Consider the following 288,358-nt stretch of genomic DNA (forward strand, 5'->3'; position numbering starts at 1 on the left):
GATGTGAGCCAAATTCACCCTTCCTGCCTATGCAGAAGATAGGAAAAATAAATTGCATCATGTGAAAAACTCAGAGGTCCTGCCTACAACTCATTCAAAATTCCTTCCCAATTCCTCACACGTGAGCAGTGAGCACTGTAGTTGCTGTGTGAAGCTTGCCAGGGGTTTGGACAACTGCATCACAAGCTTGCAGCACTAAACCAGAGCCCATCCACTTGAAGATTTCACCCCAGAAGATTCAGATAAACTCACAGAGATAAATGTACCACACTCCTCTGGAGAAATACAGAGGATGGGTTCATGCAGGTAAATGTGTTTCCCTGTAAATTAGCAGCATCCAATCATTTATGTAACACACCTTCAGCAGGCACGCCTACAAAGTGATTACCTTTGCAAGCAATAACCAGACCTGTATTGGGTTACTATAGTGAAAGGAAAAAGGCAGAGACAAGCAGGATGTGAGCTGAAGAACAAAATCAGAGCTGGGAACTACTTCTCCAACAATAATGCAGTGTTTTTTCTGCCCTCTCACAGACCTTCACTGTAAGATATTTAAGAGATTAAACAAACAAAAAAGTCGTGACTTGGACTTCATCTGTGCAGAAGACAGTTCTTAGTGTCAGAATTCTTACCCAAAAGGACAGGTGGAAAGCCTCAAACTAAATATACAGGTTCAACATGTACTAGGAGTTAGAGGAAAAAAGAGTCCCAGGCAGTTTTTCCTATCACTGTAGAGCATTTGCTAATGCTGCTGCTTTGTGTATTCCAAGCCTGCAAGCATGGGAACAGGCATTACCCACACATCATACCAGGCTGTCCTTGCACTCCCACACACAGTCACTTAGGGCTCTTTTCCTCCTTGGATGGAAATCCTCCAGTAATTTCTCCTCTGTCCTCCAGGCTGCTGGCTGGGCCCCAGAGAGTGCTGAGCTTTAAAGAGCACAGACTTCATATTTCCAGTCTCTGGCAGCACTCGTTTCTTTATTCCACAGAGGGATCTCTGTTTCCTTAAAAGCTGGCTTTGCTGATTCAGGCTTCCTCATCTCAGCAGATTTCAGCACAGAGTTTGATCTATCAGCATCAAAGGCATCCCTCTGTTCAGAGCATGCCTCAGCGCTGAGACAATAAGCAGCAGAATAGTTTCAAACAGGGCTAGTGGTTCCCCTGGAGACCAAAGGCAATTAATAACATGTTTTTCTGCAAGGAGCAGAGCTAATGAAGCCTGATTTCCTGCACATCTGAGACATCCATCTTTGCTGTCTGTAAACTGTTAACCCACTTACTACTGCAAATCGAGCTCCTCTGCCTCCAATCTCACCTGCTAATCCCACTTTTCCTCCTCTATCATGACAAACAAACATCCACTTCCCTCTTTTTCCTAGCAGGACCCCCATGTGGTTCTCAGCTTCCTCTGTGCACCTTCGCTTGTTCCCTCATTGCCAGACAAACACAGAGCCATGTGGGTACTCAGGCTGCTGGCAGGGAGAACAAGGAATGTTTCCACCTTCACCAAAGGCACACTACAGCACGTGCCAAAACAGTGATTTTAATGAAAACCATTGGCACTTCACAGCTATGAGACCCCAGATCAGGCAGAGCTGCCAATTTTGCTTGGAACAGGCCAATAAATACAGAAGTTATCAAGAAGTGTTGGATGAGCGGGACAGGAGAAAGAAGATAAAGTGTGAGTGCAAAAATTTTCTCTGAAAATCAGACAACAAAAAGAACAAAGAAGTCTTTCAGCTACTCCACCGTGACCCTGACTTAGGATTAATATGAGCTACAGCAGTTGTGCCACTGGCCATCTCTATTTTTTCAGATAAAGAAGTGAGCACTAATTTTATTAGTACGTAGATCACAGTGGCTGAGTCCCACTCAAATAAACAATGTTAAGCTACATGACGAGCATAAGTTGTTCAGACTAACAATAAAGGGACTCTAATTGGAGTAATTTCCTCCCCCTCAAGCATATGATTAAACTGGATTATTCCCTACCAAATGATCCAGAAGTGCACTTAGTCCAAGGAAGGCTCTGGGCATAGCTGTGGGATTCATCCTTTGGGCTCCTTGGGTGTTACTTCTGAGCATAGCACTCAGCCCTAGTGGCAAGAATATAAATGGATAATTATTTTCATTTAGAGATGCTAACCAAGATTTTTAAGCCAAATTCTCACTGTTAGCTGGGATTTAGAGCAAGCCATACAGGTTGAAGTGCCCCATGCCCATGGGAGAGCTTAATGCCATTGCTCTCCTCCATGCACGAGATTAACAGGACTGCACCCTGCCTTCAGTTGTGTGCTCCTGTGAGCAGTTTTGAGTGGGAGCTGAGGAGACCTTGCAAAACAAGCCTACAAGAAAAGAGTTTCCATTCAGCAAGTGGCAACTCAGCCAAATGATGAGATGCTGCCTACCTTGCAGAGAGCAGCCTTCCTCCAGGTCAGGGCACACTGGGATTGCTGCTGCTGGCAGTCACGACTGCATGAACTGCTTTCAGTTTTCTCTTTCTTCTTGTTTTGAAATCCAACTCCATAGCTAAAAAATATCAAAGGAGCATAGCATCACTAAGAGCATGATGGCAGTAACTTAGACTTGAGATTCAGAGGAGTTCAGCACTGGTTCTTCTCTCCCTCACCTCCCCAGTAGGTACAAACTGCCATAAGGATTTAAATCAGCTATATCAATTCTATGTGGAAACAAACAGAATAAATGTCCTTAGTTTCTACAATCCTTTCAGACACACAGCATTCAATTAAACAGGACAGAGACTACCCTGTTAATTGTTGCTTTATGTGATCAATTAAATTATATAAATAGATGTTGTCATTCTGATCAGATAATTTACGCTTTTGTATTTCATGCTCTAAGCATGAAATTATCTGATGGGAGAAAACTTCTGGATTTTTAGTTTACTTTGCTCATGTTCTAGGCTGACCTCTATCTAGCGTTACATTATAGTCATTGGCTAGCAGCTCTTGTATTTGTAAAAAATAAATGTTTACAAGAGGAGAGAGATTATTTCATTTTCAAGACAGAGAGTTCCTGCAAAGGAATTTGTTAATACACCTGCAAAGCCAAGGAGAAACATTTCACAGCGGCGCTGATGGAAAAGCTCTGGCTGAGGATTTACAAACCATGTGTGAAACTATTTCAGACAGTTCTTAATCACTAGCTTAAAAATCAGCAGGCTCTCTGAATGTCACTGGTATCAAGGTGAATGTCACATACTGCAGAGGATTTTTTTTTTTAATTGGCAATGCTTGAAATGGGCAGGACAGATTTTTTAGGCTATCAGAAAGGTGCAGAAAATACAGAACTGATAGAGTGTCATGCTGCACTCACTGCAGAGGCACCCTGTCACAAAACATTTATTGAAACCCTGGAAAATGTGCAGAAAGTTTTGCTTTGACTTGGAGAGGGAAGGATATAAATGTCCTTTTGGATCACCCTTGGAGTACGTGTCGTGCCTTCAATGCCATCCACACAGGAGAGCAGCAACAGCTGAAAGGAGAGGGGAAACTCTGTGGTCTTCCCCATTATTTTCCTTCTTTCTCCTTAAAAAAAAATAACTAAATACAGAAACCCCATCATCTTTGATGATTTCCTTGTTATTTCAATGCAAGACGTGAAGATGTTCCCTCAAATACCAAAATGGGCATGATTCTTACGAAATTGTTTCAGAGTAGAGCAGAACAGTCTTTGGAAAGAGTAACTAGCACACAATCACCTGCAGCACGCAGAGCATTAGGATATAATTTATGTTTATTAGTCTTTGTGGGGTGCAATAAATCATTGTTTTCATTTGTAGTGCATTATTACAGGAGTGATTTAACTGAGGAGATTCCTGCTCGTGGCCTACAGGAGCGAAAGGTTAATGGCATAATGAATTCCTATAAAACAAATAGTAGACTTTGGCCATCCTTCAGCCAGCAGGAGGTAAATTAGCAGGTAATAAAGTGTGTTTGCAATCTGCATTCACAGGCCAATAAATAACATGCAGGGGCTGGTTCTACCTGCTTCAGTTGACAGTGTATTACTGGGACTATAGCTTCAGAGCATCTCAGAGAGGTACAGAGAGCAAGAGGGAGCTGATTTTGCAGTATCCTGACTTTTAGCACTGATATATATCAGATATTACCAGAGAGGCATATCTGGAATATTATAGCAATGCTCATAAATTCCACATTGCCTTGTAATAAAGCACGGCTTCTACATGTGGCAAATACACATTCCTGTGGTCCCTTCAGCTTGTGACATTTACTCTGCCATCCTATTAACTGGTGGCATTTCATTCTGGTAATGGAATAGCAGAGGGAAATAAAACCTCAATATGCAGCACCACTCTGAAGGCCAAAAAAAAACCCCCCATCCTAAAATAATATGCTAGCTCTCACTATGCAAGCTAAACATACCATCAATATATTTCTGTGAATGGGCATTAATTACCATTCAGTCAGCAAGGCTGAGGCAATGCGTTGCTGCTCTCCTGCTACAATAAATACTGATACATTGCAATGCATTTAAATCAAAGTATTATTAAAACAGGAGAGGGTTTTGTTTGTTTTTTTTTTTTTTTTTTTTAACTGGGATTGTATTCTTTGCCCTAACTGGTCTCAGCTTTCCCTTTTCTTGCCAGTATTAGAGGGAAACAGATCCCCAGTCAATTCCTGGCTCTTGTTATTGATGGTTCTGTGCTACACAAGATGCAGGACCTGTGTAAGGGGTATTGCAGTGAATCCCAAAGCTGAAAGTAAATTCAGCAGCTCTGTTCAAGTTTCGTTTTGTTCTGTATCTCCCAAGGAAAGTATTTCCTGACAGGTAACCAGAGGTTTGGGATAATATTTAAAATCCTTTTGCCCTGAAGAGAAAAAAAAACTAAGCCAAGTGTCTGAGGGTATTAGGATGTTGATCTCTGCTGCCTGAACAGATCATATGGGGATTTTTGAAAACCTCATTCCAAGCCCTATGCACCTGCAATGCAATCCACCCCAGGGACTTGCCTACACTGCACAGTGAAACTGCTGAATTAAGCCAAGTGACACCAACCAAACAAGATCCAAGGCTTCTTCACATCCCCACTGGTCCCAAAATACAATTACTGTTTGCATTTGATGGTTTTTTTCCTGAAAACTACCTATAGGGACATGCACATCCTTGCTCTTCTAGCACATGGAAGTGGCAGAGGATGCAGGGACAGTACTGGGGACACAGAAGAGTCCACACTGCCAGCAACAGGACACCCCAAATTGCTCCCTGGAGTTCTCAGCAGAGACTGACACCAGGCACAGGTTAACAGTACATTACAGAAATTGCAAAGCCTCCTCTTAAGCTATATATTATGTGTATGTGTATATATATATATAAAATATTACATATTACATATTATATAGTATATATTTATTATATATTATATATCATACTATATATTATATCATATATCATATTATATATATAATGTATATAATATAATATAAAAATTTATATTTATAGTTAATTTTACTAATTCTATTAACTATATTACTGTCAGGGCAGTTACTTCTGTGTTATATAACTTTACGGATGTCAAGTCTCCTCTCTCCTGCTGAGAGAGGAAAAACTCGTATTTAATCTCTTTGCATCATCCCAAATGGCATTCTCATCTGGGAGCTGATTAAAAGAAACAAAACACCAAACAAAACAGATCAAAAAACTGTACCAGTCAGGCCCCAAGTATTTCTATCCTTCAAGAAAACTTCATAGAGTAAAACTTTGAAAAAAAAAATTATGATTATCCTACTTTGGTACTTGAGTGAGGGTATGAAAAATGACCTCCCTTGAAGTGACAAAGCATCACGAAAACAAATGATGCCAGCACAGTGATATTAATGCCATTAAATGGTTTTGAAGAGATTAACAACTGCCCTGTGTGACAACTACAGGCAGATCAAGGAATATCACGAGTCATCCATACCCTGTTTGCTTTCTTTTGATTCTGCTTTTCTGTTCCTGTCACTCCAGCCTCAGTTTTAATGTTCAGCATATTCTTACATCAGTTCAAGATAAAATGGCTTTATCCAGAACATGCAGTACCTCTAGGATGATTGTGCTTTTTGTAAAGCAATATTTACCCAATGAAGTTTGGAAGAATTCTTGTCTTGCACTCACTGGTGTTATTGTTGAAGGGGTTTGCTCACATACCCACATCAGTGGAATCAATAGTAGCTTTTTATTCCTCCAGTATTTGTCACTTTTAAATATACAATATGTGACCCAAAATGGGGGTTCAGGGCTGTTATCAAGTGATAAAAGGGGGCACTCAGGAGCCCTACTGGATCACAGGTGCAGCAGCCAGCTCCACAAAATGATCTACTTCTGTTATGCCTCAAAAACACACCACTGGTGCAATAACAAACAGCTAATTATAGATTGTGATATTGTTTTAATTTCGAACATTGCCTTTTCCACCAGTGCCACAAACAAATATATTTTTGCATATATTTTGTTTCTATTTTGAAATAGAATTGATTGTTACAACCCTTACATTTAGCTTGTGATTTTTTTGCCACCTGTGTGAGGCAGTTTCTAACTTTCTTTAGGTAACCCTCTGTGGAGAATATGCTACAAAATATGAAGCAGAGCACACTGGTTATGGTATCACATCAATATTAGGATCATTATGCTGTGAGTCTGTTGGTTACAACTCCCAGGCTGTGCTGCACAAGTGCACCATTCAGGCCAGAATAATAATTTTGTCAAGAGCAACAGAACTACGGCACATTCCGAAACTGGGGCTGACATCTTAAAATCTATCAGTGAGCCATTCAGGCTGGAGCTGGGAGCCGAGGACAGGGAGCCATTCTGAGGCTGCTGGCTAGAAACCCTGCCCTCAGACACACGCACATGGTGCTTGGACAAGGTTTCCTGAGTGCTCCCCTCCCTCTGCCCCATCTGCTGCCGTGGCACTGTGCCCACCCGCCCAGGACGGAGCCAGTGTGCTCAGTGCCAAGCAAAATGAGTTTAGACGGGCAGTTCGAGAGCTGTGCCTCTTCTGCACAAAGCCCCTCCTCGTAAGGGCACTGGCACACAGGTGCCAAATGACTCTTCACACTCGGTGGCATCTGCTGGTGCCCACGTGCCAAGAGCACAGCACCCAAATGGAGATGGTGACAAAGAGGGGAATCTCTGCTCATGGCTGCCCGTGCTCAAACATGAGGCCATCAGCACAGCACAGGGCATCAAACAATGGCAAACTCAATCAGAGCCTCACAACAGCCTCCTAAAGGATAAATCACAACTCAGGATGAGATCAGGAAACAAGAAACCCGTGATGGTGAAAAGGTCCAAAACACGGTTTTGCACCTACCAAAAGGACCATTAAGCACCCAAAACTTCATTACCCTTGTGTACATGCTCTCCAGTACATTTACAGAGGAACAATTAAAAGTGTTCTGTTAAAACCCAATCAAATGCAAAGGCACAAATAAAAGCAAACACCAACCAACCAAAGCCTCACCAGAAACTCCTTAGCCTGTCTCCATTTGCCTGCATAGATGTTTATGCTCTACTTACCCTTTAATGGCCCAACATGTTTAAATAGGTGTCTGTTCCACACCTCATAAGCAGAAACAGATCACTCTGCTTTCCTTCTGAGGCAGAAGATTACAAATACTTGGAGACTCTCCTCAAAAGACAATAAGGGATAACTGATAACTTTTCCTGCAGCTTCCTCCTTGCCTGACCTCCCTTACCAATAAGCTTCTGGCACTCATTTTTCCCCCCCTCAGAGGCTATAAGTCACAATGGGTTATAATTAAATGTTATTTCTTTGTATGGCTTCTGCACCAAAAAGATGTTTGTTACATTAGGAACTGTACACACACACACCCTGAAAAAAAGATTCTCCCATAAAAAGCAAACAGTCCTGTCTAGACAGAGGTGTCCCAGGTGCTGCTCATCAGCTTCTTACTCCTCCCTCCTAAGAGGGGAAAGAAGGCTAAATGAGAAAAACATGTTGCCTGTAGCTTGCCACTTACTAAAGAGGTCGTGGATCCAGGGAATTCTCAAGCTTGTGCAAAGAGCAACACACAGAACTTTAATTATTACTCTCTAGACCAGCTAATGTCTTTCTAGTGCTTTGACTGGAATAAACAACAAACCCTCCCCTGTTCTTCTCCCTCCCTTGCCCTTTTTTGTCAGTCTTCCCATATATAATAACTGTATTATTATACTATTAAATTACTATTTAATTACTATTAAATTACTATTTAAAAACAACAACATCCAGAGCTTCAGTTTTTATACTTCTTTCTGTCATTGTTGCTGTTGTTAGGCTTTTCACTCTAATTTTTCCTTGGCTGAGGTTTTCACAAGTGATTTTTCTCAGCAACATTTCTTTTTTAATACAAGTGCACTATTTTGGTAACACCTTTGGTATTTCAAAAAGAAATCTTAATGAAATCTCTTCCGCTCTAGCTGCCTGCAATATATTTAAAGTGTTTGCACCTTGTCTGAAGGAGGTGTTATCCCATTCATAGATCAGGCAGTGAGAGCACACAGCCCCAGCACATTACTCACCCCTTTCTCACCCAAGCTGTCCATGAAGCAATCCAGCACCTCAGGCAAGAGGAATCCACATTCCCCTGGCTCCCCATACAACTCTCCTTTAGGTGATTTTTACCCTCCCAACCCCAGATACCCCATCCCGTCGCCAAAACTGATGAAGCCAGTTTTAGACTTCCACAGCCACACCTCAGCTGATTCCACTGCTATTTGAATTGAATATTAAACAAAGCTTGAGTGGTTTTACCAGGAGCAGGATCAAACCTGTGATCTTATAACTGCTGAAACTCCTGTTGCAACTAGCAAACCTGTCACCTCCTGGCAGCCCAGCCATATTTAAGGAACACTTAAATATCAGTATTATTTACTTCTAAGCAAGTCCTATTCCCTTCAGAATGACTTTAGCACATGCTGAAATGTAAGGACAAGATGAAATATTTTCCTGAGGCAGTAATATATATTTAACTGCCTTTAATTGCAAGAATTGGCAAATATGTCTTTCACACTCTACTATCTGTCACGTATGCTGCATTGCCAATAGCTACTAGCATTTTTCCACTTTCAGCATGCTGCCATTTCAGCAGCACAGACCGTGCTGTTGTTTTTATTCTCCAAAACAGCCTGACTTTATGATTCTGTTCATTTCACACCTGGCAACACAGAAAATGCAGAGGTAATAGAGGGGAAATCCTTTAGCAATCAGGAAAATGACTAGAACTGCAGTGGAGATGTGTGTTATTTTCTCAAGCAGCAATAAAACGCGTGTGAATTTTCAGGGGAGCTACAAGTCATTGTTTGCTACAGTGACATGCCAGCAAATGCTCATGTTATCCTTTAATAATATGGAAGATAGCACTCATCACAGCCCTCCCTGAGCAAAATACCAGGGAGGCAGGTGTTGCAATACAAAGTAGCTCGATGTGAAATATGTGTAACGCGCTGTCGACGCTAGGAACAGATTTTCTGTGGCTGGATATAAACACAAAAGCTCACAAACATACACAGGCACACAAATGCATGTTCCCCTATTGCTCAGAACAGTGGAAAGGCATGGAATGCTCTCTTACTTGAAGCATGATGGAAAGCTTAGGTTTTGAAAAATAAGCCCAGTTTCCTGTCTGTGGTTTCAGGATGGTTTTTTTGGTCAGTGTCTTCTAGCTTAGTCTGCCTTAGTGATGGCAGGTTTCTTGATGAGGCTGCAAAGATCACCTGCATGATTTCCAACAGGATCAGTAGGAAAGAGCCTACTAAACATTCAGCATAATCTAAAGACTGATGTACGTAGTAATTTTTAAACAGCAACAGTAAAACAATCTACGGAGGGAACCACTTGTTTTCATGAATGTAGACACAACCCATCATCCTCATGTGTGGATGGCAGAGGTGAGGAACCAGAGCTTGGGTCAATTTCAAGTTCCCCACGCTGAATTTCTGCAAGAAAACACATCTAAAAAATGCAGTGGGAGAGAGGCCAGGTCTAGATAAACCCAGGAGTCCTTGTCTTAGTCAGCTAGGTGAAGGAAAGAAGGAAAAAAAACTCCCCAAGATGGAAGACACAAAATAAAATAATAGAACCTCAACGGAGATTATATCCAAGTCCCATGATGGAAAAACCAAAGGAAACTCTTCTTCACAACCATTTCACATACTCCTGACTTGCCTCAAATTAATTTTGTGAACTCTTCCCAAATAAATTCCTCTGCGTGTTGCACCACAAAAATATATTTCAAAAAATCCCTACTGATTTTATATAATTTGTAGATGTTGTCATCTTAGTTATGCAAGCTAACTTTCTCCCCGAATGTTTCATTTAATGCTCCAATAAATATTGAGATTGCAATGAACTAGTTCTTCCAGCCCAGTATATGCTGAAAAACTGTTTCAGAGTACAGAAAGTGTTCCTGTAAAACATATAAAGGGATTCAAATGCAGATTAATTGCTTAGTAAAGCATAAAATAATGAGCAAAAAAGATTAATAAAATTAAGCAGTAAACTGATTATACTTACATGAATATTTAATTTCTTTAATACACATTTATCATATAAATTTGGTAATATTGAATAAATGCATTCCTAAAAGCTCCAAAATGGTCACACGATTGACATATGAAAGAATGTAAAACTTCTGTGAGAAAAACGTGTTATTTTAGTATTATTTTAGAAAAATGTATTGTGTATTTTGTAAGGAATCATTATCCCATAGTTTCTAGTAAAGGCTTTTGCTTTATAAACCTAAAATGTGCAACAAAAAGCACGTATTCTAATGACTTTATGCCTTATTTTTTCAGTGAAGGGCAAAGCCTGTAGGGGCCTTAGGGAAGGCAGGCAACAAATGTCATCTTTCTTTTCATATAATTGTATACCCATGTGCTTTATGTAATCAAAATGAATACTTCAATTTGTTACATATTTTGCTGGAGGAACAGAAGGCATATGGAAAAAAAAAAAAAGCCCCAGGGGCAAATGATCTCACTCACCTGGAAAACAATGCGCGCGTTAATAGAGTAATCTGTTAATTAAAGATTCCCAGAGACGTCCACCAAAAGCCATTCGTTTCTGAATTACCCCTTCCTGGAGTTAAACAAGATCCCTGGTAATGAGGAGCTGCATTTTCCCCGTGCCTGGGCCGTGGCTGAGTGCAGTCAATGTGACAAGTGTCCCCAGAGTTCCCTGGGTGCAGCAGATGGCCCGCGCGCTCCCGCTCGCCCGAGAGATGCAACAATTTCATGCAACAATTTCATGCAACGATTTCACGCCCGTCTCCGCAGCTCCCAGACACGGCACTCCACTGAATTATCCTCAAGTTAAGCTCCTTACTGGCACAGGAACAGAAAGCAGGGATGGCTGCAGAAGACAAATAAATACTCGTTTATAAGACTTCCAGTGCGGTCAATGGTTTTTTTTGTTAGGGTTGCTCAAAACATGAGTAGTGATGCTTTAGCTTGCAGTGGCGATAGAACTTGGCTGTGGCATTCACATTCTCTGGAAAAATCTCTTTGCCCAGGATTTTTCTCCTGGGAAGCTGCGAACCCTCAGAGAAAAAAGAAAACAATTATTATCTCATTTGCTTCTCCTGTGTTTTGCTCCTTTGGAATGTGTTTGGAGATTGTTTATCCAACAGGTAGTTGGATAAACAGAGTTTGGGGTTTTAGAATATAGTAATAAACATGAAGCAAGATGGAGGTTTTAGGGTGGAGACAGGTTGTTCCTCTTTACTTTCTTTCTTCTTCATGGGTTTGGGTGGTATTTTGTAACAGAGATAAGAAAAAATAAACATCTAAGCCTGAACACAAACTATTGTGTTGTTTCATTGGATTCTGCTGTGAGTTGTTTTGACCTATTGGCCAATCAGTGCCAAGCTTGAGACTCTGTAAGGAGTCACAAGTTTTCATTATTATCTTTTTAGCATTCAGTAAGTACCTTTTCTGTATTCTTCAGTATAGTATAGTATAGTATTCTTGAATATCATATAATATCACAAAAAAAGAAATTAGCCTTCTGAGAACATGGAGTCGGATTCATCATTTCTCCCTGCCATTGGGATCCCTGCAAATACAATACTTGGCCATAAAGGTACCTGGGAATACCTTCCATTTCAACTTTGCAGCATCATCTTACAAAACTTTACTGGGTGTCTTCTTCGGGTTTTGTTTTTTTTTTTTTTCTTGTTTTTCTTTAAAGAAAACAAAAAAAAAAAAAAAAAAAGAATTACTGTTTTCCCTGTTGAGAACCCAAATGCTGGAGTTCTGGATGCTGAGAATTTTAGACTTTCTGTGCTGACAGACTCTGACTCCCAGGACAGCTCTGCATTTGACCTGAGGCCATGGAAAAGGCTTCCAAAATTGATTGATAGCACTGGGATTCTGGGTGTGTAGTTGATTACAAGTGTATAATATCACAGGGTGGAAAACTTAGAGTTTGGGGCTTAGAATATAGTAATAAATATGAAGCTATATGGGGGTTTTAGGGCAGAGGCAGGTTGCTCTTCTTTACTTTCTTCCTCCTTCTTTATGGGTTTGGGTGGTATTTTGTAACAGAGAAAAAAAGAAAAAACAAACATATAAGCCTGAACACAAACTATTGTCTCAAGTGCCTTTAATCCCAACCTCAACAGAGGTAGAAAAAACAAGCCAAAAACTGGCACCCAAATAACTCCAGTTTTGTTTTAAATAGAAACAAACAGAAGTGACTACCTTGCACTCACTGCAGCATTATCAAACACAAGGGAAATAACTCACAGGTGTGTGTTATTCAGGAATCCCCCGATTCCAAGGCTTTCCAGGGGGCTTTTTAGGTTCCTGGGCAGGAAAAGGGAAGAATTGTTCCAGTTGGAATTGCAGTGTTTGGCTTTCATTCCTGCTGCTGCTGTTGGCTCTGCTTCCAGATTTTTCCCCATGTGTGGTACTGGGTTCTCCATCCTTCCTGAGGCAGGAAACCAAAAGGATGAAAGGAACTTTTATTGAGGAATGGCATTGGAACCAGGAGTTATTTTTAAGAGTGCACTTCCAGGTGCAAAATGTGGTGGGAAGGCAGAGCTATTAGCCCAATGAGACACTGGGGAACTGCAAGGTACAGTTGCTTCTATTTTTAATGGAGGAATTTGGCCAAAGCCGTGGGCAGGTCATATTTGAATCATAAGTAATCACAGCAGAGCTTCCTCTTGGGAAGTTGATAAGAAACACTTAAGATTCCAAAAGCTCCATTGTCTGGCTGCCCAGAAAAACCAGGAAATTCTGTACCAAAGATAACTCACAATTTGTATTGTAATGAGTCTTGGGGCTTTCTCAAACAAAAGCATCAATACAGAGCTATTCTTATTTATGGCTCATCTTAGGTATAAGCATGACTTATCTCATGTGCATCCTCTTGCAGCAGGGGCTGGTCTGTGCTTCTTCACCCAACTGTTTATAAAGGATTGTCCCTTTAAGCTTATTAATTTACTGTTATAAAATTTAACAGCTAATGTTAAGAACAAGATGTTCTTTTTGCATTAATATAGGATTCCCCACATATAAAATTATATTTATTAAAGCATAGCTGTCTTTAGTGATTAAATCATAAAATACTCATTTCTAGACATAAAAGCCCTAAATCTGACATTTTAAATGTTTGAATCAAAGGCATGTTATGCACCAGTCAGAGAATGTGCTATGAATGTGGATGCTCCTAAACACTAATCCACTGCAAAGTCATTTTGCTGTAGTAAGCATTTAAAGGCAGAATAATTAAAGTTGACATGACAGTAACAGAGCAGGAAGGTTGGTACACTAAACCCAGCAAGGAAGACAAGTTAGATCATGAAGACATATGGTAAATAATGGTATTCTATATGCCAGATAATCAGTGCTTCTGGAAAAAGTGACAAAAGGCTCAGCATTGCGGCAGCAAAATGCTTCATATAGGGAATTGAGAGTTTATATCTGGCCATTACCAGTAGAGAGGTTTTATCTGTGTTTGCCATGTGTCTTGAGAGCTCAGTGATTCTGCTATTTCCCCTCTCTTTCTGTACTTACATTTACTTTTGGCATTTGTCTTGATGTCAGCCACTGGGAACTCTCAATATTGTCTCACTTTGCAGCTCTGAGAAGTGTTTCTTTGCAGTGAAGAGGTTGCTTTTCCCCAAGCTTCCTGGGTGCTTTGTCATACCTTGCTTGACTTTAAAGGAAAAAAACCCAATACTCTGTGAACACAACCAGCCTCACTTTTCTACTCCAACAGTCAGATGTGGAAGTGAGACCAGAGTCCCCCAAACCCACCACCCTCTCTATATCAAAACTGACAGATAGATTCTCCTTCCTTTCCTGCATCCTGCCCCAGCAGCCTCCCTAACGTCCCTTTTGCTTCAGGCTGTGGCTGAACACAAACCCCTCACCTGTCCATCTCACAATCTCTTTCAACTTGGACAGGTTCTGTTAAATCTGCAATGGCCAGAGAGAATAGATTTAGAGCATAACTGACACATCAAAATAACATGCTGAAGGTTTCCAAATTTCATTCCACAAGGCAGATCAACATGCAAAGAGGAAATTCCTTCTTTTAACACCTTTCCTTGAATGATAAAATCACCGAGGTTGGAAAGGACCTCTAAGATGATTTTGTGCTCAACACAAAGTCATGTCCCCAGCTGCCACATCCACACCCTGTTTTTGGGCACTTCCAAGTGAAGGCTGACCAGGGAGAGTGGAGGCCTGGAGATGCTGTCCCATGTTCACACAGACACTCTGTCACCTCTCTGGGAGAGGAACAAAGGGAAAGCTGCCCTAGGAAACAGAGGGGAGACAGAGCGAATGGATTTTGCAGTAACCTGCTCATTTTCCTGAAGAGGAGCTGTGGGGCCTCCTGCTGCAGGGGTCTGCAGAGAGTCCCACTGCAAACTGCCCGCTCAGCAATCTCTGTCTCACACATCTGTGCTGCACAGAAATATTTGCAACTTCAGGCAAAAGTCTAAGCATGTTAGCTTTGCACTAAAATGAAAAGCCTGAATGAAATTACATCTTCTAGAAAACTAATGCATGTGCAAACTAAAATTAAAAAAAAAAAACAAACATTACTGTGCTAAAATGAATCTGTTAATTCCAATTTCTTTTCCTAAGCTGTTCATCGCGGGGAAATGCAACTAACATTAAATACATTTTTCTTTTGTTTCTACATAGAAATATTTTTAAAGAGAAATCTGACTGAAAGCCATGGAGCCTACTCCTCAAACTTAATCTGTGAGCAGTGCTTGGGAATATTTTTTAAGGCTACAAACAAACTGTGTTCTTATGGCTGCTGGCAGAGCAGCCCAGTAAATCAATGCCTTGCTAATCAATAGGATGATCTAAGGGGATCAGAACAACTTGAAACTTGAGATGTTGAACCAAAGTGAGAACAGTTCTGCCACTGTAACTGAACTGCATCTTAAATTACTTGGATGACTAAAGGGGTTTGAAAAACCTTTGACCCATTCAACTTGATAGAATACAATTTAACTGTAAAATAATCAATAAAACTAATAATTCCCCAAACATCTCAAAGTGAAAAGGTTTCACTTGATGTAGTGAATAAATATATAGCATAATTGTGGTTTTTTAAAAACAAATCAACGCCTGATGAAATCCAAAGAGATTAGAAAATGTCAGTTGTCAAAAATGAATTTAAACCATTAAAAGCAAAGCATAAGTAAAAATATGTTCTACCCCGACACTGCATGCAGGGAAAACAGGATTAAGTTACTGGTAACTACACAAAGAATGAAAATTCTCACATTTTATGCCTTGCCATGTGTCTTTAGACACAGCCACCTGTCCTTCCCCTGACTCAGAACTTCACAAGTGATTTTTGCACCAGTGTTAAAAAGTGAAGGAAAACACACACAGAGTTGGTTAAAAACTTCCCTTTTGGAAAATTTGGAAAATAATCTGAGATTTGAATGCCATTGACCCAACCTAGATTTTAATAATGATTTTTTGTCAGTTGGCAGGCACTGGGTTTAATGGAGATGCTGATTTATCCCTGCTCTATGCACAAGGTTCAGCTGTCCCTTGTGATCCCACTTCTGCTTGAGTTGATTTTTAGCAGTAATTTTTTACCTTTAATGAAACCACCAGGGTCGATGGTTTTCCATGCAACTTGGCAGGTCAGCCATGGCTCTGTCCATCTGAATCCTGAAAACCTCTAAGGATGGATATTCTACCACCACTCTGAGGAATTTTTCTCATTACCACACACTGCATCTCCTTGCCAAAAAACCCAAAGGTAAACCAAACACCCAAAAAATCCCACACTTCTCTGTAGAGCTTTAAGCTTCGACAGAAATTTTCATTTAAATTCTATCAATATATTTTTATCACTGAGATTAAAATTAATAGCAAATGTACTAAATAAAATATATATTTTAAACGACACAACATTTCAAAAATGGATTTAATCTTCCCTCATGCATGTTTAATTAAGGCTTTAAATTATGCCACCCTGCACTGTTGAGCAGTGTTTCTTTACACCACTGAGAAGTGGTTTCACATCACACCAAAGGTAAGAGCAACACCAGGTCAGGGTGGCTTTTGTCACAAGTTTTGGAATGTTTGTGTTGATTCATTGATATCCATATGATTCAGATAGATAGACAGATAGATAGATATAGATAAATATTTACCAATGTTTCTAACTTTGGCAATTTTCTACCATTCCCAAACCCAGTAGAACTATTTCATCAATGACAAACGTACACAGTTTATACTGAACCAGTATTAGCTACAGCACATCACAATTCACATCACCACTTATTTTATGATCTGGCTTTTCAACCAACAAAGAAAATTTTTCTCTAAAGTGTTAATGGCAAGACTCTCTTGTCAAACAATGTAGAATAAGGTGGGGCATAAGCATAAGTGCCTGAAATCAGTCATCCTGGTTAGTTTTGTTATTCTTCATAATTGGAAAATGCAGCATTATACTACCTGGATGCTGTTATATTAAGAAACAAGTATGGGATGCATGTGCAATTTGCTTTATAGCTTATAGCATTATATATATATATATATATATATTATTTATTTATATGTTTATATATATTTATATATTTTTGTGCATGCATATAGTTTTATATATGCATATATATATACTATATACATATATATGTACTATATATATACACATATGTATATAGTGTATATATATAGGATATATAGGCATATATATATAGTGTGTGTGTGTATATATATATATATATAGGCATATATATTGTGCTGACTTTAGGTCTAATTATTTGCAATTTGTTGTGTTTTTTAATAATGATTCAGTGACTGAAAGTGATGTGAAAATGTGTGCCTAAATACAAACCCACACATGTATTTTACCCTCTTTAACGTTCCATTATCACTACAAAATTCCAAGAGCAGATAGAGCCCTGTCACACAGGTGACCAGATGTGTAGACAGAAGTGTCAGTGTAATGTGATATACAGACAATAAGGCATTTACTACTGGCACCCATCACTGGCTGCACTGACAGTGAACAGCACCAAAATTCAAAAGTACCTAATTAAATTCATGAGACAATTTAAAGTAAACAGCTACTCGGGTAAGACAGAATATTTGCACTGTAACTCCAAATATCTAGGAGGAAATACAAGAAAAATGACACAAAATTTACTCATATCTAAAGTGTGCTTACCTGAACTAGTTCAGTGAAGAGCTTTGTTAGACTGCAGCCATCCACAGGTCTTTGGCACTGAGTGAATGCAATTTCTGGGCATTATTTCAGCTGGGAGTTTTGATTCTTTTTTCTACTGCTGCCATTGTCTCAGTACTCTGAATTTCACAGTGAGAAGCTGAGTTTAAGTGGAGTTGTTTTAATGAAGTGATGCTCCTGGCTATGTTCTTTGAAGGGACTGGATTTCTCCTCATACATTGGCCGTAATCAGCAGCTGCTTCCCTGGAGGTTCCCCCATGGCATTGCCAGGATGTAGGCACAAAACAATTCCACCCTGCTGTAAGCTGAGGGTGGAAGAACAGAAATAAACACTAACAGGTCAAACAACAACAAAGAGCAGCACATTAGGAATAAACCTCTGTGGTACACAAAACTTGGACATGAGGAAGAAGAAAGGAGGACAGAAATGAGATTATCCACTCCATTCATAGCCCAAATGCCATTTCATGGCAAGGCACTCAAGAGAATATGGCCACCTAAGCTGTTTTTTTTAATCTGTACTCACCAATTAGTTAGAGATCATACACAATTGGAATGTTTTTTGTAGATACTGTCACCATGATATTTTCTGAAAAATCCCTTCACCGGGATTTCTTCTCCTGAGAAGATGAGAGAAGTCTCAGCTTCTCCATGTTTTGCTCCTCTGGAATGTGGTCTGGAGATTGTTTATCCAAACATGTGAATTGTTTTTTAATTAATGGCCAATCACCATCAGCTGTCGGACTCTCTGAGTCTGCCACAAGTTTTTATTATTCCTTCTTGTCTAGCCTTCTGATGTCTCCTTTCTCTTTCTTTAGTACAGTTTTAGTATAGCATTTCTTTTAATATAATATAATAAATATCATCATATAATAAATCAGCCTTCTGAGAACTTGAAGTCAAATTCTCATCTCTCACCTCATCCTGGGGACCCTCATAACACCACAACAAGATATCACATCCTTTATTTCCGGAGCTCAGAATTTCTGCTGTGAATGCCTGAAAAATAAGCAATGTGAGTGACAAACAGGGGCAGGATCTACCCTCTGGTAAGGAACATTTCCAGCTCCTGTGCTCTCTGTTTGTAATTGAAAACCATTGATTTAAATGCTCAAAATGAAAACGTTTGCTCACAGTGCAGTCTCTTTGCAGATCAGAATTAAATCCATAACAGCTGCGATTATGATCACTCTTTCTAACCCTCAAAAAACAATTAAGGTTGCTGCAAGGGAGAACATTAACCATGACAGAGCAGAACTGATGAAGAGTGGAAGGCAACGGGCATGAAAAGCCTTGTTCAGATCCCATCAGCTCCGTAGCTGACAGGAATTGTGTCTCTCTTGTAAGAGATAAAAACACTCATCCCCCCTGAGCTGCACATTTACACACTTGCCTTTCCTCCAGGTGTTTCCTCAGGGCTCTGTAACTTTGCTGGGTAAAGCTTATTTCCAAATATCTGCCTTTTAAATGCTGTAGGTGTTAAGGAATTAAGGAATGAGGCAGTGGCACCAAAAGATGCTTAGTTAGATTGACTACTTTCTATTTAGAAGCTTCCTTGCATGTTGCATTCCTGTGGTAACCAGGCACACTCCATCCTGTCACACAACACCCACCTGGGACAGAAGGAGAAAGGGAAATTATACATTGCATAATTGAACATATTTTTATATTTTTTCAATGTGACCTGGTCCAAATGCATTTACAGTTTTGGTTGGCATTTTTCAGTCTGGAAGAAATCTGTACACAGAAGTGACCTGTTGCACGTACAAAGAAAATCACTGTTCATCACGCTCAATGTAACAAGAAATACTTCTTCAAAAATCTGCAACTAATTCAATTACAATCTTATTTTTGCACTAAACAACAATTTGAGAAAGTTGTGGGACATATCAAAATTGAGCAAATGATTCTTTATAAGATCCAATTATTTATAAGGACCAAAATATTGCCTGTCAGCAAAATCCAACATAGTATCTCTGAAAATCTGTTGTCAGCCTGTCCTTTCCTACACAGTACCTACAAAAACACACACTGACAATGAGCTGTGGGTTACTGACTTCAAGCAGCCAAAACCTTACCCAAAAAAAGCCAGGTCATTTCATTATATCCCAGTGAAAGAAACCATTCTGCCAGTGACAGCAAGGGTCTCTCTTGTTTTGGCTGGGTTTTTTTTATTGTCTTGCTAATTGATATTTGGCATGAAAGGAAAAATTGGCATATTTTATAATTTCAACAAAAGAAGCACAGAGGCAAGATCTGGATTTTAAATGCTTAATTTTCCATTAAAGTATGCCTATCCATCATATCTGCATAGTGATTTCCTGTTCTTTGATTTCACCGTTTTTTCCAAGTTGTTTTCCCACATCAGGGTTTTTTTTGCTCCATGTAAAAAAAACTGACCTGACTGCAAGATATGGTGATATATCCATATGCAGAAAAGTGAGTTATTTATGGTCATTGAGAGTGGAACAGGCTCTTACTTTAAGAAACTGTAAAAAAATGGTCTTAAAAGACTTCAGAACATATTAGATCAAAATCAAGCACCTTCTATAATAAGTGCATAGCCAAAATGATGGCTGAATCACTTAAACACTAACTGAAACACTAGAGAAATATATAGTGCTGGATTATTCTTCAAGTCCTGTGAAATGAGCAGCACTTTCTCATGTGCATCATCTCCCCTGAATGCACTTTATTACTCAGACTGAGAGGAGAATAGGAGCCAGGTTCTGAAAAGCTGATTTAAAGCTGGATTAGTGGCACTGGTGAACAAGATCACTCCAAACCTCTGCAGCGTTTATGGGCCTTGGCCAGCCTTGATGGTCTCATCAGAACCTGGGACCAAAGGGAGCTGCTGCAGAATGCCTCCCTGTTGCTTGAACTCATGGCTTATCCTCTGTATTTCTCTCAGAAATTATTTATATTCGTGTAAAAATACACAGAGGATTTGCTCAGCAATTTCTTCTGAAATTATATCTGGAAAAAGCACTTTGTTAGTATTAATTACATTAATACATTGTCTCTCTCTCTTTTCCTAGCTGAAAACTTCACGAAAATTAAAAAGTTAATATAAATATATAATCTAGTTATTAACTGTATAAGGTAAGTGTATCCACTGCATTGGAAGGCAAATTAACAGCTCCAGTCTCCTGAAGGAAGAAGCAGAGAGAAATTATTTCTGTCCTGAGTCACACGCCCCGTTTGTGCCTGAGATAAAAATCAAACCCATGACCCCTCATTTCTGTACATTCTGTTCCTCACAAAACAAAAACCATTTCAGGATCTTGAATCTGTTCTGGTGTGAATATCCAGGGCTGACAGAAACTGAAATTTCTTCCTAACCCCAAAACATAATGGCACACATAGCCAGCCTCAGATGCATGCCAGCAGTAAGCAGAAAAGGTTTGCTTTCTCTTCCTCTGTATTTTGCAAAGCAAAATGAGTCCCCCAAAATGAAAGGTGTGGTTTTAATCTTCCTTTTTGACAGCTCAGGTACCAACCAACAGCTTTAAAACACATTAATCTGACAAGGAGCATCACAAGACAGAGTTGAGAGGAAACCAGAATTCATGTTTAAACCCTCAAAGAAGCAATGAGGGGTTTTTTTCCCTGAAAAAATATCCACTGCAATAAACAGTCATTTTCTTATTCTGTAACAGAGCAAGTATATTAAAATGCCTGGGTGATTTGAAAGAAAAAATGTATTATTGGATAAAAATTAGTTCCCTTTGACAAACATCAAGAAAAAGCCAGCTCTCAAAATCTTGCGAAAGGAGAACGAATGTGCAAATTGCTGCACAGATTTGAAAAGACAAATAATACAGCCAGCATTTTTAAAATTATTACCAAATTCAGTTACTGAATTTGGTAATTTTAAAAATTTGGTAAGATGCCAAATGGTATGGTGAGATCTTCTGGGAAAATAATTGGCTGAGATGCCATTTATGGTTATTAGTACACAGATATGGCATGCCTGGGATGTTAAACCTTCAGTCTGTGAGGCTGATGATCAGTGGGATAGGGTTGCGGTAAGAGAGCTTTCAAAATTCTTCTCAGCAGTCTCAGAAAGAGCCTTCAGAACCACTTAATGGCCCCAGAAATTCCAATCAGACCCCAAAAGCTGTCAAATCTAGGCCTACTTGGATATCCTGAATTCAAAACCCAGACTGGCTTGAGATTTCTGACCTAAACCTTCATAGAATCAAAGCCTCACTGAGAGAGATGAGTTGAGGCTACAAACACATTCAGAGATGTTGCAGATGAGGATATGCAGATTTCAAGTTAAACCAATACCAACTTATTACTATTTTAATAGAACATTGGCCAGGAAAGTGCCCCTCTCCCAGGCTGACATTGTTGTTATCACAGCATAAGAGATTTACACATCACCTAGAACAACACCTAATCCAGCCCCAGGGAGAGATGCATGTGACCATTCTGTGAAACAGAGCAACCATTTAATAGGACAAGCAAAAAATTATTTGAAGCTGAACTATCAGAAAGCGAACACAAATATTTATAACAGAATCACCATGAAAAATCACCCAGTCTGACACAGCACCCAACTGAAATGGCCCACATGGATTGTAGATCCATGAAACTGCAGGGAAGATGGAAGGTATGTAAAACATGAGCACTTGGGGTCACCTGGAATGTTTGTTTCTGAGGGCCAGGAGCAATCCAATGCAGAGGAGTACTCCCAGGGAGAACGCCAGCAGGACAGGACAGAACCCACCATCATAAGGAATATTTCAATTGCTGGGATTAGAAAAACAAAAAGTCAGTCACTACTGAATCTCCTGCTATTACCCATTTCTAAGCAAGAAATAAATCCCACTCTTTATTTTGTTTCAAAACATGAAAACAAGGTGCTTAAACTAGCCAACAATCAAAGGGTGCAGTCAATTGGCAAAATTTCTCTGCAAAACTGCTGCAATTTGAGCTTGTAAGGTCCTGTTTCTCCTCCTCACCATTCTTCCCACCCCTGCAATGCACCACTGACATCTCCATACCCTGCTTTTCCTCAGTGGCAGGGAGGCTCTGTAGATCCTATCTTTTGCTCTGAAATCCAAGAAGCCCCTACACAAACCTACTGAGTGACCCAGCACCAAACTCTTTGCCATCTAACACCCAGGCTTGGACAACTACCACCACAAAACTGAATTTTGCCTCCCTCTAAATGTAGGCCACAATGATAACAGTAAAATTCCACCTTATTGTTTACCTGCACCTAAGGGCAGCCCCGAAGGCTTTCAAGAATTCCTGAGAATGTGAGTACTTGGCATTATGGCTTTGGGATAAAATATGGCTCTATTTTGCACATCATTTAAATTACCTTACATTTTTTATTTCCACTGTTATTAAACTGTAATGAATTTATTTGTTTATGGAAGTGTGCACTGCATGTCTAGCACTGTTCCATAATAGCTGGATTTAGAGCCAGCCTCTGATTTCTATCCTAGACATCATTAAACAATTTATTTTCTGTGATAGGGGAATGTGCTCTTGGGCAAGAGCTCTCCATTAATATGAATTATTAACAATATGTATATATACATGCATTATGGATTTAAAAGATGAAAAGAAAGCTTGCCCAGTTATTCTATGGAGCTTTCTCCATCCACGAGGCCACTGAATTTCAGACAGCTGCCGGCTGGATGGTCACAGACAGGGAATCCCTGATGACCACGAGGGTTTTGCTTCCCTGTTGCTAGAATTACAGCAGCATTCTAGCAATTTTAGCCCTATTCTGCAGTGCTTCAGAACAAAATCCTCTGGCTGGCAATATCTGCTCAGCCCTGCACTGCTCCTCCCCATTGCAAGGTGGAGATGCAAAGCAGCCAACAGCTCCCCAGACATCCACACTCCCTGCAAAGGGGTCTCAGCTCTGCCATCAAAAGGCATGTAGTTTCATGTAAAAACATCTTGCAAAGAGGGGTGTTTGGGTGGCTGCAGCATTTGAGGAAAACCCTGTCACATTTAGCAGCTCCTGCTGATGCATCTCTCCAAACCCTGTGAGATAATTGAACAACGGAGGGGAGAGGCAGCTCTGATGTGACACTGTGACACTGCAGCACACAGAGCCTGATGCACTCCCATCTCACTCACACACTGAACTGGCCTCCACTTGTGTTTCCCTGCATCTGAAAAACACTCCAAAGAGCTGCTTGTGTCTTCAGCCTTTCCAGAGAATCAGTCCCCCAGCTGCTGCAGGATTCCTGCACACCACAGCGCTGCAGCAGGAAAAGCCAGCCCTCGCCATCCTGGGGTTAAAAGTAGAAATACCCCACCAGGATAATTGAACAAAAAGGAGGCAGAGGGACTCTAGAGATTACTTATCACTGATTTCTGCAGGCTTGAGTAGAGTTTATGGAAACTGTCTCTAAGAATTCTTGCAGCAGTGCTTCCCCTCCAGCCTCATTTGTAGCTCTTTGCTCCACCATCCAGCTTCTGAATATTGGCAGGTCTGAGCCCCCTCATCCCTGCCTTTCCTTTGCCTCCAAAAGGAAAACCACTTTCTATTGTCCTTCAAGACATACTTGAGAGTAGCAATTCCTGCTGCCCCTGTGCATACTGTCCCACTTCCCATACAACACTGCTGCCCAAAACTCAGCTCGCAGTACTTGACTGGTGACTCAAGACTGCATTTTCTTGCACAGATGTTGTCTATGTAAGGGTACTTTACATTTTATGTAAAATATCATTACTATTGCTCTATTTCTTCATTATCAATTTCTCACCTTACACAACTCCCTCAAGAAACCTTTTGTGATCAACACTCTGTGTCTCACCTCAACACTTAGCTTCTATTTAATCTGCTTTTTACAACCTTCAATAGCATTTTGCCTTTTTTATTAACCAATAACACACTCAGTGGTCCACATCACTTTATGGAAAATAAACCACAGAATACACCTAGCCCGGATTTGGTTTCCTCTTATGGCTTGAAGAACAGAGTCCTGACTGACCTCTGCCATGAGCAGGCAACTGCACCAACATCCAACAGGGCTGAGGAAACCCAGCTGGAGACCTGAGACTTCTTCAGCTGGTGGCACTGGAAGAAAATAACTCCCTTTTCATTTCTTCTGCTCCTGGAGAATGACAAGTCAGAAAAAGGTGAGCAAACATGCAGCTAGGCAGTGGCAGGGAGAGCAATGGGCTTATTTTGCACACTGAGGGTTCTCTCCATGAGTAATTTCTCCAGAGACAAAAGGGACTTTATTAGGAGCAAATAGTATGCAGATTTTCTCCTGCTAACCTGACTTTATTTTTTTTTTGACACTGATGGATTGACAGACCAGCTGAGGCAAACAGCACTGCTAATTTCAGTGGTAAAGAGATACAAAGCAGAGGCACCTGATAAAAAGCAAGTGAAATAACTTTATGCAACTTCCCTCCACCCTCAAGAGGAAAAGATAGGTTTGTTATATTATAACCACTTTTTTTCCTTCTTTTTCTGTGTCAATATTCCTCCCTTTGGTGATTTCTCCCTTTCTGTTATGTAGATTTCAAATAAGATATTCATACCACTACTTAAATATGCCTGGAAAAAAAAATCCTAAACCAGTAAGCTGGTACATGTGTACAAACACACACAAGCACACCTGGAGATGTATAAACACCAAAATGCAGGGAAGGTTCCATTTTCACTTCAACCCCACTTGGAAAAAGTATTATTTGGGCATTGTCCAGTTTCCTCCCTCCAGCATCTCTTACAGTGATTGCTTCAGCAGGCATTATTGGCATGGGAGGAGAGATTTCTCTGGATTGCATTGTCACTCTTTCCAGCACTCCAGGGACATAAAAGCCATTTATACAAGAGTCTGTTACATGCAAGAAGCTTTGGGGTCAAATTATTTAGGCTGTTAAATCTGAGTTGCATTGCAAGAAAAAATTTGGACCCGAGCTGGGCTTCACTTTCTCTGTATCCACAGTAGTGCAAATATATTCATTTAAATGAATCTCCTAATTCCTCCTGCAGGTTTCACTGGATTAAATCAAGGTAACACTGCACTAGAAGTGTAAAATTTTTTTCCTTATATCATGTAGGATTTTGAATATCCAATACTTACTTGCTGTTTCTCATCCATGAGAAAGGTACGCAGGTTTCATCCAGCTGATTTAAAAACAAGCATTTTCAAAATTATTTTCCCACTTACTGTATCTTTTGAGAAAAAGAAATCTTTTAAAATCTTATTCATGTCAAACAAACACCACCACTGTTTTAAGAGCAACCATCTTTAATTCTCATAAATAACACTGTATTCATCATGGGTTCACATGTGAAGCTTAATAATGCTTTTCTCTACATGGATTTGCACATTTTGATCTTATCCCAGCAAAAATAAAGACTGCTGATGCATTATATTACCTGCATATTGTATTAATGTAGTTCTACTTAATAAAATGTCTAAGTGAGCCTGTACATGTAGAGAAATAAATATTCCAATGAGCTGTTTTTCTCTTTGGTATTAGACTAGAAGAACATGTAGAAACTAGACTAGAAGCATGTACATGCCCATGTTTCAAAACACTGATGAAACAGAACAGAAATTTTAAAGATATAACTTTATAGTCATTAATTATATAAACAGCTTGGCAACAAAGGAGGTAGAAGACTGATTAAAAATGGATTCATTTTTCTTTACCAGACTGTGCTCCTCATCACACCTCATGAAATTATTATTTACCTGAAAGCAGCAAGTATTAGGCAGTTTTAATAAATAAAGAGGCCTCATGCTCCAGTCAAAATAAATCCTCAGTAACACTAAAGGAAAATCTTCCTTGGATTCCATCGGTTTCAAAAATTCACTAACAGGTCAAAATTAAGACTCAGGGTAGAAATTCTCCCTTATAACCTTTTATAAATATCCATAAAATAAAACAGAAGCTTGAAGCAAAAAATAAGATGTCTTATAATTTGTAAAGTTGGTACACTAATTATTGCAGATGAAAGTAATAAAATAGCCTGGTTCATTTTCAGAAATAGGCAAACTCCCATAAACTCTGATAATCTTAGTCACAGAGAAAAATAGAAAACTTTATATAGTTCCTGAAGTAAAGAGGAGAAGGGAGAACATAATGTACAAAACCATGCCTGCTGCAAATACTAAATCAAAGTGATCTATGAAATAACACACACTGAGATAGTCAGTCATGTTAATTTAAAAATATCCAATGATCTTTATACAGTAGAAATGTCTTTACTTTCAATAAAGAGAGTTAATATAGAGCTGTAATATTTTACAACTGGTAGGCACATGGCATAAATGTGTGCACTGCTGCACATACACAAGCCTTTAGGCAATGCACAGTAATTGGAGAGCAGAAAATGAATGTATGGAGTTTTGAACATGTACACTCTGAGCACCACAGCAAAACACCCATCAGATTAAAATTTACCACCTTACTTACAAACAAGGAACTGTCTTCAAAATACATTCACGTGGTCATAATGTATTGCCTTAATCTGGGGGAGTCAACAAAACCCTTGGCATTGCAGCACGAGTGATTTTTGGTGGTTACAAACCAAAGCCAGAGGCTGTACATAAATTTACACCAAGGAAGAACCTGAACAAATACATTTAAAGCTGTATTTTAACTGCAGCATATCGAGTAAATATTATCATAACAGAAAACAGTTATTTTGAGGGAAAAGCACAGTTGCAGAAAAGAAACTTGTCAGAAGAATTATAGCCATGTGATCTGTTGTATCAGCAGCACATCATCATGTAGAGGAGTGAAGAGAATTGGATGTTCCAATAGCTTTGGAAAGTTTTGTTCCAATACCACGCCCAAAAGGGCTCTTACAAGTGCAAAATGTTGACAAGCTAATAAGAAGTTAACACATCAGGTAAAGAAGACATCGCTTCATGACCATTTGGTTGTGGTTTGATTAAACTGAAAGGTAAAACCATTCTCACTCAGTGATCCTCCACGCAAATTGTTTCTTTTCCCAAAGTCTGTGACCTGCAGTTTTTCAGTGGGCCACAACCCATTGCCCATTTGTGTAGAATCTGAAACTTGATTTCTCCCCAGCAATTAACGGCTCGAGCAGCTTCCAGATCGTGAAGGAAACCAAATTAACAGCCCCATTCTTTCCATATATTGTCAACATTTAAAAATTTCTGTGCACTTACAGACACAAGAGACACAAGACAAGAGCCCGGTTATCCAAAATGTCCCTCTGAGCATCCCTTAATTCCTTAATAAACCATTATTGTTTCATGGCTCACGTTACCTGAGAAATGGAACGTCCCCAGGAAGGTCAGTCTGGGCAGGCTGCAACTTTCTAAAGACCAAAATAAAGATTTTTCTTCTCATCTCAGTGGAACAGAGTGCCTTTTCAGGAGTTTGTTTGCAGAGCTGCTCTGGGAAATCACAAATCTCTAACCTCACGTAGGGCTTGATCCCAAGGTCTAAATCTTGCCCTTTGGGAGCAACACTTTTACTGCTTGCACTGGGAAGAAATCCCAGTAAATTCTAAATTTGGCAAAATGGCCATGAAACTTAAACACACTAGATCTGCGCAAATTTGTAAATTCAGAAGTAAATTACTTACATTTAAGGAATTGGGTAGAATTTATTCAGAATTATAAAAAAGTTCACTTATTTAGCACTTGCAATAGTTTTTGTTTCTAAATTAGACTACCAATTTATGGAATAAAAATACACATTTAATCTAAAATACCAGATAAAAGATACAAAAGAAGAACTACCCTTATATAACTTACTAGGAATTATGTATTTAATAATAAACCAGAAACTCAAAAGAATATTTCATTAGGTAATTTAATTTAGTGTGTTCAATTTGAAACTTAACTTATGATTTATTTTTATACTGCTTTTGCTTTTACATATGAAGTCACATATACAAACAGTTCTAGCATTAAAGGCAATACCATCTTAGAAAATTATTACATTTTATGGTTATTAGTCTTATATTTTAAATAGTTTATACACTATTGAACAGCAATTACAGTAGATAATAAAGAATTGTGCAATGTCTTAAAACTGTTTAACAACCTAAAATAATTTAAATTGTAAGGAAAAAAGAAGAATTCAAAGGCGTTGGAACATTTTGGTGAAAAAAAATGTGGCCTTCCAAGTTCACAGATGGGATTTTTCAATGAACACTGCAACTGAAAATTTTAAATTGGCTATCTTTACCCTGCCACAATGTGCAACCGTATTAGTCCTATGTGGATTCTTTTTTCTTTTTTTCTCTATGATGAGATGGGTTTTGTCTTTGATGGGAGATGAGAAGGGCCAGAGCCAGGACAAGTCACCCAAGGGACCCAAATCACCCAGGAGAACCCTCCCACCCCCAAAGGAGATTCCCCTGCTCGGCCACAGGAGGTGTAGAGGGGAGACAAACACCTTCTGCAGCAGACTCTGGAAATAAAGCAGTATAAAGTCACTTAGTCCTGTACTTCTCAGGCACCACATGAATAGAAATGGGCATCCACCTGAAGTTAGAGCTAGAGAAAACACACCTTCCCTCTGGCATCACAGGGGGGATGCTCCCCGCTCCCACTCCCTGCTGCAGCCTCAGGTGGGGGATCCGGGCACTCTCCAGAACCTGGCTGCTCATCTGCTCTTCCTTGGCAACTTTTTGCTTTTTAACACATAGATTAGCCCTTTGTGACCGCACAACATGGGAAGATCACCTCCCTTGAGCAGGTGACTCTGTAATCACAGTGGCAAGATGTTGTTTGCCACAGTTTTGATGTGATATTATACTAAAACTTGCAATATCCGTACAGGTAAGTTCTCGCAATATCCAAACATGTAAGTTCTTGCAATATCCATACAGGTAAGTCCTAATGCTATCGATGCAGAAAATAAGATCCAGATATATATGTTGTAAGATATAGCATTACTTTATGCCTTTAGCTATTAATATGCAATGTCTATTAATAATGCTTAAAATTCACTATTCTTTCAGCTCGACTTTATATGATTTTTATTAGAGTATATAAAAAGGTGAAAAGAAGTAATTAATGGGGAGAGCCTACCTACCTTTCCTTCTGGAGGGCCTACTTCTAGCACTAACCTTCATGCTGCAAATCCTTGGCTTCACTCACATGATAACACTTCATTTTAACTCAAAGGGATGGCTCTACCTCAGAATGACTTCTGCTTTTATTCTGGACCGTCGCAGGCATGGCTCTGATACACCTCATGCTAAAAGCAAATGAGGAGATTGCACCAGCTAGAGCTGGGTGAGGTCTGACAGCAATGAAAAGGCTGCAGAGGTAGGGAGAAGTCTCTGAAACACAATTAGAAACAATGGCAGTACATTATTACTTCAATTAATCTCTACTCTGTGGTATTCTATTTGCTTTAGTGAAATGCTGCTGGAAGAAGGTGGGGGGGGGGAGTGAGGTAAGAATTTGTATCAAACCCTGGTGGGTTTCCTGATGTCCCCTTCCTGCTGCTGTGTAAGGATTTGTATCAAACCCTGGTGGGTTTCCTGATGTCCCCTTCCTGCTGCTGTGTAAGGATTTGTATCAAACCCTGGTGGGTTTCCTGATGTCCCCTTCCTGCTGCTGTGTAAGGATTTGTATCAAACCCTGGTGGGTTTCCTGACGTCCCCTTCATGCTGCTGTGTTCTCGCTGCCTTCACACGCTGCCCAGCAGCAAGGACCTCTCTCTGCTGGGTGGAACCAAGGCTCTACCTTTCCACTACAAGCAACATTCCCTCCAAGCCAAGCTGCTGTCAATATTGGCCTTTCTTCCCCTTCCAGCACCAGCATTATGTTTGTTACATTGCCTTGCTGCGGCTTGGTATAGAAGGGATCAGCTCCACCAGTCAGCAGTGTGTGCACATAGTACAAGTGGATAAAATTTGTCACGGTGACATCAAGCTGCTAACACAAACACATCTATTACCCTTTCTCTCTGGCTTGGTGAGACAGCTGCCCTCGAGGTATTGGCCTCTGAGCCTCCCTGATAAATCACTGGCGTGTAGGAAACCTGGTTATCCCAGCATAGCAGGGGCAGAGGATGCTATCCAGCTGCAGGAGGACATGGAAGAACAACATCCATGAGGCTTATAATGAAAGATTTTTGATATGCTTAAGTAGTTAACAAAAATTTATTGCAAGAGATAGTTTGTCACTAGATTTACAGTTTCAGAGAACATAGTACAAAACATAGTGCATCAGCTTTGTCTAAACATTAAATAGGTGCAAATACACAAAGATAAAAAAACGAAAAAGTGAATACTTTACAACATAAGTTATAGAACTATAAATATATTTTATATACATTGTACATATTCTAAGACATGATTTTCACATATATATATATAGTTCGTAAATAATGTCGGACTATTCAGTGCTTTAGTAATAGTGTAGGTCTCAATGTCTCTTGCATCGTTATACTTACAGTAAATGCTTCCCGAGGAGCAAGGGATTTTAACCAGTTTAAGAAACAGCAGTTTGGGTGAAGGCCTTTTTTTTTTTCCTTACTTTCGTTGTTCTGTGTGTCCTAGAAGAGCGGCTGCAGGGGGATGACGGCGGGGTGCGGGGCCAGCAGGGAGGGGAAGCCGGCGGGGTGCGGCAGCGGCGGGAAGGGCAGCGGGGCGGGCGGCAGCACGGCGGGCGGCAGCAGCGGCAGCGGCGGCGGCGCCACCAGCGCGGCCTGGCCTGCCGGGGACACGGCCAGCTGGGCCAAAGGCTGGGCTCGGGACAGGCCCGGCACCTGCGACAGGAACTGCTGGTGCGGCTGCAGCACCTTGAGCACGCCGGCGTGATGCTGCAGCACCGTGTGGTGGATGGTGGTCACCGAGCTGGAGCGCAGCGGCGGCGGTGGCAGCGGCGGCAGGGCTGGTGGGGCCAGGGCGAACTTCACCTTGGCCGACAGCACGTTCTGCGGCACCATCTGCTGAGGAGGGTAGGCCTCCGAGGGGAGCTCCTTGAACTTCTCCGGGCTGTCGGGAGGGAAGAGCAGGGCCTGGTCGGGCAGGGGGAAGGGGGCTATGAGCTGCTCGGTGGTTAGGAAGGTGTGCGTGTTGAGGTGTGCTTCTTTGAATGGCAAGGGAGGGGGGCTGCTGAATATGCCAGGATTGCACTGCAGCCATTCACCGGCCACCTCGCCCATCTTCTCGTGCGGGAGAGAGTCGGCCAGCTCGTAATGGCAAAGATAGGATTTGGGAGGAGTTTGTTCCAAGTGTCTGTTGGGGACGGGAACTTTGTAACGAGCTGGGTTTTCGCGGCTGTTGACGTTTTCCTTTTTCTTTCCCTCTTGGGGAGCACCCTGTTTGACAGCAGCCGCTGGAGCGCTGTGCTGGGGGGCAGCAGGAGCAGCAGAAGCTGTGATGGTGCCATCGGGAAGCGTGGCTGGTGCGCTCTCCGTCACTGAGCACGCCGTCGCTTTATCATCTTCCAACACCTGCGGGTCAGCACTTTCTAAAGGTGCCTTGCTCTCCTCCAGCTCCATTATTTCATCCCTCTCTTTTGCATCATCATCCCTGGGAGCTGCATGAGTTCCCTCTAGATTGTCTTGAGTCGGTAAGTCCCCCAAAATATTTAACGTACAACCGGCGGAATTTTCTTTGGAAGATTCAGAGGTCTCACTTTTTGCGTTCCTGTCGAGGAAAACATGATGGATCCTCGCCTTCCTTTTCCTGCGTTTCCCTTTCGCCTTGTGGTGGGCACCTAAAGCATGTCCTTGCCTTGGGTATTCCTCTGCTGATAATGCCTGTCCACAGGAGCTTTCATCCGAGGAGGAGGAACAGGAATAGGTGTGCTGCCTCCGCTTGCGGTGCGGCTTCTCGGGCTCTTCTGTCAGAACACTGTAACCCCTCTTTGCGGGCTGGCTTTGGCTCGGCCCCTTCTCCTCACTGCACTGTCCCAAACATTTATGCTCTGGGCTACAGCTTGGCCTCCTGATTTTCCATCTGCAGCACGTTTTGGAGTGCCTTAGGCTGTGCCTCCTGGAGCTCAGCTGCCTGGCCTGCCTCCAGGAGCTGCCTTTGCTCTTCCTGTGTGCTCCCTTACAGCCGTGGTGGTGATGGGCGCTGCTTTTTGCACTCCAAAAGTCACACCAGCCTCTGCCCCAGTGAATGTGATCTGAGGCAGACACGACTCTCTTAGGACCATTGTCAATACTGAATTTTGGCTGTGGCTGCTGCACCTCACCTGTGGTCAACCAGATATTTCCTGCATCATGCCTGCACTTCTCTGCGTTATTTTGGAGGTGCTGATATTTATTTTCATCTCTATAAGTAACTTCTTTTTCAGTTACTGGAGACATCTCCATTTCTGCTACTGTTGTGTCTCCACAGTGATGATAATGACAATGGCATAATTTTCTTCTCCTTTTCCGTTTTCTGCTTTTGTGAAGGCATTTTTCATGGCCTTCTTTGATCCAGACTTTGTTGTATTTCTCATCTATCACAGTGTTTTGTCGTGAGGGGTTATGAGATATGTGATACTTTTCTATTTTTCTAATCCTGAATGACTCATCCAAGGACACTTTGTTTTGATTTTTTGCAAGGTCACAATTTCTGAAGAGGGAAACATCACTTAACAGGGGTATTGTATAGTTGCACACATTTTTATTGACTTCTACTTCATAATCACCACACTCTGAAGTAGGTCTTTTTGTAAAATCTGAGACTAAGATATGATCCGATTCAGTTTTACGGTTCAAATGAGGTATGTTTGGTTGATGCTTGGGCTTTTCTTGGCTTTCACTTGCTCTTGATGACTTAAAATCAAAATATAAAGGATTACAGCTATAAGAAATTGATGGGTCTGTAGTTGTATAAATTAACATTTCTGATGGCCACTGAAGAACATTTGATCCATATTTGCTAAGAACAGGAACAAAGGGCTGACAGGGTCTTTTGTATACATCTGGTTTGCTTTTTGGGGCTCCACTATCTTCTTCAGACAGTGCTGGAGCTGCTGCATCAGCCCCCAGAGTTTTTATTTCACTTTCAGTTGCAGGTGCATCCCTGTTCCCATCATTACAGTTTTCCTCTGCAGCATCCTGCAGAGAGGAGCACTCCCCCACCAGTTCCTGCTCAGGAGCTCTGTTTGCCTGCAGCTCTGGGGACAGGGGCAGCACCTGGGCACTGTCTGCAGCCAGGGCCACCCTTTGGTCCCCTAACTCGGGCACACTCACATCCACACCGTGGCCACCCGTGTCTGGGGACACCAGCTGCTTCGAGTGGGGCATGGCAGGAGGCAAGGCTGGGCTCTCCAGCACCCTGCTCCCTTCACTGGACAGCTCCTGAGCTTCAGGAGCCTCTGCTGAGTCCGTGCATTTCTCCAGCAGCAGGTGAGGGCAGCTATGTTTCTCCTCAGGGCACACGGCTATTTCTGCAGCTGCCGAAGGAGACTGAAGGCTGCACGTTCCTGGAACAAACCTACTCCTCCTGCTAAATCCATGCTCCACGGAGGTGTCCTCATTAAACTCATAGAAAACAGCAGCTGAAGACTCCAGTTTGACTGCTGCTTTCTTGGGAAAAGCAAAGGAGAACCCCACTCTGTGTCCCTGAGCTCCTTGAAGCAGCTCCCCGCATTTGTTAGGGTCGGATTGGTGACCACCTGCTTCTCCAGGAGAGGGAGGAATAACAGAAGCGATGTCCTTACAGTTCTGTGCATCGTGCATCAGCGTGCAGCTGAAGTCCTGGCTCTTGGCAGGATCTGTGGCAGCACTTCTGGGCACATCACTGCAGTCATCTCGCACGGTCACCGTGGTGGACTTGAACATAGGGCCGCTCCCAGGAGCACTAGGAAGGAAAATAAAACTTTGGGTCAATAATGTTCAGAAAACTGCTGACAGAAACAAGGTGATTACATCGGCATTTAAGGGAGCTTTTTAAGGAAAGAGGAAGACTCTGTAGTAGAAAAAAATGCCATCTTTTATAATAAAGATCAGTTGGCTAGTAGTAAAAAATAAGATGAGTAAATATTATGCTCCCACCTCCTTCATGTGAAGTTATCAGCTGAAGGACTAATATTCCTACAAAGTAGTTAACTTTACCTAGACACACTGGCTGGCCGAAGAAGAAACTGTCTCCACAAAAACCTTGCTTCTCCTCCCAGCAGACCACCCTGGTTACAACACCATTACTACAGATTGCAGTTTTACATTCCTTCATGCTACAAAATACATTAAAGCAGAGGGTGCTTCATAGAGCTCTTCCCACGTAGCCACCATTCCAGAGACTGCTGCTCTGCCCACAGGCAACCCCCCAGCAGCTCCCATCCTATTTGTGTGCACAGACACAACCATCACCACCCTCAGCAATTTCTTTCATGGAGAAATAAAACTGGGGAGAGGATTTCAGCTGGCAGAAGTAAAGTAAGTGATTCATCCCTCTTGAGAAAAAAATTTATCACTGTCTACTTCTGTTCTTCATTTCATGTCCTCTTCCCATCTGTTCTATTTGACTTAATAGGAAGCAAAGAGAGGAGGAAAAAGTGTTTAAGCTGACAATTTTCCAGGATCCACAGAAGCTGTTCAGCACTAGGAGTAATGGACCTACGTTAAAACCATTTGTTTGTTTGTTTTAGTCAAATCACTCTGTGTTACAGTGCAGAGCAATATTCACTGATGAGTCACTGGTAACACTTTCAAGAGTCATTTAAGACCCCAAGAAGTGCTGAGATGAAGAATAATGTCTTTACCCTGTCAGGTCTAGAAATTAAGGTAGAGGTTTTATGAGAAAGCAATTCCTCATGAGAATTCCTGCCTTGCCCAGTTCTTTATAAATTTGAAATATATATTAAACCCACACAGAAATCCTTTCTTTCACAGAATAAAATGGTGGCTTCTACGAAACCAGCCTAGAAAATGCCAGTTTAAAAAATCCTGTGTGTCTGTCCATGCCACACCTCTAAGGATGCAAAGTGGAAGTAAATAGCAACTGTGAGATAGATAAATTAGGCTCAAATAAAAATTCTTCTTCAGGAACTAGCAAAAGGATATTTTTTTTAAAAAAATCAAATAATACAGAAATAACAAAGCCTTGCAAAATCTGTGCTTCACTAGCATGGAAATAGGAAAATAGCAATTATTCTTTCCTCTTTCTCATGCAATATGCAAAATTCAAGTTTTGGAGCATGTTTAGGGGGAATGATATGTAATACACTCAAGTATAAAACATGAACAGTTGAAACACTCGTGGAGGAGAAAGAGTCTCCACATGAGTTATCACAGGAAGATTAAAAAGTTAGGTTTTGTGTTTCTCCTGTCAAACAGATCCCACAACATTGATGTCACATCCACCTGGCTCATTCAGAATTTGTTTCAGGACACTGCCCGCCATCCAAACTAGGGACAAAGAGAATATTTCTGAACAGGAGCTGCAGCTTGGTTGGACTTCTCTGTTTGTTCATCTTGGGGTGGGGAGGGAAGGCTGAATAAAGAGAAAACATTGCACATGAGCATCTACATTTTTTCTTTCTTTTCTTCTCCAGAGATTACACTGTGACAAGTACATATATCTTCAGTGGCTTATCAATGTCAGAACTGTGTCACATTTTTGAGAATTCAGTCACAACAAGCAAGCTCGACTCGAATTTCAACACCTTGCCTAGATACAATACTAAAAATGCACGAGCAGCAAGGAGTCACTTTTGCAGAGGGAGGTAAACACTCTGCTGAGCAGGGGAAAAAGAAGCATTTACCTTTTAATATAAAAAATCTGGCTATTGAGATCTAAAGCTAGGTTTCTGGATGCTTTCCCAGGCGAGCATTTTGAAAACTAAATCGCAGAGATCTGTTACATCCTAGAGAGACAGACTGTGTTCCTCACCTCATCAATGAAGTAGTGTCAGCCTGCAAATGCATGACCTAGTTCACTCAGCTTTCAACCAAAGTGCCTGGTTTTATGAAATATATATGAAACACATCTTTTTTTTAAACTAAAAATATGTGTCATTTCAGCTCAGCTGAAAAAGCAGTGTTAAACATTCATTCCTGCACACAGTGAGAATCAAACACTGAGCACAGAATGCTTCCAAAACGCCCTAAAAACTCATGTGTGTGGTGTTACAGCCAAGGGGCTCCTGCATCCCACAGCACAAGCAAACAGTGGAGGGCTAATTTAAAAGTATTTTTGCTGTTTGAGCAGCTATGGACTTACCAGGTTCTCTCTTTCCTTAGCTCAGCTAGCTTGTGCAAACGTTGAAGGGCTTTCTCCTGTTTTCTTTCATCTTTTCGTGACTTAGATGCTACATTTCGAGCAAACTCCCTCTGCTTCAGCTCCTTCAGCCTCTGCAAGAAACAGCCACATAAATGCACATAAAAACCCCTGGGATGAGAAACCTTTTCAAGACTCTTACTGGCTGGTAAGTGCCCACAGCATGAATTATTCTGAACCCAACCATTCAGCAGATTTAAGGATTTCAAGGGAATAACCAAAATACCTAGAGGTGCTAGAGACAGGTTAGCCAGGCTAGAGACAGCCTGGAAAATTTTACTGTAGCTTTTGTGATATTATAGATCAGCCTCGGTAGGGTGAGGCAAAGTCCACCCAGAATTTTGTTCATGATTCCTCCCCGAAACATTCCCCACAGATTTTTGAGATTTCAACAAAAAACGAGACCAACTCAGGTATTTTTCTGCAAAGCCTCTAAAAAGCCTGTTGATCCCCAGATGATATTAAATCTGGAATTTTTCTGCCCAAGATGCTGGGCATGGCACTTGTCACTGCTGCTCTGTGGAAGCTCTCCCAGCTCTTCTCTTCAGCTCACCATGGTCCCTCTACCCCTGTTATCACCATGCCAACACCTGCAGAGCTCCTGAGAGCTCCTGTCCTGCCATCCCAGGCATTATTAGAGAAAAAATCTTAAGGAAAAGAGTTTGCAAAACCCTGTCAGCAGCGTCCTCCTGCTCCTTCTCAACTCTTTTCATTTCACCCCTTTTGTGAATTTTTCTCTCCCCTATTCACAGAAAAACACCTCACACATACCAGCTGGCTCTAGGTGACACATGGCTTAGTTCTAGGTGGTTCTGCAAGGGGCAGGCAGTTGGATTCCATGATCCTTATGGGGCCAACCTGTCACAGACACATTTTCTGAAAAATCTTTTCCTTAAGATTTTTCTCCAGAGAAGCTGAGGTGCCTCAGGAACAAAATGTAAACAATGATTATCTGCTGCTGTGGAATGCAACAGGTGCATCTGGGATTGGTCTCCTAGAGTTGTTTCTAATTAACGGCCAATCACAGTCAGCTGGCTTGGACTCTGACCGAGTGAGATGCAAACCTTTTTTATCATTCTTTCTTTTTCTATTCTTAGCAAGCTTTCTGATGAAATCCTTTCTTCTATTCTTATAGAATAGTTTTAATATAATATAAACCATAAAATAATAAATCAAGTCTTCTAAAACACAGAGTCAGATCCTCTTCCCTCATCCCAAGACCCCTGTGAACACAGTCACACCAACCCATAAGGATCATCCATATCTTGAGATATTCTAGGAGTCAGTCACATACTGAATTAGTCTTTGCCATTTTGGGTGGTGCTAACATTACTTGGGCAGTCCATTCAATGCCAAGAATAAATATGGAGAAACATGTAGAGAAAAGAAACTTGCAGAAAAAATGACTGCCACTCTCTATGTTCAAGTTTTGTATTCTTTTCCAAATGCCTGGATATCCTTGATAGATAGAGAAAAATAACCTGAAACATAATCACATCTTCCACCATTTATATTTTCTAAATATCAAAATTTGCTACTGATAAAAATTTGTTTTTATTGTCCTAATACAGTGTAAGGTTGTAAGTACACTCAAAACTAGATATATTGCATCTGTTTTTCCCAGAAAAAGAATACTTGAAGCGTGGAGCATCTTTGTTGTACATATCTTACCCTTGTGCTCCCCTGTTTTCCTAGACAGCATGATTCTGACCCTGCCTCCCACCAGCCACTCATGAAACCTCAAGTGCTTCATTTCATAGGAAACTTTTGAGTACTCAAAACACAAGAGAAGAGATGAAATTTGCTCCTTCCCCTCCTCACCTCCAGCCCTTGGCACTTAAAGAGAGGATTTAATTGCATTTTGAGGAGCTCAATATTTTTTCAGGGTTTTTTTTTCCTCTCCAGTGCTAAAGAAAGAAGTGAGAAGTAAGGGAACAAAAGGAAGATAATAGGGCACTGTCTCACATGCTTGAAAAGGAGAAGCTGAGGTGTATACAAATCCATAATCACCTCCCAGCTGCAGTACTTTTCTGTAATTACTGGGATGATTATAATTACTGATTTGAGTCTGACCAGATTCTGAACCCTTTAGTCTCACTGCTAAGTTAGCAGCACTCCATGCCTGCTCTCAGTTTTAAAGAAATTAAATTGTTCTCCTTGGATGGCTGCAAGTAGGTGTGGCACAAGTTTTGTGTTCTCAGCCTTTGCCTGCTCTTCTCTTCTGGATGAGATAAGCTCATACTTTACCATATTAATTAATAAATTGATTGCTGCTTGAATATTGGCCTAGTCAAGCTTCTTATTTATAACACGGAGAACCAAGAGCTCCCCTTCTGCCAGACCTCCTGATAGCTACACCCTCCCTTTTCCTGCACAGAAAACTGCTCCTTGGGCTTTGTTTCTTTTCTTCTCACAACTGGTACCTCAGCCCTTCATGGAGTGCTTTAACAATAGGCAACAATTATACCTTGGCAACTCCTGAGGTGTTTATTCATGTCTAAGTGGAATTCCTCCTAGTTCTAAATCACGAGACATGCACCTGGTGTTTAAAAAAAATGCTATTTCCTTTAAATAAAAGATCACCTAAATTAGTAACTGCATCCCCTCCATTTTTTCTTTTTTTGATACTGTAGCAATTTCGTTCTCTTAGCCATGTGATGAACTATCATCACCTGCATTCCCTTACTGCACTCAGACATGCTCAGGATTGCTGGCACTGCATTTTTGCTGCCCTTAGTTGGGCAAAACAGTTGGTTTCACTAAAATTTTGCAAATGAAAATGAGGTATCACCCAATCATACCATTAGTCCATGCATTCTTACCATCAGAGGGACCCCCCTGAAGTTGTTCAAAGTAAATAGCAGCAACAGAAAAACAAGTGTGACTTGTTCCTATAAACCACCTTTTCCTTATAATTTTTCTGCCTTTGCATGTGGCAGAGCAGTTCACTAATGCTAACTTCAATAGCAGTTTAATGCCTGTTATGCTTGGATTTTTCCATGGATCAGTAGGCCAATAATTAACAGCCAGGGATTCTGCATTGAATTCCCTCCTGCCTTTTCCCCTGCTTACAAAGCAGCTCAAAAACGTGTGTGAGCCAGCCAGCAGAGTTCAACCAGCAGTGCCCAATGAATAATTAAATGACACGTCTCCAGGAGACCTCAATGCCTTCATCATTATCCTGATCCTGTGCATTGCCACGATGGAGGCGCAGAGCACGGAGCCCTCGGCTTGCCAATGACTCTGCCCAGCCTGAAGGGATGGGAAGCCTGACCCTGATTCTCCAGCCTTGTAATGTGCTCCTGCAGTTGGATTATTCTAGCAAATCTAGCTGTAACACAGGGCCCGAAGCAGAATTATTCCGGCTATTTCTAAAAGGCTCAGCCAGGTATCTTAGCGCACACCCGTGCTGAGCTGAGGCTCCTCAGCCCAGATGGAAAGCAAGAATTTTACAGAATCCTGTGCTGTACCTGTGCATGGATCAAACTATCCATGAGGTGTCCACAGGAGCTCCAAATGCAGGTGTGGCTGCACTTCTCAAGGAGGACAAGTGTAAGAAAAATCAAGGGAATCCTAAGATCAAGGGATTTCCAACAGGACCCCACTCCTGGTCCCTTCACTTCATCCATGTCTTCTCCGTTTACCACTTTGAACACTTCATTTCAGCACACTGCTTTTCAAAAAAGTTTCCTAATTCTGGATTTCCTAATTATGGGTTTCCTAATTTTCCTTTTAATTTTATAATAGAGAAACCACAAGCCAAGATTCTGCTGCCAAAGCCAGGTGCCTGAAAATCCTACCCTGGATCAAGTCCTCTCAAAACCAAAGACCCATGGCATTAAAAGCACTTTTTATATCATTATTACAAGCCTTATGCCCCCCTAAAAACTGGCTATTGGCTTTTTTAAAATTTAAACTCAAGATTTAAACACTTGCAGCAATAGCCCTTTAAACTAATGAACCTACAAAATGCAGAGAAAGGCATTAATTAATAAATAGACCCAGGACAGCAAAAGCACATAAAGGCTGAATAGAGAAACGCAATGTACATTAATATTAGGGCATTAAGGTGATAAAATGAAGGGGAAGAAAAAACCCCAGACTTTTTTATATATATATAAGAAATATATATATAATAATTTTATAACTTTGAACATATAACTTAACATTGTCGGAACTGACTCTGAATAAAGGCAGTGAGATTTTTAACCAAAAAAAAGTTAATGAGACTGAAGGGGAAGTCATAGCAAGCATCAGGATTGATACAGGCGCTCTCTGTGGTGCTAGTATCTCACAGCAAAAACAGCCATCCCACCAGCACAGAGGCACCATCTAAGGACTGCTTATTCACACAGGCTCTCATAAACCACCCTTGCAAAGCTTATCCAGGAACAACTTTAACGGGGTTAAGAACCAATGGGAACAGTTTTTATAATAGCAGGAGTCAGAAAGATGTCTGTCAGGGGATTTTAGGGCAGTGCAGTTCAGATATTATTATGCTAATTCACATTTGACCTTAGATTAACAATTAAATTATGCGGACTTTTACAATGCTGAAAATACGTAGCCATAAATTCATTTTCTGATCAATGGAAGTATAAAATTACAGAATTTAACAGCCATGACATCAAATTTTGATGCTTTACTGCCTTCTCACTTTATCAGGAAAAATGACTGCATCCCCAGCAGTCACTAAATCATTAATTTATGTGGGTTTAGCTCTTAAAAATAACTCATCAAAATAAAAGGCCAAGCCCCCTCCTTCTCCACCTGCCCAGCCAGCAACAGGCTGGGATCACAAAGACGTGGGATATTCACTGCTGCTTGTGTATCCCAAGTCCAGTAGGAGCTTCCCCAGGCCCTGTCCTTTCTATAGCTCCATCTGTACCCTAAAAGGAGCTGGAACTCCACTGCAGCTCCTTCCTGCCCTTCAAAAATTTCCTAATTACTTAAACATGGGTTGGGAGTTCAGCAGTGTGCTGGAAGTGAGACAAAATTGGCATTTGGATTTATTAAAAGAAAAAAAATCTCTCCCCTCTCAATCTGTACATGGTACAAAACATACATTTCATAAAGATTTTTTTTTTTTGCTTGTATTCAATTTGTGTTTTTAAAAAAAACTCTGTGATATGCAATGAGTATTAATGAGTGTTGTTTAGCTTCCAATGATGATTCTAGAAGCTGTGTATGTTTCCCTGTAAACCCCTCCTAGCTGAGATGGGATGCTGCTGCTTCATGGGAATTGTGGTGTGGCAAACAGAGTGACAAGAACTCATCAGATAAACACTTGTCACACCAAACCAGATTAGTGTCTCTCACAAAGAGGATCGAGCTTAATCAATTATAAATAATAACTGACTACAACACAGCTCATGTAACACCTGTAAACGCACAAATGGGGAACGAAATATGCCATTTAAAGCAGAAAACATTGCTTACTAAGATGCAAAATGCACATATTTTCCTTCTGCCTTCAGTGCTTTGTGAGAGCATATATATATATAGACACATATATGAGAGCATATGTGAGAGAACATAAATATAAATATAAATATAGATATAAATATAGATATAAGTATATGTATTTTACTGTTCTGCAGCTGCAGACCCCTTCACACAGCACAACAGGGCAGCATCTCCCTTGTGTTCTGGTCTTCAATTCTACATACTTTTCATAGCAATATATTTATTATTAGTAGTATTAGAATTAGTATATTCTCCTGTTGTAAAGAATAGAGGAAAAAATTCAAGCTCCAAGAAAACAATACTAGAATACCCAAACAATTTACCCCGTTAGTGCTGCAGGCCTTCCCTACACAAGGCACATTATTTCCATAGAAAGGAGAAATGAAAAAGAAGCAAGCTAAGAAAGAAATTAATGGACTTTTTTCCTTCTTTGTCATGCTGCCACCATGGAATTAATGGCTGTGATGGGTTCCTGAAAGAGACAAGGGGGTGTTTTTAGCAGTTCTCCATGTGGAGTTGCTGATAAGAGCAAGGGGAAGTCTCCTGCCAGGGGGTGGCACCAGGAGATGTCACCACGAGGGGCTGGGGCACCTCCAGCCCTGCAGAAATTCCAGAATTAAACGTGGAAAGCCCCATTTACCTGACCCTGTCTCCACTCCTTCCCAAACACCATTTGTAGGATTTCTGTGCAGGAGTCACCTTCTCACACTATCAGTGTAAGGACCGCTCACTTTGCTTTTCAGAGGCCTTTTTAAAATAAAATTAATCTATTGCTGGCTTAGTAATGACTGTCAGTTTGTCCCAAGTTAGCAGCTGATTCTGCCTGCCTCTGCCTCTTTGCATCTCATGTTGAGCTGAAAAACTTAAAACTTTTCCTAAATACCAAGAACCCCACAACTTTGCAACAGAACCCCATTGTAAATGATGATATGATAAGCCCTCCAGATGGCAACAAATAACATGCAGGCTGCGAATAATCCTTTTCCCCTCATATTTCAACAACCATTCCTTCCTGATGGTCTTTTAATATTAGAAGAAATCTAACACACACATGGTTGTACGCAGGATTTAAAAACAGCAAGTCCTTGGAGCCCAAAAGGTTGATTCAGTAGATTGAAACTGCTCTTTTTCTAGCAAAAAGATGTCATGAGCATCATCCCAGACTGGGGATGAATTCAGAGGGAAGGAAGGTTGGTGTTGCTTTACTCATCCATCATGGGCCTGATGAGAAAATGAGATTCTTCATGACTCAGAAGATTTTTCACTGACTTCAAATGAATTGACGTGATGCAAATTTTCTCAAACTACTCCAAGTTGCTCATGAGCACACTTGTAGGATACACAGTAGTACACTTTGTTGTGCAGTCTGCAAAAGAGAACTGTTGAGACAGCTCTTCCATTTAAAACCTACCAATATATATAAAATTCATGCATTATGTTATACAACTGAAAATGCATATTGATCCTTTCTAATTTTCTAATATAAAGACAGAAATAAAATTTTCATGAAACATAATTAGGTTGTGAGATTACACACTTGTGTTGAAGCATCTTGTAGAGTGTCTCAAGTTAGATTTTCCTACCTAACTTTATGTGGAAAAAATAAATTACTCTTGAGCTTAAAATGAAAAGCAAAACCTAATGAAAACATTACTGCTTCAGAATCATGGGGAAAATCAGAACATTAAATATTTTTCACAGTTGCACCTGTAAGATACATGAAAGCTAGTTATCCTTGATGAATATCTCACTAATTACTCCTGATTATGTAACTGCAAAAGACGTACAAGGGAGCAATAGAAGGAAAAATAAATTTCTTCGCTCTTTTTCTTTTCTCTCTCAAATTATCTGCCAGAAACAAACACATACTTCATTATGGGATGATTAATGCTCTCCCCAGCACAAGGAGCCTCCCTTGGTTTGACACCCTTCTGGTGCCTGTGCCTTGCTGCTCCTCTCCAGCATCCCCTGCTGCAGGATGCAGATAGCGCTCTGACGAATTAAAGGTTATGAAGCATAAATTAACACCTCTGCTTCTTTTGTTTTAACATAACTGTGCTTTTCTGAAGTTGACTTAATGGCTGCAGTGTTGCCATTGTGCAAAAACATTGTTTTAAGCCTGCAGAACTGCTGAGCCTTGCACACTGAATATTTCACTGTGATAGCTCCCGACCACGTGTGTAACAGCAGCCTGGGCTTACTGCAAGCTGCAGGGTATTTTTTTGTTAGCTTCAGCAGAAATCAGCTGAATATTCCATAAATATTAAGGACACACAAAGGAAACAACACAGAAGTACAGAATTAGCATCTCACCTATCAAAATAATTTTACCAGATAATGAAAAGAGCATGAAGCTGACAAAGTCTTTCTACATCTGGAAAGTGGTTACAGAGTCTGTGGTTTAAAAGTATTTATTTTAATAATTTTAGGCCTTATTATACTTCTCTTGAAGTCAGTGGGGAAACTCCTGCTGAGCTCATGGGGAGAAGAGGTTTCAAATTCACCATGAAAGCTTCCAGCAACACTTAAGAAAGATCAGTCACAAAGATTAAATACAAGATTGGTACACACCATTTCTTTAAGGGTCACTTCCCCAGTTACCTCCCCTTCCCCTGCCATTTAGGGGAATTCTAATAAAAAACAAACAAAAAAACCAAACTAAAATCACATGAAATGTTGTAAATCCTGACAAGAGATGTTCATTCCCAGCGCTGTTAGAGAAAAGGGCTTCACTCCACCTCTCCCCAGGTGGCTGCAAGTGTGAGGTGCCCTGAGCAGCCACAGCTCCTCTTCAGCTGTGCAGGGACAAACCAGCATGGACCATTTCAGACATCAGGTGCCATTCCCACGTTCCACCATCCCAATGATCTGGTAAAATGATCCACCACTATTCCTTTCACTCCAGCAGCAAAGTTTATGCATCCAGAATAATCTTTCTGAGCGCTGCATATCCAATCTTTTCTAATTTGACTTGACTGCAACAAAAATATTGATTCAAGGAACCACTGCTTCAAGATATCTTCCTGATATCTCATTCACCAGTCACTGAATGAGAAATAATGATTTGTACTTTTTTTTTTTTCTGGCCGGTTACAATGTTCTATGCATAAATACTGACAGCTCCGCAACATTTCTTCTCAAGTCTATCCAGGGAGCTCTAAGCTAACGCAAAAAATCCCTGTCTGATCAGCATTCATATTCCATAAACCATTTCACAGGAGCAGCCACTTCTTCACCAACAAGTCCTCTCAGAGGAAGGTCACCTCTACACCTCTTTGGAGAGGGAAAATTGGATTTCCCTTTAGAATGGCTCTGCAGTGGGATTAGGTTACAAAATGGATACTCCCATCAGCACGCAAGATTGGATGGCTCAGCTGCTAAAGCTGCTTTTTTGCTCATTTTGGAGCAGCCACTCTGCTGTTTTCTGCATGAATAATGCACTTGGCACCTCTGAGTTCTTTGAGACTCCATCCAACAGCTCTTCACTGCAGTGCCCTCCAGCACCTAGCAGTGTCCACTGGCATTTATCAGCTTTGCAGAGCGCTCACTGTGTCTGCAGCACTGAAATTCAGGATCCTGCTGCCATCCTGACTCTTACTCCATTCCTGGCTGCAGGAGGACACAATACCCTTTCCACAAGCAAATTAAAAATGGACAGCAGACATTTTCAGTCTGTGTTTTCTAGTTTCAGACTCTTTGGTCACTGACTGCCACAGAGACTGAAATGAACCTACCAAACCTTAAATCTTTCTAATCTCCACAATGTGCACAGTGACCAAAAAATGAGGAATTAATATTTACAGTTAGGTCTTCTAAAGGTTATTTCCCACAACCCTTGAAGGATACACTGATAACTGATGGGCTGAAGGAGACACATGAATTCCCCCAAAGTGAGCTCTTTATTTCAGTTCTTTATGTCAGAGCTAAATCACAATCCCTTTATCAGACCAATTTTATGTTGGATCACTGAGCCATTCAAAGCCTGTGCTCACAAATTGCTCCTCAGCCGCAGCAGCAGGATCTGGTCCTTGCCACCATTATCCTAGGACCATGACAAACTTCCTCAAAGAACATAAATCTGGCCAATGGAAAGTGAGACAAGAATGAACCTTTGCAAATTTTGACACATCTCAGCCATGGCAAAGTGGCACAGAGAAAACCTTAGTTATCCTTAAGCCAACCTGTAATACCATACACACAGAGCCCTTGGAGGGAAACGATTACAGAAAAAAAGATTACAGATTACAGAAAAAAAATCTTAAATTTAAAGTCTGCATCTTGCAAGGCAAGATCAATTAATGTCAGGATTTTATATGTTTGCAGTTTCAGTGATGCAGATGAAGTGTGTTGGAAAGCAACTCTGTAAAAACACCACTAACATTACCATGAAAAAAAATATTAAGAAAAAGGTGTTGGGCCAGCAAGTCTGTATTTATGTGTGTCTTTTACTGCCCCAGTGCTTCTGCAGAGTGAAATGCTAGCAACTGCAGAGCAGGGATGTGTGCACCACCACGCTATGTTAATAAAGTGCTCCTTTAATTATCAGTAAAGCACAGCTTGGAGGCTGCTGGGGGAAAGCAGGGCTGTAACAGCCTGTGACAGAGACTCCCAAAAGGACCAGCACAAGTTCACAGCAGGGGCCTTGAGTGTGGAAGGAATGGGATGGCAGCAGGGTCCCAGAGCTATAAACAACTCACTAATGCTACACTGCGGCTTGCTACAGGAATGCAAGCTTAAAATATGGATAAAAGTGAGTTCAGGGATAAAAAGGAAATGAAGCCATGGTGAGGCCACACGCAGAGTGCTCTGTCCATTTCTGGGCTCCTCAGACAAGTCAGACATGGAGCTCCTGGAGCAGGTCCAGTGCAGGGTGACAGACACGATGGAGGGACTGGAGCATCTCTCCTGAGGTGAGGCTGAGGGACCTGAGGCTGCTCAACCAGACCTGTGCCACATTGTCTGGCATGACCCTGCCTGGGCAGGGAGGTTGGACCAGACGGACCCACTGTGCTCCTCTCCAACCTGACCCAGTCTGGGATTCGGTGAAAAAGCCTCCAACATAAGTAAAAATTATGATATATAGCAAATTTTACTTTCAGGCAATTATCATGAAGCAGTGGATATATATCAACTAAGTGGAGCATGTATTCGTGCAAGTAAACACATAAAAATGTCCCCAAATAGACCTGAGTGAGGAGAAAGAAAGCAACAACATTAGCTTCACCTTCTTCCTGGCACAGAGGGGACCAACACCACACTCCCCCACATGAAGAACTCACATTGCTGACAACTTGTAATGACACCTCCCTTTTCTTCTTCAGGAGGACCATTAACACCAGAAAAGAATCAGGCACTAGAGAGCTTATTATATCTGTATCATTATCAGCAATGAGCCCTTATAATTAGATGATCTGGACTCTAAGTGCCTGTATGATCGTAAGTGGCCTAATAATAATTCTTTCTGTGAGGCTGTTAGGACTTTTGTTGAAGCTAAACTATCACATCCCTGGCTCTGCGTGCTGGGGGTGTTTCTTTCACCCCCATAAGTGCAGGAGGTTTTTGGTTGGGTACCCCAGCCTTGAGGAACACAGGGCAGAGCTGATGATGGCTACAGCAGGTCCAGCTTTCTGTTTCGACACAACCCAGAAGGAATTAATTGCAAAATTTCTCTACCTCAGTCAGATATGAACCTATCAGGAGATAATTTGCCCTTGATTAAGAATCACCAGGAAATTAAGAAAAACAATAATTAACTAATAACGTAAAGCTCATTACCCAACAGAAACGTGCCCAAATCGCAGTCCTAAAGGCAGAAAGCAATTCCTAAGGAAAACTGGCATTAACCTGTTCTTTCTTCTCTTTGCAACAATGACAGCAAGGATAGAAATCCATCCACTTGCATGATACAGGCTCCAATTTGCAAGGAAGACAGCACAGGGCACTACCTACAGCTCTGAAGTCTGAAACCTGAACTGCCTCAAGCTCAAGGTTTGATGAAAAGAAGAAAAAATAGCCCATAAAAAGCCATCTATCTGGCACACATAAATAACAGGGGCAATTAACTAGGTGGACCTTCTGTACATCTCAGCAGAAGACAGATTTAAACTGTCTATACTCCATGTGAAGGTATTTCTGGATAAAGCATTGCCACAGAAAACTGAAAATAAGAGCAGAAGCTTTATCATCTCAAGGTAAACGCAACTGTATGTTTACAAAAGTTTAAAAAGTGCCTCCCTCTCCTTCCCTGCAGCAAACTCAAAGAAACAAAGTACTCAGCAAGTGAGAACCATCGATGAGAGCTGTGAAACCCTTGCCCTCTCTTCCTGCAAAGACAAGGGAAGGAAAAGATAGAATCTTATTGTAAGAACTCCCAGCCCTGCAAACAAACCTCTCACCATCCTCAAGCACCACTGCTACAGCACTCCACAGTTAGTAAGTATTTACAGACCCAGATTCTCTGCTTTTGCACAAGATTTTACACTCTTGAATTGAAACAGGTGTTTTTGCTGTCTTTAATTTAGCAGGAGCACCCTGAGTGAGTGACCTCCCTATTTTCCTGGCGGATTCAGAAAAGTCGTTGTATTTTTATTTTTGTCATCTGCGCAATCTTTTTCTTTATTGAAAGTTTTATGGGCATTTTTAGCAAAGAACAGAGGAAAGCCTTTTCACAAATTTAGGTTAAAATTTCTTTATGTAGTTCATTTCCTACAAATAGCTATAGAAACACAGAGGCAAATCATGACATTTCCTTCTATCCTACCAAAACTTTGGCTGTTTTCTCCACAGGTTAGTTATCTCCCATAGAAATGCAGATGTTTTAGATACCTGTTCCCAGTCTTCACAACATCCCTTAAAGTAGGCTGGGCTCAAATTCTTACTTCTGCCTTAACATTGCCACATTCCTGCTTCAAGATTTTTTATCAAAATGCTGCAGTGCCTCTGGGCTGGGATAGGAAAAGAAAACAACAAAAAACCAGAAAGACACTTGTTTTTTTCTTCCACATACTCTCCCTTTTTTTTGCAAAATTGCCACAGATGATGCTTAGGAAAGCTTTACAAAGGCAGCACTTTTTTCTCTCCACACATTTTGGATTTATTGTTGGAATTCTCTCTCTCTCTCAATGCCACCAAAGTGACTCATCCTTCATGAAAGTCTTGAATCCATTCATCAAAATGTCATCCCCCAAAACTGTTTCTTGCCTGCTTGTTCAGGATGCCACTGCACAGTCACAGAGAGACTCAAAAAAGGCTCAGGGAATTCAAGTTACCAAGCTTGGACAGCTCCTGATCAGAATTATAGACTAGCTCTAACACAAATATACACACAGTAAAATGCCCTCCAGTTAGAGCAAAAAGCACAATTCAGCAGAATTTAAGTCAGATTTGCGATCTCTTAGAATGGGCTGCAATCCCCCTGGCCCCTTTCATGTTGTCCTGCCTTAACACAGGCACAGAGATCAGCAAAGTCATAGACCACTCCCAGAATAAGGCAGGAAAACAGCTCAGTCTCATCACTCCAAATATTTCTTCTTTCAGGGTCATTTCCCATTTCACCACTCTGCAAAAGCAGCACCAGAGCCTGGTTTGTCCTGCAAAACCTGCACCTGGAATTGGTAGGAGTTTCCCAAATTTTGAGGAAGCAGGTCCCCAGGTGAGCTGCTGGCACACACCTAGAGCTCAATTGTTGATCCCACTGCCCAAATTTGTATTAAAGGAAATAACTTGCAGGAAAATCACCGCAGATGGAACTAAAGTAATAGATACTTAGTTTTAATAAATTGGGTAAAGTTCTGCAGTGTTTTCTTTTATCACAAAGTCTTATTAATGTATAACACTTTGCTGCATAAATTGAATGGAGTTATGCCTTGAACCTACACCTTCCACTGAGGTTTCAGCACTTTTTCCCCCTCTAAAATTTAAGAAGGATAATCAGATACTGGGTAACATTTCCTTTGTGAAGAAAAAACATCTTTTATATCCACACAAAATATAAGGACTGCTCAAGTAATTTTTGCGTAATTTAAAGTACCTCTTGTGTGGCAGACATCTTTTATGAAAAATCCTTTCCTTAGGATTTTTCCTCCTGAGAAGCTGAGAGGCCTCAGGAACAAAATTGATTGAGTAAACATTGATTATCTGCTGCTGTGGAATGCAACAGGTGCATCTGTGATTGGTCTCATGTGCTTGTTTCTAATTAATGGCCAATCACAGTCAGCTGGCTCGGACAGAGTCTGAACCACAGACCTTTGTTATCATTCTTTCCTATTCTATTCTTAGCCAGCCTTCTGATGAAACCTTTTCTTCTATTCTTTTACTATCGTTTTAATGTAATATATATTATAAAATAATAAATCAAGCCTTGTGAATCATGGAGTCAGGGATGTTTCCTGGAGTCAGGAAACATCTCTTCCCTCATTCCAAGAACCCCTGTGAACACAGTCACACCTCTCGCACTAAAATATCAGTATTTAGCAGTGTTAAATAATCAAGCTTTCATCCAATCAGTAAAGAAGGTGAAGTTTTGATGAACAAAGTCCCTGAAAACCTAGATTGGGATCTTTGTCTCCCCAGCAGAGATTCAGAGCCTCCCCTGGGACAGCACACACACACTCAGCTGCTCCTGACAGCAGCACGAGGTGAGTCTATTCATCAAACTCACACACACTGCAGCAGTGAGAGTCCCCAGCAGCTCTCCCTCCTGAAACCAGAAAAAGCAGGCAATCAGGAAAAAGCAGGAGTCTGATCCAATCCCAGGCAGCAGCCTCACACCCTTGCAAGCAGATGCATTAGCAGAGCCGTGACTTGCTGTCTTCTTTCAAAATATGTTGTGGAACAAATCTCGAGTGCCTACAAGGAGGGCACATCACTCTGATGCTGCAAACTCTGCTCTGCCTGGGGCAGTATCACCGACAATAAATCATCCTGCTGGAATTCCTGCTGACCTCCAAGACACCAGCTGGTGCCCTGTGCTCAGCACATCTGCAATCTGTGACCTGATTCCTGCTCAGTGCCACTGCCTCCCCCACTTACAGCCTGGAAGAATTCTCCAGCCAGTGACACATTACAGAAGAGCCTAATGACTCTGTTCTCCAGCAGCAAACAGGATGTAACATTCAGAAAAAACTCAGTCATGATACTTTTTATATCCATTCACATGTAAAATAGTTGATCCTTCCTCTCTTGTGCAGCTCCTCAGCTATTTCTGATCTGTCATAATGGCCCTCTGAATTGGGTTTGTGATGGGAAAGTCTTTCATTTGTCAACCTTAATACTGAAATTAATGGGAGAACCTGGGGTAAAAGTAATATTTTCTAAGAACTGGTGTTCCTAAGAACTGGTGTTTCTGGACCTGGCAATTTGGGAAGCCAGAGTTGGCAGCTTGGTTTTGCAGGCTCAGCCCAACAAGAATATGAAAAGTAAGTTCTAATTACTACTGATTTTCATAGTTTTGCCTTTCACTCTTGAGGATCCTAAACATAGATAAATTATCAATTATACCTTCTTAGCACAGTCAAGGGATTGAAGAGCAAGAGTTTATAGGCCTCTCTCAGTTACTGTGATTGTAACTTCACCATTTTCCAGGGCATGAGGAGAAAAAATTTCATTCTAGAGCATGTTAGAGAAGTCATCAGAAGAACAAAACCCTCCATCAAAACACATCAGACTGTCCCAAATAATATTCTGCTACTACACTTTCAGCCAATGGAAGGAAAAGCATCGCCTTTACCTTGTGTTCTCATCAACGTGATGTGATTAGTGCTGTTCGTCTGCTGACACGTAACCCAAACGCACAAACCAGTGATTTCTGGTGGCTCCAGGACTCCAACACAAACAGTAGTATTTTTTCCTTACCCAAAGCCTGTAATTCCAATAACAATCAATTCTGCAGTGTTGCAGTGGGGGGCTTTATTCTTGTCCAGGCACCGGGGCTGAGGAGCACACGTACTATCCATGGAACACGACTGCTCTGGGCTCAGGCAGTGGCAGCTCTCTGACAGTGCACACCAATTACACCAAACAGTCAGAAAGGGAAGAGAAAAAGCCACTGCCACCAGCTGAAGCTGCAGGGGGGATTCATGTAAGGTGATCTAAATACCTGCCTGGATTTCGGCCAGTGCACAGCTGGAGCTTCAGCCCTCCCTCCTCTGCAAGCAGCCTGGGAACTGCAATTACCATGATGGTCAAGGTCTCAGGTTTATATCTCTGAGGCAGCAACTCCATCAGCACAATTATACTGCTCCAGTGCCAGCTCCAAGGAAAATGTGCCACCAGTCTCAGCACCACCATGTCCTGGAGCACATAAATGTTAATTAGCAGCCTTTTTTTAGAAATTATGAGATGCTCTAGTCCTGCACAGTGTGAGATTTGATGAGATTAGCACACTGGGTGGTACAGCTAATAAATCAGTTTACTGTACAACCTCATTTCTTTAATGAAGAGCAAATACCTGAGCCTCAGTAAAGCAAGAGTCCCAGGTGTACACTTGCTAAGCAAAGTGCTGGATTTAATTTTTTTTTGCATTCCTCCAGAACAGGGAGCACTGACCTACTGCTCATCATTAGAGAACGCTCTCCTGTCAGGGGGTCAGCGCTAAGTGCAAACTTTGATGTCAGAATTAAAAAACATAGAAGAGATGAGTGGCAAGGCCATTATGGGAGAATAACTAGGATAGTTTTCATAAGGGAATAACTTTTAAAAGCTGACAAGAGCTGTCAAGGTGTCAGGCTTGGAGAAGAGCCAGCACAATTAACATACCCTAAGCTTCAATCTACTAGACGGGGAGAAAGCAGATTTTATTTTGGACAATTACAAGTTAATAAATGGAAGCGTCAGTTCCTCTGTAGAGCACCCATTAAAGCCTACTAAAGGTCAAAACCTCTTACAGTTCCTGTCATGGTAGGCAACACACTACCATTATTTTATATTTCAAGCAATTTTACTGTCAATGACAGCAGTTACAAATGTGCAAGAAAATATTTGCCTTAGCAGTATACCAGGCACTTTACTCCACAGAAATCATCTGTGCTCCCAGAAGTGACTAATATTTCAAGATTTTTTTTTTATGAGCTTGGTGGGGCTTATTTATTTTATTATTTTTTCCAAACTGCACAGGAGTGAATGAGAGCATGAAGAGCGGGATGCCAAGAGTGGGATGCCATCCCATTTCCTTACATCCTCCAGCCACACAAAACCCAGGGAGTGACAGGCACCTACCCAGGGCACTGCTCCCTCCCCAGCTGTCCGTGTTCCCCTTGCTCCAGTTCCCCATCAAATTCAGACCTGGCACAGCATGCACAGCCAGTTGTATGAGGCTCATCCCAAGAGTCAGCTGAGGTCGGAAATTGTTTCTGTTTGCTTTGATTCCACTTAAAAAACTAAAAAAAAAAAAAAAAAAAAAAACCTAAAAAAAAAAAATCTAAAAAATTTAAAAATCAGGACAAGAACTGGGTTTGCTTCACCTGCAGAATTGCTCACCCTCTGCAGTGGACCAAGAAAAGAGGGAAGACTGGTTGAACCTTGTTATTCTCTGTTGCCTCATTAACAATAAATACAGGCCAAGTATCTCCAGGTCAGATGGAGCTGGAGGGGTTTGCCAAGGAGCCCATCCTCTGTGTGCCCACCCATATGGGAGGGCACAGCAGCTCCTGTGGATCCCCAGCACTCCATGAGCAGCCAGTGGAGCTGCTCTCCGACTGGGACACACACACAGATTTTTACACTTGTCCCACGCTGAGGCAATGAGAACCTTTCAGACCCAGCACTTTTTTAACGCACAGTATTTTCTCTACTGCTTAAGGAAAATGATACAACACTATTTTTGCCTCGTTGATCTTCCTGTTAATGGAGGCAGAGATGAGTCATTAGCTCCTCTGGCTTCCCTTTGTTCACAGCCAGGCAGGTGGGCAGAGCCGAAGCAAGATACCCGAGCAGTGCTTGCAAAGAAAATCTGCCACCTGCAGAGTCATTGGGGAAAAACTGGCTGTCATTTAAGACATTATCTAGCATTATTTAAGTCAAATAAACCCCCACATCATCATCACCATCATCATCTTAAACCATTTTAAGGCTGCCCAGGTCCCACCGCTACAAATCCTAGCGCTCATGTAATAAAATGTAATGTAAAGCTTTTCATTGTAATGAAAGGTTTGATTGGACATTCACTCCTCCTCACTCTGATTTTGGTTTTTTTTAATTTAGTTTAGGTAAAAAGCAAAAGGATCCTAAAATAGTCTCAGATATACAACATATTCCTTGAAGGAATTTTGGCATGGGATGGATGGACATCTGCTTCTGGCCTGACCTACTTTTAAGCATCTGAGCACAAAAAATCGCCCAGTAAATATTCCCTGTAGAGTACTTCTTTTAGCTATTAATCCCCCAGTGATTTCACCTGCCCCTCAGAGACATTTTTTTCCTCTTTGAGATCCCAGCTGAACTCAGTTATCCTGGGTCTGGCCACTTGCAGGTGCTGGTCACCAAGGAGTAACTCAGAGATGAGGTGTGAGCCTTGCAAGCAAAGCAGATGTGAGACAGGCTGAGACTTAAGTTCTCATTCAGGGATCACATAAAGCTCTCACCCACACTAAAAAATTTACCTTAGATGATGTTTTTAATGTATTTCTCATTATACAATCCATAATTTTTAACCAACCCTGTACATTAGGCCGGTGCCAAGGAAAGTGCACTAATTGGGTATTCCTTAGAAATGCAAAACTGTGGGCAGGAAGGAGGGAGGAGAACGAAGTAAACTGCATCAGCAGCGTGTGTTGTACTCTCATCTAAACAAAGGGGAAAAGAAGGATTCATTAGGCAAGAAATGAGTCTTGAAATGGCACAGAAGAAAAGCCTCCTGCTGGGGCTGAGAAGTGGCACTGCAAAGGGAGATGAGAGAGAAGGAGAGGTGGCAGCAGGCTCACGCTCACAGAACAGAAGAAAGAGAACCATTCCTGATAGCTTGAGGCTTACTTAGCAAAGACACTGAAAACTAAGGGTGACTTTGATAAGCACCATTTGAACGCTTCATTCCCTTTTTTTAGTTTTTTTTCTATATTGTCCCTTTTGTGAGTGTTGAGAAAGTCTGCAATAATGATCCCTAACCTCCAGTACTGCTGTAACCCTTCTCTGCCACCCCATCTCTGGCAGTCTCTTGCTTTGCATCCAGCTCTCATTACAAGCAATTTGTAAGAAGGAGATATGTTGCTCTGTAGTTATAAATCATGTAGCACAATGAGATCCTGTACCAGATGTGGCATACAGATGACAGTGCAAGCAAGAACTTAACAATATTTAAAAAAATAAATTTAAAAATAGTTTAAAATAAAAAATTAAAAAATAAAAATTAAAAACCTTTAAAAAGTTGGAGGCTTTTCATTACATAATTGTTTTCAATTTGGGTTGAATTTCAGGGCTGAAAAAGGGAAGGTGAGGGCTTACTTGTGCCCTCCCTTGTTATCATTATGTGTATCAGGACTGCACACCAAGACAACAGCAGTAAGTGCTATCAGAGAAGCCTGGCATTTAAAAGTAGTCACATTAATCATGGATGAACTTGAATTAATGTGATTTATAATTTATATTACAGTATACCATGGGTCTCTTGCCAGTTCTAATTTAAAATAAGATGCAACATACTGTTGGAACAGACAATTCAAGGAAAGAAGGATTTCTGCAAGAGGGAGGCATGCAGTGCTTGTATTTATATGGTCTTCTGCAGATTGAATGCTTTAATTTTTTTGCTATTTTTATAATCATTCAACCAAAAGACACCCACACTTAAAATCCTGTGATGCTGAACCACTCCTCTGCCATACATGGAGACTTTAGAAGAAACTGAGAAGTCCTTTACATAATCATCATCAAGGATGTTTGTCAAGAGCAAGATTGGGTGAAACAGAGAGGGAACCAGGAGGTATGTCTGGAAAAAGTGTATGGTATCCATGAGATGAAGGAAAAACCTCAGCCAATCCAAAATACAAACAGGACAAGGCAGGGCTACATTTCTAACTTTCCTTTTCATTGACTCTTGAAATGCTCTCCAAGCATGGCTACTGCCTGTCTGTCAGCAGGGGACAGAACAGACACATTGCTGCCCACATCATCTCTCCCTTCACATGCTCACCTTATTTAAGCCTTTCTCATTTCATTCCTTTGCAGCATGAGGGTGGGCAAAGCTTAAACTCAGAAGCCACTCAGACCCTTCCTGTAGAGCTATAGCACTAATTGAAAATCCAAACTGAAACAAGAGCCAACCCGCAGAGGATTCGCAGCATGGGGAGAAAGAGAAGAAAATGCAAGTTCATGTTGCCTCCACTGAGTGGCTTAGGTGTCGCAGACATCTTTGATGAAAAATCCTTTCTTTAGGATTTTTTCTCTTGAGAAGCTGAGAGGCCTCAGGAACAAAATGTAAACAATGATTATCTGCTGCTGTGGAATGCAACAGGTGGATCTGGGATTGGTCTCATGTGGTTGTTTCTAATTAATGGCAAATCACAGCTGGTCCAAGCCACAAGTTTTTGTTATCATTCTTTCTTTACTATTCTTAGCTAGCTTTCTGATGAAATCCTTTCTTCTATTCTTTTAGTATAGTTTTAATATAATATAGATCATAAAACAATAAATCAAGCCTTCTGAAACATGGAGTCAGATCCTCATGTCTTCCCTCATCCTCAGACCCCTATGAACACGGTCACACTTAGGAGCCTGAAGACGTGACTGTTTCTAGTAATTAGGCATTCATTAGCAATTAGGCTCAGAGCCTTTCCTGACCAGCAGATGACCACGAGGAGCTCACCCTGGAGCTGCAGTAGCAGCAGGGCCGTGGCTGGTGGGCAGAGCTCTTCCCACTCCCACGCAGTTTGTCTGCCTTGTCACATCTCCTCACAAAAGGCAGCTCTGATTGCAACGCTCGGTTTCATCAACAGGTCAGAGCTACCACTAAAAAAAGAACAGGCTTTTTCTTGAGCTGAATGGAGGGCTGATTTTGCAAGGATCAGCAAAGACTGCAGTAGTTGCCCTAAGAATGACTGTGGTCTGTGCTGAAAAGGTTGCTCGGTTCTTCCCAGAGAAGAACGAGCTCTCACATGGAAACCAACATGCACAAACTGCAGGGCATGAAGTGGAATACTGGCAGAGCTCCCAGAGGGGAAAAAGATAACCTGAAACTCCTAAATAGGAAACTACAAGGTGGCTTTTGCAGGATCAGGCACAGAGTATTAACCACTGACATACACCACTTAATTGTTTTAGCAAATTAGATCCTCTTGTAAGAAATTGTTCACCTTGAGGGGTCAGAATTTAATATACTACAACAGAATTTAATGTATGAGCTTTTCCTTCCCTTTCTTTTTGATCACTCAACAGCTCAAAACCATGGAGTAACAAAATGCTTTTCATATTATTCATTACTTACAGTTAATCTACAATCTGCTTGATTGCTTTCAGGACAGCAGTGGAACTGCATCTAGAATTTCTGAAAACTGCAGAAAAGGCATTCCGCTGATTGGTTTGAGTTTTGCAGCCATAGTGAAGTTTAATTAACTGTGGAAGACTGACTCTGTTAAAGCATAAAGAGAAATAAAAAGCAGTATTTTTCTTGTAGGTAATTGCTTAGCTGATCTATTGCCTGATAAAACTGAGTGTGTGATAGGTAAACCATCATCTGATCTCCATGCTTGTACAAGTCTTTAATCATTTCTCCCCATCAAAACACTGTATGTCAAAAGGTGCATTACAATCAGAATCATGAACTAAAAAACTGTATGTTTTCCTATCTTCAAGCCCTAATTATTGTATCCATTCTTATCTTATATGATGAACAAAAACCCAGTACTTTTGCAATAGTGCTGGCCAAAGAGCAGAAAACTGATTCTGATATGGTAAAGCAAAGTTTAAAAATTAGCCCCAAGTTTTTCTCACTTGTATGAAGACATTTTCATGAACTGATTTAAAAAGACCAATTTAGACTGAAATATATTAATAGAGTTTGAAATAAAAGGATGAACCCCACAGCAGTACAAACACGTGCCAGGGAAAGGAACATTCAGGATCTATGGAGCAACCAATGTTTCTTCCTGTCCCTCCCTCCTGCTTTCCATTTGTGCTGTAATTTTTTTCCCCTCACTGAACTGACAATCTAGATTTGGAAAATAAATGAGCAATGTGCAGCTGAAAAAAAAAAAAAACTGTAAATTTTTTTGCATGGGAATTTAATGTTAATGATTTATTGGGTTATCGGGCTGATCTGGATATTGAAAAGGACAGAAATGAGAAGGCTGCAATAATTCAAAACCAGAAAAAAAAAAAAGGACTGAGGATAAATACTAAGTTTCTTATTTTGCAACTGACTAAGGCTCCTCCTGGAGTAAAAAACAGGCTCCTGATGGAATCAGTAGTGTCAGTGCATGGGGTTAATATTCTGTTTGCAGGCTATTAGTGGGACAGATGGGGTATCTACTCCTCTGCTGTAATTGTGTTTGCTCTAAAAACACTTCTTCAGAAAAAAAAAAAATAAGTCAATTAGTTAATCAAACATTATTACAGAATCAAATTTCCCAAACATGAAAACAGAAAAAGTTACACAGTATTCTTTTCTGTCCTAATTACTGTGTCAGGGACATCGTGATATGTCTTTTTTTTTTTTTTTTTTTCTGGTAATGAGAAAACAGAACACTCATTGGCAACAAAATTGGATTTTGCTGGATTAATACTTTATTCAAAAATATCCTCATCTAACCCATCAGTACAAGTTTGGAGGTAAAGAATGCCTAACTACTCTGTTACACTGATACCCATCAAGAAGCCAATGCTGGAATTATATTTTATAGGTAAAATTAAAACAAAAAATTCTTTTATCCAGGAAAGAGTGTGTGACGTTTCTCTCTAAATATACTGAAATATTCATGAAGAACAGAACTTAAGTATTTAATTTTAAAATGCATTCTGTAAAGTGGAATAAAGAGTCCCACTGTGCGCTCTGGACACATCCCACATCCCAGAGGAGTGGGATCTTCAATCTCCTCATGGCCCAGAGGGCTCCTGTCATGTTGGCACTTCTGCCTTTCCCTTCACACTAACAGCAGAAGGCTTTTTGTTTGTTTTCATTATTTAAAGGAGTTGAAAAAGGCAGCATAAGTCTATCACAAAGCTCAGCTCCAGTGCTCCCAGCAGTGCTGAGCTATAATTAATAGACCTGGTGGTGACCATTATTAGCATTAATGCCAGCAAAAGTGCTTAAAACTTAAAAGAAAGCTTTTCCCTTTAAAAAAAAAAACTCAAAAAACCCAAAGAACCGCCAATCCAGCCACTAAAGATCCATCTTAATGAACAAAAAAAAAATATCAAACCAATAGAGTGATAGAGCAGAGTGTGTGAGGGGCGCTCATTTCATGGCTATATGTGCATTACAAAAACATCTATGTATATGAATGCACAGCTGAACATTTGTTTGTGTTCCCTTAATATTTAGAAAGGCTACAAGGATGAGTATGTTTTCCTGAGGGGGGGAAAATAAAGAAATACAGGGAGACATGCCAAGTTACATTCTGGGAAAGCTATAACACTAAGGAAGGAGTACACAGGATCGATTCAAACACAGAATGTTTGAATTTCTTCTATGCTTGGATAGTTATGACTGCCTGCTCCAAGGACACACCAAGATGCAGCTCTCTAACATGAAAAACATGATAAAGTAAGGGAAGGAATATAAAATTTCTTCATTCCAGAAAATTCAGCTGCCAGGAATGAAAACAAATGGCACTGCAAGTGCCTCCCTGCCAGGGTCATGCTCTCTGGGACTGCACCTGTATCCTGCTGCCCTTCCCTCAGTGTCCCTGCAGAAATGCAGCCACCCCTCAGCCATGCAAGGCACTTCCCTGATCCAAGAGCAGCAGGGTTATTTCAGGAAATCTCTTACTAGTGAACATTAGCCTGAAATCTGGCACACAACACCTCGCTTTTTCTTTTTGCTCATGAAGCAAACCTACAGGAAATTCTTGAAACTCTTCAGCTTTTATCCTGCACTACACCAAAGCTCTGGGCATAGTGCTCTAGAAGACAACAGGGTATTTTGAGAATTGTTATTTCCACATTTCAGAAATTGCATACAACACATTGCCTCTGGCTCAGCCCGATTCCAAAAGCCCCAGGGAGAGCTAACCTGCACAAAGCAGGCCTGAGGAAACACAGCATCAAATACTGCTGGCTCTCAGTGAGGAGTTCATCTCCATCCCTGTATCACTCTCAGTGCTTGGCCATTCCCTGCAAACAGACACAAACTCCTGGGCTGTGCCAGGAGCTGCAGATCACTGCAGTGCCCCCTCTGCAGGTGCCAGCCAAGGAAAAGAGATGGGGATTTTCTCTTTCACAGGGAATAACTCTGCACTGAGAGCTTTTAAAAAGACCTGTAATGATGATTGCAAGGATTCCTTGCTTTGTTTTCAAACTGCAGGCTCAAACAACTGCTAACATCCAATTATCTTTGCTGGGAATAGGGGCATCCCAAATGTGCTATATTGCTTTTAATTTATACCTTGCATGCCTTGTAACTCATAGGAGGTACAGGTTTAGTAAAAGGTTGGGGGTTATATTATTGTTATGTCTAATCACACCTTTCCACTTCCAAACTTCTTGTTCTCCATCCATATTCCACAAAATATTTATTCAAACACATGAAAATTATTCAAGTTTGGACTTTTGACTGACTAGAGATTGAAATTCTCTACTGTGAATAAAGATTATCTCCAGCTTATTTGGCACTGATGCCAAAAAATGTGCGAAGAAAAAGATGTAAAGAGAGGAGAAAAATGTGGACAGGAGAAATCTGTGTCTGGAATAGGGAAAGGGGACAAGTACTAATTTAGTCTTCCTGCTTAATTTGTGCATTATTCTCTGTGTACAATTTTAAATACATTTGTAGAGCACAGTGATCATTTTCACCCCGAGAGAAACAGTTTGAGAAATGACCTAAGGTTCTGTGGGGAAAAATTCCTGCTTATAATTTACTTAATTGATTGTATTTTCATCTGTAGATGCAAATACATTAGGGCTATTTATTTTCCATCACAGCTTTTGCTGTTACTGTTGTTGTTTGGTATTTGCAGGAGCCCTCCTGGGAGGGCAGAGAACACCAAGCTTGGGTGTGCTGCCGTGGTGTTGGGTGATTAATCAGAAGTTCTGGGATGGAGACTTTGAAACCCCCTTTGTTCCTGTAGTGACAAAAGCCTCTGGAGGAATGGCTGGCACAGGGGACTGAGCTGTGTGGCACACATTTCTTGCCCAGGACAGCACAGGTCACCGAGCCCAAGCAGCTGTGGCAGGGAGGTCGCTCAGAGCCTCAGGGTTTAATGCTCAGCTGCATTTATCAAAGCCTCAGTGTCTCAATGCAGGGGTTTTCAGCACTTCAGAGCTCCTTCCAGAGATGGAGGAGATGCTGAAGAGAGTCATACACGTCTGCCCTGGCATGGGTCTCAAATCCCACATTCTGTGGGTTTAGGCCATCAAACAGCAATCCCTCATTACTATAGTGAATAATAGCAGCTCTGCCATAGCTACTGATCACTCTGTATTGAGCTCAGAACGTTGCTGCTTTCATAGACATCACCATTTTATTTTGCTAGGGGTGTTTTTTCATTGTCTGAGCCTTCAAAGCAAAGCAGAGAGTTCATTTTTCTCTATTACCACTGACTGCTTGCAAGTTGCTGCTGCTGGAGTGTTTCATAAAGGCTGCAGATGTGCTCTCCAAACAATACTGTAAAAGCTCAGGACAGGAAAGCACTAACAGAGGCAGTGGGGCTCTTGAGACACTAAACCCCTTCAGGTCCTAGGAAATAAAATTGCCTTTGCCTGGGCTCTGTTCTTTCTTTCTGGGCTGCTCAGAAGGTGCTCATGCTACCTCAGAGTGGGTGTTCAGAAGCTGTTAAGACACAACAAGTAAAAACACAACCAACAGTGACAGCACAAGGCTTCCCAACCAATGGAAGAAACCCACATAACAAATCTCCTGGTTTAAATCCTGCAAATTTTGTGTGCTAGCAACATTTGACTGGATGGAAAGAAAGTCTTCTACAATAGAATTGAGGTACAGAAGCTGTTAGGAACATGTTCTCTGCCAAACCCTCCCATGGCCAGGATGGTGTGAGAACAGACTGCACAATTAGGATTAAATATGGCTTTTCTGAAAAGCTGGGGTGAGCTCAGGTTCAGGCAGAGCTTTCATCCATTTCATCACACAAAAACCACTCTTGGGTTGCTGGGATCACTGAAACCAAAGTGGCTGCACAACTGTCCTCGGGTACTGGGAAACTCTTTGTACTACAGTACCTCCCTTACCTGTCCATTATTGCAGAAAGGTGTGATAGAAGAGAAAAAGGAAAGAAAAAATAGGAAGCAGAATCCAAAGGCAGATTTCTAGTTCCTGTCACCTCTGCTGAACTGCTGGAAAACTTCTGCCATTGGTGTAGGCAGTCCCAGGACAAAATCAGAGCATTGAACAGTAGCACCTGCACGTCTCCAGCAGGCTTACTAAAACTGCCCCAAAAAAAAGCATTTGGTGTGAAGTTCTTGAAAACAGAGCTAATCAGAGTGAGCCCGTGCTGCAGCATATGCTTTTACACCTAAAATATGGGAAGAGGAATCTTTTTTCTTTATAGCACTAATAGAAACCACCACAAAAAAAACATATTCCAGGAGAATTCACCTCAACATTTTATCTCAGGAATCAAAGGTTTTATTTGCCAGTAACATCAGTTAAAATCTTTGGGCAAACAAGCATCCATACAATTTTTTCTGCTTGAAAACTGCGGGGTTTTTTTTGTTTTATTTCCTAGCAGGGATATTAGACTAGAGAATGTTGAACAGAGGAAGGGGATGGCTTCCTGTGTTTTACCAAACACATCCACAGAGCCACATGCAAAGACAGACACACAGACTCCCTGCAGGAAAGATGGAGAGGCAGGATCTGCCATGCTCCATCAGGGGCTGGTGCAGTGCCCACCCTCTCCTGTCCAAAGCCACGAGAAAACAAGAATTTCAATGTGAAACGCTGGAAAAAATAAAACTGTTCAATCTCTGTTCAAAACACTGTTCAATCTCACACCTGACCTCAGCTTCAAAATCAATTTTTCATCAATACTGAATGGAGGAACAAGGACTGCAGCCTGCAGGTTCTCATTATTTCAAAGTGCTTCACAGCACTAAAAAAATTAATAAATATAAATCCTAAGTGAGGTCAAGTGGGGAAAACTCTGCCCATAACTTCTCTTTTCCTGCCATCCATCAATGACCTGCTGCTGTGTGAATATAACACCTGAAGCATCAATTCCAGCTGTACTTTAACTAAAACTCACAATAAACAGCTACAGGATGCAATGAAGCTAATTTCTCATCTAATATATGTATCTTTCCCTCCAGCTTCTCACAGATTGCTGTTGCTGCTGAGGTCCACATCTTCACAGCTCTCCAAACTAAATCTAACACTCACATTGACAGTGTAAATTATGGGCTAAATAAAAACAACAGTGAGAGAGAGAGAAAAAAGTTTCAAGGACTGGTGCTAAAGAAAAGCAAATCATTATTCTATATAATACAGATATAAAACATATTGTGGCTTGTCTATGCTCACCCTGAGCAGAATAACAGGAAAAAGGGAGATTCAATTAGAATAGAAGCAATCAATCCAGACACACTGCCATAGGATTTCACCAGATTTAAAAAAACAACAGAAAAGGTACAGAATAATTACCAGCTGAGTGGCCTATGTAGGAATTTTCTGTAGAGTTATTACATATCTTTACACTATCATTACACATCACTCCAGGGGAGTCAAGCTGCCTTGTCTTTCCTTTTGAATTAAATAGATTTAACCCCTCTGCAGATCAGAATGTTGCCCTGGGATGCATTGCCTCTCTCATTCTGTGGAAGCACTGCTTTTATCTCACCAAAGAGAGACACACAGCTTGGAGGTGAAGTGATACAATGTGGTGATAGAAACATAAATACTGATGCTTTAGAGCTAACACAGAGAAACCTTTCATTGACACACTTGGTTTTAATACAGTGCATTGAAATAAAATCATAGCTCATTTCTGAACTGTACCTGCACTAATTTAAGTAGTCATGGCCCATTTCAGAACTGTATCTGCACTAAAAAGAAAGTTTACCAAAGAGTATGTCAAGTTTCTTATGCACATCTGTTGCAACAAATATTTCCCCAGTAAGTCACATTTGAAGTATACCACAGCATTTACCTGAAAAATTAAACTGGTAAGAGGGAAACTGTACATTTACAATTCTAATCATATTATTCACTGTTATTCACCATTTCCTGCCCTGCTCCTCTTCAATATTAAACTGTTCAAATTTCTTTTTCTTCCCACCTCAGAATTTTTTGACTGTAAAATCTCCACAGTAAGATTTGTTTCTGAGAAAACAGTGTATTTTGCTTTCCAGAATCTGCAATTGTAATCAAATATGATTTCCCAGCCTGTATGAAGGACATTTTATTTCATTATTCCTAAGCTGAAGCAGTGAGCAGATTTCCCTTACCTGCTTGTGAGCATGATCATAAGAGTTGATGTGATTGTCAAACTCCTGGTGTTTATAGTACTGCTTGTCACAGAGTTCACAGTAGAAGTTGGCTTTCAGATCTTCCAGAGCTTTTGCTATCGTGTTTTTCTTTTCAGCATAATCCTGGAGGGGGGCAGGAAAAAGTAATTTTAGTTTTGCCTTTGATGCTGCCAATGGATTTTGGGCTCTGCAGTTAATCATATTTGTAAACATTTACACACCTCTGTAACTAAAAGCCTTCCCATATTTGCTGTGTTACACTGCACATATTTACTGGATCTGCTGTGAGGATGAACATTTGCACACTTCAGTTTGCTATAGAGTTGCCAGCTCCCCTTCAGGGCTCTGTCAGAGGCCTGAAGGATTTCCCTGGGTCCTATTTAAATACAAATATTTATCATGCTGAAGGCTATTTTCAAGTTCATTTTGATCCAAGCCTCACTCCTCAGTAATTTACCCAATAAGCATGAAGATACAAATGGCAATAATTTAGTTATAAGGTTTTTACAAGAAAGTTTAGCTTACTAAAACAAAAATAATAAAAGAAACCCAACAAAATTCAAGAAATTACTAGGTCCTTCTTGAATGCCTGTAGATATGAAACATGAGGAACACTTTCACAGCTGAGATGTAATTAATATCTTCATCCCTTTGGGTTTGCCATCCCATATCAGGACACACACACACTCTTTACCATACATCAGCCAATGCACCACATACAACTCTGCTTACCATTTATGAGAAAATTACATACCAGGCTTTTTAATTCCCTAAATGCATTGGTGGTAATGGGGGCCTGTTGTGAAAGAGCATGGAAATGGTCTGTCATGTCAGATTAGTGTAATACCAGCTGAACACTGAGCACGTGTAACCTCAGTGTCATGATGGAATCTCAGGCCAAAATCCCAAACATGTCAAACACTGTTTAACAGAATAACCCCCTTGGATTTGTTTCTCAGAGTTTCTTCACTGTGAATTCTTTGGTTCAGGTAGATATTGTAACACCTACTTTACAATCTTGTAATCAGAACATCCAAAATTGAGTTATTTGGGGAAAAAGACTGCATTTGGTTGCAGTTTTCACAGCTGACGACTCATATACTTCCAATGTATTTTGGGGACTTTGAAATGGAAAATTTATGTTTATCAGATTAGAATATTTTTATAACAATGCTGTTTATTCGAGAGAGAGAGGAACAGTAGTCATAAAATTAAAATTATATCCAGAAAGTACTTATTATTTAAAGTAGCACTTTAACTATAATTCAGCATGATTGGACTGCTAGCAAACACTGTTGATTCATACCCAAACTGAAGTACTCCCTCACCAAAATTTTGTCCATTAATAGAATTGCACAAGTCACTTCAGAGTGGTGTTTTGAATATTGGCTGACACATGACAAATTCACACATTCCTAACACTTTTCTACAGTGGTGTTTCACAAAATCTGCTCCATTTAAACCCAAACCGAGTTAGCATTTTATTTCAAGAAACAGCAATACTTTACTCACTTGAAAATACCATTTATGCACAATGGAAATTTCACCTGAAAACTCTGTATTTAGCTCTTGGTATCAACTAGCAAAAAATACAGGTTTTCTACCACTTCAGGTATTACCAGGATGCTATGTATGAAAAGCAGTGGAAATAGCATGGAGACCCTAAGGAGATAACACTTCCTTGAAACACTTTAAAAGTAATTCTTGCAGTCTACAAAGGGAGGACACCTAATTTGTGTTTATTAAAACATGAAAAAGAAAAATCTGCATTCGTGGGAATTACCAGAACTCTGGAATACTACATCATATATATATCTATATATCTATATCTATATATGTATATATATGGAGAGTCAATGTGATGAATCCTAAGACAAGAACAGTGAATTGAAGAATAATTTTTCATCAAGATCTTACACCATGCTGTTGGTTAACCTCAAGCAAGCTTTTGTAAGAGTTACTAATGTTCTGAAATACCTTGAATAAAGTTATGTAACTTCAGTGGTGATGTCCTTGACTTAAAGCACCATTTTTGAAAAAAAATATACTTTTTTCATAGCAAAACCTAACCTGAACGCAATTACATTTGGCATGCCAATGCATATTAATGAGGCTGGGATAGTGCAAATCCATGGAAAACTTTACTGCAAAGGATCTTGGGGTTTCTATCACTAAATTCCTTCAGCTGGGGTTTTTTTGGGGCACAGGGTTAATTTACATTACAATAGTACATCAAATTTCCAAAGGTAAGTGAAGAATGGCAACAGACCTAAATTAAATGCAAGTAGATGGGGTGGAACACAATAATGGGGCTCAATCATGCATGTAAAAGGGACTTTTAAATGACAAGAACCAGAAGTACCTGACCTTGGGAACATATGAATGGCTGTATTGGCTCAACATTTTAAATCTGCGCAAGATTTTGATCTGTACAACCAAGGAAAGTGACTCTCAGCATCACTCCCTTTGCTCTGCACCTGCATTCTGCTGGTTTCAGCTGTTGCATATTGGAAAAAGTCATCAACACTTAGCTCTTATTCCCTTTGACTGGGTCATTGTTAAGTGCATGGAGCCCTAGCACACCTTCTCTCAGGTATTGCTCCCTGAAGGACTTAGTTCTGCTTTACTCATGAATTCCTTACACTTGATCACCTCTGCTTGTTCTTTCCACAGTCTCCAAAAGATCCAAGAATATGCTACACACAGCGCCATGCACTAATCCTCTCTTAGTCTCTGTTTTCTACTCTCTCCCTTTCAGATTTTTTTAAAATCATGACACAGCACTAAACACGTTTATACAACTCCTTTATCATCCACATCCTTTGCTGCTGTATAATATTTTGCTGGCAGATGTTCCTATGCAGATACTAAACTTCATCCAATTTTTAAATTTCCCCATTTCTCCAGGGGCAGAAAGACAAAGCTCAAGACTTCAGCCTGTTACATTTCACATGCACACACACAAAAAGCCCCTTAAGAACACCCTTGAAGGATGGTGTTCAGGAGATTCTCTGTCACTGGGATCCCCTGGGCCAGGCTGGGACTGAGCCCACTGCTCCTGCTGCTGGCAGTGAGCAAAGCCCAGAGTCACTGGGAGTGGGGAAAGTCGGGTTTCAAGGATGGGCGTGATGCCTTGTGCAGGCTGACCTGGAACTGAGACTAGGCAGAGTTAAAGAATAAAGCAGGGATTTATTAAAAGGCCTCAATGGATGCACCTTGGGCAGCACAAGAGCCCAGCCAGGGCTGCACCCAAGATGAACCAAAATGGTCACAAAATGGACAACTGGTCATGGGGTCTCTCCCTTTTATAAGTTCTGGTCTATTTCCATATTAAGATTTAATTGTCCAATTCCAGCTTTAGGTTATGAAGTCCCATCCTGCTTGTTTTTATCTCTTCAGTCCCCATTGTTTATGCTCTCAGGCCTGAGATTTGGGTCATTTGTCCTTAGTCCCCAGCTGGAGAAGGAATTGTTTTGTCTCCCTGCTGTGTGAGGAGAGCTCACCATCCCCTAATATGGAGCTCAGAACTACACACTAAAGCAGCAGAGAATATGAAAATATAAAAGCTGAAACCTGAGGCATCAAGCAGAAGCTGGAAACAGGAGAACAGAGGCTGCTGCTCTTTGCCTGCCAGGCTGTTCCTGTCCATTTTGCAAGGAGTGCTGCCTTGGCAGAGGAGGCTTTCCCTGTCCCTGCTCATATTGATGAGGGATAACTGCCCAAAAAGTGACAGTAACAAATTACAGTCCCTGGACCTTGAGAGCAGCAGGCAATGGACTGCAGACAGAAATAACCTGGAAACTTACTGGAGAGGAATATTCCTGGAGTAAAGTAGCAGCCAAAAATCTCAAACTGGTTAGATATGATCAAGCTTAGTTTCATTTTCATCAAGATTTGCAAACCGTCCTGAAAGTTTTAAAAGAATTCTGAATTACGATTCAGCCTGGTAATAAAACTCAGAACTGAGTGTCACTTAGTTTCATTATTTTTTTCCTGAAAGGCTTATTATCTGAAAGCCTACAGCTATAATTCACTGTAGCTATTTTTCATAATTTATATGAAAGATCTCTAATAAGTGATCCCATCTATCAGCTAGCTTTATTTCTCTAAATCCATCTTCTCCATCCTCCAAAGCCTTAAGCCTATGCAAATGCCACTGCAAACATCTGATAAATTGGATTAAAAGCAGGCTTTATTCACAGAGGGCTGTCACAAACCAGACTGGACTTTGTGCTCCCATTACAGGAGAGAGAGAGAGAGAGAGAGAAAGAGAGAGAGAAAGAGAGAAAGAGAGAAAGAGAGAAAGAGAGAAAGAGAGAAAGAGAGAAAGAGAGAAAGAGAGAAAGAGAGAAAGAGAGAAAGAGAGAAAGAGAGAAAGAGAGAAAGAGAGAAAGAGAGAAAGAGAGAAAGAGAGAAAGAGAGAAAGAGAGAAAGAGAGAAAGAGAGAGAAAGAGAGAAGAGAGAGAAAGAGAGAGAAGAGAGAAAGAGAGAAAGAGAGAAAGAGAGAAAGAGAGAAAGAGAGAAAGAGAGAAAGAGAGAAAGAATGCTACAGGAGTGCTGAACTCTACACAGATAACTTTGGAGAGCTCACTGGATGCCTCAGCCATGGGGATATTTTTATGGAGTGCACTTCAGGCTCACACTTTACTATCTGCAGAAAGGTCAGCTAGACACAAAAAAGGGAAGAATGTGAAATTATAATACGTTATCTATTCCATGGTGATTACTAGTGTGAATATTCTTACTTTACAATAAATGTGAGCTCCTTTTATTGCAGTAGGCTGTTCTGCATTTACTGTAGACTTAAAAGGGTCAGGCCTGCAGTCAGTGCAAAGCAAAATGTATTACAGAAATAAAGCCCTTCTTCAGGATAATTTACTGGTATAGTCATCCCAGAGAGGATTAGGCTGCTCTGGTCTGATCCTCTGGATTAGAGCCCATTACACCTGACAGATGTTCCAGTGTAACCTTGTTTCACAAAAAATACTTTAAGCATTTTTTCCTGTTACAATAACTAAACAAAAGAGCAAAATTGTTGTTTAGACATTTCCAAAAAAAAACCCAAAAACAAAAAAAAAACAACAAACTGATACTCTTGATTTGACAAAACTCTGCATTAGCTATATTTATATTTATAAAAATATATTGTTACAAAAAAAAAATCAGCCACAATTTAAGAGCACACTTTCCTATAGTTAATTAACTGTGACATCCATGAGCACAATTAACAAAAGATTCCTTAATTTATGGTAGATTTACTTAGTATTATAAAGACAGCAGATTTACTTAGTATTATAAAGACAGCAGAGGAATAAAAGGTACAACTTACTAACATCTCCTCTGCTATCAATCTTGGTATTACTTGGTATACAGAATTTTTTTAATATCTTTGCATAGCACTTTCTTTCCTCATGTAAGCAGTCTATCCATCACCCACTGACGTACTTGAAGGAATAAATAAAAAAATAGAGTACATTAATAATATTAGTACAGTCTAGTAACAAATCTAATTATTTCTAAGGTTCTTGTCCTTATCAAGGTGGGGAGACCAAAGCAAAATGCAGTTAGAGACATGGATCAAATTATTCATTGATCCTGACAAATTCATCTCCAAGCAGTGCAGAGGGAGTTTCAGGAAGGAGACTGACAGCTGTCTGGGAAAATAATTACCATGAAAATCCTCAAGTCTTTTTGATTACCTTAGCTGAAACTTTGCCATTAGTTTTAGGAGGTGATAGCAAACTGCAGCTCACAAGGCCACAAACAGCACTGCCTTGATCCCTTTTGACATTCTGCTTTTGGGCAAAGGTGTTTCCAGCAGTGACCCCACTGCACTGGATGGGGATGGGCCCAAGGAAGGAGTGGTACTTAATATTAATTGAACATCAGAGGCTGAATAAACCCCACACTACCTTGGATTTTTGCCTCAAGACAACCTGCAGACACCCAGTTCCAACCAAAACACTTATCACATACAGGAGAGCTCATCAGTATTCTGCTGAAAATGCACACTTGAAAACGCTATTGGAGGCGTGCAAATTGTTATAAAACTTATGATTTCTCAGCTTCCCAATAAACACACAGACAGCACTTCATGTTTGGGTAAACACCCCAGCATTGGGATAAATAACACAGTGAAATTAGAATGAAACAGCAAAATTTATTCCCATTAGTGCTGTTTGCTTGCTAAAGTCATCCTGATTTTGCAACACCACATTTGCCAGGCACACACCTCCCAATGCCAAGAGCTGAATCCCACAGCCCCTGCTCCAAATGGAGTGAGACAGATGAGAGCAGGGCCAGGGCTGGACTCAGTGCACAACACTGCCCTGCCATGGTGAGACTGAATTTACTGCAAAGGAAGCTCACATTTGAGGCAGCAATTCGTTACCAGATTTGCCTGTCTCATTTACTCACTTAAAGCACTTATAGTGCATAATTACTTTTAACTGGGACTCATAAAATCACTTGATTGGGTTTTTCTGCCATTAAAACTAACTGGTGGGCAGAGGCCTGTAGAATTATTTATTTATTCTGGTGCTTTGTAAAACCTACTTTCAGGCAGAGCAGGCCCTTGCAAAGTGAGAGTGCTGGCCACACACTTGTGCCTGGGAGGCTGTACTAAGAAGGAGCTCTTTATCAGTGCTTATGGAAAAACACAGGTCTAGTTATGTGGAAGAGAAATTTAGCAACCACATCTCTACCATCTAATCTTTTGACAGAGTGGAACTGAAGGAGGCTTTGCTATGGAAAGGAAAGAGATGGTTTAGCTCTAGATATCATCTTCACTGAATGTTCATCACTGCTGAATGATAAGCACGGGAAGAAGCAGCCTGGTATTCATCTCCTTTACTCCTCTCCATTAAATAGTCCAGTCACTTACTTGAACTAGAGCAGAATTTTGATTTCAAAACACCCTGGGATTTAAAACATTTTGGCTTTTAATTTCCTTGTAGGAGGCACGTAGATGTCTGAAGATTTTTCACAGCTACTTGACTTAATCCAATTGACAGGTGAGTGTCTAACATAATTACACTCCTTGGGAAAATCAAGTTCCTCTGATTCTTCCATTGGCACACTGAACTGGGTGGAGTGAGTGCCCTTGAACCCTGCAGAGCTCACAGCCCTGGAGATGGGCTGAAAGCCCCTCCTGAGCCCAAACACCAAGTGCTGGAACAGATGTCAGTGCTTGTGCCTGGCAGCCCTCAACCCAAGGGTTACGACCACATTTTTCATTTTTCATTCCCTTTGCCCTGAGGAAGGGCAAAGGACAGGGCTAAAGGCAAGTTGTTTCTTTATTTTCCCATAGGTTAACTGACTGCCAATTGACTGGCTGCTATTAATTTGTATTAAAAAGTTGCTCTAGAGCTCTTCGAGCTCTAATGAGCTGGTGAAGTTAGTTTTTGGTCTAGGAAAAATTGCCAGTTGGGCAAGGCATCAGGGAAACAGAAAATTTGACCCCATACTAAATAGATTTAATTTGGAGCATGTGATTGTCCTAGGGTACAGCTCACACCTGAAATTTTGCATAATTATATTCTCAGGATGAGAGTTCTTGGTGACTATTGCATTCAGCTTTCCTCGATTTGGCTTGTCATGCTTGAGTGTAATAATTTTCTTTTCTACAAGATTTTTAGCATGTAGCGATTTTTTTCTCTTACTAAGCTTTCAAAACAATTTTTTCTTATATTTCTCTTATATTTTTTTAAGTTTTTGTTTTTAAAGAAAGCCAAAATTAATATAATGCATGAATTGAAATAAAGATGTTTCTGTCTCATTTCATTCCCTTGAAGAATACAATTTCTCCGTGACTGGTTAAAACTGCAATGTGTTCTCCTTTTAAAAAAATCTGATATATCGTTCTTAAAATACAAAACAACTTCTCAAAAATGCAAGCATTACATTTCTCCTATTGAGGGCATTTCAAGTGATATTTTACATTTAATCAATGATGTTTTCATAGACAAAATAAAATAGTTGGGAGCGATGGATGGAGCCCCACTGAACTCAGCACTCCTGGGAATCCCTGCTGAAGGCTCAGTGACTTTTCTTTACAGACCCTTTTTGTGGTTCTATTTTATTATTGCTTTCCAGACCATTAAGTCTTTCCATGCAAATTTACTGTCTTTCTCCAGCTTTGGGGATCCATCAGGGCTGGCCCTACGGTGTGTGCCATGAGCACAGGTTCATACATTCCCTGCCCAGCCACTGAGACACAGAGCTGATGGTCTGTATGGGTTCATCCCACTGGAAAGAACCACATCCTACACAGGCATCTGGGTATTAAACACAATACATGGTACAGGCTTGGAACTTCTAGTTAAAAAAAAAGTCCCACAACATCAAACCCCAAAGCCCACTAGGAATTACTCTCCTGATCGCCTCCAGTTGTCTAGTTATGAATATGTACGAGCTTAAGATTTGTGTTATGATGCAATAAATATTTATTTTCCTAAAATTAATCCTCTCAGTGTTATCACAGCCAGAAGAACACTCCATCTAAAAGAAAAAAAAAAAAAAAAACAAAAAAAAAAAGGGAAAAAAAAGCATCACTCCTTTTGGCATCATTAAATAATGCAAATAGTTCTTTTTGCTCAGAAGCCCAGTGAAAAAGTTTGCCCTAATGGGAAATGGGATTAAGTTTAAATTTGCCATAGAGAACAGTCCTTGAAAAAAATCCTTCTAAAGATTTATTCTACTCTTGAGTTGATTCAAAATCCTATTCACAATCAGTATTTGAGCGTGATGAGGACATTGGTCTAAGTGAAAAGGCAGCAACACTACCTCGGCAAAGAGAAATGAGACTGTAAGAAGTGTGCTTTGCAAATACACAAAGAGATTTTGAAGATCCTGTTCTTTCATTCCTGAGATTGTTTTTTAAGCTGCCAAACAATGAGAAGAGCCCTGCAGGGGTCCTGATTTACCCGGGCGGATCTGTGCTAGCTAAATTAGGAGTGACCTTGTGGCAGCCTGAGACACAGCAGCTTTGAGATGAGATGGGCCGGCTCTTCCTTCCCTCTGAAAACACAATAAAAAATATTGCAAACATCTCAATCATCTCAGGTTGAAAAAATAAAAAAAAGAAGAAATGAAAGGATATTGGAGGAAGTGCAGCTGCTGCTGTAGCAGCTGCCTACATGCTAAATACAGCAGCTAACAACTCATGGGAAATATCTGTTCCCAGTGAGTTTTAATGAGTTTGTCTGACTCTGTGTAAGAAACAAATGGCAAACTAAGCATTTATCACCCTCACCTGTATGAGAACTTGTTTGAATAGATGCAATTCATGAAAATAGCTATTTTATGTCAATGCTAATACTTCAGTTTGAAGACTTGAGGCCATATGGCCAGATAGCTGATAGTCAAAAATTTCAGTAAAAGAGAAAGACAATGGAGGCTTAAGAGGAAATACCACCTAAGGTTCATACATGCCTAAAAACAAGAAGTTGACTCCACCTTCCGGCCACAGGGAAGAAGAAAAAAATTTGAGTTGATTTGATACTTTTCATTTTTGTATTAGCAAACTAGGAGAATATAAAGGTCTGTGGTACAGCCGCGTGTCAAGATACATGGTTAGGCCAACACTTCTGCAGCTGACAGTGTGAGAAACAGAAAAGGCATAAAATAGCATTTTGATTGATCTATTTGCTGTCTACTACTCAGGCAAGCATTCAATAGCAGCCAGCCCTGCCACAAGGACAGCCAAACTCCAGTGCCTGACATCCCGTAGGCGTACACAAACTGATAGAAAATACCTAAAAATGACTGGCCACTGCCACCAATGACACTTCCAAGGAGACCCTTAAAAAAGTACCAGCACTGTGGCCATGCTGGGAGTGGCTTTGGTGCCAGCAGTAGGAGACAATGCAGGGAGATGGAGCAGTGCCCATGATCATTGAGCACTGATCATTAACTACATTCTGACAAGTGCAGGGAAAATGAGCTGCATCCACAAAATAGCCAAAGCTTCCTCAAAAATATCCCACTAAAGCTCACATGTTAGCATAAATGATGCATTTAGACTCACCCTGAGTCACACTGTCCTGTCCTGTTTTTCTGCACTGAACACTGTCAAAAAAGTCCCTGAAGTTGTGCAAAAATGCAGGGAATGACATCTTGTCACGCTGTCAGCCAACGAAATTGGGTTTTAAATACATTTTCAATACACACTGACAAAAGCTCAGGACCAGACTAGAGCCTGAGATCTGAGTAAAGTCTGAGGGACTATTTCTGCCAATCTGTCACACACTGCAGGGCTCAGACCAGCTATTAAAGGAGGAGATGCTAAACCACAAACCCTCTGTGACCAGAGCTAATCCACTCGTGTCGGCTTTTCCCAGACACCGGGACATTGCAAAACCTATCAGGTCCAGTCTGAAACTCCAAATATTCCATGTACCTTGCTGATCATTTCCATTAGAGAAGTGCCCACAGATTCCTTTTGCTTTAGGGACTCTGAACAGGGTAAAAAAAGACAGTTTCAGAGTCACCAGAAACTGAAGTGGTACTCTACAGGTACCTCCTCCTCTTCTTTGTGCCTGGCTACTCCTGCTCAGTGCCAGCACACTTGATTGCAGGAGCACACATTGAACTAAATAAACCAGCAAGATGATCTAGGTTAAAAATAGGGGAAAAAGTTTTTCTTAAAATCTGAATCAATTCATATAACCAGTTAAGTTCCATTGTCACCATGCCAAAGCAAACAACAGGGAGGTTGTATGAGATGTGGAACAGCTGAGAGAGATGGCCAAGAGCAACCAACCTTTTACAGGGGAAATCAAAGCCAACAACAAAAGCAAAAGGTCCAAAAGAAATTATTAAAGTTATCAAAAAACTAAAATCAAGGCCTCCTAATACCATGTGCTCTATAGGAAAAAAAAACTCTGCTCTTTTAGGTCTCCATAAAACTCCAGATCCTAAGATCTTTATTTTCCAATTTTCACAAAGAACTTGCTAAATGGCTGTGAACTGCTCAGCAGTTACAGCAGCATGACCACAAGCTCAAGGATTCTCTGACAGAAGTAGAAAAAGAGACTGGAAGGGAGAAAGGATGGCTCAACACACCAGACACAAATGCATACAGAGGAGATGCCAGCACTGGTGGTGAGCTCAAGGCATTTGGTAACAGAAAACAATTTATTGCAAACAAACACTTCATATCCTTGCATTATTCAGTTCTTCCTTGGCCCTAAGCCACACCTGCCACATCAAAAGTTCTCTCTTTTTAGTCAAAATAAACTCCAGTTGCCTTGAAGAAACAAACAGCAGACAAATGCCCCACACCATGGAAACTGCTTGGATGCACAGCAGGACTCATCAGTGGAATGTATGCAAAATTAGCATTTCTAAACCTCATCACCATCTTTGTTACAAAGCAAGAGTATCTGTGTTGTCATATATAATGCAACAGTTCTATTGTCATTACACTGCAAAGGTTCCATATTGCCAGAGTTTCCTACCTCCTTTGATTCTCATAGCCAGCTCCTCTAGGCACTGACTCTTCCTCATCCTCACAGCAGCCAGCTGACTCCAGTTCCCACCAATCCACTCTTCTATGACACTCTTCTTATTGGCTACAGCTGTGGCCTGTTAACATCCTAATCTTTGGTAATTGCTTCAGCTGCAGCTCGTTGGGGGATAAGATTACAGTGTGTACCACCTTCATTTACCCGTGCTGTATCCCCCTGCATGGAGGCTGACACAGGAGTCACACGAACAGTACTCCAGCTCAGCCACAGTCAGTAGTAAACCAACAACGTTTTATATCAACACAATATGGCTATTTATAAAAGGAACAACCTGACAGCCTGGATACAGAGCTTAGCACTGCCTACTGAAAACAGTGAGTGGACAAAAATACATGTATGCCCAAAGCTTAAAGGATCTTAGACTTGGTTCTTCAGCAGAGCAGAGCAACTGCAGCACAGGCTGACTTCCTCTGGGCTTGAGACTCAGCTGTGGACCCTACAATATTAATGAGCAGCATCCTCAGAGCGTAGCCTGTTTTTCTTTTCCATTAGACCCTACTTTATTGAAATATACATAAACTCCTGAGTTCTTTGCCTCTCTGTTAATTGAGGCTGACATGGGTTTGCCATTTCGCGTATACATTAAGATGCACACACGCAGGGCAGGATGTACTGCAAAAGCCACATTTCTGCAATAGCTGACTCCTACAGCTGATTACCATGAGGTCTTTTCATGGGTTTTAGTATGAAAATAGCAGATTGAATACAAATAACCACTTTAATTTGGTTTTTAAAAGAAACACTCAGCACAGATAGCTCTTCCAGATCAATATTCCTGTGCTATTTTAAAATACATTAATCTAGTGCACAGTTTACCAAACAAAAACCTGCATACTAACATGTTGCTTCTTAGAATTGTCCTAACAACTAAAAAGAATTCACCTGTTTATTTTCCACATTCATTCTATGTATTTTGGGCATCCAGCGAAAAAATAACTATTTCCACAAACTGAATTCCATCATATAGCAAAATGCTTCATGAATATTAAATGAGATTAAAGTATTTGAACTACTCCAGACAAGCAATCTATTTCCTCCAAACAGGGTGGAAGGTACTCAGAGGAGGATGCTCACATTGAAGTTTTGTGTCAAGTTGCTGCCAGGAGGTGTAACATGAAGACAAAGCACTTGGGGTTTTTTGTCTCAATTTCATCCTCAACAACGCAAATGACACTTTTATATATGCATATTTAAAGCACTGTTTTATCTGAGTTTTTGATGTATATTTTCATTGGTTTGCATGTCAAATTTCACATGCAGAAGCCTACAACAGTATGTTTAAATACACACATGCATGTGTGTGAGAACAAAGCAGGTGGCAACTTCATTTATCATCATCAACCTTGTTTTCATAAGCAGCTTTGCAAACAACTTGATCCACAAGAGCACATTAAATCAAGTAATGACCATGGCCCTGCACTGATGGCAGCAGAGCTCAGCCAGCTTCCACAATATGAGTCAGCAATTGTTCTGTGATATCTTTAATTTGGTACAAGCTAAATCCTCTTAAGAGCGCCCGCTGCAATCCAAAAGGTCAAACAGGAAAGTGGCAGAAAATCAATACTGACAGCTCCTGTCACCCTCCACAATCTATAGAGTTCTTTCTAAGCCAAATTGCTTCTTTCTAATCTTTCTAATATTTGGCTGCTCGAGTCTGTCTCATGTAACATCAAAAAAAAAAAAAAAAAAAAAAAAGAAAAAAAAAAGAGGAAAGGGGGGATAAAAAAGAAATAATTACTTTCCTGAAGAGAAAGTTGTAATTTTAACATCAAAAATCAGAACAAAGCTGGTTCTTGGCTGGAGTTTGTGCAGATACTGTGATCAAAGCTGCATTTTCACATAGAGACTGTCCAAGGTCCCAGCAAAATGACTGACTGCACTCCTGTATCAGCCACCCCACTTTGGATATGGTTAGCCCAAAATTCTGAAAGCCAGTTGGGTCCATTTAATTTTCTTACAGCTCTTTAGAAAGTACACTCCCTCTATTTACAGGCTTTTAATAAGGTTTATTATGAAAAGAGAGTGAAATAAAAACACCAGAAGGCTTTAGATCAAGCTTTAAAAAATGGCTTTCTTGCCTACTGTACATCTAATTATGAATAAATACCAGCACTAGTAATCAATACAAGCGACCTGGAGAAAAACACTAATTTTTCAGGGAAGGGAGTTTAATACAAAGAAAAGAAAAGGTCATTCTAATCTAAACTAGATTAATGAATTAGTCATCCCTTTAATGTTGACATGAAAATTTAACAGGTGCTGCAGCTGTTAGCAATCTTGTCTTTTAAAAAATGCCTTAACAACAATAGTAGAAAAACAGGGATTTTAGCAGACAGTGAATGACAATTTGTGTCCTCAAAAAGAAGCTGAAAAAATCAATGCTCAGCAGAATCCTGCTTTCATTTGGACTCTTTCCTTGTGAATGTGAGACACAGCTGTTGATTATAATAATTTTTTCTGCACCCTGAATTTGTGACATTTTTGAAACTTTTTTTCATTACTGTGTCCCCAGCACAAAAAAAAAAAAAAAAAAAAAAAAAAGGCAAAAAAAAAACCCAAAAAAACCCCCAAACAAACTGAAAACTGGGATTTCCAGCTCAATAATCACAAGAGAGCAAGAGATGCAAACAGAGAAGCTGTGATGGTGGTCACCACTTTGGGTGTTTAAAATAATTCTGTTCAGTCTTTTCAAGAAAGCTGTTGAAGTATTGATTTTTACCTGTATTAAAGGAAAGCCTCTCTTTGGCCAACTCAGTCTTTCTGACAGGAAAGGAAGGAAGGAAGAATTTCTACCTGGTGTAACACAGGCAAAGCCCTGTGCTACAGCATGACACGGATGGGTTACATATTTTCCTTTAGGAATTGTCAAGCACTAACCATAGGAGACTCACCTTTAAAGATTCTGTAAATGGTATATATACATTCCCTACATTTTCTACATAGAGACTGCTTCCTTTCTGGAGGCACCTTGCCAAGAGAGGTGGATATGAAACTAACTGCTGTGAAAAACAATTCCTCAGATTTACAGAATTGGGAGGAAAAAGCCAAAAAGTTTTCAGTCCTTTCTCTTTCTGGGGCCAGTGCTTGACTTCTGCTTTAAAGAGCAATTCAGCCACTGAACATACAGTTTTTAATCTTCACCTTGCACACTTAATTTTAAAGGCAATGAGAACAGAACAAGTTCACTGACTTTTAAAAAAGCTTTCCTACACTATTTTCTCTCATAAATAGGTAAGATATTTACTAGCAGCTTTTACTTTTTCCATTAATAAATACTTTCTCCCCTCCCTACCTGATTCTAATCATACTATTTTCTATTTCATATCAATAAATGTTAAACAAAGCATTTTTAAATAGCTTTTAGAAGTAATAGAGTCACAAAGAGAAGTAGTAGACAAAACAGTTCAACAGTTCAAGGTAAAAATGCAAATTCTTAATATTGAAATGCCTGCTTGCATAATTTCAGAGCTCCCTGACACCAGTATTAGTTGATTCAATCTTTATTTTGGGCAGCTGACCACATCAGAAGGACAGCCAGGAATGTTCTTGAAAAAAAAAAAACATAAATAATACTTCTGTCCTACAAAACAGGGGATTTCATTCCTCACTTCAATTATCTTATATTGAGAAGGTTCTGTTGCAGGTTTTTTTTAATATTTTATTACACTAATAGTTATTATGATTCATTACTATGTTATGGTTTGGGTTCCTACCTCTGAAACAGTAAAATAATGTTAAAAAAATCTATGATTATATAATGATGACAAAACTTTAGACTTTCAAGTCTTGTTCCTTCTCCAAAAGTGACACAAGATTTTATGTATGTAGATACACATCTGTACTTCTAAATTTTGCATTTTAGTGTTTCAGCACTAAGGTTGAGTTTCGGGGAAGCATTTTTGAACAGAGGACCACGGCATGCATGCTGGCATTTATTAATGTCAGGAGAAAGCTGACAACTTTCCTGCAGCCCTCGCACACAGCGACGAGCATCCCACCAGCTCTGCTGCTGCACAGGAGCACCAGAAGGCAAAACCAGCCTCTTGTACTTAATTTTTCTTTTTTTTCCCCAGCCAGAGGGGAGTAGCTCTTAATCTACTGCTGAAGGTATTGACTTATACACGAGCAGAAAGGTGACACCAGTATCGTCCATGGGCAAGATCAATGGAAAGGTGAAGGAGTCAAACAATCCCACCTAAATACAAGAGAGCCACTGTAAAAATCAGATAACATGGATTTGACTGAACAGCACAGGGGAGAAAACGTGATGTGCAGGGCCAGCACTCCACTACCCAATTTAAACCCGTGCTCTCCAGGTTTGATTATCCACATAACTATTTGGAAGCACAATGCCATTACAGAAAAAGGTGTACAAGGATCTCTCCGGTGCTACCTAATTAAAAGCAAACATTGATCATTTGACTGTAGAAGGCAGAACCTCTGTGAAATAGAACTTCATTGAACAATAAATTCAACTGCAAATTTACTAATTATTTTAAGATTAAAGCATGTTGCATTACACACACAGAGCTACGTACTCTGACCGCTGGCAGCGAGTATTCATTACAAAAGCAGTCATGCTTCAGTGACAGCAATTATCATCTCACACTTGTTAAATGCCACACAAAATGAGACTTGCTTCAGATGGTTTCATTTCAGACCTGAAAGATGTACTGCATTCATTTCAGTACTAAAGATGTACTGCAAAAGCTACACTTAAGCAAGAGCTGACTCCAACAGTTGATTACCGTGTGCTCTTTTCATGGGTTCTAGTATGAAAACAGCAGAGTGAACACAAGTAACAACCTTAATTTTATCTTGATCTTAAAAAGAAATCATCCATGCCTGCATTCATCATGGAAAAGCAATTTCACAGATTTCATTTCAACATCACTTTAAAGACTGCACTTCAGATTGGACTTACTCCAGGTTGTATGAGTTACATATATTAGCAAGAGTTGATTATAAGTGATATATTCAGGATGAACAGATTTCCTTATTTAAAATATGTAAATATGAAGTGTAAGAGCACCTAGAAAAATTATTTGAACCTGGAAAAATTCAAGGGCAGTAATGAAGCCTCATGTACTGGTGCTGAAGCAATGGCTCCCAGCAGATCCCTACCCTTTGATTCAGCTATTTAAGGTAGATGTGAAAGGCAAAAAGCAAAAAGCCTTTTCCTACAGCATGGCTCGGAGGATTGCCATGCTTGGGACATCAGCTACTTTTTCTGTCAAGGTTCTAAAAGAGCCCCAAGCACACTGCAGCTCTCTTATGGAGTGACAACTGAAAACAAGTGTGAAGGAAAGGCTGAGGAGTTGCCAAAACCTGCCTAGAAAACAGTGTTTACCTTTCCACTAATTAAAGCACAGAAAGGAGCTGCCTTCCCAGAGCCTGTACAGGGGTGGGCTCTCAGGTAGCTTTTCTGAAACACAAACCAACCCAAAGAAGGAGGTCTCCTGGAAATCATTCTTCTCTCATTTCACACCTTTCTGAAGCCCATTGAAGTTGATTTTTTCCTTGCCATTCATATCCAGGTAACAGGGGAGAACTAAGGGCTGTTCATTCAGCCGCCTCTTATTCCAATTGTTTGGCAGAGTACAGATTCAGTCCATTTTTAATGGCAAAGAAAAGCTTCTCAATAAAAGAGAACAGACTGACTTAGGGAAAGAAAAGTGCTGATGAACTACAGATACTAACTTTCTTTAGCATATAAATCACAGATTTGATCAGGGCTGATAAAATCAGTAATACATCAAAGCAAAAAAAAAATCCCTCTAAACTCTCCATCAACAGGATGTGTTGAATTACCAAACTTACAATGTTTGCATTTTCTTCTCAGCTCTGTATGTACGAAATTCTGTTTAGAAGTCTGCATGGCTTTTATATTGGGAAGATTTTTTTTTTCTAAATTATAGAATCCAACCTGTTAGAACCAGATCTCTCGGGGAAAGCTGAGACCTTGAAGTTAGTGAAGATGTGAAAGCTCAGTCTCAGGGAACTACAGATGATATTCCCATTTTCAAGAACAATTTTTGCTGATTTCTTTGTCTAGATATGAAGGAAGTATCTGGAGCAAAACATTTGATTTCTGTAAGACTGCCCAGTCCTAACATATGAGCAGCTTTTTGGTCAATTATAGTCTCCTGTAATGTGATGCTCACAAAAACAGCAAACAAGACAAGACTTAAGTGAGTTTAGCCCTTTCTGAGGGCAACCTTAAGACTCAAAATGCAGCCCCTTTTATTGTTTAAAATGTGATATTACATATTTGGGGCAAGAGCTGCAGTTTTGGGAACTTTGACATCATATGCAAATGTAGCACCAGGCAATAGTCAGAAAAAAGTTGTAACTGGTATTGTTCAGCAGATTTCTGTGTGGACCAAGAATCATGGAATATGATCATGGAACTTGCTCCACAGTCTATTTTAAATGATGTAACTGTCTTGAAATGCTGATATTTTTCTGAAATATTTCTGAAGAGGTATTTTGGGTTTCCATAGACGTATTGAATTACTTGACGCTTGTATTACTGCATCGCCAACACTTCTTTCAAAAATCTTGTTAAAACAACTCTATTCCAAACCAGTGAATTCAGTCAACAAATGGCAGAGCTCTGCAATCCATGCCTGCCCAGCTCTCCCTGGTCTGGAAATTCAGATAAATAATCATCTGGCTGAAACCTTAACTCCTCACCGTTTTATTCCCCTCATTCCCCCGACACCACATGTGTCTTTTACACCTGCAAGGAAACCAGGAGCTTTGATATTAAACTACAACACAGCTAGAAATTGGTGCAGCAAGTAATTTAGATCTGATCATGCTGATGTCCCCCTCCATTTGAGGTGTTTGACCTCAGCAGGGAACAAGATGACAGGCCACTGTCTTTAACTATGGCACTGATGAAATAAGGAGGACCTGCCTGCTCCAAAATGTGTCAGGGTCAAGTGCAGTGGAACAAAGTGATGCACATAATCAGCTTGGGCTATTTGCCTCAGACAGCAGCCACACTCTCTCTTCAGAAACTGCTGCTCACCTTGGACATTGATTCAGGATTTGTATTTATAATCAAAGCTCAAGAGAGGCTGAGCAAGCACCTTGAAAGCTCAATCTAAAGGAATAGTTTACTGTAAGAGCATTTGTTACTCCAAAGCAAACAGGTTTTGAGATGCTGCATGACAATCAAATTACAGCTGATGGAGCCAAACCTGAGAAGATAAAATTAACTACTGGCAAAAGGAAATGGATGATTTGTTGTCCCTTTTCTTTCTCCCTTATCCCAACACTTCCAAGGAGCACCACCACAAGGAGTAAAGGCAGAAAATAGTGCAGGAGATGCTACATTCAATTACATCTGCCTGAGAATCAGAATGGCACTGCAAATCAACAGGCCTCAACATATAATAGGATTCCTAGAAATGAGCCTTCAAAGGGCCCTGAGAAACCCAGAGACAGAGCACCCTCAGGCACCCACCCACCAACACACCAGCCACTCTCCTCTGAACCACCAGCTTGGAAGAGGATTTGAACCTTTCCTCAATGAATTTATAAATCCATATAGCCAAACAGGCCATACCAACAAAGCCCTATCTTTTATTCCACTGCAGCACTGCCTGTTGCTTCCCAAGCAACTTCCACCTTCCTCCCTCAGGTCAGCCTTTTACTCTGCCTTTATTTCACAGGAACAGGAAGGTAACCCTGCTGGCTTTAACAGTTTATGTGATTTTCTAGGTGCAATCTGAACAACTAAAATAAATGAAAATTGAGACTAATGAAAACAACACAAACATGGCAAAATTTAGAATGAGAAAATGGTTTGTGTTGGAATAGACCTTAAACATCATCTCATTCCAACCCCCTTCCATCAGCACAGACACCTCTTCCACCAGACCCACTTCTCAAAACCTAGAATTTCTTTTCCCTTCCTTCCAAAGAAGATGAGAAATTTTTTTTTCAGTTATGTGCTTCCGTATAATCATAATATTCATATGGTTTTTGTATTAGAATGAAGCTTCGTATCAGCTGAGAGATAAAGGGCCAGTTTTATCTCTGACAGCTGTTCACAGAAAGCAAATCAGCTTTCTTAAATGGATGTCATAAGGCAAATGCTGAAATTCATTGTGGGCTGACTTTGTCTGAGATTTCATAGGAAAAGTTTCCTACTTCAGCCACTTCCTTAAACACAATAATTTACATCTATATTGATGCAACAATGGTATGCCAGGAAGGTCCATCTGCTGGACCAGGACCGTACAAACACACAGTAAAGGACAATTTGCCTTCAAGAGAGGGATGCCAAGAAACCACAGAAACTCCAGGAAAAGAAATTTATGTTTATGCTACAAACATCATATTAGCTTCCAATAAGAACATGAATTTTCTGAAAATGTGCTTGAATTAATTATGGGGGCATATCACAGTAGGGAGAGTATCCAGAATAATTTGTTTGGATGAGTGGGTATATGAATAAACTTTTTTACATATGTGCTAACTAGTTCTAAGCTGAGACAAGCCAAAATTAAATAATACATTTATAGGAGGGTGAAAATCTTCTACACAGAAAGGAGTATGTGTTAGTACATCCAATTTCTTTGTAGGCAATGTACAACTGATAATTACAACAACTCTGCTAGAAAGTCTTACAGGAAAAATAAATGCCTGTAGTGAAAAGAATCAACTCACATCTTTTACTAAAGAGTACATGCTTGTCTTAAGGAATCATATTGTGACATAGCAAGAATTGCCAGTCAGAAGGAAAAAAAAGTAGTGGATGCTGACCTCCAGTCACATTTCTCAATGCACTAATCTCCATAAAATTATATTTGAGAAAATTAAGATCAAGTTTATTTTTTTTTCCTCAGATTTTTTTATACATAGGAGAATTTGCAATGGATGACAACCACAGACTGTAGAAATATACCCAGTAAATTATTTCAGTGTTTACAGCTGAATTTTTCTGCATTTTTTTTAAAGTCTAGAAACATAACAGGTAAGCAAGAAAGACCGACTGCCCTCCAGTTCTTAACTAAAACTGAAAGGCACCTTGAAAATTCAGTGATTGTGAAGTTCACTGAATGCAGTGCCATCAGGTGCTGTGAAGTTACCACATCCCAACTGAGCCTGGCTGGGTTCTGCATCTATATCATACCTGTGTAGGACAAGCAAAAGAATAATCCCAGTTTTAAAGAAATGGAGACAAACAGAAAGAAATCAAGTAATCAAATACTTTAGAAAGTATTTGGAGAAATTACTTTTCTTTCCTCATTCTTCACTTTTATGGAGACAACACACCTTTTGGAGTAAATGTACTCTTCAAAACTAATTGGTGAAGGTTTTGGGTTTTTTTGTCTTTTTCTTCCACACCCCAAATTTATATTTTCATTGCCTGCTATATTTAGTTACACTAGCAATGTTGTAATTTACTGTTTTATCCTCAAATCACATTTCAGCCTTTTCACAGCCAAGTCTCTAGCAGCATGCTAACCAAGAACCAAGTTGTTCCTTATACAAATATAAACCTGAAGTAAGTTCAGCTGAGTTTCTCCAGCTTTAGTCCCATGGGAAATTAGACTTTGACACCTGACCCTAAGTATTCTAGAGAGTGATTTTGGCAATACCAGTTCATTTTAATCCGATTTCCCAAGAGAAGACCAGTGTCAATAACACTACTAGAACCACCAAGTCATGTCAATATGCATTGTGCTGCACTGCTGGAAGATCTTAATAAAACCATTTCTAAGCCATGTAGACAGGAAGGCAGCTGCATTTCTAATAAAATATTTTATATTTAAAGACTAAAGTCTTTTTGAACAACAAATGCATAATTTACTCCACAGGAAAAGTGGCCTTTTAGGGTACCTTGAAAACACACCTTTCTCTCTGCTCCCACCTCCCTCTCTTTCACTCACTGCAAAACACTGAGCAATTAAGCAGGTTGCTATATTTGGTGTGCCCAAACTTCACAGGTTGATAGCATAATGATTTTAATAACCACTTTAAATGTAACATAGTGACAAGTTGACACCCGAGGTTTGCATCCTGCAATTTGATTTTTCCAGAATTCTGTTATGCCTCAGGAATAGCAATATGATTAGGAATAATTTCTTGTTAGTGCTTCTTACTTTTAACTTTTCCCCCCTTCTTTCTTCTCCCATTATAAACATTGAAAATGCACTAAGTACAGGTTCCCTGGTAGGTTGCAAAAGCTGACTCTTCTACAAAGGCTCCTGTTCTACCTTTATCAAAAGGAATGAACTAACATTACCAAAGGCATTCAAATCAAAGGCACTTACACCCTTTGTGAGAATATGAACATTAACACACGTTCATACCAGCAGTATTATAATATTTCAGCACTATGTAATACCAGTAAGCATTTCAAAAAGCACTTGCAGAGCATCAGAGTTTGCCTCCATTGCCAGCAGCCACGACCCACAGCTCAGAAAGAATTACCATGTGCCTTTGCCCTCACCAGGAACAAGAAACAAAATATTCTTGAGTGTTCTAGCCAGTGTGAAAGCTTCAGCATCCAGCAGCCCAGAGAGAGAAACTGGACTGACTGACAATGTGGCCTCATTTCTTGGTCAGGAAAAAGGTAATGTGACAGGAGAGATGCGAAATAGTCCCAGAAATATCTGTCTGGGATCAAGAAAAATACCAATAATTCAGAGAAATAGCAATCTCACGTCAGATGCTGTGTATGGCCACAGCTCTCAGAGACACATTTGATTAATTTTTCCTTTTGATATTCAGTACAGCACTTTTCCCAGGTTTCAGGCATTTTGATCCATCCTTTTGTTCTGGCTCTCCAAGTTCTGTATGTGTATGTAAAAATAACTAATTTCCCCTGTATGGAAATAACTCTAATTGGAGGTGCAGTGCACACAGAGTTGGTGTTCAGCACAGTTCCATGATCTGCAGCAAAGCTCACAAAGTCTTTCACTCCTGCCTTTTGGATGAACATGTGTAATAAATCCCACATTTCAAGAATGCACGTGGAAACCTCAGAGTCACTAAAAGCCAGTGCTTATCCATCTTTGACACATTCCTGCCTCTGTACAATATTTTAAGAGTTTTTAAAACCCACACTCTATATTGTCAGTGTGAACACATGCAATTTTGTTTGCTTGAGTCAAGTCAAAGGGAGCACTTTGGAGTCACTGAACACCATTTCATGAAATGCCTGGTTTGCTATGATTTTATATAATGCATTTATGATGAAGAATACTCATCCACTCATCTATTTTTCAAGGCAGGTAAATCTTCATTGAATTTACAATGTCAGACTTCCTTACATGCAAGACCACTATAATTTCAAGACTGCATCATAAATGATGTAGCAAATTCAGAAGGAATACAAATGATGCACATAGAAAGCATCTTTCCATCACCCTGATTTCATCACCTTTAAAGAACTTTAAATGTAGCTGAGCAATTCCCAGTAATGTACAAGAAGCAGCTTATGGAAAACATTTTAAGGTCTTTAACTACAGACTATCTACCCCTGTTTTTCTGCATCTAATATTGAATTATACCTCTGCTTATGCCAGAAGTTTCCTGGAAGATGCAGAAAAGTCATGAAAAGTACTTAGAAAGTACTTTAATGCAATTTTCATGTTCTAATGATGATTAACCAAGGCTGTTTTATATGCAGCATATACTCTGAGAAACGGGTACAGCTCATATTCATTCAAAGTACCTTGGGCAAACAGCAGGCTACAAAAAGTAGCATTTGCTAATTGCACGTGATGAAGGAGCCCTCCAGTTTAAACAGTCTGCTTCCTCATTCATGTTTTACATTTTCAAACACCCTTCTTGGCATTTTATTGCTGTCTCAGAAATAATAAGGCGTAATACTTATGGTCAGGCATTAATCACTGCATTCAGACTGTGTGTGATGAACAGCTTTCCTCTCTGCCTTAAAGAAAAATTTACTATTTTCTTTTAAGACATACTGGGATTCAGTTGCCTTAGCAAGCCTAGAGATGAGGCAGTATTTTTGATTTTCCGGAGTGTCTGTAACTTGACAGGACCTACAGAACACCCACACATTTGTGGAGCAGTAGCTGCTGGCCAGACAAAATATTTTAGAGCACTAAACACATTAGATTTTCTATTTATAGACAGCTAAGTCCACCCACCTTGTTAATTTTCGCTTTGGAAGTCTGTTAAAAATATTTCTGGCAACCCACAAAATTTCTGCTTGACCTACCAGCACTCAAAATATCTGGAAGACAACACTTGTCTCAAAATAAGAATTGCAGAACCATGTCCTGATACCCCTTGCAACTGGGGTTATTTTATTTTAACAGCCTGCTGAGCACAGATGAATTTTTCCTGAGACTAGTAAAGCCCCTGACTAGGAAAAGCCTGGTCCTGCCTTGGGAAAGTGCTTAATATCTCATTCCAAAATTATGCTTGAATACAATACCCACTTACATTTTGCAATAAATGTATTAATGCCCATATACAGCAAAAATGAGCAGGTGATCCTTACCAAGGTCTTCTGCCATTTATTTTGTATAATATTTTTCTTGGCTTACGAACGCAATAATAAGCACCTCCAGCAGCACATTTCTAACTGGTAAAATCTCAAGTATAAACTCACATCTGTTTTTTTAACTCAGAACTGCAAATCTTGGCAGCTAAAAAATTGATAATTATTGCAGTAGTATTGTAAAAGCATATTACTTTGTGTTTAAAATATGAGTTATGCACAGCTTTCCCTGCTCAGTGATGCTGCTCTGCACAGACCTGAGTGACTGACCCAAACTTCCCTCTCAGGCCCTGTTCCTCAGGCAGAAGGCAGGTGCTCATCCCAATTCCATGGAACAACACCCTCTCCCCCTATTCCCTCTGTGTTTCAGCACATCAGGGTCAGGTATCCACACTTCCCCCCAAAAAAATCCCATTTTTTTTGCTCAATGGTAATTTTAAACTGTTTCCTATTTAAAGAGAATAATTGATAATTTGAGCCTTCAAATTATCTGCTCAAATAGCATTTTCTGTTGGTGTAAATAATTCAGCTAAATGCTTGACATTGATTTCTCACCTACTGTTTAAGTGCCATAGGGAAAAACCATGGAGTACCGAAGTGCTAAATCCAATCTATACCCAGTTCAATGATAGTGACTCTATTATGTATATAGTCAGTAAAATCTAACTGTTTTCCCAATTCTGTCAAATGCTTGGAGCACCCTCCTCCACCCCCCCAAATAATACTGCAGGTGTGCTACCAAATACAGGTGCATATAAAAAAGAGCCAGAATGCATCAGAGAGAAGTGGGGCTTGCAGGACAAGTGTGAGTGGCAGCTCAGTCAGGAGAGTGGCATTTCTGGGCTTTGTTCATGGAAACTAAATAGGAGACAATTATGCATCCTGTTATCTCAGAAATCACTGAGATTCTACTGTTTGTCTTGTAAAAAGTGCAATATATAAAACCTTTTCATTTTAGACAGAAGTAGAATCATAGAATCACAGAATGGCCTGAGCTGGAAGGGACCTTAAAGCTCATCTCATTCCCAACGCCTTGCCTTAGGCAAGGACCTTCTACTGTCCCAGGTTGTTCCAAGCACCATCCAACCTGGCCTTGGACACTCCCAGGGATCCAGGGGCAGCCACAGCTTCTCTGGGCACCCTGTGCCAGGGCCTCCCCACCCTCACAGGGAACAATTTCTTCCCAATATCCCATCTAAGCCTTTCAGTTCGAATGCATTCCCTCTCATCCTACCACTACAGGCTCTTGTAAATAGTCTCTCTCTGTATCTTTTAGCCCCTTCAGGCACTGGAAGGGTACAATTCACCCCAAAGCTCCTCTTTTCCAGCCTGAGCAAGAGGTTTTTAAAGGCACAACTCTCCAAGTGAAAACCAGAGGCCTTTATTTCTGTCCTCAACCAGGAGCACACTGATATATCTGCTGATCTTCAAAGGACACCTGGAACTGCATTAAAATCCAATCATGAGTCTGCTACAGATGAAGGATGAAGTAGCCTTTCACTCCAACTCTCAAAACCAGAGCAGAGGAGACCATGTATATATTCACAGTGGAGCACTCAGAGCACATCAGGAAAAGCAGGTTTGGGCAGTGCAAAGAGGATGCAAAGCCTTGCAATCAAAGTAAAATGTTACAGGGATACAGATTATAAATTAGAGCCCAGAAACAATAATGATGGCTGAATTTCATCTTAGTGATCTGGCTCCAGCATTCTCAATTAATTGCAAGCTATTCAGGCTCACATGATCGTATTTAATAGCAAGAGATTGTGGCTGAGGTGCAGATCCAGCTGCTCAGGATCCCTGGGACTGATCCTGGCACTGCTGGGCACCCATCTTACTGAGATTACTCATGGGGGTATCACCATCTACCTGGCTGCAAGATCAGATCCACAGGGGATATATGAGTGGTCTTTGTTCAAAAAGAAATCTAATAAAACCACAACTTAGAATACTCCAGGCTGCAGGTATAATCATTATTTCAAAAGGGTACAAAAAGAAATATATTTTGCCTTGCTTAGCAGGCAGCATGCAGTTCATCTTCCTGCAGCTGCGGACAAACACATTCGGCATATCTGGTTGCCGCTGTCTTATCAAAACTGTCTCTGTATCAGTAAAAGAAATTACCATGCAGAGGAAAGAAAACATTACAAGTAATAGATTCACCAATTAATTTCTTCCATGGATACAACCTTGCTTATCTGAGTGTGGCACAGGGAAATGTCTCTGGGTCATGGCAGCTTGAGCTTCAGCTGCTGGGGGATGGCAGAGCTGAAGAAATTATCTATACAAGAGCAATCAATGAGAAGCAAAGGTTACACACTCCTCACAAGAATTTATTTCCACCTGTGAGGTGATAAATCTCCAAACCATACCCCAATGTACAACTCCAGAGCAGCACAGCAGAAAGCCTCTTGTTTGTACTGCCTTATCAGGCTAATAAAGGAGGGAGGAAAACACTGTGCACTGCAACCTTCCTTTTTCTGCTCCTCATCTTTAATTTCCAGGATTTAGAATTAGGCAGAAATTAAAAGAAGCCACCATCCCCAAAGACAGGCCCTTCCCTCAAGCCTGGATTACTTAAAATATGCACGGGAGGAAATTGTGTTTGCTTTGCTGTGGAAAGCTGAATAATTTGTTAAGACTTCAGGCCTTAAAACTCAGCCTCACAAAGAAACTGTATGGATTAAAAAGAAGCATACTTATACAGTTTAATAAATACTTTAATTACAATGCTATGCCAAGCAATTAATCACATTAGGCAATTTTAAACACAGATACAGAACCTAGATGACAATTTCAGATTCTAACTTTTAAGGTGAGAGCTGCACCAAGGGCTTAACTGTACTTTGAAGTAAAATTCCAAGGATTTTATGAATCCTAGATTACACTGTGTTTATGCTTTGCAGAAAAACCTTTTTTTAACCAAATCCTGCCTTTCAGCCAGCAATATGCTTTCATTAGATGCTTTCTTTTAACAAAACCTCAATATCTTCATAACAAACACAAAAGGTTTTCTCAATATCCAGCTGTTGTCCAGCATTATATTTCACTGAAACACACCCATATTTATTGCTTGTTTTAGTGTTAATTGCAGACCCTAAAAAGCATTCAACTGAAACTAGCTAAACCAGAATATGATCGAGAATCAACATTAATAAATGGATTTAAGTTCTGATGCTTGAGAATAACATTTTCTGTCTTCAAAAAAACTGTGTTTGAGGTAGCACAAGCAGATGATATTTTAGAAAAAAGCAAGCAGAAGTCTCTTGCATTGCTGAGGAGTTAAAGTTGATGTTCCCTTCCTCTTACTGACTGCAATGATCTGCTTCACCTACTTCTCACACACTGTTTGTGCCAGCACAAATCAAACCTGTTTGGCTCCCAGGCACTAGGACAACATGGATAAAGGCAAGTAGCATCAGCCAAATAAATCTAAATGCCAGAAAGCACTAGAGAGGAAATACATCATTTTTCATGTGTCACTTTCCTTAAGGGTTTTAACAGGCCCATCTATAATGTGTGTTTTTATACATAGTCATGTTTGAGCTATTTCACATGAGACACTAGCAGACCAACAATGCTTTCAGGGTTTCAGGAGGAGGAAAAGCCTCAGAACAAATGCAGCTCTGTATTTCAGTACAGCTTCAAAACTGCAGTTATCTCAAAAGAAAAAAGATCCTTCAGTGAAGCAGCACTGCTGGGGTGCTTTGGGACTTTGAGGTGAGCACTGCAGAGTCACCACTGTAAACACTACAGACCACAGCTGGGACCACCAGAAAATGAACACTGCTCAGGCAGACCCTATTTCATCCATTTATAGGGTAGAAAACTCCCAGCAACACTGCCAGAAGCTCTCTGGGAAGCCCTTTCTTTCCTCCAGATGGGTGAGAGTAGAGGGGGGAAAAACCAGACCAGCCAAAACCAAAGCAATCCACACAGCAGTAAAAGATGGGAAATACCTGTTTAGTTTCCAAATGCTCAGTGAAATAAAAGAATTGGGGAACAGGAATAGGCAATCAAAAGGAAGTGCAACAACTGGGAGTGGGAGAATGAGAAGAGAGAGGATGTAATTGTTCAAAAGGAAGCAGAGACAGCATGGTTAATCTCTGCTCAGCAAGAAGATCCTTGGGATAAGAATTGCTGGCCATGCATTATCCCCCAGCCACCACAATGCAATACCCTGTGCTCAGCACTGGGGCTCTCCTGTTGTGTTTTTGGGAAGTTCTCTTCCTTCCCTCATGCAGTAGTTTGTTAGGAAGGATGAAAGTTTGACAAGAAATTCTTACAGGTATGAATACTTAGCAGAAAGATTTTTGAACTTAGAGTCTGATGAAGGAATAGAAATGGAAGCAAGTTTTGATAAAGAAGAAAAGAATTGCTGAGCCAGTCTTACTGGGTAACCAAGAAGGCAAAAGGTGTGTTAGTTAGAAGGGGTTTTTTATGGCTTAGAGCAAAGGATAAACCCACCCCAAACAAGATGTTTTTACCAAACAGAAAGAGAGCACAGGCAAACAAGTCAGCAAAGTTGCCAGTAGAAAAAAGGTCTCAGAATTTTCCTCTGCAAGAAAACTGAAAAACAACTTCCAGCTTAAACTGTAATGTACTAACTTTTAATGATTGGAGAATAGCAACATGAATATGGTAATTGTAGTAGTTATGACAGGCTATAGGTAATAGTTAAGGTATAGATTGGTTCTACTGCACTAAGATGCTAAGCCAAGAAAAGTCTATAATGCAAGGTAACCTAAACCAAAGGGTCTCAGGCCTGCCTGCAGCTGGAGCTGACAGCTGTGGGCACAGCTCTGTCACCCACGACCCTGGATTGCTGTAACCTCTTGGATGGAATAAACTGCATTTTGGAGAGCCCCCTGCAGTCCCGAATCTCTCTTTCAGGCTCTTACAGGAGTTGAAAGAACAGAGGCCTTCAATCCTCCACAAACAGCAAGTGAAGGCATCTTTTCCCTCTCTTCACCCTGTTCTTTTTAGCCTCCCAAACTGACCTGGCCTCCCTGCCTTTCCCCTGAACAATTTCAATGCAGAGAAACCAAGGAAACTTCCCTGAGCTGAGCTAATGCCTGGGGAATTAGTATATTTAATATGAACAGCTCAGAGAGTTTAGCAAGGCTCTAGATAATTGCCTTCAGCAAGGCTTCTAACTCCTCTCCCCGTGTCTCTAACACTGAGAGCATAATTCTGTATTTTGATTTCTAAAACAGTATGATCCTTTATTCCCACAGTTTCCAGACACACACACACACACATCATCCCTACACTCTGCTGAAACAGATCCCCAAATTATAATGCCAGGTTTGTCTCTTTCAAAAAAAAAAAAAATCCAGACAGCTATTAAAAATATACTAAAATAGAGAGAAAAAATTGCACTTCAAACTTTCAGCAGTGCATTTTTAATCTATCAGAGTACTTTATTCACTTTACAAACACCTGCACTATCTTTTCCTCTGTGTTGCACTTACACATACTAAACCTGCTCATTTAGCATGATTATAATTTACTGCTGATTATAACCACTGCTAAATCAACTTAGCACATTACATTGTTTTGACAAAAGCTGTGTCCTTTCTTTGCACAAATATTCCAATACCCCTGAAATATTTATTTTTGGAAACAATTTTTTGAAAATCTATACGCTATTTTTATTCATGCTGTCTTGTAAAATCATCTTCCTATTGGGCTGCCAAATTTTCCATAGTTGAAAACCAGAAAAAGAGGTATTAGATTTAGGATTGCACCTGAGTTGGACCAGATTAACCTGGTGCTACAGTTAGCTTAAACTTGATTTGGAAAAAAACTCGGAATTTTTACACTATCTCTATTTATTTGGAGATGCATTCATAGATTTTTTTTTGCATGACCAATGTTTTAGTAGCACACTAAAAGCTGCACATATATTTTATCGACTTTACAAGTCAATAATCTACGCTGGCATTGACAAGTTTATTACCATAAACTGCAAAGTTAAATGCAAATTTTTCTTGATTGTAATTGCAAATTCTGTGTGGTTTATACATTTTTTTAAAATTCTCTACTTATCTCCCAAATAAATTAAGGGAAAGAACAAACACATGAGGACAGACCAATGATAGCTCTCATTTAACATCTTGTCACCAGTACTAAAAGATCTCTTCCAGGTCATTAAAACCATTCCATGAAAGATGCTGGGAAAATAGCAATTATTTAAGAAAATTTCTTTTCCCTCCTATCTACATTTTTTGGTTTCAAATTTATTTAAAGGAACTGGGGGTGGGGATGTTACTCCCTTCCATTTTCACATTCCATCCCCTGTAATTGCAGATCTAAAGGCAGAGACACTGATTTTTCTTTAATCATGCTCTTGGCCTCAGTGGTATTCTGATATTCTGTCACACTGAATTACCCACGACTTCAAGCTCTCCTCTCATTTTCAGCTGTCACGTCCCTCAGTTTCAATAACTGCTCATTCATTGCTGCATCTGAACAATTTCACAAAAGCCCTAATTGCTGTGGCTTGGGGGGAGAGCGGGAGCCCTCATTATTTATGGACAAGGGAACAGACTCCTCTGTACCTCCCGCCTTTAATGAAAAATTACACAGAAATCTTTTCACATCCAAAATTACTTGCAGACTTTTCTCACCTTGCACACCTTTTAAAAATGGATTCAAAACCTGCTGCTAGCAAAAGCCTTTTAGAGAAATCAGGACTAAAGATGTAATTAATATGTCTACATAAATGAGCAATGGTATCAAGCTACACATTTAAAGTTGGCACTGGAGTTTTCACAGTAATTCCTGCAGTACCTAAATGTTAAAATTTGCAGAAATTTAAAATCTAATGTATGACTGTTCATCTTAATTAGAGAATTACCATGTGTTTAACAGAAGTGTATCACCTTTTTGTACTTCTTTTGCTCATTTGTTCTGAAAAAAAATCATGAAGTTATAATAAAAAAAGTTTTAAACATCATGAATCTCCACAGGGATATCCATATTTTTTTCACACACGACTTTTTTTACAAATATATGTGCCCACAGAATATTGTCTGAGGATAAAATATTGACTTGAGGATAAATTATTTCCCCTAGATGAATTCTACCACGTAATGTTTATTTACTCAGACGTAAGAATTTGCATATGAATAGATTGTAAATGAAAAAATGAAAAAATAATCTAAAAGAAACACGAAGTGAAGTCAATTATTCAAAATTCATTATTCAAGCAACTCCAGGGTGTTTAGATAAGCCCTATTTACAGCTCATTAAGAGCTGACCCAACTTCAAAAACTGCTGTGTTCTCCACTTGCGCATGAAGCATTAATAAAACCCAATTGACATCGGGATGAGAAATGAGCTGTCTGAAGTGGCCTTCAGGTGATTTGTCTAATGGAGAGCCTCACCTCACTCCTGTGAGAGCTCTCCAGGAGTACAGCTGGCCTTCCCATAAAACTTGTGGGCAAGATGGATGCATGGAAATTTCTCGCAGCTTTGCTCAGCAGCTCTCCATCGATCACAGCCGATGGAAATCTGGAATGTCTCCTCCTGCTCTCTGCTCTATCTTCAAGATCTGAATTCTCATAAGAGCAGAAAAATAATGTTTCCAGGAAGCTCTAACAAACAACTAATATGAAAGAAAATTCCCTGATCTACTTTTTTTTAATAAGCACATGGTTTTTACAGCTTTTCATCAATACTTTGTACCCAGTCAGTGCCCTGCAGAACTTCATTTCATCAGCCAAATTTGTAATACCACAAAAATGATACCAGGCTAATTTGAATGGTCTGTTTTCCATAAACCCAGGCTGATTAGCAATAACTATATTTCCCTTGTTTAATTCTTTATTAATTGAGCTCTTTAGAAACCATTCCATTATTTTGCCTGAGATCAATGTCAGTCTGACAGACTTATAATTATCTGAGTCTTCCCATTTAGCCTTTTATTGGCACAACATTAGATTTCTTCCCATCATCTGGAACTTCCCCAACACTCCACAAAAGAAAAAAAAAACAACAAAAGAAACAGCAGTGACTCAAGAGAATGATTCAAACAGATATTTTGTAACTCTTAGAAACTCTCAGTTCAAACCTGTTGATTGCAAAATGCCCAACATTACTGTCCATTATTAAGAATCCTTTGTTGCAATTGGAATGAGACCTTGTCATGCTCTTCTGCTGCCTTTTCCAAACACAGAACATCAATAATTACCCAGAATTTCTGACATTTCTGCATTATCTTTACAAACTCTTCTGTTTTTAATTCCTATGGCATCATTCAAATACTTCCCATTTTCATTAGTAATTAAGTAACCATACTTTAAAGTTACAATAAAATAGCTTTACCTAGATACATATTTACATATTATTTTATCTAAAATTCTAGTATAAATGAAAAGAGAATAGTTTACAATATTGATCCTACCTCACCATAGATTTATTTAGAGGTATATTTATAGACATATACAATGTATTTTTTATACACATTCACACATACATTCCTCAGTAGCTTTCTACAATTCCTAGATTCTGACTTATACTTATTAACATCATTCAACCCTTGGCTTTTTGTGTCTGGTTTACTGTTTTTATTCCTTGCTTTCTCTTTTTGAACAATATTGTTTCAATTATTCTCAAAGCCAGCTCCTTTAGCGCTCTGAGCACACGGACAGATCTATGCACATCACTCACACACGGAGATTTTCTAAAGCCATTCTTGCAGCTCACCATTCAGCTAACTCATGTTCTTTTGTACTTTGGTTAATTACTCCCTTTGGTACTTCAACCACCACTAATTTTGTCTTTATCTGGGAAAATGAGCCCTAACATAGAACACTCTAAAAATCTGATTTCATAGGAAGAGATTAATCAGTTACATTTAAGTATATCATGTATATATATATATATGTATGTATATATTTGTATATATATATATATATATATATATATATATATATATATATATATATATATATAATTTTTTAAAAAGAAACACAAACAATACTGCTAAAAGGCAGTGTGATCACAGTAACATCATACAAATTCAAGTCTCCCATAACACTGATTTTTCTTCCTACACCTTGCAGGAGGAACTGGCCCTGTTGTTCCCTGCTGGTGCACATGGTGAGCTGGATCCCCATTTTACACATTACCTATCAGAAACTGGAGCTGTGGATCATTCCAGAAAGTTACTTCATAAAGATATCACATATTTTAGCCACCACTTCTCCTCTTCTTCCCTCCCAGTGCTATTTAAATACGTTTTCAGCCTTTCAATCATATGAATTTTCCCATTAGGCTAGATTATTAGCAACCTGTTCAAATGTATTATAAATTAGGGATTTCATTACTTTTTATTTATTGCAGGCACTTAACATTTGCACAAAGACAAAGCATTCCTTCTTTTCATCTTCTTTGATGTATTGATTCATGTTGTTTTCCAGGATCTTGATTTTGTGCTAAATTAATGGCTTTTTCTCCCTCTGCATGTGTTTTTTTCACTGATTGCTTGGCTAAATTTTCCTTTCTGATAGACCAGCTCCTCATGTGCAGTAAACTTCTTTCCAGCAGGGACTGGCCCTACATCCCATCTCAAATCCCATATTTTACAATCCTGTTCTGTGCAACAGTTGATGTCAAGAACATCTCCTCACTCACAGGACAAAAATAGAGTTGGGTGCTACTTTCCTCTGCCCTTTTCCCAGTTCTACAGTGGATTTTCTGAAATGAATGATTCTCATTTTGGTAGGATAAAGACAGAACGAGCTCAGTACATGCAGGGCCTGGGGAAGGAAGACAGAAGTTCAGGAAAGGCTCGGTCATCAATTTTGAATATGACAAAGCAGGCAAGATAGATGGGGAGGAGAAATATCATAAACACACAGCTAAAACCAGGTCACTACCCAGTACTATTTATCACATGAGCTATTCCTGCTAGGATTTTGTACTTCTCACCAACTGCACCATTGGAAACTCTGCATCTTTTCATGTCACCTTCATTATTTCTGATGCTGCCCAACAAAATCTCATGGCTTTTTTAAAAAGTGAAACCTTTTACACCTTCCTTGTTACAAGATTTACTTTGTTCTTTTCTGTAATTTTCTACAGCTGTCCTGGGGTGACTTTATGATGCTTGTTTCCCTCTCCAATTTTCCTCCCAAAATTTGCCCTAAACCAGGACAACCGCTTCATTAACAATAGTGATAAAGCCACACAGGATTTCTGGTTTTTGGGGTTTAAGTCATGCTAAATCATGGTATTGTAGAAGATATGAAAACACAATGAAAGCAACAATTAACAATTTTTTTCATACAAAACCAATTAAACACAGAATGCTAAGCCAGGGCAGGGAACATCACCCATGCTCAGCTGGATTAAAGGACCAGGAAAAGGGGAGGACAAAGCCAGCTCCAAAGGCAACCTGCATTGATAAATTCAAATGCACTCCTGGTGACTTGCAAAAACTCTGTGCTATGCTGTTATAGGTGGCTTTATGCCATAAATTCCAAATTTCCCCTGCAAACAAAAAGAATAATGGCCTGCACAAGAATTATTCTATTTTGATATGAGCACATGAATTCAGGTGTGCAGGAGGAAAAAAAAAAAAATTATTGGGACATTAGCATAAGAACACCACCCCTCACTTTTGTTATCAGCAGAGCCCCTTCAAGCTGTCTCCAGGTATTCCAAAGGGCTGGATGTGAATTTTCACACCACAAAAGTCCACGCTGTGTGAAGATCACAAGGGCACACACTTGGAAAAAAACAGTGCCAATCCCATCAGGCCACAGACAGGCACAGATAAACCAATTCTCATGCTTCAGAGAAAAGCTATGACATGCTGTAAATTATCACAGATCCAATCATGATGTTACCAAGCTATTCCAATTGTAGCATACAGCGAGCATAATTTATTTAGCTAAAACCTAAGGCAGGAAAACTATATTATAAAAATAGCATGCCTGGGAAATTGGGGCATTTATTATTAACATATAGAGAGACTTGGCCTTCAAGGCATTGAAAAAACTCTTATTATATTGCTTTTTTGAATGCTACCTAAGGGTGCATTTTCCTTTTCAATAGTCATTTCTTTGCATAATACAAGACTTACTTTACAGTCTGAAAAACTGTTTTTTAAACAGCAAAGAAGAAAGAAAACCACCCTATCTCTGCATGGCAGATCCTACACACACCAAGTGAAAAAGGAAAAAAAAAAAATCAAACCAAAAAAACCCAACTAAAAACAACCAACCAACACTAATTCATAAACAGGCAAGATTTTCATTACAGACACTGCATAAATGCATCCCTGTAAATAAACAGGCTATGAAATCCAATCATTATTTAACTGCACAGTCTATTTGGCCTCCAGGCTATACAGATGAATTTGAAGGATTTCTTTCTGTTCTGGACCCAGTACATTTTGTAGATACCTTAAATTCTGCTATTTTCACATGAAAGGAACATCGCCTAAAAATTATTATTTATTTTAAATGTTCATACTTTTGCATTTTCAACTGTAAATTATTTGTAGCTCTTTATTCCCTGCTCTTGAGAAGGTCTGCGCAAGCATGGAAGCCACATGTGTACCTTGTTCCTTCCAACATTACCTGCCACTTGTGCCCATGCAAACAGTGCCTTACTCTGCAGGGGCAGAATGAAAACTACTCAGCTGAAATAAAGAAAATCCAGCCTTAAGGGTTTTCCTGGACAGAAAATGTGTATTATTATTATATATATATATATATATATATATATATAACAAAAATGGAACAAGGCTTTAAGGTACAGTCAATCTCACATATCTGTGTGGCCATTCTAATCATAATCAGGGAGAAATTGTTTCAAAAACATGAATAATGGGGAGAGCATGAATGGAAGAGAGCAGTTACTCATTATTCTAACACAGGAATCACTCACCAGTTAATGGCACTACCATTAGACCAGTTTAGGACCAAAAAAAATTTAAAAAGGGAGTTCACCCAGGCTGTGGTTAAACCACGAACTTACTGCTACAGGATGCTGCAGATGCTAAAAAATGCTGGAGGGCAGATTAGAAAAATTACTATATAAAAGAAAAAGGTTTCAAAATTGTCCTGAAGCAGCTTGGGCAGCAACTGAGCTGCAGTGGATTGGAGGTCAGACTTCAGCAGCTGCATGTGGCTATTGCTGGAGACTGAACATTGTGCTGCCAGAGAAGTCTTGACAGGTTTTTTTTGTTTTTTTTTTTATTTATCCATTATATAAAGCACTTGATAAAGTTTAAATCAAAACAGTTACACTTACACAAAGTACTGCTGCTATTACCCATGAGCAATGAATAGCAGCACATGACAGATGTCTTTCATGCGTCGTCAGAAAAAGCTCTCGCTCAAAATGATGAGTTGCAGCAAGCCTGGAGAGCTTTCCTTCTTTCCTCACACAAATGTAGTGAGCATCACCTGGGACTCAGCAAGAAATAGGTGACAGTAATTGAGCTCCTAAGACACACAGAATTCTCTCTCCAATCCAGAGAGACGTGAGCCTTCACAAACTTCCACAAACACAGCTGATAAATTGCGCTGCTGGTTAAAAACCCCAACAGCTTCTCATTTCTTTGCACTTTTGGAAGCAACTACTATTAATAATAAATTAATGAAATCTGAATTTCAGTTAAATGCCAAGCTCAGACTGATCGTTCAAAGGAAGAAAGCAGGAAAAAAATGAGCTAATATCCATTTCAGCATTGACAGAACTACATTATACCACACATCATCTATCATAAGCTTAGCACCAAATAAAAAAATATCACTTTCAAATACAACTTGTCACCAAAATTTTACCTGCTCACTCTAAAAAAAGAAAATTATTGCCATGATTACCAAAATATACTTGATCTTTGCAATGTTTTAGTTTGAAAAATTATTTTCAATCAGGCTGTTTCTTCCATATTCATAGTGAACTTTTCCTCACATCTCCCTTTTCCACAGTGCTGCTATTTAAACCTCTCCTCCTTCACTGCCCCCATGCAAAAACTCTCACAGGGTTTAGCTATTACACTTCCATACACTTGCTATATGTTCTGATTGAACACAGCTCAGTGTGGAAATTAGGAGTGACAGGCAGCAGGAAAGATGACAAACCCTGTAAGAAGCCCATTTCCAATGAGGCCAGCTTCCCCCTTTTCCTGCTAGAGCCTGACAGCCTGCAAATATCCAGTTGCTGGTTTGACTCCTGCACGTGTGCTGCTTCCTAAACCAGCTTTCTGTTTGGCAAAGTTGCTACTGCAAACACATTTGACTTTCACAGTTACTGAAAACTTTTCTGCTCCTCTAGGTAAACGCTGTCTGATGACAAAGTTTTTTACATGAGGGTTTTCAGCCAAAACCAAATAAGGATTTTTTTATCCTGCACATTTTGGAGCCTTCCTCTACAGTTAATCAAAAATGAGGAGGTGGCAGGGGTCTGAATTGATCCCTTCTTGCTGGAGATGGCTGAAATGGGAGGGTTGCATTTTCCACTGAGAGCAATGGAGCTGAAACCTTGCTCAGTTTGTAGGTGGCTGAAGCTAATTGAGATCAATCTAACCCACTGCCTGTAACACAGCACTTCCTTTTTCTTTTTGACATGTTTCTGCATTAATTTTGGCTAATTTTATGTATCGCCAAGGAGCAAACATAACTAAGTTGCCCTTTCAAATGCAAGGAAAATCAGGTTCAAAGACTTCTAGATGATAATAATAATATCAATTCCACTATAAACTCAAACGATTTTGGATTTATTCTGAATGGCACAAAATGTTGAAGTTAATGAACATAAGAAACCTATTATGGTCTTAAAAAATGCAGCTCTGTGGCTTCTGCAGGAGACAGAGTAGGATTTGCCTCAACACTGAGCAGCAGAGCTCCTCTTTTCCTAAATAATGTGGTGGATAATGCTCCAATTGCTTTTTCAATCAGACTAGTGACTGTCTGGTATTTTGAGAGCTGATACAGCAATTTGGAAACTCTTAGAGAGACATCAAAATGGCAACTGCAATTGAAACTAAGCAGAGGATGAGGGCAATTCATGAAATGACTGTGAAATACGAAAGGGGACAAAATCAGAGCTGGCATAACACTGCAAGGAGAAGAAAATACCATGTAAAAGTAGGCTTTGCAAAACGCAAAATTTAAAAGTTTTTAGCATGGGCTTTCTTTTACCATCTATTACATCTCTGGTAACTTGGGAGAAGGTACAGCAAAACTTCAAGTGGAAAATTTGATTTTCCACTGACCCACACAAACATGCCTGTATTTGTGTTGTCCTCTGTCTACTACTCTCTATAACACAAATATATGTGTCTAGGAAGAGGAAGGGAAAAGTGATGGACCCAAGGAAACTGTAGGTCCAGGGAGACATTCACTGCTCTAGTATTAATTAGGTATTAAACTATTTCAGTTGACTGTACAGCAGCTGTATTTCTCACAGTGAAAGATTTTCCACTACACTGTCCCAATACACATTGGAACATTAGAGAGACATTCCAGATCAGGTTTTCTGTCTTTATTTTTTCAGGCAGCCTGAATGTGTTTTCAGCTTCTTTGAGACCGAGTTTCCAAAGGAAAGGACTGGTCACAGGTGCTGCCATCCCCCAACCCCTAAGAGTTACTCAGGGTCTTCTCACACACTGCACATTATTTTTGTTCCTGTGCACTGAAAAATAAACCCAGCAGCTCGGTCTCACCAAAGATATAAATTGTCAGGCAGGATGAGGAGAGGAAGATGCTCAGTGGGGAGTGCTCTTCACAAAGTCCTTCAGCTCCTGTCACCTTCCCAAGAGGAGCTGGTGAATGTCCCACTGTCACCTCCCTCAGACACTGCAGCAAAACAGGGGCAAGGCCATGCCAAGGGCTCCATCTCCATCATCCTCAGCCAGGCAGGATTTCAGGATTTGGCCTCCAGTAAGGTTGTGCTGCACAGCCCCTTCACACTCTAAATTTTTTTCTTTTTTTTTTTTTTTTTGGGTAAGTGAAGGGCAAAATAGGATCTTCTTGAAATTGTTTGAAGTGGATTGACATTTTTCAGTTGAAGACTGTTGTTAGTTTCACAGCAGGGCTAATTTTTAAATTTAATGTTCTAGCACATATGAAAAGGAAAGCATCCTAGGGGGATAATAACTTTTAGCAATCAATTGATTGCATATAGCTGTGGGTTCTGCAGGTACAGTGTCTTTAAGAAGGCTGTAAAATAGGAAAATTGTAGCCCTCGAATGTACAGATTATCTGAGTTTGCAGGACTATTTGCTGATCTGGTTTAGATTTATTTCTTTTTAATAATAATTACGCCCTAGTAAATAAAGCAGCAAACGGTCAGCAGGTCAGAAAGCACTGCCTAGTTTATGTTTTCACTTCAGGGGTTTGGTGGGTTTTTTGTTCACCTTTTTTTCCCTTGTAGGCACTTTGAAGAAAATTTGTTTTCTGTTTAACTCAGAGGAAAAAATATGATTAACCTAGACTATTTTAACTGCAAGTTCTACCCAGTCAACTGAAATAGTTTAATACCTAATTAATAGTAGAGCAGTGAATGTCTCCCTGGACCTACAGTTTCCTTGGGTCCATCACTTTTGCCTTCTTCTTCCTAGGTCTACTCTAGATATTTGTGTCATACAGAGTAGTACACAGAGAACAAGAAATTATTAAAACTTATTAGCAGTGCATGATAAAACCCTGCATCACATTTTTCCACACAAAATACAGCCTCTCACGTGGAAAACCCATCTTCAGGTTTGTTTTTACATTAGATGAGTATCATTTAGAATGGCAAAGAGAAATTAAATGGTCAAGGATATTGCTACTGACTTATGTTGTTATATGCAATTGGCCATCAGGATGAAAAAAAGCCATTTCTGTTTTTTAAATGCAGGTCTGTTACATTTACAAAATTTTAGCATTAGTGAAAACTCAAGTTTCCGTATATGAAAGATATGAAGATGCAGTCACAAAGACACCACAACTTGAATAAATTTTGGGTTTAATACTTTGTTTTGGGCTCTTTATCCCTCAATATTTCTTTCTGTCCCAAATGTAATGGCCAAATACATTCTTATCTACCTCTATACCTGCTGCTCTTAGACATAAGAAGAAATATAAAAATAATATATATTAATTTATATTCGATATAAATAGATAAATATTTAAATTAAAAGAAACAAATATAGTATAAATATTTAAATTAATATATAACTTAAATGGAAAAAAAAAGACTGATAACATACTTCCCTACAAACTGAACTCATGAGACTGCCAGCCAGACCTCTAGATTAAAACAACACATGCATAGGAAGATCTCAACCAAGACTGAAATCACAATCAATCAGTGAGATAAGTCTATGTTATTAAAAATATATTGAGTCTTTTTATTCAATTATTTCATCACAAATACACAATGTAAGAGATGAACCTGCATTTAAAAACTCAAAGTTCTGGACTGTTTGAGCTTAACAAGGACAAAATAATCAGTTGCAGATGCTTTCACTTAACATTCAAAAACACCCCATGGGACAGGAAGATTTAATTTTATGGTCATCTGTCATTTTAATGATGTGCTTGTTATAATGCAGAACATCTCTGTCCTACTTGCCTGGTTATAGAAAACATACTAAACTAAATAGGGAAGCATTTAGCTGCACTTCATCTACCTTGTATCATTAACAAGGAGTACATGTCCTTGGGATAGGAATTACTAATATATCTGCTCATCTTAAAGGAAGAAAAAAAATCCTAAATCTTTGCTGCTCAAATATCATTTAAGTCTCTCTTATTTACTTTTGTTTTTCTCTCCCAGTTTTTAATTTTAAGCAACCTAACCATCCTATATGCCTTCCATTTTAATCTATCCAGTGTATTTCCTTTTGTTTGGGATGGGAGAGAAAATAGAAATCTTGAGGGACTGCATTGTTTTGCCAGGAACACCATAAACTCTTATTTCAGTTTCAGTGAGCATTTTACATTTCACATTTACAGGGAAGGGGAGCTTTTCTTCTGCTGCTGCCTACAAGGCAACCTGTAGATCTTAAGTGACTCCAAAGGAAGCCATAAGGAAGGATTAAGATTAATTTGCACAGTATGTTACAGGTCAGATTTTCTGCAAAGCTTACATACCAAGCCCTGATGTCTGCTGAAGCTGGAAACGTAACCAAAGATCCCTCCTGAGGGTCAAGCCCACATCCATGGACTATTTCCTGCTCCCTCCCAAAACCTAGACTAATACAAGATTAAATTTTTTATTGGAATGTGTCTAACAGAACAAGACTATGGACAAAATTACTTTTGTGGAAGAAGGGAAAATAGGTCATAAAATATGTTACACTGAGAATATACCTGTGGAATACAATAACAGTTGAAAGAATAACTCTTGAAATTAAATACTGGCAGCTCTCTGTATCTTTGCACACAAAGAAATTAGGACAGAAAGAAAAATAAATACAGTCTTTGGGTCTAACAGGGCCTTTTCCTTCAGGTTTCAAAAGTCCAGCTGGAATCACTGCCCTGACTGGAATGCAGACAAAGAAATGCAGACACCAAATCAGCTTGCCACCAGAAACACCAATATTAATATATATGATCCCTCTATTTAATATTTGTGTCCTTTAAAGCTCATTATATCACTACAAGTACTTTGTATTCTTCTTGTTCTGCCTGTCTGTCCAGAAAGGAGCTAGTCCTTCAAAGACTGAGAGTACTTCTTTTTAATACAACTTGCAGCAATAACAAAGACATAAGCAATATTTTCATAAAACTACAAGTTAGTTCTTACTTTTCTGCTTCCTTTTGTGTTAGAAATCAACCTCCAAGACTCAAAGTTGTAACAGAGCAGCTAGTAAAAGATCTAGAGAAAGTAGAAGAGTGCCCATGTTGTTCCCAAATGGCAGCTTTTAGGAATTTGATGCCACCTACAAGTAGCCAAATGCATTTGGGCAGTGCAAAAATGCCTGCAGTGGATGCTGTTGCTCCTGGCACCATTGCATCACCACTGCACATACCAAGAAAGAGAGGTTCAGACATGCCCAGATCCATGGACAGAGCCAGAAGGGACAGCACACAACTCAACCCTGATTTTCAGGTCCCTGTTCAAAGGGAACAACTTAAGTAAATCCTTCTTTCTCAAGCAAAGCCTCACCTTTCCCACTGAGATGAGGGTGACAGACCAATTAACACTTTTCAGGTGTCCATGTCACTTTTATAGAGCCTCTCACCAGAAAGCAAGGCCTGCTGCCTTTAAAATATAAGAAAACAAGCAGAGCATCAGCCAGATCTGAATATGGGACAAAGAGCCAAGAAAGAGAGGCAGGCACCCAAAGCCAAAGCTGAGTTATCCCCACTTGCACTCTGGGGCTTACCTCCACTGAACTTGAACATTAAAGTTAATCTTTTTCTACAGGAATGAAATTTTAATTTATCTGCTCCAAGGTAGCACAATATTAATATAAACCTGTCTTCCCACCTAATATTTCTTCTCCCTGCATATTAAAGAAACCAGCTCAGCTGTACATCAGCAGCTTCCAACAAACAGCCTAACTCCCTATAAAAAAGTGGTAGCAAGTATTATTTACTCTACTACAACATGTTGTTGCTCCTGAGTTCTGTTTTTACTAGACCTGATGATAGGCACAACAGAGAATATTTCAACATTGCCATCTGTCTCCTTGGCACTCCTCACCAAGTGAGCTGCTGCCACTTTGATGGTAAATTAGAACTTCCCACCAGATATGTTAAGCCAGAGGCTGCTGACAGGTTGTCCTGTCTCCCTCAATACCTTCTTCCCTTGAGTCTATTTTTGATATTGAAGAGTCTGAACATCTCAAGAACAGGTTTCTGCATGGTGTGTATTAAATTGAAGGAATCATGAACGATACACAGTCTGAATAAATCCTTTTATAAAAAAGACTTTCACAGCACCCTTAAGCTTGTGGCACTACTGAGGTGTTCTCATGAGAGATGGTCACAGAGAGGTTCATGACAGTGCCTGGGAGGGAGAAGACAGACATGTGGTGGGATAGACCAACTGAGAGAAGCTGGGAGCTGCAAAGTGAGGATCAGCCCACGCCCGCCGCTGAAACACCAATGCTGCATGTCAGCATGTTCTCTCAAACCCTCCTCCCTCCCCACATAAATCACTGCAGCTATGTTAAGAAACTTATAGTCCCAGTTTCTCACCACTGATTGCACTCTTGGCTGAGACAACCTAATTCTTTATTTCCACTTCAATTTTTGCACTTGAAGACACATAACTCTACTTGGCAGCTGAGCTCAGAGATGTGCAGACCTTGCACTTCAGCACTGCAGGGAGGGTATTACCAAGCAGGCACCTCGAGGGACCAGAAAATATTGAGGATGCATTCTTTTCTTGTTGTTGGGAAGTGAGAGAATGAAGATTATTCTCAGGGTCTACTCAGTTCAATACAAAGGAAAAACAGATCTCTGAAAAACCTTTGAAAACAAAACTTTTTTTTTCAAGCACCAAAGCCAGGCTTTTCATGTCAACTATGCTAGTTAAAAAATAAAAATAAATCTGTTTCAACTCCAAATAAACTAAGGTGTAAGATAGGGTAAAAAGGTGGTAAAAGTGGTCACAGCCCCAGCCTGACAGAGCTCAAGAAGAATTTGGAAAAAGCTCTCAGGCACAGGGTGGGATTGCTGGGGTGTCCTGCACGAGGTCAGGAGTTGGACTCTCGTTTCATTCAGGAAAAGAGATCAAGAAGTGATTTATTAAAAATAACCCATTTAGAACGAGCAGGCAATGGAAAAAACAGCACACAGGGAGAGAGTTCTGCTCTCCAGTGAGGGCCCTCAGAACAGCAGTGCCAGACCTTGCAGAGCAAAGGCATAGAATTCACATGCTGGACTTGTGTACAAACAAAGTGAACTACACAAAAACATCCATTATTCAATATCAAACTATGGGAAGAGAAAATAAGATGCAGCACCAATACCTAGCCTGACACTGAGAAAAATCCAAGGGAAGGATTGAACTGTTAGCAGAGGATTCTATTCCTGACAAAAAAAGCAAATTAATATTTCATAGTCTTTGATTGAAATACTATTTTCAGTCCTTCAATACATTTTCATGGCTATCTTTTATTTCTCACATTAAAGAACTCTGGCACATAAAAGTATAATATATTATTCCATTTCTGAATGTGGAAAATGACAGGACATCTCTTAGCATCCTTTCATTTAACTAATTCTGAGTGGAGGATTCAGGCCACTTAATGATTTTCTTAGTGAATTAAAAATTTTAAAAGCTACAAATTTCTCATATAATTTCCACTTGGGATAGAGGATGCTCAGACCAGGCAGAAGCACTCTGTAGATGGAGTTGCCTGATCCTGCTCTGCCACCACAGGAAGGAAGAAGGGCAGCTCATTCCTCGTGTCCTTAAGGCATGATCACTTTCCTAGACTTCCTCATCCAAATGACATGGCATTCTTTATGCTTTCTCCCTGAAAAACACTCTTCCCTGATTAAATAAATTTACAAATTTATTTACAAAAAGGGCTCAAATTTTGAGGCTTATAGTCCAAGTTCCTATCACCAAGTGTGATAACCAGGCTGCCTTTGAAGATTAATTGTTTGGCACTAGGGAGGAGTTAGGAAATTAATTGTTATAAACTATTATCTCTATACCCTAAATACCAGGAGGTCCAAGTCATTAACTTACCTAATTAAAGACAGATAAACAGTGCTTGTTAAAGACAAATACAAAGTAAGTTCAGCTTTACAACAGGCCTATTCCATCCTTTATCAGGTCTAAACTCTGCCCAGCTGTTCTGGTTCTGTTTAGCACATCCTGTAGTCCACCAACACCTCTGCCAGGAGACAAATGCCTCCAGAAACATTCAGCTGCTTTAGGCTAAAACCATGCAAGAAAATAAAGGCAAAATACCAGCAGCATCTTTTACAGCATTTGCTTCCTGCCTTGCAGCATTCGTAAACCAAAAACATTAAGTGTTCCTCAAACAAATTTCCTAAGACTACAAGTTTTTTACAGTATTTTGGGTCAAATTTCCTTCTGAATCTGAAGTAATGTAATTATTAGGAAACCTAGATTTGTCTTACAGCAAGGTTGGTTTTGGTCAGGTGCTAATATTCACAGGAAAACAAAAAAACCTTGGCGATGCTAAGGGAGACAAGAAACAAATCTAAAAGGGAGAGAGAAAAATAGAGGAGAAACTTCTCCACAATCCTTTTAATCAACTTCAAGATAAAGTGAAGACAATGTTTATTATAATTCTTCATTGAAAATGGGGGATTTTTCATCTTTCAATAAATGCAAAGTATTTCTATTTATAACTGAAGTTAAATATCAATGACATTGGAATTGGCATGATTTGCATAATTTGGAATGACTTCAGATTGATGAATATGAGGATTTCCATTTTCACTGCTTTTGCATTTTGAAATGCAATCCAGCTTTCCAGAAATTTCCAGTTTTCACTGTGTTTTTATCCTCCACATCTGACAAAAGTGCTTCATTGTTCTTAAGTGCTTTGTGTTTATACACACAAATGAAAAAATATAAGCTTTTAGTCATGGAAAGGTAGATGAAAAGAGCCATGAAACCCCTTTTTTGGCTGAAAATCAGGGATTTGCAACAGCACAGAGCACAGGGTATCCCAGATGTTTAAAAGCAACAATCTGACTGCTGGTTCACTGCCTTAAAGTGGCTTTAACAAGTATCTGAAACCTTAATATGATCTGATGTTCTAGGAGCAAAATCACTTTATTTTTTTTCCTCAGTGTTTACTGATGAATCCAAAAGGACCCAACTTGTGAACTGATGAATTTCTCAGTATTTACTGATGAATTTTTCAGTATTTACTGATGAATGAAAAAAGACCCAACCACATCCAGCACATGCCATTGAAATCTATCAAAACCATCACTCAGCAATGAAAGCATTGCTACATTTATGTTTGAGATATTTCCACCTTACAAATGACAAAATTCAATGCCATGAATATTCATGGCCATGAATATGGATTATTAAATCTCATCTTTTCTCTGCACTTATAAATGTCCTGTGTCCAACACTGACCTTGTCTCAATCAGGAATTCTGAGAGGGTAGCAATTCAACAATACAGTTGTCACCATGATATTTTCTGAAAAATCCCTTTGCCAGGATTTCTTCTCCTGGGAAGCTTCAGCTTCTCCAGTTTTTGCTGCTCTGGAGATTGTTCATCCAAACATGTGACTTGTTTTTAATTAATGACCAATCACCATCAGCTGTGTCAAACTGAGGTGTCAGTCAGGAGCTTGCATTATCATTCTTGTTAAACCTTCTGTCTGTATCCTTTCTCTATTCTTTAGTATAATTTTAGTATAGCATTCTTTAATATAATAAAATTTCATAAAATAATAAATCAGCCTTCTGAGAATATGGAGTCAGATTTTAATCTCTCACCTTGTCCTGGGGACCCTCACAAACACCACAACAGTGACAGCATGGATTTACAAAAAAAAAAAATAAAAACCCCCACATTATTTTACTGCAAAATTACCTGTATTCCTTATTACAGTGCTTTCACTCATTGGCTTTTATCAACCACCATTTCTATGTGCACCCACTGATATTTGCATGCTTCTTTAAAAATAAAGTTTTCTTCATGAACTCTCTGCAACAAAATCCCAAAGCTCCCTCATTCTGCTTCCTCATTTCCTAAAAACCAAACACATTCCCCTATTTCCCTGCTGCCAGCCACATGTACCACACTCAGGAGGAAGAAGATTCACAGCCTGTTCCATGAACTGGCCAGGATGTGGGCAGGGATTCACCATCACCGTGTGAGCCACCCCAACAATGTTCAGAGAGCATTTAGAGCTCCCTTGGCACTGCTCAATGCTTTCTAAAAGTAAACTCATCTCAGAACAAAGCTGATGCTCCCCAAATTGCAAGTTTTGCTTCAGACACAGCACCACGAAGTGTGTACACAGGATAGCTGGATCATGTAACAGATTCTGCAGAGTTCTCTCAAACTGCTTCACATCAAAACCACGACACCTATTTCTGCATTTTCCCCCTGCAGCCAGGACAAAGAGGGAGACAGAATGAGGGCAAAATTTCCAACCTGTCCAGATTGGGAAGCAAAAATCACATGGGGAAAAAAAATATTCTTTAAAACACCCCTAAGAAAAAAAAAAAATCCACTTGACTTTTTCTGCCTAACAATAATGTTAACTCATTTAATAAGGCTCTGACATTTGCTTTCAGAATCACCTGGGACTTGGAAATAAAGCTTAGTGTGCAGCCTGCAGTCACACCTATTATTACAAAATCCAGAGCCCATTTCTGTATGCCATGGAGAAGTTTTGATATTCCAAGTTTCTCAGTGATCTGCTCTCTCCAGCATCTGTGACATCCTGGCAAAATCTCTCCTCAACTGCAGAATGTGATTGTAGATATGTTTTCAGACAAGACAGATTATATCCCACAGAGAACAGGACCAGGCAAATGCCTCTGAGCCACATAACAGCGTCAGGAGACAGGACAAAAGTAGAATTAGGGGCCTGTGACCTTCCCTGATTAGAAACAGAAATAGTTGGGGAGCAAACATTCAGACTAAGTTGCTTTCCTGGACTGAAACCAACTTGTTTAATAGCATCATTTTGACCACGATGTGACACAAAGGAAAGGATTTTATGTCAAAAAACATAAATGCTGTGCATTATGCCAGGCTTCTTCCTTACCATAACCACTGGATTTTGGACAGAAAGTTTTTGTTCTTGCTCACTTAACAGAAATTAAAACTTTTAATTTCAACGTAAGAATTAGATAATCATAGAATCATGGAATGGTTTGGGTTGGAAGGGATCTTAAAGATCATCCTGTTCCAACTCCCCTGCCACAGGCAGCGACAGCTTTTACTAGGCCAGGAGCTCCATCCAGCCTGGATTCACCTTAAGATGGACCTGATCTCAATATGACATGAATAAAGAACCAGAGTTCAGAACCATTTGTGAACATACAACTTAAAAATCACATTTATCCTTTATTTATCTACTTTGCATATTGTTTCCCAAATATTTCTCAGCTGTGCTTTCAGCTTAGAATAAATCCAGCTAATTATTTTTCTCACCTAACAAACACTCTGCCTCTCCTAGTCTCTTTCCCTTGTGTCACTAACTTTGTTTTTGTCATACAATTATAGGAATAAAGGTTGATTGCTGGATTTTTATTCTGCAGATGTATTAGACCATTAACTGCCTGGTGAACTAAAAGCCAGTGTAGTGTTTGGAGTTTATGAATCACTTTAAGGTTATGATTAGAAGGACATGTGAAAAAAAATCACTGATCACCATCAGATAGTGTCATTAGCATTCTCAGCTGGCTGCCACAAATTAAAAATGCAGGAACTTTAAAAGACCTCATGTAAAGAGTGAAAGACTGCAACAGGGTAAATCTCCTCTGAATTTCCATCAGCAATTTCCATCTGACCTGCTGCCAGCCAAATCTGCTCTGAAACCTGGAGCAGTGGAGCTTGCTCCCAGTGCCTCAGCATCTGAACTCATCACCTGTGCTCCAGGAACCTGCAGCTGAAAGCAGCACACAAAACTGCTGCACTGCTGCTGCTTTGGGGACCTGACCTGGGATTTCAGCACTTTTTAAACACTTCCATCCTTAAAGCTCTGTGCAGATAGAGCAGCTCCAGGTATTCCATCACTCCAGCACAAAGCTGGAACTATTCCTCCTGTATTCACACTGTGTAATGTGTTTGGGGATTGAATATACTTTGACAGTTTCTGGTACTTTTAAAAAGCTATAAAAATACATGGAGCCCTATGACAAATGAATATTCTGTGGTTTCCAAATGCAGCACACAGCTCCTGACATTTTAGGACAAGAGTTGCCCTCAGTTAAACCCATTCCCTTGCTATTTCTGACTACTCACACATCAGAGCCATCTGTCATGATTAAGCGCTTGGTGAGAAGTCTTGCACGAGACCTTTTTTCTTCTCTCCCATCACTTCCTTTAGGTGTTTGCTGGCTCTTTCAACCCAACACTAAAATCTTTACAAGACTGCGAGAAGTCAAGGGCAGCAAACAGTCTATTCAGTTCAGAGACTGGTTTTTGGAATTTTTCCTGAAGGCAAACCAAAGTTTCTTTAAATTACGTGCTGTACCCTGAAACCATTAATATATAGACACCCATAGTTGTCTTGACTGAATTTCAGTGTTCAGACAATATGCACAACTTATTTAACGAGTGGCACAGTATTCCATAAAAAGTGTCTTGTGTGCAACACCTAAATGTGCTAGAAAGGTTAATATGGTGCTTTATAACACACAGGCTGATGACAGGAAGTAGAAATGCTACTCTGAAAAGCAGAAATGTCAACACATCTCTAAAGACATTAAATGACAGAAAATTAAATGTTACCAACTGCTGAGTCTGAAAAAAGGCTTCTTGAAGTCAAGGGGATGAAATAAAAATTTTTTAAAAGGGCAAAAATCATATTTTAAAAGCATAATAATCTACTTAATGCAACTTTATAGAATGCTTTTAACACACATAAGCTTCTAAAAACACTGTTCATTTCCCTTACACTGCAATCATTTAAAAAGGTCCAAAAATAGCGGGTCCACAAACACAGGCAAATTTTTGAGGCAATTAGCATCTGAAATTCTGTATCTTTTGGCAAACTACAAAACTTTCAGAAGAAGTTATTTTTTAGAAGGTTATTTTTTTAGAAGGGAATCCTGAGTTTATATTTAATTTCAGAAACAGAGATGCACATGTGCAAATAAGCAGACACACACAGAGTAAGGCCTGCACTGTCGCACCACATATGAATTACAGAGAACAAACATCAATGTCACAATGTGAGAGTGTACAGGTTTGCAAATACATCCCAGCAGGTATTTGAAAAGTAATCCCCATTAAATCTGCCTCATGCAATCCTCAAAGTTTCAGGATGACAGGGTTTTCTGGGATGTGGAAAGGAAGGTGGCAAAAGCCTTAGGGTTTCCTTTATGTACTAGAATGCAGGAATGACAAATACTTAAAACAAAAAAATTAAACATCAGGCTTCCAAAATCTAAAGATGAGCTGCAAGAAAGCTGGAGGGGGACTTTGTACAAGGGCAAGTAGTGACAGGACAAGAGGGAACAGCTTCAAACTGAAAGATCGTAGGTTTATGTTGTCTTATATTGCAAGAGCTCTATTATCATTATAGTGCAAGGATTCCATATTGCCACAGTTTCATACCTTCTCCATGTTTCTCATAGGCATCTCCTCTAAGCACTGACTGTTCCTGGTCCTTGCAGTAATCATCTAACTCCAGACCCCACCAATCCACTCTTTTATAACACTGTTCTTATTGGCTACAGCTGCGGCCTGTTAACATCAGGCCTGCTCCCAGTCTTTAGTAACTGGCTCAGCTGCAACTCTTTAGGGGATAAGATTACATTCTATACCACCTTCATTTACCCATACTGTATCCCCCTACACATTTAGATGAGGTGTGAAGAAGAAATTCTACCCTGTGAGGGGAGAATTCTAAAATTCTACCCCTGAGGCCCTGGCACAGGCTGCCCAGAGGAGCTGTGGTTGCCCCATCCCAAGGCCAGGTTGTACAGGCCTTGGAGCAACCTGGGATAGTGCAAGGTGTCCCTGCCCATGGAAGAGGGTAGAACAAGTTTATCTTTGAGGTCTCGTCCTATCCAAACCATTCCACAATTCCATGAACCTCTAAATTAGCCCAAGCAAGAGCATGAGTTAAATATAAAATTGGGAGACTTGTTAACATCCTAGATTCCCCCAGTCCAGATTTCAAATCTAATCCATTAGGAAGGTTTTGCAAAACTAAGAAGTCCCTAGGAAAACCCAGCATGTGTACTTTATCAGCCTCAGGAACCTGCAGCTGCAGTAACACAGCTCTCCTCACCACCCTACTGATTGCTGAATTATCAGCACTAAATCCTCAGCTCCTCAGGTTCTTCACTTGATGTTTTTAATCTAATATGTCCAAGGGCTAACATCTGTAGACAACAGCATAGCTCAAGGTATAAGCCTGCAAGGAAATGTAGAACACCAGCTGATACTCCCAAATATTTCAGACAGGATCCCACTGGGAGCAGAAGCACAGCAATCAGCGCTCAGTGAAAGCTGCAGAACACATTTATTATGGCTCAGCACTGAAACCTAAAGTTGCCAAATTTGCCCTGAGAAAAAGTCAGGAGTGGAGCTCGTATGGGCACCTGAGAGGCAGGAATGCAGTAACCAGCAGATTGGATTTACAGAGGGAATTTTAACACTGCAGAGCCTTGAAGCCCTGGGACACTTTTATGCCAACTCTGAACCACACTTGGCCAAAAAAAGTTATCCCCTGGTTAATTTTATTCATAATACTGATTTTTTTTTCTTCAAATTGCATCCATCTCTGCAGTCAGCAGCACTGATCAAGACAGCCTTGTGATATTTTTGCTTGTTGTTGTTGTTTTTGAGATAATGTGAGTGAAATGGGCATAAACAGGACAAGAACAGCACAGCACTGATTCTGTCAATGCACTATCCTATAGAAAGTACAAAATATGTTCTTCTGCAGGATAATTATGATGCTATAATGACTGCACTCCCATCAGACATCCAGAAATGCAGAGGGCAATTTGGCCTTCTTCCTTTATGACTAACTTAATCAACCCAAAATCTCAGCCAAAGGGAAATTTATACTCACTTGCTCATATCAGAGCTCCCATAATGAGCATGGATATGTTTATCATGCCACCACAGAAATGGAAGGAGAATAGAGGGGGGAGACATGAAAGTGGAAAAGGAGGGGGGAAAGAGAGACAAACAAGGAAGCTGATGTCTCTGCCTGATGTTACAAGTCATTATAATCGAAAACGATAGCAAACACTTGAAAGACAAATCCATCCTAAGATATTTAATCAAATTTTTCATGATGTTGGACATTAGAGGAAATTTCATTTCTGCAAGACAAATAGAGTGCGTGGCAGTATTTTTAGAGGCAGACAGAAACAATTTGAAGGGACATGAGTGTGTACAAGCACAGATGTCTGTGCAGATTCCAGACTAAGAATGGTATTTTAACCTCCCCTATTTCCCATCAAAAACCACAATGCGGAACATCTCCAGAGAGTTATAATTTTCTTTCTCCTTCCAGAAAAGCACTAGGAGAAAGCCCACTAAAGCACTAATAGACTTTTGAAGAACATAATAAAATGATTTTTTGCTTCAGTGTGTTTCTTCCATCGAAAGTGTCTGGTTCAGATCCCGTGAGAGGGATGCTAGCAAGATTGCAGTCTAATTGTTATTTTCATGGACAAAACTCACATCTACTTAATAGTTTTAAATTCGATTTTTTTCATGACAACAGGTTATCCACTCTGTAAAAGCAACTTCTAAGTGTTCATCACACACAGCCCATGAGAGAACTGTAAAGGATTACAAAGGAAGAGCAGCAGCCATTCAATACTGGCGGTCAAGGCCCTTCCCATAACATGAAGCCAGAAGGGATTCTATGTACACAACTACTTTTGTAGGCAGAACATAATGAAAATTTACTTCAAAATACCCTAATTAATCAGAGTTACCGCCCACAAATCTAAATATGTTTTACTAAAATTACTGGTTTCTCATTTTGCTACTTATATTCGGACAATTATTAGCTTTAACAAACATTTGCCATTCAAGAAAGTAAATTTTGGGAAAAGAAACCAGAAACAGAAAGTTTCAAGAAAAATAGTTCCAAAAAATCAGACATAGGAGAAATTAGTTGTTTCTGGAAGAAAAGCAAACATTCAAAACAAACCCACATCATAAACATGAAGCATACACAGACCACAAACCCCAGGTCACAGATACACTTTGCAAAAAGCTCGGTGGATAAATGGATTTAGTTTACTAAAAATGTCCACAGTGAATGCACAAATGTTTCTGTCATTGCTCAGGATTAACAACCTGCTACTCCTACACTGGCATCATACTAAGTCTTGCTGAGTTATGTGGGTAGATTTCTCCTAAAATCTCTGAGCTGCTCACAGGTACATGCACAGGTTTACAAAACAAACTTGGAGATTCTAGAGTGGCCACCACTATTTTCCATAAATGAGACCTGTTCCTTCACAGTCTTTTGGTGCAGGGAAGTTTAAACAGGCCACAGGATCTGAGCCAAGGAATTGTGTCCTGGGCTGCATCAAGGGTGACCAGCAGGCTGAGGGAGCTCAGGCTGCCTCTCTGCTCTGCTCAGACCCCACCTGCACTGCTCCATCCAGCCCTGGGATCCCAGCACAGGAAGGACATGGACCTGTTGGAGCCAGCCCAGAATAGGCCACAAAGGTGTTTAGAGGGATGGAGCACCTCTGCTGCACAGAAAGGCTGAGAAAGTCAGAGCTATTCAGCCTGCAGAAGTGAAGGCTCCAGCGTGACCACAAACTGCAGCCTCCAGGTGCCCAAAGGGGCTACAGGAGAGCTGGAGAGGGACCTTTCACAGGGGCATGTAGTGGCAGCACAAGGGGAAATGGCTAGGCACTGACAGAGTGTTGGTTTAGATCAAGTATTAGGAAGAAATACTTCTCTGTGAGGCTGCTGAGGCCCTGGCACAGGCTGCTCAGAGCAGCTGTGGCTGCCCCTGGATCCCTGGAAGTGCCCAAGGCCAGATTGGATGGGGCTTGGAGCAACCTGGCATAGTGGAAGGTGTCCCTGCCCATGGCTGAGGAATTGGAACAAGATGTATTAAAGTCCCTCTAACCAAGACCACTCGTGATTCTAGGACACTTTTGGAAGAGATCCCAGCCTCAGTGTCCAAATCTGTGGAAAAACAGAACCTTTGTGACCTCCAGCACATTAAACCACCATGGTATTTAGATGTCAAAGTTACTCATATTGCTTATAAGTTGTGGAGAAATCAACTCACAAATTCATCCTTAGTGCAGATTCCAATAATCCCAAAGCAACCAGCATAATCCAAATAAGTATCCCATCTTCCCCTGTATTTTGAAGCACCTGTACAATCTTCCTCATTTACTGGGCACATTCCAGTTAAATTCTATTCACTCTGCAAGGATTACACCAGCTATGTGCAGCTCCAGTCCCAGGAAATCCCTGTTTATCACATTAACACCAGGCTGGGAAATTCCATCACTGCCACAACATCTCCTACAGATGTGGTTATTCTCCATCCTCCAACAGGGGTGCAACAGCTGGGGAAGGCACAGGCTGAATGTACTAAACCCCCAATCCACATCTGTTTTCCAAGACATCTGTAAGCTCTGCAGTTCCTTCAGAGGCCAGAGATCTTCCACATATACTCACATCGAAGCAGTGTAAAAGGAACTAACATCAAACTTCTTACTATCCTGATTAACAGAAAATAAAAGCTATGCTTTCCCTCCTGCCAAAGATCTCTTGTAATAAAAACAACAATTCTGTCCAACAAATTAATCTCTCATTGGTTTGGTTGTTTTTTGTTTTTTTTTTTAGCTCTGTGCCACACCAGCTGCTATGCTCAAAGCAATGAGCTGTTGAATTAGATAACATGTTTTTAATAAGTCACTCTAGTAGAGCAGTTTTGAATGGCTTCACAATGTCTAAATTGTCTGTAGAGTAATATTAATACTAAGTGGCAAAAGCATGGATTTACAAATCTGTTGAGTCCACAAGTGGTGAACACACATTTTCTCAGCATAGCTAGCAGATTCTAATAGTGTTTTAATTAGCCCTAAATAAAATCACATATTTGGACAGCATTAGGGATTATTTCAGGCAAATTATAGGTTAAGAGGAATAAAGCCTCCACCTGAAATCAGAGCTACACTGAATGCACAAATAGATAGGTAAACCCGCCTAGTGGTGAAAAAGAATTTTTGCTACAGAAGAGAAAGTCTCCTAAACTTTCTACTCACACTTTTACTGGTCCCAAGACAAAAATCCATGAAGTTTTAATCCTGGAGCACCAGGTAAGCTCAGGAACCCCAAATGCTGCAGGATGTCTCCACAAGAGTCCTGTCAGTAAAACAGCAAGGCCTAAGGAGGAGAAGCTCCTAGATGCTGCAAATGACACAGGTGCTCTCCAAACATAGCAGCATAACAAAAGTATTTTTTAAATAGTCAAGAAAGGCATTTTTACATTGTCTATATAGTTTTTTAAAAAGTTTCCATCATTTTTCAGGCAGGGGGCCAGTTACAGGGTTTTTTACAGCCTAAACATTTAGCATGGATTTACATAAAGAAGCACTTCCAGGGAACACAGGACTACTTTTAAAGTTGGAAGTGCTTTGTACTATGTGATGCATTAGAAAAAAAATAAGTAACTATAAAAACATTAAAAGAATCAATGAAAATGCAATAAAGAAAAATGCTTCATTTCCAGAAGCCAAGAAAATCTGCATGACTTGGAAATCAATGAAGTATTTATTCACGAAAGTGAGATTTCTTTTATAGCACAGTACTGAAAAAATACATTTAAAGCTTAACTGTCAAAACACCCCAAAACACAGCCAACTAAATATTTAGATTAATCAATTATGTCTACAAAATATTTTATAGCTCAATACACTTTAACAAAAAGCAACTTGCTTTCAACAACTGGGCAGGTTAATGGTTTGCTAACCTGTACAGGCAATGTCACATGAATAATTTAATAGCAAAGGCAAATGTCACCAAGCCATGCTAAGCATGCATTTAGATTACTCACTGGCCCACCACATCTATCTGCACCAGGAAGGACCTCCACGAATCCAATCTTCTTTGCATCTCCCTTTGTTCCTTTACCTTTGCAATTCCTGAAGTATCTTTGCTTGGAAGCTGAGCAAGCAATGCCTCAGCCTCATCAGTGAGGTTGAGTCAGCAGCCTCAGCTGACTCCAGAGAGCTCCAGGATCCCTGCAGGCTGTGTCACTGCCCAGAGCTTCAGCACGATGCATCCTTGTTCCCCAAACTCTCCTCCATTCGAGTGTACAAGGGCTGTTCTTGCTTTCTGTTGGCTACAGTGAGCAGAGCTCTGGGTATGCCCCAACATAAAGTCCAGACAGAGGCAATGGGAAAATCCTCATGACTTGCCAAAGGGAAAACCCCAGGATCTGGGGGTCCCCAAGCCTGTCCTCACAGCCAAGGTGCCTGCCAGCACCCTGGGCTGCATGACAGCCAGAAAGCCAAGGGAAGAGTGCACCAAATCCCTGCCAGCCTCAGCTATCCTGTGATTCACTCCCAGGGCTCATCAGCCTCCAAAAGAAACCATTTGTGGGTTTGGCTTTTTGTTTTGGTTTTTTTTTTTTTTTTTTTAACAGTGCTATAGCTGAAAATTCCAGAAAGAATCTATTTTTAACTAACAGTTAAGTATTAGCACTCAAAATGTTGTCCACTATCTTCTCTGAGGAGAAGACTCGGTTGTGATTTACAGCCTGTGGTGTGTGGATGTTAACTGAGTGCAACAGACTGTGACAGGCTAGGAAAACACAGAAGACAAAAAATGTATACAGAAAAGGTGAGAGAAAAAACAATGGGGTATTGAATTATTTGATTAGAAGAAGGCAAATCCCAGTCTCCCTAGATTTGATGGAAGAATTAAAACTGAGTGAGTTTGCTGGGTTTGCAACAAAGCTCCTCAAGAAAATTTATTTCACAGTATATAAAAAATATCCTAAGGTATACAATCCATCTGGAGCTAATTCCATGTGCACCAACATAACTTCTAAGGATAACAAAGCCAAAGTACTGAGACCTACTGCATTCCAGAAATACTCTTCCTTCTATTGTGTCTAAGAATTTCAGTACTAAATTTGCTGATCAAGTTCAGACCACAATACAACTCTGCCAATATCTTAAAATAACCCTAACTTTAATATTTCATGTATATTAAAAGTACCAGATATAATAATCAAAGCAGAACTCAAAAATTTTCTTTAAAGTAAGTTTCATATCAAGTAATGACATTAACAAGCTCTGTCCTGACATTTATTTATTTCCCTCGGGCTGTTAAATCAAAAGACAAGCTCCTAAGGGGAGCTTGGAATTCAAGAAAGGGGAGATGAAGGAATAAACCCATAGCTGAGAGAACAATAATGGAGAGAAACAACTTATATTTCCTGTACCTAATGAAAACTCAAACAGAGAATAAATATAACTTTACAGCAAAACAGACCTATTGATCAAACCAAAATATCATTGAGTTGAGCTGAAGGAATGTCTCAGAAATGTGTTAGAACAGCAGAAGCTCATAACACTTCCAAGCAAAAGACAAATAAATCTTTTTTTAAGGAAAGACAGTCTTGGGGAAATAATGACTTAGTAAATCATAATCCTTGGATTTGGCTCTCACCAACGGCTCTCTCAGCTCCTCAGGCACCTGAAATTCAAATATCATCAGGAACTATTTGTCCTGTGTAATCTTTCCTCTTCTCAGACAAGATTTAGTTCACCTAACTTTGAAGATGCTCAAAATTTAAATATTGTTATGAGTAAACTTACCAAGCTTTATAAACTGATCCTCCATAACTAAAAGGTCACTAAGAGTTTAAATCACCATCTTTAGCCATTACAGCTCACCTAAACCCCAATTCCTCTTTTGTCCTAAGCTGTAAAAGCATTAAGGTGTAACCCAGATGCATTTGGATTTCAGACTTACCACAAAAATGGAGCCAAAATTCACAGAAGTAAAAATTCTATAAGCAATGGAGGAGGGGGAATTTTGAAATACCCTGCTGACTACAGTTCAGCACATCAATAAATGAACTCACAAAGTAATGCTGTTAAGTATGTTAGAATAAGAACTCTCACAGACACTTTCAAGCCCAGCTCCTAAATCATCCTTGTGAATTGCCATGGATACCAGCTCCAGAAATGCAACAGAGATGAAGAGAAGAAATTCTCAAAGAATGAAACAATCTTTAGTCTGTTATCAAATTCTGCCTAATCTTTAGAAATGCAGATGCGCCGACAAGGCGACACCACAGCCATTTTTGTTCTGGCTTATCAGTCACTTTTAAAGCACACTGTCTAGCAGTTCCACATCATAAATAATTCAAGGAAAGCCAAGTCTCAAACCCCTTGTGCTCTGAGTTCAAAATAGAGGAGTTAAAAAGAAAAGCTTGCTTTTTAATATTGCCAAGTCCTTACAAACAAATGCACCACCCCCATATTCTCACAGTTCTCCTTGCAAAACCCAACATGCAGCATCCTTAGGTGTGCTGTGTACATGCAGACAGTATGACAGAAGTACTAAAATCTGAACAGCTTTGATTCCACTTTCAGCTATCAAGTATTTTACAATACATTTTATTTCTAATTTAAGAATTTTCCACAAGTACTTTAGCGCTGTGGAGTGATATAAATCTACCAATATAAACATCTGCATTAACATTTTACTGAAATTTGTTCCACAGTAGAAACTGCAACAGAAAACACCCAGGACTGCAAAACACTGCAATCTACCAATACAAACATGTATGTTAACATTCTACTGAAATTTTGTTCCACAGTAAAAATTACAACAGAAAACACCCAGGTTTAAAACAGACTCATCCCCAAAAGCTACCACAGGACTTGCAATAATTGTTGTGATTTTGGTTTTGAAGGACGCAGATGAGCAAGAAACACTTTGGTAGTAACTGTTTCTGGGCAGAAGAAGAACCCCAATGCTTTTGAGGGTTTTTTCTGCCCTCAAATTCCAGCTACAAGCAAGAATTCAAGCTACAAAGCTATTCCTTCAAGCTACAAAGCTATTTCTTCAAGCTACAAAGAGAGCAGAAAAACTTAGAAGAAATAGTTCAATTATGCTGTTTGCAATGAAGAAGGCAAAACAAAACAAAAGTCCCCTTATTTTGCAGGACTTGGATGATACATTTATCACTACACATCATTTATTTCTACTCGCATTCAGTGCGCTACTCAAAACATGCAATTATCTAACAGAGCTATAATTTGCAGATGTCCCTACTTCACTGAGCACAAAAGAATTAACTGCCCTTTTTCTAAAGAGGATAAAAACTTTGGATATAGGTCTTTGAGCAACTCTAAGAATGTTAATAACGTTACCAATAAAATACAATATTACACAAAATTACACCAGTGGTAAATTTTTCATTATGCGCTAATAATTCACCAGAAGACTGCCAGTGCCATTCAGTAGTTTTATATATTCAGCCACAGCCAGTTTCTTTTCAAAAGAAAGTAAAACTACCAAAACCATTCAGAATACAGAATGGTTTTTCATGGGTATTGGTTATACTCTAACTCCTTCTGCAGTGTTCTGTAAACACACCCTCCAGGAACTGAATTTATGGAGTGTGTGACCATGCAAAATCTGCAGGGCAGATTCTGACATCTGAGGCTTTACTTGAAACCTACCAGAATTCAGTTTGTAATGGATAAAAATTAAAATGGCCCTCCTATGGCACCTCAAAGCACTCCTCATCCACACAAGCTCAATGTTGGGTGGGCTGAAGTTATCTCAAAGTGCAGCATCAGCGTGAATCATCACCACCTGCACTCAGGATGGGATGCACACTGGCTTTTGGAGGAGCCATCCCTCCATCCAGCCTCCTTCTGGCTCTCAGAAATTGGCTCACTCTGGGGTTTGCAAGGTCAAGTGTACAGTTACAGCCTCTCTTTGGCTGCACTGGATCACTTGGAATGGTTCCCTGAGAAGTAACAGACTCAAGGGCTCACAGCATTTCTGCACTGCCCCAGAGTTTTTCTCAACATTTCTTGAGTCCTTCATAGCATTCATCTGCTCCCTGCTATGGGGTCTGTGTAATAGCCCCTTCTCAGCCCTGAGGCACAGTTCTCCTTAATTTCACTTGCATCTTCGCATCTGCCCCTCCAGTGAGGAAAAATCACATGGCAGCCCCAAACTGGGGCTATCTGATTTTACTTCTACTTCTAAATCACAAAGGACAAAGCAATTTTACCTCTCTCAGTCATGAGGTGTTGCCTTATAAGAGTTCTATTACCATTATAGTGCAAGGATTCCATATCACCAGAGTTTCATAAGTCCTCGATGTCTCCCGCAGGCAGCTCCTCTAAGCACTGACTGTTCCTGGTCCTTGCAGCAGCCATCTGACTCCAGATCCCACCAATCCACTCTTTTATAACACTGCTCTTATTGGCTACAGGTGTGGCCTGTTAACATCAGGCTGCTCCTTATCTTTGGTAATTGGTTCAGCTGCAGCTCGTTGGGGGATAAGATTACTTTCTATACCACCTTCATTTACCCGTGCTGTATCCCCCTACAGTGAGGTTCCTAATTCTTTATCTTAATTAGTCCATCATACATCAAATGTTCAGCTATTTAATAAAATAACTGTTTAGTGTGGGGGAGTTTTATTAACTCATAGATAGCTGCTAAAAACCATGCCCAGGCTGTGAGACATTTAATACATATATCTATATATGCAAGGAAGGCCAACATGACAGAGACACACAGTGACAGGTACCAATGCCTACATCTGGGCTTTTGGTATGGCCCAGGTTACAAATATATTGATTATTTGTCTCTTGACAGCAAATTTGGCTGTACCTAGGCTTTTTTTCTACAATGTGTCATTCAGCTTTAGCTACTATTGCTGTTCTGAGAAACTAATGCTGACTCTGCACAAAGAATGAGATCAAATGGGAAGCACAACCACCTGCAAGTGTTAAAAACCACAACCCAGCTTCCATCAATAATGCCTCCCAGGTTTGCTCTCCAGGCACAATTATTCAATCATTTAGTCCCGGCAGCATTGCACAACTTCTTCTATTATCCCAAAACTATTTGAGAAGTAACAGATTTGACTCCCCTCTGCCCTTCCCACCAGGAGGACTCATGCCAGGAGGCGTTTTGGCACACAAGTCACGTCTCAGGTGTCACAAACCCCAGCTGTCCCGGCTCACACGATGCAGCAGGACAGGAGAGGCTTTGGATCATCTCTGCTCTTCCTCCTGGAGGGGACCTGACCCTAAAGCTCCAGGTGTCTGTGCTTCATGAGGAATCAGTCGAGATCCTGCTCTGAGAACCTCGCTCTGCCTGTGACATTGCAGATGTCAGGCCCCCTCAGGTGACAGACAAACAGGAGAATGCAGCACAAAATCAGTGTCTGTGGTGCTGCTCCTGCTGCTGGCCACCTCTACCCTGGGATTAATGTTGGTGCCTTTGTTTTTCTCTGCAAGAGGCAAACCCCAGCCACGCTGTGAAATTGGTGCTTTGTGGAGCACAGCACTGCAGCACCAGGACATGCAAAATCCTACCCAAGTCCAGCTCTTTTAGACAAAATTACTCCTTATTCCAAATTATAAGTTAATATTTTTTATGACCAGAAGCACCAAGATCCTCTGGCTAGGTTCTCATCCTGCTAGCACAGTTCCTCTCAGGAGGAATGATTATTCATCCCAGCAGAGGACATGACCTAAACAGCTCTGACAATTTTTTACCACTTCATCCTGTGTAAGAAAATGCTTCCAAATACAGATTTGTGGTGGCAGGAAGGTTGTTAAATGGGCATTTTCCTTTTTGCCATTTTGCTGGAGTGAGCTGAGACTGCAGATGTAGCATTGCAAAGAGGGGGGGAAAAACCCCACCATTATGCAACATTTATTAGTTTGGATTGTTACACTTTCATCCTCACTCCTTTAAAGCTTTAGCTCTTTCTCAGGGAGCAGGTTACAAATGCTGTCACTGACACTGAGCTGCTGAAAAACACTGGAGATTAACCTTGCTTTATTCCAGTGACTTGCAAGTTTCCAAATAGCTTATTCCCCAGCAGTTGTGGACAGCAGCATAAACACAAGTGAGAAGAAGGATTTTTGAAAGGAGAAAAGTCTTTAGCAAGAAATAAGAGCTGAACACACTGGGGAGAAAATAAATATTATAGTACAGAACACCAGCTAGAATTTTCCATTTCAATCTGGCAGAACACTTGCTTTTGGGTAAATTGCTTTCCCAAAGTATGAGTCTGGAGCAAGAAGAATTCTGTCCTTCCTGATCTATAGGCTCTGTATATGTGAATCCAGCTGAATACCAGGTAAGCCAACTGAAAACCAACAACCAACTAATAGGATAAAATAGGTGGTTGGAAAGTATTATTTAGTTTCTTTTGTAAACTACTGTTTAATTTCCACACTTTCCATTTTTTTTCCCAAACACATTTCTTTCCTGCTAATCCTCTGGACAGAAGAAATCTTATGGAAAGCCACAGCAGAAAAGGTTCTGAGAGCTGTGTAAAACTGGTTCTGCAAGTAAAGTGAAAGTTACTTTGTCCACTTGAAAATAGAAATGTATTAGATTTCTTTCAGTGGACAACTTTAATTATCTTGCAGTTTAGGATGGCAACTGAACCCTTACAAGGACTTTACCCTGGTGTTAAGATGAGCATTGTGCCATCACATGAGATTAAAAAAAAGGAAAGGCACAGAAAAAAAACAAACCAAAAGACACCCACAAAAGCCCATTTCATGTGCATCCCTCACGTGCTCATTGGTATCAGCAGCTAATTCTATGAAGATGCCTTGTACAGGGTGAACATAAAGGTGGCAAGATGGAGGGGAAATACTCTATCTTGTAAAAGAACACAAAAATGGCAAGGAAGGGTCCAACCAACATCTTGGCCCTTAATTCCCATACTGCTGAAGAACTGACTGAAGAATGACTGACTGCAATCCTGCCTCACTGCTGTATTTGAGCAGGGGCTGGGAAGGAGAGGTTCTGTGTCACAGATATCTTTTATGAAAAATCCCTTCCTTAGGATTTTTCCTCCTGAGAAGCTGAGAGGCCTCAGGAACAAAATGTAAACAATGATTATCTGCTGCTGTGGAATGCAACAGGTGCATCTGTGATTGGTCTCATGTGGTTGTTTCTAATTAATGGCCAATCACAGTGAGCTGGCTCAGACTCTCTGTCCAAGCCACAAGCCTTTGTTATCATTCTTTCTTTTTCTATTCTTAGCTAACCTTCTGATGAAATCCTTTCTTCTATTCTTTTAGTATAGTTTTAATGTAATATATATCATAAAATAATAAATCAGCCTTGTGAAACATGGAGTCAGATCCTCATCTCTTCCCCAATCCTGGGACCCCTGTGGACACTGTCACAGGTTCTGCATGAACCCTCCAGCAGAGCATTCACACCCTGAAAGCCTGAGGTCACTGCAGGTGAGACTGACCTGGAAGGTGCTGTCAATAGTCAGGCTTCATTTCTCTTAGAGCTCAAAGCCACCATCTCACCCCGCAGCTGTGACTACCATGTACAAGGATGCTGATGAAAACAGACCAGGTTTGTGAGAGAACCTCATCTGTGATCACTGTGGATTTTCCTGAGCATCCAGAGCCATGGGAAGAAAGAGGCTTTTGTACTTCTAGGTGATAGGAAAGGCTGTGCTGCAAATCTGGTTCTGCTAACCTGTACTTGCTGGATGACTGGGCACAGTTAATGCTCTTCGCACAAAAATGTGCTAAGTAAGAAATCCACCTTAATTTGAGCACCTTCTTTTAAAGTTCCAAGGTACAAGACTTTATGACTAGGCTTTGTTTTCATGTCAATCTACTGCTGTAAAATTTGCCCAGTCTCCATAATCAAGTTTCACTCACCTTCCTTTTTCCACAAACAAAGCCCCGAGATGTGGAAGGCACATCCTAGCAGACAGAGCTTCAATTACTACTGCGGCAGCAGAGTGCAGCAACTGAGGGTTCCGAGCCCTTAGTCAGCACTGAGCTGCTCTGCAATCCAGAGATAACACTGCCAGGGCTCTGAGAACATCTAAAGGCAACGCAGCATCTCTTCTCACAAAAATTATATTCACCAGTTTTAGAGGGCTCTTAATTGGTCAAAGCAGAGGAGGTTGTTGGGTGGTTTTCCTCACTGAACCGTGTTGAGTTAAATACGTCCCTGAGAAATTCAGTAAAACTGGCATTTGGTGCCAGCAGTGCAGACAGAAGTCAGGAGCTGTGAATTCCTGAAATTTACTGCAGGATATAAACGGGAGATCAGGTAGCACTGATAAATCTTGAGGGCTGCCACAAAACCCCAGTCAGATGTCATGAGCTATAACCTTACAGAGAGGGTAACTCAGAATAATTCTCCCTGGTGTTAGTTGCACTGTCAGGAGTTATTTCTGCTGCAGTTTCACCTCCCTGCAGGCACAGGGGCTCAGGTAGCAGCTGGCTTGCACCTGGGACAGAGCTTTCCAGGTACCCTGTGCAAGGCCAAGGTGCTGGTCCTCAGCATGTTACAACAGCAAAAAGAAAAAAAAAATATTTCTCAAACAGAAATGAAGCACTGTCTTGCTATCTGTAAAGTCCTGCTATCTGTCATGCACAAAATAAAATTAATTCACTGCTTTGCAGCAGTTCTCACAGGATAACAGTTATTCCTCTTCACATCCTCTCTGCCTTTTTAAACCACACTTTCTCATCTAACTTTATTTAAGAAAAAGGAGGAAATTAATTACATCTCAAGTAATTAGAAATTTAAAATCCTTTAATTCACTTCTCTCAGACACACAGCTTTGGAATATATTAAGATGTTAGGTCTAATACTCTCCTCAGAAGCCTGAGAGACTAATTTATTTTGATGGAAGGCACACATGCCTCTGAAAGCAAACATAGCCATTAACTCCTTTAATCCCTCCCCATCACAAAATGATATATTTTGTTGTTTAACTACTGAATCATTAAGGAGACTGTAAGACAGGTTCCAGCAGAGTCAAACCCAGGGGTGTGAGGGGTGCAGACCAGCATCCAGAGTCAAACCCAGGGATGAAAGGGATGCAGACCAGCATCCTGCCTTGCCCCTCACACCCTGGCAGGCAGCAGTAAAACTCTGCAGTGTTTATTTTACAGCCTGAAACACAGCTCTGAGCATGTCCCAGAAGACTCAGCTCTTCCCAGGCATGAACACTGCTAGGCAGCTTTGATTCAAAGCACCAGGAGAAATTTGGCTGAATGTCTCACAAACAATAAGCTCGGAGCGTTTAATTGACCCTGAGTTTCTCTAATTATGTCAGTTTACAGAAATATTATCTTTAAATGAATTTTCTGTACTTACTGTTGAAAAAAAAGGCACATTAAAACATGATGAACTTATTTTTTAAGAACCCCAACACACTTGATAAAACAAGTAGCAAATGCACAGATAATTTGATAGTGCCATGTTGCTAAACTAAATTGGTGTTGAATTCCAGCTTCAGCACCACATGCAGGTTAACACACTGGACAAGCTGAATTCCTGGTGGTGTCCCAATGACACTGCCAAGGCACAGTGCACTAACACCAGCTTCTACACCACAGCATTTCACACCAGAGCCACCCCTGGGCATGCTGGCTGTGCTGCATGGCTGGGCCTGAGGGCTACATAAAGTCAATGGTCACAATCTGTTCTCCTAATCTAGATTAAAAACACATCCTAGTGATTACTGGAGTATAATTTATTTTTTTTCTGATACTCCAAGTGCTATCTGGCATGACAGCCAGATAGCACTTGAATATGTATATATATTTGATAGATAGATAGATTAGATAGATAATATATATATAGATAACTTGAATTTGGGAAGATTTCCTATATAAATATTAAATAATATAGAAATATATTTCCATATTTTATATAGAATATATATCTATAGAAATAGACATAGAATAGAAATCTTTATATTTCTATATTTTTCTTTTTATACATTTGCAGCCTGTGTGCAGGCTGCAAAACAATGGCATGAGGTCCTGCAGTAGATAAGTTAAAATTTAGAAGACTACATATATAAATATTAAAGAATATAGAAATATATTTCTATATTTTTCTATAGAATATATATTCTTATATTCTATAGAAATATACATAAAATAGGAATATTTTATATTTCTATATTTTTCTATTTATTTATATATTTGCAGCCTGTGTGGAGGCTGCAAAAAATGGCATGAGGTCCTGCAGTAGATAAGTTGAAATTTAGAAGACTACATATACAAATATTAAAGAATATAGAAAAATATTTTATATTTTTCTATAGAATATATATTTCTATATTCTATAGAAATATAAATAAAATATATATTTTTTATATTTCTATATTTTTATAGAAATATATTTTGTATATTTATATATTTGCAGCCTGCATGCAGGCTCCAAAACAAATGGGAGTTGGAGGGTCAGAAAAAGTATTTTAGAGAGGGAATCTTGGTTCCCCATTAAAGTTATCTGTTGCAATCTTCACTGCAGTGTTGTTCTTGCCTCTCTGCTGGGGCTCTTCTCCATCCTCTGCAGCACAGTCCTTCCTGTCTTCTCAGGGGCTCCTCCTGGGCTCTTGACCCGCCCCTTTTATCCCAGCTATCTTTACGAGCCACAGCTGCTGCCCAACTAAGGACTTCACAGCTGTGACTCATTTAGAATAGCTAGGACCCACCAAATATAATATAGATATTCACAAGGACTCCTACTATACTTCAGTTGTTGTATTCTTGTTGTTGTTGTAACAATACACATATTCAGGCCCCCACATTTCCCCCCTTTTCTTTTAACAATTATACAATTACAATATACATACAGTCCCAGCTCTCAGGCTGCCACAGCTCTCGGCTGTCTTTAAACACACACACAAATCCCTAGATGTTCCAAGGCTCTTTTCCTTAAAGGCCATATTCTTACAGCTTTCTGCTGTTACAGCTCCTAAATTCAAAGGCCATATGATAGTCTAAAGTCCCAGCTCTCTGGCTGCCACAGCTCTCGGCTGTCCGGGGGATTCCATACCTTCTTTTGATATTTGGCTGTGTGTTCTTCATCACGTCGGGGTCACCAGTTGTTGTAATCTTCACTGCAGTGTTGTTCTTGCCTTTCTGCTGGGGCTCTTCTCCATCCTCTGCAGCACAGTCCTGCCTGTCTTCTCAGGGGCTCCTCCTGGGCTCTTGACCTGCCCCTTTTATCCCAGCTATCTTTACGAGCCACAGCTGCTGCCCAACTAAGGACTTCACAGCTGTGACTCGTTTAGAATAGCTAGGACCCACCAAATATAATATAGATATTCACAAGGACTCCTACTATACTTCAGTTGTTGTATTCTTGTTGTTGTTATAACAATACATATATTCAGGCCCCCACAGTTATCCATGGAAAAAGCTGCGATATTCCCATACCCAAAGACTGAACTTCCAAGTAGAACCTGCAGTGCACTATAATGGAACAGCCCTCAGTAAATATTTATTTCACAAGTCACCTATAAAAAGCCTATAATGAATTTTTTCTGAAGCTTTATTATGATGGATTGGCAAGAGTTTAAATTAATTTTTTTTAAGCACACAAAGAAGCCTAAAAGATGATGAAAATCTGAAGGCACAACAGGACACTTCTTTAGAAGCCTGAAGATTAAGAGCTTGTTATGCTGCAGAGCAATTAACACACTTGAACTTAAGCAGGGGATAATTTCTTCCAGATGAGGAAGCAAGGTGGACAGAGGACTCGTGGTTAATAATTATCCTAATCTACTTTCACTATTCCTGCACTGAGGCCTTTAAGCCAATGGGATTTAGCAGCAAAGCAGGATAATTGGAGCCTGTGTACAGAGGATGATGGTGAAGAGGTTTTTGCTGCATGTTCTCACTCAGGGCTCTCTCCCTAAAGCTCTGTGGCCCCTTTCCACATGCAGTGGCCATCATGCCCTACAGAGATGAGCTGGTACACACCCAGTGCAGAAACACACTGAGTTCTAGCACCACAAAAACACTGGCAAAACACCGAGGGTGGGTTGTAAATGCTCCATCCAACCCACAACAGTCAGCACTTGCTAGACACTAGTATTATGTTACCCCAAAAAGGCTGGCAAATGAGAACTGTTCCTAAAGCATTCAGGAAAATGGATGTGAGTTAGTTACAGCCAAAGTTACAAGGCAGGAAAAAAGTTACTCCATTTTTGGGGGAGAGCTTGAGAAGCTCCCTCATGGCTGAGTTAGCACAGTGAGCAGAAGGACAGGGTGCATACAGGAAAGATGAGATGTTTAGGGTGTATCCCATTTTGACACCCTGCACCATCCTTCATCCTGAAGGCAGCACACTACAGAGTGGGATCAGGGGTACATTTCCATACCCTGAATTTCCACACTGCATTACACACCAATTTATACCATATTATGTTCCCATATTTGTAATAATTCCACACCAACAGCACAGCACCCAGCAGAGACACTGCACTGGTGGCAGCTTCAAGCAGCAACCTGGGAGATGTTTGCAGTCTGTTTTGTCAGGGTGAGTGGTGAAACACTCACCTTGGCATTGCCTGTGAGGCTGTTAAAGGCTCAAACACATCTCAAAATCATCACAGAGATTTGTATTGGCATTCAAAGGGAAGAAATAATGCCCTGAGAGATAAGTACTCGTGTATGCCATGAGCTGTGCAATCCCATGACAGATGTAGCAGCAATCCCCTCAGATACACTGACTGCAGGAAAGGTCTGCCAAAAGCCACAGAGGCTGATGGAAAATGATTTGTCACAGCTGGTCATACCTGGGGGAGGGGAGTCAGATTAGAAAAGTCATGCTGTGTTAAGAGAAAATGGGAAGAGATTAAAAATTATGAGAGCGAACAAATGGCATCTTCCCAAAAGATTTTAAGTACCTTTTGAAAATAATCCAAATACAAATATTTGATGGAAAAAGGAAACCATTTGCAGAAAATATCAGCGTTATTTAGGTTGGAAAAGACCTTTAAGATGATTGAGTCCCATCAGTAACCTAACTCTGCCAAGTCCACCACCAACCCATGTCCCCAGGTGCCAGAGCTTTGTGTCCTTTAAGGCCCTGCAGGGATGGTGACTCCACCCTTTCCCTGGGCAGCCTGTTCCACTGCTTGACAAGCCTTTTGGAGAAGATTTTCCTAATATCAACCCTCTCCAGGCACAACCAGAGCCCATTTCCACTCACCCTGGGAGAAGAGACTGGCACCCACCTGGCTGCACTCTGCAGTCAGGGAGTTTTGGAAAGGTCCCCAGCCTGAGCTCCTCCAGCTCCCTCAGCCCCTCCTGGTGCTCCAGCCCCTTCCCCAGCTCCATTCCCTCCCTGGACACCCTCCAGCCCCTCAGCTCCCTCCAGAGAGGAGCCCAGACCTGCACACAGGATTTGGGATGCAGCCTCAGAGGTGCCAAGCACGAGGGGACAATTGTACAACAATCCCTGCCCTGCTTCTGCTGCTTACAGCATTGCTGAGAATATTATCGTTATCTTGAAGGTTTAGTGCTTAAATGCCAACAAAAACATCCTTCCCCTCCTTTCCCAGAGGGCCACGTAGCTCTGGCCAGGGGCTGACACACACAGCTCAGGGATTTGGCATCTGCAGATCATGGGCACACAAAAAATATTCAAGGCAACTCAAATATGTCTTCTTAGTGGATTATCAACACTGTTCTTTCTACTTTTATTCCTACATGTGAAAAAGCCTATAGTTACACCAGAACTCCATATGTGAAGTACAAGAAACTAAAATACACAAATGCTCAACCACACACAGATCATTAAAAACCCAGCAGAAGCAAACCTACAGACAACACAGTGCACTCAATCTTCTTTCTGTGAGCTGTCTTAGCATCACTCCTATCAGCATTTACATCTTGGTAGTTAACATCCACAGAAGCTTGGAAAATTCTTGTTCTGTCATGAAAAACAGCTTTCAAATAACTGGCATTTGGTATCAAGAAGGATCCTTAAATGTATCAAATCCAGAAAAGGTGCAGAAACACAACCAAGCACCACAGGATACCCAAACATGGAAAAGGATCAAGGTCAAATGGGATTTTTATATGAAGCCTTTCTGATGCCTTGAAATGCTAATCTTCCCTCAGCTGCTAAAGAGATGTTTCTAACATAACAAAGGTAGAGGCAGCATTATATGAAAATAAGGCAGGGAGCAGTAAATGCAGAGATAGGAAATTAAGGTAAAGAACGCTCTGAAAATGCAGATATTGTCCTTCTGTAAAGGAAAAGAAGCGAGAGATGGGAAATAAGGAAGTCAGGCTGTCTAGAAAAGGAGAGAAACTTGAGAACCAGAACTATAGCAAAGATTTTCAGTACTTGTCAATTACGTTTTCTTTCTCTGTGAAGCTGTACAGAAGGACAGAGGTTGCCCTTCTCCCTCTTACTAGAAATCAAATAACAGGATACATTTACAACAGTCAGAAAACTCAGCACCTGGCTGATGACTCATGCAATGAGAATATACCCAGCTGAAAGATAAAAATCCTCCCCTGAGAGAGCACTTTGGGTTGAAATGTATACACAGACTTCTACACAGATCAGGTCCCTGCAGTAACCTAAAATATGCACGAAAAAATTACCTAAATTATGTGGAAAATTGCCTAAAATATGTGAAAAAATCACCTAAAATATTTGAAAAAATTACCTAAATTATGTGAAAGAATTACCAATTTCCCTGCTAGTATAAAAACTTGCAGGTCACTTACTAGTGAATACTTTCCCTGTATTTCCCCGTAAAGAAAATTCATTAACATATGCTTGAAAAATGAAGTCTCTTAACTAAAAGGATAAGGATTCATGGACTAAAAATCTTTAAAAATAGTGTTGAGTTCACAACATATGCTTCATTTTTGTCATGTACTGCACTGCAAACACACCTGAAGAAAATAACTGGTTCTATCAAAAATCTGTATCTTCAGAGTCTGTCGTGCCAGAGGTCTATTTTCAGACTAGTTTTAATAATCTTGGTTCTCATGATAAAAGATTCACTCACTTTTAATTAATTTTTAGTAAACGGTAAGGAATCTTATATGGCAAATCTTCATAACCATTCCTAATAAATATACAAAAACTTGAGTTTACTTTTAGTTTGTGTAATTGTTCGTAATGGTTGACCCTTGGGGAGTGGGGCAAAAATAAACTTTGCATCCCCCAGCAAATAATTTTTTTTTTTGAAACAACAATCTTGTTACCAAAAAAAAGGATGTTTGGGGGTTTGTTTGTCTGTTTAGGAAGCTCCTCAGTGTAACCTACAAACAAGAATATAATGAAAACAGATATTTTGAGAACTTAATATACTAATTTAATTTTTAGATGTTAAGTAGTAGAAGTATCAGTATAAAAATACATAGACAAGAGATAAGTTGGACTCTGTAGTCAACGCCCACATGATTAATGCAACATCACCATGTTGAGGCCTATGAATTTTTTATTTTAAAAAAGGCTAAAATTTCACTTAAGAAAACTGACTTGTTAAGTGAACAAAGCATTTTTTTTATGTGCAAACAGCCTGAGACTTGTAACCCAGACTTGCAGTGAGCTGCAGCAAAAAGGGAAGCAAACCAAACCTGGAACTGCACACAATGCAAATTGAGAGTTGAACAGTGGGTTATTAATTTTCTCAATAGCTTTTCTATAGTGCTTAATGCTAATGCATTAACCTTCACTTCATTCCTCAGAGGTGTTCTGCTAATCCTAGTTTGCTGACAAGAAATTAAAGCACAGAAATATTAAGTCCAGCAGCATAAAAACAAAAGAAAAAACAGAGAAATAAAAAAGCTCCACGAATAAATAAGGAAAACACCAAACAAATGAATAAAAAAAGCCACTGCTTATTTGAGGACCCAGACACAGATGCTTAAACATTGATTTTAATTTTGTACCTCTTGGAAGTGTAATCTTATTATGGCAGTCATGACTACACCATTTTTGTACATATTCATGTAGTAAATGCAAGCATATTCCTACACAGATGTTTGTTGACCTTCTTTTTTAATTAAAAACTCTGTTTGCTTTTACTCTTAGGCACCCATCCCGCAGTCACTGAATTCTTGCTGCAGTCATTCACCAGTCCCAGGATTCTCCCTAACACAATGCAATTCCTGGAAGGAAGAACCAAAGATCCCTGCTGTAAACAAGGAACATACCAGAGGTGCACTGACCCCAGCACTGCACTCCCAATTTAATTGCAAAACTCCTGATGAAACTAAGAATTCATTTTTCAAACACAAACCAACAAAAAACCAGATGTCATTGCCAAATGTAAAGCAGAAGGTTTAGACTTCTGCTCTACTTCACAGAGACTTGGGAAGAACAGCTGCGAGAAGTTAATATATGAAGATCAAGGTGTCCGAGGCACTGTCTCCAAATTTTCAATTAAAAACCCATCTCAGTAATCCCAAATATATGTGGGTGCCTTCTCTAGGATTTGCATATTATCAAGTGACAAAAAGAAGGTGAAAAGGAAATGAATGTTTAGTTTCTCCCACTATGAAAAATTAGAAAATATGAAACCAAGTTGGAAGCCTGAGGAGGCAGCTCTGAGACCATAGGCATGTGAGTTCTAGGACTGCTTGTCACAGAACCTTTTGGGTACAGCTAGAAAATAAAGGGGCTGAGGGGAGGTAGAAATAAATCACTTGGGGAAACTGAATGAAGATGAGTCATGCCCCAAGAGGAAGGGTTAAGTAGAGATTGCCCGTCCAAAGAGGAAATTTTGGAGACTCAGCATATCTCAATGACAGATAACAAACATTAAATTCAGAATGTATGAACAGAAACTGATATGATTACCAAAGACAGCAGCAGTGAAGACAGAACCATGTGAACTGTTATTTTTCCCTGAGTGAATGCACTCATCCAAAAGCTAATTCCAGAAGAATCCAGCATGCTGAAAAAGCTTCCATCCCCTTTCCTAGACAATGTTCTGTGCAAACAATGCTCAAACATATGCCTGGTAAGGACAGCATCTAGAACTCACTAGGAGTTAAAACTGACCAGAAATGTTTGGAGATTTCACTTCTTCAGACCAAAAGCAGTCTCTGTACCTGCAGCTATTGGCATTCCTCTGCAAATAAACCCTCCACTTAGGACTGATCATAACATTTAGACCATTCAGGAGAAAAGCACAAGTGCAAAAAATTGAGTCTTAAGCCTGTTCTTACAGCACTCATTCCCTACAACTCCGGTGTTCTGTGATTTTTTTACATCTACAGAGTTCATTGAGTTAATCTTGTATTTAGGGCAGGATAGAAGCAAACACTGAAACCTTGCTGTCTAATTCCAAGCCTCTCCATTACACACACAGCAGCCTGAAGTGTAAGAAGATCCTTAGGAATTTCAGCCTTGATAAAGGCACGTATCCCCTGCATACAAATAATTACAGTGCTTGACACACAACTCCCACCAAGACAACAGGGTCACCTCCCCAGTGAGGGCTACCAGACGTGAACATCTGTCACTTAAAGAAATGTCACTGACTGTATCAATCTGAAGGCTTCACTTATCCAGGGAGAATAGAAAAAAGAAGTTGTATTTTCAGGTTTATGGGGTGACATCTGCTTGAGTGACAGATGCCTGTGCCACAAGAGGACTGAACACAATGTTTTCGTGAGAGAGTAATCACCTCCAAAAGACTTTACCTGGAACAATAAACCGAGTGTTCTTTCTTTCATGATAACCTCTTTTCATACTTTAAAAATCCTGTTTATCAGGGATTGAAGTCACAAAGTTTAAGAGCTGCATATGTAAAAGTGAGGCAGCCTTTAGAGACACTGAGTTATTTGTGCCTAAGCCTAAATCCTGGTGTTTAGATCTCATTATCTCAGTTTGACTCGAGACTGCAAACAAGCCATGCAAATTTGTAAAACACCCAGTGTCATTTGGATTAGAATTAAACACTACTTTGGGTATGTACAGTTTGGGGATATTTATTTTTACTGCTGAATGCTGCTCTAATCTGCAACTGAATTGATCATTGTATTGAATTAGCCATTATTTGATGATTATCTCAAGCAGAACAGAACAACGCAAACCAGCAGGGAGCCTTTATCTAAAACCAAAGGCAAACAGATTAAAACTGTGAAAACACAGCTCTATAATTTAATAATTAATATTTTTGGGGTTGTTTCATTAGAACTTAAATGCTTGTTGGTGAGGCTATCCATTATTGATAGGATGCTGTAAACCCTGTAAAATATTCTATCAAGGGTTTTGTTCTTCAGTAAATGGGCTGATTGAACAAGGGTCTACAACCACCCGTGGTAAGTTAATTTTGTATTCTTTTAGCAATACCATCATTTCACTGAAAGCCACAGCCTGAGAAGAAAGATCATCTTCATGAATTTAACTAAAATACTGAAGCTATCAGAAATCTGTATCTTCAGAAGGTGTTTGGCTAAATTCAACTAAAACTGTCAAGGCAATGTGCCTGTGGGACAATTGATTCCAACCCAGATTCTCCCTCAGGAGGTCTAGCAAACCTATTGATGACTTCCCAAGCAGTCAAGTGTTCTGGCACAAAATGAACACTCCAAGATCAATGAGATAACCCAAACCATAATTTCTCCTCTTCCTTCTACTGCTTGGAAATGCATACACAAAAATAACTGAATAATTTCGTTTTAAAATTTGACAAAACATGGAAAAGCATCTTCCTGTCACCCAAGCCAGCCTAGCCCTGTTCTCCTTTGTGACTGACTCTCTCTGGAGAAACATTGCTGCCATCAGACAACTCCAGCATCCCTCTGAGTTATCCATTGGATGCATCCAATGGAATATGTGCACAGGAGCTGCAGGTCTGGATATATTAGTGGAAAATTAGTTGGTCCAGATTGGAAGTGGGTTAACTGTACTGAAGAGGGAAACACACCTCGGGAAGAAAGAGCAGCTCGCTATGAAGAACTGTAGCAGTTGTTTTGCAACACATTAATATTTTGAAAACATCAACATATGTAATTCCCACCCCCAACGGGCTCATCAGAGGTATTTTTTTAATAAAAAAGAATTTGCAGAGCAGATGAATGGCACCTCTTGCCTGGAGTGCACAAACTGGTCAACACAACAAGAGGGGCCAGAAGCTGGGAAGGATATGGAACCAGTTGCAGAAATGGAAGCTTCTACTCAGGCTTCCCAGAAAAAACTCCTCCATGACAGTATATTCTCCACAGTAAATTTAGTGCCACACTAGGAAAATAAATTTACAGCAAAAGCAATGACATCTGTCTATATCACAGCTCATTTCCACTCAAAAGGGATCATTTTTCAGATGCTTACAATTCAAGTCCTGTTTTAAGATAAATTTAGCACATTTATTCTTAATTTCTAAATAATTTTTTTAAGCTTTGAAATAAAAATGATTAGAGAAGGAAAAAAAAATGCTTCATGCTTATCAGTATATATTTATGTGCAATCACACAGATATTTTTGCGATAGATGTTCAGAATGTGAAAACCAACAGACGTCATATTTCAGATGAAGGCTGTCTTCTGGTTGACCAAAAGTAGCTATACAACTTTTAATTTCTTTTTCAATTATTTTACAGTATATCTAATATTTTTAAATATGCATTACTCAACTATGCAAATATTATCATTCACTGTTATATTTAGTATATTCAGCAGGACTAGCTCCTTAAGCCAATAGACAAAAATTGTGGTCCCATTCCACTAATCAGTGTGCCACAGATAGTTTACTTTCCCAAAGATGTATACAACAAAACAAAAATATGTAAAATAAATAAAAACGTTTCTCTTTGTTTTGTTTCTGTTTGTTTTTTGCACCACAGATAACTGAAGCTGCAGTAACTCAGGGGGTTTGATAGTTGCTAATTGTGCTCATATCTAAATTTGTGGTTTTTACTTCCCTGTTCAAGGTCGAGGATAAATTCACAAGGTGCAGTCGTTTCTCCTGCATCCAGGTTAAACCACTAAGCCACAGAAATCAAAGCAAACAATCCTCACTGCAGCACAAAGCAGCCTCACAGGGGTCCCCTCAAACATTTGCATTTTCTTTCAATCCGGACCATGGCAACCCAGTCCCCACATGGATCTGTCACCTCAGAAACTGCTGTCAGAAGGATATCAGAATAAAACCTGACCACGTGCCTTAACGACCAAATACACATTTTAATTCAAAGAACAAGTAATACAAATTAAAAGACCTGGTAAGCCCAGTAGCATCTTACCACAGGATCAGAATTACAGCTATTATAGGGGCTTTGTCTGTTGGCAAAGCTATCACAGCTGTGAACAAGTAACGTTGAATTTTTTCTTAATCCCCAACTTCCAGTCATCACCTTGCAGACCAGCCTGACACATGGGTAAAAGGGATGTCATTATCTATGTCACCCTAAAAACTGAGAACTTCAGAACAAAGGACAAGCATTTCACTATCAATACTGCAAAAATCTAAGATTAACTTCCATTAACTTAGCTGCTGTACAGTTAAACCAGTCCAAACCACCACAGTTCAAGGAGTTAAATATTTTAAACCTGTGTTACTGAAAGTTACTTAAATAATAACTTTTTCCTTAAAATTCCTCTGCCCTTTTTATTGTTTTCATATTATTTCAAGTTTTCTTGGTTATGCACTTATTGCATTCCTTCTCAGTATCATGACACTATAAAGGAAAATTATACTTCAAAGTATTTTAAATTATTGGTGTATAAAACCGAATTAAGACAATTCACTAGTAATTAAGCCTGAATTCAAGGCAATCTGAATAAAATTCAAATTGAATTAATGATGTATTTTGTGCTAATGATTTTATTTATTCAGACTGGCTAGGTGCATCTCAAACAGCACACCTCACCAAAAAAAAAAAAAAAAAAAAAAAACAAAAAAACAAAAAAAAAACAGATTTAACAGATCAAAACTTCCCAAGGAGAATTTAAAGGAATTTTACTGAAAGGTGTCAATATCCCCTAAAATTGTCCGTCCTGCATCCCAGGGTACACTCCAAGCACAGGGACCAAGGAGTTTGTCCTGTCCCAGCATCCACAGCTTCAGGTATTTGCCTTCCCCTGGCCTGGTTCACACAGTGACACACATCACCTGCCTCACCTTGCAAACATCTGCTCTGCTCTATTCATTACAATTAGGGGAAAATTAGTACTTTTCCCCTTGAAGAGGTTATTTTTTTTTTTAATAATTTTTCAGCTTCCTTTAGACCTCCCACTTTAATTTGGCAATGGCAATTGTGGAGTCTGAGCCCACGTTGCTTCTTATCCGCTGTGTGTACAAAGCTCAGCCTGGGGAAAGTCACTGCTTTGTGCTGGGTTTAGTTTTGTACAGAACCAACTGCTGTGGATGGTACAAACACTGAACCTTCTCACAAGTGCCACAAAACACCACGCATGCTGTTTTTGCATGTCCAGCTCACTGGCACACTCAGCCATCAAAGTCTATCCCAGCCTAAAAAGAGCCTGCTAGGAATTGTAGGCACAAGCTAACACTCAGCAAGATTTTCAATAAATATAAATCAAAAGCAGACCTGCTTCATCCAAGCATGGTACTAAAGCTATTTTTCTTTTATCTTTCAGCAGTGAGTTTCCTTTAGGCAAAGGGACGTTAAAAACAAAAGGGGCCAATCCCAAACTTAGAGATTTAATGTCTGTAAGGAGAAAATACATCACCAAATACTTCAGCAGCAATTTGTTCTCCTTGCATAACCTTACAGTTGGTAACAGTAGAAATTGGGAGATGAATGACTTTGTGGAAAAACATTTCTAAAAAGTTTTTTTATTCATTATCTGACAGAGAAACTATTACACTTACACACTGTGAATACAGAAGAACTAACCTAAGAGTATGAGGAGCTACCAGGTTCAGTCCTCTAAATCATAAACTATGATTTTACGGAAATATGCTGATTTTGGCTGAGGCACAGGTCTAACAATCAGCAATGGCATTAGGAGAAAACCACAAGAACTGCTGAACAAAACTGACAGCACACTGATGTTTGGAATATTGAAACTACTTCTGAACAAACAAAAACAGAAACAATAGTACCCAGCACATCAGTACAAATGGAAAAGGCATGGGGAGATTGTCTGTGTGACGAGTGGTAAGTACAAAAGATAAAAGAATTTTTCAATTGACTCTTTTTTTTCCATTCTGCCCACCACTGCTCCATCAACTTCTGGCTATGGCCTGTAAGAGCCCACTGAAACGCCTCACAAGGTTCAGTATGCCTTTTTTATTTAAGAAAAATATTTATTCTTTGTGAAGAAATACACAACTACTGCTTTTCTTTTTACTAAATACTCAGGTAAAACTAAGGTGGACTGCTACAGCATCTTGCAATATACATTCCACACCTCAGAATTATTTATTTTTTGGGGGGGAGCATTATACTTACTGTAGAGATTTTATACTCCTATGTTGAGTTTTTATACTCACATGTAGAGTAGTTTTTAATAATCACATGTAGAGCTTTTATACTCATATGTTGAGTTTGAAGTTCTTAATTTTTATTTAACACAGTTGTGTACCGCATGTATTACATTCAAGCTATCCCATATTTTAAACCAAAAAAACCAGTCTTCCAGTCTATCTATGCCAGTTTTATGACTCCAGCACAAACCCAGAGACTTAACTCCATTTGGCTCACAATGGGGATATTGAATTTATCCAGTATCCCAAATCCACACCAAAGGAGTCGATTTGCTAAAGAAGATACACACACACTCACACAGCAAAAAACTATCACATTTAACACACACCAGCAGGAGAACAGAGGTGAAAACTGATTTCAACAGCTCTGAGCTCACAGTGGTGATGCTGCAAACACAACCGTGGCTGGGCCCACAACACCCAACAGGGAAAACAGCAGAGGGCTCAGGCTGGGGGGAGATGCACACAGGGCAAGAGAACGAGCAGCTGCTCTGTAACCATCCTCCACAGGAGTCCTGAGAGGACTGCAAGCAAATTACAGCCCAATCCACAAATGATTCCAGCCCCAGCTGCCCGTGTGACTGCCTGAGTGAGCCCCAAAAGGGAGGAGAACAGGTTGAGGAAAGCTCTGCTGACACAGGACCTGAGCACGGAGCCGGTGCCTCCAGCCCCCCTGACACTCAATGGGATGCAGAAATGGCACAAACCTCTTATTTCTGTGTCTCTTGATGCTCCATGGACATGGCCAAGGATTTGACCCTAAACAAATAAAAAAAAGTGAATGCTGTAGTAGTACGCACCAATTAAAGTCAGATTCCCCCACAAAAGAAAAAAAAAAAAAGAGGAAAAGAACAACCAAAAACTAAAAAATCCCAAAACAAAAAGCTCTTCCCATTAGTAAAATTGAAAAAAAAAAAAAAAGAGCGAACAAAATAACAAAAAGTTGTTATTAAGGAAAAACAAAACTAACTGAAATCCAAACAATAAAGGCAGGCCAATGTAAATATAGAATAAAAAATGTGCTGATGAGTTTATAAACAGCATCCAAGCTCTCTTCTATGTATTTCCTAAAATATATTATGTTTTTAAAGGATCCATGCAGGTATAGTTAGAGCCACGTCCAGTAGTTCCAGTGTTTAATCCTATCAGCAGGAGAGCATGGTTTACTGCCAAAAAGACCTTAGTAAAGAAGTTGGGAAATTATTTGCACAAGAACTAATTTACCAAACTGAAACTTTCCTGATTTGGCGCGTGCAGCGGGGGGAGTGGTTACCAGTTTTGTTCACTTGTACATCAAATAATAATCTCAAATTCATCTGTATGACATACAGAAAAGACAGATTTAAGCCTATTCCAGAAAAGCTCACCCTGGAAATCCTCATCTAATTAATTCTTTCTCCTCTCCTGATGTGGGGCTGGAGGCCTGTAGTGCACCCCACACCACCATGTGTTTCAAGGAGAGCAAACATTCATTTTACCTCTGTACTTTGCCACGACCTTCCAAGCAAAGCAAGACACACTCAAGTTTCCAGGTGGTGCTTATTGGCCTAAATTACTATTATTTTATAATAGATAGAGACTAGAACATAACTCCTCAGGAGAAATGGGAAGATAGAGATCAGCCAGTGCTAAAAGCGTAAGGAAGAAGAGATGGGAGGAAAAGAAGAAGTACCAAGAGCCTGGCTGAGCACCTGCACAGAGCTCATCCTAATGCACTTGGAGCCACTCTGGGGCAGAGCTGAGTGAGCAGCACTGCTCTGAGAGCCAGGGGATGCCATCAGTGAGGTCAGTGCCCAGCACAGAGCTGCTGGCAGCAAGCAGGGCCAAGGTTCCTGGCAGCAGAACCCGGGAGCTGCAGGAGGCAGATGAATCAGAGCCTCGCACAAATGTCCCAGCCGGGGGGACAAAACCAGAAATCCAGAAAAAATCCTGCTATGTGAAAGCCACTCTGCTTGTCTAACTGGCTACATTAAACTGAATTTTAATGGCCACAGGACATGTTAGTTGTGGTGTTTAAAGTGGCTTTGAAGAGCAACATCTGTTTCCTAAAAATGCAGAGTCCAGCTCCTCAGTGGGGCTCTCCACCACCAGAACACAAATCAAAATCACTCTGCAGAGAGGCAGCATCCATCCCTGACACTGGGACACTGCTAACAGAAGGAGACCGAGGGGAGGACAAAACTTGCCTCAATACCAAACAAAACAGCTCAAAAAGGATACAAAACAAATGCACTTGGCAAGTTATTTTAAGTTAAAAAATTACCTTGGTGACACAAGTAATACACTTCCTGCCATAATGGAGTACAATGCACTGGTCCTGTTAATTTCCTAGTCTTTTGATTTGATAACTTTTGATAACAATTGATAACATTTGATAACCTTACCGAGACATTCTTAATTCCAACCCTTGATATAATTACATGACCAAAGAAAATGCCTCATTTTTGAGCAAAAAACCATGATTTTACAATTAATGCATTTGTGTCACAAAGCTTGTCTACTTCCTTGAAACAGCAAAAAAATAATGTATAGGAACATACAACTTCCCTATTTATTCCTTGAAGCAGCAAAAACTTAATGTAGAAGAACATAGTGCTTCCCTGTTTACTCTGATTAAAAAGCAGCAACTCTCCAGTCCATGAAAAAAAACAAGCATTGCATCTCTGAAGGTATCATTGGCACATATTCAGAATATGGGGCACCAACTGGCCATGTAGAATGGACAAGACTAAATTATGTCCACATAAAACTGATATTTTAGGTCTTCAGACTAAGGGGGAAAAAAAGACCTTACAATAAAAGGTGCATTTTATGACACAAAATTACAGTCATTAAGTGAGCTACCCTACTCTAAAATAATTTTAATATAATATGTTTAGCTCCTTGAAATTGTCTTTGCAGGTTGTCCCTCAGTAAAATATTTTTTGCAATAAAGTAATTTACCAAAAGCCAAATTGCTTTGCTCCTATTAGAGTTTCTCCTGTACCTATTTTATTTTTGCCTTGACAATGTATTTTAAAGGCAGTAAAGCAGAAAGCAGTAAAAGAAGCAATAATGAAGGAAGAGACACACAAAGTGATCCTTAATGGATTGTCAGCTCATGAAGGCAATTCACAAGCTGGAGCAAAATGAGTTCCATGCACAAAAGAAATCAATACTCATTGTAGCATCCTTCCTGCTACACTGCAATTTATCAGCTAAGCAGAATGCTGTCACATCTCATAGGTCTCCGAGAGCTCCCTGCTCTCCCAAGCAATATTTATTCTCCAGGGGTTCCACCCCAGCTGAATCAGATCCAAGAGCAGCTCCCAGTCACTAACTTGGAGAATAAGGCAGAATTTTCATCACCCAAAGCCCAGGATGAGCCCCAAACCATGGGGTGGAGAGCCTCACACACCTCACAGGGCACCAGACATCCCTGGAGTCCCCCTGCTGCTGCTCAAGGAGCCACCAGATCCATATCTACACCAGCAAATAGACCACCACCTTTATTATTTAACTTAAAACAGGGACATGTCACCACATTTATTGTTTAACTTAAAACAGGGACATGTTCAAGCTGCCTGGAACCAGCATTGCTTGGTTATGTTCTAAGGACAGATGGTAAAAATAAAGGAAGTGCCTCCTTAGAAATGAATAGATAAATATCAAGAGACAATCTACAAACTCACATTTATGATTCCAAACATTTTGGAAGCTGTAAGGATTAACAATAGTTTTGCCATCAGGAATACTCATAACAAACACACCAGTCATCTAAACCTGGAAATAAGCAAGCACCTAAACTCCTAAAGTTTCTCCTCACACCCAGGCCAAATTTATTAACATGAAATTTTTCAAATGCAATTCAGAGCACAAAGCCCTGCAAACCTACTAACGTGGCTGGAATAAAAACCAATGGAAAACCAAGACACAAAGGTCACAAACTCACCATTTACCTAATGGACCACATTTCTGCATTTCAGATGATCTGAAGTCTTCTAATGAAACGTAATAGCACCAAAGGAAATAACCCCCCATTAAAGAGCTGCTCCCATCATCTCACTGCTGTAAGAGCATCCTCAGCCCATCAGCCAGCCCTGAGTGGGTGTGAGGCTTTTTGGGAATTAGCAGGGACACAAACGAGGATTGAGCAGCAGAAATCTTTTCCTAGAGAGCAGTGGTGATGGTGAAACACCTGCCCTTCCATGGAGCAGGCTGGAAGATGCCTGGAAGTTTTGGGTTAGTGCTTTGAGATTGCTTTTGAAATACTCAGAGGTCAATTTGGGAGTTTTCAACTGAGAAATTGAAAGCCTGATGAGTAAAAGTGGAGCTCCATGTTTTAAAGGCTTCAAACAGGCATCTCCAAGGACAGATCAGCTTTTCTCCCAATATCTTGCCTCTTCCTCTCAAAGGACATGGAAATTTCTGGTCAGCTGTCTTCAGAAACTGCTACAATAGTCAGAGCAAATTGGGGAAAAATAAATAATCTTGGGAAAGTGCTACCTACTACTCTTGGTCATTTCTTTCTCTAGGATACCCAGTAATTGCAAATGGAAGGCCATGGAAATTAAATATTATGTGAGAGAGAAAATGTTAGAAACTGAGAGAGAGATTGAGAGAGGGTACATGAAAGACATTGCCTCCTAAATTTAGGAGGAAAAATGCTTGACTAAATATTGTGAACATAGTCAATATTTTTTTTTCCTCAAGAAGCTGCAGTATAACAATACAGCAGAATGACAGCTCCTCCTAAATGATTAACATTTAGCATCACTTCAATATTCACAGAATCCTGGAGGGTTTATTTGGCAAAATACAATCTAATACACACAAACCTAATAATTGCAAAAAAAAAAGGACTATCTGTAACAAAAGTTGCTGGAGTCTGCTGAGTTATGCTGGAGATAGCAAGCCATGAAAACACCTAGAGAGCCCCAGGCACAGAACTGCTACCTTGTCAAAGGAAAAACTAATAATAAAATTAAATAAAAAAAAATCAGTAGTAATAGACACCAAATTTCAAAAATGGACTGTTAAGATCCTCTGACAAAGTCCTCAAAAAACCCAAAGGAACTTTACAGAGGAATTTTCTGGAGCTTTGGATCTGTTTCCAAGGCATTTAGGAGCAACGCAATGAGCAGGATATTCAGTAAGAATTTTCTTTTTCTGGTTTAAATAGCAGCCTTGCTTTGACCTCAGGACCAGCCAGGCTGTGGAACACTTCTCTGCACCACACAAGTTCCTACAGGATTTCCCAGTTCCTGCACTCAGTGAGGGGGTGCATCAGGAGCTGGGCAGAAGGCTTTGGCCAGAGCCCTACTGGAAATAACATTATTTCAAGAGATATTTTCATTATTTGGCATTTCCCACCTACTGCTGGTAAACCTCCAAACAAACAGTGAAAACTATTAATTGGATTACAGGAACAACAAACCTTCCCTTCACAACTCAGCCTTAAAAACAACATTAAACCATCCCTGCACCTCTCCAGCCTTTCCTCACTCTTCTCTCCCACCCCTCCTTTAACCCATCCTGGAAAACACACATTAACCCCTCACCCTTCTGCACACAGCCCTGCTTCCAACACATGAAATTCAAAGGGAAAAGAAAATAAATTACACAGTACAATGACTGTTCTGTGCCCTGTTCATTGCTCATCAGACAGCCTGGAGGTGCCACTTAGGACTTAAAGCAGGAGAAAATTGAAGACTAAAACGTTGGTAATCTTTGCTTGGCAGAGACATGTATTCTCATTGGGAAAACAAACAAACAAACACACACCTAACCAAAAAAAAAAGAAAAAAACACAAAATATTAATATATTTGGACATTGGAATACACCTGCATTTTGCTGACACTTCTGGCTTTAAAGCAGTGAGGACCACTCAAAGCAGATTTACCAAAACATAACACTGAAGGGTTTGACACGTGCAGAACAAAACAGGTTAATATATTGGTAGGCCTGTAACAATAAAATATTTGCGCCAATAATTGAGGGATATGCTAAACTAGGGAGCTGAGGTTATAAGTTGAGCAGGACACCTGTACATACTTAAAAACATACACACAACATATGCACCTACATGTATTTTACCCACACATAAGTACAGATGGATGATAATCAATGCCAATGTATGTAGACACTGGACTTAGCTTTTTTGGAGAAAACATTCTCCCTGTAATTATTTTAGGATAATAAAACAGGAATGGATAATTCATGCCAACTTAATACAAGATTTGCAAGTCACTTAAACAATAATATAATATTTAAATAATTTTAACACACAAAACCAGTTACTAGCAGCCAATTCTGGCACATACTTTTAGATAAAATACTAACCCTACTAACATTTATACACATGCTTTATTGACTTCAACAGAACCCTTATTTCATCCTCAGTCTGGTGAAACCACTGTGCATTCTCAATACTGTGAAGCCAGAACCTACTCACTATGCCAATCTAATTATAGGTTTTGTTAGACATACATACAAGCTGACAGTTCAAAAGAACTTCCCTCTTGAAAAAGCTCCAAGATTTATTACAAATAAGTTGGGCCTCTTCCCAAGACATCCAGAGATTAATTAATTTATCTACATTACTACATTTTTTCCCATGTTTGCGCTGCGTTTTTTCTCAATAATGTTGCAGCCAGACGCTTCAGTCATCCTAGGTCAGATTTTTTACTGGCTCCTTGCCACATACACAAGGTGTAAGTACAAAAATCAGGATTTCTTTAGATGTTGGTATTCAATTGTCCATCTTCTCAACATGCAGAGAAGAGTGAGTAACCATTTCAGGACAGTGATACACAATGCAGGGCAATGTGCATGGGGACTAAAACCAGGGGCACATCCAGTGCTGCCTTTCCAAAACAGCAAAAAGAAGGATAAGTTACTTTCCCTCTGGTTATTAATAGCTCTGATGGAATATTATCATTGAAAACATACTCACATTCATTCTTTAGACATTCCATGCTTTACTGTACATGTGACTTTCAGATTCTTCCTCATTTTCTCTCCCTCACCAGACTAATTTACTTTAACTGCATGATAGAATCTATGGGCTGAGAGAACATCAGGGATAATCACGACGTTTCCAAAAGGATTTATTACAGATTATAACAAACTCATCACCTTAATGGGATTTGTCACACAATAGTTTAAATCAGCGCTATAGATCTACAGAGGATAACAACTGCTTTAAAATATAAGGACCCAACCTGAAAGAGTCATTAGGTACATAATGAACTCCCTCAATTCACATGTAAATCCCAGCAGCCTCCTCAAGAGCATGGATAGGCATGATTAAGCCAGAGAGCACATGTTACAAAGTACTTCACCTAAGACTTTTGCTTTTCTCATGCACTTATTTATTTTGAGCCATTTAAATAATATTACAGAAGCCTTTCTTCTATTAAGGCATCTACTGAACTGTGACAAGCTGAATTTTCTGCTGATGGTTCTTTTTTTTTTGGAAACAAAATTTCCTTTAGTCCATTAAAATAAGCTCTAAAAAGATCAAAAAAACTGATTAATCTCAAAAAAAACACCCCAATACTTTATCAGTGAGGCTATCAGAATGCTAACGTTATTTAAATCCAATATGAAATAATACACACAAACACTCCTGCTCATACCTTGGCTCATTCTCAATGAGGTTTGGGAGTCAGTGAAAGCAAAAGCAAAGGAAGGAGCCTCTGGAGCCTGCAGTGCACCATTCATCCATCAGGTTCCTACCATGTGCTCTGAAGAGCCAATGGCACAAAACCTCACAGGTGTCACCAAGAGAGGGATATAACGTTCAGTATGAACCTTGGAGGTGTGAAAATGAACCTAGCCTGTAATGCCTGCAAACCCCCTTCTAAGCACAGGTTACAGTGAGAGAGTCACCTTTTGAACATCAGCAATCCAAAGGAGAAGGAAATAGGACAACTTAAAGCATAGATTTCCCATTGGCAGATAAGCAGACATGGCTGATTTGCCACGTGCATATCCACAAAATGCCTCTCACAACCTGGATGAGAACACTGCGGACAGAGATGCTGACAGGACCATCAGCTGGTAACACATTTATCTATCTTTTCTCCCCTCCACACACACCAAGCCGAGCAGTTAGCAACTGCTAGGTAATCCTGCTAGATCAGAAGATGAGCGTGCCTCAAAAGAAACCACACAGGCCACCAAAATCAATTGCTGGTCTCCTCCAGAATGCCAAACATTCCACACCAGCGGAGGCAGGAGCAGGAGCTCAGACAACCTACGCTTGCTGACTGCTGCCCCGGTGTGGCGGATGTTTTAACAGACCTGAAATTGCAGAGAAAAATAAAATGATGCTGCTTCATACTTTTCTCATATTCCTTCATTCTTTAGGGTTTTCCTTTTAGTCTCTACATTATCAGTATGGCAAGCAATAGGGTGTGGTAACTGAATATTGTGCCATGTCGGATTTCCCCCAAACTGGAAAAGAAAAAGAACTACCCAAACGTACATAACTTTTATTTCACAGTTAAACCATTCAGTAAAAACCAAAATACCAAATTTTTCCCTTTTGGTTTGTCAAGACCGATACACAGTCAGCTTTACATGTGTGCCCATCCCCACAAATCCAGCATTTGGGAAAAGCTGACTTACACAACAAAAGAAAAATATTTTAAGTAATTTTTAAATTTTTAAAATTTTAAAGTGGAAAGCTTGGAGGAGCAAATAAACACTGGAGAGGAAAAGAGAACATAGGTCTAAGGCAAAGTCCAAAATGCCTTAATCAGTCAGAGGGATGAAGCAGTATTGAATAGCTGTAAGAACAGACACCTGAGCCATGGCTGACTAGCTTCTCCTTGAGCTGTGTCCTTTTTTAAATGTTGGTTTATACTATGAAAGACTAAATCAGACACATTAAACTTTAAAGTAATAGTCTACATCAAATATGTGAATCTATTCTATAAAATAATCAGCTTAGGCTGCTTCAAATTATGGCACTGATAGGAACTAAAAATTGAATACAGTGGAATTTGAACTCCTTGGGAATGAAAGCATGAGCCCATTAGGCTGCCCTGGTATCAGCCCGCTGAGCTGTCAGGGCTGTTCCCAGGTGCAGTTCCCTCTCCTGGGAAAGTGTCCCTCTGGACAAACCTTTACTCTCTGTCTCCCCTGAGGTGCTGCAACTCACTCAATCCTCAGCCAGGTCACAGGCAGCTCTTCCCTGGCATCTCCACAACCTTTGTAAAAATACCTGCTGTAGTATTTTTAATTCCCCTTTACAACAGCCCTAAAGAACACATTGGCCTTTTTCCATTCCAGTGCAACAATAACAGTATGATTGAAAAAATACACAAATGGTTGTATATTTTCTTCTCATTCCCCATTTTGCTGATGGCAGCTAATGCAGCCAAACCCCAAAATCCATTCTAACCCACCTCAGCATCTCATACTGATTATTTCCCATCTCATTTACCTCTAATCCAACAGTTTGACAGTACTCAGAGCATTTTTAAGGCTGATATAGCCTCCAAAAGTTGTTTAAATTGAAGGCATATAAGATACAGACATAAAATCATGTAATTATTGATCTTTACCACAAAAATCCTTTCCCAGCTCCCAAAAAAACCCCACATATTTGTGATTTCATCACAGTGGATAGCTGGCCACAGCATAGATGGAGGTGAGCTATGATTCATGAGAGCCTTTTAAGAACAAAGCTTGTATGTCCAGCCTTTCTTCCCTGCTTCTCAGGAATCAGCCCTCTACTTTATTCCCTTACTCTTAAACCAAGGATGACACTGCAGATCCCACTCATCCAAGGTGGATGATGCCCAAGATGCCCCCATTCATGTTCATGGATGCCAAACCTGCATGCCACCAAACCCCTGCTGGAGCTGCAGCCTGGGCTGGCTCAGACCTGAAGGCAGAGGTGAAAGGGATTTTACGCTGGATTTGTGCTCCTGGCAGCACAGAAAACAGCAGCTGTAGTCTGAGGCTGACACAGGCAGGCTGTGTGTGATTGGATACCAACTCCACTGCCCAGAGCTATCCTTTCACATCCCAGCGAAGAGTGAGATCTGTGCTGCATCCAAACGTGTTTCTGAGCTTGGCAGGGAACTCAAAGGAAGTCTGCACAAACTAGAGAGGGAGAGCCGTGCCATCCTCCACCCAACAGCAAAATTCTGTTCCTGCTTTATTTGCCCAAAGTTGACTAATACCTGTCTTCTGAGCTGAAAATGTCTGTCATCCAGCCCAGAATTCATCCCAACTGTTCCCCAAAGAAAATGCATTCAGATAGACATAAAAAAAAATAAAAAGCCAGATAAAAAGTCTTTGTGTGCAAGCCAGCCAGAATTGTCAGTGATTCTCTACAGCCCACAAAAAAACTCTTGACACGAGGCACACTGTGTCTATGTGTTCATTATTTAGTAATAAAAGACAGGAATATGAAACACCAGCATCTCTTTCAAAGTTCTGTGTCAGGGATGAGTGGGACTCTGCTCACACTGTACATTTCCAGGAATATTTACTTTAAACCTGCTATGCAGCCTTATGTGATTACCTTACTTCCACGCTGATTTATTTGTAAATTGTCAGTAAGGTATATTAATGTAAAATAGTTATTATCTTAACAACAGTTAACAATTAAACTCTTCCATCCTTATCAGACCTCCACAAAATAATTTCAGTTTTCCCTATATTTCTCTTATTAGGCTAATACCCACAGGAATACACAATGTTAAAAGTTGCAAAACCAGATTTTTGAATAGGAGCAAAGAGGTGACCTTCTTGACTAAATTACTGTGCCTGGAAAAGCTGTAGATAAAATAATCTATCCTTCTTGTAATTACTGAGGGATCTGCAGGGAGGGAAAAAAAGAAGGTGCTGTAATTTTAAACTACCATATATAAATACTATATGCCCTAAACTCCATGGGTAGATTTTGAATTAAAAGCATGATTAAATTAAAAAGAAGGAAAACCAAAACGAAGCAAAAACCCAAGGCCTTGTGAGCAACCTGAAAAGAGCAGAACAGGTCAAAGCAAAAGAGACTCCCCACAGCAGGGTAGAGCAGGGCTCACTCTGAGATGAGAACACACTCTCAGGGAAAAGGGCAAATTCTCCACTTCTCCAGCCCAACAAGACAAAAATAAAGGAGCTGATGAGCTCTCGTGTTTCTCATTGTGTTTCCTATCTAAAAATCCCGTGGAATTTGGGGGGTTGGGTTGTTTGGGGTTTTGAGGGGTGGGGAGGGAGCGTTGTTTCAGTTCTTTACTATAATTCCTTTTTATTTTCTTACCCCTCAAAACTGAGATTTGGGTTCCCATGGCACTGCAGATAACTGGGCTGAAGGTGTGTCAGAAGTTTGGGAGCAGCCCGTGGGGAACAAGAACATTTTCCCTGCCAACAAACATCACATGCAAAGAGCAGCAATAATGACTTTATCACAGCTTTGCAGCTTTTAAATCATCATGGAAAGTGGCAAGTTTCTCCCCATTTTTGCTTTCCATGCTGAACTGCCTGCATGTGTACTCTCTTGGCTTTCCATGAGAACAAAATATACAAGTATTAAGTCTGGACACAGGCAAGAGGGATGTGTCTCCTCTGCCAAGCATTTGGCTGCTTAAACCTCAAGCATCAGAGACACATCCAGGAATGCTCATCAGGTATTAGGAATTTCTGATCTCTCAAAGACATTCCAAGTATTTAGCAGATACTGGAATTTTTTAAGAGATTGAGAGAAAAATAATTCAGACAGAGTCTGTTGCTTAAATGCATCTTGGGCCTTTCATATATCTGAATGCCCTAATCAGAATTTGCATTCAAGAAGATTAGAGTCCAGTCAACTGGTAAAAAAGATGAATATTTAGAATTATCTCAAAGCATTGAAAATATATTTTAGAATCTTCTCTCATAAAACACTTGCATCTTTGAAACGAAATAGAGGAGAGCAGGAGAGAAGAGGGCAGTAGTGAAAAGTATTAAATATACATTTTTTTCCAAAGTGAGATCATAAAAATACAAAGCGATGCATTTAATTAGCTTTTCTCTAATTATCTCCTCTAACACTTCTTCCCTCTCCCCCCAGATTTTTTTTCAAACAGATGTATTCAGGATACAGACCAAAGCAGCTTCATTTCAATTACAGGAATTTTCTATTGGAATCGCGAGGAGCTGCAACACAAAAGTGCTTTTAATAAACCACTTTTTGGCAAAGAAAATGAGATCAGCTCAAGGTTTCTGCAATGTCATACAACAAAGAGGCTGCAGCACCCTCCCACCCTGCCTGGGAGTCATCAGATTGAGCTCCTGCCTGCCAGGACATGGCCAAGGGCTATTTCCAGGCTTTGGCTCCCCTCCCCTGCATCCAGCTGTGCTGAACTGCTCCTGCCCTTATGCTCGCTTTGAGCCAGAGCCAAACCACCTTCCTCAGGTGCACCTGGAGAAACTGAGCCCAGGCACGAGTCTTTCTCCATCAAAATCTACAGCTAGAAACAGAAAATGAGGGAAAATAAAACCCCAGTGAAACAAAAAGCACAAACAAAAAAAAATCCAACCAAACAACAACAAAAGCCACCAAACCCCAGGTTATCAGAGCACCTATAAGGAGTGGCAGCAAATAGTCACACTTTTACCAAAATATTCTGAAAAATACACTATTACAGACAACTTTTCCCTAGAAGTGTGCATTTACAACCCACACAATATTTACTAAAGCCAAAAGAAATTAAGTGTTGTTTGGATTTGGTTTGGTTTTTCTTTTAAAGAATGTCACTAGAGCTGTAATTTCAGGTCTTGCTCATTGTCATAACTCAACATTTCCCCCCCTCCATCAACATTATTAGTTCATAAATGACTGTTTCTAGCTATACCGCTATTAAACTTCAAGTTCATATCAGAAATTGTGTATTATTCTTTCACCTTACACATCTATTAGAAAATCAGGTTGATCCTCCTCTTTTTAACTGAGGAGAGCCAGTCCTTTTTTCCCCCCCAACTTTAACTTCACAGAAAACATTAGTGATCCAATGAACAACAGGAAATGTTGCAGGTAAAACAAGGAAGGTGCTTGGGGAGGGATTTTACAAAGATCACTCCAGGCTCATATATTTGACTCAATTTTTATTGAGTAATTTCTAAGGCGGGCAAAAAGCCAGCTGAACAGAAGGAGCCGGCACAGGCAGGTAACAGCCACCCCATTCAGGGCTGTTATGTCCAGTTGTTATGGGGAGCTGCCAGCCCAGGTTATACATCAGCAACAACAGCAAAAGGCCTGCCTACCAACCATGCAACCTTGTAATTCAAAATATGTACAAGTAACTTGTACTTCATTCAACAGGAAAATGCTGTCAGTGTAAAGTACTTTTATACACAAACCTCTCTTAGTGATTGCATCTTTAAGTAGTTTATCCTTTCCACTTCACTTTATTGAGCTGGGTTCACAAAACAAACCTTGGGATTTTTCACACTGCATATGTTTAATTCCTAATTAAAAATAACAGCAAAATGCCTGCCTACCAACCATGCAACCTTGTAATTCAAAATATGTACAAGTAACTTGTACTTCATTCAACAGGAAAATGCTGTCAGTGTAGAGTACTTTTATACACAAACCATGCTTGCCCATTTACTGGTTTTCTCTGAAAAAGTCAGGAGTCTACAGATATATTTGTGAAATTAAAGAAGAAAATATCAGTCTCTTAATGCATGAAATCATCAATATTCTAACAATTACTGCAGCCTTTTATACGTATCTCAGCATTTTGCTACAGCAACAGCGAGCAGTAATGTCCCAGAAGTTCATGTTGTACACATTTCATCATCTAAAGCAAACATTTGCACAGATTTTACATAATCAGGGGAAAAAGTCTCACACAAACAGTCAACATCAAGAGGAAGGAGCCTGAGCTTTAAAGTCAACAGGCATTTTGTCACAAACTTGGGTGAAGTTTGATCAGCGACCTTTGCTGCTCGGCTTGGCACGGCCAGGGGGAGACTCTGAAACAAGAGCATAGATCAGGAGCAGTAACACTCACTGCCCTGGCCACACCAGGAGCTCTGCAGCCAGGAGAAATCCCTATTCCATCTGCACAGGACACAGAGAGAGCAGTCAGACCCTTCAGACATCCCACAGTGTCCACCAGAGCTCCTGTCCACAGACAGAGCAGAGGCACCTTAGATTTATTTATTCACTTTTAAATCCTTACACTAATTCCATTTTTTCCCCATGCCTGGGTCCCAGGGAGGTGATTAGAGAAGGCTGGACGGAGGCACAAAGTTATTTTGACCCAGTGGTGTGGGAACAGCTGCTAAGGAAATGCAAGAGGGCATTGCTGGTGCCAAGCTCCTCTGCCAGCCCTGGAGCACAGCGTGTGATTCGACTTAATTGCTGAACTTCCACAATGAATTCTGCCTGGTGTCAGATGGAACAGCATTAAGGGCTTAACTATCCTAAAATAACATTTCTAAAGATTGGGCCCTTGTTTTTCTGACCTGGTTTGTACAATCCTAAATGGAAAGACATTAGGAATTAAACATATGCAGTGTGAAAAATCCCAAGGTTTGTTTTGTGAACCCAGCTCAATAAAGTGAAGTGGAAAGGATAAACTACTTAAAGATGCAATCACTAAGAGAGGATCTGGAGACTGCAGGGATGGATGGTGAAGGTGCAGTTCTTTCTGTCTATGCAATTACCCCTAAATGAAGCCAGAAAGAGACAATCCAAGGGGAAAAAAAAGACAGGCAGACACTGCACTGATTCTGCTCTCAAATGCTTGGAATAACTTGAACTTTTCATGCAAGCTTAATTCTTGGGTGTTTACTTAAATGAGATCCCCACTGGTTTTAATGACGAGCAGACCAATTAATTTCAAAGGACACATGAATATTCTAGTGGAGAAAATGCAAGCCCAACTGCAAACATAAATTAATAAAGACATTCCAGGCTTTCATACCATCACCTGTGCCCACACTTTCATCTCTCACCTGAAAGAAAAAACCTGAATCCAGTGAAGGCTGTTTGGCAGCAGCCAGCACACCAGCAGATGTGTCTGCATTAGTGCTTTATTTTCCATCCCAGCTGCTCTCATTCCCCACAGCATGCAGAGGTCCTGGAGCACTCCAGCGGCACTGCAAGATGCTCTGCAGGACTTGCCCAGCACATCACACCTGCTGCTGGCCCCTCAGCCCCCTGGGGCAGATCAGAGCCAGCAGGAAGGAAAGCCCCCAGGCCCATCATTGCACACACACCAGGGGTTTGCTGCTCTTTGCTTTACAGTCCTGCTCCTCTTGTGCCTCCTCACTCGTCAAAACACTGCCAACAACACAGGGAAGAAATTCTGTGTGCTTCGTGTGCATCTGTGCAAAAGAATGTTTGCATGCAAGCACATAAAAAATGTGGTATGTTTTAACTGTGTCTTGCTTTATCACCTGATACACTGCAAAGGAAACAGTTTAACTATTACAAGCATAATATCTAATTGCACTTTCATCTTACAGAGTGAAATCCTGATTCTGGAAATAGCTCAGCCTACGTTGCGTGCAGACATATGGCCACATCTACATGATAAAGAAATTGCACAAGATGATGAATCTCTAACTCGATGCAACTCTTGTAAATAAACATGTACCATGAGCAGATCAGAGACTTGACTGCAAATTAGATTCATTCCAATTTCCTAGACCAAACACACATGTTCCAAAGCCATCCAAAGGGCAGCCATTGGTCTGGATCTTTGCTGGTGGCTGAATTTACACTGGGATACAATCACAGGGAGGAGTTTAATTCTACCCAGTTCCCCTGTGGTGGCACTGCCACACAAATCACACCAACACATGGGGGAAAGGTCACTCACTTCCAAACTGCAGCCTCTCTCTGCAATAAATTATCAATGCAGGCACTGGCAAAAATAAATCTACACCATTTAAGCCCCATCAGGGCAGCTCCCACAGCTCAGAAAGTTCCACCCATGAGCTGTTCTTGTGCCTGCCCTGAACTGGAGGCAATGGGGCAAACTTTGGGCAGCCTGGAGCAAACTTTGGGCTCTTTTTGGCTCAAATACACCTAAAGCATTGAAGGCAGATATATATATACACATACACAAATATCTATTAAATACTAGCATCCAGATAAGGATGTGACTCACTCACCACTGCCCAGCTGGAGCAGCCCATACAAGAAATCTCATTTACAGCGCATTTTATTACTGGAAAAGCAAGACAGGAGCGTATTTTAAAAGCTGTCACTTACTGACAACTTGTAATGTGTGGTTACAAACACTGAAAATGAGTGAAACAGACACTTGGCTTTAGGAAGGATGAGATGGGAATGGCTGGTACATGTCTTGGTCTCAAAATATCACACTTAAGTCTGATGCTAAAGAAGTGTTTGCAAGACTAACAACAAAAGCTTAGATGTTAGAGGATGGAGTGCAGGTATGTATTTATGAGGGGATTAATTAAATTTACATGCAGGCAACATTAAATGAAAGAGAAAAGCCACTGTATTCATTTAAAAAGAATAAATATAATAGTGAAATTGGCATTTAATGCAACTTAAGCAGGCAAAATGTGCACTACATAAGCATGAATCTGCAAAAAATGCACTTTTAGGTTACGTGAAGAGAGTCAGGAGTGCTGTGCTCAAGGGCTAGAAAGGCCCATCCTGTGATCCCTGCCTGTGCAGCAATTGGGACACACTCAACAATTAGTCTACTTAATACAGTGTAAGGAAGCCAGTTCTCTTCTAATATCTGACACTTTTAAACAATTTATATATTCCAGTACCAACTGTATTTATAGATGGTAAGTGACTCTAAGTATTAAATAATGAAGAGATGTTCTTCCTATCAGCTGAGTGATTGCAACATTAAAAGATGGGAACATTACTGCACAAAAAAAACCTGCTAGATTTCCCCCTCAAAGAAGCTGTTTCCTAAATATTTCATAAAGTTGCTTTTTCAAGTGGCACTAAATATTTTCCAAGATGTTACTTCCTTAGTAAACGTCTCACTAAGTGGCTTTTTTGAACAAGGCAGCTGCTTTCCAGCCATTTAGCTTTCCTACACCCTCCAGCATCAGCGTGATGAATGGAGTGCACAGGGTGCCAGAGTGCTCAGAGCTGACCATTCTCCATGCACAGGCACCTGAGCGTGTGCACACACACAGAATTGCAGATTACAGGTACAGAATTACCACACAAAAAATGTTTATCAGAGTGCTGCATGGCTGCTGCCATCTGGACATGCTGTCCTTGAGGGAGACAAGCTGCAGCCAGCAAAGGGACACTGATCAAGAAAGCTTTAATGAGATCTGACAGGAAGGGTCCAAAGTTTCACAATCTTGTTTTTCCTCTGTGCCTTCCAGCAAACGCGAAGTTTAATCCATTTTAAATTTTCAGCATGCACTTTGAAGCAGCTCCTTCATTTTTGGACTTTTTGTAGCTCACTAGTACAACACAAGGGGCAATTCCCAATTTCATTAAAGCCACATCCTGCCACAGGTCCTTGGGATCTGTTTAAGAAATGGCCAGAGGGTCACAAGCTTCCCTAAAAAGTCCATCTTTCTTTCCAGCATGGAACCTGCTCTCTTTCCAGCTACCAGCCACTGGATTCGCCTCAACATTCCTGGCAATGAAAATTAGGAAATCCATACTCTCTGTTACCAGCCAAGTCCTGCTTTGCTTCCTCACCCCCTCTCATTTCTTCAAAACCACTTTTTTATCATTTCTTTGTGTCTCTGTGTTAAGAACAAAAGCTCAGGTCTTTATCTTACAGACCTGAAAGTGAATTCAAATCTGGTCAAGTGTTCACCATCATGAGGAAGAACAGTTTGAAACAACAGACTTCAATTTCGCCATTATCTCCTTGTCCAGAAAAAAAAAAAAGAAAAATTATTGCAAGAAAATTCTAGAAAACATATTTTCACTATCATTCTATCACACCCTACTTGAATATAAGAACAAATGGAGAATATCACAAGCAGCAAAATAAGAGCAGCATAAACCATTCTCTCATTTGCAACACCTAAATACAAAAATTGTCATGTTTTTCCAATCAGCTAAATGCCAGCTGCAATGGTATCATTAAACCTGTAGCAGGTCTAACAAAGTAACAAGCAAAGCAATTAAGACTGTATTAGAGACCTTATTCTTACAACATAATCAAAAACACTTCTTTACTCCTGACAAAAAACCATAAATGTCAAAACAAAATCTCAGAGCTGGAATTCTCATTTTCAGACTGAGCAAAGGCAGTTCATCTACTTCTAAAATGGCACCCAGTTTTGAAAAATAGCTTGGAAAGATCTGGGATATGAAACACCATAAAGCTCAAAAAATAAAAATTAAAATTAAAAAAGGCAAGCATAAGGGAGGAATGGGCAGAAAGCAAAAATATGGGAAAAGGTACATGAAAAAGAAAAGCAAAGCAGAGCAGAAGCCCAGGACAGACAGACAGACATAAAGAAGTGCAGGGTCCATAACAGAGCTGCATTTAACAAATCATCTTCTCCATTACAAGTAACACAGTAATAGGCAGCCCCCATCCCTCCCAATCATGGATGTAAAAGAAATGGAACAAAAATGGGAGAAAGCAATTAGTCAGGACAAAATGGGCTTGATTTCAAATAACACAAAGGAAGCACAGTTGCAAATGGAAATAAAGCAGCAAGAAACATAAAAGACTAAAGTTTAAATTTTTTCCCCCCTTAAAACAAGTGTTCAGTGACTTCAAGTAATCACTAGATCTGTTTATTTTCTTCCAAGTACTTCTCAAATACAGAGCTCTGTCCTAAAAACGCTCGCCCACTAGGCCCAGGATTTTATTCCATTTTTTCAAGTGTTCAGGTATGCATAACAGCTCATCAGCACTGCATTTTAATGTTTTATGATGTTTCCTTTCCTTCCTTTCATGGCCAGGCTTGGCACTCCACCCAGGGTGAAAGCATTTGGTGCTGTCCTGCCTGGTGCAAACCTCACCTTGGTGTTCCCATTCATTTTGTAGCACAGCTCTTTGACCTCCCAGGCAGCTTTAGCTGACTGTCCTTATCTGATTTTTTGGGAATGATCTGAATCCACTGAAGGTTTCATTTTTTGGGGGAAAAAACTAGAAGGAAACAGAAGGGTCACCCCAAAGCAGAGCAACACAAAATCACAGCCAGTTATGTCCTGTGCCCCCCTGCAGCCAGGAAGGGTGAAAGAGGACAGGCAGATGTAAGAGCTAATCCTGTTATGAGAAAGTTGACAATAATGTGTATTTCTGCGGCCTCACACTGTACAGCATCCCTGGGAAATGGATGTTGCAAAAGCAAGATGCTTCTCCAGATTGAATAACCACACGTCTTCACTGCCCTTGTATTTTTTCTTAAGTAAAAATGCATTTAGGGTGACTAGCATTTGTCTGCTGTGAAGCTCAGCATCATTCAATTTCTGTCTGTCATTTGAAAAATTCAGTCTATGAAGAAATGATGGCTGCAGTAGGTAAGTGGTGAGAATGACAATCTGGTCAGGGTGGAAAATTGAGAAAATTAAACTGTACAACTGCATGAGAATCAACAGTAAGATCTAAGTCCAACAAAATGCATCTATTTCCCAAATGTTTGCCATGAAAGTAGCAAATATGAGTGAGTTTTTTTCCCCAAAAAATGAAACCTTCAGTGGATTCAGATCATCCCCAACAAAAAATCACATGAGCAAAGTCAGCTAAAGTTGACTGGGAGGTCAAAGAGCTGTGCTACAAAATGAATGGAAACACCAAGGTGAGGTTTGCACCAGGCAGGACAGCACAAAATGCTCACCAAGCCAGGGAGATTTTCCACAAAGAAAAAAACACACCAGGGGAAAAGAAGACAAAGATTAAAAGACAAAGAGGTCAGAAATAAGACTTATGTCTCTGTCTAGAAGTAATTCATGTTTAATTCTCTTCTGTCACAAGAGAAAGAACAAATATAGCCACACACATACACAACTTAGAGCAATTAATAGTGCAGAAGGAAATAAATCTGTCAGGTCCTGACAAGGATCACATTATTCTTACAAAATACAAACAAGCCTATCTTACAAGTGTTTTAACCCAGAATTTATCAAAGCACCTTCTTGAGAAGCTGAAAATTCTAATGGATGCATCAAAGGCAACAGAGAAGTCACAGCACAAGCAGAGACTCCAGGAAACTAAAAACTCAACCCACAGCCCAACACAGCATTTGTGACAAGGAATCTGGGGAGTGGAGGAGGGACAGGGAAATGATAAGAATAGAGTGAAGTGAGTGGTCCCAGTGATGCTGGTGAGACTATGTATAGCACAAGCACATGCCACAATAAAGGCAGACTGCACAATCCACCCCCCCAGGTACCTACACATCGAGGAAGCACTAGCAACACCCCTGGAATTCTTCTCATTTCACCTTTTAGACAGACTGCTGGGAGGCATTTTGATAGATTTGTGTTGAAGTGCTGGAGCGAGTTCAAACAAAAGCCACGCCATCATCAAAACCAGAGGAACTGATAAATGAAAGAAAGGAAAACAGCTGAGCATGCCAAGCTTGGAAAAGGTGCAAGTAATGAGGATTCTTCCAGCTGACAAATATCTGAAGGATGTAGCCATCGAGGAGACAGCAATTAGTCAGGACAAAATGGGCTTCCTTCCAAATAACACAAAGGAAGCACAGTTGCAAAATAGTAATAGTTTCAGGAAATACTTAATGGCAGAAAAGTGCAGCAACAGTTATTTTAAAGCATAGAACATCTGATATAAATGTTCACATTAGATCATCTTACATGGAGCCAGCCACAGTCTATAGCTCTGTCAAAGCATAATCATGATCCACTGGATGGCTGTCAGACACAGGGGATACCCAAAGAGCCTTCTACTCTTTTTTTGGGTGAATGATGGTGCCTTCTATTCCAAACCACACCGCAGAAAGGTTTGTATGGAAATACAGCTATATTGAGTACTTACAGCTATTCACTTCAATGAAAATTCTGAAGTGATTACAGCTAATAAACACACTATTTCTAAACCTCTGAAGTGATATTATGATTCTGATAGACCATATGGTTTCAGTGTATTTATACCACGCTGAGCTGTTCGGAGCCTTTCCACATGTCAGCTGTGACTGTCTTCTGGGGACACACAGCAGGTTTGGGTGGGGGAGACTGTGGGAGGACCCTAGTGGGACTTCTGGTGGGCTGTGGCACTGCTGTGAACCACCCACCCCACCCCAAACTTCAGCACTGCCAAATCCAAGGAAACGTCTCCTCGACTGGAGTCCTCTTTCCCAACCCCAATACCCAAATCAGTAATCGAATGTTGGTGCTAATTTGCAACAAATTAAATTAAGCAAAATACCCTGTGCTCAGACTGTTTTGGCAGCAACAGGAGCAGATGCTTTCCTAGAGGCAGTATTTAATTTACTAAGACCCCATTCACTTGCTAACAGCACTGAGCTTGATCAAGACCTCCTGTGTCATTGGGAAAGTCGTAGCTGCTCTAAGAGCGCCTGTAAGTAAACAAGAAATGTTGCTGAATAACACAAAATGTCACCCACTTCTTGCAGCATCAATCCTGCTCTTCAGAGAGACAACAGAACCTCTAAAGAAGGGCACTAAGTATTTCTTCTTTATAGGTCACTGAGCTATTAATATTTTTTACTTTTTCTACCTCTGTTCCCATGGAGTTGTGTCATGAGACAGAAGCACAGTCGCATTAACCCCACTGCAATCCTGCCACTCCTCTGAAAACATGACCTATTAGTAATTAATCTTAGAACTGGAGGTAATAATAGCTCTCTCCACCTCACCAACAGCACTGCTCATCCTGCATTTACAGCTCCTACATGGACCCTTGACAGGGGAGAGAGAACCAGGGGAATGTGTTAGCTACTGCAAAATGAGGCAGGAGCTCCTGACTTGGTAGCCCGTTATTAACCAAAAGCTTCTCCTTCATTTCATTTTCTGCAGTTAAACACACACTCAGAGAGACAAAAGGTCCATTTGCTTCTCTCTCGACGCACACATGTGAGACTCATTAATGTTAATTGGATTTATGAATGCCTGCTGAAAAGAGAAGAAACTGTAAAGATTTCCCATTTGCAGAGAAACAATCAAAGGAATAATTTCTTGTGCGTCTTGCTGATGAAGAGATGAGGAAATAATGGATGAGTCACTTTACATTATGATTCAAAATTCTTAAAATAGAAGAGATGAAAACACTGATTTCTGCATAGGTCAAATTCATGTAAAGGACTCTTTCTAAGAATTCAATTTGAACCTTCAAGTATAGTTCTGCTTCTAATTACCCAGCTCCAAGAAGAAATCCTGGTCTCTGAATTGTAATGATACAGATTTGTTGCTGTAATTCAATTTGTCAGGTGTAAAATACAAATGCAATTTCCTCTGCACACCCTCCTGTAGCTTTCAGAGAGACACTGAACTTGAGCCATTTGATAATTCATTCCATATTGTAGCTTTCACATTTACTATGCATAAAACTTCTGACAGGTTTTGTTTTGTTTTTTTTTTTTTAAGAAGGTGATTATGCATGGCCCTAGTTACTCCACTAACTGGTTTGAAAATAAATCCAACGTTCATCTTGTGGCTACAGCACAGCATTAGCCACAACCTACCTGGCCTGCAGTGAGCACTTCAAAGAGAGATCCAAATTTCTGCTACCTCTGATGGGGAGGAGGGAGAACATCTACAATCCCCACATGCAACTGATTTGCTCCGTGGGAGCTTCTCCAAGGTTTTTCTCTATGGGAACTTCTCTGCTCAGCTCCAGTCAGCTGAGTGGAGACCCTTGAAGTCAACAAGGCCCCTCTCACAGAAAATAGAGTTTCAGCCACTCAAAAAGAACCCTGGCACTTCCTTCCTTCAGGATCACATTTCCTTAGGACAATCAAGGGCTATAGCATATGAGCATGATGCCACAACACTGTGTTAAACAATGGGCTTGAATAGACAGAATAAATATTAATAATATTGTATATGTATGCTAGTATAAAAATACATGCTGAAATATAAATATTTAATGTAAGCTAAGTATGTAAATATAGACTTAATATATATATAATCATATATTCCTATATACTTATATAAATATAATATATATCCCTATATACTTATATACTAAGTATATATTTTATATATATATACTTTATATATATTATACTTTATAATATATTTTACAATTAATATACAAGTATATAAATATATATAAGTATATAAAGTATATGTATAAGTATAAAAATATATACTTATATCAAAACTGTAAGCACACCACACCCACTGTATGAAAAGATGCAAAATATCTGAGAAATTTCCTGCAAATACCCAAACAGTGGAAGTGCACGCTGCCCATGCCACAGTGCAAGAGCTCTGTGGGCTGAACAAGATAAGGTTGATAGTTTGTTTCTCATTTTTCCCCTGTTTGGAACAATCTATAATGAAGGACCGCAGCACACAATGCTTGGCTTCAGTTTTCCTTGCCTCTGCATAAAGCTGTTCCAATGACAACAATTCAATTTCTCTGTCAGTTGTGTTCCCGAGTACCTTTAAAAAGCCTTCCCAAAATTAAGGCTATATACTCCAGTAATTTTCAATATGAAAAAGTGCAATCAATAAAATCCTGCTGATAGTGCACACGATTTGTGGAGAGTGAGAGCTAAATACGAATTAGTTTTGGAAAAGTTCCGAGTCTATCATCTCCCTTAATTACAAGTTGGGTCACTGACTGCGAATGGCATGACTCAGCCTGGGAATCCCTGCAAAGGAATCCTAAGCAGATTTAATAGCTGCATTTGATTTATTTGTTCCTCAGAGCTGAAACAAGCCCTGTGTCTCAGACCCCTGACGGATCAGGGGCTCCCCAGAGGATGTCAGTGCTCCAGCCAGCTGGGATGAGGGGAGCCAGGAGCACCCAGGAGCCCCAAAAGGCTGGGACCAGGGCACAGCAGGGACGTGCCTCGCTCCCCAAAGAACCTCACCACAGAGGATTCCATTAAAAGCTACTCTTCTACAGATCAAATGTGAAATTGCAACCTTGAATGAGGACAGAGGGATATTTAGTCCTGCACTTGGCTTAGAAGCACACACAATTAAATTAATGCTGCTCTGTCAAGTTTTGGGCATCTCCAAGGATGGACATGCCACAGCCTCTCCTTCAGTGCTTGACTACCCTCAATTTTACTTTGTTCCCTTATATCTGATCAGGATTTTCCATCTCTTAACTTGAACTTGTGCCTCCTTCACACACTCCAAGACAAGTCTGACTGACCAAAAGTTTTCCAAGCCTGTCTGGTTTCCCAGCACAAGAAGCTGAACAAACCACACCGACAGTGCCGCTGCTGTGACAAGGCCAGGCAAACCTTTGTCCTGGTTTTCTCCATTTCTATCACAACATTACTCACCAATGACGTGTTACCACTTGGTGACTCTGCATCTTCTCTCTGTTAAATAAATACCGTGGCAGTTTTGGTTTCCTTCACACAGCTCGCTGCAGTTTCCTTTCCCTGGGAAGCTGCACTTTTCCATCTTTAATTCTCCATTCCTTATAAAGCAGCTCCACTCTGGGCACACTCAGCCACCACAGGGAGTTGGTGGTGCAGCCACCAGGTTTTGCTGGACTTTTCTAATTACATTGCCATGACACTTCCATACCCACGAGCACTCCGAGGTGTTTCATAAAGAAAACCTCAAACATTTCTGACATCCTGCTGGTGGGAATCTTTTCTCTCTGCTCAGCATTAGTAATACAAGAGGCTACAACTCCACAAACCTTTGGAAGTATTCCTTTAAAACTGCTTTCATCTCTTTCTGATCCTTAATTCCACCTGCTAGTTCATGCAAATTCACTTATTTGCCAAACAAACAGGTGTCAGATGATTTACCGGCCCATTTGCACAGCAGAAGGAGAAGCAAATATTATCTTGATTTTTCTCCCTCATGAAATATTTCTATAAAACTATCAGAAAAAAATTAGCATTGCTATTAGAAATATCAATGGAAAGAAGCCAGAAAACCCATTTATTCAGCAGTACATTCCACTGCCACCCTCAGAGTATCCTGAAGCATTAACTATATTTTAAGAATGTTTTGTAAACTAGCAGCATAAAAGGTATTTTGCTTTAAAAAAGGCTACTAAAATCCTTGCTCCATTTGTGGAAACAGTTGTTTACTACTGATGTAGAAGAGCACAATGTTCTTTATGCAATTAAATTAAGTTTACAGAGTCTCACTTTTAAGCAAACCTAAAAACTTTTTTTTTACAATAATGAGTACTTTATAAAAATAGATTACTTAAAAAAAAACCAAAAACCACAAAAATGGAGACTACACCCACAGTGTACTCTGCTTCAAGTTTATAAGAAGCACAAGAATTCTGGTATAAAGACATTTAGACCACTTCTTTACTTTGCCCTTTTATTAAAAATTTAGACACCAACCCAGATGAGGGTTCAACTTCTATAAACAGGCTCAGAACTACAACTGGGGCAGGCAGCTTTAGTGGCTGGCAAAGTTTTAGGACATGTTTGTCTTTGTTATACTCTCTCATGATAAAGCCAACTGATTCCAAAAGGGAAGACAAAAGAGCCTATGCAATTACATAACTTTAGGCAAACTTCACTAAATAATTATACATTTCAATAATGACTAGTTTAAAAAAAAAAAGGCATTATATATAAATTTAGGCTCAGGTTGTCTCATGGACTGCTTGGGCAGAACCCCTATGCATCCTAATCCTTTACAGACCCAAGTGTGCCCCAAGTTTTTACTCCAGACATTTTATCAAAACCCATTTGATGAAGAGGTAGCTGATATTCTGTAACGGATATTGTGGTTTCCTGTCAAAAACAGCTGCAGCAGAAATGAAACACTTAGAAATTGCAGCTATTTAAACAATTGTGTTCTGCCACGTAAATCAAGATGTAGTTATAAAAAAAATGTAAAAACTTCATGGACACTTGCACATAGAAAATCCTGCCCCAGTTATAGTCTCACAAGTGTCAGATCACAGAATGTGGAACAGTGTGGGCTGGAATGGACCCAAAGATCATTTAGTTCCAGCCCTCTGCCATGGGCAGGGACTCCTACATTGATTTCCATCCATTGTGGAAGTATGCTATCAGTTAGATGGAAAGGAAGCTCCTTTCCTAAGCCCAGAAACTCACTTCCCTAAGGCAAAGAGGCAAATTCTAACAGATACTGTGCAGTGCTAAGTTTGAAAGAAAATCTGACCAAGCCTTGGCCAACGTAGGCAATCAAGCTCCGTGCTGGCTGTGAGAAATCTTGCAACATGAATATTTGAGTTCAGCTGGGTCCCAGAGGAGGTAGCCTGATCACTTGCTATTTGGGGAAAGAAGCCTCTCTAAAAATATCATTTTCACACACATAAAAAAATCATTTCAAAAATGCAAATCACCACAGTCAGACACAAAGCCTGACGAGTCCTGTCATTGGTACAAACCAGGAATGCTGATGAGCATCTAAACATAAACAAACAACAAAAATCTCTCAGTTCCTCAAACCAATTCTCAACATTCTCCAAGCCACTTGCAGAATTTTAACACAAAACCTGTTCTTTATCACATGCAATCAGGGCAGCAGTGCCAGGTGGGAGACATGGAGATGGATCTCCAGGCATTATTTCTGGATTTGCTCTTACAGCTGTGAAGAAAGAATCTGCATTTCCTTTCTTACACCACTGTCTGTATAACTACCACCCATTTAAAATGCCATATGAAAAAATATTTGGAAATTTATTCTCTGAATTCATTAAAATTAAAAAAAATATCGTTCCCACAGAAATTCATGCTCACACATAACTCAGTGTTCAGAACAAACATTTTCTGCCAAGGGAGAAAAATAAAAAACCCCTCTGCCCCATCTGTACCCCTGCCTTGGCCAGTCCTCAGAGGAAAGGAACTGTAAACATATTTTAACAAAATAAATTAATTACACTATGAGTTAAAAATCTCCTGGTTCCTGATGCCTTCAGACAGTTCCTTATCTCCCTTGAACAAACAAGGTTAAACATGACAAATATTGTGCCTCCTTGTGAGTAAATGTTGTTTTGTTTACTTTGGGGTTTTTTAAACAACAGTAAGTCACAGCTCATCATATAATAGTCTCTCAAGAATGCTGGGGGAAAAGCATTTGTTCTCATTCCAAAAATGTGTGGAAAAATAGAAGGGTCTGATGAGTATTTGTTTTTAAGGGACTGGCCAAAATAGGAAGGCTCACTCCCTCTTCTCCCATGTTTACAACTGAATCACAAGTGAGCAAATAAAAAAGAAATCAAGTCACTTTCCACTACCACCAGGCAGCATTAAAGAATCTCCCTTATAAATAATTATTAACTGCATTAAGGTATTAAATCACAGAAAATGTTCTGTATTGATTTTGTGGGATTCTTCAAGCTCATCCCTACCTACATTTTAAGATGCATCTATTCAATGGCTTTGATTTTTGCAGACAATAATTGTTCCTGCTGACATGCCTGAACGCCATACAGAAAAGGAAATATTGCAACTGCCACCAGTTAGGGGCATCAGAGATCTTGCAGCTACTTAGTCAAGTCCTACATAAAACCCCACTGTGCTCAGCTTAGAGGCCACTCACCACTCAGTGTCCTCTAGATCCATCTCAGTTTATTCCTTTTTTTAAACTGTGAATCCCTGCTGATACAAAGGTCAAGAAACCTGCATTTTCCCAGAGCCCACAGGAAAGCCAAGAATTTTAGGACTGCAGTCTGCACCTTGGAAAAGTCTGATTAAAGAATTCAAAAAAAAAAAATCTGTGGTTTGGAAAACACAGGAGCCAGCTTGCTGTTTTCCAGTTAGCAGCATGGTAAACAACATGTCAGCAACACCATTTTCCAAGTGCGAGCAACATGTTAAAATTAACGTTGTGTATCTCAGAGCTTGGAGATTGCTATGGATATTTGCATCAGAAAGTATTCAAGGCAAAGGCTCTCCTCAGACTTATTCTTTAAGGCCTGGATCTGGAAAAAAACTAAACAAGTGTACTAATTTAACCATGGTAATAGTCTAATTACATTCAACAGAACACCGACGTGCTTGAAGCTTACCATGCATTTAATAAGCTTTTACACTACAAAAGCCTGCTCAGTAATAGCTCTGAAGCAGAAGCTGCCCCAATTTAAATCTGCTGCATGCTGGACTCCAGCTCCTGCTATTTTTTGGACCAGATGATGGAGTCACGCAGAGTGTGATGGACACAGGAGTGCTGTAGCTCGCTGCACGAGGCTGGAGACCTCTCTGAATTGCTCTGGAAATGCACTTAAATGATGAAAGTTTCCTGTAAACTCACCAAAACATGCCTGCTGATAATGTTTTGAGCCAGAACTGTTAAGAGACAGCTTCACACAAGTAAACCAAGTAACCTGAGATCAAACAAATGGACTTCAGATCTAGGACACAGTTATGATTTTATTGTTCCTTAAACTTTACCAGATTATTCTGTTGCCTTCTGAGTGGTTGGTTTTCAATCACGATCTAAGTAATGTTTATTAATTATTAAAATTAAATGAGGCCAAATTTATTTTGCCACTTTAATATTTTAATGAGTTAGGGCTGTTCAGCTTCCTTCATAGAAAAGATGTGAATGTTTTCAAGTTTCAAACTTAGGTCAAAAAAGACATTAGCAGATCCAGAGGGAACATAACCACTGAAGGAAGTAACAGGTGATTTTTCTCCCTTAACTAATACAACTCTGGCCTAGCAACTCAACCCTACAAATTCTGCAACATTAATGATGAAAAACAATGTATTGCAATAGTTCCATTAAATTCTGCATGTGTAAGATAGCATTGAAAAATTACCCTCCTGCTACTGGTAATGTACAATATGGCAAACAGAACTGCAGGATGTCATTTTGCCAGTATTTAAAATAAACCTATGGTAACCATTGTTTATTTTATATGCGTTCTAGATAGCTTGAAACCAATGGACATTTACCCTGATCATGCAGAATTACAGCTGCTGTTGTAATTCATCAGGAAATATTTTAGTTTAATACTTTCTTCCTGTAGTAGGGAATGGTATTTGTAATAGAAATTCTCATATAATACATTTTTATGTCTGCCACAACCTATTTACTTTAGGAGGTGTGGGAATACAGAAATATTCTACAAAGTGTAAAAGAGCTGAAGACAACAGGCAGCCTGAGCAACAGATGGCACTTTCAGAGGGCACAAGTGTGACAGTGTTTGAACTCCATGGAGTTTTCACAAAAATAGAGGCATGCCCTAGGACTTCTAGAAGGAGTTCTAAACAAATTAATTACATTATTAGGGCATGGAGTTCAGAGTTTGATTCCAGTTTTAAATAACTTGTGATAGTTATAGATAACAGTTTAACTAACTTGGACCTGGGGACCGCTGTTTCCATTCTACCCCTGGAGTGCCCTGTGGTCACACTTTTAACCAAAGTATATACCTACATATATAGAGGTCACTGCTAATCACAAAAATAGTTTGGTGTATTTGGTCCTTTAACCAACTCCTTATCAGGACCTTCAAATCTTATCTGCTTTCCATCTGTTATCAACAAGACACTTGAAACTGGAATTACAGTAGCAATTTACACCACACAGAGGTCTAAGCTTTTCCCTGACCTCCTCAGCCAAGTGACAGCACCTCACTCACTCTGATCACCACCAGAGAAAATCTATTTGTCCAATTAAAACACGTGAAGTATCCCCACACTTCCACACTGTAAATCTCAAGGAAACAGAGCCCTTTACACCAGTGCAATACCTTAAGGTGAAACAGCAGATACTCAGTCACCAGCCACATACCACCTACTCAGAAAGCCAAAGAGTCACTTCTCTTGCTGACCAACCAAAAATTTTATGTATTAACCAGGATAAATACTTTATCCTAGTTTGGGGTTTACATCCTGAAAGACATTTAAAGGATTTTAAAAAATCACCTGTGGTTCCAACTCCAAACAACTGATTTCTCTCTCCAGAAAGTGGTTTTTTTCCATACAAGTTGCAATATTTTTTGAGATTACAAACTGCAAGACAGCAGCCACAGCAAGGAAGATGAATTACAAAGACAGACTACTGTAATTTGGCAGCAATAACAAAAGGCCAAAAAAAATAACACAGTAAGTGCATTAAAAGCTCAGGACTATAGGCAAAACAAAGAGTTTGCAGCAAAAATTTTTCTAAACTGCTACAGCCAAAAAGAACATCCTTGGGAAAACTTCACAGCCATAATATCAAACCCTGACATGAAATGGCCAAGCAATCAGGCCAATATTCATTGATTAAAACACCAAAAAGCATGAAAATATAGAAAGACCACTAGAAATTTGAAACATCATCGCATAACACTGACCCACATGGTAAGTCTTGAGTTTCTAGCTCAGAAACCATCTGCCACACAAGGACCACATGGCTGGTGGTGACAGCACTCAGCAACAACAACAAAACCTTCCCAAGAGCTGCCATGGAGTACTCCAGTGGCAGATGAGCTATTGTTAGGAGACTCTGCATGTTTCAAGGATATTTCAGGCAATACAAACTGCACAGGGAGAGGATAAATTCTTATTTGACAGCACAAACACCACCAATTTATTTTAACCATACTTCATTTTCTGAAGTTACTTTTTAATAAGAGTTTGGAGGCTATTCTTCCACAGGGGCCCATTTCCCATCAATTCCTTATTCGGATTTATTTTCCTGACAGGAAATAGCAGATTACAATGGGGTAAGGGATCCATACCCCAGTGGGCCAGGGGGACCACATGCATTGGGCAAAGCCCTCAGATACCCAAACTGCATGTAGATACACATTCCTTCCTTTCCCACCCTCACCTGACTAAAGGTTCATTCACAAGCAACTTTTATTATTTTATTTAATTTCAAAAGTTCTTACAGTAACCTGTTTTCGAAGTTTGCTAAATCCACCCATTCCTTTGTTCCCTTTTATGACTTTCACCCCTTTCTGAGCTCATGTTTTCCCAATGCCTTCCCTTGAAGAATAGAAGTGTGGCTTTCCCCATCCTTCTCCGCCTACTTTGTATTTTTACCCTTCTTGTACTTCTCTCCCCCTCCCAAATAACCCCATCTCAAAGCCCACACTTCACTAGGCATTAAAGACAGATAGAGAAAGACCAAGGCAGTAGAAACACTGTCACTCCATCTTTTCTACCAAGAAGTAACTCTCTGATGCTCTCCACTGAGCAGCCTTTATGGAAGGCCAAAGCTTTGTGTTTCATGCTCCCTACCAGCTCTTTGTTCCTGCTGTATTCTGGGAGTTTTGAACCAAATCTTCAGAGAGTTTGAAACTACTAATTTTGTGTGAGACAGCACACAGGCAGAGGACAAACACGTAAGGATCGCCCACAGAGACAAACAATCAGGGGAAAAGAAAAATCTCTCAGTGACCTCTCCTGGAGAGCAGGGCCAAAAATAAAAAGACAAAAAGAGCTTTAGGGCAATATCAGGTCACTCTAGAATAGGACAGTAGTGATAAGGTCCAAGGAGCTTTCTCCCCTGAAACCTGACCAGCTCCGGTTTGAAGATACACTACAAAAAATCATCTCAAAACCACAACATCATCTGACATCTGACTAGACCCAGCACTTTTCTACTTGATGTGAAATTCCACTGAAACACACGCTCACCTTTATTTCTGAGCAGAGCGTGGTGGCAGAACTCTGAAGGAGAACCAAAACTTAACAAAGGGTAAGTTTTGCACAGAAGCAATCCAGTGCTCTACAAAGGGAGGCTGCTTTCAGGTTCTCCTTGGTTCATGGGGAAGCAGTGATTTTTGAAAGCTTGGAGCTCAGGTGAAGAGACAATGAGTGCTTTACAGCAAATAGGAAGATATGTCTGAGTCAGAGCAGCTTCAAAAATTCTGATTTTTAGCTTCACAGATTGCTGTTTCTCCTAGTCTTGTTCTGTGGTGGAAGACAGCATGAGCACGCTAAAAGGCTGTGTTCTTACTGGAATTTCTCAAGACTTAGTCTAGCTTACACTAACAAATATTTTCATTCTTCCAAGTCTGAAAAGCTTGTTTACGGTGAAAGTGACCAACCCTCTGAAACATCTGATTTTCCCACTGAAATGGATGTAAAGGTACTTCAGCACCACAGAACTGTCCATTTTGAGCTAGCATCACGACTTCATGGCATCGTTACCTCCTATAAATTAAAAAATAGCCCAAACAGAAACACAAGCCTTCATGCCTGCATCTACACCGTTTATTTCATAAGGAAGGATTTCATTTTGCTGTCCACAGAGCCCACATCAAGAACTCTTCCTTTTCAACCCAGCAAAAACTTTGCCAGTGCTCAGTGCCCACACTAAGGGCTCTCGTGGCAGTCCCACAGCCAACTCTGCCTTGTGTCCCCTCACATCTGTCTCAATGAACAGCAGGGTTGAGTTAAAATTTCTTCCCAGAGTACGTTTTTTTTCAGAGTATGAGCCCTTCAAAGCCCACATAATTATTTTTTACTTGACTTTGAAGTTATCACCAGTCTTTCCCAAAATATTTTGGTCACAAATAATTTTATCAGGAAATAAATTAATCAGGAATATTGAGAATACAAGGTTGCCTTTTTCTTTTTTGTTGCCAAGGGAATAAAAATATTAAAAAAAAAAATGCTGTTGAAGCAGAATCCATTATGAACTGCTAGATAATGCACAGTCCAAAAGTTACATCAGAGTATTCTCAGTCCTGCCAAATGCATCTTTACTGAAATTGTTTAGTAGGAAGAAGGTGATGTATCATGCCATTATTTGAAATGTACCAAATATTTCTGCAGTAGGTCTTGGGTTTGCAACTGTAACAGTGAAATATTGCACACATATTGCCATCTCATGGATACTACAAATACTTGTTTAAAATTCCAAGAACGCGATCCCTGACAGAAAAATATGCAGAATCCACAGCAAATAATATTGTAAGGATTTACAACGTGAAAGCAGGAACTTCACATTTGAAACAGTCCAAAAATCTGCCTCAGATTCTCTCGTAGTAGTTACTATTTTTATGACTTGGCTCAGACTTGCTTTAATCTCTTTATTTAGGAAGAAATTGCAAGCTTGCCAACTCTAGCAAATGTTAAGTACTTCAGTAAATTCCCCATCAATATAGGTCGTGCATTCGAGGGAACAAGAATGTGGTGAGTAAGTTCTGCTCCATCTCCTCCAAAGAGGATTTCAGAATGAGGCAGTGATGGCAGAGAGAGATAAACAACGTGGCTAAGCCCCTCGTTCGGCTCCATCCTCCTCTCCAGACATCTGTCCACACACTGCGTTGTGCCGTGATTGAGATGTTCTGCCATGCAGCTCACCCAGCCTGCCGCTATCCCACATCCCTTTTATCTGAGCAGGCAGGAGAGCAAATGCATTGCCAAGGCTACTGCACCGTCACTCTTCCATTAAAGTTCAGGAGCAGCACGAGGCGAGTTCCAGCAAGTCAGCAAAACCACAGCAAGCCCAACAGATGCACAGATACCCGAGTACGGAGCACCAATTCAGAAACAGCCCCAACAGCCCCTGCAGGCTTCCCGGACCATCCGCCACACCAAATTACCCAAACCCACCGAGCCCTGTCAAACCGCGAGCTCTGCTTCCAGAGAGAACTTGGCGGCCAGCAAACCGAGACGCGCATCGTTTCTCAGGCTCTGCTCAAACGCACCTCCCTACCCAAAGGGCTCGGACGAGCCGGCGGACAAGTTTCGGCTGCCTGCCCGCAATTCCCCGGGCGGGACCCGCGGCTGTGCCCGCACCGGGGCCAGCACCGGGGCACAGCACCGGGGCACAGCACCGGGGCACAGCACCGGGGACAGCACCGCCTCTCCCCGGGCTCCCCGGGCTGCGGAGCCCCGGCCCTGCGGCTCCCCGCCCATGAGGGTCCCCGGGCCGCCCGCAGCTCTGCGGGGACACGGCAGCGCCTGCCCTCAGGGCACCGCGTCCCCGCCGCGGCCAAGGAGGAGAAGGAGGAAGGGGAAGGCAAGGGGAGAAGCCATTACCAGAGTTTTGTTGCCGTTCTTGCTGAGGGGGCCGCGGAAAACTCCCTTGATGTTGCGAAAGTGCCCGTTGCTGAGGTGCGCGGAGCTGATGACAATGTAGTAGCACTCCATGGGGCCGGGGCCGCCTCCTCGGGCCGGGCTCGGCGGGGCTGGGCGGGGGCTGCGGCCCCTCAGGCGCGGCGCGGCCGCGGGAGGAGGGTGAGGAGGATGAGGAGGGTGAGGAGGATGCGCGGCGGGGCGGCCGCGGCGGAGCCGAGCGAGCTGCCGCCGCCGCTGGCAGGCATAGTGCTATTATAGCGAGCAGCCTTGCCGGTCGGCTGCACTGAGCCAATGGCAGGGAGCCACTGGGCTGGTACCGAGCGCTGTCAGAGGAGGACATCTGTCACACGCCGCCTCCACCGCCACCCACCGCCCCACGCCCCGCTGCCCCCGCCGCGGACGGGCCGCCGGCAGGTAAAGGGGGACGGGCGGGGGGACGGGGCAGAGCCGGCGCCCCGAGCCAGCCAGCCCCGCAGGTGGGCTGTGCCCTCCTCTTTCCGGGGGTGGGGACGGCGACCAGTGTGATTCCTCCGGGATCTGGGGGGGTGGGCATGGAGAGATGCCCGGGGTGCGACGCCCCCAGCCCAACGCTCCCGCCCTCCCCCTCCTCCGAGCAGCCTCCACCGCGCCCTTTTCTCTTTTTTTGTTACATATTTCTCTAACACCCTACTCACAGGCACCTCCACCTGCCCGGCCGGAGCAGCCCCCCCGCTCCCCATCGGCCGCCGCTCTCGGCTCCTGTGGCCCGTGACAACGCAATTGGGGGAAATCGGTCATTCCCCATCCTCGCTCGGGGTAAGCTCCATCCCGCCCTTCGCCGGGCTGCGGCCGCCGCAGCCCATCCCCGCCGCATCCCGCAGCACCGGGAGCGGGCTGGCAAAACTTCTGGGTCACGGGAAGCTCTTGGGGCCGCATCCCCCTTTCCCGAGATGCCCGCATCCCTCGTCCTTGGGGGGCCGCATCCCCCATTTCCCGGAGTGCCCGCATCCCTCCCGCTCCGGGGACCGCATCCCTTCCTTGGGGCCGCATCCCCCGTTCCCGGAGTGCCCGCATCCCTTCCTCGGGGGCCGCATCCCCCGTTCCCGGAGTGCCCGCATCCTCCCTTCCCGGGGCTCCCCCGCCTCTCCCCGCGGTCACTCACGGCTCTCCCGGGCCGGGCCCGCCGGCGGAGGCGGCTCTGCCCACCCGGCCTCGCAGGGCTTGGGCGTTTGCAAGGAAAAGGACACCGAGCATGGTTTCTTGCAGGCTCTGGCGCAGACTCTGCGATCCTCAGCCTCAGCGCCCGTGTGATGTGCTCGGCTCGGTTGTACAAAGCCCCCAGCAAAGTGGGCTAAAAACCATTATGTACATCAGCATGAGGCAGCTGTGGCATGCCCCTGCTCCTTCCCCAGCACAAGTGATCCTTTCTTTTTTGCAGCACACAAGCCGGAGCTGGCTTCCAGGACCAGAATTTGTCACAGTCTAAGATGTGCACAAGGAAGATGCTTTAAGTGTGGTTTGTTGTTTTGTTGGGGGTTTTCTCCCCCCATAAGGTATCTGTGATTTGCAGCTTTTCTCATGTGAGGTGTCAAACGCCCTTAGCTGGCTCATCGTCCAACCTGCTTCACCTTTAGTCTGCTTTGTAAAAATCAAGATTGATGGGATGAATTTCCAGTGCCAAAAGAAGGAGCACCTTAGAAAAGAAGCCCAGAAACATGATGCAACATCTGAACACGTCTCTTAGTCAGCATTTACTGCTGGCAACATAATAGCAGTGTCCTATCATCTTGTCCTCCAAAACTGACGAGCTGCTGCCAGATGATTGAGGATGGGGACACACACAAACACTTCCCTGGCAGAAATTACTGGCTCAGGTGCTTGCATCCTTCATGAAGGAAGCCCCATTTTTTTGAGATGTGCCCCTTTCTGATAAACATCTTCTATCATTGCCTCGGATCATACACAGTGAACAGTAAATTTTGACAGCTGTCACTCATTCTTTAGCAATTCCAACACTTAGCAAGGAATTATGGAAATGGCAAAAGTGGAAAGTTTTGACAACTGAGCCACAGGTGAGAGATCAGAAGTTGCTGCTTCTTGTTACAGCCAAAAAAAGATTGTGATAATTTATATGCACAGATTTTTCTGGTTATCAGGATGTACGTGTACATCTAGAAATAACCAGCAAGTTTGTTGCCATGTGAAAATCAAGTCAATATTATAAATACCTGATAAATTTAAAAACACAGCACACTTAAGGCCTGATTCCCCTTCAAGACAGAACCATGGGTGTGGATCCCTCTCAAAAATGTCAGAAGAAAAGACATGAAATTATGCAAGAAATAAAATTAGGCAACTCTTTGCTGGGAATAAATATATTCCAACTGGGACTAGAACAATATTTTACCACCTTCTAAACAGAACATTACTGGTAGGTGAGGACCCTTCTGCCTGGGAATGAAACTCCACACATCCACCATCTCAAAAAACTGGAACCTTTTTCCCAGAAATCCTTGCACAGACACATTGCTGACACATTTACTCACAGCTGCTAGAGCCATACCTGGGCCCTTTCAGGGTTTTTTAAAAGTTTCAGGGCTGTACAGCTGCTCTCTGGCCCTTCAGAGCCATGCAGGCACTGCTTGCACGGTCTTGCTAAGAGTCCAAGGACTTGGGAACATCTTGAAGCAGCAGAGAAATAATCTGCTCCCACAGCTCAGGTTTCAAAGGTTCACCCTGCTTTGTACCAAACAGAAGTGAGCAACAGCACTGAAAGCTGCTATAGCTCCTGCTCATGAAATTCACTGGCCTCCTCTATTAAGGGAGGGAAAAGCAAACACTTCAAATGCAAACAATTAAAACAAGAAACAATTAAAAACCTCCAAAGCACTGAATAAACAAAGGACAACAAATAACACCTGACAAGCAAAATACATCTTTTCTAGTCCTGCTTATTCTGGTTGTCCTTTTTTTATTTTAGCTGATCTCTGATCTATCTCAAGCCTTCACCTAACTTTTCATGCTTATTCTGTTTATTATAATCACACAGGCCCAAGATGCTTCTTCCTTCCCAAATCTTTTCTTTTTAATAAATTGCTGATTTCATCAATCCCTGACCATCAATATTCCCTATTTCCATCTCTGTCCTGTTCTCCGGGGTAAGTATCTGGGGTTTCAGTTGTTTATGTTGCTATTTATATGAATCTCTGCTATGTAGTAATAACCAGTGCTGCTTATTTACTCATTGTTTTATTCTTCCATTTGGGAAAAATCTCCAAGGAGTTGTTCCTGTATAAAACAGCAAATACCAACTCAAGAAGCAGGCTATGGATTTGAGAGACTTTCTGGGAAACTTGCGAACTAGAAGCCAGTGAACAAATGAAACTGATTCCTGTGCATTCTACTGCTTTTCTGCCTGTGAGAAACACTCAATATTCTGCATTCCAATATTTAATAATATTCATTAGTTAAGAAATAATCCTGGCATAACCCAGAAAAAATATTCAAGAGTATCAACTCTTTTGGTTAGCAGTTTTTAAAGCATGGCACAGCATATGTGTTACTAACAAATCCTGACAAATCAAATGATTGAAACAAATTCTCTCTTGAAACATACCCATCAAGGATAGAAAGGAATATCTGTGCTCAAGTCACAACAAACCCAATTAAATTCCCATAGCAATTCTTATTGAATTCAACAAAATTCACTTTATCCTAAGAATATCTCCCTGTAAGTAATCTTCTGCCTGAGACACACCTTTTTACCATCTCCTGCACTTTCAGTCTCCCTTTGCTGGTCCTTTTTTCCTTTTACTGAGCCTTGCATGTGTTTCCCTATTTCAGAGGCCCATCATCCTTGCATGAAGCAGAAGGAAAGCTGGGAGTATCCCGAGTACCTTTTTAAAGGCATTAAGGGGTGATGCGCATTTAACACTCTATTACAACTGCATTCATTCATTCATTCATCAGCTGTGGGGGTGGTGCAGCAGGAAAAAGAGGAAACTGGGATGCTCTGGTAGCCTAGTTCCCAGCACATCCCTCGTGCTGTGTGAGGAGCAGCACAGTGGGCTCCCTGCTCCAGCCCTTGAGCTGAGTGCAGCTCTGCTATCACAAAGATAAGGAAAGGCAGCAGTGCCTTAAAGCCTGCAGCCCCCAGGGCTGTGTCACAGGGAGAGCACTGGGAAGGCTTGGACTTGCATTTCAACCTCAAAAGTAGCAGCAAGGATGCACTAAAACATGCTCTGTTTTCATTTCTCTGCTCCTTCAGCCTGGCAAAGCACACAGTTTCATAGCACTGCTTATGCAGAATAGGCTTGTCCAGCAAGAATCATCCCCTCCCTCTTTCCACATATCTGCATCTGTATCCTGCATCACATCCCAGTGTTCAGAAATGCAAACACTTCTCTGCCCTTGCTCTTCCCAATCACCAACATTACCACTGTCTTCTTTAGGGTACTGCTGGGAAAACCTGTGCTGTTAGTGGATACAATACAGCATTCTCTCTATCTTCCCTTCTTAATGTTTGTGCGGCACAATTTCCCTAACAGCACATGAACGCTGCATCTTTTTGTTTTCTCCCCTAATCCATTCCTAACAAATAAACCAAACCAGACAAATAAAAATTTAAAATGAAATTGCAAATGGCACACTGAACATGAGGTGACACCAACAAGGAACTGATGTACTATAACAGCATCAAACAGCAAGATATTTTTACAAAGGCCAGAAAACACCTGATGGCCCAAGCCAAAACACCTGATGGCTGCACAAAGCACTCCTGAGCACTTCAGACAATGAAAATGCAACTCACTGTGCTATGTTAAACACTGCCTTAGAAGTAAATCCTCTATCAAATAGAGTGTCTCTATGTGAAAAGCAAACTGGAAAATGAATCCCTGAAACAGTCCATCATGGAATTATGGTTTCCCAATATCCACTCAAACCAAACATCCAAGTCAAAACCTAGAAGAATTAATGAAATTAAAATATCAAAAACCATAAGAAAAAAAATTGATTTTATCTCAGAGGAAATGTTTTCATCTCTAGTGGAAGGTGTACCTGCATGTGGCAGGGGAGTTTTCAGGTGCTTTGGTTTTTTAGATGATCTTTTTTAAATGGCCTCAATCCAAACCATTCCATGACTGTTCCCAAATGACTGCTATATAAAATCATCTTCAGTTTCCCTTCTCCAACAATCTAGCACAACAGTGCAAGGAACAATCATTCAGTGGCAACACAAAAAAAAAAAATTAAAAAAATTATATCTTTTCATAAATCAAAAAGCAGAAGTCAAAAGACCACAGAATGGGTGTGATTCTACCAAGCATTAAACCAAAGCTCAATAAAATCCAGCAGGCAAGGTACACAACTAGCATTACAATAAAGCAAACAGCACATGAACATCATAAACAGTATCCAAAGAGATTTCAAGCAGCCATTCTGCATCCGGTACTTTTCTGGAGATGAATTTGACTACATAATGAGCACCAAGTTGTCATTTTTAGCAATTAATTTTTTTTTAAATTAATTTGACCCAATTAAAAAATACAACATTTCCAAGGTAAGAAAGCTTCTCAAGAAATGAAAATCTTTTAACAAAAGTAAATGAGCCATTAAGGGAAAACCTGATAAAAGGAAATCCACAAATAAATAGGAAAACTGTAAATTTTGAGATCTAGGATAGATCTCAGATTATTTGTGGCCGTTTGTTACAAACACAGATTATTTTCCCTGCAAACAGCCACACAATTTTTTTCCAGAGCTCAAAAATATGGAGTCTAAAAAAATGATCAAAAGTATTCAGTAGTCAATTATAGACTTCATATCTGTGAGCTTGGGCTCACTTGTTGAAGGAGAACTAATTTCCGTGGGAAGAAGTCCTCAAGTTGACACCAGGAATTGGCATTAGCTCCAGACTTTTCCACTGGGTGGTGGTAATGAGATCAGGAAGTTCAGGGGAACTCAGAGCACCACCAGCATTCCCTCATTTCAGTATTCACCCATTCAATCGTTCTGTCTCTCCTTCTATACACATGTACCTACCCTTTGTGTACGTGTGCCACACTGGACATCTACTGTCACAGCAATGACAGGATGAATGGAATCATTCTAAAGTTGTTAAGGGCTGGAGTGTGAAATTAATCTTAACACAGTTTGCTGCTTTAGCATTCAGTTCAACGACATCATTTTCTCAGTGTAAAAGCTGAGGAGAGGTGAGGTGAGACAGATGACAAGTCAGAAAATAGCACTATTTATTCCTGAATGAGCAGGTATAAATTAGAGCCCCACTGGAGGAAAAACCACTCCAGAGATTCAAATTGTAATACATTTCATCGAGTTCAATTTGTGATGTGCTGTGATGGCTTCCTTTCTCATGTGATCTGTAATTGTCACAGAAGAGAATGGAAATTAAATTTAAAATGTTGTGTTTACTTTTCCAGCATTGCACGTTTCAGCGAGATCCATTTTTCAAAGTGGGAATGTTTGGCATAATCTGGAAATCAAAGCCCCTTACAATATTTATGGTTACGACCTCCCAGCTTAAAGCACCATAAATCACATCAGGCATTAACTGGTTCACTTTCACAGGGCACTAGGTGTAACAAAACTAAAACACAGAACAGTATCAAGCATGTGCAGGGGAAGGATATTTCTAATATTACATAATATGATGCATTGCCATACTTTTAAAACCACACAGTTTTTATTAATTATGACTTAAATACTGATAAATACCTGCAGTCCAGTAATAAATAGCCTTCAGGTCCTTATTTTGGCCCTCCTGAGTGATGCTTGACACTATCAGCTTACTGTCTGCAAGGCCCTGTTTATTCATTAGAACAATTTCTTTTCCCTAATAACTCATGACTTACCAATCTGTCTGCTCTAGTGAAATAACATAATTACAAATTGGCATGTTAAAATACTATCAAAAGAATTTAATCCAACTCACAAAATATTAATAAGCGATGTGCTTAATTAAAGATAACCATATCAAAATAGCTCAAGTACATTATAGATTACTAGCCTGGAAAAAAAAATGTGGTAAGAAATAAAGTCAGTATTGCTCTAAAAATAGGGAGGAGTTGCAAAGCCCAGTGTATCTGGTTTGGCATTTCGACAATTAAAAAATGTCTACATAATTCATTTAATTAAGTAAGAAGTTACTCATTGCTCCAAGCTATATAAATCATGCCAAGTTTTACCAAATGCACATTTTCTTTGAGTATCTGTAAGACCTGTGTGATCAGAAGACAAGGCAAAATACTATTAACTATACCACAGCAAGACAACTGCCATGGATAAGCTACAAATCTGTGTCCAAACAACAACTTATAATGTTGTTTTTTCATCCAATTTTTGGGGTGCCTTGGAGGTGTGATGCTCTTGTATTGCTGAGCCCTGAATTAACAATCCCTCTTGTCTACATGATGGGGGAAAAAAGTATCATAACTATTAATGACTTCTCATTAATTTAATTAAAATAATGAGCACTCTGATGTCATTTATTTATTATTAGATTGGAACAGGTTAGTTCCATTATTTTTCTACTCTACAGCTATGTTCACGTGGCCTTTTGGAACAACAATTCCTTGTGACAGTTACATGGGAAGCATCACAGAAGAAAAACCTTCTCCAATATTAAAGATTATGCTCCTCTTCTTTCTTCTTTGCCTAACCATTGTACAATGCACGCATGCATATATATATATATATATATATATACACACACACACATATATATATGTTTAGATAGGAGCTTAATTTTCTACTTTCATTATTCCTATGTACACTCCAGTGTCACTTGACATACTTCTGCAACTGCATATTACCTTTTCTCCACCCAAACCTGAATTCAATACAAGATATCTATTATCTAGACCGACACTCAAAACAAAGCATCTTGGCTTTTACAGAATTTCAATACCTAAATATATTAAATTACCCTTGAACTAACCTTAACATCAGCATTCCCACTAGAACCAGTGACCCTAATGCATTCTAAATGCCTGAAGTTGAGAGGAAAAGAAAGTATAAAATGTTTTAAGAGTCAAAACACAACTGAACTATTCCCTGGGAACCCATGTGCTGCAGTCTTTACAGGAAAATGCATTTGCTGTAAAAAAAACCAGTCAAACCAAAAATACACACAGAAAGAAAAAAATAACTGCACCAAATTCTCACCACTCATGGAGAAATATTATGTTTAAACTTGCTTATCTTGAGAACCTGAAAACAAGAAAAAACCAAACAAAACAACAACCAAACAACCCACCTCCTAAACCAACAAAAATACATCCAACCCTACTGGTTTTGAAGCCCATCTTGGAATTTGTACCTTGTATTTGCTAAGCCTGAGCCTGGCAGACTCAGACACTGGCAGGACAGTCCCTCATGATGCCTAAACTTGCCACTTTTAAATGTCTTTGCTGCTACCCTTTTGCCAGCTGGAAATCACCATCAATTATTTGACCTAACACTGAAATAAAATATTCTTCAAGCTTTTCTCTCCCTTTTTTATAAATAATCATGCTTTACTGCAAGACACTGAAGTCTCTGTAGCCACTGCTGGTAAAGCTTTATTGTCATTACTTTAATGCTTGAACATAAATTGATTCCTTGAGCTTCCTAGTTATTTTTGTCCATCTTCTCTAAATTCCCTCTGCTCGCTTTGCTGAGTGAATTATTCTCTTATAAAAGTGCATTTGTACCCAAATGACCATAAGTGTAATCTACTTGCAGGCAGATTATATTTAAAGATCAACCCTTAAAGACAGCAATTTAAGATTTTTTGATTGGATATTCATCTCCATTATGTCCTCCATGTTATTTTCAGAAAGCCAAACACGGATTAGTTTTGGAATAACACCCTAAAGGTCAAAAAGCAGGAGCTGTAACAAAACTGTCTCACTGAGGGTCTTGGAGAATAAAAATAATGTTCAGTGAGTGCCACTGCAAAATGAGATTGGATGTAAGGATGCAGGGCACACGTTTGCATCTGTGCTGCTGCTCCTTCATCTCCTGGCTGCCCACTGGTGGAGGGTCTCTGGTGGGGGCTGAATTTGGCACTCCAGGCTGCCAAACCCACCCCGGCTTTTTACAGGGACCACAGACTCCTCACACCCCCAAATTGCTCTTCTCATTGCTTAAATTCTAGCCCAGCCAATTCTTTGACTCTAAGTGATGCTTCATTTTTTCTCACCATTTCTCATCTGCAGTTTGCTGGCCCTTCACACGAGGAGCTAACAAGAAAGCCAAGAGAAACCCAAACACTATTTGTATGAATTTATTAGCAGGAAGCCAATTTTTGCTCAGTATTACAACCGTGTATTTTGGATTTAACAGAACATTCCTCAAACTGAAGGCCAGCAGAGAGGTAAGTGGTTTTTTTGGACAAAGCATTTTCTGCCCCTGTGAAAACAGCAGCAGGAAACAAACTCCAGTGGTCAAAATTGGATCATAAAGATGAAAAACCATATGTGTTTCTGGTCTTTAAATTGCTACTCTACAGAGTGATAAGAGACATCATATAGAACCTTATCAGGATTTAATTTCCTAACAGAAATGAGAAAGGAATGTGCAAAGCCCCTCTTACATGAGCTAGCATTAGATTGCAGTACATGATAAAAATATCTTAACAGGCGTATACCTAAGGAAGATTACATTCCATCTCTTCCTCCTGAAGATGCTTTCTATATACAAATTCTTTCAAAAATAGCATATTTCTGGTTTGCTGGGCACGACTGTCTTCTTCAGGAAATGTTTTCTGGCAAAAAAAAACCTCCTCACAGTTACTGTATCTTTTTAGTGCTTCCGTAATAATACCTGGAAAAATGCTCTTGGTATAGGAGGTTTATGAATGAAACCTGTCAAAGTATACATACTACAAAAAAAAAAAAAAAAAGATTGCTAAATTTCTTTTAAATTTAATTCTTGGCTGTCATCTTTGTCATAAAGCCACCACCACTAAGTGAAAAACCTGGTTAGTATGTATTTGTATTTTGTACCTGCATCTTTGCCATGTCATTCTGCATCTGACTCTTGCATCCTACATATATTTACTAAACCCCCCACATTCTATGCTATTTCTAGTCTCTACCAACTACAATGCTATTTCCAGATAAGCTCAAATTTCCAAAGGGTTCACTGTGAGCAACGTTGCCCTTTTGATCAAGAAAATGAGCACATTTTAACACAAATTTTAGACTTTTCACATTGTGGTTGTGGGGACACCATAAAGAGCATTTACAAACATGTTCAACATGTTACAAACACGTTCAGCATCCATGTAGGGCCTCTGGGAACAGTGGAGACAAGCAGTGCTCTGGATTTTGGGATTACTTGCTCTGCTGGGAAATGGGCAGCATTTTAGGACAAGTGGCGATAGGAAATGAAGGCTCCCCACCCTCAGCTTCACCTTTCTCAGCTCTGGGGATTTTCCAGTTTCTCCTCATGTTTCTAACCTGATCTAATTCTTAGAACCTAAAAGACCTGTCACAACAGTCAGAACAGGATTATTGGCTATACCTTAACATGTTCAAATCTCATTTTACAGCACTAGGAGTGCCATTACAAGGAACAGTTTTCCCACAGCCATCTTGGATTTTTGTTAGATAAATTTTAAAAGGCTAATTATTAATAAAACACCCTAACATATGTACCCCACTACGACTGTGGCCATGCTGGCTTGTTTTAACAATTTCTGAGCTCAACCCCCTATGATTAAATATATACTATAAATGCTTTCTGTGAGGGTTTTTTTTTTTTTTGGTTGGTTTGGTTTTGGGGGGCTTTTTTGTTTGAGTTTTTGGGGGCTTTTTTGTTGCTGGTTTTTTTTTTTTCAATGGCACTGCTTCCTAGAAACATCTCGGAGAAGGGTTTGGCTGTTTCCTGCCCGCTCTGCACATCCCCTGGGATGATGAGGCAGGGAGGATTTCCCACACTTATCTCCGGCGTGTCTCCTGCGTCAGGCTGTTCTGTGACTCTGCAAAGCTCGCTGCACATCCTGGGGCTGTGCCAAGCCTGCCTGGGAACACACACTCCCAACCAGCTCCTCATGCCACTACCAAAACCACCCAACCTTACAGAAACACGCTGCTGACTACACTCTGAAATACGTCTCGGTGTGAAAAAGCTTCAGATAAGTAAAAATTTCAGCAGAATCTGACCTTTCCTTGGACATACTTCAAGATTTACTGCCATGTTATGTTCCAGTTATAGAAACACCCCAAATGAATAAGCAGATATTTAAATTTTACAGATGCCACCCTAAGGAAAAAAAACGTAGCTAAACATAAATGGCATGATTACCTAATGGGCATAGCAAAATGTTAGGAAAATGAAGTGTTTGGATAAAACAGCAATGATTAATTTTTCATTTAATTTTTTTTCTCAAATATAACATGCTTCTGGAGATCATACTTAGTGAACATACTCGTGGTTCCAGGCCCACACACTATTTTAATTCCATAAGGTGCGTGGGAGGTTTTTTAAATCCACATAATTTTGTGTTATTTTCTTTTTACATGTTAAGTTATTATCATCAGATGGAGGGGAAATTAAACATTCTGAATGTGTTAAAAGCCTTGGTCTTCTTGACTCCTATTACCAACTGCTAACTATTGCTAAACTCATCCATTTTTGGAACATGAACAACCTTGATAACATCAGATGAAGACAAAATAAAAATAGAGCTTTGGCAAATCCTGTGAATTGAATTCCGGTATCTCGGAACACCGTGTAAAGCTCTTGACTGGCTTTGCAAATGGAACTCACTATATTAATACTGAAGCTAGCTCATTTCCTAACTTTGCTAAGAGCAGCCAGAACCATAGTCATGCTGCAATAGTGAGGAACTAAATAAAATCCAGGCTATGAATATAGCTGTGATTTGTTTTTTCCTGGGAAAGGTTTTGTGAAAATTATTCCTAAAAAACTTTATATCTAGTCATCCTTTCCTTTGGGGGCACATTATATATGATGTTTCCTCCTTTTTCTGAGAGTAGGCAGTAAAAGCCATCTTTTCCATCACCTTAATTATTGGGCTTTTAAGATGACCAGAATTAAAAAGCATTTCTTTCTTTATGCAGTCCTTATTTTGACATACGGTCCTGCACAGAGCACTTGGATTTCATCACCACTCAGACACACTGCAATAAAGATGCTTAATGAGCAGCAAGCCCAGTTTTTGCTTGTCTGGGTCATGTTTACATGGCATGATGCCTTGGGAAGAGGTCCCTGGAGCACATATTCTGACATATTAACATGTGAAAAACCATCAGAAACACCAGTGACAACACTAGGGAGAGGCAGATGTAGATTTATATCTAAAGAAGGGTAATTTGTGCTGATGTGGGTACAATAAAAACAAATTCCAGTATGTACTAGGTAAAATCCTCTACTTTCCAAAATCATATCAGCTCTAGACAATCACATAAAGTTCAGCTGCTTTGCTAATAGCTTTTATTTGGTGGAGCACTGTATAAGTCTCTTTGCTACAGGGTGAGAAAAGATAATTGATAATTTTAAAAAGTATGGAATGCTTTAAGAACCACCAAATACCCTGAATTATTTCAGTTTCAGATTATAAAAAATAAAGCCTCCAATGTCAGGTGATTTCACTGCAGTCATAAATATCTGGAAGTTGTGTTATTATTTAATGCTTTCCTCTTTTCATAAGCCTCTTAGAACAGAAGCACATTCTCCAGAGATCATTGGCTTACTGTGTACCTAAAGAAATTAAGCTACAGTTCAATTATGGTAAATATATTTCATTTTCCCCCAGGAATGGGCAGGTGAAAGGGCTTAAGTTCAAATGGAAATTAGATTAACAATAATAAGAAAGTTCTTTAACCCCTAACTTATATAGTGTAGTCCTTGGGCAGCTTTTTGAGAGCATTCACAGCCAGTGTAGAAAACAAAGCATCAAGAGCATATACCTCAATTTTTGAGATGGATTTTAAATCCATTTTCAAATCCTAGCAGTCAGCAATCATCTTTCACTTGGTAGCCATGTGTTCTCTCAAGTTCTTTACATAATATCTAAAACCTAGTGTAAGCAACATGCAGCATTTACTGATGTCCATCAGTATCCCATATCACCACCCAAAACATGACACAACTCAGCAATAGATGTCTTTCCACTTGAAAATTTCCAGTGCTTTGGCTACAGCTTTTATTTCCCTCTGCCAAATCAGTTTCACCATAATTTTAATTAAGTTTCCAGAAAGGAGTGGTTTTGCTGGTTGGGGCCATTTTATCCTAGAAGGTCTAACAGAAACCAATTTCTTTCCCATTTCTTTTAAAGCTCCACAACACGTTGAATAGTACACTGGGGATGGTTTTGCTGTTGCTGGTTTTGCCTTGGACAGCATTGCAATTTAGTGATCCATAAAAATGATGGGGCCATACTTCTGGAAAGGACATTCACATCCCTAAACGCACACCACTGAGGGGCCCTATTGGAGCCACTGAGCACCAGTGCACACCAACTGAGGAAAGCAAGCCTTGAAACCTCTACAAGGAGGGAGTTTGCTGAAACCAAGATACAGAAATGCCAATCTGTTGGCAATAAGCAGAATCAGAAACTGGACATCTGGGTGGATTGGCTGGCTGACTTAAAATCAAGACTAAACCAGAGGTTGTCTAAGAACAAGGCTACCTGCTTCTCAGACAGAGAGTGGTACATCAGAAAGCAATTAAATCCAACCCTCAGCATTTGTTTTTGTTTGATCTGCAGTCAGCACCAGCCATCGACCAATAACAGCATTTAAACAGCAAGCAAGCAGTGTCACTGTTGGGCAAGAAACCGAAGCAGCAGAGATTAGGAAATACACTGCAGTGGGAAGGCAGCTCAGCACAGGCAGCAGTTATTTAGGGATTCAGTCGTGCCTGTGCTGCCCACAACAACAACAACAACTCTCTCTGCTGTATTTTCAGCAATGAGCTTTCTGCCAACAGTAACGCAGCAGCTGCAAGCTCCACTGAAGATTTCAGCTTAATTACTACAGGGCTCCTGCAAGCCCTGCTAAGCACTGACCTTACAAGGACTGACTTGTGGCTCTGGAGCAGGGTGTGCAGCATCCCCACTTTCCTGGAACCAGAGCCTTTGGATGTGGAAAGCTTCATTCAAGCTCCTGAACACGTTGAATATGACACTGACAAGCTCACAAGCACCACCCCTGCTATTCCACCTCCTTCCAGCTCAGATATTCCTGCAGGCCACACACAGTGACATAGAATTTCTTACAGTTTGTGCTGCCATCCTACAAACCCACAAGAAGCCTCTTGCTCCAGCACATGGCAACACATTCCCTGCCTCATCCTGCTCTTGGAGTTTATCAGGACTACAGCATGGTTCCACAACAAAAAAGGCTTCATTATTCAGCTGAGAAACATACACACACACACATATATATATATTCTATCCATATATCTGTAACTATTGCATCACTTTCACCTCCAGGGAATGCATAAAATATTAATGCTTTTCTAATGTATGGCTGGATTGCAATGTATAATCTTATAAAGGATTTCATAATGATTATCATACTAATAAGTTATAGACAAGAGACTCTGGGGCATATAAAAAGCATAGTCAAGCTCTTATGGGTGAGCTCTTGTTTTATACCCCGTGCCAGATCCCAAATAATACATGGACCCCTGCAACCATGGGCAGGAAAAGAGCAAAACCTTTTGATTGGCACAGGCATCAGCTGCTGCTCAAGGAACTCCCTGCTCATGCTGGTAATTTCCTCTGCCATGCTCCCTGTGATTGATTTTCACAAGTAGGAGTAAAACAGAATCATGCAAGCTGGGACACTGCCTAGAAAATAAATCTTTGAATTCACCTGACAGAATGAGTCAAACAGCAATATCATCAGGACCACGATACAGCTCAGTTCACCTTGCCAAAGAGCAGGAGCATCTACTCAGGAACCTCACTCTTAAAGAAAAGCAGTTACTGCTGACAAAATGTGTTTTTAGTGGCAAATAGTGCCAGGCTGGGAGTGCTGGTACACTCTAATGGCATAAGTTAATGCTGTATCAACTTAAACCCCTCAAGGTTCTGGAACAATACATCTGAGTGACAGAAAAGTCCTCTTTGTGATCTATTGAAATCAAATGAAAGGGAAAAGGAAAGGCAAATAGGTTACAAATACATCTGAAAGGAAATTCCATGGGTGAAATTCACTGTTCCTTTTCCTTTCACCACTTCCTGACAGTTTATTGTTCACATCTTGCTCAGGGCTACCTTTTGCCTATTCCTAAATGGTCCTTCTGGACAAGCTGTTTCTAGCTACCACTTCCCTCTACTTTGTTATTTTAATGAAGAACCTTCTTAGTTATCACAAGGCTATTTTCCATTTGAAATTATACTGGCTGGCTAGTCAATATTTAGCAGTAGCAGAACAACTGTAAAGAGAAAGTTGTTGTCCTGAATTCTGTAGTCCACTGTTAGATTTTACTAAACAGTGATAACTTGCACTGCTCTCCTTCACAGCACCTAGAAACAAAGAAAACCCCTCCAAGATCATCTCCTGATGTTCAAGTATAGAAAGTTTGCTGATAGTAAATAGTTAGAATTAATGGAGAATGGATAAAAAATATCCCAGTGGGCATCCAGACATGACACTTAATTTGCAGCTCAGTGTTATTGCAATAATTGCCATTACAATAAGACTTATAAATTTATTTACTAGTAAACATGTTCCAAACCATTGCAATACACAGAGCTGTTGGGGTAACACAGCACATAAAGAAATCCAAAAAATCAAAGCCAATTTGCCACGTACCTAAAAAGCCATACAACACTAATGCCAAAATTAACACTGCCATTTAGGTTCTATTAATGCAATGCCCTTCTCTCTTCCTTTGGACATACAAACATATTTCCCAATCTCACAGCATCTCTATTTTCATCCACTGCTGGTCCACACATTGCAGAAGAGTGCACACTTGGTGCACACTAAATCTGCCTCAGGATACTTTAATGCAAGAGTTATTTAGGGGGAGAACAGAGGCAGCCAGAGGGGCAACTGCCTCTGCATCAATTTTATAAACTCTGGGTGGAATTACTACAGGAGAGACTGTACTACCTCTTGCTGGAGTTGAGAAATGCCATCTGACAGAAAGGATGAGAAACAGGAAGTGTGGGGAGGTGTTAAATGTTTTTTTGCTTTTTGTTCCATATCCAGGTGAATACTTTAAAATATGGCAGCTGTAAAAGCCAAAGCCATACAGTTTTTTCAGACAATTCATTTTCAAATCTGCCTTCAGTTGTTTCCAGAAAGAATGTAAATTTCACCAGAAAATTCACATGCATCCAGAAAGCATAAAACAAAGTTACAAATAGGGTAAAGAGTCAGATGATGTGCATTTTTATGAGAATTAAGGCCACAAAACGGAGCTGCAGAAGCAATCCAAGCCCCAATTTCTGACTTGCAAACCTTCAACTCAAATCTTCCTCCTCCTTCCAACATAAAAAGTACTAGTGACACATGGGGCTCTTTTACTGACAGATTTGCAGCCTTTCTCTCAAACAGGGAAATCTGAACGACACCAAAATATGGTTTAAGAGGTTTGGAATGCAGAAAGCTGCTATAAAGGTCCTTATACATGGATCCTTGTATGGCATTCCTGGAATCAGCTGTTGAGTGGAATCAGTGTGTGCAGATTTTTTCTATCCTAACAAGGCAGAGGCCAGACTGGCAGGCTGAGCCTAAATTCCTTAACTCATGATTCCCCAGGCTCACAGAGCAGCTGAGCTACTACTGACAGGCAGGTGAATGTGAAACATGCTTCTTGACCTGTGGGATTATGTATTTCATTATAGTTACTCTCTGCCTTTCCATCTTCATTTTCTCCACCTGATCAGGGCTCTTTTTGCTAATGCAGGCACCCTCTGGCTTCCAATGGAATAATATTCAGTAATAACCTACAAAGCAAGGCTTACAAAGTGATCACTTTGACCATACAATCTCTGACATCAGAACTTAGAACAATTTCCTCTCCCCATTCCCTTTCTTCTCACTACAGAAGTCCAAATGTACATGCTTTAGAAAGAGAGATTCACCTGCAGAATTACCAGGGGAGAAATTCTCAGGAGAGAGTTTTCTCCAGCATCTGAGACTCACTTCTGCCCAGCCTCTGTGAGATCTCATTTCTACTGATGTCACAAGAGTTATACAAGAAGAATCCCTTGACTTTTTTCATTCTTTGCTTGCCCAACGAAGACTTGAAGGAATGCAGCAACCCAATACCTTAAATCCATGTTTATGCCATGCTGATATCACATGGAAGCACTGCCCTGCTGCAAAGCACTTAAAGATTCAACCCAAATGGAGAGTGTGGGGATCTTCAGTGATGACCAACAGCTTCTGTATTTTATTTGCATACAAAGAACATGTACCATGTTTTGTGGTGAAAATAAAAGTTTCTCCTTCCACTCAGTGAATGGATCACAACAAATCACCTGTAAACATCTACAGCCAGCAGGTGCAAATGTGCTCTCCCATTGAGCTGTATTCTGAGGGCCATGAAAGTACAACCTGTTCTCCCCTGTCTCTCACAAATCTTGAAAATAAAGTGGTACCAGCTGCTTCAGAACAAACACCAACAGCATTCATTTTCCCTTAGACAAATGTAACTTTTACACCACTTGTAGTGTTTTCCCACTTTTTTTACCCTACAGTCATCTCTCTGCATAAAAGACTCTCCAATGTGATATGGGTAATGTTGAAGAGAAGTATCCATCACCACTTGCCAGGGATAAGGCACTGAGGAGAAGGCACTAAGGGCCTGACAGCATCATCAATCTAGCTGCACTTAGGTTAAAGAAAATAACCCCAACCAACCAGCAGAAATCCCTTCTCAGATCAGATTCTCTCCTTCTCAAGGGTTTTGTCTACCACATATGCCCACACACACCCCCTCAGTAGCCAAAGTTTTCTGCCTTTCCCCTTCTGTCACTGCTTCCTGGATTAAAGTCAAAGCACCATCCCCACAGCCCCTCTGGCTCCAGGGCAGGCAGCAGCCAGCTCTTGGCATGACACCCTGCAGCTCTTAGCACATCCTGACAACAAAAGGGGAAGGATGAATCAGCTGGTTTAGAGTTATAGCATATCTTGGCCATTAGCAGAAAAAAAAAAAAAACCTACAGGAGACAGTGCTGATTAATGCATTCCTCTCCTTTCTGCTTCTCAGCTAAGCTTGCAAAGGCTTGTCTGTCAACTCCTGCTCTTCCCAGCATCCATGGGGTTTCCTATGATATAATTATCAAAATGAATTCAAACAATGTTTTCTTGCTCTTCAACATCAACTATAGTTGTAGAGGACATTACAGCTCAGGGAAGAGGGAAAACAACAGTAAATCTGCAACAGCAAGGACAGCAAATAACTGCATTCTCATAAGCACTAAAGATTTTTATTTGCCACACTAAGGATGAGATAAAGTTGTACCATAGGTATTCAAAGGAGCTTGGAATTACGGGGAGCAAAATATTTCTGTTTCTCTCAAAAAGTAAAAAGGTACCTCTGATTTTAGGGGATTGAAGTGGATGGCAGCATGAGTGCTGCTCACCCAGCCCCTGCCCTGGAATGGAAAGCACTGCAATCCCCATTTATTTCCCTTCCAGCTGCATCACCTGGGAGCTGGAAGCGTGTTACACACTGTGATCTCTCCCTGCTTCCTTCCAGCACGGCTGAGGCTGGTGGCAGAGGGGATTAGGCTCTGAGCTCCGCTGGCTCCAAGTGTGTCATTAGGATGACTCACACCGAGGAGGAACTGTGGTTTTTGGTGACTCACATGATGGCTAGTTTGGAGCTTAAGCCCTGTGTTCAGTCCTTAGCCTGCAATCCCCTCAATAATCTTCTAATATGAAGTTTAGTTCATACACAGGCCTGCAGAGCTCCCTTCACTAAAATTAATTGGAAATGGATTGTGAAAAGCCACTCACATTAATCACCATGAACAGTGAAAAGGAAGTATACTTCTTGGGGTGGGCTCTTTTTTTCTTTCATTTTATCTTTCTAAAGCATTCCAGAAGGCTTGCTAACCAAAGTCAGCACAGTACAGTCAGAACCAGCAAAGGCTTTTCAGAAATCTTTGTAAGCACACAGCATCCCTGCATCACCAGAGGTAACAAACTGCCCAATTTAGGCTCAGGCAGAAAACAGCCCTTAAATGCAACATATCCACTCATCCCCCAGCCCCACCTTCCTCTGTCCTGGATACATAGCCAGATGGCTTAAAAAATGTGTGGAATATGACATTTTAATTATAGATCACCTGCAGCTCAACCAGGAGAGGCCTCTCTGAAGAATAAAGGAGAACAATTAAAGAAAAAAGGATAGGCTGGTTTCTAATTCTCCATCTCCTCAGATGGCACGGGGGAAACAGGAGCAGGGAACAGAGCGGATGACAGGCCAATTAAAGTTGTTCTTCTGGCCTGGGTGATGCTGGCACCAGGCCCAGATCTCATTCTCCTGGCATCTCCTTTGTGTCCTATGGCATGTTCCATCTGAGGAAAAGCATCTCCTGCAGCCCCACTGAGCCAGCTCAGGGCTCCAGCTGGCACTCATGTGCTAAAGTTTTGGCTTTTGCTTCAGCAACTTGCTGGGCTCCACCTCGACCAAGGAAATTATTTTTGGTACAGAGGAAGTGGCTTGAGAAGTGCATGCCATGGCTGATCCAGAACCATCCCCAATGCATCAGCACAGCTGGTGAGATTTTGGAGCACCCCACAGCCACAGCTGTCCATCCCCAGGGGCTGTGAGACCACATCAGATCAAATGTCTGAGCTTTGCAATAGATCTTGGCTGTCCACTTGCAGTTAAAGTGGAATTATCTCAGCATTCCAATCCACAGGTTTTCTGGCATTACCAGTAAATGGTTTCATTCCTTGCCTGGCAGTTATTTCAACTCTGAATTGCTCCCCATCACTCGGCTTCATTCCATCAATAACAACCTAATAAACGGACTCGAATCTTGCAGTAATGGATACTAATGGCAGCTTACTCTGGAGTAGCCTTTAATTAAAGCAATTTAGGCTCAGTTCTGGTCACAGCCCAGTGCTAGCCCACACCACTGAAGTTTTCTGCTTGGGATCCTGTAGCCCAGGATTTTGGAGCAAGCCATGCAAGCAGAAAGGAACTGAATTTGGGGACTGAAGTGGGAAATGGTCATGGATGTATTTTATGAAAAATCCTTTGCCAGGATCTTTTCTCCTGACAAGCTGGGAAGTTTCAGCTTCTCATGTTTTGCTGCTTTGCAATGTGATTTGGAGAATTGTTTCCCCAGCATGTGAAATTATTTTTACTTGATGACCAATGACAGCCACCTGTGTCGAGGCTGTGAGCAGTCACAAGATTTTATTTCCATTCCCTTCTATTCCTTGCTAGCCTTCTGATGAAATCCTTTCTTCCATTCTTTTAGTCTAGTTTTAATACATAATTTTCTTTTAACACAATATATATCATAAAATAATAAACCAGCTTTCTGAAACATCAAGAGTCAAGATTCTTATCGCTTCCCTCATCCTGGGACCCCGGTGAACACCACCACCGGAAAATTCTCTCAAAGGTGTCTGAAAGATTTCTTCAGCCCTCAGCAGCAAACATGCCCCACAGTTGTGGGTTTTTTAAATATAAATGGCTTGTTTTAAACAAATCATTAATTATTTTTTTATGTGAATATTGGGGATCAGAAAGCAAACCAGAGAGCTATCCCAGAAACCAGTCCAGATTTTAAAAGAGTTCAACAGAACAAAATGCTGCTGTTCCCTGAACATCTCCCAGATTTCACCCATTCCCTGAAAGAGATGGTGCTTTCCAACAGGTCTGATTTCAATCAGACTCAAGAATTAAATATTTTCCTTTCTTCTGTCCCTTTCTCAAGCGTTTTCCATGCAACAATGTCACAGTTTATCACTGTGCTCTTTTAAGACCCAACGTTTTTTTTGCTGTCTCATCTTCAAAGTGATTAATTTCTCTTTTCTATCAGACCTTTAATGAGTGTGCCACAGAAAATGAAGAGTGCAGATTGCCATGGTGGTCTGGGCATCCTTCAGCAGCCCAAACAAGCGACTGCTCTGCAGCAAATCCAGCTCTGCCAGGACAAATGTTCCACAAACCTGGGAGGAGGCAGATGCTGCCATTTCATTTCTGTCTCCTATAAATGAGCCTTGTCATTAAACCCAGGAAGAAAACAGGGACTGGTACAATGCAAAAAGATGGAAAAGCATGGAGTATTTTGGGGAAAGCCATTTACAATTAAAGTGGTGCTGCTGTAGATGCAAAGTGTCAGGCTAAAGCAAAATTAGAGTCAGGTTAAGATGATACAGAGAAAAACCTCAATGCTTTCCTTGAGGAAAAATTTTCCACATACCCAAATTTTCTCCACTGATGCCATGCTTAACCAATGTCAGGTTAAGTGATCAGACTGTAGAGCATTCAACCAATTACCTCCCCTGAAGCATTTCCTAGCCAGAGAAATGCAGTGCTGAGCTGTAATAGCAGCAATCACATTTTTAAACTGATAATTGAATTAATTGCTGTAGACATTTAAATTTCCTAGCATAAGATAAGCACAGAAACGTTAACATCCAGATATTTCTATCAAAGGCAAGTGCTAATTTTTTTTCAAGTCAATATTCCCATGGCAACTTTGTTGCTGCCAACAAGGAATATGAGACAATGACACACATCAAGTGGGTAAGATAAGAGGGAAACAGGGAATATACAAATGCCTGCAACTTCTTAATTCAGAGAACAGCAGAAAATGAAAGTTAGGCCCTCGCAGCAGTGAAACCTTGTGCTGTGTACCCCTCTGCATCCACTGACATAGTCTGGAAAAGGTTCCTCAGAGGTTATGGAATAATCCCTTCTATTAGATTTCTAAATTGGAGAAGGCAGCCATCTCTCAGGAATGGTCTAGGAGCAGGGTAATCTCACTTGACACCAGCACACAGGCAAGACAATGCATCTCCTCAATTTCTGGATGTGAAATTACTTGCACCTCTTGCCCTCTTGTTATTCCCTCTCACAGTCCTGCCTGTGCCTACAGACTCAGAAATGGAAAAATAAAATCAGGAGTAACTCCATGCATTACACAACCTTCTTCTTCACTTGCAAGAACGTTACAGGAAATTTCAGAAACTACATTATTCATAGGTATTTTCATAACTTTTCTTTTCCTCTAGTATTCATCTTTCTCCCAGTTTTCTACTCCAAGACATTGCCAACAGTCAGTGAGCTTCATCTGTGTCAGCAAAAATCTTCTGATCTTCTATCTGACAACCAAATTTTCCCACATTACTATAAAACCATTTACCCAGAGACTCAAACATAATTATGGCATGCTGTAATGTCAAGATATTGCAGCAAAAAAATTGTCAAATCAATTAATTGTCTGGGGATAGATGCACATACCTACTTTAAAAATTTTTTTACTTGACTAAGTATATATGCAGGAAAGATGACTGAAACTGTAGCATTTATTCTGTCTTGAGCCATTTGCTTATGCCACCACATAAAACAGGTAATTTTTGTACCAGTGAAAGCGGTTTTTTATTTTTATGATTAAAGAATGACAAGCCAACCGCAGATGAAGTTTAGATATGTCCTTCAAGAACTTGGTTAGAAAATGAGAATTACGTCTGAAGTCTTGGCAAGATATACACATTGTATGAGGACAGCCTTCTCTGAATTTTGACTAAAGAGACAAACCCACACAGGCTGCAGGAAGCAAAGTGGTAGAAGCCATACAGCATGAACTGTGCCCAAAAGATGACTGTTTCCTCCTCCGATATAGTAAAAGTGGAGAAATAATATTTCCATTTGATGTGGTTCCACAAGGTGAGGAGGTCCAGCTAACACAGACACCCAAGGTCACTGCAGCATTACCACACAAGTTACATAAAATTTTGGCTTCTTCCCATCCCTGCAAATTTGCCATCAACAGAGCTACACCAACATCTAGGCCCACCAGGCATCTTTCACTATCTCCTTACACAAAGGAAAACAAGGCCAAAGAACCTGACATTTCCACATCTTATAAAGACACATTCAACCTAGCTTTGAACATCCTTACAGTCACAAAGCAGTTCAGAAGAGCCAAGGGCTCAGTTCCCAGCCTCAGCTCCCAGATTCGAGGGTGCCAGTCAAGATCTACAGGGCACTTGGGAGTGAGCTCTCTGAGTGGCAGCTGAAGCAGAGGAGAGGCCCTGGAGTTCAGTCAATAAAACCAAGGACAGAGAGCACAGACACAACAGAGCCCCAGCACAACAGGAGCTCCCACTCAGAGTTCTGAAAAGGTAACTAAATCTGAGGCCTACCTTACCAGAGTCCAGACAGCCACCACGCACAGAGCAACACTGTCCAAATTCAGAAGGCTTCAGGCACCAACCCACACAGAGTAACCCCTCACCTCTTCAGCAGGGTGCAAGCATCTGCCCTTCTGTCCTTCAGCCCAGCCTTTTATCCCCTGCTGTTGCTGCCCTGCACCTGTGTGCCCTCTGTTCCCTTTGGTGGTTGGTCAGTGCCCCTGGGCACTCCATGGCTCGTTCCCTTCAACAGCATTCACCTGTCCTGCACAGCTGCAGCCCATTAAGGAGGAGGCTGGGCCAGCCCCACTCCCAATCACCACAAACTCTGTGTCTACCAACAATGGGACATCCCACTCAATGCCTTTGGTTCAAAGCCACCCCCTCTTCCCCACAAACTTGCATGTTCTGCATGTCCAACATTATGGTCAGGGAAATGTGCCCTGTGCAACCCCTTGAACCCCAGTGACAGCAAAGTTCACAGGAGCTTCTGTTTTCTGGCTGCTGGTTCTTTGCCTTTGGTTGTGCATCCAAAGGAACCTCATGTTCCTTCAGGCCTGGCATATGATGCTCTGCATCATCTTTCCTCACGCTGGCATGTTGCAATTGAGACAACCACAATACACAGAGCATCACCACACAATTTCAGAAAGTTTCCACCCATACACAGTAACACCTCACCTCTTCAGAAGGCTTCAGGCACTGCCCACACACAGTAACACCAGGGCACCTCAGCAGGCTGCAAGCATCTGCCCTTCTTGTCCTTCAGCCCAGCCTTTTATCCCCTGCTGTTGCTGCCCTGCACCTGTGTGCCCTCTGTTCCCTTTGGTGGTTGGTCAGTGCCCCTGGGCACTCCATGGCTCGTTCCCTTCAACAGCATTCACCTGTCCTGCACAGCTGCAGCCAATTAGGGATGAGCCCCAATCACCCCAAACTGTGCCCACACCACGGCCCCAGAGCACCTTTTTCAGCATCCATCCCTTCTGAGGAAGCCAGGGTTGTTTTTTTTTTTTCCCCAAAAGGTTTCACTCTCTGGCTCTGTAGTGCTGGTACTGAGAACATAACAATTTCAGCAAAATGGGTTGAATGCTCAGGATAGACCACAAAGAGTTAAAACCACTGTGGCTGGAGCAGTTTTATATCCAGTAAGAGTGCTGTCTGTTGTTGGTTTGCCAGGCATCTTTAGTGCAGTACTGAGCACTTCCCAGCTCCTTCTGTCAAAGTCAGGGGAGGGGAAAATGCAGCATCAAACCATACTGATGCAAATTCAATTGCACTTGTAATAATAGCTGTCATCCTTATCACTTTCCCTGAGAATGTTTTCTGGGTATCCTCCTTTTCTCCTATACTGACAAAAAAAAAATTTGAATTCTTTTCTCATAGCTCATTCAGTGTTTTGAATTCTGATATGAAGAGACCATTATGCACCATTTTTATGGAGATAATGGGAGTAGTTCCAGCAGTGGGCAGCTTCCCTGTGATGGTTTTATATTAATGCATTGGTCAACAAAGGGAGTAATTCCTTATTGTGAAATATTCTATTCAATACCAATATGAAATTTCACAGTCCTGATGAAAACCCAGCCAAATAATTATTATACTAAAAAATACCCAGCAAAGTTACTAATAATCTACAAAAGTATTTATTCCCCATTCCCCAAAACATTAAGTGCCCTTTACTTGTTGACCTTCCCCACCCCATGCAGTTAAATGTCATGGCATTTCCAGATGTGAAATCTCTTCTTTGTACTATCCCAGCACATTCAGAAATTAAAATTTATGCCAGGGAAAAATTCCCATTTATCTATAGTATTGCAGTCCATTGAGAATCTAAGCACCTTATATTTTAAAATAGGATGCTTTATGATCCAGCTCCTCCCCAAGCTGCTGGTAGAACAGCACCCAGTATGATACTTCAGAGATTTTTGGGCATTGTGTCTTCAGGGTCTTGCTCCAGACCTTCGCTGCTAACAAGCAGGGGAAATTTTAACAGAGAACAGAACACACAAGGGTGAAAGCAAAAAGACATTATTAATCCCCTCTCCCTGTCACATGGCCACATTCTTTTTCCTGTACATTGATGTAAAAATCTCAAACTGCTTTGTTTTATCCAATATTTTGATTTTTTATCCAAATTTGTTTTATCTTTGTTTTATCCAATATTTTGATTTTTTTTTCCTATGGCTTGGAGACGTGTACCCAAAATGGAATACTTCATGCATGTCTCTTAAGGTCTTTCATGATCAGGAACTCAAAAGGAAAATGTGAACAGAAGCAGGGGAAAGCACTCTTGGAGGCAACAATTCCAGTGTTACAGACTAGATAATGCTAACAGTGACAGCAGCTTACACATCATACACCAGGACAAAATTTGCCATGTTTTTCAGAATTCTACTCTAATTCCAGTGCTTGCTCTGCTGCACCAGAAACACCCAACAGTTTCTGATACCAACAGAAGAGGGTGTCTATCCTCTGTGCTTTGCAAAAATCAACACAACACTGAGTGATCATCTGAATTGCCTTATTGCTTTATCTTACAGTTTTGCTGAAAAAGGGAAAGTTTAAAGACAGCAGGAAATAAGCAGATATATCTTGCCTATTTTTGCATTGTGTAACCTTTTATAATGCAAGACTTAAATAGGTTAAATTAGAATTAAAATATCGTATGTGTAAGACTGATTTTGCTAATAAGTTCAAGATTACTTTAATCACTTTGACATCCTCTATAATAGATTTCAGTCTTGCATTTATATATTTATCTAGTTTGCAATTAGGCAGACCTTATTCTTAAGGAAAACCCTTCCATTTGAATCATTTTACATTTCTACTTTAAAAAAACCCCACACCACCTTTAACATTTATATTATCTACACTGTAAAATAAAAATTCAAATTACCATCACAAAATTTAATGGGATCAGGTCGTTTAAATTCACTAAAAAACTAAGGTCATACTGCTCAGCCAATAAAGGTTTAAAGTGGGAACATTAAAAGAAAGAAAATGGGCAGTAAAACATTCTGAGAAACATAGATTGTTTTTCTTTTTTCTTACTTAGAAGATAGAGATGGTGTAGGACACCTGGGGAAAGTGCTAAGCACGGGAATAACTCCAAGAAATCCCCATTGGCTTCAGCAGAAGGAAATTATAGTAATGTGGAATGGAAAAAAAAAAAAAAACACTTCTTTAATACTTTAGTGTGGTATTTTCTGGGAGGAAATGATGAATCTGACTCCATGTTCTTAGAAAGCTAATTTATTATTTTATGTACTTATATTAAAGAATACTACACTAAACTATACTAAAGAATAGGAGGCTAAAAGGTAATTCCAAAAAACTTGTGACTCTGTCTTCAGAGTCCGACAAACCTTGGCCATAATTGGCCAAGAAGTCAAAACAATTCACATGTTGGACAAACAATCTCCAACCACATTCCAGAGCAGCAAAACACAGGAGAAGCAAATGAGATAATATTGTTTTCCTTTTTCTCTGAGGCTTCTCAGCTTCCCAGGAGAGAAATCCTGGGCAAAGAGGATTTTTCAGAAAATATGATGGTGACACTTTGGAGCTGCTTTTATCTCCAAACTTCCCTTTGAGCTAAGACTAAGAAAACAATAGTCATAGAACAGGGAAAGTAAAAACAAGGACGAAGTCTGGTCTCCCCACTAAACAGTCCCTTCTAAATAACTCAGTCAAGGGCACCTCCTTAGGTATTTCTCACATGGAAATGCTGATTTTGCACTCTGGGGCACCCAGCAACTCTGAACATCCAGGCTGTGTCCCTCCATGAGGGCCATCCTCAGCACTGCACCTCTGGATCATCACTCCTGCAGCAGCCTGAGCCAGCACCAGCTGCTGTCCCATCACTCCTGGGCTAAACCCAGCATTCCCAAACCCCTCAAGGTCAGGAACTCAAGGAGTGCATTTGATATTCCTGTTTTAATAACACTGAAGAGAGCACTGAGGTCTCCCTGGGTCGGGCTTCAATTCAGAGCTGTCAGTTCTCTGCCAGCACTTACAGCAGAGCAGCATCACATTGCTTGTAAATGATGAAAGATTGCCTAATTCTTCCCTAGTTTGCTCCCATACATCTGCAGAATGCAGTGTGTGGGTGACAAGTGACAAAGAATCAAAATGTTTTAAAGTAATAGCTCATCCTGCAGGAAACCAGAGCCTCACCTGCTTGTCTTGCTGGCTCAGGGAAGATGCTCCAGAGAACAGAAATAAATCAGAATTGTCAACATTCTTAGCAAGCAGCAGGCCTTAAAACAACAATAATATTGTCACAACCCTTTCCCAAATAGTTGCAGTTGTTCCTACAGGAAGATACTGAAGAGCTCATTCAATTTTAATCATATTTTATTAATGAGTTATTCCACAGAACAACATGATAAAATCTCCTTCCTGCCCTTTTGATGGAAGAGCCAGCAAGCTACTCTGCAAAGCAGCTCCAGTCAATACATTTCCACATTTCCACGGGGTTTTTCATGTGTCATGTCAGGTGATAAATATCTGTCTCCACTAAGCCAGATACTTCAAGGAGACTGTTTGATATTTGCTTTTGAAAAATGAATGACAACACATCAATTGTACCTGAACTGAAGAACACAACTATGCAGACAGAGCAGATTGTTTTCAAAGATATAACACTAAAAAATGCCAAGCTTTTATTTCCTGAGGGGGAAAGAAACTTCTCATTTTCTATTTATGTTGGGTCATTTTCAGATGGAAAGCATTTTGTCTAATGTGGTAGACTGCAAAGAAATAAAATTAGTGGAATTTTTCAGATTACAATATCCTTTTTCCTGTTCAAAAAATAACTAACAAAAATGTTGGCAAATCAAGAACACTAGCAAAAAAAAAAAAAAAAACAAAAAAACAAAAAAAACAAACCACAAAACAAACCCTTAGTAGCTAGAGTACATCTGTGTGATGTGACAGTAAAATTGATGGAGTACTTCTTACACAGTCTCCATGTTCTTGTAAAATAGTGAATTCTTTGGATACTTTGATTAATGCATAGAGAAGCTGAAGAATTGACAATAATTTTAAAAGGGAATGGAGGGAAAGGTAAGGGAGTATTCCTTCAAAGTTAAAAATCAATTTATCCTGAGCTATGTTCATTTCCCACATAAATTTTCTTGGGTCTTATTACAATCAACTCTCAAAAATCATATATTAATTTTGAATGCAAGATACCTGATTAACTTCAAATTAATGTCAATTTAAAAAAAAAAAAAAAGTGTGAACAATCTCAACTACCAAACTAGGGCAGGAGAAAGCTACACCTGCCAACCCACTCCAATGCAGTCCCACTTTCACCCCTGTCAGGATTTCACATTCTCTTTTGGCTTAAGTAGGGTTTAGGAGCTCCTATTGGTTTCACTGTCATCCTTGAGCTAACCTGCCAATTTAAAGCTGGACCATTATCCCTTCAGCTCTCCAGTAATGACCCTCATCTGCTTAGCACCACCACAACCCACAGAATGCACCACAGGTAAAAGCCAGGCTGTTTATTCTACTTTTTAATGTGAATTTGCCTGATTGTTCAATTTCAGTGCTTCACTGGCTGCCTAATTGCATTACAAAGGCTGTCAATAATCACAGCATCACTAAATACAGTCAAGCATTTCTTGAAAACACTCTTCATAACTTATAACTAATTGACTTGGTGAAAATTTTAGATTTTTTGATTTCACCAAGCTCACCTTTAGACTACTCTTTTTCTGTAGTACCCAACACCTTGTCTGCCTTCAAACCATTCTGCAGACAAATTACAATGCTGGGAATGCCAGTAGCTTGGTCTCATTCAGACTATACCAAGAGCAGCCTGAAAAGCTGTGCACTTTTTCATTAAAAAGTTTGCGTGCTTGTTTAAGAAATTAGCAGCACTAATTAAATCAATATTTTACTGATCCTTCCCCACAGACTTCCTGTTCTTATTCAAGCATTCAGGCTGGGTTTGTGCTACAGTTGCAGGCTGCACTGGGTGGATCTGCACAGATCCCTCAGACAAATTCATGCCTCCATTTGCAGGACTAATGAGTGTCTTTGTTAGACAGACTGACAATAAAAATTAAATACTGACAGGAATTCAAACAGCAGCACTTTATCCTTAAATACTTCTGTTCATTAAGGACTGGTGCAGAGAGTGCCCTGAACTCCGAGACAACAAAATCCACATGTGGTGTAATCAGCCTGGGACCAGGAAAAAGACATAACCACATCATGCAGTCATCTTGTGCAAACTAATTAGATCTGCTGAGACTGATTGGATTTGGGGCACTGCAGCTGAAACCAGACATGAGGCTCCCAGACTGGAGCTGCTGAGGGATGCAGTGGCAGCACCTCTTGTCCTGGACAACTAAAACTTAGGATGCTACATTAAAAGTGAAGCAGGTTTTTAGCTCTTCACCTTAATCAACAAAAAGCAACCAGAGCTGGGAATTCAGACTGTGGAAGAGGTAAAGCTGAAGGTTGTATTGGCTGTTCCCATCCCTCACCTTTCCAAAACAGCTACATTTATCGTAAAGATGCTTGAGACAGACCTGAATAACTACATCAAGGAAGGAAAAAAGGCACCAATAAAAAACAGCTAGTAATAGAAACTATTAGTCACCAGAAGTGGAATGAAGTTACATAAGTTATGGCTTGCAGAGATAATAAAGGCACAGAGTCACACTGAGATGGGTGGTGTATAGAGAAAGAGGGGGGAAAGGTTCTTCAGCTGCATATTTTGGCAAGAGAGACATCAAAGAAAAAAAATATTACTCTTTCTCCCTGTTAAACATAGGATAAACCACACTGTTAAAAAAAGACAAATAATTTGCTTCAAATATCAATAGGAACACTATGATGATCTCAGGAGGAAAAAAAGCAGGTGAAATAATGGAAATAGAGGACAGTGGAGGAAAGGATATTTTTACAATTAAAAAATGGAAAAAAAATGCAAAGGAAATTAAATACAAGAATCTAGGCAAAAAAATTATATTAAATCCAAGAATCTAGGCATAGAGGATCCAGTAGTGATTTGGCTGCCTTCTCTCTTCTAAATCATCAAATCATGGATAGCTTCATGTGTGGAGACTTACAAAGGCAGGATTTACATTTGGGTGGGAAGAGGGCGAGGAGAATGACCTGGACAATTTCTACATGGCTGTTCAGCTGATTGCTCCAGTATGCCAGAACAGCTTTCATCCCTCAGATAAAAATCTGCAGGTTTCCATTCCAAGGAGAACTTAACTCTGGTAAACACTGGACCAAGTACTCTGTTTATATTCTGTCACTGGGAGCTAATATCACAAAATAATTTCACATTGCCCATTGATATTTTTATCTTGCATAAGTCAATTAAACTGAGAAATACAAAGTAAACTGCTTTGAGGCCACACTAGCAAACATTTACAGCTGTACTGAAAACATTGATCACTGTTTTTAGGATTAAAGTCAGATATCATGTTGCCAAGTCAGGCTGTTCTTCTTTCCTGCAAGTAAACCTGGTGAATCCTTTTTCTTCTTGTTCTTCTTTGAGAGTTTTATCTTTTTTTTTAAATAAGGTGTTAAGTATTGGGCCAAAGCAAGTGTTTCTCAAATAAAAGCAGGGCACGTATTTTTACACTGAACACTTTCATTGTAGGTCATTTCTATGTAAAAGAAAAAAAACCCAACCAAACAAAAACACTGAAGAAAACCATGGAAGTTACAAAGTTATCAACCAATACTGTATTTGAAGACAATATTGAGGTCTCTCTGAATTGCTTGGTTACTCAGATCTTTCTTTCCTTGTTTTCCAAATTAAGCAAAGTGAAATAGATGTGGCTGCTGGCACTCACAGCGCTGCTGCCTTCCATCACCCCAGCTGAAATGCACTTAAGCAGCAGCAGGAGTGTGTACTCACATGAAATTTCACTGGCATAAGCTGGTTTTGGATGGATAGATGCTCCAGTAGTAGATAAACAGGGATTTTTGCAGTCACATCAAGAAGGCAATTTTAGGAGCTGTTACATCTTCAGCATTAAATAATTTTTTTAAGCTCTTGCAAGAGAATACTGAGGATATGAAATTTCAATGTAGATGGATGCCATAAGCAGCCATGGGTGATTTTTGGTCTTGAGCATAAATTTTCACCTAAATTTTATGAAAAATGTGGCTGATCTATACATTGATATTCAGCTGCTCTACTTCATGCATATCTTTATTTTAATGGAGTGAAAACACAGGTTTCTTCTACTCAAATATGAGATCGTGACTACTGTGCGTTTTTACTGCAAAAAATTAAACAGATTAAAGCCAAAAAGACAACTTAGCCTGTCTGAACTGCACATCTCAAGCAAGCTTTCCCTCCCCCCAGTCTGCATAAGCAGTGGTGACAGCTTTGCCACAGTGGCATTCACAAGTGGCCTCAGGCACTACAGTTTGTGATCGCTGCAGTTGATGTGGTAGATTTAACCTGAGATGTGATAAGTTAAAATAAACAGGGTGTGATGGAACTGACAAAATGGGCATCTGGAAAAAAGCACTATGATCATGGTAAAAAAAAAAAAAAAAAGGATATTATCCAGTACAAATCTTCAAAGACCGTGTTTTTCAAGAAACATATATTGATAGATTTTAGCTTTACTGGCTAAATTAATTTACTGCTATCGAAACAGGGTTTCAATATTTAGAATTAGATTTAGCTCTGACTGGAACTCTCTGAATCCAGCCATTCCTACCAACGTTTCCTCTGTACAGTCTATAACTAAAAGTCAAAAGTATATTTTTTAAACTGCTGCAACTGCCTGGAAATTCCTGTAACAGATAAACTCTGCTTCCTCCCAGTGCAAAGTCTTCCTAATTGCAGCCAGGGAAAGAAGTGGCGCCTGGCTCACTTTTACCACTCCTCTCAATGCTGCTGAGATGGTAAAATTCTCCATTGCATTGATCAGTGTGGGCAGGGGAATTACCAGAGCCTCTGCTTACATGGCCCGACCAGTTATGAAGGAACCTGCATCTGTCAGTGCAAAAATCAGGAAATCCACGTGGCACACCAGCTTTAGCCACACAGTGAGTTGACAGTCCCTGGATTTTGCCCACCTTACAACTTGTATTCCACCAAATTCCTGTTAAAACAGCAGGAACCTCAGCCCAAAGGATCACGGGTTAGAAATTACTCACTGCCATTTCAAAGTCTTCATGCAAGGATCACTTGGGAAGTTCCTTCTACTGGGGCTGTCATTTCCACACTGGAGTTTTGGTGGAAAAGTTGCATCTAAAAAGCATCATCTTTACAAACCCACATGTTCCAAGTGTGGGACAATGTGTAGTGCAGGATGGCCAGATTGGGACCAGCTGATGCCTTTTTATTTGATTTGCATTCTCCTAGCTCAAGGTGACGCTCTGTTACTCACAGTGATGATTCAAAGATCACGTATATTGTGAAAACTGTGAATTCAGGAAGTCAAGGGCATGAGATCTGAGCAGAAAAAATGAGCAAATAAATCTATGAAAATAATATTCAGAGATACACAGTTACAGTCACAAACACTTTTCCATTTCTTTTCTTGCAGTTGGCCACGTTGTTGATTAAATAAAGCTGTGCATAAAGATCAGTTATGAAGGGTGCTACAGATGAAGAGTATTAGCCCAGGAAGAGAATCTTAATAAATTGCAAATGCAATTTATTTTATATTAAAATTTAATCAGATTAATCTATTTCTAGTACTACATGCTAACAACTTGGGCACATAGTCCCTCCCCTGATATTACTGTCACTCTCATAATGCCAATTGATTTATCTGATATTAAGCAGCAGTTGCAAGACAGACACATTAGAGTTGAAACTGTCTCTAAAATTCTTATTAAGAGAACTGTATCATTTTTCAATTGTGTTGTAAAATTTCTATCAGACACTTTACAGCCAAATTCTTAGAGCTAAACTACAAGCAATAGATTCTTTAGTTACTTGCTTCATCTGTTGTAATAAAGGAAGCAATAAAAATAGCAGGCACGTGGACAAAGCCACTGTCTTTCAATATTTGTCTGAATTTATTTGACATCACCCCTTTAGTACCAGACTGAGTTTGGCCCTATGACCATTTAAGATAAGAGAGAAAAAGAACTTGCCATGGTGCAGGCACGTGGGGCTCTCCAGAGCTGTAGCTCCAGGCTCAGGAGGAAGGTCAGGGTGGAAAGGGACTGGGCTCCAGCACAGCCAGTGCTGAAAGGAGAGAAATTGCTGGAGGGGAAGCTTCTGCAACAGGAAACACCAAGAAACCTTTTGTTTCTCAGATGCCACCACAGAAAGGTCATCCAGGCCTTGGGTCTCTTTGGAGAAAGATAAATCTTCATTTCAGGAAAAGGACACAACAGTGCTGGCATTGGTTCCCAAGCCACTGCAAACCCTCTGAGCCACTTCCCATAGTGCCCAGCAGGGTTTAATGCCAGCACAAACACCCAGCAGTGACAACAGGCTCCAGGCTGGGAGGAAGAGTGTTTGTCTGGTGGAATGCATGAAATAGAAGCCTCTCTGAGTCCCTCAGAGACAGAAAGGAACACAGGGACTGACTGGAACCTTTAGAGAAACTGAAATGTATTAAGCCACAGAGACATGAAGTAAGAGTGAAAGTTTAGTTTGAAGCAGAAACATATCTTAAGTGCCTTAAGAGACTGTTAGGTAGTAAAAAGCCCTAAAGCCTAGTTTAAAGTTCAGTAGTGATACCTTTCACAAAATTAACTTGGCTCCAGGCATAATGAAACCATAGCAGAACATTGCTTGCATTTCTTGCTAGAACACATAGAACCATGCGGTGAACAGATAGAACTCTATGCATAGATTTTGTGTGAGAACTGACACTACTTTGGAATTAAGCTTCACACATTGGAATTAAGCTCACATAGTTTTTGAAGAAGGTTTTAGAATCATGGTTTTAGCTGATTGGATGATTTATGAATACAACCCCCCTGTACTGGGGTGCAGAAAAAGGAAGAAAAAATGGTGGGAGCTTCTGCCTGGAACATCAGGACTTTATGCCAGAAATCTTCTAGTAAGGATTTTAAAACTCTGAACTCCGCACCTTTGAGACTGATGTATTCATGCAAGAAACAACTTTACAGCAACCAACAACTGCCCCTGTCTCTTTGAAGACCCAAAACCCACACACAACTCAACATTTGTCCTTCCAGCCCCATCCAAACGGAGACAAGCCCTCCTGGCCAGTGCCACACCTGAGTGTTCCCAAGGAATCCACAGTACCCACATCCAAAGGCATCAGGTGGACTCCCTGAACTTACATGAAAATAATAATAATAACGATAATCATTATCATAATTGCAGTGAAAAGAAAAAGAGCAAAAAGGTAAAGAAGTTCTAAGAAAAGCAAGTCATATAAATGAAAAAAAAATTGCATACCATGAAGTTACTGTTGCCTAGTCCTTGAGCAGCAACCCCTGGACAGCTTTCCCACTAATTTATTTGCTGAGTATGACTCAGAATGGTTTGGGATATCCCTTGGGTCAGTTGGGGTCAGTTTTCCCCAGCTGTGTCCTCTCCCAATTTCTTGTACCCCCCTCCAGCCTCTAGACTGGTGGAGAGGTGTGAAAAGCTGAATAATCCTTGATTTTACCCTAAACACTTAGCATAAGCACTGCTCAGTAACAACTAAAGCATCCCTTTGTTACCAACATTGTTCCCATGCTAAATCCAAAGCACACACTGTACTGGCTACCAGGAAAAAAATTAATTCTATCCCTGCTGAACCCAGGACACCACTGCAGTTTGCAGATAAATTGCAGGACTGTATTCATGTCAATCACACAACTGCCAATAGAAAAGGCAATGAAAGTTGTAAGAAGTTCTAAGAAATACCACATTCTTCTTAATTCTCAACAATCTTCATCCCTAAGTACCTTCTGCAGTTTAACTCATATGGAACATGGAACCATGACTGCCTTGGGTGGCTTTAACAGAGATTTAGGCTTTGTTTTACTGCAGGTAATAGTTTACTTCAGTGGTTACAAACAGCCTGCTCAAGCTGGAGCCACGGGGTAGCACCACAAGTCTTTGTTGTAAAAAGCTCTGGTTGCAAATGAGAGGGGAAATACATACCAATTAATTAATTACCCAATTAATAACCCAGAATGACTCTGACAAATGAGATCTTCCTGTGCATTGTGGTGCATGAGCAAAGATCCCTTCCCAGCACAGCTGGCACTGCTGTCCCTGAGCACTCTGAGCATCTGCCAGGACAAGAGCACAGCTACAAGCAGGACCTCCCTTCCTTCACCTCATAACTGTCTGTCACAGGCCACTGAATAATAAAATAAGGTGACCCAGGAGGATGAAGTCAGCAAGGGCATTTACACATCCTTTATACTGATAGATGAAGATAAGACATGACAAAAATGGCCTGGCAAATATTTAACTCACATCCAGCTGCTTGAATGGCACCCTCAGCTCCTACCTGCACTTGTCTCCAGGTGTGACTACTTGCTCATATTCAGCCCTAAATCCAAAGGTACTAAAAGAAAACCCTCAAGAGAAAAATAAAAAGGCGGAAAGGAAGAGGTTAAACACCAAGAATTACACCTGTAATTACAACTTTCTTCCTTGTGGCAAGGGGGCAAACTCATCTGCTCTCCTTCTCCCTTTCCTCACTTGTGTTGCTCTAGGACACGAAATAAAATGACGCTGATGCTCGAATCTCGAAGGTAAAGAGAGGAAAAGTTTAATTCTGACTCCAACATTTAAACATTTCCAAAAGTGGCAGTGGATTGGAGAATGACAGTGCCACCTCTCCCATAACACTGGACAAACCAACAGTCTATCAAATTTCTCCTCTTCTATCAAAGAATGTAAAACAATAAGTATTTACAGAAAAGTGCGCGAGAAAGTTCATTACAAGAATGTAAACACCAGAAGGCCTAAAAGAACTTTAAAAACAGGGTGACACACTCAAGGCTCAGTTGGCTGATTTCACACCACCTTTAACATTAATCTAAAAGCCTGCTCCCACTGGCACTACAAGCCCCCATAACCCCACCACATGGCTGTCTCAGCTTGGGGAGAGGTAAAAGCTCCCCAGAATCAACATTTGGCTGTGGCAGTGGGAGCTCTCCCTGTCCCAGCTGTCCCCACACACGCTCCTACCCCAGACCAAAGAGAGCACATTCAGCTTTCTAGTTAAGGGGTTTCAATTCCCATGAGTGCTGGAAAAGCCAGAATTTGTCACGTGGGAGTTTGACATACAGAAGGATGTCTTCACACTCATCACCTCCACGTGTGGATTTTCACCCCTATCACCTCCAGGTCTGGATTTTCACCCCCAGATCCAAAGCATCCAGAGGGAAGATCATCACTGATGTTTTTTTCCTGTTCTATCACCCAGAAAAGCTGTCACCCAGACAGGGAAGTGACCCATTCAACTCAGCTTAAAGGCTGAGTTGGATGCCTGATGCTCTACCCAAACAAAGAAATTTCAACAAAGAAAGCCAGCAGGGGATTCTCCAGGTGCCCTTTTCACCACACTGCATGGATTCAGTGGGAATCTGGCAGATAAATTCAGTAAAACTCACAGTGCCATCCATCAGCACCGGCCTCAGTGGAGCTCCATTGGCTGCTGAGGAATTTCATGAAGGCAGCATATTATAAAAGCACGGGCGTTATTAAAAGTAAGTAGATTTGTCTGAGAGTAAGCACATATTTCATGACAACACAGCACTATTTAAAGAACATTTTTTCTTTGCCCTCCTTCAGAAGAAGGGTATTATTTGTTTTATAATGTAGCTCCAAATACCTCTTTAAAATCCATAAGATACTATGGAAGTGACAGGTTCACGATGAATAGCTTCTCCTCCAGATTAATTTCTGTTTTATTCCCTAAGTGAAGCACCAAGCAGCAAGCTTTATACAAAAGCGAGTCAAAAGTAGATGTTTTTAAAATGAGCATTGTTGTCATGCACAGCTCTGAAAGAACTCTAAGTAGGCTTTCTAAATATGCATAAGTGAAATATAAAAAAAAAACCCAAAACACCCATGAATGTATCAGGAACATTTATGAAGATGTAATTATGAATTACATTTTTGAATATGCAATTAAAAACAGATGGTTGGCACCCCTGCTTTCCAAACTAAAATAACAGAAGAAATTATGCCAGGTTGTGGACTCATATTTGCACTATCAAGTATTTTAATTTTTTTAATGAAGGTTGGTTTCAAGTCATATTTGGCCAAACTTTTCAAAACACAAGAATAAAAATGCCACATTAAACTTTATAAACTGTATTTTAAGACACCATTTACCCCCTCCTCCTTAAAATTAAAAATATTGATAATTGGAAAACAGAGAAACTGTGCTTTTAACTCCCAGTGAATTTTTGCCATGGAGTATCCTAAAACTCCTGAAACACAGAGCCTAAGGAGAAATGCTGAGTTTTCTACAGCCTATCCTACAGTTTTATCAACCTGAGTTGCCAAATCCTGAGAAGACGGAATTCAGGAAAACTTCAGTTGTGCTGGTGTCCAAACTATTTTTAAATGCTTCTTTATTTGATGATCAAGTGCTCATTCTCTTATTAATCTTGTTGCTAACAAGATTATCAATCTTTGTAAAGCCTTATTATTACTGCAGCAATGAGATAATCTTAATGTTTATTATTAATTTTAAAGGGATAATGAAATCTCTAACGAGCTATAGGGATGAAGAGAACCTTCCTCAAAAGTCCTTCTCTGAAAAGGTCATTCTTATCAGCAACTCTTCTATATACTTAAAACTGATTGTGGCATTCAGCAAGTTTCATTTTTCAGCTAAATTATTCAGCACCTGTAGGAAGCCATTCTGAAAGCTTTCTTACACAGCATGAGACGAAGCACAAGTGGTACGGGGACGAATATTTGAAATGGCAAAGCTGCTAAGGCATCTGAACATCCAGCCAGAATTAGTGCCAGAAAGAAAAACAGCTGGCTAAACTCAAGGAAAAGTCAAGAGAAGCAGGCAGTTGGAAGACAAGCAAACTCCGAGCCATGTGTGGTATTTTCAAGGGCACCTCTCCTCAACACTGATAAATCAATTCCTTTATAGATTTTTTTTTTTTTTTCCTGTACACTGCTCATTTAATGCCTGTGCATAAAATGGTGCAGGCTCTGGGATGCTGATCCCTTTCAGCACCACTCCCCCAGCCCAGCCCTGCAGGAATTATTGCTGCTGGATTCCCACTCCTCAAGGAGCAAGGGCACTCATCCAGAACCTTTCCATGGCAACTCAGCAGCCCTGGGGCAAACCAAGGCTTGATCCACTACCAGTACTCACTAGAGAACGGCAATATCTTGGCAATTTTCTGCACAGCTCTGGATTTAAGGGCAGCCCTGGGCTGGTGAAACATCCCAACTCCTACAGCAAGGGCCATGGAAGTGGGGGACAAGGTCCTGGCAGCAGATGTACTCAGAACATAGGGCCTGCTTCATTTCTGGAATTTTTGCTGGTTAGACTGACTTGGAGATGCATTAGAAAGTCTTTTTTCTTAGAAAAAAGGAGGAGTCCAAGAAGGAGTCAGAGCTCTTCTATTTTTGTTTTTAAGGTTGTTTAATTGGTTTTTTATCTATAAAATTCTTTTTCTGAGTCGCTGAGGTCTGTCTAGAGGTTGGATTGAGGCACACTGCTCATCCTTGGGGAGGTGTTATCTTTTTATACTAAAATTTACCTGTACGCTATTTACAATAACTTCTCAGTACTTATCCCTTATGTTAGACAGTGAGCTTCTACTCTAAACTAATTTAAAAATGCTAACATCACTTAGAAGATGGAGGTTAGGAAGAAGAAGGAAAAGGGACAAGGCACACTTAAATTCTTCTATCTTGGGACTTTGAGCCCCTATTCTAAAATCTTCAAAAATCTATTTTTTACTTTGTGACAAACTAACTATTATTCTACTTGAACTTTTTTGACTTGTAATTCTTCATATAAAGGCTGGTAATTGTTTTTTCTAAGGGCTAAATCAAAGGCACGGGGGTCTTGGCCTCTGTGCCAAGGTCTCTGAGCTTCTTGGCAGTGTGTTGAGTCCTCTAGGGCAGCCAGAGGAATTTCCTGGGTTCTGACACTTTGTGGAGAGGAAATACCCCTGTGTTGAAGCAGAGCCCCAGAAACAGAGTGCACTTTTGCCAAGTTCATTCATAGTTCAACTTCCTCTCCATTAGATTTTTAACTGTAGCAATGGCACCAAAAGCAAACCAACAAACAAGGAAAAAACCCTCCAATCAACGAGCAAAAAGCAACCAAAGTTACTGCCACGATGGCCTGGTGTACACAAACACAAAATCAAACACTCTGCCAGCTTGTGTCATGTTATCTCAACAATGGGAAAAGAACTCTGTGCCTAGACACATTAAATTTTCAGATCTCACTAAGCAAGCACAAGAGATTCCTGCAGCATTTTCGTGTTGCTGTCGTATTTGCATCAACTTCCTTTTGAAGTTCCTGTGAGGAAACTCAGAGATAAAAGATCAACCGATGTTCTTGTGCAAAAGATAAAGTGAGGATTACCAGACTTACATTGGGCTTTGCAGGAAAACACAGCATGTGAAACTTTTGAAAACACCTGAAAATAGGTTGTCAAAGGCAGGACTATAACTGTTGTAATCGGACTTTTAAGAGGTTATCTGATGAAAATATGTCTCAATAAAATGCAGGGCACCATAACAAAATTAATGCCAATGTATACCCATCTTTAAAAAAACCACAAAACTAACTGATTTTGAATCTATAGCCTAAACAACAAGATTTTGTCTAAAAATCTGAGCAAAAAAGTAATTTTACTCAAAAGAACAATAAACTTCCTTTAAAATAAATGCAGCACATCAATTTTCTTATCAGCCAACCTCTGTAATACCGTCCTAAACTCCATAATACAATTATGAGCTTCCACATTAGAAGTGAAAAGATCATTGAATGCTTTAACCTTCCAGAAATGAGAAAATAAAGTAGCTTTTTAATTAAAGGAAGAATTTGACAACCTGAAATTATTTAATTTTTACATCAACATTTTGCATTATGTTCCAGTGATATTTTCCTTTACCATTTATGCTTTAATAGCCTAATGAAAAATATATTACCAGCACATTATTAATTTAATTTTAATAATTAAGTTTTAAAAAACATGAAAACTACTGGCAAATTTTTAAGCGTAAAATTAGGAATCATTTTACTTTACTCACAGCAGATCTGCTAAGCCACCCCTGTCTGAAAATTTAGTGCCACAGAAGCTGCTTGTTCTTTACTTATTCTTCTCTATTCTCTTGCCAAAGGGCTTAAGGCAGCTGTAAAGCCTGTCTGCCTGCAGAGAACATGCCCTGGGCAGGGCTCCCTCCCCTCCACTCTCTTCCCCCAGGGCTCTGACTGCAAACACCACCACAGAAAAGTTCAGCCCAACACTATTAACAGGTGCTTTCCAAGTGTCTCTGGGGGAAAAGGGGAAAAAAAGCAAAAAATATGGAATAAAGCGAAAATCTATATACTGCTACCATAGAGCCAGAAAGTTATGAGCCTCACTACAAGGAAAAGCAAGGGGAAAGAGGGGAGCAAGCACTAAAATGAGGGAAATCTTCATCAACTTATATTCATCTTCATCTAAAATATTAATCTTCTTTTATCCTAAAAAATATTTTATTACTAAAATATCTATCAAAAACCAGAGTCTTTTAGAATACTGTTTTCTTTTAAGAAAGAAACACCCTGTCCTCTCCAGTATAACAACAGCAACTCCCAAAACCTTGAAGCGATTTGTAGAGAGGTAAGACACTTTGGTAAGAGAAGACTGGTGATGGTAACACACAGAGATCCTAAAGCCCATGCTTTATGGGAATTTAGGACATAATTTTACATCACAGGTTACATCTTGGCCCTGCTTGGAACTCTGTTTCCAAGTGCAATGGTGCTATCAAACGGTGCAATCAGCAGTGGGAGTGTTTGGGGGCAGACACTTCATTTGAACACTTCTCTAAATTCCAGCAGAACACAAAAAAATGGAGGGAAGAACAGTCCCACAGAGCACTTGAGGGGCTCTTGGGTTAGAGTGGGCAAGCACTGACTGCAACATTGGTTCATCTCTAGCAGGTAAAAAAGAAGCTGTGACACCTCACTGTGACAATCTGTCCTCTCCACACGTTGCACATCATGTAGAATATTTTGTAGAATTAAAATTTTTAGAGCTCAGCGTAGTCAAACTCCTTCTTTAAATGATCTAAAGCCAAAAAGAATTCTAATCTATAGCAGGCAACACAGGTTTTTCCAGTGCATAAATTCCAACATACAGCTGGAATGTGAAGACTGATATCATATATTTGGAAATATTCTGTATGAATATAAATCATAATAATTTATAGAGTTAGATTTCTAATCCTTTTTCTTTCACAACCAAGCACCATTTTAGGTCACTCTTTCCTCTGACATGTTTATGAAAGAGTAAGGATGCTTATATTCCCTCTTGGCTCTCAATGCCACTCAAAGAATCAAGGTAGGCAAAAGTGTGAATTGCAGGCAAAATTACAGTATTCTTCATTTAAAATAATAAAAAGTAAATAAATTCAGGGTCTCTGAATTTCACTTATATTTCTGCACTGAGGCAGGGCCACTCATGAAGGCCACTGACAGATGTCATTTATAGGTACAATCTGCAAGTCCCACACTTAAATCTCATAGAATTTTAAACACTAAACAATCAGACTGCAGTGAAAATGCTCTTACAGATGGTTTCCTGTACATAAGAGCAATCTGTGGATGATGTTAATTCCATTACTTGATTCCTTAACAGAGAACTTCATTTCACTACTTTAAATACCTCTGAACTCTAAATACCTGCATACAACTGCACAGAACTCAAGACACCCTGAGAGTGTAAATTTTGCACCTCTAACCTTTTTAGAGGCCCTCCTATAGCTTTTAATTTATTCATTCTTTCCTAACATTTCTTGAGGTAGTGATGTTGACATTCGTATATTAAAATGTTTAAATATTAAACTTCACTTTCCATCCATAATTGGAGAAAATAGACATACACAAACTGAAGTTTTCAAGAATAAAAGATACACCAACCTCAGGAACATCTGTCCCGCTCACTGGATGAAGCCAGGTCCTCTGGGATGAGTGAGAAAGTGATAAATTCAGGGTCCTGAGTGGAGAACACAACAATAATATTAAAGTTCCCAGATCTGAAAAGACAATGGTCTTTTTCAAAGTGCTTTCTGGAATAAATGTTTTCTCTGCTTTCTTTTGCTAAAAATATTACCCATTATTCTTACAATAAGAGACTAATGACAATAAGAATAATTTTCTCAGAGGCAGAATAATGTTTCGGTTTCTAAGTTTTTTGAATCTATGCGTGAATAAAAATAGATTTTTCAAACAAAGTCCTTTAATATCAAACATATCAAGATAATGAAGGAATCAAGAGATTCTGCCTCTTTCTATCAGTCTTAATTAACCACAGAAATCAAGTACTTCATGTATTCCTTGGGAAACTGCTAAAAGGCATTAAAAGCTGCTGTTACTATTTGCTGTTGGTACATAAAGGACATTAAAGTTCATACCACATTGCCAAATGTATTGAGGAAACCTTTACTGCCATCCCCAAGAGGGAAATTCACATTACCTCAGGTGTCTCACCCCAGAAACAGCCAGTGCTTAAACCCCTGCTCCAGTAGTGACCTCAGTGCCAAGTATGGCGTTTGCCCAAATAAATCCAGGAATTCACCACTGGAATTCACAGCCTGAGCAATAATTGGTGAGACAAGGCTGAAGATCACAGTGATCCACAAGACCAGTTATTTTAATTTTATTTGAGGGGGGAAATGTCCAATAAGCCTAAAAGATTAATAACCTGATGTCCTCAAAACCACTACACCTGTGGAATAAAACCATGTGAACAAATTTCCTAAAACTTCCATCTTTCTTTGAAAAGTATTTTTTAGCAGTTAATAAAAAAAAAAGAGAGCAAAAATATTTGGGTTTTTTCTCTTTTTTTTGGTGTTTTTTTCCTTGGTCTCACAGGTCTGACATTCCTGAAAATACATACATTCAACAAGAAGGATGGAGGGAATTTCCCCTGTTTTGCACAATCACTCTGCCATCAGGCCAAGGTACCCCAGAGAGCTGTTAAGCTCCTTTACTGGGCAGAGTTGGAGCAAATCCATCTTTACCTTGCACCTTCTCAATGAACCAACCACCCCACCCAGAGTGAACACAAAAACCAGGGATGCTGGGCTTTGCAGGAGATTTTCTGAGTACAGACATCACTGACCTGCTCAGAATCGTTCAAGTGAGCCTTGTCCCTTCCAGGTGGCTCCAGCAGCAGGTGAGAGTGGTGCTGGCACCCAGGAACTGCTACAGCTCCTCGTGTCAGAGCTGAAACTTCACACAAAAATTCCGCAGCCATGGCACTACACAATCCTGCAAAAAGGAGATTTTTGGTTTGTTTTTGTGACCTTTAACCAGCTAAAAAAAATAAAATAAAAGCAATTCAGCAATTTGCTTGCAGTTAATGAAGCAGCTCCATGCATACTTTGTGACCGTGTTCACAGGGGTTCTTGGATGAGGGAAGAGATGAGGATTTGACTCCATGTTTCAGAAGGCTGATTTATTATTGTATGATATATACTATATTTAAAGTATACTAAAAGAATAGAAGAAAGGATTTCATCAGAAGGTTAGCTAAGAATAGAAAAAGAAGGAATGATAACAAAGGCTTGTGGCTTGGACAGAGAGTCTGAGCCAGCTGACTGTGATTGGCCATTAATTAGAAACAACCACATGAGACCAATCACAGATGCACCTGTTGCATTCCACAGCAGCAGATAATCATTGTTTACATTTTGTTCCTGAGGCCTCTCAGCTTCTCAGGAGAAAAAGTCCTAAGGAAAGGATTTTTCATAAAAGATGTCTGCGACAATACTTCAAGCAGCAGATCACACAACAGCACAGCAGTCAGGGCAGCCACAGCACAAATACAAGTTGAAGATGATAGCTAAGATGCAAAACAGCAGCAAAAGGACTGTTTATTCCCAAGCAGCACCAAAATACTCCTTTTCCTGCTCCCTGAATCCCAGGGCAGCCTGTGCTGCAAGGTGGCTCCAGCCTCCATCACACCTGCAGGGTTAGGGGTGTGGGCAGCCACATGAGGCTGGTTTGGGGGCTTCTCATCACAGTCAGATTTTGAGGCTTTAAAGCGTGACTGCTTGTTTGCCTTCCTACCTTTTTGATAATTTTTTATTTTAAAAAATCAAATAGAAGCCATTCACAATTACGGGATTAATAGGGGGCATTTTAAAGCAGTTATTAGGACTGAGATGTTTTGCACAATGCTGTGTGTGGTTCAGGATATTATTTACTATTTATTTTTGCTATCCTGCATAAATTCAGATATTAATTTTAATCCTAAAAAGCAATACTTTAATCCTGGTGAGAAATATCCTGTGTTTTAGCAGAGGCAGCTGATTCCATTGCCAGCATCACCCTGCTGTGACCCTCCTCCCACCCACTTCAGCTCTGCCATTTCCTTCAGGGACAAGGACAGGCTGAATGGCCACCGTCAGTGAAACTACAGACAAAGGCATTACCCAATTCTTCCCCTTTCCTTACTTTATAGATCAGCTTGTGTGAAGTTATTTGAGAACTATTGTAAAATTCAGAGAGGTGATTTTTTTTTTTTTAATACACACGTTTTCTGTCTCTTTATAACGTGTACAGCTTTCCTGTGTTGTTAGTCAATGATTCAAACAGTGAAATCCAGTTCTCTCCTTCTGGGGAGAAGGAAGGCAGACGGATTTTTTGAGACAGCAATGGGGACCACTCCAAAAACTTCTGGGAAGTCACAATTCCTTCATAGCATGGAATTTCTATTCTAAAATATCTGCTTAAGGAACGTGTAGCACCTGGCATTTAAATGCTGATTTGGGAAAAGTATATATAGAAAAAAAATTACAACTTGCTAATCTCTTAGTTCTACTTAATGGCAAACCTCTTCCTTAAAAACAGACAAAAACAACCACAAACAATGGCCAGAATATCGCCACATTTTGAGACAAAGCATATAAAGCTTAACTATGAAAAAACTGGTTTACCTTTTTATTAGCAATTACAAATCCTCAAAATTTAAAATGTCAATTCCTTCAGGTTCTGCTCATCATCTCAGACAGGCAAATTGGACACTCAACTGTCAGAGTTGAGACAGCCACGATACACAGAGCGTCACCACACAATTTCAGAAAGCTCCAACCCACACAGAGTAACACCTCACCTCTTCAGAAGGCTTCAGGCATCTGCTCTTTACTGTCCTTCAGCCCAGCCTTTTATCCCCTGCTGTTGATGCCCTGCACCTGTGTGCCCTCTGTTCCCTTTGGTGGTTGGTCAGTGCCCCTGGGCACTCCATGGCTCGTTCCCTTCAACAGCATTCACCTGTCCTGCACAGCTGTGCCCACTGGGGGTGAGCCCCACTCCCAACCACCACAAACTGTGCTACTACAGGTTTCTGCAAAAATAGAGTAATCTATATTCAAAATTTTTCACCAATTAAAAATATATTTAATCTGATTAAAACCTGCAAGGTTATCTTCAGTAAGTTGGATGGGAGTTTTAGATTTTTCACTAGTGAGTAAAAAAGGTCTTTTAAAAAAATTCTGTGTTCTCAGTTTTGAGGATACAAGTGCCAACATACAAGTGCAAATATTTCTAAAACAAAGGTGATATTTAATTTTACACAAGACATTAAAATTGTATCTCTTTAGAATCATAGAATGGTTTGGGTTGGAAGGGACCTTAAAGATCACTTAGTGATAACCCCCTTCCACTGTCCCAGGCTGCTCCAAGCCCCATCCAATCCAGTCTTGGACACTCCCAAGGATGGAGCAACCACAGCTTCTTTGTGCAACCTGTGCCAGGGCCTCCCCACCCTCACAGGGAAGAATTTCTTCCCAATCTCTGACCTAATTTCTCCTCCCTTCCTCTTGAACCCAGTATCACGGAGGTTTATCTACAGTTTATTACATTATGTGTGTGTGCTTAGGATAGAAAGTTTGCCAGAGGGAAATGTGTGAGTGCAGTTTCTGGGTTGTATGGAAATGGGCAATACAGAACTGGAACAAATCCTGATCCCCTCAGATTTACACCTCCATTTCTGTATCTGATTGGTACAGATAAGCACCCACACTTCTGAAGCAGCAGCTCTTCTGCAACTGCTTTACCCTCTGAAAATCTCTTCCTAACTTTTTCTGCATTAAATACAGTAAATCAGAACTGTATTCTTTGCCACCAGCTCTCTAGCTCAGAAGGTAAAATCAAAGGCTGCATGCAAGATAGTCAGTATTTAAAAAGCCATTAAGATCCTATCCACTCACTTTTATAAGCACTCAGTGGGGCCATAAAGGCTTCATTTTTCACAGCCTTCCCCCTGGGCCCTTTTTCCCTGGGACAACAGATTTCATCAGCATGAGGTGCCAGGGAATCATTTCATGCCTTAAAGTAAGAAGAGCAAAAGATAAACATCCAAAGATGTGGAAACATCCTAAAATACTGCAAAATACTTTCTAAAAAGCAGGAGAATAGGAAAGTAGAGGTAAGGAAGGACATGGAGGGGAAGCTTGTCCTGTTGGGATGGGGTTTGTCATCACAGCTGTGAGCACCAGAGTCAGGGATATACCTCCCCCCATTAAACACTATTAAATTTTAAAGAGCCACCATTAGTGCAGGGAAGCTCTGAGCCAGGGGGTGCTGCAGACCACGTTTCCTCTCCTTATCTCCAGTTTCCATCTTTCCCTGGCATCCATTAGTGGAGAGTGCAAGGAACAGGGTGTGACTGGGAGAAATGGATCTTTGCTCTGACATCCTACAGCCCTGTGCCCGGGATGGGCAGAGAAAATGCCACAAAGGGAAAGAGAACAAACAAAGTCAGGAGACCAGAACAGCATTTCTAATAATGATGCTGTTCCAAACTCATATTTCCTGTTTTTTAGGTATTTTCTCATTAGTGAATGGGACAGAATAGTAGCTCAATGCAATATAAATACACTTTAAATATTTGTGTAGTTCTATGTAATTTAGGGGGACTACAGGAGCAGCCTTTAGAATAAAGACTGAAAATTTCCTCCTCTATCAGTATAACAGCATCTGCCTATTGTACGACTTCAAAATTGAAAGATTTGGCTAAGGTTTCTCCAAGCACAGAGAAATGAGCTCATAGCAATCAAGAACACAATTCCCAGCCTCTGTACCTGCCTCTCCTCTGTTGGAGAAGGAGGACTCAGACACTTCACTCTAAAGTTTATCACTCCTTTCTCTTCACTTTCACATGAGAAATGTGCATTTCAGATCATGGGCAAGGCATTCCGTTTCCCTGATGGAGAGGTCATTTCACACCTAAAAGGAACATCACAATAATAAAACAAATGCAAGGTCAATGGTGATGAGCACTGTGCAGGGAAGCACAACACAGATTAGAAAAGCACCAAAATAAGATATTTTTTTCTCTAGGCATTACAGAATTTGAGTCCTAACATGAGGCAGACCTCTGAGGCTTCTTGTAATTACATTCTTTCTTTTCCCTAAATAATTATCTTTTGACTAAAATGCATTTTTCTTTATTCCCCCTTTACTTATCTATGTATGCTCCCCTGATAGGGAAGTGTTATTGAGCTGTGAATCAGCTGCAGCCAGTGGAAACAGTGAGCTAAACAAACAGGAAAAAATATGAACCCTGATGGAGCAGCATTCTAAATCTGAGGGTGTCTTCATGACAACGTCCAATAAAAAGAAGAAATAAGTGGAAAAACTTCTGCTTTAAAGAACTTTAACTCAGCCATGACTATAAGTTTTCTTGCCAACAAATGGAATTAATATTCATTACTGTAAATCTGGGACAACTGCACAGGTATGAGTATTCCCCAGAATTATTTTTTTTCCCTGGATGCAGGAACTGAAGACCTAACCACAGTTTGCACTGCACAGCTGCAGCCAGTGACCTGCTGGGCAGAACTGTGGGAATGAATGCTATAAAAGAGATGGTGATGCTGCTTTGCTCCAGCAGGTCATTGGAGCAAACACATTTTCCTGTTCTTCAGGCACTCCAACAGCCCCTCTGAATGCTTATGCAAGCTTAAAGTCAGGATGTGCATATATATATATATATACTCATCTTGAATTCATGTTACATCTGGTTTTCATTGTACCACAGGTACCTTTAAGCTCCCTGTGCTAGAATTGGACCACAACAGAAAGACATTTAACTATTTTTATTTTTACTGTCAGCATTTAACTATTGCTATGATCATTTTGTTCCTCCTGAGTAAAATAACAATAAGCTTTAGCCATCAGGTACCAGCCACTAGAATCTCAAGTACCAGAACTCACTCCAAGAGGCATTTCTATTTTTCAGCATCCTTGTTCTGATCTTGAGCTACGAAGCAATCCAATATTCTCTAGAAAGAAAGTGATATTTTCTGTTATTATTGTACTAGCAGGTTCTGTACTCCAGGTGAAGGGATTGCATTTCACTCTAAAACTCCTTGACCTTCATTAGTGCTTCAGGGAGCTTGAAAGCCAGATGGAATAACAAAAAAAATTCAATAAAATACACTGATTCATATCTTTCCTGAAACAACAGGGAAAATAATAGCCATCAGGTCTAAAGATTAATTTGAAATTAAATACTTGCAGACAAATAGGTATGATAATTGCATTAAATCATATACTGCTTGTTTTTAAAAGGGACATGAAATCTTATCATTAAATCAACATCTAGATCATATTTTAAGTTCTATTATTTTAGTTAATCTATTTGAAAATAACTTTGAAAATAGCCAAGACAGTCATTAAATATTGCAATTTAATCAGCACTTAATTTTGACATTTAAAAAAACAAGCAGATGAAGGTTTAAAATAAGATTTTTAGACATTTATGGACCAATAAAATATTCATATGTACGATGACCATTAAAGTTTTCATCCCTACCTGCTGTATTTTGTTATACTGCAGCTCAGGACTGTCATACAGTGTACGTGTCATGCAGATTTATCAAGAATTAAGTTTTACATGCACAGTGCACCTGGAATGAGTGAGTGAAGCCCTGTGTGATCATCATGGAAAACTAAGGGTGGAAAAGATCACCAGGAAGTGTCTCTGCAAGCATTTCACTCCAGAACACGTTTTCATGTCCCCTGACTTTACTTGGCATGTTATTAAACCAATGGCATAAAAATGACTCCGTTTAACCCCAGTTTAGATTGAACATTGAGACAGATCTGGAAATTATGACTACAGCTTAAAAATGTTCCTTGACTTGATGGGAAACAAGGGGAAGAGGACAATTTATGTCACTGGCAGCAAATCTCTCCAAGACCAGAAGCTAAAACACTAAGCTAAAACACTTCCACTAGCACATTCCATTGATACACATATATATTGTATATATAATTTAAAAACCTATAACCCATTTTAAACTGCTTGGCAAGATCCAGACACATATATTTACCAAAGCTGTACTTTCTGCATAGGAAATTTTAAATTTCTAATAGGCAATTCTATAAACACCATCCATGCCATTTCAAAATCCACTTTTCAGAAGCACTCAAACACAAGCAACATACATAATTATTTAAGGAGAGTAATTACATCTAACTGGGTTTATCTTCTTATATTCATGTTTCCAGGACCACAACCACCCTACAGCCTGAAAAAATTCCCATCCCATTACTTCCATGGCTCACCTACCCTAAGCCCACATGACACAAGGCTTTCCTGCTCTTTCTAAAGAGAATCTATTAGCAATCCAAACACAAATGAGACTCTTCTTTTTGCCCCTAAACTGTGGGATTACAATTTATTTTACAGGAATCTCTTTATATCACTACAACCTGGCTAATGCCACCTCTTACAGATCCCCTGCATTTAAAGGCATAAATTTCCCAAAATGCTACTGGTTGCACATGAGTAACAAAGATTTTGGAAGTTTCAACATTTTTAACTTGTCAGGCTTCCAGATGTCAAAACCAACCACTCTGCTGTTATTTTGAATCCAACTCAATAAAGAGAAAGATATTTGTTAAAGACAGAGAAATTTAAAACCCTGTGTTAAAACGCCAGTTTTAAACCACATTTTTCTTCTAGTGCATCTATTTTATACTAAGCTAGCCAAGTTTTTAATACTCAGAAATATACATTAACCCATGGCTTTTTTAATGTCCTTATCCATATTAACTAATTCTTCGTGCTTCTACTTGGCTGCAACAGCTTTTTTAGAATTGTTGTCTGCTCGGTAGCTTCATTTTAGATATTTCTGTACAGAACTGCAAGGAACATTTCTGAGGGTAGTGCACAGAACTCCTGGTTTTAATTTGGAAATCTAAAGAACATGTTCTTTAAAGTTATTTGGACCTCTTTGAGCCTATTTAGGGCTCAAACCATGGCTCTCCTTTAACAAGTACAAAGATGTGTGTTCTGGGGCAGAAATAGAATGGAAAAATTATGTGCAAAATTCATAATTTGTACTTTAAACTGCATTTTCACTTTGGTTTGGGCTTGGGAAGATTGCATGTTAAAAAATGCTGAAAAAATGGCAAAAAAAGTTCTTGATTTTTATGTTTATTGAGGGAATAAGAACACCCAATTTAAAAACCAGACCCATATATGTGTGTATGTATAAATATGGCAAACAGCAAAAGTAGTGATTTATAAAGACCCACATTCTATCAACTTGCACACAAAACTCTATAAAGGCAAGATCATTCCTTGTTCTTTACTATAACTTTGACATTAATTATTTTTTATTATTGGTCTGGTTAGGTATTCTAGTGTTTGCATGCAGAATAGCAGAAATTTGCATACAAATAAAAGCTGTGTAGCCATATTTTGTTCTAATTTCCCATCCACGTCCCTAAACAGCCCAGGATGTATAAATTACAGTATCATTTAGCTAACAATCTATGATGGCTACGTGCAATAACATAACCTGCCCAGGATTTAATTAAGCAAGTTCAAAACATGGAAATTACAAGTAAGGAGCCACTGGAGAAGGATAAATTTAAAGAGCTGGCCTCCATTTTTAAGCTTTTATGATTTTATTACCTTTACTGAGAATGAGGGAATATGCAAACAGAGAGGATAAACACTTACTGTTTATCTTACTTTTCTCTTTCCAAGACAGAGAAAAAAAGATTTTGATCTTAATGCCCCACCTTCTTTAGTACTTTTGGAAAGGTTTTGAATTTTCATTCGACCAATGGCAGGGATAAAATCTGTCTAGAAAGAGTAATGTTAAAATTCTCCTTCTACTCTCTGAAAGCAGAGTATGGAGAGACAGAGCAGAATGATGCCCTGAGGTTCTATAGACTGTAAAAATCACAAAACTGAGACTATACATGGGGAACAGTCTCTTCTTCTCATATTTATGTAGCACAAGATGAGCAGAAAAGTTCCCTTTAACAGTAAACCTGGTGCTTTTCAGTGCCTGTGTCCCATTTATCTGGGTAAAACAGCTAAATGTGAACTAACTTTACCTTAAAAAGGAACAACCACATACCCTTTAATTAGAGTAATCCCCATGTTGTCTCAGGTCTGAAACTGCCCAAAGAGCAGTTGTTTTGATTTTACATGGGATTATTTTGATGTTTATGATGTCAAGTGGTGGTTGACACATCAAGGTCTACCTCTGATGTGTCCCACGGCAAGACATCCCTTTTTGGAAGCTCAGAGGTAAAAATGAAAGACAATAATTTGACCTACATCACCATGTTTCTTTAAAGCCCCACTTTACCCCCATATCTTTACCCCCACTGCATTTAATTAGCTTCTCTTAGCAGCTGCCATTTTGTTTAAATTATCCAATCATTTATTGCCGGGAGTTGTTTAATTATTTGTGTTTTGGGGGTTTGGCTTGGTTCCCTGCTACCACCATCACACCCACCCCACTGTATTTTAATCTTGTGGGACAATATTCCTTTCAGTCTTGTGAAAATAACTGATCAAGGAGAACCTACTTTGAAATTCCTCTCACACAGCTAGAACTTGTCATCTGTGTTGTTACAGATATTCAATTCCTTTCCTCTATTACATCAGAAGTGATGAGTTTGGGTACCTACTAAAACCTGAGATGCTTGAGGTGAGGTAGATCAAGACTCCTCTTCAAAGGATTCTGTTAGAGTGGAAAAAAAATATTGATTTTTTTTTTTTATGATTAGTTTCTGCCAATCATTTTGATAGTCAACCTTTCCTTAATACACCACAACAAAATGGAACTCAGGAACCACCCCTCAAAACAGGCCATGTGATGGTGGCTTCCTGGGGGTTCTCCCAATTAACCAAGTTAGGTGGGTCCTGTCCTCAGGTTACTAAAAGGACAAAAGTCTTTCTTAGAACTTATGGAAAGGAAAGTTCTGCAGGGATTTTCATGGAATTTAACATTATTGAACTTTTGAATAAAAAGGATTTGTCACTGTTATTCAGACCATCAAAATGAGAGGAAAGAGGACAGAGCTTGTGTGTGTAGGAAAACAAATAAAACTACCACTGAGAAAGTAAATTAACCTCCAGAGCTCTTTATTAATAACCAGAGAGCAAGGACTCTGTAGGTTTGCAAATTTGTGTGACACCTCTTCTGCTTTCTGAGTGTTGGTTTTCAACCTGTACTTTACTTCCTGATTTATTTTTCTAATCCTTATTGCCAGGAGGCTGGAGAGACTTTGGAATTGGGAGGAGAACTTTCCTCTCAGCTGCTTTCAGAATCTGTTGCAGCAGCTCTGGGGTATCCCTTGCTACACACTGCAGATCCGTCATCTAAAATACAATAAGTGCAAATGCAGTGGGATTATAGACTGTATATCTGTTAATTTCTCAATATATCAGCTTCAGGTTGAGCTTCTGAACAGGTATTAATTGATCCAACAAGCCAAATGGCTTTATCACATAAATCAGTGGGCCCTTTTTTAACATCCAAAAAACCATGGTGATGCCAAATGCTCTCCATGGTGCTTAGACTGGCACTGGGGAGGAAATGTTCTGTAAACTTACAGAATTATGACAGTGTAAGTGCTGCAAGAAGTTACATCGGGATTGAGATTTCACTGATAAGACAGTAAACTGATGAAAGTAATCCAAAACAGATACTTCTGAGCAAATAATGTGTAAAAGGATTTACAAATCCCTTGAAGCTTGTTTTACAAACTAGCTTTAACATTTTTGTTCCAGATCTTCTTTACTTCCTATCCCATGTTCTATCTGTATAGTACAATAACACAAGACTCTTCCAGGCAGTATTTCTTAGAATAGGAGGAGATAAAGATATTTGTGGAAAGCAGAAAAAAAAAATTTTCAAACTTGAAGAATCTGCATTCATTTTTCCACAAGCAAACAAAAAGGCTTGATAAAAAAATGCTGAATAGTAAATCTCATAAAAATGTATAAAGAGATATATAGATGGCCATAAACAGCATACTAGTATTGCAGTATTTACATTAAAAGTTCTTTCTCATATTCTCTGCAATTCATAAATTTCCTTCGCTACACAAAAAGATCTTCATTGTCATTTATTATTTTGAAAAAATCAGAAATACTGCAACTGCAGGAGCACATAAAAATGTCTGGGACTACTTTGCATTTTCATCATTTCAATTTTGCTCCACAAAGGGGAAAAAAACCCCAACATTTTTTAAACCCCTTCGCATCTGTTTATTGACTTAGAATCTAGTATAACAACTGTCTTCTGATCCACTTGCAATTTTGATGCATATCTTAAGGAAAATACATGAATAGAACATCTGGCACTTTATAGATGCTAATTTAATTTAATTCCTTAAGTTCAAGTTTTGTCTGGACCAAAATAATCTGATATTTTCAACAGAAGCACTACAAAGCTCAAAGACTTTTTGATTTATTTTAGATTCAAAAACATATGTTTAGTTCAGAAGAATATTTCCATATTTATAGCCATTCTTTATTCATGTTCTTAAAAGAAAATCATCTCAATAATTCCAGAAAGGTCAAGGAAAATAAGGTATTTCTTCTACCACAGTTTAGCTTAAATAATGCTAACTCTAGGATTTATGGTGCAAAGCAGAATTGCAAACTAACAAACTGCATTATCCAGAATTCTGGTTTTCCCTGTTTCAAACCCCATTTCTGGGTTCTTTTTCTTTCCTTCACCATCTCTGAAAGCAGGGAGGGCACACAGCAAAGCAGGGACTGAACTCACTGTTCTGTACAACTCCACTCCTTCTCCATGAACCAAACTCACCCATGCTTCCTGCTCACCCCAACCACAACAGAGATAATCCTATTTGCATCGTTATTTTCCTGTAATAACAAATGTCTCACTCCATAACTGAAGCAGGACTCTATCATTTCCCTGGTTGTTTTGTTATTTGTGGGACATTTCACTCAAAGCACTAAATTGCATTTACAGGGTTCACACAGCTCTGTGATTTGTGTATTTGGTGACTTAGATGAAATCAAATCAAAGACTTTGTTCCAGACAAGCAGGAGGCACCAGTGTGGGTAAGAGCAGCTAAAGCTCACCAGAAAGGCAGTGCACCAAGAGGATGTGCAAACTTCTTTCACCAAAGATCCTCACCAGTGCTCACCACTCAGCCCTTCCCTCCTTCCTTTTGTCTCTAATTCCTCTTATAGCTAGAGTAGGTAAGAGCTCCTTAAGCTGAGGATAGGGCAGTGCTGGGAAATACCAGGGAAGCACCACATGCTGATATTAAAAAGCTACAAAAGGGTTGAGTGGAGCTCTGAGCAACCTGGTCCAGTGAGAGGTGTCCGTGTGAGAGGGTTGGAACAAAATGAGCTTTAAAATCCCTTCCTGGGAAGAGGTTTTACAGCCACTTCTGAGAGCCAGAGGGAAGTTTGGTAGGAGGATCCATGTTTACCCCTGAAAGAATTTTCTACCAAGGTCATTGACATAGAAACCAAGAGTGAAAGAAGGATAAATAAGAGAAACCTGCAAGTGCCTATTCCAATGAGCACTTTGTTTGTCTCTGGTGACCAATAAAGTGTAAACTTAGGAGCTTTTAAGAATGTATAAAAAGCATGTATGCTAGAATTATAATAATAAAAGCAGGTTTGAAGCCTTCTGAAAATTGAGTGTGTTGCTTTGCATTGTCTCTGTCTCAACGGTGACACCTTCCAACCCAAATCATCACATGATTCTATAACAGAGCACTGCAGTTGCAACCTTGGGCAGGACAAGCACAGAGCAAGCCTCACATTTAACCTGTCCTTGCCACCCAACTTGGAGAAGAGCTTCAGGTTTCAAGAAATGGGCCAGAAAAGCAGGTTTGAGAACGGAGTGGTTTAGATCAGAAAGATTCTAGGGATTGTGGGTACAGGATGTGGCTCAAATTGTGTGTCTGACAGGCAGGTGTAGACACAAGGGCTACAAAAGCCCTGACCCTCACCTGGGTTTTAGAAACTCAAGACTGTCAGAAAGAAATGATCAACCACCATTCCTTTCTGCAACTTGTCTTGCTGGAATATCTCAGCCCCACTGGTATCTTGCCTGCATGGAAACTTCCACAGCATCCCCAAATCCAGTGTGTTGAGGACAGGGCTATCTCCATTAGTCAGGACTTAGATATTTGCTGTTTTGCTTCATGCTTTTAGCAAAAAGGGAAGGAAGTGGAGAATGTTGTTCCTAAAAGCTTATAGTGACAAGAAATGCCACACAGTGCCCAAACACATTTGCTTAAACTACTTCCCACATCTCCAACAGGGAATGCTGAAAAAGACTGTGAGATAAAATAGGACAGGATCTCCTTTCTTCCTTAACACACTCACCTTTTATTCTGGCTATCAGCAGCTACAGGCTTGAACTTTATCAGTGCTGCTGTGCAGTATCTGTTTCCATACTGATGCACTTCACAACTGCTCGGATCCATTCTGTAAATCCCATGTTCCTAGGAGGGAACAGAGATTGGGTTTGGCTCAAATGACAGCAATCAGGGGGCTTTCAGCAGAAAGATCTGACCCTGTCTTTGTTAACATAAACCAGCAGTAATCCAGCAATCTGACATGGCAAGATATATTTCATAAATCAAGAGCTAAATGCCTGCATTTCCTCTGCCTGCTGAAACCCCAGAGCCTGAGCCCGAGGTGAGATCCTGCTTGTACTGAATTTAACATCAGTACTCCCTTTGACTTTGCTGGGTCCAGGTTTTCACTCCCTAAAGCCACGGGGGTTTTAAAACACTTTTTGGCATAAAGAGAAAAGTGAAAGTAACCTATTTGGCTTTTTTTTGTACAGTAATTCTGGGCACTGTTCTATATTTTCTTAGAATCAATTACAGTCTCCTCTACTTCCCTTGACTATTGACTACTTTGTGATTGATGCATTATTTCAAGTAATATATAAAGCCTCATACCTATTTTATTGACAACATGCTAAGTTAGGTACCTTTTAGGCAATTCTCCAGCTTGAAAAACCAAGTGCTAACAGTGAACTCCAGACATCTCAATACCACAGGCTGTTGTCATTTTGAACATAAATGTACATATTAATCAGCTAATCACTAATCCCTGAAACCTCTAACTGCAATATTGGCAGATCTTCTTAAAAACTATTTCCAAGCTTGCCTGCCTGTTGTTGCATTTGCTTAAAGAATCATCCATCACATAAATGGCTAGTTAGCGAAATGAACTAATTAACAAAGAAATTAAATGGAGAAATAAATCTCAAGCTCAACACTACCGAACTGTTGTCGCCCTCTTCCATCCAAAGACACCAGAAAGTCTTACACTTAAGAAATACTGCTGCATTTTGAAAGCCTTCTATACATGTGAGACATGTACCATTTAATCCCTATTCTATCACACTGAACAACCATTACATTTATTAAAATATATGTAGTACAGTATCAAATACAGCTGTCCCCATCTGAGCCCTCTTTTCCTCTTGTTTCTACTTGAAACCCTTGATTTGCTTTTTAAGATCAATTTAAGAATTATTCCTGTGCATGCTTTTGAAATATTTTATTAATTTGTTATTGATCTGTACCTTTGGGACTCACAGATCTTTAGATCTGTGTTTAATTTCTGTTAATGTTTGTTCCAACTTTTCTGTAATATCCACTGGGTATATTCATATTTTAAGCTTCCTCAATATTTTGACCCATAACGTTGTATGGAAAACTTGGAATCAGATTAACATTTTAAGCTAAACTAGAAATGCAATTGCTTCCATTTCTGCTTATGTTAATAAATGAGAATATCTTGTTGAAAGCAGTAGGAAACAGATGGACACTTTGTCAAAGTGTGAAGCTCAGTGGTTTGGGTGTTAACACACTCATATGCGTGTATATATTTCTAGATATAACTGAATAACAACATTTTTAACCTCTAATACTCCAAGTTCTTTATATAGCAGTCACTATGTTGTTTTTTTTTTTTCTTCTTTTCCACACATAAAAAGGACAAAGTTATTGGAGGAAGAAAATGACTGACAGCATCACAGAGTAAGCTTATAGCAGGACCCAGAACTGAACCTTTTCCTCCCAGTTTCAGCCCAAACCACTGTGAACTGGAAACTCAGGGAAGAACATGGTGTTCCCATTGAGCACTGGAACAGAAACCAGACACACACACACAAATTCTGTAAAAGGATAAATGATAAATTTATGTTCTTAGACCTGAGCAGTTTATCTCTGATTTACCTCATAGTGCATCAAACGTGTTAATGGTGTTTTAACTGACATGATGTGGGAGTTACAATAACACTGCCCAGCATTTAGCTTGCTAATGGCTTCTTAATTACAGAAAGGGTATTAAGGCTTCATGGGAAGCTGCACCCTAATGCTCATGGCCCCTTTTATCCCACTTGATCATTTCAGTATTAAGGATTGTTTTAATCTCACCATTATTTTGCCCAGACCTATCTCTGACAATTCCTCAGTTCCTTATTTTGAGTATCTCAGCTACAGTGTTGATATTCATACTAATCAGTCCCTTCTGGCATCTGCAGTGTCAGCTTGGAGCTGATTCAGGAAAAGCCACAAAATCATAACACTACTGTTTCTGTAATTTTCTGCTATTTAGGATGCATGTAACTCAACTTCTGAGCTTTTAAAGATGCATCTGTAAGGCCTCTTGCTGTCCTTTTGGGGGGGAAAATACAAATCTCAAACCACACTTGTGTTCACGATACACAAACAATTCTGTTTCCTCCCATGAACTTACACTATTTCTTCTTCATAACAGTGATAAAAGAAAACTTCAAAGTTCAAAAGAGGTAAAAGGGTGATATTGGTACCTCTGATTTAATATTGTACCTAGCCAGATTGCTTTGTGGATCACTATCCTCTGATACAGATATCTTTATTAAAACATCACATCCATCTCTCCATCTCCCCTTTTTTCATGACCATAGAATGGTTTGGGTTGGAAGGGACCATAAAGATCCCTTAGTGCCAACCCCATGGGCAGGGACACCTTACACTATCCCAGGTTGCTCCAAACCCCATCCAACCTGGCCTGGGGCACTTCCAGGGACAGTCACAGCTTGTCTGGGCACCCTGTGTCAGGGGAGAATTTCTTCCTAATACCTGATATAAATCTACTCACTTTCAATTTAAAACTATTCCTCCTTGTCTTGTCACTGCAGGCCCTTGCCCAAAGTCCCTCTGCAGCTCTCTTGGAGCCCCTTCAGGCACTGGGAGGTGCTCCAAGGTCTCCCCAAAGCCTTCTCTTCTCCAGGATGACCAACCCCAAATCACAGCCTGTAAATCAGAAATATCTCAACCCATCTTAGTTAGTCTGCTACAAAAGCACAGGAAGAATCACAAATACAATAACCACCTCAAACATCTATTTCTTCTGTTCAGGACACAGGTGGGATCACAGGTAACACTAAGAGTAGCATATTCAAATTCTCAAAACCTGTAATAGAAGCAAAATCAAGAGAGGGTTTTTATCTTCCTTTCATCTTCCACGCTGACAGAATTCAGAAACCAGCAATAAAAAATATCTCAGCTGTCAAACAAAATAAAAGGTCTTGTTTACTTAGCAAGGCCCAGACTATCAATAGTAATCAAGGCTCTGCTTCCCAAACAGAAATTGTCTGCAAAACCCAATAAAAGCACCAGCTCAAGGTAAGTAAATAGAACAAGCTCTGCCCCAGCCTTCCAGGAGTGTGCATCTGTACATGGGTTAAAATACACCCAACAGTTCCCCCAAGGATTTCTGATTTTCAGCTCTTGCCATAGCTCACTGCTGATTGCTCTAATTACCTCAACTATGATTCAGACACAGCAAATTTGCTGCTCTGCCTCAGATGTGCAAACCCAACAGTTTTCATTGCTTTTACTTCTTTGCATGGTTCTGGGTCTGCTTTTTATGCTGCTGCAGCAAAAGTTAGAGCATTCTGCATCACTCACTCCTATAGCACATCCAAGGAGATCATGTGAGGCAATAATTTATTGTCCTAATCTTTTGTCCAACAATGGGTGCCTGCAAGGACAGGAAGTTCCCTGCTACTGATTTCAAGACCAAAGCTACTGCAGGTGAAATTCAGATTGTGCTCACTATCACCACAGATTTTCTTGGGATGTGTTTCCATCAAGGCATTGAATTCCATAGATTGAAAGTTTGTATATAAGGCTAACCTTTTATGTACATCACTCTGGGGCAAATTGAGACCTTACCAGGCGCAATTCCCAAATGAAAGCATCTGTAGGACAATTGTTTTAATTAATGACACCTTTGTATAACAATAGAGATGGCATGGAAACAAAGCCAAGCCTTAAAAAACTATTTAAATGCCAGTGCTTTGCAAAGACAGAACTCTTGATAAGATCAAGTCACACCAGGAAACAAACCAAATCATATTCCTGAGTACATATTACAGGTAAAATAAAATCTCCAGTACGTGCAAGTTAGAGCATCAAATGGATGTGTTTAAAAGATACTTAAAATTTCTCCTATCACTTCACTAACTTCTGCACACAAGACAGGGAGTCTGTGTGACTGGGAGGGGTTTGTTCAGATTTCTGCTTAGATTTAAACTAAGAAGGTGCCACTGCACCTTATCACAAATCCTGAACAGAAACTTTCACTGACAGTTTGGCAGATTTTTTAAACATATATGAACTAAACAGCAAAGCAAGGACAGCTCATCTGGGTCTGTGTCAGCAGCAGAATTTGATGACAGCAGCAAACTGTTCTTATGGGCAAAAGGAGATTTCTGCAGAGCTCTTATCCTCAAGGTAATACAGGCCTTGCTATTTTAGAAATCTTGAATAAGAGGCCAAAGACTATTTTTCCTATTCTATTAATGCAAATTCACATTAGTAGCATTATAAAATATATTAAGTTTTTGTTAACTTTGCTGACTTAGGGTAAAGAAATTCCATTTGTTCCCAATACTCTGACATGGTTATGGTCAGTCTAACAAAGAACTGCATTCCCTATGGCAGCTGCATCTTTCCTTAAGCATTTTTGAAATATTTTGATCATAAGTATAGAAATTTGCATCCTGTCAAGAAGGACTGGAACCAGTGGACAAGAATAGGGCTCCAACAGATCTTCCTAGACAGGAATTTTTTGATATCTGTACTCTGCTAATTCTTTAATATCTGTATTAACACATATATTTATACTTCTCTCAGGTACCACTAAATGAAAATGCAAGAAACTTCAGAGAGCTATTACAGAACATTTACTCCATCCAATTGAACCCAACCAAGCTCCTTATTAGATATCAATCCATTTTGCTGACACCTGACTGTTGTGAACAATGTACCATGCTTTTGTGGCTGTCATTCAACCGCGTTACAACACTGCATGTCAAATGCTAAATAATGCAGGGCTTCTTTCAGGGATGGCATCACTTGCACACAGGTTCACTTTTAGTTACAGGCAGAAGGTGCACCCAGCACTCCCCTCTGCCATCAGCCTGGCAGCAGCTCTGCTGAGTTGTCACATTCTCCCCACGGTTGTTTTGCTCAAAATTTGTCTCCACGTAAAATTTCTGTTCTGCTGCAAACACTCAAACTGCAGTTCCAGGCATGAAGATGATTTTTGGATCTATTTTATGCTTCCCAAATGCTTTTCTCACCATCCCTCCTAAGCCCATTTAATGCCCATTAAATGTGCCAGACTGACTGAGGCTTAGGGCTGCTCTTTATTCTGCAGGAGGAGGCAGTGGCACTGCAAGCTCCCACCTGGAGGTGCCAAACCACATCCATGGTGACCTGGTGGCATCTAAGGGATCACTCTGGGTGGTTTATGTGCCATGAGCACAGGATCATCACTCTTCCTTGCAGCCACAACTACAATCTGTCAGCTGTCCTGCAGACGAGAGGGAAAGAAACCATTTTTAGCACACGTAGGCCATGCAAACATAGCTCTGGCTGCCATTCTGGACCAAGCCAGGCAAGCCAGGAGTGAAAGGCCTTGTGTTCCATCAGGAACACTCTGAACTAGCCTGGTGGCAGGGTGTACCACACAGCTCTTGAGAACAGGTCACCTACTGTCATGCAAGTGGGCTTTAACTGGACCCAGGCATGTGAAACATCAGCAGGCCCAGCTTTGCTCCAGGGATTCCCAATTTATCCATGAGGGAAGGGGCTGCAAGCAGCCACTGCTGCAGTGAAAAATGTGCATGCAGCAAATCACTCTCACAGCCTGAAAGAGCTTGTGCAAATCACAGGGCATAAAACAAGCTTTGCTTAAAGCAGGCTACTTCATCCTCGGCCTTACACCAAAGCCTTCATGCTACACCTCACTCAGTTTATCTCCTCTTGCTAACAAAGAGAAGCAAAGAGAGGAGATGATCATGGAGAGGTGCTGCAGCACAACCAGATGGTCCAACTCTCCCCAGCCTTGGCATTGTGTCTGTCTCTGTAACTTGGGTATTTTTATCTTCTCCCACCCCTCTTGGTCCCATCTGCACCTTCCTCTTTCCTCATGTCTGTCACGTTGTTTTTCAGCTCAGCTTCCCCGGGAAGAGATGCTCATGCTGTCATGTCCCTCACAGTGAACTCAGCAGAAAAAGGGATGGGGACTCCTCTGGATTTCATGACAACATGCCTGAGGGGAGCAGAGATGTCCCAAGAATGCTTCCTAGCAAGGGAAAAGCTCTGTGCTCAGCTTTCCTGAGAGGTTCCACAGCAGGGCCCTGTGCTGAGGTCCCACCTCAGCTCACAGGCATTGAAAGTGCACAGAAACAGCCCTGAAGGAGTTTGTGATCATTTCCCAGGCACTTTGGAAGGGTTTTTTTGCACAGTTGTTACTCTCCACCTTTTCCCTACCCATTTTCCAGCCAGACTGGATCTTGTCTCTTGTTTTAGCTGCTGATCCCCTCCTGTAAAGCCCCTTCTCACACATGCACCAAAAACAAAGGGCACAGCAAAGGGAATTTCTTTCTTTCTTCTCTTGTGCAGCATGAATCATGAAAAAGAAAACCCACCTAAAACTCTTATCCCACTGCTTTAACTGCCAGCCAGAGCTGACTTCAGTGGACAAATGTTTCTCTGCATCAGTTGGTAGTAACATGAAGGACCCCAAAACCCCCAAATTTATTCTTAGTTTCACTTACAAAGAACATTCTAAAAGTAAAGCAATGAAATAATGTTGGTTTTAGTGGCATGGCAAATAGATTTACGAACTAGTACAAAGGAGTTTGTTCATATATTCAAAATATGCTCTATATTTAATTTCTATGAAGTTCTGCCTTCATAGGAATATTACTAAATACCAAGAATAGGGTCTCTGCCTCTTTAGCCCATTTACTCAGATGTAAATTAGTGTCTTGCTTTTAATCCTCCCTCTGCTTTTATTGCTTTCATTGAGCAATAGGGAAGCCTACTTGTAGTTAATTTACCACCTGAAGACACTAAATAAAAGTTGCAGGGCCTCATTTATTAAATCTCTCCCTAAGTCTGAAGACACTAGGCATCCAGTCAAGGCTATGTTTTTATTAAATATTTTCACCACTGAAATTAGACTATTTACCCAAACAAACTCCCCATGAGGGAATCCAACATAAACCAGCTTATTTCTTGGAGAGTGTTAAGTCAGGTTGGTAGTGCTGACCCTTGTGTGATCCTCCAAAGCACATCATTATATTATTTTCATTCTCAATATTTATTACTTTGGCAAAATTTCTGGCAAGTTGTCTCGTGTGTGCCGCTTCCTTTATTGTCTGCCTTTTACTAAAGTATTCTGGCACTCTTAAAGTTAGAGGAAGAAAAGTTAGAGGAAGAAAATAAATTTATCCAAAAGGAAGCACCCCATGGCCTGTGTGCTCCAGCTTGCTCCAGGCTGTAGCACTGACCCAAGACCATTTCCCACAGCAGTCCCACATGCAGCTTGTGAGGTCAGTGCTGCTTCAGGTGCATTCTCTGCCTCTCTGGGCACACCAGTCCCTTTGCTCCCATAAAGAGCAGAGACTTTATTAAGCAGAAGCCACATCAGCTGGAAGTTCTCTATTTACACAAAATCTGAAGTTTGTACTTCTTAATCCCCAGTATAGGGCTTTCAGATGCTGCAGATGTCACTATTGTGGTTTTTAAGTGCAAGATTTCTCCTGTATCTTACCTGGTCAGCTCCTGCTGGATGCTGATGATTTAAGTCCTGTTAGGATGATGTTTTAAGTCCTTCCCATGAGGATTTGGGATGGTGATAAAGGGTCTCTTCCTTGGCTGCAAAAATGTCACAAGACATGCATTGAACAGAGCTGATTGATGAGGAGAATTTCTGGTTTACATGAGATTTTGACATTTTGAAGTTGATTTCTCTTCTAATTCATAACATATAATATTTTTAGATGTCCCAGAAAACAGATGATCTGCACAACTTTGCCTTTGGACAAATATTAACACACAGTTTCCAAAATTAATTTGTTCCCTCAAACCTCAGCAGCTGCTGACTGAAAAGGCTTTGTTCCTTAAAATATGATTTGGCATAACATAACCTAACAGCATACCCTAGTCTATTATTAAGGTTGAATTGTCAAATGAATTGTGTCAATGTAAATTAAATGCTGGGTTTATATTTTTTCCCTCAGAAGAAATTTTCACCCATCTTCAAACTTTCTCATGAATTCAGAGGAGACATTTTCAAAGACACTGTTGTTATTGTTTATGAAACATCAAAGTTTCCTGCAAAACATTTTCCCAACATCTTTTTCAAGCTCAGCACAAGAAATACTGCTGAGCTCCTGGTTCTATTACCTCAGATCCAGCTCTCTGACAGCAGGGAGAATGGCTTCATAAGAAAAGTGCTTTCCCAGCTCATGGGATACTCAGCAAACACCAAAGATCAAGTGGTTAATAATGAGCCCATCAGTTCCAAGTGATTTTTTTAGTAGCCTTGGCAAACATTGGTACATATGAAAGTTTCTGCCAGGCTCCATATGGTTTTATCTAAATGAGAGTCAGCACTCATCCCTTGGACTGAAGGTCAGCACAATGCAGCCAGGTTACTCTGCACCTCTCATAGGGATGAACATGTCCCAAAAGCCCAGGCTGGACCAGCAGCCAAGAACAAGAGTTCTGTCTGCTTCCACAGAAGCACTCACCCCTGGGTTCACTGGTACAGGGGTCACAGGGCAAGTGCCACCAAATCCATTGGAGTGAGTCCCTAAAAGCAGAGCAGGCCTTGCTCACACCCTCCTGCAGATAAATAAGTGTGGTAGGCAGTGAAAGGAAACCTGAGGGCCTCAAGATGCTGAAGCTCAGTCACAGGGGAGGACAGTCACACCCTGCCACTCACTTTGGCTGTTAACATGGCTTCATTTTGGAGATGCTCTGAACTTGCCACTGCACAGAGCTAAAGGACATACCATGGGCTGGAAGATGTTTTATACCCCATCAATGTACAACAACAGTGTTTAGAACAACCTCTTTGAGAGGGATTAAACCATGCAAAACATCTCAGCAATAACAGAATCACAGATTTGCCTGGGCTGGGAGGGACTGTAAGAACCATCTCATCCCACCCCCTGCCATGGGCAGGGACACCTTCCACTATTCCATGTTGCTCCAAGCCCTGTCCAGCCTGGCCTTGGGCATTTCCAGGGATCCAGGGACAGCCACAACTCTTTGGGGAACCTGTTCAGGGTCTCACCACACTTACAGGACAGAATTCCTTCCCAGTATCCCATCTAACCCTGCCCTCTGGCAGGGGGAAGCCATTCCCCCATCCTGTCACTCCAGGTCCTTGTAATGATCCCATCCTCACTGCCTTGGCCAGCTTTCATTTTTAATGTCTTGTATAATAGATTTTTTTCAGCTTTATCTTTCTGGCTTCTAAATTAGCCCCAGCTGAAAGCCAGCACTTTGTAGATTTCTGCACTCCAAAAATTGCTATTATTTGTTGTCCTGTCCTGCTGTGTAAGGGAGAGTCAGGGAGGATTCTTTATGATAAATTTGTCAGAAATTATATAGATCTTATTTTATATAATATAAATGTATATTTATGTGTATATATTTCTATTTATGTATATATATATTTCTATATAAATAAAGTGCAAATGCCCTTTATTTATATATAAATATATATAATATGTATAAATATAAATATATATAAATACATAATGTATGTTTATATTTAATATATATAAAATATGTAATGTAATATATATAATTCATAATATGTATAAATACATAATGTATATTTATATATAAAGTGCAAATGCCCTTTATTTATATATATGAGAATATTATTTTACCTGAGATCTAATATAGTAACGTTAAAATACATCTGAGAATACATCTGAGTATTATATCTGAGAACTGTTTATTGATAAAGGAAGATAAGTGTTCCTATGGAAAAGGGATAGAAAAGGAAGCAAAAAGGGGAAAAGAGAGACAAAGAAAGAAGACAGGGACAGCCCCTAGAGTACACCTATGTACACAATTTTTCACCTCATGTGTAACATATGTTGAGGCATAAATAAAAATCAGATTGGCCTTTCTCACATGTGCATCACCACATAAATATTTATGCATATAAACTCATTCATATATATTTGTGCCATGAAAAAAATCCAAACTTTTAATATTTTAATACTGACTATGGGAATATTGCAATGAAAAGTGTTCAAAGAAAAACAGTCACATATAAACAGTGTATTTGAGCTAACTCATGCAAGCTAAAAAATGGATGTTTATACAAACCTGTATTTTCTTTGCACCAAAGCTCTGCAGATATGACATCTACAATGGAAAGAAAAAAAAATAAACATTCAGTTGACCACCTGGTGGTAGCAACACTTGGTTTAGTTAATATAAATGGCATTAGTTTTATTAATACAAGTTGTTACCATCCTCTATACAACCTTATTTAAAAGCATGTCTCAACTGCAGAGGATAATGGGATTATAAAGATGTTTATAAGGAATTTGATTTACCAACATGTTCTTATGAAAATTAGCAATTATTTTGTCATTACAGTTCTATCAATCATTAAACCTGTCCTACATTTTGGTTCAGTTATTTATGACCAGAGTTTGTTATGCCAAATCTGAGTTTAAATCCTCATTTTAAAACAACTGTGAGTGGATATTTTCATCCAAGTCTAGCAGGAAGGCTTGGAAGTTTAAACATCAGCTGGAAAAGTTGTCTGCCCCTTATGCCCTTCAAGGACAAATGTCTGTGCTGGAGTCTAAGAAGCCCTCACACATTTTGCATGTCTCAGAAATAAAAATAATAGAAAAGTTATACTTTACCTTTTCACTTTCTGGAATGAGCAGTAATTAAACTAAGGATTTCTTAACAATACTGTTTCACATATGTTTTTTAAAAACTGAACAAGCAAACATTATTTGGATCCACTTTTACTAGCAGAAATAATACATTTATAAACCATTTAAATAAATTAATCTTAACTCAACTTTTCTAAATGTGAACAAAGGAGAAATTCTCTTCATGAGCATAGAGCCATCACAGTCCAATTCAGTAATAACAGCAATTTCATACTGATATGAATTTGTTTAAAAGGTGACCTAGACAATGAAGCAAGTATAATTAAATTGGAAACAGCTAATTTAATAAAGTACTGATGTCAAAAGTAATAATCAGGGGAAATTTTAGTGCAACACTCATCTGCAGAAAGGATCATTTTAGAATAATGGTATGCTCATGTGAAGAAATTTAAAATATAAAATGTCTGATGATGGCTGATTGAAAAATAAAACAAAAGGAGGTTTATGATAATAGATTTCTAAATTAGTAAAAGGAACAGAGACACAGAATTGCTATCATTAATATGTTGCCACTAGTTTATAAAACAAAGAAAGCTCCTGGAATTTGATAAAAATATCTGCTTTCTGGCTTGAAATGGTTAAGTACAACTAAGTTTCACCCAACCTGAGCATTAAAAAGTGCTTTATTAAACAGGTAATGTATTTTCCAGAAGACAACTGTCCCTGCACAGGCATTAGGGTACCAACCATCCCCTCTGAGCAGGAGGAGAGCTCAGCCAGTGCCCAGAGCTGCCCTCCATCTGCTCACAACACAGAGGGGAAGAGCTCAACCTCTTCCTCTTGTTTGTGCAGAAAATCAAGGCTAGCTTAATATTCATTCAGTCTGCTGATCTGCTGGCCCAGCACAGTTACGGAGCTGAGGTCAGGATGGAAAACACCCAGCAGAGCTCCGCACCAGGGGTCAGGTTCCTGCAGCCACGAGGGGGAAGCTCACCTGCCCAGCCCACAGAGCCATCTTCAATCAGATTCTGACTGACCCAAGGCAAGGAATGAGCTCCCATTGACCGTAAAATGTCCCAGTCCACCTGGCCTAGACATTTACTGCTATAGAAACCTGAAAGACACTTGGAAAGACAAAAGTAAATCTATAAAAATCATTTGCTGAGCTGCATGAGGGGTTGTCCCAGAGGGAAAATCATGAGAGAGCATTAAAAAAACAGATTTTTTTGTGCCATTGCTTACTGAGCAACACTCCCACTCCTGAGGTTTACCTGATCTCAAAACACTACCAGCAGTTTTCCTAGAAAAAATTAGTTTATATATGTGCACACACATGGGAGAAATGTTCCTTTTGCACTGTCAAGTGGTGAACACGCTATTTAAAGTTGCTGATTTGTAAAGACAGATGTTCCATACTTAACCTGTTCTGTGTGAGACTTGCATCAAGCTATAATCTCAGAAAGTGAAATTAACACACTGTTCTAACCAAGGATCAGTGTGAATTAGGTCGTGTGAACTATGTAGAGCCCACAAACAAGCAAAAATTAAATTTCTTGTTTAAAAATTAGGAAAACCCAGCTGAATTTTGCCTTGCACCCCAAAGATAACACTACCACCTCAGGTCTCACAGCCAGCACTGCTGCCTGGCAGTGAGAGGAAGAGCCAGAGCTCATTTATCTGTTCCCATGCTGAGCCAAAACCCTGGAAGTTGGAAAAATGTGGCAATCAGAAAAACACAAACTTCCACAAACACCAAAATATTTGATCTACAACCTTAGAAGAACCTTAAATTAATATAAAAATAGACAACTATTAAAGAAAAAAATCATAAACATCTATTTCTATAGTTACAAGCAAGAATACACCTTAGGAGAGGAACTGTACAAATAATATAGTAAAAAGTTATATTGTAAGGGTGTAGTTGTACAGTTTAGAAGTTTAAATGATCTGCATATATATATTATAGCTTTTACATATATGTATTATAACTTCTAAAGGTTTGGAAGTTATAATAAAAGCATACGTGTACATGTAAGTTTAAAGGCCATTAAATAAAAGTATCCACAGTACAGTAGAAATAAGTAATGAGTTTTAAGAAAAGAAAGAAATCCTGTAGCAGCTGTCTATTAGCTTGAAAAGTTACTACTCTTGACTACAACCAAATACCCACTTGTCTAAAATCTCACAGCCTCTGAGACTAATATTTTATCTAAACAATAAATGCTTCTTAACTTAAAAATAGTCCCATCCCTTCATTTCTTACAGCAGCAATAGCAGAAAAATCCCTGCCTGGCTTGCCAGCTGAGGCAGCTGCAGCTGGAAGTCCCAGAGAGGGGGAAATATGGGAGCCCACGGTGTCATTTTTCCAGAGTCACTTTTCCTGCCTACAGGCACTCTGTAATTTGTCAGAGTCTCTCAGTCCCACAGAGATCTCGTTTCCCTGGAGACAAGCCTTTTAAATAGCAGTTGGAAGCACCAACCAGATTGAGAGAGGAATTCAATTGAAGGGGAAAACCACCCAGTTCTACTGGGGGTCTGTGCTAGGAGAAGCTTCTGGAACATGTATTTCTGTTTTTTTTAAATTTATTTATTATTTCTTATCCACTTCTTTGTCATAGGCATGGATAAACTCAGTAAGGTTTTCGCTGATAATTCAGTTATACTGATGTTTCCTATTTTTTTATTATTGGCTAATAACTTGGATTACTGCTATTTTTCAAACTTTATGTAATTTAAACATTTGCTTATTTGTAACTTTTTGACAATTCATATAATATTGTTCCTGCTGTTTGAATGAGATACTTTTAGAGGACAATGAATTTAAATCATAGTTGATCTTAATTACTTGCCTTTTAGACCAGACACTGCAAAAAAAACCCCACTTTTGGACTGGAGAAACGTTGGATCAAGAGATGTCCAGCCAACTGATTCATGCTCAGGACTTCTGTAGAGCATGATTTCTGATAAAATTTGTGCCTCCTTATAATGTGATGCAGCTCAAACACAACACTCTAAAACCACATCATATCCATGTGTAGATATCCTTCCCAGTGGCTCTTCAAAAAGTATTTTTGATGAAGAAAAACATGAATACCCTGGCACTTGAAATACACCTGTTTGGAATTCCAACACACATTAATATAAGCTCTGTTTTTCGCTTCTGCTCACCTTTGCAGCCATTAATGATGGAAAGAAAACAGAAAATCACTTCCAGGCACTATTACTTGCAGCAATGATAGGCTGTTTCAATAAGTTACATTTCAACAGCCACAAAAAGCAAGTAATTAAACCTCTGTTTTCTTTACACTTTCAAGCACAATTTTCTCCTTTACCTGTAATGTTAGCAAACTTAATTTGGTGCCAACTTTCCAAGCAGATTTCCAAATGTTTCTAAAGAAACTCCAAATACTTGGAAGACTTTTTCCTTTCTTTGTACCAGACTAAAATGAAAAACATTGCTGTTGGGCTGTGAGCTGAGTGGTGCTGATCAATATAAATCATGATTTATCACTGAAAAAGCAGGGAAGTGTCAACTGTTTCTTCTGCATCACAACAGAGTAGATCACATAGAGGGAAGAAGCAAACTCCTGTTTTAAAATTTGGCTTTTAAACAGTATAACGAGAGAGTATTTCATGGCTTTGTTATGCCAGTATTGATTGGCAAACAACACAGACTTCTGTTAAAAGTGATTTCCTTCAAAGGTGCTGTCAAGACACCAGAAGAATACTACTTCCTAATCTTGCAAAGAAAAAAAAATAATATTTAATACCATCTGAAGAACTTCTTTACATGACTGAGCTACAGGTTTTCAAATAAAATTTTGTACACTGAAATGTTAAAACTTTGTACAGTGCCTAGCCCAAAAAATTACAGATGCTTGTGAGGATTTATATACTGTTCAGTTTAAATTACTGAAATGAAGTATTTGGTATCCTGAACTTGAGAGAAATTGTTATTACTTAAATAACATTGAGGAAAATTGTGGAAATATGACAACAGCCTGGTGTCAGACATTTAGTAGGGAACAGCATATATAATGCAAACAGTTTGTCTAGGATCTGCAATACTCTTATATTTACCACTTTAATACAAGCACCATAAGTTCATCAACCTTTTCTACCTGAGTTTATTAAAGCAAAATTAAATCGATTAATACTATCTGCATTCAGCTTTTAAAAATCACCTAATCATTCTTCCTACACATGCTGATCTCCAGAAATAACAATTTTATGAACAAATCAGCTCTACTTTTTTTACCATACAAAAGTATGCCAAATTACACTTGGAAACATTAAATTTACTTCGAAAATTTGTGGGGTGCTTTGTTTTGAGCTGAACATAAAGGATATTATATATCCATCATGGTTCAGACCTTACAGATTTGTGAAGCAGAGCAGCAGTGAAGGGGGGAGTAGATGGCTATACCTGGTGAGACCTTATCTAACATAAGACAAGAAGTGGATCCTGTAAGAGATCTCTCCAGTGAAAATAATGGCATTTTCAGAAAGCCTTCTCCAGCAAACGTGGTGTGAATAGATAGGTTTGACTTTTCATAATATCTGCTTATTCCCATTTTTTCCATATAAATAATATTTTTGTATTTAACATATAATCTGCAATTTTAAAATGTGCCCCTTCTAATCTAAAGCAATCAAAGCTGTTGTCTAAATTACTCAGATTTATTATAAACTGAGGCTCCATCTTGTCCAACTGTGGAAACAGAGCTGAAAAATGAGACAGTGCCTCTCCAAGAAGGGTGACCCGAATCAGTGGACAGCTGCAAGTTGAACTGGAATTCATCACCAAATAATTCTGATGGAAGCTTTCCTGTACAATCTTCAACCCAGCAAATTCAGATGCAGACATTTATTTGTTTGGCCTTAATTGTCTGAAAATCCACGTGGGCCTGGAAGCTCAGTGGTGGCTGCCTGGCCCTCTGTGAGCTGAACTAGCACCAGGATCAGCAACTTTCCCCCATCTGAGGGCTCAAGGAGCTGTCAAGAGAAGAACTCTCCCTCCTGGCAGTTATTCCTTTTGGAGAGCATTTATTCTTTCAAAAAGTACACCAGAGAGACAGCCAGTGTATTACAGAGCTGCAAAAAAGAAGCAATCTGTCTGAATAGCTGGGAAAGTTGTGAGCAAAAGAAAAAGCCTGGGTGCTGAGCACTCCTCCAAATTTTTCCACTGAGTTCCCATTCAGTAGTACAGGACAACTGAAGCAGGTGATTGTTAACCATTATTCCAGCTTCATATACAGTATACTTATTTTTCTTTTTTTTAAACACGCTATCAAAAGAAAAATTTAAGGAGAGAGGACTGTATTACATAAAACCTGAAGAATCTCTTTTTATCATTACCTAAGCTGATGATTTTTACTGGTAGGAAGATGAAAGTCCTTACAGCTACAGGTGCTGATCACCTGCTTTTGTTTTATATTCTACTGTAACATTTTAAGTTTCTAGAGTTGTAATTTATTCTGACTTTGCTCAAAATTGCTAGATGTAGCCATGTGCAGATTTTTGTATTAAAAATAATCATTTTTACCCAAAGGCTTTAAATAAATGCCACACTTCATTTGGAAAGAGTGCTTAGCTATTTTTATCTTAGAAAAAATAAAGACGGAAAAAATGCAAAACACTTAGTACTGAGATCAGCGTTGATCAAGTAGAATTCAACAATTTTTCAAAGTACCGCCACAAAAGGGTGTGGAAAAGAGCACTTCTTGTAACAGTCTTCAGAAATAAGAGAAAAAAAATCCTCCTGATCTATACAGGCTGGGTATCCACTGGGTGAAGAACAGTGTTAATTAATATTTACAATTTTGGATGATTTTTACCAACCTGAACAACAGCGAGATTCAATTCTCACCTCTGCTGACATCTAAAATGTCTGCTGGGAAAAACCCATGAGCAAAACCAATGAGCTGCTGAACAAACATGCCCTAAAACAAGCCCTGAGAGTGCCTGTGCAGCAAAGAATCATCTTTTCTTTTGGAAAAGACACTTAGAATGGTTCTGGGGGAGTCTCTTGTCATTTCTGCCCCCTCCTCTCTGCTCACATAATTCCTTTGAAATGACAAAGCTGAATCTTAACTCATGCTGACTCAACTCATCACTTAGTGGAGCTGAGAGGGGACCTTACCTCCCCTCAGCCTTGCCTGTCATTTTCACTAAATCTTCACTTTCTTCCACACTGAGACTGAGCAACACCAGAAAGGGAAAAAAAAAAAAAAAAAAGGAAGATAACTAACTTCAGTCTGCCTTGGGTGAAGCCCAGCAGCAGCATCCTGCTCACTGGTCTATCAGGAATTGCCTTTCATGCCCTTGAGATGGGACATTTCTCTCTCACATCAAAACTTTGCCACTTTCCAAAATACTGTTTTCTTACCCAAATTTTGGCCAGGAACACCCCTGCCCTGGCTTGTCCAGCCCTTTGGAAGAACATTATCAGGAATTTGGTGACCTGCACAGACCATGGGGGAGTCCCTGACTTCTTGGCTTGCAGAGGCAGAGCCTTTCCACAATATATTTTGAATACCCAAAAGATCAGCATCTCTATTAGGAAATAAAACCAAACAAAGCAAGCAATCTCAACATAAAAGGACAACAAAAGGTGACTAAAGAGTACCCAGTCATAAATTTGAAATAGGAAACACAAACATGTCCTTGTACTGACAAGGGACAGGACAAGTCCTGTTCCTCTGAGGAGGAATTCAAAGCAGAAGCCTCACTTAGGTACCATGTGCTGCATCCTCCAGGGAAACCTCTCTCACTCCATTGAACATAAAAGAGTCTAGACAGATTGTTTCAGGAGACAAGCCTAAAATGAGGCAGAAAGAATACCGCCTACAGGGAATTTGTTAAAATTACTGGAGATACAGATTGCAAAAGAACTCCTCAGAAGACTTGGAATCCAATTCTGATTTCAATAGACTACTCCAAGAGAATTTATTTTTTATATACTCTGCCCACAGGAATGGAAAAAAAGATACATTTGGGTGGCACACTTTAAAGGTTGGATTCTTTTCCATACATAGAGTGAAAAGCAGAGGGATGAAGCACTCAAGAATTATTTAGCAGCAACTTTTTGTCTTAAAAGTTGGCAGAAAAGTTTAATATCAACTACTTGCTAGAAAGATAAACTCTCAAGAGATTTGATCAAAAATGGCAAAATAATGGCTTGCATCACCACAATTATATCCTGCTTTAAAATACATATGCAATGAGGATTATATTTGTTATTTGATAACAGAAATTATAATATAAGGAATAGTATTATTCTGTGAGTGATAAGGAAAAAAATATATTCTCTGTGTCCATTATGGAGTAGGAGTGGGTAGGGTGGAATCAGAAAATCATTGAAGGGAAGAGCTGCATGCGGTTTGATTTATGCCTGCTCTTCTTTTTATGCATAGCCTGGGGAGCCTCATGATGATGTGTAATGAGTCAGGGTGAAATGTGGATAAATAAATGCACTGCACAATTTGTGAAGGCTCCTTAAAGTCTTTTTTTTTTATACACTCCATTCCAAATTGCATTTTCTGGGGGAGAGATGGGAGACATCAGACAGAGCTCATGTAGTAAGACAAATCTCCACTTGTATTCTATTTCTACTCTTTGCTTTGGTTTCTGGCTTTGTTTCTTTTTCATTTTCCCCTTGTTCAGAAGGAAAGCCACTGCCCAATATTTCATCCTGATGCAGTAATAACCAGGTGGACAAAGTTCAAGATGAGTACCTCTGACAGATCTCTGTGTACAAGCAAGTAGCATTCCTCCTCCTCCTCCCTGGAGCTGGGGAACTCCATAGGATAAATAAAGTGCCAGTTTTTTCCAGGGAAGGAGAACACCATTCCCTCTTCCTTTTCCCCCTCTCCTGTGCTCCTCCAGTCCACAATCTACATTTTTCCCCCCAGAATATCAGGTGTGAGAGTTCAAGCAGTTCCTTCACTAGCAAAGGAAAATCTATAATATTCTAAACAATGTTTTTCAATTATGGAAAAACAGAGTGTGAGGAACCATCCACACACCAGCAGCTCAAAAACCAAAATTCCAACCCAAGAAACAGAATGACCCTGAATCCTTTCTATATCTCCAAGTGCCCCTAACTACAAAGGGGAGCAGAACTGAATTTTCTATATTATGGCAAATTTTTTATATTGAGGCAAACTTTCAACCATAGCCAGCTAAGGTAAATGATTCAATATTTTTTTACTATCAAATTACACCTAATTAAAACAAATCAAGATATATTCATCCACTTCTATTTTTTCTTTTATATTTTCCCTTCCCCCAGTCCTCACGCACTTAAAAGTAAGAAAATGTATGGAAGATCTTACAATGAAAAAACTGAGTTATACTGTGCTGTAATTCAGTCCACAGGAAAAAAAATCCCTTTGCCTTTACAGAGGTTCAAGTAAAGTTCTTTATATTCATTTCTTCCTATTCTCACAAATTTGCTTTTCAAATATGTTCTCTCTAATCATGAGGAAATTCTTAATAATTTTCAATACTGAAAGAATATTGGGTTTAAGATCCAAAAGCAGCCTTGGGCATTCAAAATAAAATAACAAATCTGTCACCGCCACATTGAAAGGGGTGTGTGTGCATATATAGGCAACAGCATTTTTTTTCCATATGAAATGTTTCATATGACTAATAATTTTCCTTCAGTTTGTGATAGAAAAAAATACTAAAATCAGTAATGTTATTCAGTGGCTGGAAGTTGGGACTACAGTGTCACATACTCCTAGGAGTTCAGTAGCTCCTTCATTAGAAATGAGTTCCAAACTACCAATTTACAGACTTAGCTCTCTAGGACATCCCTATCCAAATTGTAGCCTTTACTCACTAAATGGTGAAGTTCGAAATTAATTAATACAAGCTAAAGTTCTACCGTGCCTTGGTTGCAATTATGGCTATTCACTGGAGGCCACACTCCAAAAATACTTGCTATTTCTACCTGAACTCACTTGCAACTGCTAAGAAAGTTGCCTTACAATTAAATCTGAGTCAACCACATTTTTTTAACAAATCAGCACGTTGCCTGTCTCTCAGAAATGTGCATTACCTGGGAAATGAGAACAAATAGGTTTCTTAGTTGGGTAAGTACCTGCTAATGTACTGGAGATACTTGGGTTTAATTGACAAGAGTCACTAAAACATCCTCCAAAATGAAAAGGCATCTCCCTTGATCAAAGTAAAGACATTTGAGCTCACTCTGCCTTTTGATAAGGTCTCTGCTGTCCCCCTGTGTTTATGGCCAGTGAAGGAGGAGACCATCATCTACAGCAGCATTCCATCCCCCTGGCATTGCCATCACTTGCACCTCTTGCCTCTTTCACCACCCTCAGGTTTAGAGGCATATTTATCAAAGGAAGCTGGAAATTACCAGTGTCCCAGTTGTGCTTCTGATCTAATTCTCTAAACACTTCTCACAATGTGAATTGCAGCTCATGAGCTGCTGGAGAGCCAGCAGAAGAACAGCAGCTCACTTATTTCCATAGAAATGGCCTCATTGCTATGCAGACTTGGGATAATTTATGGGAAGGGATTCTCAGCTGAAAACAGGGGTCCTGCTGCCAATGCCCTTCTCCTTATACACAAAGAAATTCAATTTCAGAAAGGTTTAAGAAACAGAACTTTTAAATGAGTGAGGTGATCCTCACCTGGACCCACAACAAAAGCACCACAGAGGTGCAGAGCAGACAAGCAGTGGATCAGTGTCACAGGATCACAGAATGGTTTGGGTTGGAAAGGACCTTAAAAAACATCTCATTCCAGCCCCTGCATGGGCAGGGACACTTTCCACTAGCCCAGGTTGCTCCAAGCCCTGTCCAGCCTGGCCTGGAACACTTCCAGCAATGGGGAAGCCACAGCTTCTCTGGGCAACCTGAGCCAGGGCCTCCTCACCCTTACAGGTGTAAGGGAGATATTTGGGAAGGAATTACAGGTGTAATTCCTTCCCAAATATCTCATCTAAATCTACCCTCCTTCAGGTTCGGCTATTCCCCCTTGTCCTATCAGGAAAAAAAAAATAAAAAGGTAAAAGGTAGTTTTAAGAAGGAATGAACATCTTAACAAAGATGCAAATAGATTAGACATATAAAAATATCTTTAAAATATAGATTATGCCTATAATTACATAAGAAATCAGCATATTTACAAGAAAAAAAAAGCTGTTAGTCATTATTTCCATTCTAAGCTTTTGTCTGCCTGTTAATGTTTGCTCGTTTTTTGTTTCATCACTTTTCATTTAGAAAGGTTTTGCCCAGAGACTGCACAGATGACTGAGTTTAAGATTAGTTCAGATAAAAAGAAAAATGATTGTACACACTGCACAAGTTGCTGGTTTACAACCCCTACCTTACAAAAATACATCAGAAATATCAAAGAAATGGGTTTGTCTCAGGTTTTGTTGCTATTTTCCTATTCTGTCCTAGTCAAACAACAAAATTGCTCACAGTATTTTGCTGATATTAGTTATTTTCTGCACTTTAATTTCACAGGTGAAATATTCTGAACTGTTTTCATAGAATAGTTATATTAAAAATGAAAAAATATCTCCTTTTCGAAATGGTTCTTAAAGAGAAACAAAGATTCACAAAAGTGAACTTTTAGAGAGACATCCAAGTCAATCTCATACAGGAAATTAGGGTCCTTCTCAAAGTTTTACCCAGCAAGAAGGACAAAGCAAAATTCATGGAATGTGAAGGAAACATTTATTTCTTCCTCACTTACTTAGGTGAGCATGACTATTTCTAATTGCAAGTGTTGTAAGGACACTATATTGCAAAGATGCTCCTGCTCAGCCACTCCATTTTGTGCGCAAGGTACTTAATTCTGAATTTAATTATAATTTGAGTGATGATTTAAGTAGATGGGGGAATGTGGGTGCTCCGTGGGATAAGTAAAACATTCAGAGACCACAGAGAAAGGGAGCAGAGGGAAAACACCACAGATCCCAAAGGATGAGGACGTCCTCATCCTTCTTTGCCTGTGTCTAAAGCAGCACAGCAGAGCTAAATTGGCACTCACTTGTTGCCATGCGCAGGTTCTTCCAGATTATTGTGTTGCTTTCTCTCTGGAATGTAAAATATTAAATATTCTTTATGAAGGACTGGTATAACAGCAACACACCTTCCTGGAACGTGATGTTAATGTCAGAGGGACATTTCTCCCTGCCACATCCTTTGGGCTGTGACTGTCAGAAGTCCTGGGGCTGCCGGGCACCAACCCTACTCTAAAGGCTGAAATTTGTTTACAACTACCTTACTGAAACTGTGACTTAGTACCTGTTGTTTTCTCTGTGAATTTTGGCTTTTTGTATTATCCACTTTCCTGACAGGTAAAACGACCATCTCCAATGTTGGCATTGAACAGAATTATACATTCAGCTAAAAGTAACTTATTGCACTAGATGAAGGGTAAAGTTAATTATGAATGTCCTAACACACAGTGTAAGTTCCTTAAAATTCATTCAAAGAGGAAACACAGTTGAATTTCAAGATATGGGAGTAGATTTTTTTCCCATGATTCTGCTACTGAATATACTTACATTCTACATTCTATTTTCCATTTCAATTTCTCCTTTGCTGGTAGCTTCTCAAGTGCCAGCTTCTATTTCTGACACTTTTACAGCACAGTTTATTAATTAATTATATATTTACATGTAAGATGCCTTAATTATCTAGGAAGCTCCACCAAATCAGCACAGGCTTGTGTCCTGGGCATAAATGTTTTCCTCTTTTGCTAATTACCCCAAGCTTTCAACGCACACCCTCCTTCTAAATTTCAGTCCATCATTATAAATCTACACATGATCCACAGACTGGGACATTTGTGAGGGATCTGTCAGAAGGGAAGGTTCCTGTGTGAACAGCTTGCACCACTGATATCCTGACTGTTCCAACACATTACAAACCCCTGAAATTAGGATTTTTCAAAGTTAAAATGTAAGTTCAGAAGGTCATTATTCTACTATTAAATTCAGCTTAATTACAAACAATACATGCCTGTGAGGTTTGTAAAAAGCACTTCTCACTGAAGAAACATCAAAACACTGAGATAATTTTTACTGTGAGAGATGTTGGGAAATACAAACCCATACAATTTATAGATACTCCCAACTGCTGAGTCTGCAGAATTGTTAGAGTTGAGCATATACTATCGAGAAATGAAAGAAAATGGATTGTATTTATGAGACATGGCAGCCTCTGCATACTTTTCTTGAAACTACTTGTTCATGGCCTAGAAGCCTCTGTAAATGTTGTGATAAAATAAGTGCCAGAATAGGGAGCAGTCATGCATGTGATAGGAAAATTCACTGGCGTGGCAGAGGAATATATATGAGCACTTGCATTTGTTTGTTTGCTAGCTCATACTTTTCACAGCAGAAAGAGTTATTATATTGGATGCTCTGAAACACTCCTAAAATACGCAGGATTTTGCAAAATATCTTTGTAATTGTAAAGAGGAGATGCTCTGCTTTCTTTTAAGAATGATTACAGAAAATTGGTCATGGCAATTTAATATCCTGTGTTATGTGCCTTCATCTCTCCCCATTCTCTGCTAACCTGCTGGAAAAGGTTGCTGTTGATTTATGCTTTTGTTTGTGAATTACACTGTAGAGTTTCAGAGGCAATAAGAGCCAGAAAATTGCTTCTTGCAGTCAATGACCTCCTTGTAGTTTACTTCCTTATTTTATCATAATAGAGACATTCACTTGATGGAGATTTCCCTACCAAAGAGAAGACTCTGATCCTTGACCTTAATGAACATGTTTTCCTACCTGCTCAGAGCATTACAAGTATTTTAGTGGCAGCCAACTTTGAGCAGAGATTTAAAGATGGTTTGTTATTCAGTGATAAAAGTGCAGTCTACTGAGATAACTGCTGCTGTTAAGAAAACAATGGTTTATCCTTTAGATTACAGTACCTCTCACATAAACTTTCATTTCTCTTCCCCAGCAAATTCATCTTCTAAACAGGACCAGCCTTGCTTGATCATTGCTGTTAAGGCTATTTATCTGCAGCTCAGAATGAAAGAGAAGTCTCTAACAAGAGAAACATGAAATCACTGGGAGGCTTTTCCTTGACTCCAGGAGGATCTGATCAATCTCTAAATGCACAGAGCAATTATATTTTCAGATGAGGTACAGAGGGCTGCTGCCTTCTGCCAGCAGTGCTCATGTAGATGAGGATTAACACCACCACACTTGAGCTAATGGAATTGCTTTATGGAACCATTGAGTCATTAAGGTTGGACCTTTGAGATCTGAGTCCAGCTGTCAGCCCAGCACTGTCGAGTCCACCACTAAACCATGGCTCCAAGTGCCACATCTCAGTGTTTAAATATCTCTCAAAATAGTGCTTCAACAGCTTCCCTGGCCAGCCTGTCCCATTGCTGACAACCCTTTGCTGTCAAGAGATTTTTCCTAATATCCAACCTAAACTGCCCCTGCCACAACTTGAGACCATTCCCTCTCATCTCTTGTTCATTACCTGGGAGAAGGGACTGACCCTCACCATAACATAACCTAGGAGAACCCCAGACTATCCTGAGCTGGAGGGAACCCACAGGAATCAGGTCCAACTCCTGGCCCTGCTCAGGACACCCCAAGAGTCACATCATGTGCCTGGGGGTATTGTCCAGACACTTCTTGAACTCTTTCCAGGCTTGGTGCCACGACCACTTCCCTGGAGAGCCTGCTCAGTGCTCAACCATTCCCCGAGTGAAGAACCTTTTTGCAATATCCAATATAAACCTCTCCTGACTCAGCTCCAGGCCATTCCCTTGGGAGCTGTCACTGGTAACACAGAGAGCAGCAGTTGTAGGCAGCTGTCAGGAGTGATAAAACCTCCCCTGAGCCTCCTTTTTCCTGGGATAAACACTCCCAGCCGCCTCAGCTGCTCCTCACAGGACTTGTGCTCCAGACCTTTCTTTCACCAGGTCTGTTGCCCCTCTCTGGAGCTGCTCCAGAATCTCCATGTTTTCCTGAGCGGAGGGGCCCAAAATGGGCCGCAGCACTCGAGTGTGGCCTCCCCAGAGCCCAGCAGAGAGGGACAATCACTTCCCTGGTCCTGCAGGATCCTGTTTTGGATCCAGGTCAGGTGCCACTGACCCTCTGCCCACCTGGGCACATCCTGGCTCATCTGCTCAGCCCCCGGTGAGCAGCAGCCCCGGATCCTTTACCATGGAGCCCCTTTCCAGCCACTCTTCCCCCATCCTCTAACTCTGTGCAGCTGTGACCCAAGTGCAGGACATTTTCTGCGAGCATAAGTGCTTGTTCCTAATGACAGATGGAGTGCTGTGGTGCACAGGGAGATGTGGTCAGCCAGTTCTGGTCAAACTGGGCATCATTAATGTAGCTCAGTCATCTTGCATTAGTAATCAACTCTTCACACACAAATACCACATTCCTAGAAAAGGGGAACCTCTGCATGCAAGAAAATGAAACCTATTCCAGAAGCAAGCTTCCTTTTCTAAGCCCAGCTCAGAATCCCCTTCTTGCTAAGGAAACCAAATTAATAGATTCTCATTATTTCTCATCCTCCACCTGGTAGCTCTCCAAACACCCAACTTCCCACCCACGCCTAGGAGCTATGGTCAACCCTATCTGACAGTGGGGTGGAAGCAGCAGAGATGTAAAGCTCCCAGGTTTGTCAGAAGAGGTGGCATGAAACGACCAAGGAGAGAGGCAGATTAATACTCCCACTGAAAAAGTGTTTACAGAGCAGATTAAACCATTATTAGACATTCCCCGCGACAGATGGCACTGGAGAAAATCGAGCGTCATGCGTTCTGCCACTCACAGAAACGCTCACTAAATAGGATGCAGAATAGTTGCTAATGAAGATAACACGTAAGAGAGAGTATTATACTGCTCTAAGGCTTAATTTGACTCACAGGGACCATTTCCATCTATCCCAGATTGCTATTTCTTTCTGCAGAATTTCTTTCATGCCTTTTTCTTTTAACATGTTTTGTTCTGTTACCTTGATGATAGGGCAGTAAACAGCAGAATGAGATTTCTCCTAGGTTTCTTGACAAATTTCATTCCCTAAAAAAAGCAACTGAGGTTGAAAAGCCAGTTTTCTTTGTCTTCCTTTCTGTGCCACTCCAATTAGAGCCTCCCTCTGTTGATGAGTTCTTGCTTGTCTCATCATGTTAGATGCTGCAGCCTTTATGCTAAATATTTTTATATGCAGATTTTTGATGTCTCCTTAATTTAAATACCTATTGTCTTCTTGAAAATTTAATAACCTATTATTCGGTTATGTTCATGCTTGTTTTATTCAAATTCTTCCATCTTAGTTTATAGCTAATGTCAGGTAGCATTGAAGGACAGGCTGCATTAAAAAGCAAATGCTCAGCCTATTTTTATATTTAAATAATAGGCATGAAATTGCTGTATATGAAAGTAAAAAGGAATAGTCAAAAGTTCCCTTCACCCCAGACCACCAGGCAAATCTGATAAAGGTGTATCAATTACTGTATAGGATAAGGTATATATGCACGAGGTTGATGAGTTTACCCTCTGGGTTATGGCTCTGCAGCTTCAATTACGAGCTAATCCCTCTCAGTCTGCAGTGACTGAAAAATGGCTGTGACTCAGTGAAAGCCCAATTTCAGAAATGACATTCAGAGAGTTTCAATAGAAGGAAAGAAAAGTACTTGAATCACAATTACATTCCGGATGTTGAGGAAATGTCTTGAACTGTGCAGGTTGTGACTCCTCAAACTGAATTAAAAGCGCGAGTCAGGCAGGTCCCCTTGTTCAAAGGCACAGGGTGACCATGAGACACCACAGGACGAGATCCCTCGCACAGGTGACATGTTCTGAGAGTTCTGGATGAAGTGAGCTCTTTCACCAACCATCTTCTACAATTCCAGATCCAAAACCTGGATGTGGGTTTTCAGAGAGCACCTGAAGCTACAGGCAGGAGCAACTCCTGTTTTACAGTAAGTCAGTAAAGTGCCTCTGTAGTGGGAAGACTAACCAAGTGAAACTTTCCTCTGACATGGAAGAAAATCCTCTGACTTACATGATTACCTCTTAGCCAGTCTCCTTTTGAGCAGCAAGGTCTCCTGTTGGGGCTAGGCAAAGATTACTGCTCTCTCAGGACTGACACTCCAAATGAGAAGAGAACCTCAAGATGCTCAAAGACATACTAAAAACTACAAAAATTTTCTGAATCTTATGTCCATTTTCTACCTTAACCAAGAATTCTCCAACAAGTTGCCACACTGCTATAGAGAGTAGTGGAAAGAGCCAAAAGCCCACAAAATTGAAGCTGAGTGGAATGTTCAGTCCCAGGGGGATTTATGTTATTGCTGAGACACAACTGCATCACCACCCACACGCTCACAGCAACAGACTGAAAGGCACTGCTACACCATCCCTATTGGACCATTTTCCCAATGATTAAGTTTCCTGTTATAAGGCAGAGGAAATTATATTTACATTATCAGTAACATAATCAATTGTAGTGAACCATTGTAATATATTACAATTTATTTCAGGACTTTCTGCTAATTACCATCCAGGAGCTTTATCATTCAGCAGAACTTGAGGGAACTTATTGCATTTATCACAGGGCAGAGGTGAAACTTATAGGTTTAGACTAGGAGCTGTGTCCATGGCAATAAGCAGAAATTAAATTAATTCAACCTTCAAGCTCTCTTTCTGAAACAATAATACTTTTGTCTTTTACCTCTTTCTTTCATCACCTACCAGCTGTTTTCACAGACACTTCCATTTTATAAACACATTGTTCTTTCTTGCTTTTATGATGATATTTTTTTTTCTACGCTCCTGTAAACTCTATAAGACTCCTGCAATAAAGAATATTTCATTTTCAGTCTTTCTCTGAGCAGAACAAACCCAGTCCTGAGACTTATCTCTCCTTAAAGCAACTACTGATTGCACACCCCTAAAAAGACTACTCTATTGACATTCTCCTGTAGTGCACTGTTGTCCAGGTCAATTAACTGGCATCACGTGATCTTGAAATTGATATGACTTGGGCACTTTTCTGCCACTTCAAGGGACAGCAAAAAATCTTATTTTCAATTTTCTTTCATTGATCTTTTTGTCTTTCTTCAGCTAAATAGTAGGATAGACAGAAGCATTTTATATTCTCAGCAAAAACCTCCCCTTTATTCCAATAAGGCAGTCTGCTTCCCAAGGAAAGGAAATGCACATTTCTGTGAGGTACTGCAGCCAAGCTCCTACAATGCAAAATATTAGGACATGCACAGCATTTTGCAAAATATGGCATACATTTCTGTTTCTCATAAACAGACTCTAATTCGGCTCACTCGCTACCCATGGACAGTAGGTGTCTGGGCTTTCAGGAAAAACAAGGAAAATGCAATCTGGATGGGTTTTAAATGGAACTTGGTGCGGTTCAGCTGAGAGCAGCCTGGGAGATGGGAAGGAAGCTGAGCAGTGCTCAAGGAGACAGGCTACTTGGAGATATTTTTTGTCGAACTCAGAAGAAAGCAGACATAAACCAGGAGTTTTCGCCTGCAGCAGGCGTTCCTACAGAGATGTGCGCACACGTGATCCATTCTGACAAACTCCTGAGAGCCCACTGCTGTCTAGGGAAGGTCATCTCCTCCAAGCATGATCCCCACAGCTTTCAGCTGCATGCTGCTACCCTCGTGAGGGATCATAACCCCAACCTTCCCTGCACAGCACAAGGAAAGCTCTCACATCCCTTCAGCACATTTCAGTCCTCCTCCAGGAATGAAGTAAAACAAAGATCTTTGTCGATTTCTGGGCTGTTTAGGTGGCCTGGAAAGGCTCAGGGTGGCTTTGGACAGTCTGGCGCTTTAAAGGACGAGGAGAGACTTCTGATTTTGTTTTGGTCTCGGTGTTTATTAATTGTTTATTTAAAAGATTTTCTTTCAGCTTGACAGAGGTCTGCATAGCAAGTCAGCCATGGGCACACTCCGCAGTCCCTGGGGCGGTCACTTATCTTTATACCCGAAGTTACGTGTACAATGTTTATAATTTTTCTCCAATGCCTTCTACCCTTATTAGCTGGTGCACTTCTAGTAAAGACTAATCTCAAAGTGCCACTATCACTACAGAAGATGGAGGCCAAGAAGAAGAAGGACAGGACACGCCCTAATTCTTCTATCTTACTTCTTTAGACTCTCTTGTACAGAAATCCTAAACCTTGTGTTCTACACCTTAATTAACTTATCCTTTCACCATTCACTCAGTAAAATCTTCTCAGTCCTCATACAGGTGTCATCTCTTGTGTAGGATCAAAGTCTTGCCACCAGACACTTCTGGCAACATTCCAGGACTCCCGAGCCCCCCAAGGGTGGTCTCGGTCACTCTGCACCTTCATCCTGAGGTGCTGAGATCCCACAGATCTTTTTTATCTAGTCTTGTCCCTTTGATTCTCCTCTCCTGAGAGGGGGATTTCCTGCCCCAGAGGATAAATTGCCCTTAATAAAACAGAGTTCACAGCTGCTTGGGTCACAGGCAGTCAGGAGCAGATGGAGCATGTTGTGCCCTGGCTTCCCACCAACACAGATTTAGGTCTCACATCTGCCATCCCATCCTCATCTCTGACAACATGTGCCTCAATCCTCCTTCCTGGCTTCTCCACCCCAATGAATAATTCCCCTCTCCCATTCCTGAAATGACAGAGAATTGGGGGCTGCCACAGAAAAGTATAAAGATGTTTTGCCAGCTTTATGCCAAGAGCAAGGTTCCCCAGTCAGCAGTTTTGCCTGTTGCAGGGTCACTTCATGCTGCTCCAAAAGCATTGAGAGGCCACAGAAAATCAGAAATTCAGGCCTTCTGTGGCTGTGTGACAGCAGGAATCTAGAAGGTTGGATTAAATTTACTGTAGCATGGATGCTCTATGGCATCCAGTAAACTGCACAGAGAAAACATACTCAGAAACATGAGCTTATCTCCCGTGGTCTGCATTCCCTCCCAAGACAACAGAAAATAACAATTTGCTCCAGGAAAGGGTTCAGAATTGTATTTTAATTAAAGCTGCTCTGGCAACTCTTCATTTTAGCCACCCTCTTCCAACCCAATGAGCTGGAAAATCCAGGGAGAGCATTTTCCTCAGAGTTTCCTTAGCTGCTGAGAGCAACCTCTCCCACCCCACACCTAGACCAGAGCATGATGGAAACCATGCTCCAAAACATCTCTGGGAACCATGCCCTTAATTTCAGTACCTCTAATATTATTTTGCATCAGTGTTATCAATGTCACTAAAAGATGCAACTCCTTTTGGATTCCTCTTGGCCTTCTAAAGTTCTACTGTTGTCATCCATCTTAAGCCCATTATTTGTTTAATATTGCCACTTGAATATGAATCTTACTTTATTCCCAATCTATGCAAAAAGCAGTTTATGGATTGTGCTCTGTATATGCTATGAGGGGTTGATTTCTTGTTTGGGGTTTTGGGTTTTTTCTTGTTGTTGCTTACTTTTTTTGGGTTTGTGTGCGTTTGTTTCAGCTTTTACTACTTCTAAATTGGCAGAAGAATTATTCCCACTTCTCTTACACAGGAGAGAAGAAACTTGGCAGTTAGTGTGTGGTATTATTAATTTGATATTAGTATTAGTGAATGAAAACACTACTAAAAAAGATCATTTACATTTTCAGAGATTAATGGGATTTCTTGGTGCATATTTAGTTTCTGTCATCATAGCCTAATTACCAAAACTACTTTTTATTAATGAACAGCACAGAAATGTTCAAAAATAAACAGTTTTTTAATCTCCCTTCAAGTCCTAAATCACTGAAGACAAGAAGAGATTAAGAGCTGGGGAGTTTGTGTGGGGCCTGGCATAGCTTTTAAACTTTATATTATTATTATACAATGCATCTTAATAAAGTTACTTTTATTTAGAGAAAGCTGTTCTTCCTGAGAACATAAGACTCACCTTCTTTAAGAAAGGGGCAAAAACCCCCTGATATTGCAAAAAAAAAAAGGTTAATCTAAAAGAAATAATGCATCTAGGTGTGTTTAGTTGAGTGATATACTTGTTTCTAAGCCATGTTGTAGTGCCCCTGTTGTAACCATAAAGTCAGGGGAAGGAAAATTATCCTGGTGGACCAATCCTACAATGAAACTTGAGCACCAAGGTCCTGTTCAGAGACCCTTTCCACCTTCACGAGAGGTGTGTCCAGCTGACTGCCAAGGATTCAGGTAAGGGAATTTTCTCCTGGGACCACAGCATCAGACTGTTAAAATTTCTATTTTATGACTCTGAAGGCAATAAGGTGTCCCTGGCAAACTGCTACTTCCTACAAAACAGAAAATTATGCAGGGAACTGGCTTCAGACTCAGTTCCTAAACATGCCTTCCTCCCAGTGATGTAATACTCCAAGGCACAGAGGAATTAAATCAGTACAATTATGGAGTATAATAACAGTAATAAACATCATCCAAAATTAAAAAGGTAAGTCTCAAAGGACATGTTTTACCACCAGAACAAGCATGCCCATGGATTTTGTTAAAGTCACTAGCCTGGGGATTTGCTTTTAGGTTAACAATGGCACTGAATTCTTGAAAAGAAGGAAAAAACCCCCTATATTAAAGCAGAAGCATCACAAAAACCACAGGCCATGAGACATAAAAAATATTCCAGAATTATAAAGAACAGTCATATTCTTGCTGCGAGGGACTTCGCAAATCCTGCATCCAAGTTGGAGCTGAAGATGTGAACTGCAGGGGCCTTGTGCTTTTTTCCAAATCTGCTTGAAAACCACACTCAGATTAAAACCTAATCTATATCTATAATCATCTAGCATCACCAAAACCAGGAAAATCAAAGATTACGAAGGACAGTGCTGCTAAATCCCAGGAGTGTGGAACCTTCTCAAAACCCATTAAAAGGAAATGTGGTTTGCCAGTTTTGCCATTAATTTGCCTATCCTGTTTTGTTTTGAAAACTCTTCCTACAATAAAATCAAAGCAAAATAAAGAAAAAATTTAGAGCAGAACATTTCTACTACAGGACATAGCAGCTCTTGGGTCATGTCCTATTGCATGTAGTTAACAAGCAAATTTAGTTACTCATAATCAATGAGGTACCTGTTCTTACATAACCTAAAGCTTTGAAAAGGAATAAAACTGTACTCAGACACCCTGACTACAAGATTCACTGCCCTACAGGACGCAGATTCCTGTCCAGTAACAAACCCTGAATAAAAAACCCTTCCACCATCACAGGAAAATATTCTGCCCAACCATTTTAGTTGGGCAGAAATGAGTGTCTGCCCCTTGTATCAAGTGGGTGCATTCCACATCATTTTCCTAAGCCCATGTGCTAATTGCTTGTTTTTGCAAATGCTGTGGACTGGTACAGAGAAACCTTTACCAAAATTGCATTACACGTCCTCATTTACCTCATGTGCTCTTCATTTAAACAGGCTATGAGCAGTCAAAGAAGAGATGTGATTTCTTCTTGACAGACCTCCATCTCAGCAGCTTATTCCCAGTTTCTACATATATACATATGGATCATTTAAATTTACAGCATCTTCCCTGCTTTTTTGTAATTAGGCTGCCTGCTTAATATTTCCTGAAACTCTCTGCATTCCATCTGTCATTGGAAATAAGGCTTATTTTGTGCCTTCTTTAGTTCTCTGGGATTTTACCCAATTTTGAGCACAGACATTGCTTTGGTTAGTCCTGAAATGCCCTAGAGAAAAATTCATCAGATCCTGTTGAGCTGAAAGCATCTAATTGATGTAAAAGTTCTTTGACCTGTTCTTTCTCTTGTTCCTGTCCCCTGTTGTGTTTTAATGATTGTATTAAAATAATTAAAATAATTTAAAAATAATTAACCTTTTATGGGAAAACTGAAAGAGAATAGGCTGCTAATATTTGGTATTTTCAGTTATTTACTCACCTTCCTCACAAAGTCATTCTCTTACAAGTTAAGCAGTAATTTATTTAAAATCTTCCCTTAAATTGTATGGCCACAGATAAGGATAAGGTTTCTATTATCCCATACCAATTTAGCCTCCACTACTTTCTGCCCTCCCTCACACACTTTCACTCCTTCCCACACCTCTTTGGTCTACCACCACTTTTACAACTCCATTCCATTGTTTTTATGGCCACATGTTGCTTTCCAGTCTCCAAACACTTTTAAATCTTCTTGTGGCCCCTTACTCCATTTCACCCCTTCCCTTGCCCTGCATTACCAACCCCTCCCCTGCCTTATTCTTGCCCATCCTTTCCTTGCCAACCCAACCATTAATTTTTCCTCCCTTCCCTCCCTTTCCCTGCCTTGATTTTCCAATCCTTCCCTTGTCTGCCCCTCCTGGAATCCTTGGCTGCACCACTCCATATACAGCCACTAAGATAAAAATCTAGAAACTTCTCCCCAAAAAACATTTGGCCACTGAATCACCTGTAAACATTGCTGCAATCATTTTTATAGTGGCTTTTCCATGAATATTAACTTTTTGGAGCTGGTTATGCAGGAGCACTTCTCAAGGCTGCTTTTCCATATTTTAAAATAGTGGAATGTCGAGTGCTGAAATCCCTTGTTGGATACCAGCTATTGCCTCCTGATAATCATCATGCACCTCATTTCCAGAGCCTCAGACAGATGTGTGGGATTACCACCATTTCTTTCAGAAACAGGCCTGCACTCTGCATATTTATATAAAATTATACAGAAATCTCAGGCTTTGCCAGGATCCCATTTTAGGCAGGGCACCTCTGCTCAGAGGTCCCTGCTGACAACTCAATAATCTGCCTTGGTTTTACCCCATGGGATTGTGGTAAAATATCTCAAGTCCTATAATTTACTTACATTAGTGCTGCAGTTGGCTTGTATAACTCTAGACTAGCACTTAAATGGAAGAAGACAAAGTGTTTCATTATTAGCATCAGATAAGAAAAAGTATAAAATCCCTATATTCAACACAAAATAATTATTACTTCTGATAAAGTACTTGCCCATACTAATTACAAGATGCTCCTCATTTCGCTTCTCATTTCACATCCTTAGGACAACTCTTTTAACCCCTTTTCTTAAAAATTAACACAAGGGGAGGAAATGCAAATATTTCCCACACAGCCACAAAGAAGCACAACACTGTGGTGGTGAGAATTTCCTTCCCTTCCTTATCTCCCCAGCACACAATCTCACCAGAGGAATTATTACCATTTGCACTGTGCTGCTCCTGATCTACAGTTTGAAACACATCAGTGCCATGGAGAGAGGCAATGTAACAACTTCCTAGATTACACAGAGGAGCGATTAGCCCCACAGCAGATCAATAACATCAATGGTTTGAGCACCAGGATAAATAAAACCTGATATTGATAACAGGTTAATTGTGTTTTCAAGCTGCTCATGCCAGGGATAAAAATTTGATAACACTGGAAATCTCAAAGCCTTGTTGCACTCGGTTCTGGGTTCTTTTTTTTTTTTTATGACTAAACTAGAGGTTTAAACTCAGACCATAACTCAATTATGCTGAGAGAGACATAAGAACAAGAAAATAAAATCACAGAATTTAATCTGTGGTCCTGACTCTGCTGCAGCAGCAGCTCAGTGTGTCACTGTGCAAGGAGGAGATGAACCACAGGAGGCTGCTCTGCTTTGCCACTTACATTTCAATGAAGGTCTTTCAGTTCAAACCAGAATTTCCTCAGAAATGAGCCAGACTCTGACCTCCACAAAGCTTAGTCTGTACCTTGGTGACCTTCAGCAGCTGACAGGAGATTGTTCAGTATTTTCTAACAAATCCTGTAAATGTAGGGAACACCTCCTTCCCCCCCTCCATAGCTATACTTAACTACTCCAAGGTAAAATTTCACCTTACTGAATGATCAAACCACAAGAGACCAACAGAAATGTGAGTAACAGACACTCCCTTTACCACAGTGCATTAAAATTAGCATTTTCTTCTCTCAGATTTGTCCTGCATTACAGAAAGCCGCTTAAAAATATATGCTTGGGATATTAGTGCTCAACATTTTCACAGTTAAGTAAAAGTAGTAAAATCTCAGTCACACTTGAACTCCTGTGCATTTTCCAACAGTTTGAAATGTTTCTGGTAGCAGTGTGTAACAGAGAGGGGCATGTTATAAACGAGTTACATGAAGTAAAAATGATTATTTTTATGTTGAACATGATTTTTCTCATTTAAATGATGGTTGGATTCAAGGTGACTCAATCATGTGCTGAACCAGGGTGGTTCAGGAGTGAAATTTAATCATAGACATATCTCCTGAGAAACTGAACATAACCTTATGGTGATCATATGGAAACAGTCACTTTCAGAAACATCTCTCATTTCAGCCTTTAATTGTCCTCAGAATTTCCTCCTTTTTTGCCCCAAACTCTGTTTGCCAACTGAAATTGCTCTTCCACTACTTTGAGTTACTCTTGCTCACTGGAATATCAGATTTACATCTGCGTGTGCCTGTAGTTACTTACATATACATATTCACCCCGTTGCTCACTTAAGGTTTCCTATTTACTAATTAACTCTGGGGAGGAAATTTTCAGAGGGAAGCCTGGTGATTACATGCCCAACTTCCACTGATTTCCAGGACTATCACTTTTTCCCTTTACAGAAATTAACTAGCAATTGCAAAGTCTAAAAAAATTTCCCATGTAGATGTCCAATAAATTATTTCAATATTAGTGAAGAAGCCTCATATAAAACTGCAAAAGAAAAATATATATCAATAGCATGCCTCCTATATTGCCATATTCCCTAAATAAGAAATGAGGCTAATTAAAATTCTACTCCATTTCAAAGGAAGAAAAGCATTCATTATGATTCGGTTTTCCTAACCTCTAAGTAAACTATAATAAAATGCAAATATTTACCCATTTATGCATAAAGCAATCACCATTTTTCTTTTCAAAATAAACAGGTGTGGAAGTCAGCTTTAGCAACAGTCCCTGGACTTGGTGGAACCATGTCTGACCACACCAGCAGACAAAGGCCCAGGAGCTTCACAGATCTACAGTTCTGCTGCTGACAAATTAAATCCAGTTTCTACAGTAGACTTATTCCACAAATACTGGTCAGAGTTGGAAGTCTTTCACCACAGTTTTTTGGGGTTTTTTTTTCATTTTTTTTTTATTTCCAGTCTAAAGTTTGGTGCTTTAAATATGTAACACTGGGGTACCTTCTAGCAACCTACACGTTGCACTGTTTAATGTCACTAAGACGCTGTAGATACTGAGGAACAATATTTCAAAACAGGTGAACTGACCTTTAGAGTCTTTCTGGGGATTCCAGTCATATTTGTCTCAGACAGAAATTGTATTTTGTTCTGGATTTTATTTGATAAAGGAAGGTTAAGCAAATACAAACAGCCGGAGCAACAACTGCTTGCTCGCGTAACGATACAAGCGCCAAACATCCCAGATATACTGTGGGCATATTTCCAATATTGCCACACATACCAACTTGCAGCTTGTCTCTTATCAGTTTAACTTCCCATGTTTACAAAATTTTACTTTCCTAGTGGACAAGAAAATAGTCTAAAAAGTGGTGATGAAATTTATATACACTGTGGGGCAGATTGTCTCAAATGAACGCTGCATTTTATCTGCAATATGTGTCTTTAATATAAATGCAGCAAAAAGTCACTTATCTTATTTAAAAAGAACTTCCTATATTTAGGTCCTTCCACAGTGCCAGAATAGTGCCTTATGGAAGCAGTCACTAGGCTTTTCTAATTAATGATGTGAGTAATCACTCTGTAGGAAGAGAGAACAGAAACCTTAGCATCCTTGGAGTACAAATTCTGAGCCTACCCAGCGAAGCTGGTGGAAACTTCCCAGCTTCCAAGCAGCAGCTTGTGTTTCAGAGTCATTTGCAAGTGCAGATGTAAACTAAACCTGATGAATCCCAGCAGTAAGAGAAGGATGAAAAGACTTGCAGCAAGATGAAAGAGAAAGAATAGGACACAGATCAATAAACCCAGCACTTTAATTGGACTGAGCTATTTGCAGGGAATATCTCAGAAGGAGGAAGCATCATTAGTTATTAACCAGCACATTTACCAATTATAAGCCACTATTGGGAAGCATTTAAAAGTGGTACCTAGTTGTATTTTCCACTGAACATGGCCATGAGGAGAAGTCTGCTTTCTAAGAGATGATGCATGGAAACCCATCACCTAATCTTGTGGAGGACCCAGCGACCAAGATTACATATTTATTGCTGGTCGGAAGCAAGCTAATACTTCAGGATGTACAAAGTACTCATAAAACTTTAATACACTTGCTGTGTTGAGGTCAGTCCTGGAAGAATCTCATCTCAAAAAGCCTCCTGTTACATCTTAACCACTTCAAATACATGAGTTTTCACTTGAAATGCATACACACACGCACACACGAAATGCATTTATGAGCCACGTATCTTATAAAATGCTTCTCCAATGCAAAATAATTATTTAAAGAATTAAAAAACCCAGTTATGTCAGTTAACTAGAAACAGGACCAACCAATTATGAGAGAACATCAAGAGCTACAAAAAAAAAGAAAAACACCAAGGAGTAGGATGTCTACATGAGCCTGTTTATGGAAGATTTTGAAGGAAATGCAAGGAACTTAAGGTCATATAGAGACTGAACAGCAAGAAATGTTCCTGGCAGTGAAAATATTTCTTGCTGTTGAGGCTGCATTTTTGTATGAAAATACAAAAATACTTCTTTGGTGAATCAAGCTTCCGAAGGAAGTGCTTCAGCTGGAGTCCTGAGAACTACTCAAAGCAAGACAGAGCACACAACATTTTCAGATGCATTAATTTCCCAGATGCAATCTGGACTCTGGTTGACATGAGAAAAAACTGCCTCATTTTCCCAGTTTTCAGTCAGACACATGTGAAATTACCAGTGTTTCCTTATGAACTTGCTGAGAGGATTTTTTTTTTTCTTAACATTCATTTCTAGTATGAAAAAAAAAGTTTTGTCTCCAATTACTTCACAATCCATTAAAAGACAGTAAGAAAAGGCATTTATAGAAGTAAAAAATGGGAATTCCTAACAAAGGCAGGAATAAAGCAGTATGCATTTCTCTATAATTAAAATTTCTGCCCTCATCACAGAAGTCACTAACTTTATATGAATCTCATCAGAACAGTCATCTTGTTTGCAACTAGCTGTGAGACAGAAATCATCTCCAGTAAAATCAGTTTTGAAAGCATCCTTTAAAAGAAGTCCTATTGTTCCTTTTTTTCCCTGTTTTACCACAGATATTGTTATAATGGTTTCCAGCAATACCTGGCAGATATAGAATTAAAAATTCAGATACATTAAAAAATTAAATCTAAGAGGTGTTACTTAAAAAAAAAAATAATAATCCTGTGGCTCATGGCTATGATTGCCAGAAGAGTTATTGGTGTATGAAGCAGGTGAGGGGAGCAGAAGGCTCAGCTGCCTGGAGAGAACAGCAAAGCACATGGATGTGCTGCCCCTCAAGTGTCTATCCCAGCTGCACAGAGAAACAGCCATTTAGTGAATAAATGAAGCAGTGAAATTATGAGAGCAGGGAGGGAGTCCCCTAAGGATGCCAATTTCCATGGACTGTGTAAAGCACTTGAGGCACTTCCCACTGTCTGTGAGAGCATGTTTAATACAGCACAAATCAGCACTTAAACCAGTGCAACTCCAAACCCCAGCCAGCAGCGAAAGGTGTCTAACCTGCATTTGCATCAGTAAAAACCTAGAGCTCAATTTTGCCTCCTAATTTTAACAGATTCTTCCAAGTGTTCTCCCTTTTGCCATTCCATCTCATGCTTTTAAAGCAGCCTCAAAACCCAGCTAAAAGTTGGAGCTCCTAACAGAGCCGTTCCCTCCTCATTCCTGGCTTTGGGGATGTCAAGCTGCAGTTACTGCTGGAGGCTAAAACTGTGGCTGAAACTTTAGAATACCTTTGTTTTGGCTCAGTGCAGCATATAAATCGAAAATTGTTATGAACAGCTTGCATGTTGTTTACTTTCTAGCTCCATTTTAACAAGCTTAAACCCAAAACAAACAGGGAGATTTTGGACACCCCAGACCCCATAATTTTCATCACTGAGTAATAAGTGTCTATATGGACCTGTGAACTGGGAACTGTTCCAGGTCTCACCTGAGACAATGGTGTAGAGATAGAAGATTATCTTATCTTATCTACAGCAAATACCATTGCAGCAATCCTAGTACAGCTGGGGATGGACTGTTCCCAAAATCCTGTGGTGTCTGACTCCCAGCAGGACAGGCTTGAGGAATGAAATGCAGAAGAGTGATTTCCCCCAGAAGAATCTGTGTTGCTTCCTACTTAGAGATCTCCAGAATGCCTTTCAGGATGGAGCACAGCCCATCCCAAAAGCCCCAATTCCTCAGGGCTGAAAACCCAGCACTGATTCCCAGTTCCCTGTTTTCTCAACCCTTTAATCACCATGTAAATCTGAAGCAATGCTGGGATAACAATTTTTTCCTGTCCTCTCTGCCAACTGCAATGGTGCTGGAGACTTTCTGCATATGTTCTCTAGATGTCTCTGACAATATCAATTCTCTCCTACAACACATCATCTGTGTGCACTCAGAGCTCACAGTCTTCCAGGAGGGTTTTGCTCTCCACATTGGGAAATATATAGGAAATAAATTCTGTACCAGATTTTAGACTGCTCCACAACTTCTCCGTTTCCATGTGCAGCACCAGCACATTATATTTTATATTTTCCATGTGCATAAAGTGTTACATTTAAGCTCTTTAAAATATACTGATAATTTTTACCAGAGTCCTTCTATCATTAAGCAGCTTAAGTCTGACAATGTTTTTTCTCTTTATACTATTTACATGTCTGTGTTTTTAAGTTCTGCCTGATATAGCTGCATAGCATGCTTACAGAACAGAAGAGATTTAAAAATCCCTACTGAAAAATGACCTTAAGGGATCAGACATGAAGATTTTTGAATTATATTTTTGAATTAATTATACTCATACTTCAGCCATCTTTAATAAATTCAGCCACTTTCTCATTCCCCCCCCCCTTCAAAAAAAAAAAAAGCACAGTAACACTTTTAGATCAAATTTTCCTCAGGACTGCACATGACTGAAACACATAAATGAAATAGACTGAAAAATGTGGCATTTTCTGGTTCACCTCCTATGCATTTAAAATTTTCCATCCAACATATGTGCAGAATTAAAACTAGCACACAGAAATCATTTCAGTTCAAATAAGTGGTGGAAACGCTAAAGGAACAAAGAGTCACTCCTAATCAGAACCTTCCAGGAAAGAAGTCAAGAACAAAGAGTTAATTTGCTATTCACTTGCAATTCCAGCCAGATGACCTTTTTGACTCAATCCTTCAGCAACAGAAAGTAGTTTCTTCCTGCTGATTTTCTGAAGTTTTTTGGGTTCCTGACTTCTTCCATCAGCAGGCAGCTGTATGTCCAGCTGCGGCTCTCTTAACACTATTAGCCTTAATTAAGCAGCAGAGTCTCCAAGTTGCTCTTAAATTTAATCCTGCCATGAATGTAATGGAGTGTTCTGGTTTCTCCCATCTCACGAGTCCCTCATTGATTCCTCTTTTCTGCTTTGCATTATCTTAATGATTTATTCCTTTGCTGCATTACGTGTTCCTGAGCTGTCACACCCAGCCCTTAGCTCTCCCACCTAACAAGAAGTTCAAATCCAAGCTCCCAGGTGATTTCCCCTCAGCTTTCCTGAGCTGTGTTACCACAACTGCCTGCAAAGGATCACAATGAATATAAATATCAAGTGGTATTTTTGCTTTCACCTCTGTACATACAACTTCTGGAAGGATCTGTAGATGAAATAATGAGAGGCAGAGAGCAGAAGAACTTGAGGGGAATCACAACAGCTCTATTAGGAGAGTAGTCAATACTTCAGTGCTAGTCAATAACCATGTGAATAATTATTTTCTGTCAAATTACAATCACACAGTGTGCATGATTTACCTAAATTATTCAGCATGGGCAGGACAGATCACACAGTGCAGTGATGAAACAGGAGAATCAAAGAGCCTATTTTTTATAGGAGACTATCTCTAGTGATGCTCTTGCTTCATAAAAAGCAGCTAGAAAACAGTGGGTTGCAGCAAACTTCAAGAGCTCAGTCTGTGTCAAATATTTCTAATTACTTAATTTCCAGCCTTAATTTCCAGTAGTGCCATAACATATACCCACAGAAACATCAGCTCTCCTACCTTGCTATGGTTTCATTATCCAGCAAAGGTTCTTTGTTACAGAGGAATAAAGGTGGGAGTAAGTAGAAGCATGCAACCAATATCTCAGGATAGATAATTAAAGACTAGTAAGAATTTTTTTCCTCATAAATTGTCACTGGTGTTGTAAAACATGCTGTTGCTAATGTGTTTTACAGGATGAGGTAGAACTGGAGGTGGCTGGCAATAGCACGTGGCTGCTGTCACACTGTCTGTTAAGGTAAACTTCCCTGACTGGAACCCCCTAAACCTTTACATTTAACATAAACCTCAAGAGAAAAAAAAAAATAAAATAAATCTACATCTTCAGATCTGAATTGCTTGTCCTGCTCTGCAACTGGCAGGATTGCCAGAGAGAGAAACTGAATCTGATCAGGGCAGAAGAAAGAAACAATTCATGGTAATTCCACCTTCTACACTGCTTCATTTCTTAAACTGGGTTTTCACAAAAAATACCCTTCACAAATGCTGCCAGGGAAGATCTCACCACAGGCATAAGGACAAAGCAGATTCAGGAGAGAGTGCAAAGGGTTCTTCCACAGTCCTCTACCTTATATTTGCCTTTCATTTTTTTGTCAGAAAAAATTACTCCATTTTTCTACCCCTTTGCCATTTCCTTGGCAGTTTACATCAGTTCATATTTGGTTTATAACTTTCTATTTTTTTTTTCTCCTTTGCATTGCATTTTGGGCATTCCCATTGCTTTCAGACACCACTGTACCTCCTCCAGTGGGTAAATCCAGCAAGAAAGGATCCAAATAAACACCCAGAAAGTCCAGATCCCAAATTTCCTGGGAGCTGTGCTCTGGGAACAGAGTTGGAGGTGCCTCTAGAAGAAGCTCTGAAGGAAGCTCATGAGGCAGCCTGGGACCTTACAAATGCTGGAAGGAGGAACTGTTGGACCTTGGCAAGGAATTGGTGTGGATGTGCACTGTTCAGATAGTGGAAACCCCAACCTTCTGCAGCCCCCTGGCTTCAATTTTAATTGCAAAGTGGCCCCAAAAGGAACAAGTATTAAAATCCCATGCAGCCAGCATGAAACTCTAAAGCAAAAGGATTTACTCCTCAAACACACAGCTCTGGAGGGTGCATCTCTACCAAAGGGTACAAAGCCATCAAGTCCCAGTAGCAGAGGAGAGTTTTACACACAGAAATTATTTACTAGAAGGCAGAAGTAGAGTTTGACTTCGACCTTTGAAGGGGACACACGCTGACACAGCAAAAATCTATTTTTACAGACTTCCAAGCAGGAGGTGAGTGGAGGAAGATGGAACAAGGCCACACATTTTTCTGCCCTGCCCTCCTTCCATCCCACAAAGAGGGATCTGAGACCTTTTCCTATCTTGTTGCTTTGCACAGGGCAAAGCAAAGCTCAAAGGGAAGCTGAAAGCAGACTGCTGCTCTTCCCCAACCATGGCTAACCCATCCTTGCTGTAGATAAAGAAAGCTCATATTTACTTAGCTAAAATATCCCAGTCTCAAAATTTGCTCTTCAATATAAGGACAATATAAGTAGCAAGGATTTTGTTTTAACAAAATGCTAATACTGAGACTTTGTGTTAGTGAATAACAGCAATGAAAATATCATTAGTTTTACCAGAATAAAACAGGGGCTATGCTTTATATAGCTCAAAACACTCAGAAGTGTTGATGTAAGATAAAAAGTTCAAATCTTTAAGAAAGAAAGGAAGTTACTCAAGACAGCAAAGAGTGCTGCAGCTGTCTGAAGGTCAGTGGGCACGGCAGGTGGTATCTGAGATGGCTTTACCCAGGTCTCACAGCCACACTTCACCTTGGGCTTCAGTCACAAGGTTTTAGAGGCAACTGAACCACATCATCTGTTTTATATTATCCCTTCATTTGATTCACACTGCTCCCACTGTTTGCAGCACTGCTTGAAGGGGGGTGTGAAGGACAAGCAAAATAAATTAATGAATCTGGAGAACACAATCCTTATTTAACCACCTGACATCTCAGAAATGTGGGAGGCTGAAAAGACAGTCTGACCCAGACTAGAAAGCAGCATTACCTAGTTAAACTAACCTTTCCCTGCTTTGCTGTAATACTATAGCTTCTAGTATTTCAAAGTATTTTCATGCTAAGTTTTGAAATTATGACTCAAACAGGTTAAAAAAAATTAGACATTCAAGCAAAAGACAAATTTTAGACAGAGCCCTGTAACAATCAAAACTAAAGCTATGGCATAAATCTTTGCCTTGACTTTTTATCCATGATTCCTTGACACAATGCAATGGCATCCTTGGCATTGGTGCCAACTGGAAGATTCCTATACCAGCCAATATAAAGTTCCCTCTATCTTCATTCTGACAGCAGACAGGCACAATCTGCATTTCCATAATTTGTGAATAATAACCAAAGATTGTATTTACCTTGGTATTTTTTTCCTCCAATGTTTCTCTACCCTCCCCTTACATCTTCTTGTGCCTTTGCTGCTACACATTCCTCATGGCTAATGGGGAAAGCAAAACATTTCCTTTAAAACCCATATAAATGTAAACCAAACCAGCAGCTGGAGGTATGGCCAGGTTTCTGCTCTAATCTCATGTCACACAAATGGTTGGTCACCATGGCAATGACATGCCAGCACCCATTTCCAAACTTCCATGAATATTTAAAGACGGGCAGAAAAAGTTCACAAATCGCTTCAACATTTTGCTTCTTTTTCTTCTCATGATCTGTTAGGAACACCATTGCTGTTTTCTTAGTCATTCATTAGTCACAATTATTTTTGCATTAGTTTTAACAAAGAATTTATATTATTATTAAGGCACTTGAATTAGAGCCACAACACAATGTTCAGAAGTATGGGACAAGGTCACATTGCACAAGATACTGAAAACAAAATACAGATCAGAAAAATGGTTATGGCCCCAGTAATTTGGCAAGTACCAGAAATTAATCATCAGAAATGTTACTGGAGCACATCAGACATGGAAATTTAATGATTTAGTGCCTTTGTGATTAAGTGCCATTGGAACTGAATGTCACAATTCAGTTCTGTCTTCAGAAGAAATTGGGGTGTATTTTGTATGCAGACCTGGTGGTAACTATTCTGTAATTTTGCCTGAAACTCCCATTCAACAAAAGCAGAAACAATTTTCTAGAATTACTACTAAAAGCCAATACAATATGTATATAAACATCACTAAACCCCTCTTTTTTAATAAACTCATAACTGGCACCACAATAAAACATGAGTTATGATGTCATCATATCTCAGCAAAAACTGCAGAATTATAGCTTTGGTAAAAGTATTTTCATTGTGACACTGCTAATGTCTTTTTTATTTAAGAAAAGATCTAAGAACTTTTTTAATTTGTACACATTGCAAGTATTAAGAGATAGAAACTTTCTAATAAAAGTTTTTCCTTTTCTCAGTAAACACAAGGCTTCTGCCTCTCCCACATCCCAAACTTAAGGCAAATAACATTACCATACTTTCAATATTTGCTATTAAATTAAATGGAAATAAAACCCAGAGTGTCTGAACTAGCTCCAAAAGATGATATTGTAACCTTTACAAAAGAACTACAAAAGCAAAGAAAGAAAATGTTTCGGCCATCTTGTGCTTCAGCATTATTAAATGCATAATCAGTTTCCAGGTCTTTCTGAAAGAAAAATCCAAGTAGTAAATTCAATCTCATTCTGCCTTTCAGCCTAAATCCTTACATTTACTGCACCTAAGTGCAGAAGGCATCTTCCAGCCAAAATTCTGTCCCCAACAAGCCAACTCGCTGCCTGAGAGCTGTAAACATATTTTTATAAAACCTTTAAAGCTTGCCACAATCAGAAGTTATTCCACAGCGCTACAGCAAACACAAGATCAAATTTCCCACTCCTCCATGGGCTGCCCAACCTTGCTCACTCCCCACTTTGATGGTTCTGCAGCATTTGGAGCTGCATCTAGGAAAAGAGAATCCTTCTTCCCCCTCAATTGTGTCCAATGGGTAGAAGTAGCACCAAGGCAGATATGCCCTTGCATCAAGAAATTCAATTTCTAAAGGGATTTTTAGGCTTCACAGTGACCCAGACACATATTTAGAGCCTCTATACATGGCCCATGTGTACGTACATATATCTCAGACTTTAAACAAATACTCAGTTTCTCACTGGGCAGAGTTTCCAAACAGCCACACACAAAGCAAAAGTACTGGCAGTTTTATACGAGATGATTTCAGGATATAAATAAGCCAAGGACTGGAGGGAGAGTTGTTATTTCCAAGTGCTATTTTTGAAAGAAACAGATCATCTTTTGGACACTAGAGCTTTCTTTGATCTGAGCAGGAAACAAAAACCTTTAAAGCCAAAACAGATGGAGAACAATTGCTCAGAGTTTAAAGCTGATTACACTAATCAATAGCAGTCTAAAAAGAGATCACTCCTTCCTACATGCACTGCAGCACTGGCAGGGCAGCTGGGTGCAATGTCCCAAATTGCTCCCAGCCACCACCATGCCCAGTGCCACAAGGACACCACGAGGGCAAGAGCATTGCAGCTACATCATCTTCAACCCACAGCACTGAAAAACAGCACAGACCCAGCTCTAGACATGTTTCTCTAATTAATCTTCATTTCAGGTCTAATTCTGTTTTGTGCCATGATCTGCATTAACGTGCAGGGATTCGGGTCCAGAAAATGTCAATTGTCAAGGCAATATTTGTTTTACAGGAAAACAAGCTCATAAGTCCTTTAAATAATAACGATTGGTTTTAGGTCTGGTTTTGTTGCAGTGGAAAGGAACTTTACCTTTATCAGAAGTTTCGTAACTGCTTCTCTGTTGCCTACATTACCTCTTGACAAGATAATTGTTGGCAAGACACGAGCAAGCAGAAAACAAGGCATCAGGCAGACAACACATCCCTCACCAAATTAAATCAATGTCTCTTTTCAGCTTAGTTTGTCTAGGGAAAAACAACAACAGGAAATTAAGGAGGATATAGCTCATTTTGGCCAGAATGTTTGGATACATTCCTTATTATTTTGGGGGGTGCGTGCACATACTCCATCCCCTCAATATCAACCCCCTTCATGAGTAGTTTTTTACTTTAGCTTTACTACAGTCCAGATATTAGTAATAATAATAAATGCTGATACAATTCAGATCTATTCCGATCAGACTGCAAAATCATTTGAACAAATGCAAAGTCATTAAGAGACACAATCTGCTCCTTTTCCAAGAGAGTGAAAATTTATTTTCCCAGCTCTTCATTAATATAATCTATTTTTTGCTCTCCTGAAAATTGAAGCTTCAGCTCTGGGTTATTTATTAACAGTAGAAACAAATTTTTAAAGGGCTATTTTCCCTATCATAAATCCAACCCAGGACAATTCAAAACACCTACTGCTATAAAACTTTTATTTTTTTGTAAAAAACTTTGCTTAATACTCAGGGAGGTTTTTTTTGCATATTTCATAGACCATAATTAAGTAATTGCAATTTAATCTTCTTAAGTTTTTGAAATGTGAAGGTTAGTTTTCATTAATTCCAAATTCTGAATTTGGATGCTTAAATTAACATATAAAGTTTTTTTTTTCTGGAGAAACTAAACTGTATGAAACTTATATACAGCAGCCTGATGCTCTCCAGTTTTTGATAGAGGTCCACATCAAAGGATCTCATTCCATCTAAAGAAAGCAGCCAGTTCCCACAGAGTGTAATCAATATTTGGATGTTCTCACAATTTGCCTATTTGCCAAATTAAATATGTAGTTAGGGATGGATGGAGTGCAGCCACTGTCACTTGCCAACTTCAGCCACTTTTAAGAGCATGCAGTGATCAAGACAGATTTTGGTGGATCTCAGATGAGAAGGTAATTCCAGAGGAGACAAAGCTGGTCAGGTGTTGGGGGTGATCCCCCCTTTTTTCTCCCCACCTCAACCCTCTTTGAAGTTCACAGAAAAACTGAGCTTCCTTCATCACTTTAAAGTCTGTACTTTGTGGGGCTTATATGACATTCAAAGGAAATGTGTCTCTTTCTGTCCAACAGCTAAAATGTTTCTTTTTGCAGAAGAGTTTTGATCAGCACTTGCAATAAAACATTTAAACAATGCAAGTTATTTCAAATTGCTGTCTTGTTCAATTTATATATTTTCAATGGCTCTAAAATGGAATGTGAATATGCAGGCTAACGTGAACATCTTTAATCAAGTTGCTTGCTTCAACTAAGGCTTAAATACTCAACAATTTGAGAGTATGACTGATCATGGGAGTAACACAGAATTGTTTGGGCAACTTGACTGGAGGAGTTTCCCTTGTCCTTTACAAGGCTGGTGATTTTGGGAGCAGGAAATATGAAAAACTGCAAGGCCATTGAAGGAGCAAGATTCATTTGTCCTTCTACAAAATGTATTCAACCTGTTCTTTTCCACAGGTTTTTCACTTTCAGAATAAAGCTGAATTGAAGTCTACAGGAGCAACAGTATAAGAAGAAGTAAAGCTACTTTTTTGATCCTTTCAATCTCAAGAGTTATAGATTTTCTTGGACTACATCTATTCATCTCTGCTCTGTAGCAGTTGCACCAGATCCTTCTGTGTACAGAACATTTGAAGCTGAATTTTTAAGCAGGAATACTGAGGAAAAAAGGAAAGAAAAGCTACCTGAAAGTCCGTTCCCTGAGCATAATTCAGAGAAAGCGTTTCCCGCAAAGGACTCCAGCTGTGAAACCTTCCAGCGTGTCTTACTAATTTGGATTCATCACGGCGGATTTCAAAGTCATACTCTGAAGAGCAAGGAATTAGAACAGGTCAGCAGCACAGTGGGAGAGGTGCAGCATGCAGGCTGCAGCATCCCAAGCACAGCCCTGGATCCCTGTGAGCTCAGAGCCGCGGGCACGGAATGGGAGCGCGGCTCTCCGCAGGCACAGGGTGCTGCTCTGCCCCTGCCCCTGCCTGCCAACTCACACTCCTCCTCAGCTGCCAGCACACCTGGGAAAAGCCCTCAGCAGCAGGAAACTTGGAAAAGCATCCTCAATATGACACGTTGCTGCCCAGCATCCCCGCAGCTGACCAGTGGGAGGGCCTGAACCCGCTCCCACCGTCCTGCTTCTCGCTCCAAAGGAAACTCTCAAAATCTCCTTCTGAATATGCCCATCAGTCCCCTTTCAGCTAAAGCCATCACTGGAAAATAGTCTCCTCCTGAATATATACACATCATTTGGACCAATGGATTTATTACAGCTTAAATCTGATCCCTACATCTAAATATATTCTTTATGGGCATTAAGGCAGGAACCAGCACCCTCCTCTCCCAAAGCCCTTCTCTTTAGGGCCAAAATTTAAACAGTTAAATCACCATATGAAAATTCCCCCTATGTTTCCTCTTTTGCATATCTTGGGCTTTTTAGACTCTTGTCTTGTAAATTTATCTTGGCTCTTGTTTCTTTATGTATTCATTACAAGATCTTTAACACAGATATATCACAGGAATAAAAATAGCATCATTAATTTGTCCTAAACTTTTTTGGTGTAAATGTACTCAAAGAACTTTCAGTGCACAGTGCACTTAATTCCATCATAGTAAACAAGGAGGGATTGCCTAAGAGCAACAAAAAATGGAACCTGTTTGAGGACACCACACTGCATTCTGAGCTGAGCTCATTTTTAGCAGAAACACTGATCCCCATGGATTTATCACATTCTGTCCTTGTGGCTATTACTATTCTTACAACTTCAGCACATCCATTTTGCTTTGTTTCCAGCATCTACAGCAGCCAATTCTTCACATCATTTGGCAGCTTATACATTATAGTCTTCAGACTAAATTTACATGTGTAAGATATATGTAAAATGTTTTTCTTCAGCACTGAGAGTTGTACATTTGCAGGCATGGTTCCACGTACAATCCCACACGTGCAGATTTTGGGTGGGGATTTTAATACCTTTTACACAAGTAAAAGTCACAAATATTTTTATTGCTATGATTAGAATGCAATTTTATTTCTTTCTATTGATTTATTTAATATTAATTTATTGCTATAAGTAGAATATGATTAGCATTACTCACAATCGGTGTCATGAATAACTGCTTTTTACATATATATAAATACTGGATTTTATAGATTTTCTGCAGGATCCTTAAGACAGCGTTTCCTGGGAGTCCAAACCATATTTGTTCTGTTGTTAAATATTTTTTACACATAAAGCCAATGTCTGACATCACTGCGAATTCAGAGAAAAAACAGACATAATTTTCATCTTAATTTTGGCTGGTTTAGGGCCTTGGAGCTCAGTTTAACTTTTAGACTGGGCAATATCAGAGTCCTGAACAGACCTGTTTTTGCCAAAGGTTTGTATGGTTGAAACAACAGGATATAAACATACTTGTGACTTAACAAGTAATTTTCTCTATTCCTTTTGTAAATAGCTCATATTTTTCTACTAAGTATTCATCTACCTTATTTCACTATCTGTTAACATAGCCTTAATTTTCTTTTTCTTTCTTTCTGAGAAAGAAGCAGAGCAAGAGCATCACTCCATGCACTGCCCCAGCACAAGGTCACCAAACTTCTATCTCTGTGGTATAGATTCCTTCCCCTTCCTTCTCTTTTTGAATCTAATTCTTTAATATGGAGAGCACAAAGGGGGCTGCAGAGAATGACTGCAGAGAACAGAGAGCATCTCACAGGTGTGATTTGGATTTATCTACACTAATGGCTTTGAGCCTGTGAGATGTTTTCAAGTTGAGGATGAATAAATGTTCTATTTTACAGCAGAAACAGTCCCTGGAACCAAATCCATTAAGCCTGCAAGAGTCATCCCTAGAATGAGGTAAAAGAGAGTCAGAGGAAAACGAGACAAAAGCATTCTGGTGTTTGGCTAGATCCATTTGATTTTCATTTGCATTAGAATGGAATTTAGTCTGTTGACAGACCAGACCAGACCCTCAAAATGCAATATGTCAGATACAAAATTAAATTGGCAGTTTTACAACAAAGCTTAGAGAGCCCCAAGTAGTTCCCTTAATATCCCTCTCTGTTTAAAGCATAAATATGGATTCTACTTAGACAACTTTAAGATACACCCAAATTAAAGAGGTGACTGTGCATTGCCTGGGGGTGCAGCTCCTGCTCTACTGCAGGCAGAGTAATTCTGGGCCAAACACACAGCAGCTGAGAATTAGTTCTGTGCATTTCCAACCACAGTGTCCATCTACCTGCCCCTACCCCAGATATTGTGATGTCTGCATAAGGTACACCCAAACCAGGGGAGCTCCAAAAGTGACTTTTCAGACAGAGATGCACACAAATATTTTTATTCTCAAGGAGAATTTCCTTCCTTTTTCCCTCTGGAGTACACAACACTTTCTTTCCAGTAAGGTACTTTCAACTGAGTCAACAAATGGAACCACCAGACTGGTGCAAAAAGTCAAGTGCAACCAGAGACTCACACAAAAGAAAATAAGGGTTGGAATATCATTACCTAGATTGTTAATTGTGCCTTAAAAATGGAACAAGACCCTTCTTTTAAATACACCAACATGAAGAACAGGAACCCTTACAAGGATTCCCTAATACAAGGTCTCAGCATTAGAGAAGCCTAGCTCTTTTGAGAGCATGCTGGCCAAGAAATATTTGAGGAACTGAGAAGGATCTGTGGGAAGCTGCACTAATGCCACAAGTTGTGACACACTGATATTGGCCAAAATCCTGTCCCTGCCTGCAGCAGCAATACCAGCCTATCCTCAGAGAGAAATGCAAACAGATTCTGTTAAAGCACCTGAATTATCTCCAGGGAACACAAATCTTAGCCTGATTTTTTTAACCTGTAGTAGAAATGTTTTCCCTTAAATAAAACAAACATAACATTCTGTGAGATAGTGCTTCCAAGGCATTAATTATTTTTATGTCCCAGTAGGCTACCTGGTACCAGAGGAAGGGAGACATTAACTGCCTTCTGGAAGACAAATGGGAGCAACATTTGCATGTATATTTTTCAAGTCAGTTAATGCATACATTCAATAAAATCTCTACCTTATTGCTGAGATGATGTGTAATAAACTAAGAAAGTATCCATTCATGGAATAAAAAGGTTTCTTAAGTGTTTGATTTAGCATGCACACTTCAAACTGTTCACTTGCCAAGGCAGGTATTGTGAGAAAAACAAAATAAATTATTACACATCACAGAGCTCAGTCATCATGCTTATATTTGAAGGGCAAAGCTGCCCTGGATGTAAATTCATGTAGGATGTGCAGCTGCACTACCTTGGTATCAAAGCAAACAGGGGATCTGCCAAGCCATATGGGGACAACAATGAACAATATTTCTCTTTTTACACTGCTATTGTCAGTGTAAAAACACTGCTCACCTGCCTACTGAAGCCTCACCAGTGTTTGGAAATCTGAGAGTCTGAAAAAGAGCATCAGTGGAAGCACAAGCTGCTCCTGCAGTCCTGACACTCACCTGGGACTCAGCACAGCTTTGTATTGATCCTTGCTCCCAGAATAAAGCATGCCAAGACAGCCTATCTCCACCTGCATTTATGGATGGATACAAACTACTGCCTGGTGGCAACTGTGAATAAGATTGCTTTTTTCATTTTTGCCTTGGGAGACTCCTAAAGACATTTTATTTTCACATCCCTTGTCTTGTCTAAAGTTTCTATTTGCTAATTAACAATACAACAGAGCACCGAGCTCTGCTGGCAATTTTGAAAGAGTTTTTGATATTCCCTTCAATAGCAACTGATTTCCTTAATCAAGGTCTTCAGCACAGAAATTGCTGCTTTTTCTGCTGAAGGTGTCATATAAACAAACCCAGATCTACCTTTAAACTACATTGTTTAGCGCTATTAAGCTGCACAAACAATCTGTGCATACATCCCATAAACTTCCAGTTTGGTTTTTCACAGTCCATTTTAGTGTAGAAATACACTGCAAAGATGGGGCAGTGTATGTCCTGAGTGTCAGAAGTGACAGCAGACAGGACACAAGTACAGGAAATCACAGAATCATTGGAAAACTCCTCCAAGATCACCAAGCGAAATCACCAACCCAGCACCACGACCGTGCTCATCATCAACCATGTCCTCAAGTTTAGAACCACAAAAATCAAACATGGCAATGAACATTCCCTGCTATCCACCATGGAAACACAGAATAATTTGGGTTGGAAGGGACCTTAAAGCCCTTTCAGTTCCATCCCCTGCCTTGGACAACAACACACACCAGGGTGCTCCAGGCCAACCTGGCCTGGGGCACTTCCAGACATGGGGCAGCCACAGCTCCTCTGGGCAATCTGGGATAGTGGAAAGGCCTCATCACCTTCAGAGTAAAGGATTTCTCCATATATCTGTCCTAAACCTCTCAGCCTGAAGCCTTTCCCCCTTGTCCTGTCACTCCAAGTCCATGTAAACAATCCCTCTCCATGTCTGCTATAGGCTCCCTTCATGTCACAGTTTAGCTCAGCTTTCAGCAAAGAGAAATATCTGCCACTGGCTCCAGCATTTGGGTAGAAACACACTGTTAAAGTATGCACAAAATAAAATAAGGTTGTTCAGTTTCAAGGACAACTTATTGCCTATTTTCGGCTAATTTTTATTCACGCATGTGATGGCTGAGGGAAGAATTTAACAGATGTTCCTCTATGCAAAGCTGTGTTATTTTCCTCATGGTTTTGCAGGCTGGTTGTTTCAGGGGAAGGAAGAGGAGCAGCCATGCAGACAGAGTGTCTTCCTTGCCAGAGAGGGGGAGCAGCAGGACCTCTGGGACACCACACATCTATTAACATCTATTTTATTCTGCATGCTCTCAGTCCAGTGCCTTAACAAGCATCAGTGCTGGCAAGGGAAGCTCAGCATACAGCCCCTGAGGGGTCAGGAAACACAGATGAGCAGCAGCACTATCAGAAGGTAAAATGAAGAGGAAATTGTCCTAGATCTGAAGGGAAAAAAATCATTAAGTGAATTATTTTTCTAACTGTGAAGTCATGAAGAGAAGGGAAAAGGACAATGAAGAGGGGAAAAAGATTCTTCCTGGATGTGTCTTTAGAAGAAAAGAAATCTTTGAGGTCTTTTCCCAAACTCTTAAGTGCAAAAACCAAAACCTTTCCTTTTGAAAATCATCAGAAGCGTTTGGAATAGCATATGCATTTAATATAATCTTTTACCTCCTGGGAACAATGGGAAAGAGCAATAAGAATGATGAATAGGCTTCATTCATGAAGATTTCTTAACTTGCAAGCTGTAGGGGAAACAAAAAGAAAGAGGAAAAGAGGAAACAAAGTGTAAAGAGGAAACTTGGGCTTTCTATTAGTAACATAGTGTATTAAAAATTCCTTGTAAAGTACCTGATGAATAACACATGCACTGACCCTGCATTACAGTGGTCAGAAGAGGAGAACACCACCATAAATACGTTTTGGTCACATCAGCACCTTTGGATTGCCTTGCTCTGCTTACTTTTAAATGTATTAAAAAATGCAGGCAGTAGATTCTGAGGGCAGCAGTGATGTAGTGGTTCGTATAGAGAGGGGGCACAAAAGGCCACCAAATCAAAGCAAACCTTTTCTAAAAAAGAAAACCTTTTCCATGAAAGAAACCACATCAATTCTACAATATTCTGCACCAACACACAAGGGACCATGAGAAAAACCACCTCTCATGAGCTTCCCCTTCCTTCCCCCACACTTCCAGCAGGAGCACATTTGCTCACTCATATCATTAAATCTGGCCAGACCAAACTTTCAGAACTTGAAATACTCTGCATTTCCTGGTGGCAGCCTGTATTGGCACCTGGAATCCTCTAATGAATGCTAAACAGCTAACGATCTATAAATGGAGTTTGAGGTTCAAATATCTGACTAAATTTCTCCGTAAAACCACAAGGTGGTCAATGAAAGTTGTTTGCATTTTCAGTGACTTCTGTGACAGGGCAACACACTTGAGCTGGGAAGACAGAACAGTAAAGACAAAATGATGCTCCCAAATTGCTGTGTGGGAGAATTTCAGGAATATTCTTATTGGCCCTCACTTCTTGGTCTTCATCTAATGAAAATCAAGAAGTCTACAGGCAAAATTTATGGTAAACAGATAATGGAAATCTACCACATAATTGGGAAAATACAAATATTACATTAAATTAAAAATGAGAATAAAAAGAATTGTTATTCACATGATGCTGACTCTCATTTCACATCTGTGCACATGTGGTAACCAAATAAGTACTCTTGATTCTTGTCTAGTCATGTATGAATTTAGGATTTTATGTAATGCATTTTGATTATTTTTATAACCTTTTAAAGAGCAGACAGAAATCAGAAATTTATGCAAATTACTGATTGTGCCCATCATATTTTAGGCATGGCAAGTACAAGCACATTAGAATTATGTTCTAACAGGAGTTGGTTGAAAAACATTCATTATTCTTCAGAGATCTTTCATCACTAAGTTTCATAAAATTAGAGTTGGACAGAAGTCAAAGAATAAAGCATTACTATATTTTCATGTGAAATCAAAGTTTTTCTTTGCTTCACAATTTTCCAAGAAAACACTTTGATTTTGGAAAATGTCTTTCAAATAAGATCTTTGTGGGGGAGATGAAAAAACTATCTATTTTCCACCCTGTTTTAGGTACCTTCACACATCTAAGAATAATGCTTGGATAAGAATTTTTTAATTAAAAATAGAAAAAGAAAAAAGAAAAATATTTCTATTGAAGACTGACAGAAAGCAATTGCTCAGTATTTCCTGTCAACCTGCTTCAGAGGTTTTTGGGACCTGGAAAAGATGCCAAGTCAGACAGTTTATGCCTCCCTAACATAAGGCTTTTGCAAGTGCCTTTCATTTCCAAGGCTGTTGTAACACATCTCAGCTATTTGAGAACCCAATCTGTTTAACCAAAGCAAATGCTACAATTTATAGATATAAAAATGCACACACACACACATACATGCCCCCACCCTTCTGAGCTGCCTGGTCAGGATACCTTTTTTAAGAAATACTGACAGAGCCACCAAGCCTTGGGCACGTGGCCTTGTACAGCCTGTGGCACTCCCAGCTGTCCTGCTCTCCTGGGGCCCTGGTGAAGCACAGGGTAAATGCACATTTTCTTCTAAGAACAGCACAATAATTCTCTTTCTGTCAAGGAACCAGATGTAGCATAGCCAGAGGTGCCCCTGCAGCCTGAACCTCAAGGCACACCTTACCCAGATTCTCTGAGCTCATCTCCTCCTGACTTTTCATACTTTGCTTTTTCTCTTTTCAG

The 288,358-nt window shown here is 40.1% G+C and overlaps 1 protein-coding gene and 1 long non-coding RNA gene across 2 annotated transcripts; one reads left to right on the top strand and one right to left on the bottom strand.

Annotated features, from left to right (window-relative positions):
* Positions 1–30,792: 30,792 nt before the first annotated feature.
* Positions 30,793–177,190, bottom strand: ZNF804A (zinc finger protein 804A). The gene is made up of 4 exons (XM_063162562.1): positions 176,946–177,190; positions 64,878–65,021; positions 36,816–36,946; positions 30,793–34,454 (listed from the first exon to the last, which is right to left on the bottom strand). Exons 1-4 carry the CDS (start codon positions 177,054–177,056, stop codon positions 31,202–31,204), a joined length of 3,639 nt encoding a protein of 1,212 aa, XP_063018632.1. The 5' UTR covers positions 177,057–177,190; the 3' UTR covers positions 30,793–31,201.
* Positions 177,191–177,700: 510 nt separating this feature from the next.
* LOC134421019 (uncharacterized) lies at positions 177,701–186,333 on the top strand. Its single transcript, XR_010028495.1, has 3 exons — positions 177,701–177,779; positions 178,402–180,380; positions 186,182–186,333. It is a non-coding gene; the product is annotated as an uncharacterized LOC134421019 (long non-coding RNA).
* Positions 186,334–288,358: the final 102,025 nt, after the last annotated feature.

The sequence above is a fragment of the Melospiza melodia genome, chromosome 8 (genome assembly GCF_035770615.1).
Source record: "Melospiza melodia melodia isolate bMelMel2 chromosome 8, bMelMel2.pri, whole genome shotgun sequence".
Classification (NCBI taxonomy): domain Eukaryota; kingdom Metazoa; phylum Chordata; class Aves; order Passeriformes; family Passerellidae; genus Melospiza; species Melospiza melodia.

Coding starts and splice junctions, on each gene's coding strand:
- ZNF804A (XM_063162562.1), bottom strand. CDS start 177,056: ATGGAGTGCTACTACATTGTCATCAGCTCCGCGCACCTCAGCAACGGG. Junction 65,022..176,945: donor AGAACGGCAACAAAACTCTG/GTAATGGCTTCT, acceptor GCCCCCCTCCAG/GATTATGCTGAAAAGAAAAA. Junction 36,947..64,877: donor ATGATCATGCTCACAAGCAG/GTAAGGGAAATC, acceptor TGTTTCTTGCAG/AGGCTGAAGGAGCTGAAGCA.